General features: G+C 39.4%; 11 protein-coding genes across 24 annotated transcripts; 5 read left to right on the top strand and 6 right to left on the bottom strand.

The window, feature by feature from the left end:
• Window positions 1-2,623: 2,623 nt before the first annotated feature.
• Window positions 2,624-5,834, bottom strand: LOC121640032. The gene is made up of 5 exons (XM_041985704.1): window positions 5,500-5,834; window positions 4,737-5,027; window positions 4,172-4,429; window positions 3,611-3,753; window positions 2,624-3,462 (listed from the first exon to the last, which is right to left on the bottom strand). Exons 1-5 carry the CDS (start codon window positions 5,582-5,584, stop codon window positions 3,082-3,084), a joined length of 1,158 nt encoding a protein of 385 aa, XP_041841638.1. The 5' UTR covers window positions 5,585-5,834; the 3' UTR covers window positions 2,624-3,081.
• A 3,758-nt stretch (window positions 5,835-9,592) lies between these two features.
• On the bottom strand, window positions 9,593-25,889 carry kcnj10a (potassium inwardly rectifying channel subfamily J member 10a). The gene is made up of 6 exons (XM_041985690.1): window positions 25,402-25,889; window positions 17,619-18,011; window positions 15,450-15,661; window positions 14,813-14,944; window positions 14,156-14,333; window positions 9,593-10,339 (listed from the first exon to the last, which is right to left on the bottom strand). The coding sequence occupies exons 2-6, from the start codon at window positions 18,001-18,003 to the stop codon at window positions 9,930-9,932; spliced, it is 1,317 nt and encodes a 438-aa protein (XP_041841624.1). The 5' UTR covers window positions 18,004-18,011; window positions 25,402-25,889; the 3' UTR covers window positions 9,593-9,929.
• Window positions 25,890-65,002: 39,113 nt separating this feature from the next.
• On the top strand, window positions 65,003-68,332 carry pnp5a (purine nucleoside phosphorylase 5a). The gene is made up of 6 exons (XM_041984532.1): window positions 65,003-65,240; window positions 65,864-66,033; window positions 66,120-66,223; window positions 66,340-66,515; window positions 66,702-66,892; window positions 67,712-68,332. Exons 1-6 carry the CDS (start codon window positions 65,218-65,220, stop codon window positions 67,927-67,929), a joined length of 882 nt encoding a protein of 293 aa, XP_041840466.1. The 5' UTR covers window positions 65,003-65,217; the 3' UTR covers window positions 67,930-68,332.
• Window positions 68,333-68,475: 143 nt separating this feature from the next.
• On the bottom strand, window positions 68,476-104,408 carry capn1 (calpain 1). Its single transcript, XM_041984531.1, has 22 exons — window positions 104,276-104,408; window positions 100,284-100,942; window positions 95,969-96,038; window positions 93,044-93,162; window positions 86,366-86,499; window positions 84,754-84,922; window positions 82,608-82,691; window positions 79,627-79,712; window positions 76,685-76,759; window positions 76,268-76,428; window positions 75,464-75,624; window positions 75,301-75,312; window positions 74,963-75,174; window positions 73,180-73,219; window positions 73,033-73,098; window positions 72,886-72,943; window positions 72,710-72,774; window positions 72,499-72,567; window positions 71,741-71,819; window positions 71,517-71,633; window positions 71,292-71,350; window positions 68,476-71,170 (listed from the first exon to the last, which is right to left on the bottom strand). Exons 2-22 carry the CDS (start codon window positions 100,539-100,541, stop codon window positions 71,144-71,146), a joined length of 2,121 nt encoding a protein of 706 aa, XP_041840465.1. The 5' UTR covers window positions 100,542-100,942; window positions 104,276-104,408; the 3' UTR covers window positions 68,476-71,143.
• A 5,616-nt stretch (window positions 104,409-110,024) lies between these two features.
• Window positions 110,025-118,993, top strand: sf3b2 (splicing factor 3b, subunit 2). 3 transcript variants are annotated; one of them, XM_041986484.1, is made up of 22 exons: window positions 110,025-110,188; window positions 110,610-110,656; window positions 111,003-111,053; window positions 111,749-111,976; window positions 112,208-112,243; window positions 112,343-112,409; window positions 112,567-112,667; window positions 112,986-113,094; window positions 113,732-113,823; window positions 113,926-114,135; window positions 114,244-114,369; window positions 114,459-114,539; window positions 114,642-114,869; window positions 114,959-115,108; window positions 115,227-115,316; window positions 115,852-115,959; window positions 116,094-116,201; window positions 116,676-116,818; window positions 117,270-117,371; window positions 117,918-118,017; window positions 118,122-118,313; window positions 118,615-118,993. In XM_041986484.1, the coding sequence occupies exons 1-22, from the start codon at window positions 110,059-110,061 to the stop codon at window positions 118,684-118,686; spliced, it is 2,571 nt and encodes an 856-aa protein (XP_041842418.1). In that variant the 5' UTR covers window positions 110,025-110,058; the 3' UTR covers window positions 118,687-118,993. The 3 variants fall into 3 exon arrangements, with proteins under 3 accessions (XP_041842418.1, XP_041842417.1, XP_041842415.1); XM_041986483.1 differs by having other exon boundaries at window positions 113,729-113,823; window positions 117,918-118,014; window positions 118,119-118,313; XM_041986481.1 differs by having other exon boundaries at window positions 113,729-113,823.
• A 3,646-nt stretch (window positions 118,994-122,639) lies between these two features.
• On the top strand, window positions 122,640-178,668 carry LOC121640329 (phosphofurin acidic cluster sorting protein 1-like). Of its 2 annotated transcripts, none has more exons than XM_041986042.1 (24): window positions 122,640-123,253; window positions 153,120-153,207; window positions 154,162-154,251; window positions 155,145-155,270; window positions 158,015-158,159; window positions 158,244-158,335; window positions 161,491-161,568; window positions 165,253-165,312; window positions 167,092-167,252; window positions 167,823-167,916; window positions 168,603-168,683; window positions 168,897-169,018; window positions 170,008-170,143; window positions 170,486-170,590; window positions 170,675-170,781; window positions 171,609-171,763; window positions 171,974-172,084; window positions 172,172-172,274; window positions 172,358-172,400; window positions 172,492-172,534; window positions 172,628-172,769; window positions 172,978-173,216; window positions 174,339-174,458; window positions 174,562-178,668. In XM_041986042.1, exons 1-24 carry the CDS (start codon window positions 123,099-123,101, stop codon window positions 174,678-174,680), a joined length of 2,715 nt encoding a protein of 904 aa, XP_041841976.1. In that variant the 5' UTR covers window positions 122,640-123,098; the 3' UTR covers window positions 174,681-178,668. The 2 variants fall into 2 exon arrangements, with proteins under 2 accessions (XP_041841976.1, XP_041841975.1); XM_041986041.1 differs by having other exon boundaries at window positions 168,600-168,683.
• A 1,471-nt stretch (window positions 178,669-180,139) lies between these two features.
• LOC121640780 (kinesin light chain 2-like) lies at window positions 180,140-197,072 on the top strand. 3 transcript variants are annotated; one of them, XM_041986652.1, is made up of 14 exons: window positions 180,140-180,358; window positions 182,507-182,752; window positions 182,840-183,191; window positions 184,759-184,975; window positions 185,084-185,273; window positions 185,359-185,532; window positions 185,649-185,748; window positions 186,173-186,222; window positions 186,391-186,458; window positions 187,494-187,602; window positions 187,897-188,040; window positions 188,174-188,298; window positions 189,023-189,080; window positions 189,203-191,564. In XM_041986652.1, the coding sequence occupies exons 2-14, from the start codon at window positions 182,525-182,527 to the stop codon at window positions 189,284-189,286; spliced, it is 1,899 nt and encodes a 632-aa protein (XP_041842586.1). In that variant the 5' UTR covers window positions 180,140-180,358; window positions 182,507-182,524; the 3' UTR covers window positions 189,287-191,564. The 3 variants fall into 3 exon arrangements, with proteins under 3 accessions (XP_041842586.1, XP_041842585.1, XP_041842587.1); XM_041986651.1 differs by lacking the exon at window positions 180,140-180,358 and adding an exon at window positions 180,699-180,787; XM_041986653.1 differs by lacking the exons at window positions 180,140-180,358; window positions 186,173-186,222; window positions 186,391-186,458; ... (3 more) ...; window positions 189,023-189,080; window positions 189,203-191,564 and adding exons at window positions 180,699-180,787; window positions 197,034-197,072 and having other exon boundaries at window positions 185,649-185,781.
• Window positions 191,758-201,362, top strand: prkd4 (protein kinase D4). Of its 2 annotated transcripts, none has more exons than XM_041986650.1 (19): window positions 191,758-191,947; window positions 192,306-192,442; window positions 194,073-194,211; window positions 194,975-195,106; window positions 195,230-195,384; window positions 195,466-195,655; window positions 196,373-196,456; window positions 196,808-196,958; window positions 197,273-197,396; window positions 197,586-197,663; window positions 197,817-198,030; window positions 198,121-198,146; window positions 198,226-198,298; window positions 198,369-198,475; window positions 198,561-198,722; window positions 198,811-198,909; window positions 198,984-199,251; window positions 199,381-199,466; window positions 200,372-201,362. In XM_041986650.1, the coding sequence occupies exons 1-19, from the start codon at window positions 191,926-191,928 to the stop codon at window positions 200,519-200,521; spliced, it is 2,397 nt and encodes a 798-aa protein (XP_041842584.1). In that variant the 5' UTR covers window positions 191,758-191,925; the 3' UTR covers window positions 200,522-201,362. The 2 variants fall into 2 exon arrangements, with proteins under 2 accessions (XP_041842584.1, XP_041842583.1); XM_041986649.1 differs by having other exon boundaries at window positions 192,303-192,442.
• A 94-nt stretch (window positions 201,363-201,456) lies between these two features.
• On the bottom strand, window positions 201,457-243,015 carry actn3b (actinin alpha 3b). Of its 6 annotated transcripts, XM_041986647.1 has the most exons (23): window positions 242,124-243,015; window positions 241,539-241,662; window positions 240,177-240,278; window positions 215,992-216,106; window positions 215,687-215,806; window positions 211,307-211,393; window positions 210,050-210,137; window positions 209,653-209,731; window positions 209,134-209,215; window positions 208,524-208,609; window positions 208,278-208,370; window positions 207,469-207,699; window positions 207,076-207,223; window positions 206,647-206,797; window positions 205,717-205,825; window positions 205,475-205,615; window positions 204,940-205,122; window positions 204,051-204,185; window positions 203,440-203,619; window positions 203,183-203,329; window positions 203,037-203,102; window positions 202,682-202,840; window positions 201,457-202,118 (listed from the first exon to the last, which is right to left on the bottom strand). In XM_041986647.1, exons 4-23 carry the CDS (start codon window positions 216,014-216,016, stop codon window positions 201,960-201,962), a joined length of 2,469 nt encoding a protein of 822 aa, XP_041842581.1. In that variant the 5' UTR covers window positions 216,017-216,106; window positions 240,177-240,278; window positions 241,539-241,662; window positions 242,124-243,015; the 3' UTR covers window positions 201,457-201,959. The 6 variants fall into 6 exon arrangements, with proteins under 6 accessions (XP_041842581.1, XP_041842577.1, XP_041842580.1 ...); XM_041986643.1 differs by having other exon boundaries at window positions 241,539-243,015; XM_041986646.1 differs by lacking the exon at window positions 240,177-240,278 and having other exon boundaries at window positions 241,539-243,015.
• A 56-nt stretch (window positions 243,016-243,071) lies between these two features.
• rbm14b (RNA binding motif protein 14b) lies at window positions 243,072-248,442 on the bottom strand. 2 transcript variants are annotated; one of them, XM_041986655.1, is made up of 4 exons: window positions 248,239-248,442; window positions 245,974-246,326; window positions 244,852-245,899; window positions 243,072-244,718 (listed from the first exon to the last, which is right to left on the bottom strand). In XM_041986655.1, the coding sequence occupies exons 2-4, from the start codon at window positions 246,320-246,322 to the stop codon at window positions 244,421-244,423; spliced, it is 1,695 nt and encodes a 564-aa protein (XP_041842589.1). In that variant the 5' UTR covers window positions 246,323-246,326; window positions 248,239-248,442; the 3' UTR covers window positions 243,072-244,420. The 2 variants fall into 2 exon arrangements, with proteins under 2 accessions (XP_041842589.1, XP_041842590.1); XM_041986656.1 differs by lacking the exon at window positions 248,239-248,442 and adding an exon at window positions 248,170-248,190.
• Window positions 248,443-251,086: 2,644 nt separating this feature from the next.
• Window positions 251,087-261,421, bottom strand: LOC121640725 (copper chaperone for superoxide dismutase-like). 2 transcript variants are annotated; one of them, XM_041986578.1, is made up of 8 exons: window positions 261,273-261,421; window positions 260,970-261,042; window positions 256,624-256,761; window positions 255,034-255,208; window positions 253,123-253,183; window positions 252,726-252,803; window positions 252,547-252,650; window positions 251,087-252,170 (listed from the first exon to the last, which is right to left on the bottom strand). In XM_041986578.1, the coding sequence occupies exons 1-8, from the start codon at window positions 261,405-261,407 to the stop codon at window positions 252,011-252,013; spliced, it is 924 nt and encodes a 307-aa protein (XP_041842512.1). In that variant the 5' UTR covers window positions 261,408-261,421; the 3' UTR covers window positions 251,087-252,010. The 2 variants fall into 2 exon arrangements, with proteins under 2 accessions (XP_041842512.1, XP_041842511.1); XM_041986577.1 differs by having other exon boundaries at window positions 252,547-252,803.
• Between the last annotated feature and the right edge of the window lie 311 nt (window positions 261,422-261,732).

Raw genomic sequence — 261,732 nt, 5'->3', positions numbered from 1 at the left:
AACAAGGACGGCAATCATCCGATTATCTTAAGTCTTATAAGATTATCCTCTAAAATTATCATTTGGTCTGAGGTGTGTTCAGAGCGAATTCGTCCAGTCGGCTCTGAAACGGATCGTGGCCGACCAAAAGTCTTCGTGTGTGTGGAAAGCCCACGACTCCTGAGTTGTGACTTTGTGGACTGTGACGTGAAACAGTCTCTAACAGATAAAAATGTCTTCAGATTGATAAAATCCTTATGCATGTAGCAGCCTTTAGCTAAAGTCAGCAGGTCATGTGAGCTACAGCGGTTTTGTTTCGTCTGACTGCCCAGATGGAGGATTATATATCTAAACTAAAATGAAAAGACTAAAACATACATACAGGTGGAATATGACAGATCAAGAAAGACTTAACTCTCGGGTAGTTCATTATCCCTTTAGAGGCTTTTAAAACTACAAGAGAATAAGCAGAACTTTTACAACCAAGTAATAGATTTTTTTGTGGAGGAGGATAGGCACATGGACTTCATATACAACAGATGGATGTCAGTTTTCTTTTTAAAAATAGACGAGACTGGAAAAACAAAAATCAACTATTTGAAAATAAACATTTGACCTTAAGGGAATTTTTTTACTTTTTCTTTTTATCCTCTTGATGAGCAAACTGTGTTAAAACTGAATAAATCACCTGAATTTCAAGTTTCAATTTTAAGTAAAAACAATTCGTTTCTATTCTACATTCTATTCTAATTTCTAATTCTTTTTCTATTCTATTTCTATTCTACTAATTTAACTACTACTACTAATTTAAGTGAGGATCAAAAGGCTTGTTTACATCTTTTCTTTATTTAGAATAAATAAACTGTTTAGAACACATGAAGGGAGCAAATTTGCTCTATTCATAGTCTGTTGCTGCTATAAAAGAAACATTATTTCTAGACCAGATATGTTCCTGTGTGTGTGTTTGTTTTGGTGTGTGAGGGAGAGAGAGAAATGCTGACAAGGTGACAATGAGAGACAACATGCATCATAGTGTCAAAAAGGGAGAAAAGAAGACAAAGAAGACAATTTATTCTGTGATAAAAGTGTGTCTTGTGTTTGTTTTGCATTATTTCCCTCTCAGGCGTGTAACAACTGCACGTCACTGCAGTATGGACACGTTAGTGTAGTGATGAACAATTTAGTAACATCATCCACTCACTTCACCTCTGCAGCAACAGGGTCAGCTTCGTTGTTGAGGGAGGACATTTCTACAACAACGACATTGCTGAGCATATAACTGCAGTGCAGAGAAAACTGTTTAACCAGTGACCGTTTTCCTGTGTGGTTTGTCAGACAGCAGCTATCAGGAAATGCATAAACAGAAACTAATATCTAACCACAAGATTAAAGGTAAACTCAAGTCAGATATTTATTACCATAAAAAGTGTTTTAAATCTTTCATTTTCAGGGATTCACATGAACTATTTGAAAATATTTATTTAACCTGAAGGCAGTGTGCAGCATAGTTTAGGGAACAGAAGTATAGAGGATGGGAAAGAGTAAGATAAAGACATAACATGTGGTTCACATTTCAAAGGCTGGGCACAGAGGAGGCCACTGGGCTCTCTCCGAGGGGGCGGGGGGAGCAGGGTGAGAGCCTTGAGGTCAGAGCTCCATCCAGTATGGACTAAAACAGCACCGACAGTTCAGAAACAATTCGGAATGAAGGGATTTTTAAACACATGAAGTAGTTTTCAAAACTACATGTTGCTAATGGATCTACTGTCTGACCTAGAGTGCAGTCGTGACTGGTTCTGGCCTTTATAGCAGGCAGCCACTCTCCCATCTTCCTGGTACTGCGTACTAGTGATGGGATGTTCGGCTCTTTTCAGAGAGGGAGCCAGCTTTTTTTTGGGTTCAGCTCCCAAAAAAAAGCTGGCTCTTTTGGCTCCCGAACGGCTCTTAATTTTGCCTCTTTTGCAGCCCCATAATTTACCTTAACTTCTCAAAATGTGATGAATTGTTTTTGAAAACCCTTTTGTGCTCAGCATTTTTATGAGGAGCCTTATATTTGCCTCCTTTTGTGCATTTATTCTGATACAAAACCACTTACATTTGTTTAAGATTTTAACAAAACTCTTTCTTTGCACAAATTAACAAAAAACAGCAAACAAATCCACAAAGAACCAAACACAAAAAAAAACCGTATTAATGTTCTTGGGGGCAGTTAGGCATTCAGAAAAATAAGATGCCTCTTCTTGGATGATCCAGTTTCCCCCCTCTGTACGTAGGGTTTGATGACAGGACACACTCACTCACTACTCTCCTCATGGCTGTCTGCTGTCTCACTCACAGTGTAGGGCCATCTATCCCCCCCTATGATTTCACATAATGGTATGATCCTATATCCTCACATGTAATTGGCCGCCTGTCCATGCTGGCCAATTCAAACAAAGCAGTGCCGTGGGCAGAGCTGGGAGTAGCAGTAAAAGGAAAAAAAAATTTGAAAAACAGGGAGTCGGCTCTCACTAGAGATGGGATTTATGGCTCTTTGAAGGGAGCCGGATCTTGAGGAACTGTTCCTTTCAAAGAGCCATTCAAAAGACTGGCTCGTTCTTACATATCTTACAAAATTTCACAATATACAAGAATGACAAACAATCAAAATATGTACTTATTTAAAATCTAATATACAAGATTTAAAAGATTATAGGAAAAATATAGATAAAAAAAGAATAAACCTGAGCAGTTAGTGCAAATTCTTGTAAATGTTTTGGATAGAACTCAGCATTTGTTTCTGAATAATACTCTCTGTCCATAGATGTTTCACATGAATGGAGCGTGTTGGACATCAGACTTCTATGATGTCTATGATGAACAGCTGTTCCCATTGTTCATTTAAAAGAGGCATTCAGAAGAATCAATTCGTTCATGAACATCACATCTCTAGCTCTCACTCGATGGGAGCCGGCTCTTCTGGTTCACTTCAAAGCATCGCCTCTCAGAGCCGCCTCTTTCGCACATGGCACATCACTACTGCCTACCGCAAGCGAATCTTTTAGTGGTACGCAGTACCGGACAGTACCAGCTTACTTTCACCGTGTTCATGACTTTTGACTTTCAGGACTCTTGGAGGTGCTGTGACCTTACATCCTTTGGCTTCTCCAACAAACAGTACACCGTTTCAGTTTGTGTTGGGTGTCGTGTCGCATCCAGGGTGACAGACTCTTGTGTGTTCCTGTGTCTCGCTGATTCTTCACCACTGTCAGTCTTGAATCGAGAGTCTTTTCGTCTTGGTACACTATAGACAGTATTTGCTCCCTTACTTTCCCAGGAGAACTGCTGCTCTATTGGGATGCTGATCTCTCTGGGTTGAGGCATTTCCACATTCTCATAGGAAGGCTCAGCTTCACTGGAAGATGATGTTGAGACTCTGGGATTGGATTGTGTTCCCATCTCTAACGGCCCACTGGGTATTAACAGAGCAGCTCTTGTTGTTGCCTGGAATTTATACAGTAAAATACGTTTTATTCTCATCTTCAGAACAAATATCATTTCAAACAAGATCAGCCATGCTGACATCAAAACATAGCATTACATTCATGAAATGAAGAGAAATGATTAAATTTTGTTGTATAGCTTACTATACCTGATGTTTGCGAAGAGCAGAAAAGAGTTTTATGGCTAAGAAAGAACAGACCAACATGCAGCCCAATCCTGAAAGAATATAGATCACTGTTCCATGGTGTTGCTGTGGTTCCTCTTTGGGGTCAGGGTTGGATTTACTGAAACCTGCAAAAACATAAAAACATTATAAACAGACATAAGAAAATCGATACAGCAAACCAAAACTTTATGTAATAATTAAATCAGTGCTTTGCAATCCTGGTCCTGGAAGACCCCTACCCTGCATATTTTTGAAGTTTCCATACATTAACAGACCTCAATCACATGAATGTCTCGTTAGCAAAGACCTTGATGAGCAGTTTGATTAATCTGAATCAGGTGTGCTGGAGCTGGAAACCTCCAAAACATGCAGGGCAGGTGTCCCCATAGGCCAGGATGAAAAAAGACTGAATTAAATAATAAGAAATTCAAGAAAATAATCATGATAAAATAAAAATGAACGTGAAGTTGAACTTCAGCACACAAATGCATGAATGACAAACCAACAGTTTATTTAAATTTCCAAGTAAGTGATGAAACTTACAAGCTGTCTCCATCCTCTCTGTGATGTTATTTGTACTAACATGGTTGTTGCCACTGCAGACAACAGTTCTGTTCTCAGTGAAGACGGTGATGTTGAAATTGTGGAATGACTTCTGAGGTGGTCTGCAGCCGTCTTCATCACAGACGGACCACAGCAAGTTGTCCTGGATGGAGCAGTTTACTGTGACGCTGCAGGATCCCTCAGTCAGGTTGGAGTGGTGCTCTGACGTCATCATCATCACTGGTCTGGGAACCATGTCTGCAACAGCCAAACAATCAGATACAATCATGATATAATGGCGCCCTCCTCTGGCTGCCAGCTGTAAACACAAGACAGTCATCAAACGTTCAGATGTGTGTTTTATGTTTCATTTAAGATATGTGAGGAAATGAGAATTGACTACTTTTAAAGTTGCAGTGTAAAAAATCATCCTTTTGTAATGTCTTGTAAAGACAGCAAAGATTTATTAGCACTTTCTACCAGGTCAATACTCAGTACAGACATATAAATAGAGAAGATCAAAGTATAGTACAGGCTAAATACAAAGTACTGCAAAATGACCCACCTTGGATGATTACTTGATATGGCTCATATACTATAATAAAATTGTGCGTAAATGAGAATTTATAGATACCGGTGTCATTATCAGTCAACATTTTTATACAAAGGGAAAAGTATTTGGGACCAGGCCATGCTTTCTCTTTATAGCTGGGATTGATGCCTTCCTCGTGATAAATAACTTCACCAGAAAATTCCCATTTACCATGAGAATATGGAGGACTTTTACTGACATTCAAACACACAAAGTTGTTTCTGAGAACGTAATATGTTGCTTTTAGAGGTTCTGCCATAGTTCCTAAAGAAAGGAAAAAGAAAACATTCAAGATCATTTTTAAATACACAGTCACAGCCTTTCAAAACAAAGAACACAGAGCAAACATACAGAAATAGGTGATAGAAGGAAAGTGGACAAAGAGCTCATTTTTTAATTTATTTTACATTAATTTAGTGGCATTGTTGTAAGCAAATGTCTGAAAAACTAAAGTGAATGCTTACTTAAAAAAACATTAAAATAATCACTTTTTGTCTGTTTATTTTCTCGTTGTTTAGAGAGTTGAGCAGGATAGGAAACATATTCTCTAGGATTTTACTTAATTTTTAATTTAGTTAATGGTCAAAAATGAATAAATGTACAGATTTCATTTATCATAAAATAACTCATGTGAAAAATATTCCTCACTACAATGATGTTAGTTATTTTTCTAATAACATAAACAAGTTCTGACATCTAACATGCAAAAATGAAAGAATGTAATAATTAATCTTACCTGTAAAAGTCCAGCAGCTCAGAAGTAGAAACAGTTTAAGGACGCTCATCATTATAATCTTAACAAGTGTGGAATAGGAACGCATGGCGTGTTAAATAGTGCAGCAAACCATGAATCTACCCAGAACAACACCACCAGGTGCCAAACTCAGGAAACGAAAGAGAAAAGAAAAAATAGAACAAAAAGAGAACCAATAAATAATTTATCTCAGTGCAGTCGACAATCTAGTGTTGCTTCTTTCAACCATGATGCCTAACGTCCCACAAAATGTGAGATAGCAGTAAGTTATTTTGTGTTAATGCATCTGCATGGGTGTATGATCAGTTTTTTTCTTTTGTCTTTTAGGGTTTGAAGATAAAAAGGCGGGGGATGGTTTGTGTATCTTTGACATCGCCCTCTGTAACTGCAGTTTTGTCTGAGTGAACACATCAATATTAATGCACCATCAAGTTGATGAGCAAATGTTAACATATTATTACCATTGTATTAAAAACATGTGACTAATCATAAAGCAGCATTCTGAGAAGCTTGTATATTTGTCTTGTTATGCAACTTACATTTCCTAAAAGAGAGGGAAATGAATGATATCCCAGCCATTTATGTTTTAGTCGGCAAGCTTCAGGTTCTCTGAATGATTTCTCTTTTGAACGTCATAAATAATTACATATTTTCATAAAGAAGGAATTGTCTTCTTTCACTGGCTGAAGGCGTCACTACAGTCTGACCTGCAGAAAGCTTTAGCCTGTAACACAGGAGGCATCAAAACTTTTTTAACCTTTATTTATGTTTCTGGCATCAAATTCAAAATAAGCTATATTTTCCATGAAAAGATATCTTTGTTTCAACATCTGATATGTTGTTTATGTTCTATTTCTAGTTTAGTTGTTGATTAGATTAGCAAACAGTTATTTTTTTATTCACATTTTACACAACTGGAGTTTAATTCAGGTTATAAAAGTCACTTTCTACAACAGCAGATGATGACATGACTGAAGAATTCTTCATACACAGACTTCATATGCAAATAATACATTTATTAGAGGAGGCACTTTAAAGGTACATTAGCAATTAGAGCAGTGAACTTCCAGGTCTCAGAGTACATCACATACCATGTATCAGGTGAGCCACAACGTTCAAAGTCGGAATATTTTCAACCATTGTTTGTATAATAACTTTATAACTGATAATAATACTTCTGAAGCAAAACAAAAATCTGACCCATAAAACTTGACTTAACATTCTTCAAATTAATAGAATCTACATGAATCTGTGTATTTATTTTTGGAAATTATTTTGTTTTCTGATAGTGTTATTACAATAAAAAGAAAAAAAACACAACCTGCATTCTTTAATGAATATCTGCCGTCCCTTTAAACACGTACAATATTTCCTGTGTTTTGTGCTTTTGTTCCTGGCGTTAAACACAATAAAGTCATTTTGACACGACCTGTAGTCGGCTATATTAAAAATGACAGCAGTAGAAAGATATGCTGTATTCATAGAAATAACGTTGTGTAGTCAAAGCAGTTAATATAAAATATTGTAAAAGTTAAGCTCTGCACCACAGAGATGAAGAATATAAGAAAATATTTACACATGCTGTACATACAGGAAAACATACTGTACATAAAAATTAGGATAATTAAAGACAAAGGTTCATTGAAAATGTTTTCTCACACTCATCCATGAACCATTTGCAAATGTAAACACATCCAAACTCATACACAAACCCCAAATATCGCCACATATTTTAATTATTTAATACAGTGCAATAAGTATTGAAGTTAGTTCAGTTATTCCTCACATGTGAAATGCCACTTTGTTTAAATTAAAGTGCTTTTAGTAATTTCACTAAACATATTTAACCCAAATGGGCAAGAGGAGACATTCAAACAGCATATTTTCAGGTAATGAGGTTGTTAGAGACAGATTTAATATGATACATTCCTTGGCGATGCCTCATCACATATAAGTTTCAGTATTTTCACCACTTCTTGAAAGTATGATATTAAGGATCCAGTGTGTAGCCTTTAGGTAATCTACTCTCAGAAACATAATATAAAATTTACAACCATGTTTAGAAGAGTGTAAAATAATGTGAATAAGTATTAAATTATTTTTATATACTCAAAAATGACCAACATTTTTTCAAAGACAGTAAAAATCTAAGGCTCTGGAGCAGGTCTTTAGTGCTTTGTTGAAGCCACTGTAATTCTCAGTATTAACTGCTAATTCCAGGATCGTCCCTGTACACGCTTTAAAGACAAGGATTAGGGCTTATTTATGCTTAATGCTAAATATGCATACAGTTGGGGCCCTCAGTCTGACCACTGTGGTCAGACTGAGGAAGCTTGTGGATGCAACAGAGCGGTACTAGCAGAAATCGTGGGGGCAGTGTTGAGCAGTAAAACTCACATGCAAAACGTGAAAGAAACAAAGAAGAAGCCGTGACATCTTTAATGGCCACACAGACCACTACAGTCTATTGTGCTTCCTCTTTTAAAGTGTCTCTCAGAATGGGCATTATGATGATCTCCTCCACTGTCACTATGTTTGCTGTTGTATATTGAAACTGATGTTGGAACTCAGAAGTGAACTCTGAACTCCGCGCTGCCCCCTAGTGGTTGCGTTGCCTAACAACCATGCCTATGTAAGGCACACAAGGGAGTATGTGAGCAGTAGAAAATGAGATTAAAAACAAATGTAATGAAAATTTTTTTTTATTTGTTTAAGATTTACTGTTTTTAGGAATAAAACAATCCTATCTGTACCATACTGAATTGCATCTCTTTTTTTTTTGTTTTATTTTTAGAAAACAATCAAGTATCAAATGCATCCTTCACAGGGAAATATGAGAGCACAAAAATATTTTGATGTTATTTAGAAACTAGGCGTGGGGTTGTAAATTCTTTGTATTATGTTGAATTGTTTTGAATCGCATCTTGCATCATATCAAACCGAATTGCAGTGTATAAAGTCAAATCTATGTCAAATCATTAAAGGTCCTATTTTATACATTTTTTTTAACAATTTTGTTTTCAAAGTTTATTACTCTAAACTCAACCTTAGTCCTTTTCAGCCATTCCAAATGTGGTTGTAGTCAGGCTGTTTTTGTGTCTGAACCTTGAAATTCTCATGAGTAGTGGCTGTCCACGCCCATCTCTGGGAGAAGATCCTGCTTTTGCTGGCACCCGCTCGGTGATTTTCGAGGGCAGGCTCAGCTAAGCAGTGGGGGGGGGGTTATATGATCACTTACTGGGGGCAGTGGTTATTTCCCTTTGTGAGATCACTATGGAGAAGATCTCAGACTCACCTGTTTGAGCACACATTCGCTAAAAAGCGGAGTAAGCAAGTGAGAGAGGAGACAGAATTTTCTCCTTTTTGGGCCTCATATGCAGGCTATGAGGACGCATTTGACTATTAGAAGTGACCTTTGCATAATATGGGACCTTTAATAAATTGCATCGTGAACAGCTTCACTGTATTGCTAATGTATTAAATCGTTGGCAGCATGTCAAAACTCACATCTCTAGTGCACATCCCTGCCTTGCCAAAGACAAAGTTTCTCATCAAGTATTAAATAACTGAGCCAATTGTACATTGCACATAAAGACACAAACAACTCCTCGCACTAATCCCTGCCCCATCGCAGACAAAGCTTCTCATGATGTATGAAATTACCATGACATAAAAAACTTTTTCCTTGTTTCTGCCACCTTACAAACGAGAATAAAGTTCTCTGTACTCACAGAGTATGTAACAAGCTTTAGTGGGAGAGTATTCAGTTGGTTGCAATCTACAACTTCACCACTAAGTGGTCTGAAATTTATTCACTAGACCTCTATTTAAAAAAAAAAAAAAAAAAAAAGAAGTATAATGTAATTCACTAACCTTCAGAAATATAGTTTCTTGGTCCTGTTCTCTACTACTGTAGGCACTTTTTATCACAGTTTTTTTTCCCTTTAATAAAAGTGTGTTTAAAGATAAATTGACAGATAAATAAAAAGACAAAGGTTTTTCCAGTGTTTAAGTATAATTCAGTAAATCAGTTGTTTTCTTTCAACAAGAAAAGTGAATCCAAGTCTAATTTCATAATGAAAACCTTGAAACTGTGCTGCAAATTTGCTACAGTTTAATTGCAATTTCATTTGCTCCCTCTCAGGCTGGTCACAGATGTCTCCAGCACATTGTTTATCGACCTGTATTTTCTTTGTTTGTAGGGTGCGATGGTGGGGGTGCTCAGGTGTCTAATTTCCTGCCTTGTGGTCCACATTTAGCACATGTGTAGGCAGAGGGTTTTTCTTCTGCATGTGGGGGAGAAATGTGAGAATGTATTCTTCTTTTAAGCAGCCGGTTTCTTCTCTCTTCCAGTTTCTATCTCGTCTCACTGTCACAACAACTTTCCATAACCACTTCCTGTCTCTTCTGCTTCACACATTACTGATGCGCACACTCAGAGGACTGCTATCTCTGATGCGCCCCCTTTCCCGCCCTCTCTCCTCCCCCCTGTAACTCTCTTCCAGTCGCATCTTCTCCGGATCTGTTCCATCTTCCTTTCCGCTGCGGAAGTGGGTCGTCTGTGATTGTGTACTTGGTGGCAGGGCCTGATTGAACAAGGGTGGAGTTTTGGTTTTGGCCACTTTGTCAAAGAAGGCAAAATCAGCCACGTATTTTCCTGAAGGGGACAGAGAGACGACAGGGGGGAACTCATAACCCCAGAGTATCTCATCCGGAAGGTAGGATGTTCGAACCTGGCAGGTTGCAGACGTCGGCTCGACTGTGGCGCTCATGATCACCAGCAGCTCAAAGTCAGCAAGTTCAGGGTCGGTCCAGCCGCCACCTGGAGGACAAAGAAGAACTGAGGTTTCTGGTGTTTTTGGCCAGAAAGTAGCAACAAATCAATGTTTTTCCCCTCAAAACAAACCATATGATTACTTCTTTGCAGACTGTCGTTGTTTTCACTTCTCTTACATCTTTGATGTACTAAATTATTGAAATATGCCACCACAGATGAAAGACTATGAGGAATCATCCCAAGAAAGATTCATTTTGGACCACTTTGGGTCAGTGTGACAATTCACAGCATACAAACACCCTAAACTTTCCAAAACAAACACAAAAAAGAAAAAACTCCCCACTAACAGTCTGACTCCCATAACACTGAACTAGATAAAAATACCAAACTCCTTCCTGAAATTTTAAAACACACACAAACTAGAAACTTCCACGTTACATCAGCGCTTCACCAACCAAGCATGAGTTAAACATATTATTAGAACATGCAGAAAACATATCAACACACATTTCCCAAAGGACATGTCAGCAGACGTGTGCAGTGAAGTGAGCAACACCTGCATCAACAGGCCTCACTCAGAAATGCAAACTCTGTCATCTGTCTAAACATCTTACCCTCCCCCAGACCCAACATCACTCCCACCAAGGCAAAAAAAACAGCAGCTTTCGCAACAATCTTTACAGAATGTGACACAAACATGGCTGAGGGATTCTCTTTGCAGGCTTGTTGTGGCTGGCTCATCTGCTCTTACTGGTAACTGACAGACCTAGCATTACTCTGACAACTGCAGTGTCCTCTGTCAGTTATCAGTTTGTATAAGTTTGCACAATTTGATGGTTTTAGAGAATTCATGATTTATCCTGCAGAGCCCCTGCAATATTCACAACTGCATTTCTGTGTGAATTAGCTTGACTGTAACTAAACTGGACTGCAATGAATTTAATTAAAATATTCAAGAATAACTGTGGTTCATTGATAATGCTAGCCACTGTCAAGTTAAAAGCTTATTTCATTGAACAATAATAGCTATGAAATAGTTGATAAATCCATCTGATTTAGTTTTACATGCATTTAAACTAAATTTGGAACATGCAAAACTTCTCCTGCTCACCTATCTAACTCTTGCAGTACGCTGGCTGCATACTGAGCTAATTAGCTTTCATTTTTAAAAGTGATGCTAGATGTTTCTCACCCTGAGGTTTTTTTTTTTTTTGGTTTTTTTTTAGGTTTTTGTTTTTTGAGTTTCAGTATGAGTCATGTAGTCCTCTAAAGGAAACAAAACCATAGCTTGAATCTTTGATGACACACACACACACACACATTTGTATTTTCACAACCCGCTTTTTGTGGAGCACATTGGTAGGATTTTACTTTACAGCTCAGTGGTTTGGACCCTTCTATACAATGTCTCTACAGTGTCCACCTTCAGATGTAATGATTCATAGTCCAACCACGTACTCACATTGAGGTTCACACACCGTTGCACTGCATCCTCCTGAGTTAGATGTTTCCTGCTGAAGTTCTGTTCTCAGGAACCTTGCAGGAGGCTGCAAAGCTCAAAAGTACAGAACCATGCTTAGTTACAAGTATTGTACTTGAATGTGTCTGAAATCTGTGCTCCGTGCCCCAAATGAGCCCTCATCTGTTCATCAATGATGTATTCTCATTAATCCTGTGCAGGACTGTAGAGCTAGAATTACCCAGAGGCAGAACAAACCCTCAGCAGACTGTCAGGAGTCTCATGAAAAAAACAGAAAGTTAGTAATGTTTTGACTTTTTCTTTAGTTGTTTTGTTTTAATCTGTAAACTGATATGGTACATTTTATCCTTGCAGGGCTCTACATCGTGCTTTATAATGTCTTCCTCATTCACAAAAAACATTCACTCAAACACACCCGTGATGGCAGTATTGCCGTGCAAGGTTTTCGTGTACCATATGGAGCAACTAAGGGTCACCACAGCAGCTTTGGCACACGGAGGGACTGAGACTGGTGCCACCAGCTTTTCAAATGATAGAAATCCACTAACTCACCTTAACCACAACCAACCGGTCTGCCTGTGAAATCAAACAAAACTGGGAAACAAAACAAAATTACTTTCAATGCATAACACATTTAGAATCACTGAGAATAAAATAAGGCAGATCGATGTGGACCACAGTATGCAGTGTTTAGGAAGATATAAAAGATCCTTAACCACTCATTCTATAGGCTCATCACTTTTTTAGTGATGTGGCAAACAGATGTTTTTATTGCTTGTATCTGAGAATAAATTATGACTGTGACTGACTTCTGTTTATACTTCGGGCCTTTTTTCTTACATATAAAACTTCTAGTGACCAAGAGCTATCGTATTTTATAAACTTCATAGTAACATATTTCACTTTTTTCTCAGACTGTAAACTTCAAAGAGTTTCTAAAAGTAGAAATGGGAAGCAGAACCTTATTCATTCGCTCTTCATCCATACCTAGTAAGCTACATGTGCAGCTACAGCTGCCCTGTGGCAGCCAATCTGCACCAACGGCCTCTTCAGCCACCATCAAACATTCATACACCTGTGATGCCAACACTGGAGGCAAGGTGGGTGAAGTGTTGCCGACAGATAGAGAGGGATGTAGCAGGATTTGAACCACCAACGTTCCAATTATTGGATGACTTGCTCTGCCACCTGAGAGCCGTACTGTTTCCTCACCCTCAACCCCGTTGCCCTCCTGATTCTGATGGCTTCTCCTGTTAAATGGAAGTTTTCCTCTCCACTGTCAGCCGCCCCTTACATGTTAATTACAAGAGACTAACTCCAGTTAAAGATTTGATGCAGTCCATTGGATTCCTTTGCAAAAAGTATATTGGTGGTGGTGGCTTTTTTTTTTTTTTTTTTTTTTTTAAGTCTCATTTTATGAATGCTGTTACAGTTTGATGACATTGAATTTTACTAATTTGGATTGTATTTATTTGGACTGGATATAGATGACTTTGCTGTGAATTGGTGCTCTATAAATCAACCTGCACCGCATGTTCAGGTACCGAAATAATTACACGTTTAATGTCAGGTTTTATGTCCTTCCGGCTTTTAAAATTTCTTTTTCTGTTTCTATGACAGGAAGCAGATAAAAGCAGGAAGAAGCAATAAACAACTGGTTGTTAGAGTAATTCAGTGTGGTTACATTTCAAATAACAGGAAATAAAAGATTAACAGCACGGAGGCTTTTTATGAAGACACAGTGCTTAGTCGGGTACATAAAGTAAAAGGAAATTATGCAAAATAAAATAAAAAACTATTTGAAGAAGGAAGAAAATTAAATATATTTGAAATTTGGTCTACGAAAGAAAAAGGAAAACACAGCCTGCAGTAACTGCCAGTACGAGTGTCGATGTGAGCTGTTTAGTACTGATGTGGCTTCCATGATAAGCGGTCTGAGCTGGTGTAAGTGGATCTGTGCAGGTTTTGTGTCAGCACCCCAGACTGTACAGTATTGTGCTCTAATGAGGGGTGTCTAGGGCAGTCTCTCTCACACACATTCCAGCCAGAGAAACCCTCTCCTCCAGTTCCAAACAAGCCCAACTGTGGACAGCTAGAGGCAGCCAAGCACGCAGCACATGACTGAAAATACCAACACACCTACATACACATACATACTCAGTGCACCACACATTTTGACAAGAAACATGAAACCTATAAATTCTAAGAAGAAGGAAGTTTATGTCATTACATTGCTGATATTTGCTTTATAGAGTTTAAAAAGTGTTTGTTCACATGTAAACTTCTGTGAACTTTCAACATGCTTTATGTTTCTAACATAAAATCTGAAACAGACTGATAGTTGTTGATCAGGACTACTACATACTGGAGCTGTGACCCACCTTTTGCTGCCCAGGCTTTGAGGGGGCTGTTGTCATCAATGATGTGGTAGAAGGTCAGTGGGATGATGAGGAAGGGGCTGTCGCTGGACGTGTCCACTTGGAAAGGCACATTGCGCTGGTCCAGCCGCACCGTCTCACCCTCCTTTGTCAAGGACGTCTGAAGCAACTTCCCCGTCACCTGGGAGCCAAGATGTAGTCAGTAAATGTTGAAGAAGGCATCCTGTAACCAGAAGGCCCCAGCTTTAATACCTGCAATGGCCGACATCTCCATGAAAGGTGATGTGCCCTTTGCAGTACTGATATTCAGTCAGTGGATGTGTCCATTTTAACACACCAGAAGGATTATAAGAGTAAAGCTAAACTTTGGATTGTTGGATCTCTGCTGAAACCAAACAGTAGAAAAAGAAGGATGATGCTGTACTAATGGTTTTAATCAGAACTGGTGGAAACATGGGGATGGTTTGTAAGAAACTACCAGAACACTAAATGGAACCAGTTCGAGAACAAGAGCTAATTTGGTGATAGGTAAAAAGCATTTAGTTTTAATACCGACCAAGGTCATATGAGCTCCATGTGGCACTAAAGTCACGAAGTAGCACACACACAACAAAAATTGACCATAGCTCCTGATTAAAAATAGACCCAGATGGGTATTACCTGGCAACCTAATAACAGGCTTTTACGCATGTTTGCCACTCGGATCATGAGGCAGGGACGTCCCTCGTGATTTGATACAACAGCATGTTGGCTGAACTTCACTGTCTCCCCTCTCTTTTTGGGACGGGCGACCTGCAAGAGGAGGAAAAGAAAAATAAAGATGGTTTCCTGTCACTGCTGTAAACATTTCTCATAACCCTCATCAATCATTTACAAGGCTTCATATTTCCTCTGTATGTTCAAGAAAACCTGACTCATACTAACTCACATGTTCAGAAGAAAAGGAACTGAGGAGTATTTAACAAGCATACATGTAGACAAAAAGATGATAACAGAGGCGGAAACTACTGTTTTTGACAGATAAGAGTGCAAATAATCTGTAATAACTGATAAGATGGAACTAATTACCTTGAACACTGATAATTGTTTTGTGGTCTCTGAAGGGCTGGCTGTACCAGTGTAAAAAAACACATAAATCATGTCTGTATGCAGCTTATGAAGTTATTTAAAATATATAAAAATGTTAAATAAATAGCTAAATAAGTTCATTATTATCACCATTTTTAAAACGGGTTCTACCACCTCATTAACCATTCAATGATCACATTCTGACATGTTACTCTGGACTAAATATTACCTTTGCAAGAAATGTACCGGTGATGAAGATCTCCATCACCATGGTGATGACCAGCTGAACAATAAGGAGAACTATTGCTGCAGGACACTCCTCCGTGATGCACCGGAAACCATAGCCAATTGTGGTCTGGGACTCCAGGGAGAAAAGAAAGGCCCCGGTCAAGGTCTTCACCTCCATTACACATGGTGTATGGTTGGAGGGGGGATCAAACTCTGGTGGAATAGAGGATGAACAGAAGATGCATTTGGTACACACAAATCACCAAGGGACATTTTGTTCCCTTTTTGTCTGCTCTGCTTTGATTTTTCTGACATAAAAAAACTTGTGATGCACATGCTGAGTAGGTTTGTTTTTACAGGAAATAAAGACATGAATCGAGACATTATCATTTTCATTTTCATTTCTGATTGAGAATTTTCTTTAATTATGTATTGACTTGGAATGAAGTGTAGAAAATAAGCTATTATCCTCTGGGCAATATGTATAATAACTAATAGTAGCAAAGCTAAGTATATAACTACAATACATGAGGGACGGATCAGGTTTCTGATCAATATCTCCAACATACCATGTGTTGCTTTCACCTTTAAGTTTTTTCTATGCATATAAGATGCCTAAACTCTGCTCCAAATTTATGCAGGAGGATTTGACAGGTATTCTAAATTCATCCACAAGTAAATGTGAATGTACAAAGCAAAAAATCCCATGGCAATCAATGTACTATGTAGTAAAAGTTGAAACAAATTTCAGCCTGAGATGGCTGAACATTCATCTTCATTTGCCCTGCAAAAGGGGCAGGAGGCAACGGAAATCCTGTGCAATCAGGATTACTCATAAAATAGTTCTTGACATCTCCAGATGTTTGATTAAATGAAATGTTCCAACTACATAAAATGATTAAACAGTGTGGGTTGTAGAAATTTCCATCTATGACTGTAGGTATACCAAACTTAGAAAAAACAGTTTTTTTTTTAAGATATTTTACTAAAGACATAAAAGTTCATTAATCTAACATTAGTTAAAATGTCAATAAAGTGAATTCAAGACACAGCAGAGTGAAGGTGCTGCAAAATCATGTCATGTAGTTGTACAAAAGGTGAAAATGAATACATACATGCTGTACTTGTAGAAAGATCTGTAAAACCTCTTAGAACATTTTTTTTTATCCATTCAGTGCTGGAAAAACATTGATTGAGAATGGTGTTAATAGAAGAGAGGAAAGAGAAGGGAAACAAAGTACTATGCCGCACCGTTTTTGGAGGAGAAAAGTTATCACAAATGCCACCAAAATTCTCTCCCTAAAGCTGGATTTATACTCACATCTGCATAAGGTCACAACATCACTGCCTCAGGCTCCACATAGGTCCTCGGAGGCTTGACAAGCACCTCTGCCAGACCTGACGTGCACCCCTACTTGCAGTGCGGTTACTTGTAAGTACTCCCTTGTGATTGGTCAGTTTGTTGATTATATGTTTGTATTCAGCTTTTCGCTGAATTTGTGCAATAACTGCGGAAGAGAAACTTCAACATAGCGCTGTAACCCTATGCACTTTGCACCAGCGTCAGTTACGCCAGCCCAACCGAATGCAGTTACCGCATGAGTATAAATCCAGCTTAACTGTGAAGCATGGGGGTGTGAGTATAATAGTTTGGTTATTTTGTTTTTTCCTTCTCAACCTTAAAAGTTTTAATCTGACAAAACAAATAATTTGAAACTGTGTCAAGAAATTTTACAGGAGAATGTTAAAGCACCAGTTGATGATCCAAAGTTTAGGAGGGGTTGTTTGATACAACAATAAAACTGCCTAAAACACAAAAAAGAAGAAGAAAAAAAAAATCATGTTTTGAAATGACCAAGTCAGTATATGCCTTAACCAAAAGTGTGGTTGGACCTAAAGAGGACTGTTCAGACAAGATATCTCAGAACTTTAATAAATGGAAATAATTTTATTGGAACGACAGGATTCTTCCTTTTTGTTCTGCAAAAGCAATTATATGAAGTTTCTAATAGAGTTTGTAGTTCCAGAGGAACTCTCAGTAACTTAGTAAATTTAAGAGTTCATTTACTGTTTCAGACTTTCAGTGTGTTACAGTGTGTATTCAAGTCATGAAAAGTACAACTGTGCATGTGTTATTAAATAAATTACATATATGGTTAGACCTCCTTACCAATCAGGTCTCCATGCACCAGGGCCACCAGGTACCAAAGCACTCCAAACAGGAACCAGGTGCCAGCAAAGGTAGCAGAGAAGAGGAAGAACTTGTAGCGCCATTGCATGTCCAGGAAAGTTGTCCAGAGGTCACGGAGGTACAGCGCCCCTCTGCCACTGACATGTTCAATGCGCACATTGCTTCTTCCATCTTTAGAGAGGACCCTTCGCCTCCTTCGTAGAGCACTATGTCCTCCAGCTCCTGTTCCTCCTCCACCTGCACCAGCGCCTCCAGTCCCCCCTGTGGAGCCCAGCAAGGGCTTTGTGATGTCAGTCTGCGTCTGGGTGTGGCACACTTTCTGTGGGGAGGAGCTTTCTGAGGATGGAGGAGTCGCTGAGGTCATGGCTGGTGCTGCATGGTGTTGAAATGGGAAGAGGAGACATTAGAATGTGAGGAGGAGAGGAGAGGCGTGCAAAAAGGGTTTATAAAGTGAATTAAAAGGCAGGAGAGATGGTGAGAATGAAAGAACAGAGGTTGTAAAGGTGGTCACATAACTGCACAGCAGGTGATTTCAAGTGAAAAGCTGCAGGATGTGTGAAGAAGAAGGGAAGAGAAAGAATGTGATAACCACATGAATGAGAAAAATGACAGAGTGGAACATTTGAGAGGAGAGGATGGAGTTCAGGAACGGTGAAGGAAAAGGAAAAGGGGATTAAAAGCACATTTTTTTAACTTGACAGTGGTGTAGCTGACCAGGGTGGTCCATTTAAGTCAGTCAAAGCTTATTTGGTTGCATGAGGCACCTGCTTATTTGTGATGAGGAGACTTTAAAGATATTTTCTTATTGAAAAAAAGGGTTCTTTATATTTAAATCTCTTCTACCGGTGACCATTCTCCTTTATTTTGCACAGAGCTGCTTTCATCTAACAGAGGCAGCTTCTCCAAAGTAAGGAGGAAGAATACTTTCATATTTAGTTGTTTCACTTATTGATTTTGTTAGATTTTAGTTTGTAGACACAGCAACTAATGTAAAAAAATAACTAATGAAATTGCAAAAGATTTTAACAATGTTATCTGTGTAGTGGTGTTAAAAAAAATTATGTTTATTTAGTTGTTCTCCATGAATTGTCAGTCATGGAGGAGAAAAAAATTAGCTTTAACTAATAGTCTATGCAATGACTTTTAAGTCCACACTAAAGTCAACATATTAACATATGACTATTAAATAAATACTGGAATAAACAAAACTAAAGTAAATCGAGTAAGTCTTGATGTAATTCAGTCAGGTTAAGATAGTGTTACACAAAATAATATCAAACTGCAGGTCAGATATCACAACCAGTATTTTTACACATCTTCAATCATGCTCATCGTGAAGAAGAGCAAATGCTTCCTGCCATGTTTTAAAATCTTTTTTTAAAGCCTTCGTTTTATGTAATAACATTTGTTGCATTAGAATCAGCTGTTCTGTAAAAGTTACCCTCAACACAATATTGTGATTAAAGAACATATTGTATTCAGTCAGAGGCTTCTTCATCTGTACTGCAATAAATTATTAGAAAACTGGGAATGTAAATCATTTCTGCTTCAAGCAATCATGGTGACTGTTTATGATGATAAACGACTCATGATGATCTACTGCTATGATATATATATATTTATTTAAGAATTTTAAAAAATGTATTTAGTTCAATTTAATTCAATATGGCTGTCCAGCCATTACACTAAAGCTATATCAAATATCTGCGTACAAAAGGCCTGTGTCAGAAAACAATGTGATACCATAATGGAGTAGTAATAGGCTGGTAGAAGTGGGTCCTTAAGTGTCATTAGTTTATTAACTGAACAAGAAATCCCCCAGCCCTCGGCACCAGTTATACTTATTGTTACTGTAAGAACTGCTCTCTTTATGCTCTTAACAATCTTGTTTTCATCTGAGCTACAGCTTCTCTTTCTACACATCCTACTTTTTCTTTTCCATCCTACTGGATCTCATTGTTTACTCAACAGCCTTTTTGTTAAAAATGGTCTCTCCTCTTCAGAGTTAATATAACAAAACCAAAAACAGCACAACACAAACAAAAGCCAAAGAACCAGGGCGATCTGATACACTCTGTCCTTTCCTGTCCTATCTGACCCTTGTCTCGCCTCCCTCCGTGTTGAACCTCACAGTGAGTGAATGAATAGAGATCTGTGTTGAGGTCTGTGCTACGAATACTAAGAAGAGCAGGAGGAGAAGAGGGAGGGAGGCGTGGTCAAGAGCAGGAGCATGTGACCCGGCTCGGCCATGTCCAGCTGAACTCTGAACCCTACAGAGGTCCTGCCCACACATACTGTAAACATACACTTTTGTGTTAGACTTTCAAACCAATCGACCAGTTAGAAAGTAGTACAATACCACTAATTGTTAAAAGGAATGCCTCATATTTGTTTGTTTAAAGCAAGGGCATTCAACTACATTTTCCCAATTTTCCCAATTGTTCTGTGTTCTGACTGAAGATTTGCATTTGTTAAAAGGAACCTCAACATAGTATAAACTAATAATATAATTATTATTATAAAATAATAAGTACTGAAATTGTATTATTTTAACTTTGGAAAATTGTAGATCTTTCTTTCTTATTGCTAGTAAAGCTTTAAAGACTTACATTACCTCCCTCATTGTTCCTAAACTGAACAAAAGCATCAGAATGCAGTGATGTATTTCAGAAATTGTTTTATTACTGACATGGTTACTGTTCCATACAACTGCATCACCCAAAATGATTGCATTCATAAGATATGGCAGCTTCCAGAGCAAAAAAATATCTTATACATTTCAGGGATTTCAAAAATAATAAATATACATTTTAGCGTTTGATAGCATATTTTAGTAGGAGTACTTTAGCCCTATTAGGTTTTTTTTGTCATAAATGCTTTGAAATACTGATCATTTTTCAGTTCACAATGGGTGGCACAACTAAGCAAAAGCACACGCATCAGCATTTTATTGTCACGATGACTGCTACATAAAAATGACACAGCAAGACACTGTAGGGTTCTTATACACCAAATCAATGTGTAGAACCAACAAGAGGAACCCTGATAGACCTCCTCATGTCGCAAACAAAACAGCACAAAAACAGGCTGCAAAGACAACTTTGGACTGTTGCCCAGGATGTACAACTTTCCTCGTGAACAAGAAGATGCTCACCAGTGCAGGAAACTAAACAGAAAAAATAAATAAAATAAGCATAACAACATGTTCAGTATTTTTTTTTTTTTCAATGTCAAACTAAGACGATCTCACTTGAGTCATTGCTTTCCTTTGTTATTTTTTTCATTTAACATGACCTTAATGTCGTGAAAGTGTAGCTTGTTTTGGAGAAATGAAGATGACATTGAGAAGAAGTTGTGTGTTGTGATTTACCACTAACTCTCTGGCATCACCGCTGCCCACATATTTGTGCACTCATTCACTAAGTTGAGCAAAAAATTCATGACCAACAGAGTTCAACCATGTAGACAGAACATACAAGGCAGGCAGACGTTAAAATACATGCCTGACAGACATTAGTCAGCTATGACCATGTCAGTTGAGCAAGCTGACAAAGATTTTACATTTTATCTCCGCAGGTGCATCTTTAGTGTCAACATGCAGAGCAGAGGTTTACATCTGTATCTTACTAGAGAGGACTAACATAAAAACATAAAGAAAATGTTTAAAATAAAGCCTTTTAATTGAAGATGGTAGAACTTGCCAAAGGAAACTTAAGTTTGAGAGCACTGACGAAACAACTTGGAGGAAAACCTGGAAAACAACTTGGTTATGTTTAGGAAAACATGAGGTTTGGATGAGAACAATCAGTATAATAATAACATACATGATGCATGGAACTATTCTTTCTACAGGTCTCTCAATTTTCTGGGTTATCATCGTGACGTGTCCTAAGAGAATGATGTCATTAGTATAAAATCCATGGGCAACCATTTAATTCATTGATTTAAGATAGTGAGTGACAACTTTAGATTTGTCACTTGAGGATTTGTCTCAATAATTTGTAAGATCAAATCTGACACTGATTAGCATTTATACCTGAGTTTTTAACCATTCATCCATTTCCTGTACCCACTTATTCCATGGAAGGGTCGCAGTAGGGCTGAGCTTATCCCGGCAGCTACTAGTTGAGAAGAAAGGTACACCCTAGACAGGTCACCAGTCCAGTGCAGGGAAACCTCAAAGAGACAAACACACATGCTCACACTCACTCCGAGGCAAAATTTAGAAACACCACTTAACCAAGCAAAAATGCTTTTCCACAATTGTGGGAGTAAACCAGAATAGCTGGAGAGAACTCCAACATGCAAACTCCACACACATGAGGCATCAGTCATGGTTCCAAACAAGAACAGTCTTGCTGTGAGGTAACGTTGCAAACTACTTTTAACCAACCTCTTTTAAGCATTTTCTATATAAAAATTAATTAGTAAAACTTCAAAAACAGGTGAAAATGGGTGCTGCATTTACATGCTTTTTTTTTTACAAGCAGCAGTGTAGTTTTTAATTTATCAAAACAGGAGGAAATTATAACTTTCAGTGTGGACCATTTTCCGACATGACTTCATCTATTATTTTATGTTCAGTATTAGGTTATTATTCAGTGATGGAACATAAGTACCTTTTTTTTTTCTTTGCTTTTTACAACATAGTTTTTGGACAACATTTGGTATTTAATTCACTGAATATAAGCATTATTCCTTTTATTTAACTTTTTAATAATCATATATTTTTAATATATGAATATATTTTTATAATTTTGTAATTTTATATATTTTCCTCAGAAAAGTATTTGCCATCCCAGCAGCATCCATGGATAGAAAATGCTGTATAACAAAAAAATGAATAAAAAACATGATAAAGCACACAAACAATATAAAAAATATATATCTTCTGGTAAGTTATAGTTAATTATAAATGCTGTTATAAGTAATTCATTAAATGCTTTGTTAGTGCTTAGAAGATAAAGAGTGAGTGTATAAAAGTATTGAACTTAATACTTTCTCTAACTGAAAGTAACTGATGGATACACTCAAAAAACCTTTTTCTCTCAGTGGATGACCACACTAAGGTTAGGATCTCTTCCTCCCTGTCCGGCTCTCCAGCCCTCGTCTTCCCTCTGTCCTGTGCTCACAAGAATCCTTTGTTTTCGAGGAGATGAAAGGGACAAAAGGCACCATTGAAAAATACGACTGGGCGAGCGAGTAAGTGAAAGAGAGAACAAGTTAGACGGGGAAATGAGAGGAGAACTGAGCATAGAAGTGTGTGAGTGTGTATGTATTTGCAAATGTGTTTGATCATGTGTGAGTATGTGGTGCTTGACATTGCAAGGGGGCAGAGATGGGAGAGGGGGCAACAGACAGAATAATTGGTTTTGAGGGGAAGAAGCAAGAGAATTGAGCATCGAGCGACAAAAAGAAGAAGGAGAGAGATGGATGGTGACGGATAGAGAGGAAGGGGTATGCGGAGTGAAGGTGGAGGAAACAGATAGGTGACAAAAGCCCAGCATTAGTATTCCAGAGGAAAGAATAATCCCTTCCACTCTGTGCTCCTGTCCAGTGTCATAAAGCCATAAAGAAACCCCAGCAGCCAGTTCACAGCACTGAAAAGACTCTGTTCAGCACAACTTGAATAACTTTAACCACTGTCCACGTCACAGCAGCCTCTGTAGTGGACTGAAAGGACTGTCTAAACATCAACACATGCCGTGCCAAAACGGCATCTGGTCAGTCAGTTCAAGACAACAGAACCGCAAACTTATTGCAGCCAAACTAACCAACACAAATCAGCTGCTGTTGTAGCAACTTCTCTTTATAAAGGAAATGATTGATGAGAATCTCATTAGGACAAAATGTTCTCTTTCAAAGTGCTTTGCATATCAAACACCTAATGTATTTATAGCCCAGGACTGCTGACACACTCTCAAGTCATTTCTTTCACCACTTTTATTGTAATAAATTGTTTACTCATTCTTATAGATATTAAATAATATTTTAGGTCCTACGAGGTGTCAGTAAACCATTTCTTATGTCTAGCACATTCTTTTGAAGGAAAAAGGTTTTCAAATATATCTATGAGCAGACACTTTTCTGAGTTGCATTCAGTGAGGCTTTATATGATGTATGAATGGAAAGAGTGACTTTACACTGAGTTCCATCCCTAAAATCCTGCACCTGCATGTTCTGCTAAATGCTTGCTCAGCCCAGCCAGTGCTGAGAGAGGGTGCCTCTTTTGTGCCTGATTTTCTGGAGGTTGTTTTTCTTTCCCACTGCTGCAAGAGGCTCACTCAAAAGGAAATACAGGATGTCTCTAAGCTCTTTCTGAGATGACATTTGTCAAAATGTTGTACAAGATGCAATACAAAAAGTTCAAAGACAAACAAAAACATCCATGACACAGTGCTCCCAGTGCTTAACTATGCTTTTCCTGTCCCAAACATGTTTACAATTTCCTCATAGAAAAAAGGAAATATGAAATTTTGTGCAAACTAACCCAACCTCCATGTCAATGACCATCACTGTGAATATAAGGCAAAGCCAAATCAAAATAACCCTAAGTTTGTCCTGTAGGATCAGTGACGGTGCAGGGGAGGTTGTCCTGAGGTATATGATGCAAGATGCAGCTCTCATAGTGGATTGATGTAATGCAATATGAAAGCTATGAAAAGCAACCAAGATGTTGCTAAATATCACTTTCACTCCTCGACTCATCAGCTTTGCCACATATACAACGTTTTGATACTGTTTAAATAAAGTTGGCTTGATACACGAGTTACATTCACATGGTGCTGAAGCAAGTGATTTTGTGCATGGTAGCCTAAAATCACAGCTAGATTCACTTCATTTAAATTGCATCTGTTTTTACATTTGATGCCTTTCTCCTGAACATGTACATGATTTACTCACATTTTGACTTGAGAAACAGAAAGTGAATGTAAGCTGTAACCATGGAAGCCCACATTTGTCTTAATGTGTCTGTACGAGCCCTCGTCTAAATCTAACACTTCCCTAAACCATTTTCTTCCACTTCCTCAGCCAAGAATTAGTGTGTGGAGAGTTACAGCACTTAACTAAATTAATGAAAGGAGGGCAGCTGTTTACTACTGGGCAATTATTCACCAGTGACTTTAACCATCTTCTTCTGAGACTAAAGCAGCCAAAGCTGGTCTCAACTGACCGTAAATTTGACTGGTTCACGATCACTGTGGTGCTCGCCTATGAAAAGATGTGTCTTCTTTAGTCCCATTGCTTCCGGTGTGAGATTTCCTTTGGACTGTGGAGTGTAAACCCCATAACACCTGCAACGTCATTTGTGGTTTACACAACTCTGCTATGAGGTTTGTAGAACTGCAATAACTTTAAACTCACATGTTTTTAGACAACCACATTTAGGTCCTACAGTTCTGTCCTGTTTGTGTTCTGCAATCATCTTTTTCTGTTTAATTTCTTGCCAAACTTGTGCTATAATGCTGTAGATCTGCAGATATATGTGTAGCAGTGTGACAGGAAGCTTATGGTTGCACACTAATAACCTTTCTCTCCACTGTGAAGACAAACAGGTGCAGCGAGACTGTGCGTCCTGTTTTGCAATCAGTCATACAGTTGCTTCAGTGTGCAAAACAACTGTCTTACAATATCACAACATAAACTAAAACACTGACATCATTTTAATTTTCTAATCCCAGACATCAATAGAACTAAAACTACATAACTTTTGCATACGGACGGGAGAAATTTGTAAATGAAGATCATGATGATTTCTTACCTTTCTGTCGATTTCTAAAAGAGGTTCAGGCTTTTAGCACAGCTTGGGAATGATAAAAACTTTAAAAAAGTTTCACTTTCCAGTAAACATGTGAAAACAATGATAGAAGGTTTTTATCTGTCTTGGAAAAAGAAGGAAAAATTGTTGCAAAATTTCAGAGTCTTGAACTAGTCATGTTTGTTGACAGCCCACACATGTTTTGCATCATATTGTATTCTTCTGTACCACTATGTTGTTGTCATCCTCTGCTTCTGAAAAGAAAAACTCTCAAAGAAAAAGATGAAACGTGTCAGAGGAGAGGCCTGGATGAGGATTACCCAGCAGTCAGTCAGTGTCTCCCAGCACACTGGCACTGGCAGCACCGGTTCCGGCTCACTCTTACTGGATCATTATGTAATCGGATGAGCACAGTTTGCACTTTTTCTTCTTGCATGTGAAGCAGGGAGAGAGAGAGAGCAAGCCCTGCGTGTCCACACAGAGAGAAGTAAAAGAAGCTTGTGCTGTCCACTCCTCCAGGGCCACACCAGCAAGCCGCTCTATATAAACCCAAATGTATTCAGACGGCCACTGTTTCTCAACATTTTTAATTCATTAATTCAACTCTCCTCCCAGCTTCTCCTCCTACCTCCCCTCTCAGTGTCTCTCCCTGACTGTACTCTATAAATGGGCCTCTTTGTTGCAAAGCCTCCTCCGCTGTTTCAGCCTTTGTCAACTTTCTCGTGTAAATGTTTGATGGTTATAAGATACAAGCCTGGAAGTTGTTGCACTGGAGCAGAGGTATTTACAAATCAAAGAAAACAAAAAAGGGCTCCTTTCTTGAGGACTTGGCTCGTCGCACTTTTGCGTTGGCCAGAGTGTGGTGAATGGATAATGTCGGTGCATCTCTCTGAGGCTGTGCCATGTCCGCCTGCAGGGAGGGGCACATGGTACTGTAAAGGCGAGTACACATGGTCCTACTGTGAATGAAACCAAACAGGAAGGCCAGGATTAATTCATTCACCAAAGCAACAACCATTACACCCTCACACTGGCCCTCAGAGGGGGGGATTTTGTCTCATGTAAAGGGTAAAGATTAATAAAGCAAAGCCCACTGTCACATAGAAGAACATTGCAAACATTGTATTTGTTTACTTATTTACCTTAGTAAGGCATCTGGTTTATATGGACACACATTTTGCCCAACAGGGCAGGACTAGGCAACCAGTAATCCAGCACAATATCTTTATGTGATACATTATCACAGTGTCTGTTTTAACACAAGCTAAAGCTGAGTCCGAATGTGCACTCCATTCCCTACATAGTGCCCATTATAGGGGTCACAACATTTTTTAGGAGTGTCTGAATGTCCAGAGAGAAAAAAGTAGTGCACTCAAAATTACCCACAATGCATCTTGAAAAGTAGTGAGCATCAATGGTCACTAGACGGGTCAATATAGACCACAATGCATTGCGGGCAGAAGCTCAACATGGCTCAAGGAGGCAAAAATATCGAGCAGCGCACAACGGCTCATAAGCAAACAAAGACTAAAATACAACATAAGGAATAAAATAAAAGAAATATTTACACGCAACTTTGGATTGGATTTGGAATGACATCTTGACGAGTGCTGCTGTTGCCATGGTGACAGCTGGTAGTCACATGGTCTGTGGCGAGGAAAAAATAGGTAGCTTCGCGTTTGAATCGCCAAAAGAATGAGTGCACTATGTAGTGTGCTATGTAGTGCTGCCCTATGTAGTGAAGGAGGGGTTAGGGAGTAGGGTGGACATGCGGACACAGCCTATGATGTTTGCCTGACTGTAAAAAAATATTTCTTAATGCCTTAAATAAATCAATAACATTTTAAATTCATTTTATTTGTTTTAAAGTGTTTAAATGGCGCTGCCTTTTTGTACCTCTCTGAGCTCCTCCATCCCCATATACCTTCTCAGGCTGTCAGGTTGGCTGACCAACCCCACCTGAGAGTGCCCAGGACTAGCCGGAAGCTCAGAGGTGCCCGGGCCTTTGCAGTGGCAGCACCCAAATTGCCTTTATACATCAAACAGGCCTCCTCTGTTTTTAAGTCTCTTCTTAAAACCCATCCGTTCAACTTGGCCTTAAGCACCAAACAACATGTTGACATTCTTATATGATTTTAGTTAAACACTGTTGTTTGGTTCGATGTGTGTGCGAGCTTCTGCTCCAAGCACCAAAAGCAAACTGTCACTTCTAAAATGTGATGATTCCGTTATTTGGTGAGAAATATTTTCTCTGCAGTCATTTTCGCATCTAGGAAAAAAAAAGAGAAATGCAAACATCAGAGGATTAAGATTTCATGACCGTTTCAAGAGAGTGAGGATTGACAAAGCTGGGTATTTTTATTTGTCCTTACTTCTGCTTTACAACATTTCAGAGAAAAATATCTGTACTTTTTGCTCTTCTTACACATGCTCTCAGTTTTTGTTTCAATACAAGTCAGCTTCTGCATTTACTGAAAATAAGTTTCCATGAATTAATGGCTAATTTACAAAATTTTACCCAACGTTATAATAATCATATGACATTACAATTAAATTTGTCTCTCGAGTAACTTAACAGTTAAAGCCATCAATAAACTACTAAATATTTAACGCTTCCTGACTCGTGAGGTGGCACAGTGACATTTATTATGTGCGTTTCTGGAGCCATTGCTGCCCAGCAGCATCCTGAGGTTGGGAAACCGCACTTTTATCTCCAGGATGACTTTGCAGCTGAGTTTCAACTTTACGCATCACATCACACGCTAGCAAATGGATATCAATACACTGGCCATTTTGAACACATACAGTGACTGATTCAGCACATAAAGGTAAGAACACATCATTGATGCTGCTGTTTACACAGGGCCCACTGTAGGGTGATGCTGTGCCCTTGAAATTCCTGTAAGGAAAAGGTTTCATGCGTTTCATTTTTTAATTTATAATTAATTAATGACATAGTAAAAGCCAGTCTGGCTAATTGAAATGGGCTGAGGGACTGAAATTCACATTACAAAATTATTAACCCTCATTAACTCATCAACCCTTTATAATTATGTCAAATGGTTTATGCCACACCAACAATGGCCAGTTTAATCAAGTTACATACAGAGTTCAGTCAGATAGCCAGAGGAGAAAGTCATGTCTCTTTTTAAGAAAGTAAAATCTAGATACCAGAAAAGGGAAGAAAGAAAAACCAGTGAAAGAAAATGAAGTGGAGAGGCAGCAGCTTCTAACTCACGTCTTTGAGAAGAGAGGTGTGGACCTGAACTAATATCAGCAGTTGTCTCAGAGTAAAGGCAGCAATGTAAGATTCATTCAGGAATAACACAGATTATTTACTATCAGAGATTCATCAGTTATTACCGCCAATCATTAAAAATGCCACAGACCTCATGGTAAAAACAGTTCCACTTTGTATCAAGATTTTAGACTTTTACCAGTGATCCATCAATATTTGGTATCAATTGATCTCTTGTAATTTTAGGATTGTGAAAATGCCACTGTCCTCAGGTTATCTGTAATTTTAATAACAAATGATCTACCATCATTCTGAAACTAACTGAATGAAACAGAGGAGGAGAATTTTCCTACTAAGTTCATAATAATTAATGAATGAGGCAGTCTGATTATGATATGACCTACTGTTGGTGCATTTGAGTCAGATTTAATAGAAGAAGTTCACAGTCAAACAGGAGGTAAGGTACAAAACAGGTCTCATATGTATGTGCTGGAGCAGCCCAGCAAAATGTTTATTGCATAGCAAATATATACCTTTCAGTGCCACTGTAACACTGTAATAAATCATCATTAGTAAACATCATAAACCACATGGCCTTAAGTTTTAGACACAGCAGCAGGTCCATCACCATGTCTGTATGATTGCACTAAGGATGTGAGACAAGCTGAGTTCATGTAGGCAGATAAGTTCTTACCATCAATCATCTGTAGCTGCTTCAGATGAAAGAATCTTAGGGACACTTTCACCAAGTTTTAGTCTATTGTATGATTGTATAGGTGAGTCCTCCTTGGAGCAGAGAGAGAGTAGAGATGTAGTGAACTAAGGGGAAGTGAATGTTGCTCTGAAGGTAGTGAGAAGGTTAAGGAGAGGAAAATAGAGGAGCAGGAAGTCAGTGAGAGGTGGGGTTTTGCAGAATAGTATCTGCCAGAGAATCCAGGACTATGGTCAGAGAAGCTCACTGATCAGAAGAGAGATGTTAATCAACCACATTGATTTTCTTTTTCTGTATATCTAAGTAAGATGTGTGAAGTCTGACTTTTATTATGCTTATTTATCATACTTTAGACCCAGTCTTACAAAGGCCACAGTCCTACAGGTTTTCAAATAGATCCAATAGCCTTCGAAGTTCTGCACAATGACTCATTTATTTGAGTCAGGTGTGTTGGAGCAGAAAAACACTGAAAACCTGCAGGACTGTGGACCTCGCATAAGATGGAATTTGAGTAGCCCTGCTTTAGAGGTTAAACTAAGATCGCATTTATTATCTTTGTTCTTTATCCTGGGAGAAATGTGCATGCGAACTTTTGACAAGTCAGCATAGAGGCCCACCAAGATGGTTTGAATTTAAGGCCTAGAATTTCATGCTTTGCCCCTGATTACAGATATTCAAAGTCGGAGTCACAAGAGACTATCAGCCACCCATGAAATCTATGTTATTCCAAATCGCCTTCTGTCTCTGTACTCTGGATCATCCAATCCATCCTACACTGCACTGGTCTGCCTGTTTTTATACCATGTTCTCTGTTAAAAAATATAATATTAAAAGAAAGCAGGCTAAATTTACATGCATAACCTTCACTGCTGATAAAGTCATTGGTCTGCCCACATTCAGTCTCACTGAACTCAGTGAGTTTGGCCCTGCAGATGATGTAATGCTTTTCTTTTTGTTGTTGCTGTTTTATTTTTATTTTTGTTTGTTTTGGTTGTTGTTCCTCTCTGTTCATTGTTGTTTCATTCTGCTCTGTTCATTATCATGTTTTGTTCAGTATCATCATGTTGTGCTCTGTGCGGTATTGTGTACTTCGGTGATGTTTACCATGTGGAGTCTGGTGATTCGGTCTTTAGAAAAAAAGAACCCTATTTAAGAAGAAGTTTAAAAGTCTTAATGTCTTTGCGCATGCTAGAAAGCACCAATCCTAACATGTAGCATATCAAATTATGGGGAGAAACTCAGCTACGACTCTACCAGTCGCTGCCATCCTAATGAAACCCAATTCACACTAAGTAAGTATATGGGGATGTATCAAAAACATGAAAAATGTCCATGTCCATTTTGGGGCTCCTGCAAATTTCCCCACTATAAGCAAAGCACACCAACAATATGAAAACAGAGACTCTGCTGATTACAACGAGTATGTCTTACTTTTGCTGGTTTGTGGTTTTTTATTTTCTATGTAAAATAAGCTCTGCTAATGAGTTTTCTTATGACTCTGTCTTTGTTTGAAATGAATCATGAAGGTCCTGGTTGCTTACATGCAGATGAAAGGGGTTTACTGTACTCTTCCTGTGATATGCTATCTCAGGGTTCACCTCTTGCTGGAGCCTCATAGTGTTTCTAAGGTGAATTTAGGGGCCATCCCTCCATTCTCCTGACTGACCATTGATAGTGGTGTCCATCATGAAAATCGACTGCCGGATTCCTGACATTTGCACCTGTGTAACACCTCTTTTAGAAGATCTGTAAAACTGCTCCAGATCACCTTTTAGTTAGTTTACTTGTTCACACTTACTCATCAGACATGACTTTAGTCCTAGATTCATTTGGCTGCTATCCTCTGATTTAAAGTAATACGATTTTCTCTTAGGAGGAGATGACCATTTAGATTTTTCTGTGTTCCAGGTGAATTTACTCTAACACAGTAACACATATCTTGATTCTGATACTTCTGTAATAATCTCACATGTCTCAGCTTTCTATTGATATTCTATTATATATACAGCCCTTGTAATTGTAAAGATATTATTAATTTATTTTGGGTATGTTATTTCAGACAGGAGGCCCAAAATAAAAGCCTTAGGAAGAAGAGGTTAAAATGACCCTTATGTCATGGTTCTCTGTGTGTGTGTGTGTGTGTGTGTGTGTGTGTGTGTGTGTGTGTGTGTGTGTGTGTGTGTGTGTGTGTGTGTGTGTGTCTGAGTTTGCAGGTAGGGCTGAGCAGGTTGCCATGGGGACTGAGGGCGGAGTCTGGAGCCACAATTGACACCACCTGCAGCTCATCAGCAGGCTCGTTATCTGGCTCTACTCCCTGCTATTTAGGGTCAAGCAGGAGCTCCAGTCTTCGCCAGATTGTCCGTCTTTACGGTGTGGTAATCAGGCCTCACACTGTGATTTACCTTGTGCCTTGTTCTCAGGATTACTTATCTTGTCATCTCTATTCCTCAGCCTAAGACCTTGATCCATCGGATAACCACAGCACCCAGGATAAGGACTGTTCCTCTTACCAAGCCGACTACCTGCCTGCTCGTCCTGCCTGCAACCAAACTCATTCCACCACCACCAGAAACCATCTCCTGGCTTACTCCTCCATCGTCAGTCTTCCTCTGGAATACAGTAAGCCACTGCCATAGCAGACATAACCCAGCACCCTCTCAGACCCACATTAATCCTCTGTCCTCTCATAGGAAGAGCTTCCCGGACCTGGACCAAGCCACTAACATTTATTATAAATAAACTTTGTTTGCATCTCCCTCCTTGTCTCACTGAGTGTTCTGCATTTGGGTCTGCTCCCTTGTACCGCGGTTTCCGACCGTGACACCTTAGCAAGGTCTTTAACCCCACACGGCTCCCTGGGTGCTGTAATTTGGCAGCCTGTGCAACTGGAAGGAAAGAAAAAGAATTTCCCAATTGGAACTGTATTATTATTATTATTATTATTATTATTATTAATAATAAATAATAATAAAATATATATATATATATATATATATAGTAATAATTATCTAAGTGTATTTCCTGGCCTAGGAAATATACATTAGTTTTATTTTGTTCTAAAAGTAAAAACTAAAACACACAAAAATACACACACACATACTCACACACACATGTTAAATGTATGGTATAGTTAGATGAGGGTCATAAATTAAGGATGCATGAACTTCACCATAAACCCCGCACTTCACAATATTTAGATCCAGCTGGATTCACACACACACATCAATCAGTGGGGCCCCTCCAACCTGCCAGCTGGTGCTGTTCCTCCTCAATACCCCCTTTGCATTTTGGGTGGTGGGGGGGTGTGCTCGACTTATATGCTGAGAAATGAGGCCATGTATTAGCAGAAACTAAGATAATCCCGGTGTTTTTACCTAAGAGGTGTTCAAGATTTGATGAGGACTTGGCTGCTGAAAAAAATCAAACCAAGACTGATCAGAATGTGGAGATGATGAGGAACCTCTTCATGGTTGATTTTTTTTACTTTCCTGTTCTGACTGTACTCATTCTGACTGTACTATAAATAACCTAGTCTGTCATCTCTGTCAAATCGATACACAGAAGCTACTTTCTGCCTTTTGTTGCCTTCAATTCATCCACCAGGTTTCAGACAAGTTTCTTGGAAGCACTTAGTCTTCAACTCAAAGATGCTCTGGCATGTTTTGTGGACAGGACAATGTATAGTTGCTGCTTCTTTAACCTCTTCTTGAAGAAGACACAATTACCAATGCTGTTCACACCTTTAATTTGTTCATAACTTCAAACATGGCATCTCGTAACAAAATATGCCTATAAGTGGCAGGAAATATGATAGGAAATATGACTCATTTGAGTATTTCCACATAGAGCTGACATGTATATAACTGCTTTTTTAATTACAAATGTGACGTGAAAAGAGTCATCACTCATGAATATTAAAATATGTGATGTCTATGCAGAATTTTGAAGCTGTCCATCCAGGTAGTATTAGATTAACATTAACCAGTATATGTTAATTCAAACCCTAAGCTATTGTGGTTGTCAGTGCAGTTGAAGAGTAAGAAATCACAAGTGGGAGAGAGGTTAAAAAAAAAGTATGACTGTTGAAAACATTGTGTTTGACAAGTATTCAATCAACGCTGCATAGTTTTCCAACTTTAACATTCTGCCTCTAATTCATTTTGATCGTACACTGACATTAATTATGCACATTCCTGCCCACCAGCAAAAGGAAGTAACAGAGCAAGAGATAAGACAAGAGCAAGCGGCAGCCTCCGCCTGTAAAATATGAAGCCTATGCGGAAATGCAAAAAATGGCTCCAAAAGAGAGCAAATCCCCATAGACATGTTAAAAAGGCCAACTTCACACCAGAAATAAACATATTTAAATCTGGTATAAAAAACATTTTAGGATTAACAGGTCAAGTTTTCCTTCATGACAACCGTGAGGGGGGTTGAATTTTTTCTAATTCGTCCGTTTGGATGTTATTTAACCTTGAATTTCAGCATAATTTGGAGCGGGCCCTTTTGATTGACAGGTATCCAATATATTTGGCCAGAAGGGGCAGTGTAGTGTTAGCCGGCTAACAGCACACCTTAGCTTTGGCACACCTACAGTACTATCAGCCGGTTAGCTACCATTAGCTCCAGGTTAGCTTGGTTAGCTCTTACCTACAAGCAGCTCTGACTTTGATGGGTGTCAATCATCCACCCCCACCTTCACAGTTCCCCACTCAGCTCTTCGGAAACCTACGGGTGACATCACAGAGGCCCGTCCATCTCTTATATAGAGTCTATGGACAGGAGTCACCATCAGACTCACTTTTCCTGGCTGGAGTGCTCAGAGAAGAGACAGAATGCAAACTGATCCCAAATTAGACAGAGTGAGAAAATCTGCCAAAGTTCAGCTACTTCAAACCATCATTCTCTTTCATGGCAGTGTTCAGAATGTCACAAAGGACTGACTTTCTTGAAAAGTTCAGGGCTGATCTTGACAATCACAAAGCTGTGACATCAGGGACTGTCGTCAGTCCAGCAGCCTTCTATGCTGGGGCTGCATTTAAAACCTTATTAAAGGTTTATTTTATTCATTAGCTTTCAGTTCAAGTTAGCGTGTAGCACTTTGTACTTATGTTTTACATTTCTAATTATTTTTCTAAATGTTAGAATGCTGTAGCCCGATAGTTTGATTTTATGTGAAACAATATGCAAGATTGTCTCTGTTGGTCAAAAAACTGCAGTTGAATCTTTATCTACAGATCTTTACAACCATTCAGAAGAAGAAACAAGCTGGCCTTCTTCATGGCATAACCCAAATCTCAATCAAAACTTGTCTTTTTCAGTGTGTAGTTGCTAGCTTTAGTTTATTCCCCTAGAAAAGGGACACTTTCTAACAAGGACAGTGGACAAGGAGGGGCAGAATTAAAAAGTTAGTTTCCCATTTTCCAAAACTGTTTTAATTTTTATCTGATTACAGATCCTCATAAAACATAGCTGAAATTAAAATAACATAACTGAAAGTGAAATAATCAAAACACACATGTCATCCCTGTGTCATTATTTTAACCTACAGTAAGAAGCAGGTATTGTATAGTACTATGTGCTGTAATATACAGGTTAAGTTCTGGTCTGTATTCAACTTTTTAGAGTATTATGAAAGAATGTTACCTTCCAATGCAGACAGACACCAAAGTCATTGCCTTTTTCCTGTTTTCAGACCATATTTTTAGGAAAACTGTGTCACGGAGGTCAGCCGTCACTGAGCGGGAGTCAAAGGGGGGAAGGAGGGAGAAGAAAAAGTGTAACATACTGTAAGTGGAAACAGAGAAAAGGAGGAAGTAAGAGGATGAGAAGAAAAAACAGGAGATGTTAAAGACAAAAGGGATGTGTGAAAAGTTGGGTAATGAAGCGACGATGAAAAAAGGAGGTTGGGAGGAAGGCTTCATCCTTTTACCACCCCTCTCTTTGTCGATATGTCTCCTCAGCCCTGGATAAGGTTTGTTTGTTCCAGCACATGTTGCCTTTACACTTTGTAAAGAAACCTCTCTGCATGCAAAGAAACCTCTCTGCATGCAAAGTAGACCATGGTGAGACTATTAATGTTTGCCAACACACAAAATGAGAAGTATGAGTTTTACAGCACAGAAAAGAAAAAAACTGAAAGGAGACAGCATGTAAAACTGGAGCAAGTTAACCATCAGTGTTTGGTCTTATTTCTAAAAACTGAATTTCTAAGACCAGCTGCAGACACAAACTCAAAACAAATAAATTCGATATGATTATTTTGGTGAACATAATGTACTGTACTGTAGATTTTCTATTTTACTTAATACAACACAAAACCTAAAGACGCAATTCTAGGCACTTACATGACTAGTGTTTCATTACAGAGCAATCTGCCATGCTGATAGCTTCAAAAAGTTTCCTGTAATCATCAAGAAGGCCATTGAACATCTCAGCTGACAGCTTCTGTTTCGCTTCCGTCTTTGTGTTTAAGCTCTTAAATACTTAGAGAAATCTTTTTTTTTATATGGTTCATAGTTCACCACCAAATCATGGTTAAATACCCAACTCTTTGCTGTTCCCTTTAAAATTCTTCATCTGTGTTAGTGAAAGCTTTGGTAATCTTCTGAATTCAGGATTCCTTCCTGATAACAAAGCCCGTTGACAATACGACTGGTTCTCTAACATGTTTTACAGTAGATGTTTTTTTTTTTAGGGTTTCATTTATTCTTTTATAAACATACTATCTGGATTTGGTTTTGATAATAACAAATTACCCATTTAATGTCTTGAGCCATGTACTTTTGATGACTTTGCTTCACTGACCGGTGAACCCAGCAGTCATTTTCAGAGACACTGGGAGATCCCAGTCTAGTCATCCTTGCCAGGACCTTGCCTTTCTCTAAGCCTTAACCTGTGGTTTCAACTCTGTTTTGGATGACATAAAAATGGGTTATGTTCCCACACATGTGCATTGTGTTGACATGAAATCTAAACTTGTCACTGTTTTATTGTTGTTTTTTTCCCCCTGTTTGTCTGGAGTTCACACCAGCCTTGTATATTTGATAAGAAAGTGTAGTTCATTTTGGAGGTGATGCTCATCAAAGAAGCAAACTCTGGTCCACCTAACAATGTACAGTTCTAGTCAAAAGTTTACAGACTACAACTAGAAGACAACTTGTGTGGCAGAAATAGAAGTTGCTCTGCATAACTAAAGCTGGTTCACACATAACAATTTTAAGAGTGCTGCATCCCTCTGCAAGACATCTCACTATTTTTGACTTTTCAGAGTCTGAACTCCATCTGCACCGCCCGAGCCCAGAAGAGGGCCAGTCGCATTTCAGTCAGCCCCACCCACCCAGGCAACACACTGTTTGTACTGCTTACATCAGTAAACCCTACAGAACATTAAAACCACCACAAAAAGACTCAGGCTACGTACATCACCTAAACTGGTTCGGGTGTGAAAACGGTGGCAAAAACTAGGAGAAAGGTTTCAACATCTGCATGAAACCACTGTAGTACATACTACAAGGCTGTGGGGGGGCGCTACAATGATCAAAGAGAAATACTCCAGAGCTAGAACAAGATGTAGCACATGCGCAGATAATAACATACCTGCTTGCTCCTGCTGTTGGTGGTACAGTAACACAATACCGTGTTGTAAAAGCAGTGAATTTTGGTGCTAAAGCTGTACACAAGCCAGGACTGTCTGGAGTAGCACCACAACACAATTGGTCACGGACGCAATGATTGTTGTTGTGTTTGGCACATGTTCATCACACTGAAGTCATATCTTCTAGTGGTGCAGTTACTCTGTCGTCACAATACCACAGGTAGAGGTTTCAAACCCACCCACCTTGGTACCTGGTTTCAGACATGATCGGTTTCATGGAGGCTAATCTCTGGTTTCGTGGGGATTAAAAGGTGGATTGCTAAATTACTTTTGCTGTTTTACTGCAATTCGGCGTCCTGGGGACGGCCCCTCAGCTTCTTCCCCAGAGCTGTGAAAGCAATAGCTCCCCCGTAGTTCAACACTTACACCCCCCCACCCCATCCCCACCCTTCACACACATCCACCCAACCCGCAGAGAGAAGATTCACACCTTTTCAAACACACACACACACTTGCACTAAGATGCACTTTATCTACTCTGTAAATATTAGTCTGTCAGCTGTGAATTCTTTATCATTTCCTGTAACTATAGAGGTGTTCTTATATATTTTATTTCTTTATTTTTTACTTATTTATGTGTGTTGAAAGATTCTTCAAAATGTTGTTATGCTTGCAAAATGGCAATAATGATCTTGAATCATAAAATCTTGAATCTTGAAAGAACTGTTTACAAACTGGAAAAAACTGGGATGCAGGAGTCCCATTTGTTGTGTTTGCTGCTCATGAAGCTGTTCAGGAATCACTCAGCTTCAGCTCTGAAGGAAAAGTTTTTGCTTTCAAAAAATACTTTGAAGGAATGTATTAATGATTTTTGTGAAAGTCTGTGCCCTGTAAATGCCCCTGCTGAAGAATCTCTTTCTAACTCACAGCAAAATATGGAGGCAAGCCAAGTTTATTTGTATATCACAATTCAACGACCTTCTAATGAAACGCATCTATGACCATTCCTCTGTTAAAAGAGAATTTCAGCTTGGTGAGTAAATTATTTCTCTTCTTCCTGTCTATAGTTCTGCTTTGTCTGATAAGTACGACGGCCAATTTGAAAGTAGGAAATGAATTGGGGTGATAATTATGTAATCTGTAAACCCAATCAAAGACGGAAATCATGTGTTTGCCACATAAACAGACTAAAATTACACTGCTTATGGCCAGTGCCTGAAACTGATGTGCTTGTCTTTGTTGTGATTTAGCCAGTGGGGTTTGAGTGGTTATATCAACTTTCCTCTGCGCTGGTTTTCTGGCTGCTGGTTGCAACAGCTTTTATTTTTGTCCTTTCTTTTCTAGTGGTTTAACTTTTTTATAGTTTACTGCTCAATATTTTATATACAAACCTTATAGACTTATTTGTACACAAATCTGCTGTTTTGCATTGGATTTGGCAAGTTTTTGTCAACTAAAACATCCAATTTAATGATGTGCATGTTGTTAACCCCCAGTAAACCAAAAACTAAAAGGTAGGTCCAAAATAAAATGCACCTTGCACCCTCTTTTACCAAAACAATAGAGGCATGGATCTTTCAGGGTGAAAATGATCATAATAATAATGCAGCGGTGTTCATTGGAGGTCTCTTGACATGAGGGCAATTAGGTGGATTGTTACATAACTTTTCTGTCTAGAGCAGCTGAGAAAAATAGTAAAATCAACAGAAGTTTGAGGAATCATATTAATCAGAAGTTATCTATTCAACAAATAAGGAGCCACACATCAACATTATCAGGCTGGAACATTTTCTAAATATCTCGGAAAACCGACTCTGAACAGGTTTTTGCGTGTTAAAGAGGGGCGTTCTCTCCGAACAAGCCATTGGATCTGAGCGGGTCTTCCGGCCGATGCACTGGCTGGTCGCCCGGTTTAAATAGAGTAAAAACTTTGCAATAAATGGTGCGGACCCTCTTCTCTTGCACCTGCTTATGATGCTGCAACTCTTCTACTCAAACATTGAGTGTATTCTCTAGTTTCAGTCATATCGCTCACCCAAAACACAAATGGATCTTATCTTTCAATAGTAATACGGTAAGTGCCGGTTACAAAAACAAACGTTTGTGCAGATCTCTGTGACTGGTTCCCAAAAAGTAAACTCCATCCATTGCTGTCTAGCCGTTGTTTACTTTGGAAATTTCAACAATGTCCCTCACAGCCAAAATGCATTTCTTTAATCACATGTTGACGATAAAAACATCACAGTGCCCACCACGATGTCTTCCCCCTTAAGCTGGATTTATACTTGCACGACGTCTGCGTTAGGTAGGTTACGGCATCACCGCTGTAGGCGCCGCATGGGTCTGCGGAGGCTCGACGCCATCTTCTTCCAGACCTGAGGTGTACCCCTGCTACACAGATGGTTACGCAGAAGTACTCCCTTGTGATTGGTCAGTTTTGGTTTAAATCAGTCTAAATTTATATGCCACACAAGTATAAATCCCGCTTTACACGGAGCAGTGAAGGTGGGTGTGCCTTTCTTCTGGTGAACGTGCACAATCTGGAGAAGATGACCAATAACTGAGTCGCCCTATTTTGTTTTCCAATAAATTTCCAATAAAATGTCTCAGTTTCAACATCTAAGAGGTTGTTTCTGTTATGTTGAGAATAAAATATTGGTGTGTGGGATTTGCAAATCATTGCATTCTGTTTTTATTTTATTTTTTTTTTTATTTTTTTTTTTTCTATGTTAAGCTTAATTTTTGTAAAGATTATGTGTCTTGACCTGGAAAATCAACAACAGGGGGATAAGGCAAAGCCTTAAAAAAGTCAAAGCTGAAATTTACAAGATAATGTCCAAAGCTTGTGTTTCTGAGACCTTACCAAGCATTTTGGCTGACATAATCTAGCAAAACATAAAGGATGAAATATATTGATATAGATAGATAAAATTAATCTTATACTGACAGCTCAGTCCAATAATCATATTATGCAAAACATCACAACAAGTTTAAAACATAAACCACAGATTCTAATAACAGTGATGAGAAGAGCAGGGTACATAAACATATATTTTTAGTTTTAAACCATTAACATGTTTGAAAGTTCATTGAAAGCTGATATGTAAATATTTCTCTTCCTTTGGAAATCTGCAACTCCAGTCTTTGACTCCACCTGGTGGTCATAAATTGCACACACACTCAGTATGAGCTTATGTGACTATATTCTTATATATTTCTTTAAGTACTTGATGGTTAAACAAGAAGTCTCACAGTGTGAAGAACCAGGACTTTTATCTGCTACAGCAATAAATATTCAATTAGATGAAATGAAAATGTGATTTTTACTTAGCTAAAATAAAAATTTAATAAACCCTTAGTATTGGCATACTTTAATCTATTTTTTTTCAATTACAATAAGTCAGGCTTTAAGCATAAAAGCGTGATTTAGAAAATATTAAACCTATACAAACAAAACAACTTATACTACATAGTTTACTATTTGTGTTTTTGGTTGGTTGGTTTGTTTTTTTGTTTTGGTTTTTTGTTGTTGTTGTTTTTGTTTTGTTTTTATTTTATTTATAAAAGGCTTCATGGATCTAAATTAGAAATTAATCATTTTAATTTTTTCAATCACAAATTTAATTCAGAACTTTTGAGGGCTGTAGCTGTACTGAGCAGAAGTTTCCTCAAGAGGTTGCCGATGCATTTTACGAAACAAGAAGAGCTTTGAAAAAGTGAACTATGACAACAGACACTTTGGTTTCATATTTTGATGTGAGAAACTGTGTTTTTGGTTTTTAGTCATCTTTTTTTTTTTTTTTTTTTTTTGTGTTTGTTTTTTTGTTTGTTTTTTAAACCTGTCCTGTCCAGCTTCATAGCAAGCTGAATGATAGTCTGGTTGGTTTGCTTTGCCAAGGGGAGGTTTATGGCTATAATGCTCCTCTTGATAAAATGATTCATTTATTTATTTATTTACTTTGAATTATGGAGTTCTATGTAATTTTGCTGGAGCTGACCGGAGGGGACAGAAAAAGAAGGAAGACAGCAAAAAGAAGCAAAAAGCAAAGAAGAAAGAAGAAAGAGGAGACAAAACACCACAGATAGAAGGTAATGACCCTTCAATTCAAACTATCACCAGACAGCAAACTGCTACACTTGTACAGAAACCCATCAGAGAATTTTCCACTGCTTTTACAGAAAAACAGAGCTGACAGTGATCAAGAGTTCCTAAATAATAACCAAATCAAACAAACATATCATAAATGTATCAGACCAACAACCCAAGTACACAGAGAAATAACAAAAATATCTCCTAATGTATAAACCCATTGGACAACACAGTGACTGTTAGCATGCAGAGGAATGAGGAGTGATCAGTGAACAATGACAACAGGAGTGGTGAGATTGTTCAAATGTGACCATACCCCCACAGAGGCTAGAGGCAGACTAGGGCAGCCCAGAGACCCCGGCTGGAACATCGGGGTGGGTGCTATGTTCCCGCCCGTCACCCTGGGAGCCAGGGCACCATCGACCCCAGCCCTGGCCCACTCTAACCTCTACCTCATATAACCCCTCACTCACAACCTCCCCTGTGCCGTACCCATAAACACTCACTTTCAGACAACCAGATCACAAATAACCCTCCCACCATGCCCCGTGGGGGACGTCCCCGGCGGACCAGAGGACAGCGAAACCCAAATCCGGTCCTCGTTGACTTTACCCTCCCCACTCATGACTGTTTGTATGGTTTTTAGTGGACTCAAATGTACATACCTAAGTGAGTAAACTGAGATTACAGACACATCCAAAATAAGAGATCACCACCAGAAGTGGATTTCCTGAAAAACATAGCAAATTATAAAGCTGGGATGCCACCTCTCAGATTTTGTGTGAGCTTGTATTCTTCTTCCTGTGTTTGAATCCAACCAAGGAGAGACTTGTATTTGTAAACCTCTTTGGTCTCTTTAATTGAATGATGTTGATCCTTCCTTGAACTTGATCACATGTAGCCTGCACACAATTGGGTTATCATAAACCACTTCCATCTATAAGGAAATATAAACTATGAAACGCATACTTTCTGACCAGAAACTCAAAGTTCCCTCATATCATGCACATGAATCAAAAACATTGAAGGTCTAGATAAGTTATCTATAACTTATCTAAATAACATACTTCACAGACATGTACATTACTGTACATGTCTGTGAAGTCTGCGAAGTCAGCATCTAAGACCTGGATGATGAATTAGTTTTTCAGCAGTAAGTGAACGCAGCTGGACTCATAATGAATCCTCAGTTCCAAGCGATTCACAGGGAGTCACAAGTGGTTAACCACTCAGCACCTGGGTCGCATGAGTAATTGATCCAATCAGGCATCATGTGAGTCATTTACGTAGCATGAGTCAAGGTGCCAAACTGAAAGGGCATAAGTATGGTTCACATGGTTTAATCCTTATTATTAGCCATTTTTATTTTAAAAAAAAATGGTTAAATCTTGAAAGCACTTGGCTCATTAGATCCAGAAATTTTATTTTCTGTTATGTTCTTATGAAGTATCCATAATTTGAAAAAGTTGATTAAGAATGGATGGATGCCATGAATATTTTCCCTCACTGTATTTGAACAGATGGGTGGTTTTCAGGAGGTTTTTAAAGAGGATTAAAATAATGGCAGTCGTTATTTCAGTCAGAAATTAGTTAAAGACCTCATTAGACAAGATTTGTGTTTTTTCCTCAAATGAAAATGAGTAAAATCAATTCCAAGTAGCTTTGATGTAGCTCTAGAAAGTTACACTGAATGAAAATTAGATATTGTTGGTATGGTTGTATACCCTCACAGTAAAAACAGATAATAAAAAATACAACAAGGCTGTCATGTCAACAACAATATACAAAAATCAGGAGAATGGAGAGGATGAGTTAAGCTCAAGTGGCTGCATCAGGAAATCAGAAATTCCCACATCTCTGCAGAGACTTTGCTTTAGAACATTTTACCTGATTTCAACTAGAGCAAGAAACAACCTGCATATTACAGTTGCTTTAAAGACAAATCTCTTCCGAAAGAATGTGCTGAGTAATGATAAACACACTGCATCTACCCACTGCAAGGACGCAGGATTGGATCAGTTAGCTTGTCCATCACTTTGATGCAAATCTCAATAGCTACTAAATAGATTATTTGATTGTTGCAGATAAATTGCAAAATAATGCACCAATTTGTTTTTGCCAATGCCAAAAAAATATAAAGAAGAAGAAGAAGAAGAACTGCAGAACAAAGATCAGGATTTACTGAAGGCATCAAAGGGAGAAAAGAAAGAGAGAGATATGGAGAAACAGGTAACTGGGATGAAAGAGGGCAGACATCTTACTCTTGGTCTAACAGTAAATGTGTTTCTAATTACATCTTCCTCACGTCTCACGTTCCTGATGTTATGAGTAAAATAAGTTACATAGTTATATAGTTATAGTAAGTTATATATATATATATATATATATATATATATATATATATATATATATATATATAAAACCTGGTCCCCTCGCTCTGTGTATATATAGGGGCAGGGGGTGGGCTGGGAATGTTTATTCCTCCAAAGGGGGGCACGGTAGAAAAGGTTTGAGAACCGCTGGTTTATGATATTAGCATTTAGACCCACACTAGAGCTGCTAGCATAGCTGTAAACAGTAAATAAAATCCTGATGGCATAGTGTGTGTCTGATAAGTGCTGTAGTTTATTTTCAGGTCTCCTGATGTGCCAGGTCTCCCTTTATAATGTTTCTGGTTAATGTATAATGTGTTACTCATCAATATTCTAAATTTATCCACTCAGTACTTTAATGTCAAGATATCATGTGAAGCTGGAGCTACCTAATCAAAGGTTTCTACTTCCTCTTGAAGCGTTCTTTGATAGCACAGAAAATCTTATCAGAAATCAGTTAAAGCAAACAAATAATCTATAAACTCAGGGAGTTTATCGTGCTGGAGAGGCTGTAAGGAGAAACACTTGTGATGCCCTGAGATGACCACACATAGATATAAATGCACATGCAAAGTCATTCCATGTTTTATCTAATGTCCTGTCTTGTGGTTGTCTTCAAATAGCTCATCTAATTTCTGCCCCTATGAGGTCAAGTCAGCTTCATGACAAACTCACCTGATCTTCTGGTGTCAGCGCATGATCTCTGCAGACCGTTTAGGTTTTATGTTAAGTTGATAATTCCTGACTTCCCCTTGCGTTTTTCTGCTCTACTGAGCATTTGCTGCTCAGCCAATTGCATAACTGTGAAGAAATGGGTTTTCACTGCTCGAAGATGCTTAAAACAATAGTTGTTCCCACGAGCCTTCACGTGAGGCTGCTTGTTAAATATAAACTTAGTTAAAAAGGTCAGTCTTCTTAAACTTGATGATCCAAAACATTTTGGGATGCATGAAGTTTAATGTGGCCTTCCAGAGTCTCTATTTAGGCCTATCACTACTGAGACAATTCTATCAGGCTGGGAGAGGTTATGAACTGTAAGGAGCACAAACAGATTGTGTGTAAAAAGAGGAAATTTAAGACAGTGGTTACTCTTCCCGCTTTTCTTCAAACCAATAAACCACTAAAAGAACAATACAAGCTAGAAGTTTGTAGGGCAAAATTATATTTGGTTTTAATCTCGCATTCACATGGTTATTATGACTGACTTGCATATTTTGCATTTATTTAAGGTGCCATTTGTGTGCATCTTAACAAATCAAATCTATGCATTCACAGGCTGCAATATGCAACTAGCAGGGGCAGTGTAGAGACCAGATGTAAGATCTGAGGCTCTACAGCAGTAAAAATTATACAAACTTTCAAAGATAAGACACAATGTGTCATAGTATCAATACCAATGTTGTTGTTTATTTCTGCCGCAATCTCAAAATCAACTAGATATGAACCTGTTCTAGTATTGCTTTGTTTCTTGTTTTGTTCAGCAACTCTGTCCAGTGAGTTCTCTAATGTTCCACCTTGTGGAACCCTCCAGTAACACATACAGTACAAAAAACAGTTACGCTTACAACAGAGCCCGTTGCCTATATTCTTGGCCTTGGGAGAGATGGTAACTTCTAAACAAGAAAACATCTCCGAACATTCACTAATGTCAATGTTCATGAAAGAATACTGAACAGCAGTGGTGTTTGTAGACGATGCAAGAAGAAAACTACCAGTCCTCAAATGGGATACATGCTATACATGATGTGGAATAAGAAGCTGTTAGGTGCGGTGGCTCTCTGATTCTCGCAAGACTTCACAAAGATGGAGATTCATCACCTGTCACTGATAATAAAGCTAACGTACTTTCTCAATAACTTTCTCAGTACTTAAAGAATAGCAGTTCCTCATCAACACTAGCAACTATTGAACCGGATTAAACCTGCAGACTGGAGGAACTCTCACATCTTGAATCTACCGTCAAAACACCCAATAAAAAAATAGACAAGATCATGGAAGAAAATACAACACTAAAAGAAACAATACTGGAAGTCCAATCAAGAAACATGCATGACAATACAATACAGCGTTCCTGAAAATGCACCTGGTAACCCAGAAACACTGATCAGAGACTTCGTGACAACACAACACAGCAGATCATCTTTCTTTTATTCGTTCGTTCGTTCGTTCGCTCGCTCGCTCGTTCGTTCGTTCGTTCGCTCGTTCGTTCGTTCGTTCGTTCGTTCGTTCGCTCGCTAGTTCATTCGTTCGTTCGCTCGCTCGCTCTCTTGTTCGTTCGTTCGTTCGCTCGTTCGTTCGTTCGTTCGCTCGCTCGCTCGTTCGTTCGTTCGTTCGCTCGCTCGCTCGCTCGCTCGCTCGTTCGTTCGTTCGTTCGTTCGCTCGTTCGTTCGTTCGTTCGCTCGCTCGCTCGTTCGTTCGTTCGTTCGCTCGCTAGTTTGTTCGTTCGTTCGTTCGCTCGTTCGTTCGTTCGTTCGTTCGCTCGCTCGCTCGTTCGTTCGCTCGTTCGTTCGTTCGTTCGTTCGTTCGTTCGTTCGTTCGTTCGCTCGTTCGTTCGTTCGTTCGTTCGCTCGCTAGTTCGTTCGTTCGTTCGTTCGCTCTCTCTCTTGTTCGTTCGTTCATTCATTCGTCTTGCTTCCAATAATAAAACAACACAGATAAAACAATAAACATGCAAACTCTACTCTTAAGGACAGATATGGCTCCATGACTCCAAGGCTCTTTTAGGGAAAATAATTGTCAAGCATACAAGTGACATGAACATGAACATATAGGCGCGCCGTAGTGGCTGCTGCCTCAGTATGCCCTGTTCCTGTCTTGGACGGGTTGTACTGGAACAATTTCGTTGTACCTGTGTTCTGCACTGTGTATAATGACAATAAATCCTTTGAATCTTGAATCTTGAATCTTTGAACAGTTTTTTTTTTTTTTTTTTTCCATTAAGTTTTTATTAGGAACATACACAATGCCAAATACACCTCCTTTCAGCAAATGCTTATACAGTCCCATGCTTTTTCGGTATAAAACAAAGAAAAAAAAAGGAAAATAAAGAGGACTTGTGCAGGTAACAGCTCTAATACTGATCACAAGCAGTCGGGCGTGTAGCACAAAGAAAGAACAAAAAACAACAAAAAAAATAAGAAATAAAAATAACGAATATCACAAACATAGCAGGGTTACAGTAGGTACAGTCATTTATACTCAGCAAAAATCTGACCTAATTGGTTCTACAAACAATCTCCAGGGTTTCCAGTACTTATCAAACTTGTCATGCTCAAGTCTCACCGCATATGTCAGTTTCTCCATTACATAAATATCGTGGACAACACTGATCCTGTCTTCAGAAGTAGGAACACTATCAGTAAGCCATTTCCTTGTTATAGTTTTCTTCCCAGCAGCCAGCAGTATGTTATACATATATTTTTTCTTAAGTGCCACTAACTGGGCCGGTCTCTTCCCGAGGTACAAGGTCTCAAAGTCATGTGGTAAAGACACCCCTATTACTTTTTCTACACTATTTCTAAGTTGCAGCCAAAATGAAGCGATTTTGGGACAACCCCAAAATATGTGATAATGACTGGCCTGTTTTGCCCCACACAGTCTCCAGCAAGAGGTATCCCTCCCCATAGATGCCCCCTGTGAGGGTACCTTGAAAAAGCGTATTATATTCTTCCAAACAAATTCTCTCCAAGAAAGTGAGGCTGTGCATTTCAAATTGCTTTCTAATATTTCTTCCCAATCTTCCCACTGAATCTTAAAGCCTCCATCTTTTTCCCATTTTTCCTTCATGTATTTTGTGTCTGTGCCCACCATACTCTGTATTTCAGTGTATAACTTAGAAATGACCTTTGATCTCGGTTCAGCTCTGTAGGCTTTAAGGAAAAGACCCATTATTCCTGGAAGGGGTTTTAAACCTCGTTTTGTGGTACTCTCTAAGTAGTGTCTGATTTGGAGAAACCTGTAAAAATCCTTATTATCCAAACTATAATTATTTTTAAGATCCCCAAAATTTTTGAGATTTCCTTTCTTATCATATAAATCATCATATATTATAATCCCCTGCCTTGCCCACTGTTTAAATTTGTCATCCATAGTATTTGGTTTAAATCCCGGGTCATAGGCTATCCAAGTTATTGGTAAGCATGACTCTTTACACTCCTTAACTGTCTTAAACCAGGTACTGATTGACGAGTCAGTCCATGGGTTATTCACTTTAACATGTTTTTTGAGGGCAACAATACCAATCACTGCTTGCAGAGGAATTTCACTGGACTCTACACATTCGATTTCCTTCCATCTTGCTCTGTATGAAGGGTCGCATATGTCAATCAGGGGGCTTATCTGGGCTGCCTGAAAGTAGCTTTGCATGTTAGGCAACGAGAGCCCTCCTCTATTCTTTGCCAACTGTAGTGTTTTATATCTAACCCTGGGCTTCCTGCCCTGCCACACAAATCTTGAAATAATTTTATCGAGTTCCTGAAACATACTATCAGGCAGCTCAGCAGGTATGGATTGGAACAGGTATAACAACCTTGGTAATATATTAATCTTCACTGCTTCAATTCTTTGGGCCAGGCCCAGGAACGGCACCATATTCCATCTAGCTATATCTGATTTGAGAGCTTTTATCAGGGGATCGTAGTTCACTGCAACTATGACATCAATATCTTTTGGTATAATAATTCCTAAGTATTTTAAATTGTCTGCTTCCCAATTAATTTCGAACAGTGCATTACATAAACTGTCAGGTGTGTACTTATAAGTCAGAACTTGAGATTTACTGGAATTAATTTTGTATCCCGATAAAGCACCATATGTTGACAGGACCTCAAAAATCTCTGGGAGTGAGTTACTGGGTTCACGCACATATAATAGCACATCGTCCGCAAAAAGAGCTATTTTGTGTTCTTCCTGGTTAATAGTAATCCCATGTATTCTGTTATTTTGTCTAATCCGTTGACTCAGGGGCTCAATGAACAATGCAAAAAGCAGGGGGGAAATGGGACATCCCTGCCTGCAGCCTCGCTGTATGTCAAATGGGCCTGAGAGCCCTCCATTGATCTTGACTCTGGCCGTGGAATTCTGATACAGGGCTTTTATTGTTGTCACAAATGTGTTATTAAAGTTGAATTCAATTAGCACCTGTTGTAAAAAGACCCAGTCTACCGAATCAAAGGCCTTATGTGCATCCAGCCCCAATATCACAGCTTGTTCATTCTGAGTAATAATATGGTTAATAATATGTAGAGTACGTCTGATGTTATCACGTGTCTTCCGCTCTTTTACAAACCCCGTCTGATCTAACTGAACAATTTCAGGCAAAATTACTTCCAATCTCCTTGCCAATATTGATGTAAATATTTTATAATCTTGATTTAGCAGACTGATCGGTCTAAAGTTGTCACAAACTAATTTATCCTTGCCCTCTTTTGGGATCATTGTGATCACAGCTTCTTTCCAAGAGGGAGGGATCACACCATTTTTTCAAAACCCAATTGAATGCCCGCAATAAAATCGGAGATAATTTCTTTAAGTAAGTTCGATACCATTCTCCTGGATAACCGTCAGTACAGTACCTGGGCACTTGTTCATCTTAAGTGATCTTACTGCCTTCTGTAATTCCTCACTAGTTATCTCCGCAGATAGGTTCTTATTCTGTTCATCTGAGACTTTAGGTAAATTCAATGATTTTAGTAATGTTTCCGAGAAGGTATTATCCCGAGCCTGAGAAGAGTACAAGTTTTGATAATATGTCTCAAAACATCCTCTTATTTCTTCCATTTTATACTTGATTTGTTTAGAGGTTGGATCTTTAATCTTGTATATATCTCTGTCAGCCTGTTGTTTCCTCAATTTATATGCAAGCTGTTTTGTTGAACGGTTTCCTACTTCCTGATATCTCTGTTTTAAAAACATCAATTTTTTTTGTATATCTGCCGAGAGTATTTCATCAATTTGACTTCTTGTTTCCCTAATTTTATTTATTGTCTCTGCATCTATTTTGTCTTTATTTCTTCTTTCAAGGTCTCGTAGTTCTTGTGTTAGTCCTTTAAGTTGTTCGTTTCTCAATTTTTTCTGTAATGCAGATTTGGCTATAATCTTGCCCCTAAGAACAGCCTTACAAGCATCCCATAATATCACTGGAGATACTTCCTCGTTATCGTTATCATCCAAATAGGTTTGTATTTCTTCCTCCAATTCGTTCCTTACGTGACCCCTAAGTATACTTGTATTAAGCCTCCATAGTGAGACCAATTTCTCCCTATTCACTTCCAAATTTAAATAGACTGGACTCTGATCTGAGATGTCCATAACACCAATTTTACAAGACGTCACTCTACCAATGTCCTTATTTAACATAAAAAAATAATCAATCCTGGAATAAGTCCTGTAAGCCGCAGAGTAGAAAGAGTAGTCTTTCATTGTGGGGTTCAGTTCCCTCCATACATCACATATTCCAAATTCTCTCAGCGTCTTTTGCAATCGATTACTGTGGGCACTGGTAGACTTACAGGCTATTCTGGAAGTGTCTTTTATAGGATCTAATTTCAGATTGAAGTCCCCACCACTAATCAACAACCCCTGGGCCTTGGTTATCATTAGATCAATAACATGCTTATAAAACGCCCAGTTTGATGCCGGAGGGATATATGCATTAAAAAGGGTGACCTCAATGCCATCCAGTCTACCAGTGACCATCACATACGGTCCTTCTTTGTCAATTATTTCAGAAATCTTTTCAAAAGTAACATCAGTTGAAACCAGAATTGCCACTCCCCTCCTACGCCCTGACTCATATGAGGAAGAGAAAACTTGATTATAACCTTGTCTTTTAAGTTTCAAGTGTTCCTGGTTTGTTAAATGCGTCTCCTGCAGGAAAAGAACTTTACCTTTGTCCCGCCTCATTTTACTCAAAATTTTAGCTCTTTTAATCGGGCTTGTGAGACCCTTTACATTGTATGAAACCACTTTCAGTAATGAAGGTCTTTCCATTTACACTTTTGCGTTTGGACCATCGATCTTACCACTGTACCCCGGTTGTTACCCAAAAACAAATTAACTGTAACCACAACAAAACACATAACCACAACATACAGAACTTGTAGAACAGATGCTTCAACCGAAGCCGAAAACGTGACTTCCAAGGCAGGGGTCGTCCTTATGACCCTCGGTGTATCCCGTTGGTAGGTGGGTTTGGGAAGGTAATCCCCACACCTCTCTGGTGTAGGGCCCTCCCCCTTAGATGTTGACCGTTCGTGGCGGCTCATCCATGCAGCAGCTCCCCAGCTCTCCTAGTCCGCAGTGAAAATGAATCCTGACTTTGGATTAACTTGGCATTTTCTCCTCATAACTACAGTCAATGTATTATTCAACTGAGACGTCTTAACAATTGACCTCCTTCTTATTCATGGCCCGGTGGGAGAACCTCACTCTTTCCGAAAGGCAGCAAGTCTCTTCTTGTAACTATCTCTTGATGCATCCTCCGTCCTCTTCTCGCCATCCCTGGCCTTAACTCTCTGCCACATTGAGTTCATGATTTTGACCAGAGCAGTGGTGGGTGTCTGGACTAGTGACACAGCAAAACCCCTCTCCACCATGTCTTTCGTGGCTTCTTCTGCTGAGGTGTAAATGCGGGTTTCCCCCTCAAAAAACACTCTCAACTTGGCAGGGTAAGGGGTTTGGAAACGGATCTCTTTAGCACGTAGCAGTTTTTTCACCTCTGTATACTCACGTTTTAGGACTTCCGGAGTGTAGTCGTGGTCCAATATTATCCTCTTCTCCTTGTAGGAGAGACCCCGTTTCTGGCCAGCCTCAATACTTCCTCTTTAACCTTGTAGCTCGAGAACTTGACCACAATAGAACGTGGAGGGGCGTTCGGCGGTGCTTTCGGTCCGAGCGAGCGATGTGCTCTTTCAATGTTTAAGTCAGTGGACTGAAGAGTATCCAAAGCCCCTTTCAGCAAACTCTCCACAAATGCATCCACTGACCGCGAGTCGTCTTCTGCGCCCTCTGGCACCCCGTAAATGCGTATATTTTCCCATCTTGATCTCCCCTCCAAATCCATTAGCCTAGCATCCAGTTTACTCTGTTGTTTAGCTAGCTCCGTCATGGCTTCTTCTACCAACATCGCTCTTTCATCCATGTCACACACACGGGCCTTGACTTCACTCATTCTGGTACTAATATTCCTCACTTCCTCTTTTAGTTCTTTAAAGCTCTCAGCGTTTTCCCGACGCTGGCATTTCAATTCGCGGAGGATTAGCTCCAGATTAGCATCATTAGACCCGCGTGTAGCTTCCGAGTCAGAATGACTGCTACTAGCGTCCTCCTCCTGGAGTTCGATCATTGCGGTTGCTAAAGGCTTCTTAACAGCAGAAGTTGTACTCCTGTATTTACCCTTAGGCATAGTTATCTTGTCTGGTTTTGCGTAGTTGCACTTTGTACCTTACTATGCCGAGAGAGTTAACTTTTAAGTTAACTTTTAAGGGAGAGGGAGCTCGGTGTTTATGCTGCCTCCATCTTTGCCGTTCCGCCGGAAGTCAACATGAACAGTTTTAATGAAGAAACCCACCAACATCACAGAGCTGAAGCTGGTATATACAAAGGAATGGGCTCAAATTCCTCCAAGCTGATGTGAAGGTCTGATCTACCAGAAACATTGGATTGCAATGGGTGTGACATGGATGTGACACCAGATACTGAAAGCAAATGTTTACATTTTTTTGTCAGTTTGAGCTCTAATATTTTGAGTTTAGTAAATGATTTAGATTAAAGAAAATAAAAAATAAATGGGGTGGTGAATCTTTGTATGGGCTATTTATCTATTTATTTATTTTTGATAAATCCTAAATAGAAAGCTTTGGTTTGAGTCAGAAGTGTTATATTTTTAAATATTCCAGTACATGAAGACTATCCCATCTGTAAAATGTGGAAGTGGATATTTACTGGTTGAGGCAAGATGCAGGAACTCTTGCTGTTGTATTTTATGGATAATTAACTTATCATCCAAAAATACTTCTCTCACTTAAAGTGGCAGAAATACTTGTTAAAGAGAGCTTGTGAAGCGTCCACGCCACATGAGAAGATAGATTCAAAGCTGGATACCATGTATTGATAACTTGCAATACTCCCATGAATACTGTATTAGTAAATCTCAAAAGAAAATAGGCACGTGTAATTGTATTTATGTATGTAAATCAGTAAAAAGCACATTTCCAACCCTACTTGTTCTTGCATCTCTGCACAGTTTCAAAATCATGATGTGAAGCTTCTTTGTTAGTTTCTGTGACTCAGCGGGTCGATGTTCAAAATGTCCATTTTTTCAGTTTCCCAGCTCTGACTTCAGTTTTTACCCACATCGCTTCATCTCATCATTGCTGGAAGCAACACAGCTGATCTAGAGCGTTGACACAGACTGGTAAAAGACAAACAGGTCATGTTGTTCATCTGTTACATAACCAGACTGCACAAATAATCCACCGCGTCAGGACAAGCCCCCATTATTTATGTCATTTGTCAATTTGATGCTTCAGGCGAGAAATCCATCTAATTTAAAACCTTTTTTTATCTTTCAGGAATTATTATTATTATTATTATTATTTTCCTGATTTTCCTCTAAACTTTGCAGGCTGATTGTATTTTAATAGAACCATGATCTTGTTACTCAGAGGAAGGACAGCTTAGTAGTAACCATATTATTTTTTCCGTTACATTCAAGCCCTTCTAGTTTGTTGGAAACATCTAGACACAGTGACCCAGTGTAAAATCCATTATGTCAGTTTGTAAGGTCAGCATGTACTTCTTCAATGTGATCATATGATTCCCTTTCACATGTATCAGTGATGTCTCACCTCTTCAGCTCCATACATGCCTGTGAAATGCGTCTCTGCTGCATCTGCTCACAGACTTCAGGGTTTTAGAAACAAATTTTCCATCACAAATATTCTGTGTAATCCAAGTGACTGAAGCAGGTCTCTCTTGAAAATGAGACTTTGGGTCTCAGTGGGATAACCTGTTGAAATAAAGCTTAAATAAATGAAAAGCCTTTTAACCAGCTATGACTAATAGTTATGAGTCACTGGGCACGACCACATATTAAACAAGAAAAAAACACATTTTTAATTCTGATTTTAAACCTCCATGTATGTGTTTTGTGATTTTTTTCATACAGATGAGGAACTCGAGAGCTTTATGGATTTTCTGGGAATCATCTGTTCATGCATGACTGTGTAACTTTGACCTCATGGTGCTGTTCTCACTGTTATCTTTATTGATTTAACCCAACTGCCAGTTATGTAAAGGGTCTCCCTTCTAGAGATGTCCATGTCAAAAATTCATCAGAAGAGGACACATAGATGACTTTCTGGATTCTTAGTTATTAGTCTTATGTATGTGTGTATGGCTTACAGCAAATACACTTCTGAGACAGTTTATTGACAAAGAAAAGTGTGCATAAAATCCTATAAAGCAGCTGTCAAGCTGATGGGAGAGATATTAATGTTTTGCATGTTTATGTGTGGAAGGAACTGATCTTTAGTTTCTGGGTCTGGTGTCTTTGACCTGAGGGGACATTCTTCATTGGTAATGTAACATCTTTCAAGTTGAGATTGCATACCATCAAATATCTCTTTAAGGAAAATGATCTTTTTTATCTTTAACAACTCTGATCCAGCCATCAGCTCACTATGCAGGACCAAATGACTTCTAGATATAGACTAACAGATGTGTGCAAATGGGAAGTATAGGGGCAACTATTTAACAAAGCCTGTGCAAAAGTAAATGCAATGTTTTCATGTACAATTTTAACAACCTTGAAATCAGTATTTTACATGAGCACCTTTATTCTTCAACAGTCTGAACCCTCTTAGACAAGTTTTCTTGTAGTCTTCAGACTCCAGACTTCTTGAAGGACTTTCCAAAGCTCCTGTTTGGATGTCAGCTGCCTTGTGTCCTATTTTGAGACAAGATGATCCAACACTGCCTCAATATTCTTAATGTCTGGGCTCTGAAAAGGACTCATGCCATAACACATGTTGCCACTGATTTTCCTTGTTTCCCTTTGTTAATAATGGCTTCTTGAAAGTCACCCATCCATGGGGGGGAAGTATCTGGAGTATAAAGAACTAAATGAAACATTTTTTTTTCCTTAGAGAAAACCTTTAACATGAATTGGGAAGGAATTAGCACATCCCCCTTTTGAAATGGCATCCCATAGTCACGTAACAGTGGGTGTGTTGCAGGAATGCACCCACCCAGCAAAAATTGACACACATGGCAGGAATTTGGCAGTGGCCATAAACAGTATGTACCAGTGCTTGTCCCAACCTGCTGATTCACTAACAGCGCTTCTGTTAAGCTATGATTTACTGCAGGAGTTACACAATTTCTCATTTTACTTTCTTGGTTGAAAAATTCTGTGGTATTAAAAAAATGTATGCAGTACAGTATATTTATACATTTTAATTGCAGGATCTCGATCAGATACCTGTGACTGGATCTGTAAGACTTCTTTCAAAGATAACGTTTTTTTTTTTGTTTGTTTTTTTGTTCCCAGCTAGAGTATGTCTAATGTCATATTATTTAAAAAGAAAAGCAAAATTTTCTCTTAGTTTCTCTTAGTTTATTTGCTGGTAGCAAACCTAACCACTAGACGGGGATTATGCATGTCGTTACTTCAACTACAAGTAAGAAAACCCTGGATTATATTGAAGCAGCTTGGATTTCCTTTGTTGGACACATTTGGGTGCATTTTTCAGCTTTGTCCTTTACCAGACCTTTCACTTGCACAGAAATGAAAGCACACAAACCCAGAAAGCACATAAACATATGACGTCTGAGTTGTTACAAAGCAAAGCAGAGATAGTTAACAGTAGGTAAAAGTATTTTAAAGTCTTGCAAATGCCACCTCACATGATGGAACTGATTCATGGAGCTATTTTTCTTTTTTATCAGGTCTGTGCACTGGTCAGATAAAAGATGCTCCAGTAGTCAGCTGTTATGAGGTTTTTATTCTGCAGTTATGCACCAACTACTTCCAGTCTTTTTTCACGTCTGTATAACCACTTCTACCTGAGATGAAGTGGAGGTAGCTGGGGTACAATCTGAAAGGGCTGCTGGTCTATCACATCCCACTCAAACCTGCAATCAAGTAAAATCATCAACATGTACAGCTTTTGAATGAGTAAGGAAATCAGAGCACAAAGAGAACGTGCAGGAAACACTCTTGCTGTGAAGGGAGTGCAGCCCACTGCATCACTGCATTACTCATTAACCACTTTCAACTACTTAAAACACATGACGTGGGAGGTAAAACAATTCTCAGAAAGTTGTGAAAGCATTTTTTTTATTATTCTTAATGTTTTCAAAGCTCACACTATGATCAACCTTGCAGAGGTCATGAACAAGCCTTTGATCAGCAACACTGATTCATATGGCAGCTGATACCATAAAGCCACACTAAAGAGGCAAGACAGCTGTCATCTAGCACACAGTTTAATTGATTTTACCCTCTGTGATTATTTTTGTACTTTATTTACAATGGAGGAACAGAAATAGGTTGAAGTGTCTGTTGCTAAGTTTAAACACCATTTATTGCTTTCAAAAAATACATATAGACATCTCAAAATTAAATAAAACAATGAAAAACACATTGAAGTGTTTTCGATGGTATAACAATGAATTTTTTTCTGTATGGCTTTGACATTCATGAAAATCCAAACAATGTCTTCATCTAGTCTGATCATTTTAATCATCTACATCTTGTTTCATTTAAAAAATGTTTAATTAATATTATATAGCAGACTGTAGTTGATTAAAAAAAGCAAACACTGTGCAGTCATTCCCAGTTGAATCAAGTCACTGTGGGAGAAACGTTCATTCACACATTTTTATTACAGCTGAGAGCTTGAGTTGAGGTTACGTGTCTGCAGCAAAGGCTCTGGACCCTGTAACAGTGTCAGGAGTTATCTCAGCAGGGCTCTGCAACCCATCAGGGGACTAGAAGTACCACAGATTTTACCTGAGCTTGTAAATTTATAAACATAAAGCTAACTGGGCCGATCCAGATTTAAAAGACATTTAATAGATTTATAAATTTCTTTGTTTTGGAAGTCTTAAAAAGTTTAGTAAAGGTTGAAAAGTTAGGTTGATTTTTAGTTTTAATCCTGACATTGTCTCAACTTTGCTCGTCTACTTTGTTGATGTTTACCAGACACAAATAGCTGGACTGTCGAGTAAATACTGAAAATATGTAATTATCTTTTGTTCAGATAATATAACCAAATAAATGGTGGCATAAAAATGCAGTGTCTGGATCTTTTCACACTATTGCTCAGTGGAATAATATTAACATAATCCCAGTATTTATATGTGCAGGTTTTTAATTAAATTAATTAAATCAAGGCTAACCATGCAAAAGTGTTTTCTTTATTGACTAGCTGCTCAAAAATTGCCAAAAAACAGTCAGAAGGTAAATAAACTGCATCTGACCTCATAATCAGGTTTCAATTTAATCAAAACATTTCAGGTATGCTGCAACTTAGAAAAACATCCCAAGTCCTGTTTGTTACAGCAGCACTGCATCACTGAGCTTATGACGTCCAACGGAGTCTAGGTGTACAGTAACGCCTCGTCCAGCCCCTAACTGATTCCACCAATGAGAATAATCTGATGTTGACAATTTCCTGCTAGATGTACGAAATGTATGAAACGCAAATGTCTGATCCTCATTTTCCAAAAAGAAAACAAAAGATTTTATCATGACTGAACACGTTGGCATTTTACAGTTAGTTTGCAGAACAAAATCATAACTGCAGATGTGTGTGTGTGTGTGTGTGTGTGTGTGTAGAGAGAGGTCAAATGAAGCTGCTTTGAGTTTCACTGTTCATCTTTATTGTCCTTTCATTTGATGGTTTCACCAGTAGCTTCTTAAAATAATCTGTACCTTGAACTGTGCTGTGTTTCACTCGCTGAATTCAGCTCAAAAAATAAGCCTATGAAAGCCTCATGTAATAAAAACAAACACCATCTTACCCCAGAAAAACACAACCTGCCTCATGGCATTTAAAAAAAATGTCTCGGGCTTTGTTGGGTCAACCTTTTACATGCAATTTCGTACAGGAAATCAATATTTTGTATGAGATAAGCCAGTTTGCTTAAGGCAACTATGCATGTTTGCTAACAGGACATAAGAGCAGAGAAACCAATCCAGCATGGTTCAAGAAAACGGTCAAGGCCACAAAGTATCATAATGGACTTTTCTGTGGCATGAAGTAGCTGAAAAATATGTACATTATATGGATGTTTTTCTGACCTTAAATAGGAGGAAAACAAGACCTGCAGCAGAATGTACAAAAACACAGAAACAGTTTTGGGGAAGTTCAGACATATTTAAACTGCTTTTTGTGACAAATAGGCACATTTACTGTCTACACAACTAAATAAGTTTAAATAAAATGGTTAACTGAGTTATGTATGAAATATCCTGATTGGACTACAACAAAGCAGCCTTCATCCTGATCTGGAATTCTCCAGCAAATCCTTTTCAAATCTATGCAGCCAATTCCCAAAAACCCTGAAAAGTGTAGGTGTTATAACAGATTCATGCCAAAGATTCTATGAATTGGTGTTTAATGATCACAAAATTGCGACGTCCACACCTAAAAGGTGTGTTTTTAGATGTTGTGTGGAGTATTATTGCACAAACAGAAATGAGTTGTAAAATAAACCACATATTGGAACTAGAGTTAAAGGGGGTGAAATGATCAGGTTTTCCACGTGTATACAGACCAGTACGACTTCAACTTTAACATCTGCACCAGTCTTAGATGGTCTACTGGATCCGTCTGAGGCTAAATGTTTGCAGCCCAAAATTTTGTAACCATGCAAACTTATCTCACTGACTGCACACGCATTTGGATCAACCTCCCATTCATAAAAAAAACACACACATAAGGAAAAATATACCATGTACAGAAAACAACATGGGTGCTTGTTTTTATGAGACTTTGCAGAAGAAGTCCTTAAGAAGTCCTTTCATCCACAACTTTACAATGTTTCACTGAAGGCGCACAAGGACTGTGAACGATTACATTCCCACTCAAACGAAAGGTTCAGCACAGCTGACCTAACATGGTATGAATAGAACTATTGAGTCCCAACTAGTTTCATTGATGCTAGTGCAGCTCTTAACTTCTGCTTACATAACACACTCTCATAATCCAGAAAATAAATTGGAGTCTGAATCATGCTGTATGAGCTAATCCTCAAACCTAGCCTAATTATGGCTGAACTGCTGATCTTTCATTTGGACAGCAGCCACTCAACCAACCCAACCAAGTCATTGTGGCTATTATGTCCATTCAGAGTCATTTGTCTTAAAAGATTATCAAATAGACTTCAATGGAAGACCCTAACCTCAGAAAAGTGTTTATATATACTGTATACTTATTCTGAACTGGACCTAAACTGGTCTACTTCTGTTATGAATTGGTGCTAAATTAAAAAACTGTACTGAATTTGCTTAAAATTAGCCATGCATTAGAAAAATCCTACAATGACAAATCTATCAATCACATCTGGACTTGAACTCAAGGTCATCACCCACCAAAGCATTGGTGCAAAACAACTGTATATATCCATCAGAAAGGTTACCCAGTGTGTTAAATATGTGGCGCCAAAGACTACTGACCAAGCATGGACGAACTGGGAGTGAGAATGTGTTGGTTGCTCACAAGATAATCAACTGAAAATAATCCGTTGGAGACACTATTTGCTTTAAATCTTTTTGTTAGGCATGATCAGGGCTGTGTCAGGTCAAGCAGCTCCAACAGTTCAGCGTCTGTAAAACAGGTTACCAAAAAGAAACACTACACAACTCACCTAAGGATTTTAGAGATCCAGAACAATTTAAAGACCTGTATGAAGTCATCTTAAAGGCTTTCTTGCTACATAACATTAGCTTTAAGAAGGTTAAAATCCTTCAAGTCACATTAGAGCTTGAAAAATTGTAGCTAGCGTCAGCATCAGCAACTTTGCAATGACTTCAAATGCAGCTAACAATGAAGCAGAATGCACATCATATCAGATTTGTTATGTATAAATCATTATTGTCACATAACTGCTGTGTAATATTATGTCTCTGCGGTATCTGCTGACCATATCTCGTGTCTAAACCATGCACATAAAGCATAAACATTAGCATGAACAGACTGAGATGACAGATGTTATCTTGGACCTTGCTATGGCAAGGCAACCTGTCATAGGTTTGAGGTAAGAAAATTTCTCATGTTACATAACTTGTTCTTTGTAATGATGTTGAGCAAATTGCTATTTTTTTTCCATCATCAAACTAAAAAGCTCAGTGCATCATGCTTATGCGTTAGCATCTTTGTTGTGAATTTGAGAAATCATTTTTCTGGAGAAAAAAAAATTTGCATCAATTCATCAACGCTTTTGTCAGAAAACTAATAATTTACCTAAATATGTAATATGTAGTAATAGTAGTAATATGTTTCAGATTCACTAAACAGACAAAGCTACATTTAGCATCCTATACCCAAACACCTGCAGCCATGTTATAGCTTCTTTCATGCTTCCACTATTATTAAAAGAACTTTTCAGAAACCATTTTATTGATATTTCTGTCAGCTGTTGAAACAAATGAACAGGTAAACAGGTTACTGTGGGCCCTTTTGTGGAAGTCAGATAGCCCCAACTCATTGGCTAAACCAAAGGCGTGTTAAAGTATAACTGAGGGGTGGGGCAAAGAGGGTAACGGGTCAAAGACCTTTGTGCATTATCAGACAGTTAACAACTTTCCTTTGCAAGAACAAAAGATATGAAGAAGACAGAACCCAAACAGGGATGCGAAGACCTCAAAGAAAAGTTGTGACAAACATTGAGGGTGTCAGCTGTCTCTTATATGACAAAACCAAACAACTCGGCTTGCGGTAACATCAGGTTGTGCGTCATGGTGGATGCTGACTTTGTGACTGGTGAGGGCAGGTTCTTGTGTCATCCCACGTCAGTTATCTACAGCAAAGTAAATACTGATTTTTGGAACTGTATATAATTATCACAGATTTGCTTCCATTAAAGACTTTTTTCAGATGTTTTCTACAAGCAAAAATGTAACATTTTCCTGAAAAAAACTAAACCAAACCATATATCTTTTCGTGTTTAAAGTAGTTGAAGACAGTAAAGTAGGAGGGATTGTTATGTAATCTGCAGCAGTGTCAAGTTGTCCTGTTGCACTAGTTTCTGTCTCGTGTCCTTGTCAAGAGTGGCCGTCAGTTCACTAACATGAAAGGACTTATTAATTTTTTTTCTTTAATTTTCTATTTGTGATGAGTGGTAATGATTTATAGCATCTAGCCTCTAAAGTGTGCCTTTTTTATCATGTAACTCTAAGAGGGTTAGACTGTTTTAAAGTTTTTCCCAGTTAAAGAGAAAATTGACTTCCATGTGTTGCTAAATTGCCCCATTAGCAACACATTACTTGTACTGAAGCAATGACTTGTCTCTCAACTGTTCATCATTTTTTTACAGGGCTTCTTGTAGAGTCCTCCAAAAGCATTCATGGTCCAGCATTATTGCATATCACTCCTGCAGGTATTCCCTTCTTTAACACATTAAAGCAACAAGGGAAGGATGAATTATGGTCTGTAAAACACTGCTGCATGTCAGCCTCTTTTTTTTTGTTGTTGTTGTTGTTGTTTTTTTGTTTTTTGCTGCACCCCAGAAGTAATAAAGCCCCTCATTAATGACCCTCACACTTATTTCTAAAAGGTTATTTAAATGTTTGGTTACTGCAGACACAATAACCTGGAATTTTCTTAAGGAGATAATAAAATTACAATAAGTAATAATTAATTACACACAGTAGTCACAATAAAGTCAAAAATAAGATGTAAATCTATTACTTATAAATTATTATATTAAGTAAAATAAGCTATAATCCAGTAAAATGATCTGCCATGCAGTAAAATAAATTTCCTGAAATGACAAAAATGTCTACACTTTAGACAGATGAGAAACAAACTTCAAGTCATTTAAGTGGAAAAAAAACTCAAAACTAGCTTGTTAATGCTTCTTTTGTGTTGTTTCTTTCTCACTGTGAGAGTAAATATCTTTAAACAAGAGCAACTAAATAATATGATTATTCTGAATTCAGAATTGCCTTTTTCTTAAAAATGAGCCAGAGCATTTACACTAAATGAAATCAATAGTAATGAATTATATTCCTCCTACTTTTTCTTCTTCTAGTTCTATCTCACCAACCAAATGTGGCAGAAACCTGATGATTGATGGCCAGCTATCCTTCCCTGACCATGTTCTGCTTGTCTGTTGGTCATAAAAATGAAAGAAGAAAATCCATATCCTCAGTAAAACCCCTAGATATTATCAGCATGGATGTGAGGTATCTATACCCAGCTGTTGAACCTAGTCTAATGAGGATCATGGTCTTTCTCAAACAAAGTGCTCCTTCCACAAGCATCATGTGGTTCTGCCATCTCTCCAACTCAAGGCTGCTTTTATTTACGGTTTCAAAGTGGTGGAATGAAGAGGGGTTTCTTATCTTTATAAGAACAACTCCTGAAAGACTCTAGTCTGCAGTGAGCTCAACCTTCCCTCCGCACTAGAACGGTGTTTGTCTTAAAGCACTAACAGATATACAGTAATGTGAGCCGTCACTCATGTCTGGAATTTAAGCTGTGCATATGACCACCGTGCTGCTCTCTTTGAGATGCAGAAGACAACTTCAACCCACAAACTCTCACTAACAGACGACCTACATCAGGGGAATTATTTTTGCAGGGGATCCAGATGGAAAGAGATCATGGATGCAGTCGTATCTCTATGCAAGATAAGAAACCGATCATACGATGGAAAAGTTATGACATTATTTACTTTTTTTTTGCTGTCATTCATTCATATAAATATATATAACAACACAATTTACATGCAAATTCTTTAAGTTTAATATAGCTTTAATAAGTTTAAAATATTTTAAGAAAGAAAAGAAAAAAAAATCTATAAAAATCAAAAATCGGATTTGGTTTGAAAAAATCTGAGGTTTTATTTTTGGGCCATATCACCCAGCCTGACTCCCAACGCACACTTGGGGCCAATCCCATTTTCCTCCTAGGCCCTGTTTGTCTATTTTACATCCTTGCAGGCATTGTGTAGCCCTTTTTTATAACAGATCATGAGTTAATGGTCATTTAGCTGTCCAAACCGCTCCAAAAATCAAAGTTAAGGGATTTGATTTTAGAAGATCACTATTACTTTATTTTAGCTTTATGTATATTTACACATATGTGCATGTTTACTATATCATCCAGATCGCTGTATGTTCTATGACCCTCTATGACATGATGATAATGCAGCATGTGACATTGTGGTAAACTGACTTGACCTCAAGATCTGAATACTTCCTCCACCTCTGGGAGATCAGCTGCCTCCTTTATTAATCTTTTTTTCTGCTTTACTCTGGATGATATTGTTCCATTTAATTTCTTTAAGCCAAATTGATTACAGGACAGTCAGTCCAGGAGACTTTTCTCGTGACTGCATGTTTTTTTGTTTTTTTTGTTCTACGCAGCATACTCCAGTACAGCTGATCACAGTTCTTAGGAACACATTAACACTATTCTGGGTCTTTTTATGACTCCATGCAATTTAATCTTTCTAATTTACAACGTGCACCCACTTAAAACTGGGAGTGCCGTGCACGTGCATCAATAAAATCTTACTGGCAACAGAAGGGCAAACACACAATGATGTAATTACTGTTTTGAAGCAATGATCACTCTGAGTTCAATTTCACAAGCACACTTTGTAAAAAGGTTTTATCTGCTTCAGAAGTGGACTGTGTGTGTGTTTAACACATCCTGTTCTTTTTAAAATATGGACTTGAATGGGAAGTAGTTTTGGTTTTTTTTTTGTTTTGTTTTTTTGTTGTTATTTTTTGTGTTTTTGTGTTTTTTTCCTAACAACAAATGTTGCAGATGTTTTAAAATAATGCATCAATTGTTTGTTTTAAAGATTTGCTTTATTTGATTATATTTTGCTTAGATTAAAATAACACAGTTACTTAACTTATATGAAATAGACCTATAGGTGAAGGTAAATCTTTCAAGCATAAAAAATGTCTGTTTTTAAAAGTGATGATTAAACAAGGTAAAGGAAGAAGTAGCAGGACTACAAACTATTAACAGTATCTGAAAGTGATATCTTTAAGAAAATAGGAAAGTATTTATCAAAGACCCGATACAGGGTCTGAGAGATGCATCTTGAACCTTGTCAGAAACGGTCTCTTCTGGAAGGGAGGCTGTTGAGGAGCTAATCTTAAAGAAGGGAAACAGGGGGAAAGGCTGAGGTATGCCAAATGACACAAGAACTGGAAAAGGTAACACCTGTCACGGAGTGATGAATCCTTCTCTGAGCCCAGACCTCAACATTACTGAAGCACTGTGGGATCATCTTGACAGAAAACAGAATAAAGGCAACAAACATCCAAAGAAGAGCTTTGGAAAAGTCTTTTCAGAAGTCTGGAGAACTATTCCTGAAGACATGAAATGACAAGTTTGTCTGAGAGGGTTCAGAAAGTTTTTTTTTTTTTTTTAACCATGTGTTGCATTTTCTTTTTTCTTTCATTAAATGTGTTAATTGCCCATGTAACAATGCTTTACATCTACACTACTGTCAGCTATGCTTATCTTACAGATACTTCCAAGATATTGTAGTAACATCTTACTGATTTAGTTTCGATACTGTGTTGTAATTGGGTCTTACAGCACAATTAAAAGACTAATGTTGAACTATTGCATCATACTGGTATGTTAGCAACAAATGGAGATCAATAGTCTATACATTATCACAAATTATAGAAATATATAGTAACATAATGCAATCCAACTACAGATGTTATGTTGATTTATGGTCAGCTTTCTGGGAAAATCAAGGTGTCTGGAAAGCTATTGAATAATCTCAAAAGCAACTGGCATCACTGTTAATTACGTGCAGTTGTGCAAAAATGAGCATTTCCGTGGGAATTCAGGATGAACACTGTAGTACAAAGAAAAAAATCCTCATGTAAATAGTTTTGAATAACACAGCTCACAATCAATCCTTTTATAGCCTGATGAGGAGAAGAGAAACAGCCGCCAGATGAACCAAACGCACGTGACGTTCAAAACAAAATATTCCCCAAGTCATGATGAAACTTCACTTCATATCTTGTTTTCCATCCGGAGGAAGAATGGGAATGCACCCTAAATCGATAAAGAGCCGACTGATCATTGACTGAACAAGAGAGGAAACAATAAGGAAGAGATGATGCATGAGCTGGAAGTTTCTGAGAATGAGCTGGAACACATTTTATGTTATTTATGTTGGACAAGCTGGGAAGAGGGAGGAGTGGCTAATAAATATCTATCTTCAATTTCTTTTTTTTTTTCTTCTTTTTTTTGTGCTTTTTTTGAAGGTGTGTCTCCTCAGCCAATGACACTGTCTGCTCTTCGGGCGTCATGGCTATTGGGGGGAGGAGCGGCGGTGTCTGGCCTATAATAAACCCGGCGAACCAGCCTCCTCCACAGACTGCAGGGAGTAGACCGCGGCATTATAAGAACCACCAGCCTGAAGAATTAGTTAGGAAGAAAACAGAAAATTTTTTTCATTTTTTATCCTCACTGTTCGTCTTTAATATTTTACATCGTGTAACATTGGCTTCGATTCAACGTTTATATATATATATTTTTCCTATTTGGAACTTTTGCACATTTACGTCATACTGAAATCTAATCATCCGCAATGCTTCCAGAGACAAACAAGGGGTGAGTAGATTTTTTTTAGTAGAAACTTCTTATATCTTTTTAATTCTCATGCTGCTGAACACATGGCCCCTTAAGTATGAGACGGTGGGCAAAAATATACTGGAATGTGCGGATCAGAGGGGGCGGCGGGGGGGGGGGGGGGGTCAAAGAAAAACCCGCGCATGCGCTGTGGGCAGCGGAGTCCAATTGAAAAACTATTTATTCACTTTTTAAGGAGCCTGGAGTGTCATTTCCAGCTCCTTTTGGAGCAGTTTTAGTCATAATGGCGTTTTATTTATGTAATTAAGTATTTGCTACTTTATTGTTCCCTTAAACCCGTCTCAAAGGGATTAATTTAGCTAAGATATATATATATATATATATATATATATATATATATATATATATATATATATATTTCAATATCTTGTCTGAATTAAAGAGATGAGAAAAATCTTTCAAATGACAAGAATGAGTGAAAAGTCACTTTCTGTATTATAAATAGCAGTTCTCAGATGAGATCTGCTGCCCAGAAGAAACAGATATCTGTAATGTGATCATAGATTAATAGTATAGTCATATGCTACTCTGCTCTAACCTCTGCTCTTTTTTTTTTTTTTTTTTTTTTTTTTAAATGCCATCAGCTACAGCTATGAGGAGTGCAAGGCCACTGCTGATTGGCTGCTGGCCCAGACAGACGTTAGACCCCTTGTGGGCATTGTGTGTGGCTCAGGGTTGGGAGGGCTGGCTGACATGTTAAAGGACCAGGTGGCCTTCAACTACAAGGACATCCCCAACTTTCCACAGAGCACTGGTGAATAATATTATAACAGACATCCAATGTGATGACTATCTGCAATGTACTGTTGATATTTATTGGCTGGTTATGGTTTCCCTCAGTGCACGGACATGCAGGACGGCTGGTGTTCGGTACCTTGAAGGGAAGGCCATGTGTTTGCATGCAGGGGCGCTTCCACCTCTATGAGGGCTATCCAATCCAGAAGGTGAGTGTGTTCTGCTTTAAATTCCATGTGTGATTTCATGCTTCAACTTGAGTTTTCTGTGAAATCTCTGACACCTTTAAACAACCTTTAAACCAAAGTGTGTGCATGTTTTACAGATCACACTGCCTATGCGCATCTTTAAGCTGCTCGGCGTAGAGACGGTGATCCTGACCAATGCAGCCGGAGGCTTGAACCAAGATTTTAAGGTGGGAGACATCATGATTATCAAGGACCACCTCAACATGCCCGGCTTCGCTGGCAACAATCCTCTGGCTGGACCCAACGACGAGCGGTAGGTGTTGTTCTCCAACATGCTGTCACTTGAAAGATGATATGGGACGTAACACACAAGATATTGCATCATTTTTAGTTGCCTTTCTTTCATTGTCAAATTTGTTTCGCTGATGCTGAGCAATCCAAGCTGAAGACTTCCTCTATCCTTTACCTGGATTCAGGCTTCCATCTTTTCTCCTCGCAGGTTTGGTGTGCGTTTCCCATGCATGTCCGATGCATATGACAGAGAGCTGCAGCAGCTGGCCATGGACGTGGGACAGGAACTTGGATATGGAGACTTCTTAAAGGAGGGTGTCTACTGTGTGCTAGGCGGGCCATCGTTTGAGACAATCGCTGAGTGTCGTATGTTGCACAAACTGGGTGCTGATGCTGTTGGTGAGTCATTTTCACAAGCTTTTTTATTCTAAGGGGCAACAGATGGTGCCGTATGAAAAAACTGGGGGCTTTTGTAAGAGACTCTGAGTGGAAAAAGTCAGGGTGTGATTGGCCTGACACATTTAGGCAAAATCCAAACCCACCATTTTGCAGAGATAAGCAGTTCAAGGAATAATGGTAGTCTTTCATTTGGGGGAGTGGTGTGGATTTGGATTCCTAGATGACCACTAATTCTCAATTCCCAAAAGATAAGAGGCAGCTCATCCCTGCAAAACTGAGGGTTTGAGCCAAGATGGGGGATTGGAACTAGGCCTAAGACTTTTAAGACAGCTAAGACAGGAGTTATCAGTTGACAACAATTTATTTCTACGTCTTCCAATCTTGTGGTAACACTCAGCTATCACGGGCTTCTGATTATCTGGAATGAAGCAAATTAAAGAACTGATGCCTACAAAGCAGAGGAGGGAAAGGAAAACTATAAAAAGATACTGTATCAAAATGCCCTGTAAAATGTGATTCCACTTTCTAAAACGTCATTAAGGAATGGCACATGAGAACTGTGGCATTCTGTTTGGCACAGAGGATTTATTCATCTCCTTTTTACTAAAAAACTCTGAAAAATGTAGCATTTGCTTTAGGTAGCCTAAAGATTTATAAATAACTTTATGTGCAGAGTGTCACAATTGTACATGAAAAATATACTGAATAGAAACTTTAGAACAAGGGCAGCCTGAGATTAAGTTGTGAAAGTAAACTAACATTTATATTTATTTGGTCATGTCCTTGAGTTTAACTTGAATGCCTTCTTTTTCTGTTTAGGCATGAGCACAGCCCCTGAGGTGATCGTTGCCCGGCACTGTGGCATGCGCGTCTTCGCCCTCTCATTGATCACCAACCAGGCGGTGATGGACTATGAAAGTGAAGAGAAGGCCAATCACGAGGAGGTTCTCCAGACGGGCAAGCAGCGAGCTCAGCAGCTGGAGCGGCTGGTTTCCACCATGGTGACTAAAATAGAGCACAACAACAACTACGCCTAAAAGTCTGCTGGTTCCCTCTGACTGCTGTCATGCCAAAAGAAAATCCCTTATTTTACCATTTATGCCATTTTTGATTCTCAGATATGTTGTAAATAGAATTCATTGATGCCTTTATGTGCATTTCTTTGAGCCTTGTAAGACTTACATTCCTCTAATGGGTGGCTCCAGGAAGGACAACAAAAAAAGGCCCTTCTCAGTTTTTTTTTTTTATCTGTTTAAACAAGGTGTATTTGTTCTAACGTACATGATCAACTTGTAAAAATGTCTGCAATTTAACTTAAAAATGATCATAAATCTAATGTAAACATCTTAATATAACTATGTTGTGAAATACGTGTACATTCGCAGGCATTAACGGCTTTTTTTAATATGACTTATTATTAAAATGTTATTTATTATTATATTTAGTTTGTGGTTATTTATGGCTGCCTTTTTTAATAGTGTAACTCACTTTAAAACATTTATATGGAAACCTAAAATAAAACATTTCCAGCCCTTATTTGAAGATTTAAAAATGTACCCTGATAAATAACTCGGACAGTCACAGACATTTCTCCCATGTTTATTTCCCAAGTGTGTATGGATGATTTACAGTGAAAGCTCCTCTGTAAATCAACGTGTTGCATGAGGAGTGGGTTCAAAGGGAACCAGAATATTACCCCTGTAAACATTACACAATGTTACATAAGCATTACGCTGCAAACACAGAGCATGACACAAATTTATGGGTTTGGCAGTTTTTGGCAGTTACTTTCTCATAGAAAGTCAAATCTCCAATTTATAAAAGACAAAAAATGACAAACTGGCAAATTATAACAGCACATCCATCTGTCTTGGATAACTTTACCATTGCCATTTAACATTAACATATTGTTCCCTTTGGAAGATTAAACAATTTAAAAAGGTATCCAGCACCAGCCATTGCACAAAAGGTAAATGGTATCATTTTCCAGTTCGTTGCAGAACATTCTAAACATGTCATGCATAATAACAAGCACGCATTAAAACTGAACAGGACTGAATATATAGAAGTCAAAACATTCACCATCATTCAGTGCAACAACACTGTCTGCCCCCAGTAAACTTTTATAAGTGGGCCCCCTAGCTAATACTGATGGGTGCAAACTTTTTTGGCACAAGTTGTAAATAAAGGGTGCCAGTCCAGCAGCGTCACTACAAACAATATCTAAATGCACATTCATATTCTGTATGCTGAATGTCATGTGCTAAGGAAAACTATTGATTGATTTTTAGCCCAACCTTCCAATTCCCTTTTAGCATTTTGAGCATGTAAGTGGTATGGCATGATTCAAAGTCCAAAACCAATCACTCTCACCCAAAGACAGCACTGCTCCTGAACTGCCTCAAACATCTAGTTGGCACTGAAAGCTTTTCTTATCTAAGTCACCATGTGATATGTTTACATTGTGCCCACCTGACGCAAGTTCTCTTAAAGGAACATGAGCTAAAACAGGCAGGACATGACAGGAGCTACTCCAGCAATGTACAGTATGAGAAAAATCATGTGTTTCTGTGCACGGAAATCAGTAAATCTACTCTAGCAGATCTTCATAGTAAAATGATTAAAACATGAACTAAATGCAATTTGGAGGCAGTACTCTGAAGAACATCTGATTGTCCTGAAGTATAAATGACTGAATATCTCAGATTGGACCCAGTTACTACACAAGAGCTTATGGTGTGTAGATACCAATGATTACTGTATCATCACTGATCACTGAGCCCTGATATACAACATCATCAAATATTAACATGCTTCGATTTTTCATAAAGCTGTCTTAAACGGAGGGGAAAAAGCAACACATGTTTTGGTTAAAAACAAAATACTTTAAGGGATAAAGAGGTGATTATAGTAGTTGAGTAACATCTCGTATTGATAGCACTCTGAAGAACTGGTTAACTGTGTGGCAAACTAAAAAATACTAAAGATCAAACTTCGGCAACATTCAAAGAAAACTTGTAATACAATAAATGATGTATCAAATCAAATTCATTAAAAAAAAATATACGTAAACAGATAGTGGCACAGTTTTTTTTTTTTTTTTTTTTTTTGTTGTTGTTGTTTGCAAAACATTAAGTAATGATGTGATCAAGTGGAAATTTAATTTCTATTCTATCCTTTACCAAAGGAAAATGAAGCCATCCTGAAACCCTTTTTGTTGCAAATCTTTGGAATAAATCTTTCAGCACAGAAGACTCACATTACAGCAGAGTGATAAGTCACAGAGAACAGTCTGATTCAGCTTTAAGATGTTTCTATCAAGACTGAGAAAATGAGTTTAGAAAGGACGAAGGAACTGGTTTGTTTTGGCATTTTTTACCCTTTAACTTTACACCAAGCATTAGTAGAAACTGTCAATGTATATTGTTAAAAGAGGTGCTGATAGTGAGAACAGACTTAAGTAGCCCAGCTGGTACATTCTTTAAAAAATTTATAGTGTATAACCCCCTACAACCCAGAAAATATTTCCATGGTAGAAAAAAAACCCATCATTATACACACCCAAAAATGCACATCATTCTGATATTGTTAGACTTGTAAATCCTGCTAAAGAAAAAAGAAAATCCCACAATGTGCATTTAACACATTTATCATTGTCATTTTTAAAAGTTTTGTCTAGTTTATTTTACTATTTAATTCTTTTTGACATCAGGTTTGACCCTCTCCAGTCTGTTGGCAACAATTTCATCTTTCTTTTAAGAATTGTAACTATTTATAAAATCCTCTATAAAATGGAGGTTAACTTGCTCATTTTCAGGCAACCGGATAACACGCTGCTACATTTATTAAGATTGGCATTGTCATAAAAGGCAAGACTGTGGCTCCACCTACTAAACCCTAACCAATAAGTGTATTTCTGCTGTCTTGCACTGAGTAATATTTGTATAGGTAAAAGCTGGTTGGTAGCACTAAAAGAGTGCTACGTTAGGCAGAGCGTGAACTGCGAGGCTACAAGAAGCTTTTTTTTCTTCTTTCTTTTTTTTTTTTTTCTTGGCAAAAAAGGTGGCAAATAAAATAAAATTGGCACATGTTTCCAATGCAGGCACTGGAATGATGATTGTACTGTTTGGTTTTTCTTAATTTTCTTTTTTTTAAGCCTTAGCAGCGAGTAGCATGGTGGAGAATAGGCACTTCTAAACAGCAGAGACTGGGCCTGAAGCTGCAGCATGATGCAGAGGACTCCACTCATCTCTAGGCAAACATGGTCAGAGTAATCCACTGTTGAACAAGGAGAATACAGGAAAACTGATCAGAAATATATTACAGGTACACTACACAAAAAACAGTATGTAGCATGAATGTGCTTCAGAAAGATGCGTCTGTATATCTTGTGTCATACCTGAAAGAAATCAAGAGATATTTGACCATCTTTATCGGTGTCCAAGGTATTAAAGGTTTCTGTAGGAAGAAAAAATGCAAGTATTTGGTATTTATGATCTGTTACAAATGGTAGAGAAATGTCTAGTTCTCCCGTCTTTTTTGTGGCATAATAACTTGGTAACAAGTTGGTAATTTTTGGATTTATTTTCTGTACCAATTTCAGGACTAAAGTAATATGACTCACTGAACATGGTCTCCAGTCTGACCAGACAAGTGACAAAGTTGTCAAAGTCAACAGACATGTCTTCCTCTGTGTACCGCAGGATGATCAGCTGGAACAGGTGGTTGGTCAGCTTGAAACCTGATGGAGGGGAAACAATCAGAGTGATTAAGTATAAGAAAATGCTGCTCAACCCCCAAAAAATTCCCTTTTATTTATTTGTTTTTTCTAATACCAAAGTGAAGTACCTGCAGATTCAAGAGCCATCCTCATCTCGTAAGAGCTCATGGTGCCCGATTTATCCAAGTCAAATTGCCTGAATATAGTCTGGCAAGGCACAAAGCCATGGATCCAGCCGAACAAAACAGAACAGAAAATTGAGAAGAGACCAGAAATTAGACAAAAGTGACAAAATTACAACAGGCTTCATCTATAGTCTGACCTGTTGGTTGAAAAACAACCATAATTGTAATTGCATTTAATTCATTTTCTTATGAATTAAGAAAGAAAAATAGCACAAATTAGCAGCTAACCCAGTTAGCTTCCAACTGCTAGGAAGAAGCTAACTGTATTAGCTGACAACCTAATAAATTGTCAACTGTAGGTTGTTAACTAATCCATTTAGCTTCATCCTAGCAAGAGGAAGCTGAAGCCAGGCAACAGGAAATCCAGTGGTTGGCTGTATTACACACATGAATTAGTGTTGACTATATAATCACTCCTCTATCTGGCAATGCTTAGTTACAACCGGCAGCTTATCAGTGGTCAGACCAGTAGCTGGCTCTGCAAGGGACTAAACCTTCAGCTTTAATTATGGCCTCTGCAGAGTGGTCAGTGGCCAAAACTTTCTTCATTTTTTTCCTCAAAAGGTGAGTTTGACAGTACCTATTCATATATTATAATCAAACAAATTAGACCTTAGGAAGAGAAGCCCTGGAATTTTCTTTTTAAGCCGAGCCCCTTGGCGCGGAGACATCAGCATTGACCCATCAGACCTGAATCTCACCAGATATCGTTTAATCTTTTCCCAGAGCACATGGAACTCCGTCAGGCCCAGCTTCCCACTGCCATCCGTCTGAGCGAGGGAGTTCAGGAAAGCCGTTTTTAGTTTCCATTATCACAAGAGTAAATAAAGAGGGAAAGAGAAGAAGGATCCAGGCAGTAAATCATACACACATTTTCCAAAACAAAGCTAAGCAACTTCATTTGAAGGATACGTCCATGAGGTTTATCATACTACGACAAGCTTCACTGGTGAAGCCATCAGTCTTCAGGTCTTTATCTGTGTACATGAGAAATGCAGATACACAGAATTATGATTAAACTATTAATCCTAAAATATACAATTAAGAGTTTCACTGAACAAATTGGACTGTTTTCTCCTGCTACTAACGTTTGCTGATGATCTTGTTCAGGATGGTTTGCAGCTCGGTGACACTGATCTCCATATCCTATTGGTCAAAACATAGGTCAGGTAAATTTAATTTCATTAACCCATCCAGTGCATCATTTCCGTGAGAGTGAGAGAGAGTGTATTTACCGCTCCTGCCAGCTGTCTGAAGAGACTCTTAAAGCCTGCATCGATCTGACTCTCATCTAGAGGTTTCTGAAACACAAAGAACATCCAGATTTTAATCTATACAAAATACGAGTGGTCCAGTGTTAAAAAGTTGTCCCTTCTTCTCACCTCTGCTGGAAGCTCTGCAACAACGTCATCATCAAGCTCCCTGAGACGACAGAGAGAAAAAGTTAAATTTTCGGAAAAAAAAGCTACTGATTTAGGATTTTCTAAAAGCTACGCTTGTTTCTACAGTAGCTCACAGGTACAGGAGACAACAACAAACCCACAAAGTAAACAAAACTAAAATGTAAAAACTCTTTAAAGCTTTGTTTTCAGAAATGTATTTATTAAAATGTCACTTCTAAAAGTTTGTGTTTTCTTTTCTTGAGATTTATTTAAAATTTTCTTGCATTTTCTCATGTGATGTTTTCTGAAAGGCAACTACAGTAGCTGTGATTTTATTTTTAATTTATTTTAGAATTACCAAATGTATTTGGTTTTAATGTTTTTTTTTCACCTCAGTTTTCTGAAACAGAACAAACATTTGTATTTTATGTTGTGTTTTGTCCTGTGGGGCTGTTCAGGATAATCGACCCATTGAGGGATGTATTTTACACTTTAGGGAAATATTTGAACATTTTATACAAACTTTGCATCATTTGGTTTTTAAAATAACTTGATTTATTTAATTATATTAAGATTTTTCTTCTCTTTTTCCATTTTAATTGTGAAATTTCTTTACTTATTGAGCTGTTTTTATACATTCAAGTCATGTACTCTGACTTTTTCCACCTGCATCCCCAGTTGTGTAAATCAGAGGAATCACTTACTTGACATGACTTGTAAGTAAAAATCAAAGTTTGGATCATGTGACCGCCCTGTTAAACACTGCCTGACTAAATACAGTCACCACCTGGATTTAACTAAGCAAATAGGTACAAGGCTCCTATTGGATAATTACTGCATGGGCGATTATCTTTCAACTGGCAGCAACTTATTTAATCCCAACAGATGCAATGAGTAGCTTCTCATTTCTTAAACAACCATGTGAAAAGACACGTGGTCATGGAAAAGAACTGTCCAATGCATTATTAAAAACTGGAAGGATTGTGGGAAACCATCATCGAAAAATATCCTGAATTAAGGTGATCGGCGATCACTTAAACATTTAGTAAAATCAGATGGAAGAAAGACAACAGTAGAACTCAGGGCTATGTTTAATAGTGAAAGTAATGCACAATGAGAAAGGAATTCAAGGTATTGGGACTGAATACTTGTGTAGCCATAAGAAAACCACTAATCGGTGAGGCAAACAGGACAAAAAGGCTTCTATTTGATAGGGAGCATAAAGATTGAATTCTGAAGTAATGGAAGGTCATGTGGTCTGATGAGACTAGATTTACTCTGGTCTAGAGTGATGGGAGCATCAGGGGAAGAAGAGAGGCAGATATAGTGAGGTATCCATCATGCCTAGTGCCTACTGTACAAACCTGTAGGGGCATTTCTTTGGTGGCTGTAGTTGGTCAGGTCTAGGTTCAACAACATTATGTGTTCGTAACCTGAATATAATGAATGACCAGGTTATTCCATTATTGGATTTTTATTACCTTATGGCATAGCCATTTTCCAAGATGACAATCCCTGAATTAATCAAGCTCAAATTGTGAAAAGGTGGTTCAGGGAGCATGAAACATAATTTTCACACATGGACTGGCCAACACAGAGTCCAGACCTGAACCCCATTGAGAATCTTTGGGATGGGACTTGGTTTCTTTTGGTTTTTATTTGGCTTATGTTTGGTTGAACACAACTCAAGCACTCACCATGCTCAACACCCTACAATTTATGTTTAGTTTCATATCAAAGCTGCTTCCTCAACCTTCCCTTTCCCCCCTTGATCTGCACTCACTCTGTGTTTGCAGGCTTTTCAGAGAAAACTCTCAGGACGAAATCAGCCTCTTTTTGGGGCTCAAAGGTGGAGGGGACAACGATGTACTCCCCAGGTGGAAGTCGCAGCCGTGAGCTGACCTCCCTCAGGTTTATAAAGGTTTCAGAACGAGCGCTGGAGGCGTGAGTGAGGAAAAAGTCTCGCTTCAGATGGACCCCTGACTTCCCCGCAAACTGAGAGGGAATTTAAGAGTTAGCAGGTATTTAGAAAATCTTCTCCCAGCAGCATTTATGATAAAATATACATGCAAATATGCAGAACCTGACACAAATTGAAAAGTTTAAAAGTAAATCTCTTACCTCATCTGGGACCTGGAAAAATGACAATGAGGAGATGAGAATCGTCATTTATAAGAGAAATAACAGGAAAAGATGAAAAATAATCTAAAAATAGATATTTGCAAACAACAAAAAATAGCAACACATATGTTTCACAAGCAGAGTTTGTTAGAGTGCTGCTAACCTCGTACACAGCAAACCCGATGGTCTCCATATCTTTGCCTTCTTGCCGTTTCTTCCTGCGGTCTTTTTGCATGAGGGCAACCAAAAAGCTGCAATCTGGTTGGCTGGGGCTGTCTGGGTGCTGCAGGATGATCTTGAACTGAGGATTCAGCCAAAATGTTGCTGCAGACAAGAAGTGAAAACATCAGCTTCCTCTTCTTTTTCCAGCTATAGCGTGGTATTCAACAATAAGTTTGTCTTCTAAATTCTGAATGATGCCTTTGTTTTAAAGGAGAACACGAGTAAAACATTTAAATGCCTCGTCATATTTAGAAATACAGTAAATCAGCCTTGAGAGGTTCTAGAAATCAATTGTTATTTTTTTTTCTCAGCAGAAAAAGTTCATTTTCTTCTTGCAAACTATTAAAATGTAGCTAAAATTCCCTGAATGTCATGGTGGAGCATTTCCAAAATTTATTCAAGAGACAAAGCAATGTTTCATTGCTCATTGTTCAAATACAAGTTACTGGTTCACATTCCTTCACAGAAAGCATCCAAATCCTCCCTCCATCCTTCTGCTCCAGAATGTTTCTAAAATTTGAACAAAAGGATATAAATATCTTACGTATAAATATTGTTCTTTAAACTAAATGCAACTCCACGAGTTTATGAAATGGGCCTGATGATGCAGAACCCATTTTCCCCAATAAACATGCAGAGAAAATTATATTAGATTCTCCATTTATCTCCTTCCTTCACACCTTCAGATTCCCACTTTGCTAACATACAGTGTTTTATCTCATTTCTCCACTTCCAATGTTTATACCTGGATAGTTGCGACAGCCTCCGGCAGTGCTGCCCCTCCTCCACTCTCCCTGATACAGCGAGGAGCTCCACTTCTTTATCTGGCCTTCCTCCAAGGCGTCTGCCGTCAGGTTGCAGATCTCCAGACGGCTGAACTCACGCAGGAAGTCACTGAAGGACATCCTGGGAGACGGAAACAACTCTGGCTGAGTGATTTCAATGTAAATTTTTCCATCAGAGTCTGAAAGTGGAATCTTTTTTTGGGTAGAGATGAAAAATGACACTGATGCTTTAAACAAAACAATCTGACGCAAATCAAAACACACATAAATCACACATGTATGGCCAGTATAAAAAAGCTAGCTAGCTTCTTCTTTATTAGTTTATACTTGATGAAATGTGATTTGAAACCATGAACAAGTTTAAGAGTTGGACTCACCAGAATTCCCCATCTTCACTGCGGTTTTGGAGCCGACTTCTGACGGAGGAATCCACACTATCCCATTCTCTGGAGCTGAGGAGTTCACAAAGAAAACACTTAACTCTGCAGAAGTAAACTTGACAGTGTGGATGTTTTAGACAAGTTTTTCCTCAGCTCTGCCTGATGATTTTTTTTTAACTGGATCTGTGTTGGCTTGGGTGCTCCCAGCAGTACTATTTACAGAACATAGCCTCCTCACTTCTCTGTTACTGAACAACTGTCAATGGCATTTCCTGCTAAGCAAAGTGCACACTTAAGCTAGCCTCAGATGAAACTGATGTTTAGAGCCTGATTACATAGAAGCACCTGCAGGAACCACAAAGCAATGTTGTCCAAAAGGCTTGTGACACCAGGGGCGTTTCTAGAGGTCTCACCATTAAATATTTGATGCATGTTCTGTCATAATAAATTATTAAAAGGTGCTGTGCTTCATGAAGAAACATACAGTTTACGACCTTACAAATGCAAAAACATGTTTGGCTGCACCTTGTTTGCTTGGACGAATGTTTTCTGTCACTCAAAGATTACAGATAAAAACAAGATGGTAACTTGGTTGGAAATTCTCTTGTATAATCCTGGTTCATGTCTAGTTTTAGAAGACAAATTGGAAATGATTGGGCTTTTAAAGCAGGGATGAGCAACTCTGGTCCTCAAGGGCCACAGTCCTGCAAGTTTTAGATGTTTCCCTGCTCCAACACATGATTTACATTAAATGGATCCAAAGGCTTGTTGTCAAGTTCTGCAAAACGAACTGTTGTACAATGATGTGTACAACATTGCATCTGTAAAATTAGTGACTACTGGTTAATTTGTATTAGTAGTGCTATTCCACCTATTCTCATTGTGCCGTCTGATAGCAGAAACAAACACATATACTTAAAAACAGCTTCATTAGGAACACAGTTGTGTTGAAATACAATATATAAAAGCAGAAATAGTTAGAGAAATCCAAAAAGACACTGACACACACAGTGCTTCATTGCATTATAAATATTATGATAAAAATACACACGTGGACAAAATTCCTGGTACCCTTTGGTTAATGAAAGAAAAACTCACAATGGTCACAGAAATAACTTGAATCTGATAAAAGTAATAAATAAAAATTCTATGAAATTTAACCAATGAAAGTCAGACATTGCTTTTCAACAATGCTTGAACAGAATTATTTAAAAAAATAAACTCATGAAACACACCTGAACAGAAATTATGGTACCCCTTAAAAAGACTGAAAATAATGTGACCAAAGGGACATGTTAATCCAAGGTGTGTCCACCAATTAGCATCACAGGTGTCTATAGTCTTGTAATCAGTCAGTGGGCCTATATATAGGGCTACAGGTAGTAATTGTGCAGTTTGGTGACATGGCGTGTACCACACTCAACATGGACCAGAGGAAGCAAAGGAAAGAGTTGTCTCAGGAGATTATAAAGAAAATTATAGACAAGCATGTTAAAGGTAAATTGGACTATTCTAATGCGGCCTTCTATGAGCCCTGACCTAAATACTATTGGGCATCTTTGGAAGGAGCTGAAACATGCCGTCTGGTAAAGGCTCCCTTCAAACCTGAGACAACTGGAGCAGTTTGCTTATGAGGAGTGGGCCAAAATACCTGCTGAGAGGTGCAGAAGTCTCAATGACAGTTACAGGAATCGTTTGATTGCAGTGATTGCCTCAAAAGGTTGTACAACAAAATATTGAGTTAAGTATACCATCATTTTTGTCTAGGTCTGTTTCATGAGTTTATTTTTTTTAATAATTCTGTTGAAGCATGGTTGAAAAGCAATGCCTGACTTTCACTGGTTAAATTTCATAGAATTTTTATTTATTATTTTTGTCAGATTCTAGTTATTTCTGTGACCATTGTGAGTTTTTTAACTGAAGGGTACCAACACTTTTGTCCACTTGTGTATGTATTTTCTGACCATATCATGCAGCCCTAATACATAGAGCAACACCTTTTTTTTTTAAATTACAAGTCCACTTAATTACAATTCATCTTCCCTTAAAACTATTGAATAAAATAGTTTTAACTGGAAAAAAGTCTGAGAACCATCACAGTCAGTTGTTTACATCTTTCACTCAAATTATCGTTATATGTTCCACTGGACACTCCATTAAATTTTCTGTGGTTATACCACAAGAGACAGATTTCACCCAGTTCTGTAGAGTGGTGGATTTTTTTTTTAGCTGACCTCAATGATCCAAAAATATCTCAAAACCTGACTATTTTTGTTTTGTTTTTTGAATTTTTACCTGAAGGAGACACCAAAGATTGTCAGCTGTCTTATAACAATAACTTTCGATATTAAAGTGGTAAACTGTTTTATCTGTCAGAAATTTTCAGATCAAACATCTGTAAAGTCATGGAGGCCTTCTATAAACATCAAAACCTTAAATTAGGACAAGGTGTTAAATAACTGTGCTTCATTTATCCAACATCAGGCATCACAATACAGCAAATCCGACATTAATAGAGTATCACTGCAGTTTTGTTTTCTTTTGTTTTTGTTCACATTCAGCAGTGTTCGGTTGTGCTGTGATATTCCCAGTGGGGGAAAAGGCTGGTATTTTTAGCTTCGTAACTGATAATATACAATTTCCCACCCATTTCTTCTCCTGTCTGAGTCTTCTTCCTAATCACTGTATGTGCTCAGCTTCTACAAACCAGCTAAACCCTTCTCCCAGATCCAAGGCGCTTTGTGGGCTAATTTCATAGGCTATAAATATTTTTTTGTCAATTTAAATATATGGCAAAAAGGCCATTTTTCAAACAAGAAAAACCCAGCACAGACTCCTTGAAACAGCTTTTGAAACAGTCTCAACAGAGAATTATGAAAGAGGTGGTTTTTTTCCAGTGACAAATTGCTAATTAACCACATAACTGTGTAAAATCTTACTCATCGCTCCACGCCCCGGTCCATTCCACCTCCCCCCATGGGTTCCTGATTCGAACAAGCTTTGTCGGAGTTCCTCTGTACGACACCTGAGGGTGAAGAAACACACCTGATGGTCATGTTCTGTATCTGTGCTGCTGATTCAACTTCACGGTGTGACATAACTGAGTCTGATACATACAAATCATAATAAAGACACAACCCATCACTTTAAATTAAATAATCATTGTTACAAAATGGAAAAAAAAACATTATAAAATCTTCTGAAGTCAGCTGGTCTTCATTGGGGATGATGCAGAGTAATCATTGTATGTTCAGCATGACTAGTCTAGGTGTCATAATATCCTTTTTTTTAAAAAAAATGGATATGTACAACTGACAAAGTCACCAAATAGGGGACAAATATTGCAGTTTTTCTTTGTTCGATCAAATTTTTCTCCGTTTAGTTGACATCTGAATGAGTTCAAGCACAAAGCAGAACATCCATCCATCCATCCATTTTCTTCCGCTTATCCGGAGTTTGGTCGAGGGGGCAGCTGCCTAAGCAGGGAAACCCAGACTTTCCTCTCCCCGGCCACATTCACCAGCTCATCCAAAGGGATCCCGAGGCGTTCCCAGGCCAGCCAAGAGATGTAGTCCGTCCAGCGTGTCCTGGGTCTTCCCCGGGGTCTCTTTCCGGTGGGACGTGCCCCGAACACCTCACCAGGGAGGCATCCTAACCAGATGCCCGAGCCACCTCATCTAGCTCCTCTCAATGCTCTCCCGCTCCATCCTTCCCTCACTCGTGAACAAGACCCCGAGATACGTGAGCTCCTCCACTTGGGGCAGGACCCTATTGCAGACCCGGAGAGAGCACTCCACCCTTTTCCGGCTGAGGACCATGGTCTCGGACTTGGAGGTGCTGATTCTCATCCCAGCCGCTTCACACTCAGCTGCGAATCGCTCCAGTGAGAGCTGAAAATCATGGCCCGACGAAGCCAAGAGAACCACATCATCTGCAAAGAGCAGAGACCCAATCCTGAGGCCACCGAACCGGATCCCCTCTACACCTCGGCTGCGCCTAGAAATTCTGTCCATAAAAGTTATGAACAGAATCGGTGACAAAGGGCAGCCTTGGCAGAGTCCAACGATTATGATTTACTGCCGGCAATGCGGACCAAGCTCTGACACCGGTCGTACAGGGACCGGACAGCTCGTACAAGCGGGTCCGGCACTCCATACTCCCGGAGTACCCCCCACAAGAGTCCCCGGGGGACACGGTCGAATGCCTTCTCCAAGTCCACAAAGCACATGTGGATTGGTTGGGCAAACTCCCATGCCACCTCAAAGACCCTGAAGAGGGTGTAGAGCTGGTCCACTGTTCCACGACCGGGACGAAAACCACACTGCTCCTCCTCAATCCGAGGTTCGACTATATGACAGACCCTCCTCTCCAGTACCCCTGAATAGACCTTATTGGGGAAGCTGGGGAGTATGATTCCCCTGTAGTTGGAGCACACCCTCCGGTCCCCCTTTTTGAAGAGGTGGACCACTATCCCAGTCTGCCAGTCCAGGGGAACTGTCCCCGATGTCCACGCAATGCTGCAGAGGCGTGTCAGCCAAGACAGCCCTACAGCATCCAGAGCCTTAAGGAACTCTGGGCGGACCTCATCCACCCCTGGGTCTAAGCCACGTTCCGCTTAGCCCGCCGATACCCATCAGCTGCCTCTGGAGTCCCACAAGCCAAAAAGGCCTGATAGGACTCCTCCTTCAGCTTGACGGCATCCCTTACTGCCGGTGTCCACCAACGAGTTCGGGGGTTACCGCCACGACAGGCACCGACGACCTTACGGCCACAGCTGCAGCTGGCCGCCTCGACAAAAGAGGCACGGAACACAGCCCATTCGGACTCAATGTCCCCCGCCTCGTCCGGGACATGTTTGAAGCTCTGCCGGAGATGGGAGTTGAAACTCTTTCTGACAGAACATTCATCTGCATTTGGTGGGTAAGGTTCAAAGAAAGGGCTGGATCTTTTAAGCTTATCTTGGCCTAGACTGCCTTCAAAAGTTTGCCATATTTGGATGCCACTAGTCAAATAAAGATTTAGTAAACAGACTATTAACCCCAGACATTTATCTTAACTTTTTGGTTTTTTACTTGGTGATGATTTCGGCTGTGTTGCAGCTAGTAGCATGATTTTTTTTGCAGGTGTTTTATACTCTTGATGAATTTAGTAACCTCTGGTGACCTTTGTGGCCAAAAGTGTCCATGCAAAAAACTGCTATAAAATCATCATACAGCCTGTCAAAAATAGTCGGTCTACAATGGGAAACCAGTCGAATCTGGTGGAATCAAGTAAAAATGCTAAATATGAGCAATAAGGCCACCGGTTCGAACCTCAGGTGGGGAGGGAGGTTCAAACAGTGGCCTTTCTGTAGGGAGTTTACATGTTCTCCCTGTGTATGCATGGGTAAGATTTATTTTGTAAAAAAATTTTCATGTTTTTTTTATGTTTTTTTTTTTTAATAAACATTCAATAATTCAAATCATTTAAATGGCATTTAAAGGGTTACAAGTTTTAAAATAATTGAATGTATGGTATTTTTGAGCAGGTCTTAAGGCATTTAAGTGATTTTTTTTTAAAAAGCTAACACTACATAATAAATACAAATGGAATCAAATAATATATAATTATTTATTATATGGAAAACAATTCAGTTTTTTTAAATGACTGAGGCAGTAAATTAAATATTCATACTAGAATTTAAATGGTTAAAAAAAATTAATGGTATTTTTTAGCAGGATGGAAGTTTTTTTAAAATCATTTATTTAAAAAAAAGTTAAAAAAATATTGATGCTTGACTATTTTATAGCAGTTTTTGTGTGTAGACACTTTTGGCCATGAAGGTCACTAAAGGGTACCAAAATTTGAGGAGGGCACAAGGTTTAAATAATTTAAACCCCTTTTTAATTCTAGCTTAAAATCTTTCTTCGTTGTAGCTTACCTCATTCACAGCAGTCACAGAGTAGGCGTGTCCCTTCACCAGCTTCCTGAAAGTCACAGCCTCCGTCTCTGATGCGCTGGTGATCTGCAGGGGAGACAATACAGCACACTGAGCTGATCGGCGGTCGCTGACGCGGCTCAACACACCATGCAGAATGTGAAATCTATCACCGAGATGAAAGTCACTGGTTGTTTCAGCTGATTCATACATAGATGTGGTGCAGCATGATCAGCTGGAAAGCCAATAAACACAGCATGAATTCTTAAATGGCTTTCTGAGTTGAAGCTGTTTGCTTTGATTACATCTGCATGAGGTATTTAGAGTGCCATTTGAACATCAGCAAAGAACAAATTATGTTTAGTTAATCTCACTATGTTAGCATTTCAGTGTGTCTGGGTAGAAAAATGTTTCTTCAAACATTTCCTGCTAAAATGGCAGTTCTTCATACTCAATCTAAGAAGCACAATGATTACAGAAACTGTTCTTTACTAAGACACAAGTTCAGTGCTCCCTGTCTGCAAACACATGGTTTGCTCTAGCCGTCCTTGACACATTGTATTCTTGCCAGATCTCATTTCCCAATCTTCACTGCCCCCTCCTGGCTTTATCCCTAATCAAATTTCTGGAATTTTTATTTCCTACAGTGGCCTCTTGTTGGTACTTTTCTCGCCAATGAACAGTTGTGTCATGCTCCATAAATCTTTAGTTGCTTTGGTTGCAAAAAAGTAGTATAAAACTGACAATTTTCTATTAGATGATACAGAAAAAATCATTTAAGATTTGTTACATTGTTTTCAATAAATTAACATATAAAATGCTTACTTTTTTTTAATCATCAAATCTGATAGCATCAACATGTTTCCAAAACATTTGTGCAGGGGCATGTTTACTACTGTCTAAAATCAGCTCTTATTTTGCCAAAAATATGAAGCAGAAGCAAATGGCGGATGTGGTTTTTAAAGTGAAATGTCAGATTCTTGCTTAATGTAGCTTTTCAACTGCTCAACTACGTGGCAGCTCATCATGAATATCTTTCAGTGGGTGACTGACAGGAATGGACTGCACACAGATCATTTCAACACCTGGATGTTAATCCAAATCTTGCATAAATCTTGCTTTTGAACAGCAGTATTTCTGGTTTTTGCTCATCTATGTTTTTTTTTGCATGAAAGAGTTACATTGCATTTATGTATGAAGTGATGTAAATGGATTTCCACAACCAAATTGTGATTGTCTTTGATGAAACCCCCCAAAAATTGACCATTCATTATCATTTTTCTGCCCCCCCCGCCCTCCCCTCTCAGATCGGCAATGCAAATTTATCTGTATAACACATTTCCAGAGGTTCCTGCTTCCTTATACACATAGATTTCTTTGTTTAGTTAGGGATGCACAGATATATATATATATATATATATATATATATATATATATATATATATATATATATCACAGACACTCGGGGGTTGTTTTTCTCATTCTCAGTCCCACTGTGCTGCCTGATGTCCATGGTCCAATCACAATGGTTTTATTGGACTAAATATTCTTTTTAATGAGAAACTATTCTCCAACACAGCCTGTAGGATATACTGTAATGTCATCTCTTCATGCTGTCATGGTTACAGGTTTAGCAACTCTTACTGGGCCGGTTCTGAATCTATTGTCACTCTGATAAGATTGAGGATAAACACATTACAACTGGTTTTAATTGGCTCGTTTTAAAGCATGTATCCACATTAAAACACACATTTAACTCCAATGGTGTTCATACTTTTGGTGTAAAAACAACAAAGTATTATGGTGATAAAAACAGTTTAGTTAGAATTGTTGTGTTATTGAAAGAAGAGGCGATGCTTCCACTTGTTGGAGCTTTTTTAAAAAAAAAAAAGATCTAGTAGCATCCAATTTTAAATGATTGCAAATCTTACCATAAATGAATAAATAAGGAAGATCTAAATTATAGAATTTGATTTGTTGTTTTTGCACAATTTTCTATTAAAGTTTTTCTTTCATCCAGTCTAAGTTTAAAATGAATGTATATTCTCAGGTTGTTGTAACAAGCACATATAAAAATCCAAACTATATCTGACAAAATCTGTTTAATATTTTCTTCGATCAAAAGAGGAATGAATGTTTTAGTACTGACGTCAATGGAGCAGCCAAGCAATGATCCTCTCTCCACAGCTCTTCTGATGATGCTGTAGAGGTCTGAAGGGGCTTTCCTCAGCTCGTACATCTCCGTCACGCCGCCTGTGAAGTCCTCAAACCCTTCTGATGTACTCCCGCCTGACAGAGCTTCATAAGAGCCGTTCAACCTGGGACACAACAAGAGTTTAGGTACATGAGCAGGGTTTAATGTTAAAGCTTAAACATAAACTTTGCCATAAAAAGATCTGACTCCTGTTACGTGATGTTCCCAAGCACACAGCTCTCACTGCACTCACTGCTTTACATCATACTGAACCACCAAACATACCATTTAACTACATGTGTATAACAAAGCATCAGTCTCGCAGTTACATCACACTCATCTGGAAATCTCTGTTGAGTTGGCAGGTATGTACTTAAAAGGTATGAACAATGAGGTTCTTCACTTACACAGCTGAGAACACAGCTGTCCACTGCAGCAGCTGCAGCTTTAAGCTGATAAATCCGTTAAGAGAGCTCAAGTCATGCTCACCACTGGAGTTTTTTGGTTTTATATCCACTTTCCAGAAACCCTTAAAACTGGATATTTGTACTCTATCAGAGACAATTCATTAAAAGAAAAATCTTCAGTTACAATCAGTTTTTTAAAATTTGGCTTATTTGCAAAGAAATCCTGCCACCTAAAACTGCTTCTTGAGGAAAATGAAAAAGGTTTCTGACATATTCCCACACAAACTGAAAGTCTGTCAGAAGACTCGGCTCACGCTGGCAAAATGTTAAGAAATAATCGCTTTACGAACAATTTACACAACAACTGGGTGTCAGAGAAGGGCAGCAGAATCTGAGCCAAAGTAAAAATAAATAAATAAATAATAATAATAAGCTGCACAAATAGTCTCTGAAAGACATTTGGGTCTGGTTTTAACCATCATTTTGAGGAAGGGTTTTATGCCAGCAACGTAACTGGGTACACCGCCTTGCTAGTGTCAGGTCGGGCCTCCTTTTGACTTCAGCTGCTTTAATTCTCCATAGATTTAACAAGGTGATGGAAACATTCTTCAGAGATTTTGGTCAATTATGGGTGGGTTATTGTCTCAAAATATTACTGTCTGACAGTGTGAAGCCAAACAAGTTACAACGCTACTTGGGGACTTCTCATCCTGAACACAAAGAAAAGCCTGTTGATTACTATAGAAACTAGAAGCATTCTCAGAGCGCAGACCTACCCCAAGCTATAGGGTCACTCACCTAAGAAAAACTCTAAAAAGGCCCAACAGCCCACGCAGTATCCCCTATAATTTGAACCTTCTGAATCACCAGATTCAGAATATCAACATGATCCATGTCAAACAATGTCGGATTATAACGTCTACCATGATGTCATTGTGAATCTTTTTTTTTTTTTAGGCTAATTATTCTGGGCATTGTCGGAGTTAGAAGCTGTAATGGCAAAATTATCCCTATTTTCCTTTAGTAAAGAATCCTTAAAGAAATTCCTGGATTCAGACAGTGATTTTTTATGAAAGCCCTGCAGAAAAACTTTGAGAAAAACTGGAACATGACAAAAAAGCAACGTCCACCTTGAGATTTCCTGTTATTCTCAGTCTTACTTGGCGTAGGCCTTTTCCAGCAGCGCACTCCAGAACTCGGTTCCCTCTGCTGAGTGGACAAACAGCAGCTTTCCATCCTTCACTGGCAGCCGATCATCAATCACCACATCTAACCACTCACCAAACTGCCAGAACTGCAACAGCGAGCAGAACACATGATATGTGATTAATACATAATAATACATAATACATGATTAATATTACACGTAAGGTTTAATGTTCCTTTAGGAGGTCTGTGATGGTTTTAGTGCCTCATTCTGTAACGAACTTTGCCACAAAAATAAAAAAAGGATTTTTACACTTTTTAAAATACTCCTTTAACAGTTAAAATATGTATTTGGATTGATTCCAAACCAAAGTAATATCAAGCTGTAGGAAACCATTTTGGTCAAAGATAGAAAGAAAATGCCTAACTTATCAGTGAGGTAGGAGATACAGATAAAGCTCAGAGCAAATGATACAACACTCACATAAGGTTAGGGGAAAAGAAAAAAAAAGGAAATCATATATAAAATAAAATAGAAAAATAGATGCAATAAAAAATACACAAAACTGATTTAGTTACAGATACATCAGATGTATAAAGGAATTAGTTTAGTTAGCATCTACTTACAGATTCAGCACAATTTTAATTGGTTTAAAATACAATATAGTAGTTGTTGTTATCACAATACAACTGTGATTTAACCTAATCATTTAAAATACATCATAGCTAAACCCATAAATACAAGTCTTTTTCCAAATATGATTTGTTTGTCCCTCACTTCAAGAGGGGAGTGGTGTCCAGCAGGGGGCAGCAGAGACCAACTCGGTCAAAAGCAGAAAGGAAGAGTTAGTGCTGGATTGTATTGGCTGTGGACAGACTCCAAATTCCCCAACCTTAACAAGAAACAGCAGCTGAACATCTGTCTGAGACATGCATGTAATCTAAAAATCTATTCAGATTACTTTGCATCGTAAATTAAATATAATGATGTATATTGAACAGTTAGAAACACTTGCAGTGCAGATCTAGCTCAACTTGTTACACACTTCTCTACTTATTTTCCAAAGTGCTCAATCTTGTGGCCAAGGTGTAAATTCTGCTGTGAAGATGTGATATGGCTTCAAGCACGTGCTGCAGGAATGCATTACCCATCAGCCAGAAACTAAGCTACTAAGTACTCACTGCACAAAAGAAGAAAAACAAAGGCTGAAATGTTGTTTTTGGAGGCTGCAGAGTCCTTGAGGCGGAAACGCAATGTGATAGAGGAGCTAATAACTCTGGATGAGAGGAAGAGTGTGAAGGAAGTTGCAGGACTGCCTCATGGCAACTAAAAGTGCAGCATAAGTGTGTGTGTGTGGGCATCTAGTTTCATACCAGAGCGTTTGACCCGGGCTGATGTGTGTTATGTGACTTTACAGAGTTCCAGCCTTTTATGTTTTAATGCGCAGCAGAAATTCTGCACACCCTGCAGAGCTGAACAAATCCACTTCTGGGTGGAGCTGTCACAAAAGAAAAAACACTAACCAATAGACTTAATTTCAGGCTTGCCCTCAACAAACATGCGCACACAAAGGCAGCTTGGTGGTAGCAACACCCCACTCACTGACAGAAGTTAACTCTTACAACATCCGTGTCTTAACTTACAGTTTCCTTATCTTCAAACTTGAGAAACTCTCATACATTTCAACAAACTGTCAGGCTTCCCTGCACAAAATGTGAGCTTTACTAAGAATATCATAAAGTACATTTCCCCAGTTTCATTTGTTTCTGACTGACACGGCTAAGATTGTCTGCTTTATTATTCATTCTTCCTCTTTATCTGCCATACTTGTTCACACAGACTCTCCTGCTTAAACGGATTATGATCCCCCCAGCCGACACCCATATTAACATTCTGGGATGACTCATTCAGGTCTGGGTAATTTATCCTGAGGCTACAACGACATAAACACATACAAAGGGAAAATTCTAGGAAGACTAAACACATAAGAACAGTGAGGAGCAGAAACAGTGTTGGAACCAACACCACTGAATGAGGATGAAACTAAGATCGCATGCGTTAAAACCACAAGATGAAACTAGGGCAAGACTGATACGTATTTACAAGCCATTCAGCTTTCATCTGTGTGCATTTAACACATGCATGCATTTAGAGTCCTTTTAGAGCAAACTGAAGTATTATTTCCACTCATTTTAGCAAAGCAACAATGGACAGCTGAACACACGTCTCTGTAATGATTCACCAGCACCAGAAGACTTGTGCAAAATGGGAGCTGTGTGTGTGTGATGGCATTTATTGATCCATTCATATCAGATGAATCAACGCAACAGCCCGGAGCAGAAAGGACTTCAATCCATCTCCCTCAAAGATGCTTAAAAAACTTGACCAACAATGCTTTAATTTATGTATTTACAGATTGATTTTACTGAATTGTGTGAACGGTACATGTTATGTGTGAAGAACATGCAGCTGCTGTTAGTTTTCTATGTTAATCTGCCTGTTTCTGGTCTAACAGCTTTCATGAGTAGTCAGCCTGACATCAGAGATCTCTGATGAATATTGGCTCTGTGTGTGTATTTGCATGCATATAGTATGTGACTCAGATGTGTGAGAGCAACAATCCCCCAACAGTCTGTGTATGCGGCATCAAACAAATTAGCTCTGAGTACGCTATGACCCAGCAGGCAGAAATGGGGAGAGAAAATGTTTTCTCTTGTTTACTATTTAAAGTGTATCGGGATAACAGGGATAAATTGAGATTTTGTTTGCAGTCTCTTTGAACTCTATTATCACAGCTAATTAAGAAGGTTCCTCACAAAAGAAATATCGACATTTCCTTCAGTATTGTAGGAACTTTGGCAGAAACACAGGAGATAAGTTTTTATCAGATCTAATCTGCAGGCTAGATAATAAGATCCCTTGACAGACACTCCCCCTACACTCCTCTGTGTGTTGTAATAAACAGAATAAAACAACACAACTCAGTAAGAACTGACTTCCTCTTTTGTGGTCATAGTTTCACTCATGTGCCTTTTCCCTAACACTACTACTACTGCAATGCTCTGGCATATATATCACTTAACATCGTTACCAATTTGATGGGTTTTACAACAGATTTAGCAACTGGTCGTACCACCACAGCCATTTTAATCTCTTTAAAAAACAACTAGTAACTAATCTCAAATCTTTTTAGGATAAATATCAAGAAAAGAGTCACCAATATTGCCCTGCTATAATCTGGTTGTCTGTTGTGTGTTGGCAAAGCAGGATGATGAGTAAAATGTTGCGTAGCGAAGTGTTGTTTATGAAGTTGTCACCTCTTAGCAGAGCCTTTGTAAAAAAAAAAAAAAGATCCCATTCCCACTGGGAAGAGCAAACTCTTAGTTGTTTTAATCCATGCTAAGTATCCGTCCAGGTAGGGGTGGGATTTTTTTTTATTTTTGTTTGACCGACTAGGATTTTACCATAATATAAAAGCAAGAAAAGGGGCAGACACACTAAAGACAGTGAGTGTAGTGGCACAGTAAGCAGAAACGGGGGAACTGAATTTAAACGCAGGTGTGCTGGGATAAAGTGAAATAAGCAGAAAAATTACTTTTTCATTTGTTGGCTGTGGTTCTGTATTTAGTTGTTAATTTAAATATTTCATTTAAATGTTAAATAATACAATATTTAGGAGGGTTTTTGTAAAGAAAAAAATAATGTAGAAAAATAAGGCTTTTATGACAATTAAGCATTTCTTTCTAACACAAACTATTCATAATTGCTTATTACACTAGAATAGAACGCTCTGAGTGATCCTAAAAGAAAAGCCATAACAGCCGGTGCTTCTATGGAGCCAAACCATAAGAGAATCTCTGAAAAGAGCCAGACCTCCTATCACTAAAGCCTGGTACACACAAAGATTTTTTGGCTATTTTTGTCCTGATTTTGCCTCTTCCCGACCACGGACGGCAAACGCCCAATAATCCTGACTCTTATGAGATTTTTCTGTCCAATCATCATGTAGTCTGTGGTGTGTTACGAGCAGATTTGTCCTGATAATCTGCTCCGAAACAGGTCATAGCCGACAATCGGAAATATCGAACATGTTCAATATTTCAGAGCCGATTTCTGAGGAACGCCGACAACTCGTGCATTGTGACTGCGTGGATGGTGACGTGGTAAGGAATGTAGCCAATCAGAGAGCGAGCTGGAAGTAGAAGAACAAGGAAGTAAATAAAGTCCGTGTTCATGCCGTCTCCAGTCTGTTATTTTTTCAGTTCTGGCTTTTTCTGTTCACAGCAGTCCCAAGACCACCATCATTCCCTCGTCCTATATATCCCCTTCCACGCGGTGTGTTGTGTTTTCCGGTTGTTACTATGTTTCTTCTTCCTCGTTTTTTTGCCGGTTGTTGCTATGGTTCTTCTTCTATGTTTTTGTTAGATTACGTTTGGTCAAGTGAGATGTCCGGCTCGGAGGACTAGATTCTCACTTGCGGGACAGCATCATCATGTGTGTGTTGTTCTGTGATTAGATTATCGGAGCACACCACACACAGTATGATCAAAACTGTTAAATGCCTGATTTTTTATTTTCACGTGTGAGGTCTCGACCTAAAAAAAAAAAAAAAAACACTTATAAGATTAAAAAAACTGTTATGTGTGTACCAGGCTTAAGGTAGTGGGCTAAGGAAAACTAAGCTGCACTGCTAGCATAGCAGTGCTTAAGAAAGCTAAGAGCAGAGAGGTGGAACAGTGTCACTGATGTCTGAGACATTCTGCCATATCTAAATTATTATCTGAGTGATGATCATACATGTCAATACAGGCTGTACGACTTGAGTTAACAGTGGTTTTACCAGATGACACAGATTTTTGGGGATTTTTGGATTTTCCAGACCAGGGGTGTCCAGCTCTGGTCCTCGAGGACCACAATCCTGCAGGTTTTAGATGTATCCCTGCTCCAAAACCACCAGACTGAAATTAACGAGTAATTGTGTAAAACTTAATTGGCTGTTGGATTCATTTCATTTGAGTCAGGGGTGTTGAAGCAGGAAACATTTAAAACCTGCAGGACAGCGGCCCTCGAGGACCGACTTTGGACCCCCCTGTTCTAGACTAATATAGCACACTAAAGAAAACTAAAGGTATGAAGGTTTACAAAGGACAACAATTCTTTATATATACCAAAATGCTAAGTGTGAAGCTAGCTAGGAACCAAGCCATTAAATGTGGCAGGCTGTAAAGTTTACCTTGTTATGGACATGACTACATTGAACCCAATTAAACTAACATTACTACTAATGAAACAAAACCATAAGTCAGATCATTCAGAAATAATCCACTTACATTTTCCATTAGTCTAGATCAAATCTCTTAACGATTGTATAGTGTTTTATGATTAAATAATTTAATTAGTCAACAAAAATTTATGAACAATAAAAACCCATATATATTAAAGAAGTTTATTAAAAATCCTGTGGCAGCCAGCTGTGGATTTTGTCCCCTGGAAGGGTCAGTATCCAGTAACCTTTGTGTACAAGAAACCATGGCCACCTGTATCTGTCATAAAATAAATATTTAAAAAGCCATGAGCTAAGTTAAATAAACCTAAGAAGGATAACTGCGGGACACATGAAAGTTCCCAAGAATATAATGGAGCAACACATGCAAAATGGAAAGCCTGACAGTGTAAGCCATGACCATAATATAATTCCTGTCTAGTGTAGGAATGATCTTCTATGTTGTTCACCTGTTCACTGGTTTCAGAATAAAAAGGTTTATGAGCTGGCCAACACCTGCGTCACTGCCCCACTGAGCAACTACTACAGTCATACATTTGCATGTGGTTTCCTGTGTGTACTGAGTATTTGGTTAAAACCCAAAGCAGCAGCTGCTGTCTGTTGCCAGATGAGGATCAGCAGGTAAAGAATAAAGTCCGGTGTAAATTTTACAAAACTCAAAACCACAAATCCGTCCCATTGCAGGAATATTTAATCAGAAACTCTGTGAAAGAATAGAAGTCTGAAACTAGCATATCTACACAATTTCACCATTTATATGCATTGGTGGGCGTGGTTTCTATGCCTGCTAGGTGAGGACCCGCCTATTTGCATCTGGAGAGAGGGGCTGTGGGGTTTTTAAAATTTTTACTGGTCCTTTTGCTACTACATACCGCAAGCAATGTCAGTCCTACTGCTTTACACCATTTCTACCTGCTGCTTGTATCTTGCTCATTTAAAGCATTATACTTGCTTATTAATTGGTAATACTCAAAAACAGAGTGGAATATAATAATAGGGATGGTTACAACAAGTAATACCATTCAGCACTAGCGGATAAATGTATCAGTGAAGACGTGGTGAGAGCGCAGCTGCAGGTCTTAATGAAGCTGTCATCGCTCTTTCTGTTAGCTAGGAAATCTCTGACAACTTGTTTTACCTCCTGTGCTGCAAGTAATCCAGCACTGTGTTGCATTAAGTAGGTGCAAAAACATGAAGCATTGACAGACGTAGGATGCACCAGAGCTTCTATGAAACAGCCTGGATCTTGATCTAAACAAGTCAAACATGTCGTTTCTATTTTTTTATTATTTTAGCGCTCCACTTCAACTAACAGATAAGAAATTTGTTGAATCGATTTTTAAGGAGTCTGAAGCAAAACACAATGTGGAAACATGGAAAGGTTGAGGAATGAAGCAACGCTGTTACCTGGAAGTGGAAGATGCCGGCATACCCCTGCTGGAAGTTCTGCCCCTGAGGAACCACTCTGCGGAGGAGGTTGTCGTTTAAGGTCAGCGAGGCGATAGCTGCGAGCAGCCAGCAGTCCCCTGAAAATTAAGTCAAACTGATTCATATTCCTGCATCAGACCTGAATGGTCCAAGTTTAACTCCCTCTCATAACAAACACAACAGTGTGTTAACATGTGTGACAGCAGGACGCTGGCCACCAAAACAAAATAATTCCATTGATTACATCTGCCAGTATTACTAAACTAAAGAACTTTTTCCCTTAATCTCATTATTAATCTAAATGTCCATAACCAGTAAAGGTATATAAAGCTAACTCCTGTTGCTACGATTGGACGTCAAGCTGAATTGGAAGAAACTTGTAAAACTGGAATTCATTCAACAGCAGGACAGTGAAGGCAATACTCAGAAACTGTGTTTGCATAAGATTTGTCTTCTTAGAAATGGGAGAGGCTTTGGACTTAAAATTAGAGCCAAAACAAAATCACAATGATTCCATGTTTCTAGTAATTAACTATGGGTTTGATCCACAATAGTCACTCCCATTATATTGTTTTGCTTAATGTTTCTCTAATGGAGCATAGAGAAGCTCCCCCTCCAACAGACGGTTTCTTTATGAGAGTCATAACACATGCATTTTTATTGTCTTATTGTGTTGTTCTCATATCAGTATGTTTTAAATATTGATGTTATTTCTAACTATTATAACATCCTAATGAAGAAGAAACAAAATGATTGTACTTTGAGTGTTGGGTTATTTTGCTAATATTTGTCTCAGTCTATTTTAAAGAACTTATTAAAGCTTGACGTTCTCATACGAAAACCCACGGCAATGGAAAAGACTGTAAATACAATTGTGGTGTTAAATTATAACACAGTGACGACCCATTTTTGTGGTTATTTTGCAATAAGGGCGGCAGTGAGATTTGGCAACAGGAGATGTTGTAGACAGAGCTACTAAAAAAAGATGGAAAGCAGCATTGTTTAAAATGCGAGGCAGATAAAATACAAGGCCTAAGCGCTGTACATCTCAGGCTATAATCTGTTTCTGGTACTTATTTGTCATTTCTATAGTTAACAGCAGATAGATTCGACTTACTGCAAGAGCTCAGTCTTCTAAAGTTTTATATTTCAGGATAATATGGAAATCATCGGGTCCTTAACTGGTCTTTAAATGAAATCAAATACAACCTCAGATAAGGTGTGTACAGTGTTAATTTTAAATTAAGAATCCTCCATGATTCAGTGGATTTTAAAACCACCTTTAGTCACAATAACTTGAAGATATTTTCTCTCCAGCCCACTCTTCTTTACAACATGGCTTCAGTTCGTTGGTGTTTGCAGCCATTTGTTCAAACACAGCTCTCTTTAGATCCCATTAAAGCATTGCAACTTGGTTTGGTTCAGAACATGTTTCTTTCTTTTTTAATTATTCTGTTGTAGATTTTGGAATTTACAATTAACTCTGTAATTTAGTTTACAAGGACAAATGTTTTATCTATCAGACTGAAATCAATCTGACATGTTTACACGGATGCTGGATAAAGTGACCCGATCAGGTGTATTTACATGATGGACAGATTTAATATGACCATAACGCTTCTGACATGCCCAAAGTTTTTCTTCTTTTTGTTTTATTTCAAACCTTTTTACTGTTGAAATGCTCAGTAATTCTTAACTCTTTCAGTTTCTAACAAAAACGTACCCGCCACAGTCTAGATTTTTTATTTTTTTTAAGTCTTCCCTGAAACTCATTACGTCACGTATCCCCCACATGGTTCAAGCATGAGCAGAAACAATATACACTACAGAAATTATTTAAATGAGTGTATACATGGTTATTTTTCGTGAAACCCTTTAAAAACACCCCCTCTATCGGATTGAAGATCCTTTTCGATCAGATAAGCTAAAATGTTAACATGAAGCATTTGTATCTTGACTGGACGTTCAATCGGATAAAAATTGCTCCATGTAAATGCAGCTAATGTCTGCAACGTGACCCGGTCCAATGACTGATAAACAAGCCCAAATTACTATTGATGCACGCTGACAATCATACCTGCACTAAATTTAGAATCAGCTAATGTACACATCTTTTAAGAGTAGGAAGAAAAAAAACCATTTGAACGTGCCAGAACTAACCTAAACACATCTTGTTTTGGAGGGATTAAGAAAAAGTAAAAACTGCCTTATTATGTGAGCTATGTAGATTTTCTAACCACTTTCCTGTTTCAGTCTTTATGCTAAGCTAAGCTAGCTACCTACAGTATTAGCTTCAGCTTCATGTTCATATTAGTGGAGATTCTCCTTTCTAACCTTTGTGTTAAACAATTTCATAACTACTTCTTCAAGTTCTGTTTAAAGAGACAGCTGGCTGATACATGACATATTTTCAAGTCTCAGACGTTTTAAAGGAAAGATTTTTATGATCAGTCAGCACCGGAAAATGTTTTAAAAAGCTTTCTTTCATTGCAAATATCCCTCATTCAAATAACAAATCTGTAACAATTTAACATCACTGAACAAGTTTTCCTAACCCAACCTAACCTAACACTGATTAGAAACATGTGGTGCTGTGATAATGGCTTATTGTTTCATTAAAACAGTAATATTTCTACTTGTTATTATCCCAGCGGCAGTGATTCAGCATCTTTACTAGCTCATGTTATCTGGCACTCTGTAAAGGAAAACTTTAATGATCTATGGCTTACCCCCAAGCTCTCCCAAAACTTGGCAGACTTCACCAGCTAATTACAAGCTATTGCTACGGTCAGCAGTTTTTTCTTATACTTTTAACCAGATTGCAACTCAAGTATTTCCCTCGTCCTCTCCTTTACGAGCAGAGTCACACAGTTAGCAGTTGGGAAGTTGCCCAGTGGGACTCACCCAGAGCTCCCTGGCAGATATCCGTGCGAGTAGCTCCATCTACGATGAACTCAGGCCGCTTGCAGAACTCCTGTCAGGAACACGCAAACATGAAGAAATAGACACATTAGCACTTTTCTTGCCCTTGGATGCACATTTTTTCAGACATGTCCTTCCATCACTTAACTACAGTGCCCACACTGAGCTGACAACACATGGTTTCATTACATTTAAAGATGAAAAAGCATTAACAACGTTCAAATTACCTGCGTAATATACCATTGCCTGTCTCCTGATGCAAAAATACATATCTAAAGGCACAGAGTTTACGTGTATATGTTTAAAGAAGTCTATTATTTGACAAAAATACAATTCTGGGAGGAGGATCTCCACCATCTGTTTGAAGAAAGCCTGGATATAAACACATTGATCTTTATTTTTATGCCATTCTGTACTTTTGAAATATATTTCTGACTATCATAGTGAATTTATAACAACAGAACTTCCTAAATACTACACAACGGATCTTTAATGATCCCATCTATGTTTCCATATACTGTATTTCTTTTAAAGATTTATCCTTTTTTAATGGCACTCCAATGTCTTGATGGTCTGTATTTAACCAAAGTATTTAACATAAACGTGGAACAAAAAGCAAGAAGAGTTGTGTTTTGTGAATATATTTGGTGAATATTTTTTTTCTTTTAAATGCTTTTTGGCAATAAATATTTTAACACTCCTCTTGATAATCTGATTAATTAATTTATTTATTTACTGTTGAACTGAATTATGGATTCTATGTAATCTTGCTGGACCTGACCGGAGGTGACAGAAAAAGAAGACAGCAAACAGAAGCAAAAGGGAATGCAGAAAGAAGAAAGGAGACAAAAACATCACAGACAAAAGGGAACAACCCTTCAATCCACATTATCACCAGACAACAAACTGCTGCATTTGTACATAAACACACCAGCAAATTTTCTACAGCTTTTACAGAAAAACAGAGCTGCTAGTCATTAAGAGTTCTTAAATAATAAACAAATCAAAAAGACATATCATGAAAGTAGCACAACAACAACCAAAGTACCAGATACAAACTAACAGATAAAAAAAATATATATATATATATATATCTTGGTGTATAAACCCACTGGACAACTCAGTGACTGTCAGCATGCTGAATATGAGGAATAAGGAGTGATCAATGATGAGGAGTGATGAGTGAGATTGTGCAAATGCGACCACGCCTCTACGGAGGCTAGAGGCAGACCAGGACAGCCCAGAGTACCGCGCCATCGGCAGCAAAACCCCAGAGCACAAACCCAAGCTACCCCGTCCCAAAGACAACCCCAGTCCCACCCGGAGGGTGGCAGAGGAGAGCCCCAGCCAGAGCCCCCCATGGTCTTGGGGCACAGGCCCCAGTGGGGCCAGCACCCACCCCAATGTTCCAGCCTCACACCACCAGGTCTCACCTAACCGCATTATGCTGGGAGCGAGGCCACCATGCACTACATGGCACGTCCCCCCCCCCCCCCCCCCCCCCCCCCCCCCCCGATGCTGTTTGTATGTTGTGTTTCTTGTGTTTCTTGTGTTTTGGTGTCTAAGTGCAATTAAAAGTGGGATATAAGTCCAGAGGCTAAACATTCCCTCATAAAATTCCCTCATCAAATCAAAATAGGAAATTTTGGTTATAAGAACAAAGCTTAATTATCATATTCTTTCTAAAACATGTCTTACAGATGATAAATGCATTAATGTTTGATGTTTTCATTTATGTAATGTATTGTGTGCATATACTTTATTAATAAATTTATTAAATAGTCTACAGAGATAAAATTTAAAATGTCATGAAAAACAGATCCACAATATAGTTTACATATCTCAGTATTTCACGCTTTACTGAGAGCCATCTTTTACTCAGCATAATGTGCGTGACAAACCCCTCATGAAGCTATAAAAAGAAATTCTACATCCCCCCCATGCCCCACAAAAAAAGAAACACAAACCATAAGACACATGGTTGAATTCACTGAAACACAAAGCATCACACACAAGCCCAAGCTCTCACACACGGCACAGATTTTATGAGGGAAATGTGACTTCTACAACCACTTTGATGCAGTGTAAATATTACATATCCTGTCATATCTTAGGAAGCATCTAACTTTTTGGGATTTGAAGCTTCAATAAGCTGACAACCGCACAGAGGTCAGTTGCATATTCACACACATTTACACTAGGTACTTAACAACAAGCCCAAATGGAAGCTGCAAGACGTGCTAAGAGACTGCAGGCACTCAGACGATCACACAACTCTGGGAGCTATAAAGGTCACGACGACTCGTCCTGGTATTGCAGGACTGTCACAGTACATGGGAGCAAGCTGTCTTCAGGGCTGCTGTGAATAAGACAGCGCCACTTTGTTCTCAGCTATAAGGTAGGGATGTTCCGAAACCTGAGGTTTAGATGTCTGCCGATACCGAATACTGATCCGATACCTGTGTTATATTATTTAGATCTCTATTAAATTTATCATTTAAATAAGTTATATTTATTATAGACTTCGATGTATGATATTTCTGTTATTATCATTTAATGGCCTATACTGGTGAACTTAAAAAACACCAATTAACACATGAAAACAATGATTGCCACAGAATAAATAACTTCAATTCAAAAATCTTGGAATTGGACTTACAGTAAACATTTTCCACGATGGACATGGACTCCTCATCCAGGACAATAAATTAATGTATAAATACATGTATGTATGTGTATATCTATACATGTATGTGTGTATGAATATATAGACAGATATTACCTGCTTGCATACTTCCATTACCCTGCCGCTGTTTTGCTAGTGGGAATTTCTAATGACGTCAAATTGCTGACATAATGCTAATGCTAAATGTTAGCACAACAATGACAGAAGTGCAGCTGCTTCACCGTCTACCAACTCACAACAGTCACACAAGATTGTGCGGTAGTGTTAGGGGGTTGGCAGGAAAAAAAAATTATGATTCTGTTTCTGTGGTATCGGATGGAGTTTTTGACAGAAATACTTGCCAATCCCGATCCCCTGACTTGGCAAGATTGGCAAGTATTTCCAATTCTAATATCGGTATCGGCCCAACTTTACTATGAAGAGAACTCTGGTGTAATGAAGTACGCTGCGTTGACAGCAAGGCCCAAAGAGAAACAAGGAGAAGAACTAAACAGAGGAAGAAAAAAAAAAGGTGAAGTCTGATGAGAAGAAATACATGATACCCTCTTTCTAACTTCCTAACTTAAGATTAAATTTACCACTCTTTCCTGTCTGAAAGTGTAGTTGCCTGGCAACAGTTCAAAGTCTGGTCTGTGAGGAGGGGTAATAAAAAGCTCAAAAAAAACCACACAGTTCTCACCGCACAGCTGCCATCATCTGTTTACTCATTACAAACAGCAGCATCTGTTCTTCCTTTGCACGTTTCTGAAGTCTTGAAAGCCCACGCCTGCTTTTCCAGTGATCTTCATTTTAAATAATCACATGCTTTACAACTAATTTTTTATTCTTAGTAGCTGCTGTCTTAAGGAATTTTCAAGGAGACATCAGCCATTTAATTTAAATTTTTTAACTTATAAATATAATTGTTAACAAATATTTTTATATAGGTACTAAATTATCTTAATTAAAATAAGTTTCTGTGTGTTGATCTCACAAGATAATTACAAGCTGTGTGTATCTAATCAAAAAATATCCCAATAACTTGAGTTATCACGATATTTTTAGCTTAGTCATTGACTACCTTCAAAGGCGTTGACGATTCCAGCAATGTGACCTAACAAGACAGCTGCAGCACTAACAGGTGCATGTGTCCCACCTTCTCCTCCTTCCCTAGAGGCATCATCTGCAGCTGGATAAAACTCAGTCCGACTCAACCTTACCTTACCATTTTATGTGTGTTAGGTTTTTGTCTGGTGCAGATGTTTTCTTGATGTTTTACAAAGTGCACAAAATTAAAGAGGTTACGTTTGGCTGAGCTCTAGTAGCCTTTCTCAAAGATAAACTTGTGTAAAATACTTGCTTAGTGACCCAGTGGTCCACCACGGTTCCTCTTTGACTGGGACGTAGAAGTTTTGAAAGCATCTGTGATGCACTGAGCATCTGTGTTGTTCTGCATGAAATATGATCCATGGTGCTCAACATTTCTCTCATTATATAGCTGTTTAGGTCATTTGGTTCACTGATCTCAGCCTCAGTGTCTGAATAAATTAGAAAGTGTGACTATTGGTTGAAATTACAAGGTTGAAGTTTGTTTTTTTTTTTTAATAGTACAGGTTACCCTCCATTTCTTACCGTTGGCCTCATCCAGCGGACTCCTTGGGTCTTGGAAGATCTGGGTCCAAGCTCATTGAATCCCAGAGATGACGCAGAGTTAGTGAACAGATTATCCTCAAACAGTCTCCCACTTTGGAGGTACTGGGCTCTCAGGGACTCGTAGTCCTGACCCAGAAACTTCACAGCGTTGTGGTTCTGCCCCAGCCCGTCATCACGATCCCACTGGCTCCTCAGCTTTGCGGCCATGCCCGTGGCAAAAATCTGTGACTCTACCATCCTGAGTTTGGGTAGTTAACAGCGTAGAAACAGTTCTTGCTCTCAATTGGATGTTTGCTTTTTTGGGGGGGGGGGGGGGGGTGGGGGGAGGCACAATAAGATATTAAGATGTGTGAATAATTAACAAGGCAGCTGTGACCTATTGCATCAACAGCTTTTACAGAGAGAACTGCTTCAGCACTTATGCAAATGGGATAAAAGCATGTAATGGTGTTAAGGCTCAATCATAAATTAGAGAGAAACACCAGTCTTCATTAACTATTAATAAGACTTGGTTCGGCTACAGCAGGTGCTTAAAATTCAATCATAAACACAGGTAGAGCTTAGGTTGTAAGGAGGGGCACATCCAGATACCAGGCTGCAGAATGTCAGACTGCACCTTTCCCTCTGGCTGCTGAAACCTGAAGACAGATTTAAAAAAAAAAAAAGAAAATGAGAAAATATGCAGAAATGCAAGTCCATGCACAACCCTGAACACACTCAGTAGTGCGGCTTCTATATGCACATCTAGGGTTTATAAGTCAAACAAGCCCTCCCTTTTTCTTTTTCCTTCAGCCCTATGCATGTATTCTTGCTATACATAGAAAAGGGATTAGACACAAAGAGCACATCAGCACTACTTCTGCTAAATGTGCACAAAACGTCTGTCAGGAACAAACTATATGCGATGTTTGATCAGGTATTAAAAAAGCAGGATAGTAACTGTGCCGTGTAGTTACATTGCACACGGCTGACTTGTGCTTTTATGAGACTCCTGATGCACAATGAAGGCATCATGACACCTAGAACAAGCAAAAGCCCTCTCCCACTCTTTAATTAAGCAGCAGAGTAAACTGTCATTAATGCCCCCAAACCTCCTGACAGAACTGGAGCTACACAGAGAGTTCATCTCAGTTTGTCTTTGTCTTTCCATTCTTAGATCTCTTTCTCTGTCAAACAGAGAAACAGATGTCTATTTTTAACATAGCTTTTTTTTCTTTTTGCAAGTCAGTTTACATTTTAACTTCCTCAACTCTCCAATATCTGAACTCTTCCTGTGACATGACTCAACTGTCAATCGCAGCAGAAGCCAAACAGAAAGCAGCTTCAACTTTACTGGTTCCTCAGACAAATACAAAATATAACAAACAACAAATAAGAATAAATAAACTAGACACTTTTTTCTCTCATGTAAACCAGTGTGCAGAGCGTGATTGCTCTCCTACTGGACTAACCGAGACATTAAACGTGTTTTATGTATGAGGAGAATTTGTGTTGAGTATCATGAATATTTCATGGTAACCTGTCTTGAAAAACTAAAACTAAATCAATCATGCAAAATAAAAACTTGAAACCCACCAGCCAAAAGATGGGGATGCAAAATGGATCGGCTTTAAAGGAAAATGGAAATGACCTCTGCAGCTGCTGTGACCAGCTGACTATATATGTAGCGTGACAGATTGTAGCAACATGCTGCTGTGCTGCAAACTACAGAACAGGTACTCTGCATGCTTATTTTTATTTTAACCTACTTCAATGATAGGCATTAGTAGAGAGCATGGGGTAAAGAGCTATAGCCGTTGCATTGATATAATTTCTAGAGTATAATATGTTCTTCTAACATTCCCATCATGTGGTGGTTTTATCTCTGCTGAGTGTTATCTGGGTGAACTCTGCCCAACAGGATTTCAATCTGAAAACAATGAATATTTTATTTTCTCTCACGTGAGAAATACACACACACACACACACACACACACAGAGCCTCCATTTTAGTGCAGGTAGTGACATTTATAAGAAATGACAAGCAGTAAACTACAAAGTCATACTTATAAGGTAAGTAGAATCCTCCAGCAGCTTGAGTCCAACTACACATTTCTTCCCCTTAGAAAGCCAAAACATGTCAATAGTGTTCAACTAAACAGCAGCCATATGCAACTAGTATGATCACAACAGTTTAGTACCTTGTATTGCAATTTTTCTAACCCGAGTCATGCTCACATGTCCTTTTCAGAGCAGAGGCTTTCGCCTGCAGTCCTTCTGCAATAAGTCGTACTTGTCCAGTGTTTTTCTAATTGTACTGTCATCAGCTTTAACATTTAATATGCTAGCTGGAAGCTGCAGAGTCAGAGATGTAGCTCTTGGGGTTGTTGTTGCAGTTTAACTGAGCAATGGTTTGACTCTGGCTCTCTATAGGTACATGTGATTTCATTTCTTTTTTATTGTTTTATTGAAGGATCATAAATAGGGTATACTTTTAATTCCATTTCAGTGGTTTTATTTGGTGATTTTATAGTTTTTTCTTTTGAGAACCCGTCTGTAAACAAAGTTTTTTTTATCAGGGACAAGTTATTAATGACGTCACTCGATTATAATAGTTTGTACAAAACATTTCTGCATTTTTGGCTTTTGTTAAATAAATAAATATTTTGATAATATTTCATATTGATAACATTGTAGACCTCTATACTCTTGTCTTACGTGTAACAAGGCCTGCAAATGTGTTAAATGTGTTATTATTTAAACATGACTTTCAACATTTTAAAAACAATTCATGTCACTTTTAAGAGATTTGGGTTAGATTTAGTAGACTTTGAAGTGTGGATTGTGGATTCTACTGTGCAGATGTTAATATCCTAACCAGAATATTCAGCATCACATGTTTCCAAAAGAACATCTAAATGAACCTAACAACTAAGGAAATAAAAGCTTGAGCAACGAAATGTTTACAGGAAAAAAAGATGCAAGATTTCATGAAAAGAACACCACTGAGAAACACTGAGCTGGATCAATCAAGCTTCCGGCTTTCGCTGCAGCCGGTGGGCAAGGGAACACTGCGTGAGAAGAATGGATTCAGTAAGCACCATCAAAGTCTAAGAAGAACTAGAAGCATTTTGGAAGGAAGGGGGCTGAAAATCCTTCAAACAAGGGATGTCAAAACTTTTGCATACCATTATAGCATTGCAACAGCATCACTGTGGGAAGACACGAGTCACGCAGAAATAAAATGCATTACTGTTTTCTGCTGATGCAAGTCTAAGTTCTGTGTTTTAGTGGTTTCCTCCTCCAGACGCGATAAGTCGCTGTGGTTGTGTGAAGGGTGTTGTTGCTGTTAGTCAGCTTTCTGGCCGCCTCCTGGGTATTTCTGCATGCAGGCTTCATATTCTAACATTATGACGGTGAAATGAAATATCTAAAGCGTTTGCCTTAAAGCCTTGGAAGAAAATAGACCACTGGAGAAACTAAACTCTCACAGTAAGCACATGAGGAAACTGCAATCATTATGAGTATTTTTTTTCTAAGAAGAAGGAAAAAAGCAGCTTTTCCAAACACTTGCATTTGGAGAAAAATATGTTGACTTTGTGCGGTTTAATTAAAGGCTGTCTAGCTGCATAGTGTGGTGTATATTAAAAAGTTTTACTTATACATAGGGCTCACACAGAGAAGCATGTAGTTTTGATGGAAGGTGTGGTCCCTGAGAGCAGAGACATTGCTCAGCTGTCAAACTTTTCCTAAGTTGGTCTACATGAACAGCAGCGCGGTCCGTTTCATTCAGGTTAAGAGCTTATCGAAAACAGAAATAACATGTCTGGTTATGATGTTTGTCCCGCAGCGGAGAGCTTGTTGTTGCGTGAAGAGGTTTAAATAAAACAGCGCACACGCTTCAAAAGTTCACAGTTGAAGTATTTCAATGTATAAGTGAAATCTTTATGTATAACAATCTAATGTATTTAATGAAGGAATTTCATATTTACCTCGTATTTCCTTAAAGTGCAGCTGGTGACATTTAATGCACAACTCGACGTTCTCTGTTCCTTTCCATGTTTTATAGAGCTCAGCCCCTTCTGCTCTGTAAAGGCGTATGTAGAAACGCCCTGCTCAGTCCATTGTGCCCCCTCCACTGCGGCTGCGCAGTGCTCGCTAGTCCAAAAACAACGCTGCAATGTGAGCGCTTTTTTCATGTGGAGCTCTCTGTTAGCCCCCCCCCCCCCTTCAGCAAATCACAAGTACAAGCTGCAGTGTTCCTTCATCTTCTATCTTTTTTTCACAAGAGAATCCACAAGAGCCTGAAATATGCCCCTAGGGTTCTGAAACAAGATCAAGGGTGGGGCCACAAGAGTGACTTGGTAGGGGGCACTGGCCGAACTGACTGGTCCCTGAAGTGCCACCCTAGGAAATGACAATCATATTCTAAAAATGCAGTGTAAACTGACCTTTGTACGGAGCCTCCTTGGGGACAGGGGAATTTTATTATTTTATTTTATTTTATTTTATTATTTTCAATTTATTTATTTATTAATTTATTTATTTATTTGCATCCCCTCAATAAGTTTTATGTTACCTCGCAAAAAAATTGATCATCTGACAGACACTGGCATGGTTACATGGTTATGTGAGGAGAGCCATTTTATTCATAATTACACAAATAATTAAATACTGAAATTTAAAAATATCCTATAAAATAAATATATTTTTTAATTATTATTTAATTTAATCTAAGCTATTTAACATATTTTATTTGTTAATTTATTTTTGTATTAACTTTAATTTATCTATCAGTTTATTTATTATTTATCTATTTATAAATGCTTTTAATTTATTTGTGGAATTTTTATTTTGCAGTACCATTTTTATTTAGCTCTTTTTATTTCTGGTTCTTATATTTAAAGGAAGAGGCGTGGTTATCTGTCTGATTTTGGTCACATCAAGAAGTGAACTGTGAATTCTCAAACCTGACTGACCAGTCACAGCAAAGAGTTCCTCCCACTGGGTCATATCAAGAATCAGCTGGGTTCCTGAGGGATGTCAAAGTGTTTGGCGGGACAGTAAGGAGCACATTGGTAAAACTCCAACACAGCTGACAAGGTGCTGCTGCGACGTTGGCCGCGACGCTCATGGCCAATTTCCACTGGGTAAGCGTGTGCCGCGTTCTGGCTGTGCCATGGCCTTGTAGCGTTAAGCGTCATTAAACATTAAAGATGTTTAATAAAATTATTCATTTTAATAATTTCTTGGAATTAATTTATGAATTTACTCGTGGGGCACCACCACACAGATAGCTTTCCTAATCTAATGGCTGTGTGGACACCATTAGAGAACTAAATTAATTAATTTAATAAATTAATTAATTCAAGCTAGAAATCAATCAGTTATCAATCAATCAGTCTCAGGACGCTACTAACGTGAATTCTTACGTCGAAGGGACCCATAACATGGTTCAAAGGAGAAGTTCACAATAACCAGACCAGTTTAGGATAAATATGGAATATTTATTACTAAACTAATAATGCATAAATGAAAAGGAAATATTTACAAAGGACTTCGCATGGAGAAATGAATCAAACATTGGTAAATGCAGAATATGGAGTTCAAACCAAAATCTTATTTCAATGTGTCAGAATGAATGAAATGTAAGCAAGAAATGAACAAAGTTAATTAACCTGCGGTGTTAATTAAACTAAGGTTCAGGACTGAAAAAGATCTCTAAATCCTAAAAGGAAAAGAGGGAAACTTGACTCTCATCTGTTAAACTGGAGGTTTAACTAAGATGTAGAACTACTAGGTCACTGTCAGACAACCAACCATTCTTGAGCAGATAAGCAGAGAATTGATCCGAGCAGGACTCGTCCGGTTCTGTTTGGATCGAGCCGACTTACGACCGTTGTGGTGACTCTGATGGCAAGTGAGGAAGTTGGCGCAGGTGGTTTGGATCCCGAGCGACTTCCAGAAGGCCAGAAGATGTGTCACGTGGTGGTCCGAAGGTTTGGATCAGGCAGCTCTGCGGATGCGGACTCCCGCGGCTCGGCTGGTGGTATCGATGATGGACAGTGGATGACTTGCGGTGAGATGGCAAAGATGAGAATGTCCAGCTTTAGGTCAGTCCAAAAAAAGAAACTCTGTAGGATCTATTTAGGATCTGTATTAAAAGTCCAAAAGATAAAAACATAACTCAAGAGAAGCGAAGTATTAGCTGGAAAAAGGGAATGAACTACGGAGTCCAAAAAGAGCCAAAAATTGTCAATCATGCATCTGGTATGCAGGCACCAACTTTAGTATCGGGTGATGTTCTTCACATCACTGCAAACTTAATCCTCTGGCAGCATCTCTCTCTTTCTTTCTGGCGTTCAGACCAAGTGTCCTAACTCTGGAAGAAGGCCATGTCTGGAGAGGATGGGTTGAAGAGGACTTGAAGTCCACTTAAAGCAGAGAGCAACGGAGGAAGACTAAGAAGGAAGGGCCGAAAAGAAAAGGAAGAGAGCTAAACTCTTTGTTCTGAGTTTAAAAGTGTTAGTTTTGAAGACCCACCCCATGGAGGGATGTGTGACCATTATCTTGACCAATAACAGTCTTGTGGGCTGGTTTTGGGTCAGATAGCAGATCCAGAGGGGCTGGTCTGATCATGTTGTAAAGACTTATCAAATTAAACATTTTGTGAATATATCTATATATCCAAGTTATTAAAGCCTTAAATGAGACATCATTAAAATCCATCAGTGAATCATCGAAAAGACAAGAAAATAGGAAAAAGGTTATATCTCACACAAACACAATAATAAAGTTTCAGGTCACCAGTTAATCAAGCTTGTTGATTAAACCTTGCATACAATGATAATGATTATATGCATGCGCATGGTATCAAGATAAAACACATATATATATATATATATATATGTATCTATTTGAATGAACATTGTTGACTAGTAAAAGTATGATCTTTTACTCTTCACACAAAGTCTTTGTCTCCTCTTGCTGGGACATAGAGAAACATTAAGACACTTTATTACCCTCTGGAATGTTAAGATAAACGTTTCTTGGTGTGTCCAGGTGTCCTGTTAAAGGGGGTTTCCGCTTATCAGTTGAAGGAAAACACAAGTTTAGTAAGAAACAGTTTCAAAGTGGACATTGGGATGAAGAGTTGCATCTGGGATCCTTTGGTTGTTAACTAAAAAGCAAATTTATGTTGCAGAAGATTAAAGTTCAGAAATTTCCCAGGTCTCGTAAATAACCTAATGAAGTCCTCCCAGTCCAGGTTGGGGAGAGTTGACCTTTGTTGACCTGTGGAGCTGGAAACCAAGTCATAAATTTGAGTCAGACCCCCACTTTGGGAGTGAAACTGTTAGTCTGTAAGGAGAGAAAATCCTCAGAGATTGTTTAATTCAGTCACAATTAAACAAAGGTTCCAATCTTTATTTTGAAGACGAGGGAATCCGCTACAGCCTCCAGAGCTAATCACAGCCATTTTAGCATGTCAGGCTCCCGGTGTGAGTGGACATGCCACGGCAGCTGGAATGAAATTACGGTGATGCCTGAATGAAACTGTGGAGATGCAGAAATGTGGTGCACATGGACTTGGTGGAAATTGGCCTAAAATGGAAAATTTTCTTTGAACATTCACTGAAGCCCACAGATAACCCTTCTGCCCTGTTCACCACAACCCCTGGTGCCCAGCCTTGCTGATCTCGGAGCATCATCCCCTCAGGAATTTAAGTAGTTAGTTATTACTCCGTGACCCTGAAGTGGATAAAACATGTTTAAATAAAGAATAGAGATGTAGTTATTAATGCAGATTGGTATGTCAAAGTTGACTGTAAAACACTGGTGGGATGATGAAACATTTACAGAGCAGAGCTAGAAGATGCCCCCAGGAAGAGCACATTACACTAACTAAGTCAGCCCTGTCATGACCGAGGGTGCTTGATAATTGTAAGTCACTTAAAAGAATTCCCAGGTAATTTATAACATATTGTGCCGCATATCTGTGCTTACAAATGAGGAAAACTTGTCATGACAGAAATAAGCCGGAATAGAAAGAACCCAAATTAAACAGCGTCAAATAAAAATGTGACAGCAAAATAAAAGTTCTACAATAAATTAAATACTCTTATAAAATAAAAGTGATAATAAATATTTTTAATAAATAAAAGTATATATAAATAATTAAAGCATATATAATAAATTAATATACATATTTATAAATAGATAAATAAACTGATAAATGTTAGTAAAAAAATAAATATGATTTTTTAAAATAAATAATATTAAGTAAATCAATAAGTGTTACTAAATAATAAAAAAAAACATTTAAAAATGTACATTATTTTGACTATTAATTTATTTTGTATATCTTTTATGGAAAATGTATTAATTTCAGTGTTTATGTATTTAATTATGAATAAAACGGTTGTCCATACATTACAACAACATACTTCCTCTGTTAACATGGGTATAATGTAAGGTTTATCACATGATGCTGAGAGGGACAGACGCAGACCAGAAACAGCTAAAGAACCTGACCACACAGGCTTTAATAGGCTGTCCACAGTCTCATAGCCATCTAAGCAGTGTCTGTTGGATGATTCCCTTTTTGCAAGGTAATGCAAAAAAAAAAGAAAAAAAAAAAAAGGGGGGGGGGGGGGGGGGTGTTGCAAGGGAACACAAATAAAATAAAAAGAAAAAAAGAAAATTGCCCCCATGTCCCCTAGAAGGCTCAGTACTTTTACCTGGGTAAGCATCTGATGGCCAAGTGTAATGTACTTCTGTTTTTCTACATCAACACTATGATGTTCTTGATCATAATGCAGCATTCTAATATGTGTCTGTCAAAGCAGTTTATATTTATTGTAGAACAATTAAAAGTCCTAAAATCACCAGATTTGATGCAAAATTACACGCTAAAATATAATCATCATCATTGGTTGTTAGTCTCTTTGTGTTGGCCCTGTGATGGACCCTGCCCGTGGTGGACCCGTTCCTTGCCTGAAAGCTGCTGAGATAAGTCCTTGAATATGTAAACGTATTGGTTCAGTTACTTTCTGTTTATAATCAGTAATGTATGAACAGCATTTTGTGTTACAACAGATTTTACATTAATATTTTTAATGCTTTCTTTGAACCATCTGTAATGTTTTTAATGTTTTATGTAAATCACTTTTACACTTGTACATGAAATGTGTTATACAAATAAACTAGCCTTGCCTATCAAAGTTAACTAAAATATTTGACAAAGTAACTTTTTTGTATTTCTCTGATGTTATAACTAAAGTTTTTGCTTATAGCCTGTTAGATTTAAGTAGATAAAATTAAGAATTTTTTGTTTGTTTTTGTAATATTATCTGAAATGTAAGAAAATGTGTGAAAACATGTCTCTGGCAGTACCGTCTCTGGTGGTACTGGTATTAGGATTCTGTTCCTTAAAAAACTACATTTGTTAAGTTCATAAATGAATGAATGAATGAATGAAAAATACTTTATTAATCCCAAAGGGAAATTCAATTGTTATTATAGTTTGATTAATTTAAACATTGAAATTATAAGTAAGCCACCTAAAAGGTGTAAAAGTCTAAAAGAATGTTTTGTTTGTTGAACAAACGTGCCAACGCTGACATCCACAGGCTACTGTAGAAATTATTTGTTTTGTTTTGTTTTTTTTCACACTTCACGTCCCAGTTGGCAACGCGCGTTTCCCATAATGCTTTGCGGTAATCCCGTTCTCGCGTGTTTTCCACAACCGCCGTTGTTCCATTCAGCGAACCTCAACATGGCATCCGACGGACCACCGGGTACCGACTCTCTCCCGTCTGATATAGGGAGTGCTATCGTAGCTTTGAACTCATGGAGCCACCCGGAGCTTCAGGCCAAGCTGGCGGAGCTTGGAGCACCTACGATGGGTAATAAAAACGCTCCAGAAAGATACAGAGCACTTTAGGAGCAATGTGTTTAGCTCACAGCAGCTAGCAAGTAGCCTCAAAACGCAGCACTTCCGTTGATCATAAGCCAAAGTCAGGCCTGTAGTGTGTTTATACTCGCTTGGATGTATTATACGCTACTGTTAAGCATATCAGTGGGATTTCAACCTTTGCGATTTGTATCAAACACTACTAACGGCATTTGCTTGATCTGTTTCTGTTTGGTAAAGTAACTAGCTCAGTTTTAGCTTCGTTGCTAACTTCCAGGGTCAGTTGCTGAACATATCAGCAACACACTTTTCTACTGATTTGAGTAAATGTGAAGTTATTGTGATAAGTACGTTTTACTTCGGGACTCAGCTCACTGTTGCCTCGTTTATAACTGTATTTTTCTCATACCCAGGCCCTAGAGAGGAGCTGATTGACAGACTAAAGGGCTACATGATGCAGGTAAACACACTCCCTCCAGTTTTACACCTTTAAACATCAATGGTGATTTTCTATCTGTTGCTTGCTGCTGTAGAAACCTACACAACAGCTTACCAAAATAATTTCTTTGAAGGTGTACTGTAGCTGTAGTTTACAGCTGTTATTAACTTTACAGGCCACAATGTCACAGGGGTTGGTGCAGCAGAATTCCTTGTGAAGAGCATTTTATGCTCACTCTTCTCTCCTTCCTTTATCTATCATCTACCTTTTGATTAACACTTGTGACACTGTCTTGAAGTACTAAGCTGGTTGCTGGAGCTCCAAATGTGTTGGTTTTGCTGACTGCTCTGTATATTTCCCTCTGCAGACTGGAATTATCCTCACCAAACCTAACGAAGATAAATCAGTGGGCTCCCAGGTAATGAAAAAAAAAAAGGTCCCGGTAAAAATGCCATTGACTGCATGGTAATAAACAGCTACTCATTGTAAAGCAGCCCATTGTGTCAGTATATAACCTTTATGTTATAGCATTGAGCAGTTTGTTTTCAAAGACTTACACGAGTGTTACTGTAAAGTGTTTTTTTTTTTTATAGTTTTGGAAGGTTTAGGAAATAGTCACTTATACAGTTCTAAAACTAAATCAACATGTTATTAATGATCATAAAGAAGAAACTACACAGATGTTAGTTTATTGTTTCTTAAAGTGTTCACAAAGCATGGAAACATGTCTAGTGAAAGAGAAGTTAACTGCAGTTGCCCATTCACTCATGAGATGGTCTCTAACTACTGAAAATGTCCCCTATTCACAGGGAGAATACAGAGAAAAAAGTTATTGAGATTACAGACCTATTTTATTATATTTATTTCTACACGGCTCTTCTTATTTCAATATTTAAAGGGTTGACTGATAAATGCACTTAAAAAAATAGAATGAATCCAATGCACCAACATGTGCACTGCATGTGTGGTCTTAATTAGACAGTATTATGATTTTAAAGCTAAACTACACAAAATTGTTTCAGTCATTTGTGTCCTGGAATACAGCCTCCGCATAAGTTCCCTTTACACAATCACACTTTCCATTCTCAGTCTCCTTTATTTCCTCCTCGTCAGATGCCAGGGATGCCTCATTTGCCCCCGATGCCCATGCCGCCCATGCCTCCTGGTATGAGTATGCTCCATTCTATGATGCCCCCCGGAGCTCCCCCTCCACCTGGCATACACATGGGAATGGAGCACACAAGTTTACCCCCTCCGGGCATGACGCATGATGATCAGCTGAAGATGGCTCAGCAGAGAGCTGCCATGGTTTTACAGCAGGAGGAAAGAGCCAAGCAGCAGGTGAAGTGCACCCAGCTTTATATGTGGAGTACTAACCAGTATGGAGAGGATCAGTTTGTGCAATAAATAGCAATTTCATGTCTGTTTAAGGTTGTAAAATCTAAAAACCCATACAAGATAAATGCTTGAGTGTATTTAGTTAAATGCAGCAACAGCTTTTTACTTGGGTGGGGTGCAAATTATATTTTAATTGGCTCATTGTTACTAATTCATTATCTCTGACCTTGACAGGGAGATGAACATGACCTTCTGGAGCAACAGAAAAGGGTGAAACATTAAATAAAAAATAAATAAATAAAAAAGTGATTCTTCCCATCTTCTCATAAATTTCATTCATGTCTCTTTCATCCTGTCCGCATGTATTAGGCTGCCGTGCTACTGGAACAAGAGCGTCAGCAGGAAATGGCTACGATTCCTGTCGGCGGTGTTCGAGGTGTGCTTCTGCATTTCTACAAATAATTACATGCACAAAGATAGTATAATCGTTGCTGTAAGAGAAAGTTTTAGAGGATTAAGGCCAACATATCACAGCTTTTGGGGACATAAAACTCATTGTAACGCTTTTTTTTGTCACCTGTATATCTCCCAAGTTTCCCTCTTGGACCCTCGTGGGCCGCTGCCTCCTGGTGTCACTTTGTTGCCATCTCAGAAACAGAGGGTGCCCCCTCCTCCAGGAGAAGATAACAGAGAGGTATGCAGAATAATTGTCCAGTTAGACGGATTATAGCTTTTATATTTGTATATGTGTTGCATGCTTTTGTGTCAGGCTCATGCATATCTGAGTTATTAATAGATTAAATATCATTGCTATATTCCTGCTTTCATTTTTTATTTTTCCCCCTTCCAAATAAACAAATGAAGCTCATATAATCCCTGCACTCTTTTCCATTTTTCGTCCAAGCTTGTGTTGGTGAAACAAATTGTTTTTGGTTGATTGCACAGACTTTAATTGACTTTTTATCTTGTGTTGTGCAAACTTGTTTAATTTCGGTTTTCTAATTTATTGCAGGCCTGGCAGAACGAGGAAATAAGTGTCAGTGGGCCCAAGATCCCCCAGGCTCTGGAGAAAATCCTCCAACTGAAGGAAATCAGACAGGAGCAGCACACTGATCCAGCAGGTTAGCACATGAGATAATGCTGAAAGACAGATTATCAGTAGTGCTTTGGCTGTTATCTTCCTCTGTTTATTCTAAAGAATTTAATATGATTAGATTTTTTAAGGCACCTAGAAGACAGTTTTCCAGTAACCAGTAATATGTCTGAAGAGAGCAATGAAAAGATATGAACCCAAATGATTCTGAGAAGGAAGAATAACTTATTACCTCTTAAATTATTTCATTTTCATCTGAACAGACAGCTAAATTAAACAAATCAGTATACTGTAGGAGGAATAAAACCTCATAGGAAACATTTTCCCTTTTTATTGTTTCAGTATAAATGTTTAAACTCGGTGTGATGTGCACATTTACCATTTATCCTGATATTATTCATAAAATGTTACTTTCATTTTCACCATGAAGCCTCTAGTTTTGACAGGCTGGAAAATGATGCGTAATCCTTCCCATCTGATACAGCGCAATTATCATCAGTTAACTTAGCATAAATTTTACATTGTGGGTTCACTGATTGGACCATCTTTGTTGTGTAGTAGTGTAGGACTGATCAACAATAATTACTACATAAACCAATCTAATTGAAAAGATTTTAAGGCTTTACGAGTTTGGTCTTTGCTGCCTTATACCTTCCTTTCAGAAGAAGATTATGAAAGAGGAGAGATGGATGTGACCAATTCTTCTGGTCTGATGTCTGAGACGGATGACGATGACAGTCAGATGTCTAAAAAAGATGTAAGCTTTCTCTTTCCAAAGCACAGCAAAACATGACCTGAAAGGCAGCTAAAGCTGAGTGCAAATGTTTTATTTCCTTCAAAATTGTGAATCACTCTGCAGAAAAACCGCAAACGCAGGAACCGCAAAAAGAAGAGCAAGAAGAAGCGTGCGCAGGAGAAGAAGGAGCAAGCCGAGCAGAAGAAGGAGGGCAGCAACAAGCAAAAGGACAAAGAAAAGGACGCAGAGGTGGAGATCGAGTACGTCACAGAAGAGCCGGAGATCTACGACCCCAATTTTATCTTCTTCAAAAGGATTTTTGAGGCATTTAAGGTGACAAAAGCAGATTCTTAATTCATTCTACTTCTTAAAGTGTTGAACAGTTGTACTTTAGTATTTGATTTTGTACTAAAACAGCCCGTCTCACCGATTCTTTTCTAGCTGACTGATGATGTGAAGAAAGAGAAGGAGAAGGAGCCTGAGAAGACTGAAAAGCACGAGACAATGGGCATGATGCGGAAGAAAGGATTTGAAGAGGAGAGGAAGGACAGCGATGACAGCGATGAGGTATTAATCCTTCCATTTTTTCAGAAATAATTCAGAGCTAATTCTTCTTTGAACAAGTGTCTTACATGTGGAGTATTTTTCACGTGCAGGAAGCAAGACCAGATGCACCTAAACTGTCCAAGAAGAAGCTGAGGAGGATGAACAGGCTGACTGTAGCTGAGCTCAAGCAGGTAAATCAAGATGCATGTTTTCAAATAGTCTTTAGTCTTTTCTTTTTTCCTCACACAAACAGATGTTCATCGCTCCATTTTTTTTCTGCCATTTTTCTCCAGCTGGTGGCTCGTCCAGATGTTGTGGAGATGCATGATGTGACAGCTCAGGAGCCCAAGCTGCTGGTCCACTTAAAGGCCACCAGGAACACAGTCCCAGTTCCTCGCCACTGGTGCTTCAAAAGAAAGTATCTGCAGGGGAAGAGAGGTATAGAGAAGCCTCCGTTTGAGCTGCCAGAGTTCATCAAGAGGACAGGAATTCAGGAGATGAGGGAGGCTCTACAAGAGAAGGTGGGTAGGCCTGCTACACGATGAAATTAACTTTAAAATGCTAAATGTTGCATAGTTCATGCAATTGCTACACGATTATCTGCTTACAGGAGGATGCCAAAACGATGAAAACCAAAATGAGAGAGAAGGTTCGTCCCAAGATGGGGAAAATCGACATCGACTACCAGAAGCTGCACGATGCTTTCTTCAAATGGCAAATCAAACCTAAACTCACAATCCATGGAGACCTTTACTACGAGGTACAGCGGTCACGGTTTCCTTTCTTTACTCTTTACGTCTAATCTAGAAAAAAGTTTACATCTCTGCATATATGGCGCTATATACTCACCTACTTTGTGTGTTTTTGTGTCATTGCAGGGTAAAGAGTTTGAAACCCGCCTGAAAGAGAAGAAGCCTGGAGATCTGTCTGATGAGCTGCGTATTGCTCTGGGGATGCCAGTAGGACCTGTAAGCTCCATTAAGTCTCAAGCACTAAATTAGCAGGGCTTCAAAAACAAGTGCAAACAAACGCAGCACTAGTCAGATGCATGTTTATATTTTGAAATGAATTTAAAGGAGAAATTGCTTTAAGACTTTTACTGATTCTTCTTCTGTTGTATTTTTAGCGAACGCCTCTGTCCAGGATTTTTGTCGCTTCATCTTTAGTTCGAGGTTCCTGACAGTCATCAGCTGTTGTTGTTGTTCATGCTAATGTGTCGCTCTCGCTTTTAAATGAATGTATGTGCAGGCTGTGAAAACACGTCATGAGACTTGTTTACGCTAGCACACTAACAAGGACAGGAACTTGCAGAGATAATGACAGAAAATAAACTGGATCCATGTAGCGGATCTCTTAGGTAGCACCATTAGACATGTGGTAATTAATATTGGAACATATTTTTAGCTCAACACATTAACCCAGCATGCAATGAGCCCGTTTTACTGCTCTAAATAAACGGTGCTGTTCTGTGAGCTCATACGCAGACTTTTACTTCTTCACCAGAACGCTCACAAGGTGCCACCTCCCTGGTTGATAGCCATGCAGAGGTACGGCCCCCCTCCCTCCTACCCCAACCTCAAGATCCCTGGACTCAACTCCCCCATCCCAGAGGTAACAACATGCTAGTCAGATTTATTATTTAAGAATATATTTTGATCCTTAACATTAACAGATGATTATATCAGTGTGTTTATGAATGCGTGCTGTTCGGTTTATCTGCTTCCTGGTATCTCTTTGTTCCCCAGAACTGTACTTTTGGTTATCACGCTGGAGGGTGGGGGAAGCCGCCAGTAGATGAGATGGGCAAACCACTCTACGGTGACGTGTTTGGGACCAATTCAGCGGACTTCCAGGTAAAAACCACATAACTTAATGCACACACATGAAACATGGTGCGTTTGGGTTCTTCTAAGTTCTGTAAGAAGTGGTAAAATCATAAATCAGAGTCACTGTTCTTCAGCTGTTTTGCCTTGTTAGGCCACGATTGTAAAAAATAGTCAGCAATACATTTATATTTTATTCAAAAAGAATATAATACAATAAAATGGAAACATGATAATAATGAAGGTTTTTCTTCATATCAAATTATAGAATATTCTTGTTCATATACAGGTTTTATACTTCTACACGTAGCTCGTAAATCACGGTATCTAGATTTCAAGGCTTCACATCAGATTTATTTGATGTCCGTTGCCAGAAGCTACACCTGTCAGTGCAGCGCGAAGCTGCAGGTCGTTTTTTAGTTTCCATATCTTCCATTTGGAGCCAACAGTCTTTCATGGGCTGGTAGATTGACTCAGGAAGGATAACCTTCCCTCTGTGTCCAGGCTAAAGCTGAGGAGGAAGAGGTGGACCACACTCCATGGGGAGAGCTGGAGCCTTCAGATGAGGAATCATCAGAGGAAGAAGAGGAGGAGGAGAGTGATGAAGAGAAGCCAGATGAAACTGGATTCTTCACACCAGCAGACAGGTGCTTAAATCCAGCAGTTACAAAGGATGAATGCGTGGATCATTAGCGGTCTCTCTCAGGGGTTCATCTTATGTCTAAAAAGGTTGAGCTCTTTTCTGTCTGTTTAATTGAGGAAAAAAAATTAAGTACAAGTTTAAAAGTTAGTTCTGTTGTCATGAAAACAGACATATTGAAGTGTTTAACTTACAAACTATCACCAGAATTAACCAACCGCCCTGTTGGTTTCTGATTAGTGTTTCCCTGCTTTAATTGGTTTAGCTGATAAGATGTTTAACTCGTCTGTGATTATCTTGTAGAAGATTGCAGTTGAGTCGGTGTTCACCAGTTTCTAATCTTAATCAAGCCTTGTGTTTTGTTTTGATTTTTTTTTCTGTTTTTTTTTTTAAATCTAAACTTGAAATGACTCCCTCATGAAGACAAGCACCCTGAACTTGTCCCTTTCTTGTTTCAGTGGGCTGATAACTCCTGGAGGCTTCTCATCAGTACCAGCCGGCATGGAGACTCCAGAGCTGATCGAGCTGAGGAAGAAGAAGATCGAGGAGGCCATGGATGGGTGAGTGTCACTCTATTTTATGTAGCTTCTTTAATTTCCTTTATTACATTTTTTTCTATTTATTTATAGCATGTAAGATTGAGGATATCAGATGATTTAAATGTGATGTTATTTACATGTATTTTTTTTATATTCATTTGAGAAAAGAAAACAAAACACCAGTATAAGAATTGAGTTTGTGTTAGCTCAGAAAGGCAGATTCACATCTACACAAAGCATTAGATCTTTGTTTTAGCACCTCCACCTCAAGACAAATTCCCTGTATGTGCAAGCTTATCGGCCAATCGAGTCCTATTCTGAATCAGATGCTTGACCTTTTAATATTAAATAACTTAAAGTATATCAAAGTAATAAAAAGCCTTGTATATTTTACATGTATAGCAGTGGTGCTTTATTAAATTTCATGAGTCAGTTATATCAAAGTGTTTGGTTAAAAAAAAACTACTTAAGGAAGGAGTGTTTTCTATCTTTAAACCAAGTGCAAAACCTTGTTCTTCATTCAGTCACAATGAACAAGCAAATTAACTGTTGCCTTTCGTTTCATAGGAATGAAACACCCCAGCTCTTCACTGTTCTCCCAGAGAGAAGAACTGGCCCTGTAGGAGCAGCCATGATGGCCTCAACACACATCTACGAAATGTCAGCGGTAAGGCTGCACGTGACTCCAGACTAAATGAAAATGATGTCGTGTTCTGTAACGCTAGCTGCATCTTAAACCTTTACATCTTTTCTCATTGCAATTGCTTCCAGCCCATGGTGAGCCGTAAGACAGGTGGAGGACAGGAGTCGCAGGGTGTGGAGGTGGCCCTGGCCCCTGAGGAGTTGGAGCTTGACCCAATGGCCATGACACAGAAGTACGAGGAGCATGTCAGAGAGCAACAAGCCCAGGTGGAGAAGGAGGACTTCAGCGACATGGTGGCTGAGCACGCCGCTAAACAGAAGGTAATAAAGCATCAAATCTGTATCATAAGTTAGTCCTGACTTCTAAATTCTGGTGTGTTTTTCTGTTATCAGTCCAATCAAATGCAGTTTATCTGTTTTAAACAGACAAAAGCAGGTGTCTGACTTTATTTTTGGACCTCTAAGGATATGATCTGTTTCATATAAACATACAGCAGTTCTTTAAAAAAAAACAAAAACAGAAATGTAGGAGTTTCCAGTCATATCCGTTCTTTTCCCTTGGGCTGATGTTTGAATATTAATCATGTCGACTTCCACATTCTGCTTCATTGCCACCACACAGCAAAAAAAGAGGAAGGCCCAGCCACAGGATACACGAGGTGGTGCCAAGAAGTACAAAGAGTTCAAGTTCTAGAGAAACGGCAAGACAAAAAACACAGCGAGAGTCGGACACCACGGGAAGTGAAAGGGGAAGAGACCTGCTCGGATTTCAGTTTCAGAGGATGCAGAATACTACAGCGGCCACCTTTTAGACAAATAAAAACAGCTTGTTTCTTTTAAAAAAATGTTTCAACAATGTTGACAAAACACATCTCATAATGTAGTTGTCTCATATGAATGGTAGCACGTGCTTTTTCTGTTTAATCTCTACCTTTTTTAGGTCTTGTTTTTTTTCACAATATTTTGGGTTTTTGTAAATAAATGAAGTGATGATAAAAAGATTCCAGCTGTTTTGTTTTGCAGTACAAAGATGGTCACTTGCTGTTTTTGTTAAAATGCAAAGTATTTTCCAAGTCAGAGTCAACTGATTTGGTTTCAAATACTCTTGACTTTACTCATATTTTGAGAAGGGAAGTGTTTAATATCAATCCAGATTACACCATCATACTGTACTTGGCTTAGTATCTTTTTAGATTGGTTTTTATCACAGCTGTTCACTTAAATGCTAGTCTAAAAAGTCCAAGTATCTGCAACATGGAGGCTAAGAAGAGTCAAACAAAAAAAAGACCACTCTGGCATGTTTTCCATAATGCATAAAAGTTCTATGCTGCAGTTCTATAGTTCACACAAGTACTTCCTATCTCAAAAGAGTTTAGCCTTAAAAAGTTTAATCTCTAAACATGTTATGAGGGGAAATGTGGCATGTTCAATATGAGGATAAGGCTAAAAGTCTACTCTAGCCAACATGCCACGCTAAGTTAATTAAGCTGCAATACACATTCCCTCCGCTGGGTGGCAGTAGAGAGCTCTGAAGAAGGCCAGTGAAACACCTGACAGGAAAGCACAGTGACCTACATAACTGCAGTAGCTACATGCTGACTCGGTCACTGGTGCATGAGCACACACATGGAGCAACAGCCTGCCCAGATCAAAGTCTTTCACCGTCCTAAGGAGGTGACAGTATTACCTGTGCTGCAACAACTACAGTGTTGCATAAACTATGGATAGTTTCAGATAATTATAGCAGGCATTTGAGGGTATTTTTTTTAGCTTTTAGTCTAAAACTTAATTGGTCTGTTTGGAGCAAACAGGCTGATCCTACTATTGGGTATTTCTGCATTTAACACTATGTGAGTGTTCTATTTACAGTCATGTTAAAGACAATAAACCCGTTTTCACTTAGAAGGTTTAATTTATCAGGACACAAGAAAAGAAGACAACCATTTTTTTCAAATGAGGTGAAAATCTCAGAAAACATGACTGTTTTATTAGTAGTTTAAGAACAACTAAGTAAAACCTTACTCAACTCACTTCTTAATTCTACAGGAATTAGGAGGGCAGCAGCGGCTAGGTGCAACTGATCAGTTACACTGAGTTAATCATCGTTAGGTATCATCACTATTAAAGCTAAAGTATTGGCAGTTTGTTGATCTGCAGTATTTCAGTGTGCTAATTATGAATGTGTTTTGTTTCATTTATTTTTTGCTGTCTATAAATCTGGGAATGGTTGTAAGTAGACAACTGAACCACATTCAAGACAGTCTGCAGATGTTCCAGAAAGTTCAACCCAAGATCAGACCGTGCAATGCCCAAAGAAACTATTAAAAACCAAAGAGCTGTGTCTCAGACTTTACATGCCTCAGTATGTTAAATGTCGAAGTTCATGACAGTACAATTAGAAAAAGATCGACCAAGTGTACCTTTTGTGGAAGTATGAAAATAAGATGGCAAAATGGCTTTGGGTTGCAAAATTGCATCAAATAAAACCACAAGACTTCTGGAACATCTCATACCAGCTGTCAAGCATGGCGGTGGAGGGGTGATGATTTGCAGCCCCAGAACCTGAAGTATTGTAAAGTTAAATCAAGGTCTTCTGTCTAACAGATAAAGAAGAAAAGTGACAACAGAGTGGCTGAAAAACAAAAGAGTCGAGGTGTTGTGATGATTCAGTCAAAGTCCAGACAATGGTTGAAATACTGTGCTGGGGCCTTCAAAGAGTTGTGTATAAATGACCCAAATTAACTGCAGCAATATTGTAAAGAAAAATGGAGCAAAATTCCTCCACAACAATGTGAAAGACTCATAAATCATACAGCTAAAAACTTGTAGAAATGGCTGCTGAATATAGTTCTACAAGCTACTGAATAGCAGGATGTTTCCACACACTTTAGCTTTGTTTTAGTTTAATAATGACAGTAAGAAACAAGTTTATTTATTTATTGTAATGTCCTAAAACATTACAACTGAAAGAGGTTGCACTTTTTTATTTACATGATAAAGGGTAAAGCATTAGTGCGTAGCTAAGGAGATGGTCTGAACTGCTCTCCCTGAGGTGTCATTTGATGACTTTGCAGATTTGGGGCCCTGCGTATAAAATAACCCGGGATTATCCCGTGACCATGCTTTAATCTGCTTGATTCTAATCTGTTTAGAAATGACAGGCACTTCTGGTAGTGAGAGACCTGTGTTCAACTCATTCAGCAGATTATCCAAAAATCAAGTAACACTGTGGACTGTTTCATGTTCACATGAACCTCAGCTATTTACTAGAAGAGTTTTTACTCACTTTAAAGGAGTTTTGCCACATAAGCCCTAGTCAGTTATAAAAATAGCCCATTGTAAATACTTGCATACAAGATCCTAAAATATCTGCAAAATTCAAAACAAAATACATGCTTAAATAGTTATATAATGTTTATTAAATAAAAATAATAGCTAATAGTTCATTTAGATATATTTGCATTCTCTATGATTACTATATACAACTACTTCACAATAGCCATCTATGCATCAGGGGTTGATAAAATGCATCCCAGCCTCATAACCTCAGTTTTATTTCCAGTATGTCAGCAATGTAACATAACCTCTAGGAATTAATAGGCTAAAACATGCCTCCTATCAATTCTTCATTAAACTGCAGTTATAAGTGCATCCCCAGGCTGCCATGAACTCACACATTATGTTGTTGTAAGCCCTGATCACAGCTGAGATAATCTGCCAAGCTGATGGCAGCAGGCCGGGTGTGACGTCGGGGACACTGTCATTAGGTCACCTTCTGATTCATAATCAGACTCTGAGATTGTAATCAGAGCCCTGTCTTTGTCATCTGGGAAATGCTGCACCTGCTTCATCCCGCTTTGTGGGAAAGAAAAAAGAGAAAGATGATGGTTAAGAACGAAACATAATTGGGAAAGAAACCTTTATGGGAGCTTTAGTTAACTGGGGCATTTTAGTCTCATTATTGGCTTTGCAAAGAAAAGCAAAAGGTGGGTTTTCCCTTTCCATGTATGTGTGTTATATCTGGTAGCTAAGGGAATGAGACGAAGGTTTTAAGTGAAAGCAAGTTCAGCTCACCTGTAACCAACCGGTTTTGCACCTTTTTGTGCGATAGCGTCTGTGTGACTGATAGAAATCCTTTCAGCAACCACTGAGACTGTTTGTCATACCGATTCCTAGAAAAAGCCCAGAAGATTGTTTTTCTATATGAAATCCTTTAATACTACCTAACATAAACACAGTACAAGTAAAGAGTGTGATACTTTTGGTGCAAGAGACTATTGGGCTGTAGCTCTACTTAGTCTTGCTGTTTTGTTGTGTACATTTCATTGAAATCTGGTCTCTTCAAACACATATTTATGTCATAGCTAGCATGTACAGGAAAATATAATAAATCAAAATCCACAAACATGGTTCTATGCTACATTCATACACAGGAAACAACCACACAATACACACTGAAGATGAAAATAATGATAGATACTACTCTAATGATACTGTAATGTGGACAACAGATGCTAATCATTACATCAGAATTACTAATATTAAATAGCAATGTGGTTTTTCACAATCTGGCAGCAGAAGCATTCTATTGGCCAGTCTCTCTCTCTCTCTCTCTCTCTCTCTGTGTTTGTGTGTCTCGTGCTCTGGAGTCGCTGTACGTCCTCTGACTAAAGAGGCGTTGCTCTAGTTGCTCTCCGCTCACTGTGCGACTTCGCCGAGAGAAATTTCCGCTTCCTGCACCGAGTAGCACCACCGACCAGCTCACACACAGCGAGCTGACGCCAAGTTACGCAGGACCGACACGGGGATTAGCTGTCTGCTTTTTTTTGGGGGGGGGGGTTCAAAAATCCCGACCACGGCAATGTTTTCACTATCCGCCGGTGATTAGCACAAACGGGTCAACTTTCCATTGGCACTGCACGCGGGAAACATTGACGCGTTTGCAGCATTTGGAGCCTGAAACAAACAAAAAAAAGGAAAAAGGTAAAAGAAAGAGAAGAAGCTACCGCACCGAGAGGGTCGACATCCTCACGTTGAAGGCAGTCTGCTACGGGTAGCCTCCTCATTATTATCGCCGTCTGAAAGCCCTTCTTTCAAGCCTCCAGGATGTCGGAGCGAGGAGGGCTCCCGCGGACTGGGGGCGTCCCTTCGCCGCACATGCAGCCCTCCAAGCCGGTCAGCATCACCTCCAACCGACCGGTCCACATGAACCTGTACGCCACCTGGGAGGTTGACCGCTCCTCACCCAGCTGCGTGCCGAGGTATGTGAAGGGGCCACGGCGGGGATGACAAAAGGGAGGGCAGGTGGAAACATGGAAAGGGAGCATGACTTGTCATTTTGGGGCTGGTTGTGAATAGAAAATGACCCACAGTGTGTTTACACTGTGGGATTCCAGATAAACAAACACACATGGGTGCTTTAAAAACATATACTACCACATTTTGGATTTGGGTGTTGCTGTTATGCAGTCCTAACATAGAAGGTCAAAGTAAAACATTTGCCATTTTTGTGTAACTTACACATTTACCTCAGATCTACCTGATTGAACCCACTTGCTCTTCTAATGTTTAACATGGTTTAGACATCTGATGGTCCAGTCATCCCTAATAACTACCCTGCAGGATTTATAACCACATTCCTAAAAATGACACAAACAATCTGGTTATCTGTAATATTTCTAGTTGTTTTGCTGGGTCTGTTGCTGCCTTTTCCCAAGCATGGCTTCAGTGGTTGCTCTTTCGATTAATTCAGCCTCAGAAGATTCATAAAGAATTGGATTCAGACTGTCACTGCTCTAGTATAAGGGCAGTTTATATCTAATATATGGTACATTCATAACATAAGGCTGTGATGTATTAGCTTTCGGAAAAAGAGAGTCTCAAAATGATGCTTTTGTGTATAACATTTCTTCAAATTGTCAGGCTTTTTTCCCTCTATATGTTAATCACTGGAGGCAGCCATGTTGGGAGGTTTTGTGTATTTTCATATAGCCAATGCTGCAAGGTCACAAGGGGTGAGACACCTTATCCACCTAAGCTAAGCCCCAAACAAAAGACACTGAAATTGGCTTTGTTTGACTGAAAGACTCCACATGCGGCCTATTATGGGATTCGGCTGGCTGGCATGTATGTGACACTCAGTAAAGAAGCGTATGCAGTTTTTAATGTGGTGTGAGGTAAGAAACATATGATTAGATTACTCTTGCTTGAAGTTTGTCCCACATCTACGATGGTGTATCCATGGTCACAATTTAGATTCAAGGTTGATTTGTTTTCTTTTCCTTTTTCTCTGAGGGAGAAACAAAATAAACTATTATATTTTTCTTTTTGGAAACCTGAGTTGAATCCCTCCAGATGAGCCCAGGTGTTTAGGATACTGGAAACAATTAATATGAATAAAGCATGCTGTTAAATGCACCGCAGCCATTATCCCACACAGACAACATGCTGATATCTTAATGCTGCTTTCAAACATGCTATGGGGGTTGGAGGGAGGTCTCAAGGGTCTGTTTTGCCTCCTAACATTTGAGCTATGCCTGTGTGTGTGTGTGTGCATCATACATTAGTGAATAAATCATGAACTCTGGGATCTATATTTTGATACAACATATTTTCAGTCTGAATTTTAAACATTGTAGTACCTGACTTTTCATTTTAGGGATGGATTATTGCATTTCTGCTAGCTAATATCTTCAGCTGATTTGTAATGTTTTGGAATTGACATTTTGGAGAGCTTTTTATTCTCCTGCAGTCGCAACAGTCCATCAAATATCTTCAATTTCATTGCAGTTGCAGCAACACAAAGAGACTCTGGTAGAGTCAGAAACGTAGAGAAGTGAAGGGGTGTTGGGGAGAAACTGAGAACGAGGCGGAGTAATGGGAGAAGCAGCAGTGGCTCTGTCATCTACATTTAAATAGGATTTCTCACAGACACAAGCAACAGGAAGAGCTGCAGGAACGGCACTGCTTGCAGCTAAAGAATCGACATGTTATGGACTCCAAATCAGTCATAGTGATGTTTTTCAGTTCACTAAGCATGACCTATTTACTTCACTTTAACTTTCTTGTTTCTTAATCTTCATTGCTGCAGTGAGAAGTAACAACTTCCCCCCTCAAATCGAGGTGTTGTCGCTCTAACCTCTTCCTGCTTACCCAAAATGCCCCTTGGTATGTTGTTTACGCAGTGCTCTGGGTTGAAGTTGCCCCTGCAGGCACAAACATGCATTCATCTGCTTCCTCCAAATCCTGATTTGTAGAGAAACTTGGGGGAAAAAAATGCTAAATATATCCACCCATGATTGTGTATTTTGTGGCATTTCTGCTCATATTCAGAGGAGAAAAACTTGAAACATTTCAGTTACAGATGATATCACTTCTTTAAGCAGTCATGAGTCAAATTTTGCCAGTGTGCTGCATCCATCTGCAAATATGAACAACAATGATGCACCAAGGTTTTGTTATGAAGAGCATCTAGAAATCTGCTGCAGCCTTCCTTATACCCAACAATGCTGTGCAAGATCCTCTGAGGTCCTTTCTGTGTTCAGCCGTCCTGACCTTGTATTTTTTGTCTTTACTAGAAATGAATAAATCACTTCACTGGCTCCAGACCAGCTCTTTCAGAGTGGAGTAATGGGTGATTCCTCTCTGTGTCGTCTCTCCTTGCTTCTGCAGTGTCATGAGCACACTCACAGGCGGGTGCTTGGCATCATCCCCTCTGCTCAGTTCATTGGTTCTCATCCCTCACCTCAGGGGGAGCGATTCATTCTCTGCAGCTAAATAATCCCAGCAGCTGCGCTACCAGGCTCGACACTTCACCTGAGAAATATAGAGGCTGTGGTGAATAAAGATTAGCAGTTCTCAGGTGTATTTAAAGTTTTTTCTGTCAGGTGGAATGTCAGGCATGCCTGCCATTGTTCAAACACTTTTTGGATTTCAGCATCTTAAAGAGTTGAGTTAAGGCCTCTTTGTGCTGCTGCTCGGCTTCAGGTATTCCAGGAATGGACCCTGACGCTGAGCTCGTTGCCTTGCATCGTTAACGAAAGTCTCCTTGCAAAGCTGAAGTAAAAATCATATGACTCAGGTTCATGCATGCTGGGTCTTTGCTCATTGTGTTACTTCTTAAACATTTGGTGACCACTTTAACCAGGAAACAGGAAGAAAAAAACTGAAAGATGTCTGGAATAGAAATTGTTCTGTATCTAGTAGATAGGCATTTTTCTGACTAACTTAGAGCACATGTGAGTAGATTTTTGACATCCTTAAATGATGAAATACTGATCTTCACAACCCTGAAAATAGAAGTTTCCTTCCTTTTTTGGGTTAAATGGTTCACCACTGATCAAATGTGGGCCATCTTACTTTTGCACAAGACATATTGCTTATATAAATAATTGAGCTGTGCTGTCCAAACATTCCTACCTCATTTAAACTAAATACTACATCTTTGAGGTGTAAATTATTTTGTGGTATTTATAGCATTTAGGTGACCCGTATCAAAACGGTGGACACAAGTCAGCGGTCCTGGTTTTTAAATAAAATTAGTTAAAAAAACAGGGGTTATGATGCTGTTTTTTGTTTTTTTAACCCTAAAATCTGAGTGGTGTGCTTTGTAGTTAGCCACCCATATGCTCAAATAATGATTTAATCCTTTCAGTCCAAGTAAATCTGTGGGGAAAGTTGTAATACAGGCCAACATGTGATCTTTTGGCCGCATGAGAAATCTGACCCATGATCAAAGCTATGTTTTTAAGTAGTTAAGCAAATTTATCTGTTGACACACAAAAAGTTTTGTCAGGGATAATCACATCGCATCCTTCAGTAGCGCACATTGAAAATGTGCACATTTGAAAAGGGACTCGGCTCAAAGCGTAGACAGGTGAAAACGGCAGGGTCATTGCATTAAAAATAAATCCACTCATCAGTAATGAATACTACTGCTGTGAAGAAATGCATTGCGGTAATGCAGGATGTTCTGAATTATACATCGTGCATTTGTTTGACTTGTTTTTGGGACATCGCATGCCGTTCCTCGAGTGTCAGCATTGCATTACCACGTAAATGTGCTCACAAATGGAGAGGGGTGGATAGAGCGCCAGCAGGCTGTTGCGCAGATGCACAAACACACAGATGGGATAGTAGCGTTCATTAAAGAGCTTTGGCTGTGCCGCTCGCCTTGGCTCTGCTCATTCGTCCACTCAGCTGAGTGGCACAGAGGTCTGAATTTTCCTGTGCCACTCGGCTCGCCTGCCAGAGATGAAAGGAGATGGAATGTAAAGTATAACGCTGCTCCTCATTCAGCGTTCCAAGCCTCAGGGAGACATGATGACATTGAGTGCACAGCCATCATTGACGTTGTTAATGATCTGTTTATCCAGGGCTTTTCAAAGCCATTTTCCTTTTGTTATTCAGAATAATAATATCGCAGTTAAAAGGCTAACCAGAAAAATATTTTCCTCAACAGCTTCAAGGCTGGCAGGCTGTAAAGACCTGAAGTGAAACCTTCAACTTGCTTTTAAAAGCTGCTAACCCGCACACAACAATTTCACCAGCATGGCTATGTGTGCTGTAATTCCCATCTGAAACCTTTTATTTTTTTAAATAGATCTTTCTAGGAATAAATGTACAGGGGTCACAGTGTCAGTTTAGGCTTGAAAACAAGTCAACAGGAAAATGCCAGTTTTGATATTATAGTCTGAAACCCTTGTTTATGCAGCACTGGTTTTAGTTCAAACAGTGTTTAATAAGGGAAATGTTTGTTACATTATCCTAAATACAAGACAAAAAAAAACAATTTCTTCTGACAGTCACTCACAGTATTTTAATGGCTGGATGTACCACCTGTACACCTGATCATCATCATCATCATCATCATCATCATCATCATCATCATCAGCAGCAGCAGCAGCAGCAGCAGCAGGAAAACAAACAACTTCCTCCAGATGGCTTCTGTTTGTCTGCTGTTATTGCCAAATTACTGATCACTAAAACTGGCTCCTACAATCCTTTTTTTTATAGAATAAAAGGTACATTGGTCAGAATATAAAACAATATGTTTACTGTAAGTTGCATTAGAAAACATATTGGGGTCCAACATTTTTACCTACCAAATAATAGGAAATTTTGTGCTCAACAGATACATAAACTAGGGCTTCCTGTCAGGTGACAGATTTAACAGCTATATGTGTGGATATATTGCAGCACGGCTAATATAATAGTAATTTATTGTGTTTTTTTTTAATAGCCCTAAGAATGAATATGAGAATCAGATGTTTTATGTTTGTCTCTTGAAAATGATGTTAATTTGTATACTAACATTTGGAGGTGATTACTTTCACTTACAGTTTACCTGCCAAAGGCTGATGGACCAAATAAACTGATTTTTGTTTTGTGAGAGGAAGTCTTACAAGGACGTAAGAACTTTGCAATGGCATCAAATTCTTAAATGTTGCATTGCAGGTTTTATTTTGCTGTCTGTTTGCAGTGTATCCATCTGCAGCTGGGCTACTCCTGCCTTTACAGGGTATATAGTGCTTGACTGTCAAAATATGAACAATCTTTAGAGCAGAGTCGCTAGAGTGTTTCCCCCTCAGTTATGTTAATTCCAGGAGAATGTCATCTTTGAAGGTTTTTGTTAATTGAAACAAGATTTTTTTTCCCCTCCTCACACTCCCTTTGTATCAGGCCTTTAAAAACAACTGAAAGTTGAGTGTCTAATTAAATATTGCTGGTGTTAATGCTGACAGACCCACCGTAAACAGGATTAAAATGTGCTAGACTAGAAATATTAGCTGTTTTCCATCTAGCTGTTATTAATGCACATTTTTCCATCTAAAAATACAGCTTATCAAAAATAGACGTAGGAAGAGGTGGAAAGCATGGCACGCTGAGAAGAGCTTATTTTTTCAATATAAATATCCACTTTTCTCTATTACCATAGTCTCCATAATGTCGAGGTTTGATCAGAGTTCTTTAAGTTTTGTTTTTCTCCTCCCACCTCCTTCTGTTATTCTGCCTGGAAAATTAGCGCAACCCTCTGCTGCTTGTTTCAACAAACCATCCCCTTTAAAGACGTACCGACAATGGTTGGAAGAAATGACAAAACTCCTTATTTTCTGAAATGTCTCTTAAAAATTGTGATATAGAGCAAGAACTTGGATGTAATGCAACACGAAAATGCTTTTTATTTATTTTTTTTACCTTAGAAACCCCAACATAAGACACTTATGTAAGGTAAGGTAAGAGACACTTTAAGAGCAGCTGCATTTTAGAAGCCAAAGTCAGAAGAAGACTGCAGGTCATTTGGTTGGAGGCTGCTGTTTGTTTCCTTCAAACAGGGACAGAAACAATTGAGTTGTGATGCAGCTGCAGTGAAGAGGTTTCGGTTGATTGGACTATGAAACTGTTGTGGTTTGAAAAGTACTTTGCTGCGGTATTCTGATGTTTGTGCATGCTCTTGAAAGCTCTTGATTGTCTTCTGGCAGCAATCACCCTGCTACAGAGTCATATACTCCCATCTAGCAGCTAAGACACACACATATACAGATTTCCATATCCATGGTGTGCCGACTGCAGTTCACGGACAATATCGCTGACATATGCTTTGCTTTTATCTAATGTGTTAGAGAAAGGACACGGTGGCATCCAGTTACATCTGCAGTGTGAGAAACACAAATCAGGCTAAATAAAGCCACACTACATCATATTGTGACAAAACATTTCTACTTGGTTATATTTTTGTCTTGTTGAAAATTGGAACCGTTTGCATTTGGAAATGTGAGACTGGAAAAGTGCAGCAGTGCGGTTATATCTTTTGTGGGTTTAAGTTTTGATGTACAGTAGCTAAAGAGAAAGCTGTCTGGAACCTCTTTTTTTAACTAAAAGCACAGTCTTGCTGCTAAAATTTGGACCCCATCTTTAAAGTGTGCACACAAAGATACACAGACCATCTGTGAATGGAAAAAACTCAACAAAACTCAACCGTTGCTGCAGTTTTGTCTTTGCGCTGCTACTGTAAATCCATGTCCATGCAAATAATGCGTGCACATGCTTATAATCCTCTGTTGCTCGGGTTACACACCGCTTCCCCTAGGTGATAACACAAGCTTGTAATACACTTAACACAGATTGACCTTGACACATTGCCTGTGTCCAAGTATTACTGACAGTTATATATTGACATTAGTGAGCATATTCAATACTTCTCCTATATGTAGCAGTTCTACATGAATTGAATAAACCACTAAGTGTCCTGCTTTCTTGCTAAATGCTGAACTTTATGAAGTGATGTTAATATGACTCGCGATGACGGATGTGAACCAGTTTAAAATAAGAAGTGTTTATTTTATAATACATAGCTGTCTGGCTCAGTTGCTGTCCCTCGGTTCAGCTCACTCTGTCGCTCTGATCCTCACAGCCCGTTATGATGACCGTGTCCAGGCAAAAGTGGCTCTGTGATTGGTCGATAACCTGATATGATCACCCAGCACCAGTGCAGCTCCATGCGGCCGTGCGAGGCAGTGTATATCGGGCTTCAATGGCATCGCTTCCCCATCTCGAGATAAACTGGATTAGGCAGTCGCTCTGCTCATTAATCTGTAATCGCTTTAATGAAAGGGTCAATTGTATCATGTGTGTGCTTGGGCTGTGTGTGACAGGAAAGATGGGGATTCTGCTCTGTGTTCCTGGAGTGAGATTTAATCAGCAAAGGTTTTATTTTCACCATCAACTCGGCATATACTTAATGCAACACAGAACAGGCCTCCTGGCAAGACATTTTCCTCTTTGTGTCAGCACAAGCACTACGCTATCTGGACCAAGTCAACCACACACATGCTGCAGGTCACATGCTCAGTCTTGCAGGTTTAGAGGGAAGATAGGCCAGACAGCCCGGTCCTCTGGATAACAAAGTGCAAGTTAGCAAAAACATGTTTAGGAAACATGCCAGCAACAATGGCTTTTTTTTATTGACAAACATTGCAACACATGCTAACCTCAGTTTGTGAGATAGCCATATATTTTTTTCTTGTATGTGATAAACTTAGAGCTGAATTTGCGTGTAGGTTGCCCTCCTTTGGAAGTAACAAGCCTCGGTGTGTCCTTGCCTGTGGCTGTGGGAAGTAGAGCAAGACGGAGGGAGACGACAGTGAGAGAAGAGGCACTGAAAAAGAGAGAGAAAATAGAAGAGCAAAGGGAAGCGTGGCGGAAAGTTGAGCAAAAGGTCCCATTTTTGTGACATCTTAGCTGTAGTGTTTACTTCCACTTGTGTTCCTTGCACTTTTAGTGTGAACGTGTTCATCCAATCACATCATAAGGAGCAACTTTTTTTTTTTTACCTCAGTTTTAAGGTTAGAGCTTGGTTTGTGGTTCAGCTTCAGTTGGAGTATATTTGTGCTAGACTTACACAATGTCCTAGAAAAAAGCTTTGAAGGACATTAATAATGACTAAGCACTACCAGTGCAACTGAAATGTCCTTAAATCTGACAGTCTAAACCATGGACTGCACCCAGTTTGGTTTCATACTACACTTTATACAAGTGCCTCAAATAACTTGATGAGACATGCCCACATTCTTATATCATCACCAATATGATCTGTATCACTCTAAGCTAGATTGAGTGGTTTAGAGAAAGGTGTTTGTCCACAGTGACATGGTTAAAGCTGGTTTGAATGAACAAACTTTCTCCTCATATAAAACTGTAACCATAATCAGCAGTAGGGGTGTTTGAATTTAATTCTTTTTAAGATGCATAGAGATGCAGATGTGGATGATTCTGCATTGATGCAGCAACGGAACATAATCGGTTCTAATAATTTATAAATATATATATTCTGCCATGGCTTGCCTATGTGGTGTGATCTAGTCTGCTGCAACAGCTTCGCAGATCCGAGGCTGAATCCGTTTTGAAACCTTCACTTTGGAAAACTGTAAAACTAAGCAAACTTAAAGAAAATACATCAGTATCTCACTGGAAATACTTTCATTATCTCAGGGAAATCATGTAAGATTACACATATAGTCTTATAAAAGTGAGACAAAAGCACATCTGCTATATATTTAAAAACAATGGAGAGACTGTTGTTTTTACCATCTGGTGTAGGTGGGACTTAGATTACTTTTATAAAAGTCAAGCAGCACAGAAGTCCTACAACATTTGTTTCTTTGTTCTTATTTAGGCATATTCCAGCTGTTAGATCTGTATTTGTCAGGGTTGGACATGCAGAATGTAAAGCAGTGTTGACCCTGCATAGTACAAAAAAAAAAAGATGAATAATGTTTTTGGGATCAGTGACTCCTGTAAATTGTTTTTTTCTCCATGTTTGTCCACACGGAGCTGCACTATCCAGAAAATAATTATTTGGTACTATTTATTTTTACTTTTCATTATGTTCAGCTGTAGACATCAGGAATTTATTATTATGGCAGCAAAAACTTTCCTTCCTCGTCTAAAGCTGTTGAAGACTGCTGTTTTATAAAAGAATAAGATTCCTGGATTTTCATTCATAATGGCCTTGCTTTTATTTCATCATAGTTTTTGTACATGTGCCCCTCACCTGATGAGGGATACAACATGTTAGGTGATGGAACCAAGTTTGTGTGTGCACAGCCAAGTTAAGACTTATTTGAGGTTTGTAGCATTTTAATCGTAGGCAGAGGAGGGCTAACTGTAGGAGTTAAGACAAGCTCACCAGCAGTCAATCCACTTATCAGTGTCAATAGAAACAGCTGACTGTGCAGCATGTAATGCACTGTATATATGGAAAGATGCACCGTGGGTCATGGCTCTTGTTTCTGTTTCTCAGTTTCACTCCTGTACTTTCCTGCAAAAGGATGTGATAGGCCAATACATGCTAAGACTGTTGCACAACTACATACACAACTCCTGCTGCACTCTTGTGAAAGTTAGATTGTGTTCATGTTGTCATTGCAGCACCTTTTGTCACCTTACACCTTCATTTAAAAGAGGATTATGCTTGTGCATGTATTTTTTAGTAAAGCCACTTCTCAAGAGTCCACTTAATTGCAGCTCTCTTGGGTCTTCTGTTTGTATTACACAGCAAAAATAAAAAAAAGGTTGTAGCATAATTGGTTTAAATCAATTTGCTGTGCTTAACATCAAACATTCTGCAAAGCGAATTGAGCATAATCGCAGTGTGATTTTTGTTGCTACAGCAATTTATCAACAAGCTGCATGAAATGCTGGTGTTGGTGTCATGGAAACCTGTTTTTTGTGTAATTTTCATTAGCTCGTCTTGCTGTTGCATGTGAGTTCTCCGTATCCTAGCAGGTTTTTTTTTGCTTCAGGCTAAAGTGTCAGCTCATGTCAGCAGGATGACTGTTAGTCTCTGCACAAGTTTAGCAAAGAAAGACTTTGTGGAGGAATGAAATGGGGAAGAGGAAACAGGCATCTTCATGAGCAGAGAGATGATTAAGCGAAAGGTGAAGCTCAAGACTTTCTGAATGGAACTCTCATCCCAAATTTAGTCATGGATTTTCCAAAAGGTATGGTGTTGATTGATTGGTTAACGCCTGCTTACACGGTTAGAGGAAACAACTGAGTTACTGTGATCTCTTGGTTAGTTTCTTTCTTGAATCTTTCTCTTAAAATGCAATTAACTTTCCATATTTAAATCTACTGCAGTATTCCATGTCAGCTCGGCCTAATTTTGTAAATTTAATCCAAGTTTATTAACTGGTTATAAGGCTCTTTCCCACATGCCCATGTATGTTAATTGTGACAAAACCTTGAAGCCCTAGTTTCCACATCCATTCTGTAATGTCCAATAATGGTGTTTAAAAACCCCGCCAGTTATCAGAGCCCAAGTTGTTTGCATGTATTTTGTTTTTTGTTTGCACGTATATCTTGCAAAGTATCCTTTTCATTGTCTTTTTCTCCTTTTTTTTCTTTTTGCTATTTGTAACCTTCATTCTGTTTACCATGTTCATTTCCAAATGACATATCCAAGGTGTCTTGTCACATTAAATTCAAAACTTTGAGGAATGACTCATGTTTTGGCATTATTTCTGCAGCAGGTTATTAACAGTGACAGCTATTCTCTATTAAATCTCTTGACTTTGGTAAATGTATCCTGGCTAATGTGGATGAAAATCCCATCACAAATTAACATCTTCAGTAATCAAGCAAGTTGTGATTAGTTACAGGCCCATCAAAGGTGATTTCACACTGAATGAAAGAGCTGTAAAAAAAATGCCTGTCTAGGTGTTAAAGTCGGTGTAAATCATGCACAGATCATGAAACAGGACAGACGGAGGATGGCAAGAGGAGGATGATGAGAAAGAAGAGGAGGGCACGTAGTGAGAAGTCAAGGGGGAGGAAGAGCAGAGATGAGAGCTCAGAAAAGAAGGATTAGCTAGTGGGGGAGAGAAAATTGGCTTGAGTGGATGAAGGCAAGGGGGAGGAGGTGGAGAGGTTGATGGGAGGGGGGAAAAAAAACAGGTTTTATCAGAGAAGGACCACATCAAAGGCAGGGTGATTTCGTGAATGGGAAGGGAGCAGCTGGGACAGCAGGAATGAGATACAGCAGGAAGACGTGAGCTGATGGAGGAATTAGCTCTGTCACATGACTCCCTTTTTCTCCACACCTTCATTTTGCCCTCGTGTCTCTTACTCACCCCCTTTTCTCTGTCTAGTTTCCTCATGTTTTCACCTTTCTGTCAGACTCTTGTTTATCCCTCTTCTGCCACAGGAACACATCTCGCTATTGATGTCAACAAGAAGCTAAATCTAAGCTCTTTTGTCTTGGGTACTGTCCTAGACCTGTCTACCTTCTTTAATGCTGGCCTTTTCTCTCTCCAAAAGCCAGCATTGCAGTATCTTCCATTCCCCAACGAATGTGATGGATTTGCCTCCGGTGCAGTTTCACCTTTGCTGCTGTTGTCGCTGTTAACACTCAAGTTGCCAACATGGATCCCTGAACTGGTGCACATTCACCTGCTGTTGCAGATATTGTCGTGGCTTCTGGTTTTCTCCTTTATATGTGATATTACTCCTGTTTTAAGCTGGAGTGAAATAATACATAAGCTCTGCAACTTGAATAATCAAAGCTCTGATTGTTGAAAAATTAACCTTGTGTTAGTTTAATTTCCTTGTTCAGTTTGGAGGAATTCTAGTAATTCCTGCTAGTATGATGTCTGCTTTCAATCTCTTAAAATAAGAGCAGATAATTGATAGTCTGCTCAGTCCCTTGATAATGGTCTGTTCCAAAACAAAAGAGATGGCCAAGTCATTCTTTTTTTGGCACTGTGATCTGTGTGGCGTCCTCCCCAGTTCTTACTGAGACTTGCAGCTTGCCATCCTCCTCAAAAACTGTGCGATGGTAAAGAAGTAGGTGGCTATTGTTTGCACTTAGATTAATGACAGTGTTTCTCCAAGCTTGACAGCTTTGGCCTGGCTCAATTCCTCCAACAAACCCCGTCTAATTCTTCCACGGCCATTACAGAAGGCACATGGATGTAGTATTGTGTGTTGAAAGGCTGTAATTTATTGTGTGCTTTTGTGTCGTTGTACCATTGACAGCCAATGAGTTTTCATCTCAAATGATTGGAGCTGGGCCAGATCTGAAGAAAATTTCACTTTGCCACTTTATTTAGAAAAAAGCCTTGGAATATGTAAATGTGATTTTCTGGTTTGGTGGTAACCAGAAATAACTAACTCGAGTTGTTCTCAGAATATTGTTGGAATTATTTAGCCTTTTTTTCATGAATACAAAAGACCACAACATCTCTAGAAGGCATGATCATTTTTGTGTCATGGGTTATTATCCAGTGCCTGTTTTCAGGTCGATTTCAGGCCATTAGCTGCTATTTGTCACTTTTCTTGAGAACACTCTGTGCTTATTGCAAGCCATTTGTTTAAATGCTTGCATTACACACTGATGAGTGTATTAACTGTGTGATTGCTGATGTGTTTGTTCATTTTGTAGCAGTGATTGGATATCAGCAAGCCATGGTTTTTAGTATTCCTTTTTTTTTCCAGATCAGATGTAGATCAAAGCTACATATTAGTGTACAGATGGCAGCAGTAGCCCCTGGGGAACACACACAAACACAAACCTATATTCATATATTTGCAATGCTCCGTGCATGACTCTTTCTGTCCCCCTCACAAACACACAATCATAACGTTCTAAAGCTCTGACCTTCACGCTCTCCTTCTCTGCCTGGTTTTCTTATTTGTTTTTATCTCACCCATTTCTCTCTTTTTAAGGTTTCACTTTCTTTCACACGCTGCTGTTTGCTTCTCACCATCACTTTTTTAATCCCCAATCCTTCCAAATTTTGAGTATCTCCTGGGATTTTAAATCCTCTCACATTCGCACACACTCTACTAACTGTCACGCCTTTCAAAACAAGGCAGCAGCCACCCACATACCAATACACGTAGTAGATGGCCTAGTATAACAACATAAAAAAAAAAAAGAATCGTACACCCACCTACACACAGTCACATGCTCAAATAGTTCCCCTGCTGTGGGCAAAAGCACACAGTGAACAACCATGGCAGGATTTGATGGTGACGAATACTGTGTTGAGAAATAAGTCTGCACACATGCAAAAACATGCACACACAGTTAATATATTTAATTGCAGTAGAGGAATCACTTCTGCTTTCAGATTATATGTGAGTCAGAGTGCTGGGAGTCGCACAACTGAGACATGCAGCGAAATGGGAAAGCCACATACTGTGTACTCAGTAGTGCATATAGCACATACTGTCCATGTGGTTGACACAAAAACACACACACACACTTAAAAAAAAAAGATAACCATGTAATGCATTACCTATAACCTACTTATGCCAGCGTTCACTCACCCACTCTGTTTCTCTGTCTGTTTCTCCCACATATTCAGACTGACACATACATTTAGACACTCTTTTTACTCACGCACACACTCGTGCTGGCTGATGTGCTTATTCATCGATGCTTGCGTAGGAGATCATTACCGGCACAGGCAGGGCTGAGAGGATGGCAGAAGAAGTTGTGTGTTGGCGTGTCTTTGCATGCTCAGGTGCTCACAGGTTAGAATTCTTGGGGATTTTGTAAGATCATTGCTCAGATATTTGGCAGCCTCTGGCAATGACACACCTTTGGGTATTAGAGGCTTACAAAGTGCTGTGGCTTTGAATGGGAAATCCCACCTCCCACCAAAATCTTTTATATATTTTCAATATTATACTAATGTACTTTTTGCATCTCAGTGTTGAGGTTTGACATTTGGATACTGCTTTTGCTGGTATTCCCTGGGAATTCAGTTCCTTTTAGAGGATGTGGTTTCAATCATAGTTTATTCAACCTGAAAGTGACGCATATGGTCTCATGATCAGTTTAGTCATTAAACATTTTTCTCCTTGTTAAAAGCTGATATTTGCTCTATAATACAGTACATCTGTTTACCTGAAGGATTTATTTTTGCCTCAACAGATCGTAGACCTGTGAACATATTAAGAACACTGTTCAAAAGTAAGAGGAAGAAAAGATGAAGGTGAACAGTATACAACAGCCCAAATACACTGTCAACAGGACATTTTGGGAGAAAAATCATTTCACCAGTCGGTGCTTTCACACCTCAGGAACTTTTTTTCATAGTTCTTCACAGACACAGTTGGCAATCACAGGTCAAGGAACTCCATTTGGGTTCTTTTAGGGCACATTCACACCAGCCTTTTTGATTTGAATCCTAGTCCACTTCATTTGGGGTGTGGTGAATTAAGGGTTTCAATTGGACCAAATACAGGATGCTGACTACAAACATGGGTAAATGCAACCAAAAGATGCACAGATGTGGAGCGATAGGCGGCTCTGGACTGGACAAATGACTCTCAGTCAGATGTGGAAGAATTTGGTAAAAGTTTGGATAGAATTCTGATCAACCCAAGACCACTAGGATCTGATGCAGCAGATCTGATGTACTAGAAACAGAAGTTGTTCTGCAGTAACTAATAAATGAACAAGTTTTCTTCTTTGTTGTGTGTCTCATCTTCTCCTTCAGTAATTCTAGGTGCTTTCAGTAAATCTCTTTGGTGGAGAGCTGAACACATTATTTAAAAAGTTCAATTTGTTTTAGATGTGCAGTGTGAACGCAATCACGGTCCGGAAGAATATTACACCCCCAACTGAACCAAGTCCCCAATCGGACTGAGTGTAGCGAACGATCCTGGTGTAAATGCACACTTATTCTGTGGAGCTAGCCTAGACCAGGCTAAGTTCCAGGATCTTTTTAATCTCATCCTTTTATTACAGTCAGCAGTCCCCACAAATGGAAACAAATATTTATTTAACTACCTGCCTACACATTATCACATTAAATTAGACCAGCTGTCATAATTTCAACAACAGTGATCATTAATTAGGATCTTTGAAGATAAATTACTTTAGATGATTTTGCAGTCAGAACATTTACACTTTCTCATACATGATGTCCCTATATTAAATGAGGATAAATCAAAGCAATTAACCCATGAGATCTGTTCAAATCTGAACAGTGCTCTAACACAGGAGTCCCCAAACTCCCAGACTAGTCTGAAATCAAAAGAAAACGCTGCTTGCTATACTGGTCATTACCTTGTTTTTTCTTTTTTAATCACATAAATCTTCCAAGGAAGGATGTGATGGTGAAAGCACAGGAACAGGAGGAGTAGCGGGGTGATAGGATGGAGGTCAGGGAAGGATGAGACAGATTTGTTGATTACCAGAGGAGAGATGGAACAAGCCCTGAACGGATGGCAGGGAGTGGGCAGGAGATTAGAAGGAGAATGGGAGTTAGTTCTGCTTTTTGTTGGCAGACAGTTGTGGATAGCTTCTGTTATGGAGCGAGATAAGAAATGGAGGGGAGCTACGAATAGTAAGGACACAACAAACATGAAACACACACATACACACAAAAGACAGATTTGCTGGAGGCGCTAATGTGTTGTCAGTGCGACCGGGACCTTGTTGTATGAGCCTGCCATCGTTTAACGGAGCTATTATACCTTCAAAATAGATTGATTAGCTCTTTTACGGAACATTTATTGAAACACACTGAAAAACACAATAAGGCTGTTTGAATTCAAAAAGATTCAGTTTGCAAATGCTGGCTACATGTGCAAGCACACATATAAGGGATTGGCAGGACAGATGATGGGCTTCATCTGAACAGAATATTCTGGTAAAAACCAAATGTCTTTCATCCACCAGCTGAGCCTCAGTAGCTTCTTTAACCCTCATGTCCCACAGCACATTTAGTTATCATGCGTAACTTGCAAACCACTTGTCCTAAATTGTGCTGAAAGCTCTCTACGAACAACAAAAGCAGATGTGGATGGAAAGATTAGGATGACAAGAGTCCATCAAAGCCATTAGCCGATGAGAAGCCATTTCATGTAATGTTGCTATCTGCTGTATTTACATTTACTTTTTGTTTCAAGGTGAACATTGCTATGTGTTTTGGATTTTTCAGATCATAAAACATGGTTAGGCGATAAAGTAATCATTATTTTTTATTATTTCATAAAAGACAAACCCTCTTTATTTTAAGCTGAAGATGTTTCTTTAGCAGCTCCTGAAATATAGAAAAACTAGCAAAACCTTTGCATGGATTAATAAGGAAGTAAATTATAGACAGAGCCTACCACGGGCTAGAAGTTTATTATTATTCAATATTTTGTGTATTAAGCTGCTGTAAGTAACTTACTATTTTCTTTTAATTTTCTCTTTGTTACTGTTTAAAACTGCTGATGATTTATAAAGTTTCTAGCTCCTGATGGCATACTAGACCAGGACCTTTGTAAAAATAAGGGGCTGTTGAGGACACATTGATGCTTGTAAATTAACACTTAACCTTAATTAATCCCAGGTAGCCTTATTAAAAACCCTCTTATAATAGATGAGTTGGGAAAATATGAACAACAGAACAGAGCATGTTGTCCTTTCCATTTGTTTAGTTGTTCCTTACCTGGATGTTTAACCCTCATTATGAAGCGATGTTCAACAGTTGCAAATCTAATTTTTCTTCACAACATTCTGATATCTTTTTATTTTATTATTATTATTGACATGGTTATGTAATAATAAGAATTGTGTTTGCATGATAATGTCAAAAATTACTGCAACTTTCAAAAGCTGCTAGCATGGCCACACGCTATTGTTTTCTTATATAATCAGTTTTAAACTAAATTTACTGAAAGACCTTAGTTATAGTTATGTTTTTTGGTCTTCATCATGGCCAGTATTTAAAAACAGTAATCAATGCTGGTGCAGTCCAGGAGATATTGCAGTGAAAGTGATATTTTTATATTATCAGCCAGTATTATTAGTATTATGTATTATGATATCAGCTCAGCCAGCAGTCAGGCATTCAGACAGACTGACTCTGGCTTCCCTGTTGGGAGGGCTGCAGCTTCAATCAATTCATGCTATATTAAAAGCTGCTGGTTTAGTGTTGCCCTGTTCCTCTTCCTTCTTTTTTTATTCTCTCTCTCCCATTTTTCCCTCGTTAGTCTCTCAGAGATATTGGTAAAGCCTTCATGCATATTGATAAGCTGAACCATAATTAGCTTTCTCTGTGTGTATGGTTTTTAGCTTTCCCACTTGAGTAATAAGCAGGCAATGTTATCAGTTTCCAATGTGTGTGTCAGCAGGGCTAGAGGCTGTGCTGCATGTGGACAAACACTGATAAGACGTGAATCGAGGCACAACTATGGCTTTGTAGAGATTATATTCCAGCGGGCTGCTGCTGTCTGTATGCCGTCATCATCCCAAGGTTTCCCCACAACTCTGAATAGTAACTGTTTTATCCGAAGGCTGATAACACTGTGGGCTTCAGTGTTTTCAGAAGATGTGCATTTGAGTTCTCACAAATATAAATGGCTTCGCAGAATTATTAAACAGTAGCCTCAGATGTTATTGTTGTGGATTATTTCCCAGACAACACTGCAATTGTATAAGTAGGTGAGCATGATGAAGGATGCTATGACACCGAAGGTGTTTGACTTCACGTAATCTTTTGAATCAAACAGAAAATAACATTTCATACAGAGCTGATGTAAACAAATAAAAAGATTTGTTGACTTTCTAGCTTTTTCTGGAGCAACTAAGTGAGTAAATCCCACTAATGAAAGCTAAGATGCTGTTAAAAGCTCTGGAATGAACAAGTACGTGAATGTTACATGTCACGTTGGTGCTTACCGGGTCATAAGTGAACTTTTATATTCTAGCTAACACAAACATTTCACAAATTACAAACCTTACTTTTTCTCTTTTATCTTATGGTTCTTCCATTTTCATGAAACCCATGATAGCTGAAAAACTGAACTGGTTTTATAATAAGGATGGGCTTAAATAAAATGTTTCTGATAACACAAATTGCAGAATTTTAGGTGAGCTCTCTTGGTCTGTCAGTAAAAGTAAAATCAGATGCAACTGTGGTTTTCAAGGCAATGAAATATTTCTGAGATGAAACCACAATCAATCTCCTACTCTGTGACTCAGACGATGTTGAATGTGATTCCTCCCACTAGCAGTTGACATTTGCTTTTCTTAAAATAACTTTTCTTTAGTACTAAGTCATTCAAGAGCCAAGCCAAGCTAGAATCAAGCACACAATCTCTGTAGATGATCGGGCTTTAATTCAAACTGAACTAACATAAATGCTAATCTTGACAGAGACCCTGTACCATCTTCTCCAGATGTTGTGATTCTGTGAATGTCTGAAGTTTAAATCTTTCCTGAGATTAAACCTTTTGTTAAAAAAACATCAAACTGTTTTAAAATGTTATCTGGGTTTAGTTTGTTTATTTTATACAGGAATACAGAGGTGTGAAAGTGCAGTGTGAATTATTCTGAAGACCTTCTTTTTCACTATAAATAATGAAGATAATGCGCATCTATAGGCATTGCCCCAAACGGCTGTACAGTCATCTAAATATAAACATATAAAAATATCAAATATGAAGTGTTATATTTATCAACAATGTGCTTTGCTTTACTAAAAATGGAGAGGCTTCTTGAAACCTTTTGTATATTTCTTCTATCATTTCATTTTTGTACCTCTGGAAGACCATTTTGATATGTGTATTTCTTTTTTGTATTGTTTGTCTTGCATCCAAGGATATTTACAGTTTGAGTTTTTCATCTTTATAAATGACGTGCAGTGCTGCTTTTTTCTATCTTACACACACTTGTGCCAATAAATGCATAGAAAAGCAACACAGACTGCAGGGTTTCCCCCATTTTGACATGTGGTCTGGGGATCCAGCCGCTGACCCTATGATTTGTAGATGACTGTGCTTCCTTCTAAGCTACAGCCACCCATAGAGGGTTTAGAGCAGGCATGTCAAACTGGTCCAGCAAAGGGCCGTGTGGCTGCAGGTTTTTGTTCCAGCCAGCCAAGAGCACACAGTTTGACCAATCAGCTGTCTGAAGACTGAGATCAGTTGATTGAATCAGTCAAATCTGGTGTGCTGCTGCTTGGTTGGAACAAAAACCTGCAGCCACACGGCCCTTTGCTGGACCAGTTTGACATATGTGGTTTAGAGCAATAAGTGCATGCTCTGGTAAAGGAAAATTCTGTTAAAGTTGAATTTAAAACCGGAAATAACCTGTTAAATTATAATAAGAAGAAGAAATTACAGGCAAATTATTCTTGAAAAGAAATGTTCTACCTCTGTGTGGATGGAAAACTGACATTTTTAAGTAAATGCTCTCTGTACCAAACTCCTTCATGCATGAGCGTGACAGCACGCTGGTCTTCTTTGCTAACAGCATTTGTCAGACTGTTCTTTTATGTTGTGTATTTGTTCTCATGTTATTGGAGCATTAGTCTGCTGCACTACTGTGAGCAACAATAGAGGAAGCCTACGCCTCACTGGAGGCTGACTACTGATGTGACCAGCATGCTAATCATCTGTCCAGGCTTAGGGATGGGGTGGGGGGTATAGCCTATGCGCACACACAGACACACACCTACGTATCCACACTAATTTTTTTTTTCTCTCAATTTGACCTCATCCCCATGTCTAGAATGTAAAGAATCACCTCTCTTCAGTTATTTAGCTCTTGGCTGCCTAATGCCATACCCCATCCCACCCTACATGGCTCTGTTAAGCCCCACCTCCTCTAGCAGCTCATTGTCTGTCACAGAGCTGTCAGAGGGTCATGGAAGAGAAGCAGAGCAGACTGCAGAGCTTTATGACTCATTCTGTTCTGCAGGCAGGTTGTACTCCTTTAAAGGGGCTTCAGATGAAACATGTCATATGTAGGCCATCCATATGTTCAGCAAGTTAGTAAATGAAAAGAGAAAACAATCTGAACACGGAGACCCCATCCGATGACCGGCATGTTCAATACCACAGCCTGTGTCATCATGTTGCCCACTCAATGAAAGCAGTGCAGAATAATACAAACAGAAAAATACGTTCTTAGGAGCTGTTAGTATTTATGCGTTATTGTAAGCTAATTACGATCCAATGGAAATACTTGAGTTAAACCAAATAAATCAGATAAATCATCCCGTGATTAAACATTGTTTTTATAGGATTTAACCTGCACCTTTAGCCGATTTTTATTTGGTAACAGTAATGTAAATGGGTTCTGGTAGACATTTGTATGCGCCTTACATGTGTCAGAAGAATTCACTTTAAGTTTAGGGCCCTTTTGGACCCATTCAGAGATATCTGTACCTGACAGTGGGAAGCAAACCTCTCCTGAGAGCTGTTTTGGGCAAAACTCAACATGGCCAGTTTAACTTTTAAAATGCAAATCCTCTCTCAGATTTTATAGCAATGTTTTTAAAAAAAAAAAACAATTTCAGCATGTTTGGCTTTCATCAGCACTGAAATTAACTGCTTTTCCTTTTTTAGCCATGTCAGATTGAAATAAGGATCATTTTAAACCTTATCTTAAATGACTCTTGACTTAAATAACTTTTGAGTCTGAGCCACATAACTAAAACCTGAAATAAAGCAGTCAGTTAGGAGCCATAGGACAACTTCTACAGTTACACAAATTACTTGCAGTAACCCATATTTACTCAATTATGCCAATATTATTACTTTCATGCATATAATTTCCAGCTCACTTTGCTTCCGCTTTGTTGGTATTTAAGTCACAGCAATGACATTTCTATTTATAAGACCAACAAATTGCAAAGAGAAACTATTAACCAAACAGCATGCTATTTAGTTAATTAAGCTACTGTTTTAGATTCATTTTTATGCTGCCCTGCCACTCACAATCAGCTGCAACAATACACATTAAGAGCTTTAGATGAATTATGGTGTTTCCATCTTGATATAAAAGCAGGAGACACATTTATTCAGGACTGCTCTTCCAAGTTGTTGACATCTTTACAGGCTGTATTCACTCAGCCAAGAGCTATTTTAAGACTGTTGTTACAGATGAACCAAATGCTTGTTACCGCCTGTAAGATATTGTTTATTCTCTCTTCCCATCTTCCATTCGCCATCAGACTATCTTTAATCTCTTTGTCTTTACAAAGTGTTAGCTCGTGTCTTTTTCTCAAGTTAATTGGTAAGAGCATGTTTGTTGTTGCTCTGCATGTTTGCAGATGTACATTAGCATGTGGTAGGGAGGCTGCCGATAAGCTTATTGAGGACCTCGGGATCAAAAACCACCCACAAATATGATCTTTTAAGCCATATGAGCTCTGAGCCTCGCCCACAAAACACACACACTTTCAGAGTCAGAAACAATTGATGCAAGGATTAATCATTTGTTGGCCATCAGCGTAGGATCACCTGGTTTGGGGGAATTAAATGCTATGAGAATGTTTGCCTTTATGTTTGCAAGTTATTATTTGTGCATATTTGTACGTGAAGTCTCAAAGCCTTGCTATAAATCAGTGTAACTGGGAAAAAGTTGTGACTGAGAATGAGATTCTACTTTTTTTTTCCTCAAACACACAGAATCATCTACTTATCAAATACTAGTGTGTATACTTAACACCTCAGTGTATGTCATCTTCATCAGGAGGGGTTCAAACTACTATTCAAGTTTAAAAGTATCTTATGTATATATCTATTTTTATAGCAAAATACCATAATATACCAACTTCACAGATATGCAAACGCTCATACGGCTGTTTTTAAACATTAAATCTGTATGGATCTTATATAATTATGCATAAAATGCCCTCAGCAGCAAATGACATTACACCAAAATGTCAAAGAGCAAATTAACCCTGTAACATGGACAGAATGGTTTCCTGGTCATAAACATAGTCATAAACTGCATATTATGCCCAACTCTAGGTCTAACATGCCTGTAGGAAAACCCTCAGGGTAACTGTCAAATTGACATTTGATTTATTTTTCCTCCCTTTCATTAGTTACGTTTACATAGACAAATATTTGATCTATCCAAGTAAATCAATCTGATCAGAGATTTCTGCTGGCATGTTTACATGGTGATCCAGTCAGCTACGTTTACATGATGGACAGATTTAATGTGATCGTAACATTCGTAATCCTTAATTCGCTCAGTTTCTAACAAAAACATATCTGCCACAGTCCCGTTTTGTTTTCCTGCCGCCATTGTTCAAGTCTTCCCTAAAACTCACTACGTCACGTAACCCCCGTGTGGTTCAAGCATGTGCAGAGACGACATCCACCACAAAGCGATGGGAATGAGTGGATGCATGGTTTATTTTTTTTCTGCTGATCCAATCGTGAAAAGGTTGAAACCACCCCTCTTGATCGGATTGAAAATTCTTTCTGATCGAGGCAGATCACATCAGCTGACATGTTTCCATGAAACATTTTTATTCTGACTGGACGTTTGATTGTATTAAAAGTGCTCTATGTAAACGTAGCTAGCGTCCCCTAAATAACACTTCATAAAGATTTATATCAGAAACATAACATGAGTAAATTTGCAGAACAAACCCAACAATGTGCTTGTATATGGAAAGCACCAAATCCTGTTGGTGTGGGCAAAAAGAAAAAAAAAAAAAAGTCTTCAAGGTGCTGTGATCAGATTTGAGTTGACAAGATAGCACGTGCCTCAGTTCAGGCCTTTTGAACCCTCTTTCAGATGCCTCAGATTCCCATTTGGTCTGTGGGTCATTGTCACAGTATTAACGCTTGTCACTAGTAATGATCCTCACCATGAAAGTTGGGTCAGTTTGTCACTTCATTTAAGGTTTCCTTGTTTGAAGCCCATGGGAGGAAATTGCATATGTGCAGTTGCACAATGTCAAAACAGGACTGCATGGGGCCTTCAAAGTGGAGCAGGATCACAGTTCTCAAGGTGATTATTTAGATGTGTGTAATCATCAGTAGGTACAGTCTTGAAATGAATTAAATTAAATGAGTCCTTTCAAGCAAATCTTATTTTAAGAATATATTTGCACGAATGTTTTCTCTGTTGTGATAACGCAGCTATCATTTCCTTAAAGTTTCCTAAAGTGATTAAGATTGTGTTTCTCTGTGTCCAAAACACAGACTGGCTTTTTTGTTCAGGACAGACTAATCCATGTAATGGCATGATGAAGAGTTTGTGGGAAAGAATCAGGAGAAGCTCATAAAGATGGAGGGTTGGACCCTTTTTGACAGCGACAGACTGACATCAATCACAATTAATGAGTGGAGGAGGGAATGTCATGTTCCTTGATGGGAGATGGGATGAAGCATGTGCTTTGGGGAAAGAGAGATGGACAGGCTTTATGTAGGGAGGGAAGGACAGCAGTACTTTGTACAAAAGTAAGTGCAGAGTTAAAGCTCTGATGGCAAGGGTGTGATCAAATGTGAAGGAAGGGGTACAGGAAAACAACTGGTGAGAAAACAAAGATGATAAAACAAAAATAATAGAGGACGATTTGGTAGTTGGATAGGAGAAAGGAAAAGAGCAAAAACTGAAGAAGGTTAAAAGCTGAGGAAGTAAAATAAATGAGGAAGCAGAGTGAATGTGGATGCAAGGCTGTTTTTCCCCCTTGTGTACTTATCATGTTGTTTTTGCTCGTATGACTTCAAGGTCACACCTCCCATGACTGACTGTTGTCAAGGGAACCATAGGTACCATCCTTTTAAAGCGACAGACATTCCCACCCACACATGTACTCATACCTTTAAACATCCAGTCTTATCATTTATTCACTCTGGATCTTTGTAATGATAACCTTTATTTACAAACACTTGCATCAAATCACAAAATGGTTTATTGTAGTTTTAGATGGCAGCCAACACTGCTTTAATGCAGATGTGTCAGCAAACACGAATACTATTAAAAGCTGGATGAACATCTCTCAATATTATCAGATAGATATAATAACTGTCATTAGGCAGGTAGGCTGCTAGTCGTGTAGGTTTGAAGACGACTACTTTAGTGTAACTTACATTTATACAGCAGATGTTCATTACATAAAATGGTAGTTATAATCAGACTGTCTTTAACAGCAGCTGAATCCACAACCCCATGCTGAGATCAGTCTTTCTTCTTTGCTCAGAGTTGCCGTAAATTGCTTCCGATTTAAGACTTTAGCCACAGGTTTTTTTCAGTCTAGCAAAAGAAGCATATATTTCTTTGAAATATTATTCAAATTTATTTCCATCATTGGAAAAATTGTGCCCGTCTTACATTGATTAGTAAGTCATTTTTTAGTAATCCATTCAGTTAGAAAGATCTTTTTGCTAGTTTAACCCCCTTACAGTCAAATTATATGATAACATTGAAAGAGATGAACAAAGCATTTAAATTCAAAACAGTCATTCACCCCCCCCCCAAAAAAAATTATATATATATATATATATATATATATATATATATATATATATATATATATATATATATAAAACTTGCTTTTCTTTCCATTAGACCAGTACCTGATAATCTTATGCCTTCTGTGTGTGTATAATTCTTCATCTTTCTAGAAGCACAGATATACAGCAGGTCTATCAGAGACTGGGCTTTCCAGAAAATCATAGGTCAACCAACCCACAGACATCGAACCATTTGCTACCTCCGTCAGCTCCCCTGTTTCATCCACCCATGCCTTTTTTTTTTTTAACAAAAATCAACAAGGAAATATCAGCTGCCGGGAAAATAAGAGGCGATATCTGTCAAAGGTGCATTAAATATTCAGCAGGGGTGATTCAGTCTTTTTCAGCTTGTCCTGTAAGTCCACAGAGTTTTTACAGCAGGCTTATGCACTTAACGAACCACTGAGAACACACACAAACACACACTTTTTTAAACACACACCCTGCAAACCGACATCCACATTTACTCTTGTCTGTTCCTGGCTCTTATTATGGAATGTTTAGTGACAGAAAGATGGTTTCATAACAAAACATGTGAGCACAGAGCAATCTCAGCTGTGTTTTAATATGATTGATTTATAGATAAATATATTTATGATTTCATTTTCTTCCTAACTGAGCATATGAAACATGCAAACTTAGTGTGCTCTGTCTCTCTTGTTGTTGGAAAAGGTTGTGAAATTGCTAAGATGCACACGTCAGAGGAAGTGAAACTGATGTGTTACAAGGAAAAATGTGTCAGCACATGTCAGTTTTCCATCTTTTTTTTAAAGTTTTGTTGCCAGCAGCATTTTTTAGGAACTGCACATAGAGATGTTGCCACTTTAGATTGAATTTTTGCTTGTGGTGACTGTGGCTTGGCTCAGACGTTGTTGAAGATTCCCTTCAAACAGCCAGATAAATCTGTATTTTTGTGTATTTTCATGTACACTGCTGGTTTAAAGTGTATTGTCTGAATTCACATAAAAAAAACTGGAGAATCTTTGCATTACAGTAAATGCATATATGAACTTTTTCCCCATCATTTTGCAAAACTGGGATCCTGTTAGAGGAAAAAAACAGCAACAACAAAAAAAAAAAACATGGCTCCAGGAGATTTCAATTCTCTTCAGAATTAATCAAAATCCTGTCTTGGGTACACCCAGGAAGACAAATTGGTTTGTTTTATTTTCTGCAGCCTGTAATTATATCTCAGCTGTTGCCCATGAACAAGCAGGTTTGTAATTATTTGAGCAATAAAGCTGAAGCAGGCATCCCGGTTTCTTTATTTTTAAAACACAATATACGTCTGCAGAGCCGACTTGTAGGCACAGCTCTGCCTCTCACCATCGTACATTGATTCACTTTTCTTTGAGTCATCTTCCGCTCTCCTTGTCAGTTCTTTTGCTTTGATTGATTATAATGTGTAGTGACTGCTGAAGTGCAGTGACAGGCTGACTGTTGAAGATAAAGGGTAGAAGTCAGAACTTTACCACGAAAGAAGTGCTGGTGGAGGCGGACTGTTTTGACCTTTTACCATGTGATTTCCCCTCACCCGCTACTATATAGTGGCTGCATTGTGACTCTGTAGCATTGGTAGAGTTCAAGTATCTGATACTCAGCCTTATGGTGGAAAACAATGTTGCAGAATGTCTCTGTGATGCTTTAATGAAAAGCTTGTTTGCAGGATTATCATATGCAGAAACCACAGTGACACTGAGCAGCAATAAAGTACAGTTTACTATACATTACCTTGTCCAGCTGTTGCATCATGCTAGTGCTGCACTGCTGAGCTAGTGAAGTGCTTTAGCACTGTTTCTGCAGCCATGACTTGGCACAGATTATATTCCATGTTCCAGGAGTTATAGGAGCCTTTCACAGTAATAACACCACAGCTATGATTTGAAATGATGAAGGTCCCAGCAGTTCCCATAAACATTTACCGTCTAGTCAGCTTTGTGATTGATGAGTCTGTGGGAAGGAAGTAGTACTGAGCTGGTACATGAGAAGATGACTTCATATTAAATATCTGTTAAATTGACATGATATAAAGTAAAGATTACCCGACTGAAAGATGTGTTATAGTTGAACACATCCCTATAATGTTGCAAGGTATGGGTTCAGATTTTAATGTATACTTTTTAGCCTGCTAGATCTGAATACCAGAGTCTAGCAAAAATACTGTCATGTGAAAAAAAAAAATACCATTTCCAGTTGCAAAAGTAAAACAGTTGCTGTTTCATTTCCGTTTTTTTGTGTTAACTCAACCCACCCCCTCTTTCCTCACCACTAATTGTTTTCAGCTCTGTCCCAAATCGACCCCTGACACCCAGCCTCTCTATCCTCACGCCTCCTTCACTCAACCCACTCAGGTCCAGCAGGCATAAGCAGAAGCTGCATTTAGCTGCCCTCCTTTATCAGAAAAAAAAATTGATTTGTTTGTATTGATAGGTTTAGCCTTTCCTGCCCACTTTGATCTTGTGCTGGAAAGCTTTGGCTTTGGGGAGAAAAAGGCTCACAGTGCTTTGGTGCTGAGTTTTCCCAGTCGTTGCATCAGCAGTTGAGGCCATTTCAGCGTCTGGAATGTGAGCACTTGTAGGGAAAGATGAAAGGCAGCAAGTGGGGGTGGGATTTGGTGGAAAGCCCAGGTGAGATGAGAGGGACCTGAGGGTGGAGAGATGTGTTTGGATGAAAAATAGTGTTTTTTTTTTTCCCCACTCCAGGTGCCTTTAATCTCTGTATTTTCCATTAGATGGGAGTTAAAGTGAGTCTGTGTATGAACGCTTCACTTTAGATGTCTCCATATAAATTTACTCCTGTCTGGACTTTTGATCCATGTTGAGTTTTCGCAGTTATAGTTGCTGTTTGTGTTTTTCTTTTCAGACATCACAGTAGCATAACATGGATTTTTAACTGTATATTCCTTTGATTTATTTGTGTTGTGTTTATGTACCTCCCCAAGTCAGTGATGTTATTGTAGGTTACTGCATATAATAGTCAGAAATAATTGGTCAGGAAGCATTTTTCTCTCCTAAAAGAAAAATATCCTAAAAATACCCCTTCTTTTTTTAATATTTGCAATGTCAGACAGTTGATGTGTTTCTCAACGCCCTGTGTCAGCTGCCATCACCACATCTATTCTCTTTGTTGATGTCTCCCTACATTTTCATGTCTAGTCCTCTTTTTGTCTGATGTGAGTTTCTACATCTCCTCTCTGTCATATCTTTCTTTTTCTTCCCTCCCTTTCCTTTTCCTGTTTCCTCTCCTGTTGTTTTATCTGTGATTTCTTTTCTTTATTATAAAATATAATCTTTGACATTTTGTTCTTTCTGTATCTTTGTTTTTATGTATTTAGTGTTTTTCTCTGTGGCCTCAGACTGGGTGCTCTACTCTCGGTCTCTTAAGCCCTGCAGATGAATTATTGAACACACTGACCCCTGGCTGCACATCTGCCGTTGGGGTATAGTGTCTGTGTGTGTGTCTCTTCTCTGTTTAGTTTAAGCTCCTAACAGACTTCAGGTCTTGCATGTCACCCTGCGTTTTTGAACAGTTAAAGTGTTTGTGTCTGCCTTGTGTGGCTCTGTTTTTCAAAGAGCCAGTTTTCTTCACTTTGTCTCCAACGGAAAATGTCCAGTGTGATTTAGTGTGTACGTGTACTCTGACGTCAGTGTTGGGTTCCGCTGGAAAGAAAAAAAGAGAGACTTTTGACTTTTACAAAAATAGCAAACTATTTTCAGAGCCATTGTGGGCTGAATTGAATCAGCTTGTCATCAGATAAAATGCTGAACTGCACTTATTCCTTATTTATTTACAATCACTGTAATTAAACTACATTATAATTTTATAAAGATATGCAAATCGTTTCCTCCTTTTTTGTGGTTATGACAAAATGTGGTTGTGGTGATGCGTACTGTCACAGGAATTACTAACATGGTGGTATTGCATACATTGGCAGGTGTTTATGAAAATTTCTGTCTGTCAGATTTCATTCATTCAGCTGCTTTGCAAGGTGTTTACTGGAATAAAAATAAAAGATAAATTGTCATTAGTGACTACATGTGTAAACATGTATGAAGTAACGACTGAGTTGTGAGCCAGAATTCCAGGTCTGATAAGCTGTTGATTAACTGCAACATTCAATAGGTTGCACATTTTTATTTTGAAGCCTTGTGGTTTAATAGTACAGAAGATGATAATGTGCTACTTTATGATGCTAAAAGTTCACTGTAAGTCTGTAAATAAGTCTACAACTGTGAGGAGCAGGTTTTTTAAGGGGATAGACTTAAAAAATTTTGTGTGTTAATGTTTGCTGGTCAGCTGCTCACCTGGGAGTTGCAATTTCTCAGCTTTTTCATGTTTTTTCTTCTTCGTGCGGCCATGGATTGAGCTTGCAGACAGATCCTCCTGCTGCTACAGCTTGACCAGTTGTCTTCCTTTATTTCACAAGTTATGTTTAGCTCATTTGGCTTCTTCCACTGGTTGGGTTTGTTTTGGTTTTTAGACAACACCTCTGTCCATGCTTCATTCTCATTGGTTGTTAGGAAAATGATTGTAGTAGCAGTTTGCAGGGTGATTGTCCAAAATGTCTCATGTCTAATTTTATTCACAAAAATAAAAAAAAATGTATAGAAATATGATACATTTTAAATATACATTATATATTTATTGTGTAACAAATATTTATAGTAATACAAGTTGTTTTTAAATTTTAAAAGCATCTAAATTAATATGATTTAATATAAATAATAAATATGAATAGAATGTAAGTTGTGTCTTATTCATATATATTTATATTTATATATGAATAAGTAAATATGTATAGTTATTACATTTCTAGCTCCTCATATATTTTTATATTTATGATATATATATGTTTTATCTAAATTAAATGTACCAGTGAACTTAGAAAATGGATAGAATTTAATGTTATTGTTGTTTTACGTCTTTCTACTCCTTTTCGAACATGTAGATTGACACATCAGAAGCGTTTCCCTGCAGCCTTTAAAACAATCTTTGTGGTTGAAAACAATCACATATATTTATGTAAATCATACTGGTCACCTTTCATCTGGAACCGCTGGGAATCAGGCATTCTAGCCACCCTAAGAAAGTTGTTTTTACTTGTTTTTTTTTTTATCAAAAGTTGAGATCCTCATATTTTTTCTTTATTTTACAAGCTCAATGTTAATCACATTATGAATAAAGATCAAGATGCAACAAAATCCTGAGTGAAAAATGAGCTAAAAAACTGTTTTGTTTTTCTTTCCTTGAACGAATGTTTGTGTTGTGGAAAAAGCTGAAATCTGTGAGGAATAATTCGACCTCTGCTGATTATGTTTTTACATTTATCGTGTTGTCATTGTTTGTTTTCCACAGGCTCTTCAACCTGACCCTGAAGAAACTGATAATGCTGAAGGAGCTGGACAAAGACCTCACCTCCGTGGTGATTGCTGTCAAACTGCAGGTGAGAGACAGAAACGATGGAAGTAAAACTGACGGCAACTGGAGGAAAAGGTTCAGGATAAAACACGTTATTAACTTGACATAGTCATATTTCTGAGAGGGTAAGTTGTAAAAAACACAGTTTTGAGTTGTTTGTAAGAATAAAGTAACCACAACCTGATACAAAACAAGCGCTGCTTAGTTCTTTTTATCTTCAATTCAGCAACTATTCCTATAGCTTTAATGAGCAGCATTATAGGACATAAAGATTTAAGATTTCTTTCCATCGAGTGTGCCAAACAAGAAAAGCTGTATGTGCTTGAATGTTGCTGAACGTACCCAAAAAAAAAGTGTCCCCTCCGTTTTCTGTCCTCCACTTTTCACTTCTGTAAAGTTTTTAATTGTTTTGTTGAGTCAGGTTATTGGATCTGGACACATTTCTTCCTCTTTATTTCACAGCCACAACACTTTCTGTAACTTCTCTTAATTAGGTTGCTCTTGTCATTGAGAGAGGTAGCACTAGGCAGCTGCCAGCTTTACTCAACTGTACTTGTGCGAAAAGGTCAATACTTAACAGCACGAGGGCTTTCTGGCAGCAGACACAGCCGAGTGCGTTGAATTTAACGTGACTTCAGAATATGCAGTTTTCAGTTTGTAGGTGTGTTTTCACTCTTGATTGCCTTTGACTTGTTTTCTAGCAAAGTGAAGCTGTAAATTCTTTGCAGGCACGTAATTATCTTAAAGCTGTTTGATTTTCTGCGATGCTGTCGTCACCTATTTGTCAATGTCTCTTCTTTGCCTCCTTCTATCTCAACCTCACTCTTCTTGCTTGAGTGTGAGTGATGAGAGTTCATTGGTCTAACTCTGCTGGAAATAGACAGGGCATGCCATTAAACATCATTCCACCATCCCCTCTCATCTTCTGTTTTACATTTGTATTTATTCTCGTTTTCTCCTCCCTGCGTCGCTTCTTCAGGGCTCCAAGCGGATCCTTCGCTCCAATGAAATCCTGCTGTCCTCAGCAGGACTGACAGAGACCGACCTACAGCTTACCTTCTCCCTGCAGGTATAGACAAAAGTTCAGGGAAGCCGGGGACCTGACAGTCAAAACTGAGCCATGACTTTGCTTTTTAAAAAAATGTTAAACACACACACACACACATAACAAAAGCTCTGTAAACTGTTAGAGTAAAACAATAACTGTCCTGCACACTGTAGCTAAAATATGCACACAAGGAAACATTCTTTCTGTATTTCATTAAAAATTTAATGTAGGGATATGGTAACAAAAATCCAGTGAGACCTGTAGAGACTAACTTATGATCAGGTAAAGCTTTTATGTCTATCAGAAATCATCATAAACACTGCAGTTCTGGTCTGGAGATGCTGTTTGTTGTAAAAATGAACCCCACATACATTAACACTACAAACTTGCAGTCTTGCAGTGCTCATTTCTGTGCAGCCAATGTACTTCCCAGTCAGGTTTCTTCTGCTCCAGATCTTTCCCATTTTCCATGATTCTAAAAAGGTCAGGGAGTTTCTTTTTCTGGATCTCACTGGGTGCACTGAACCAGACATTATACATTATACATTAAACTTTGCCACCAGAGCACTGTAGAGAGAAAGCCTATTAAATCAAGCAGCAGCAGCCATGTCATGGGTTTGAACATTGTTCCAGGAGTCTGTTTTGTTCCAATTATAGTGCACCCAGTGAGATCCTAATGATGGGTTATGTCATAGTTCGGATGTGACTAAGTGCTTTGACGATTGGGGACGCCAGAGAAAATCCAGCAGGTGATAAAGCCCTGTTCACCACACAGCTCAGATATGTCTAATTATCAAGTCCTGAGAAATGGATGTAATTGGTCTGTCAGTCTGAATCCAGCTCAGTCACTTGCTTGTCAGTCATTTGTCGTTTCATCTGTGCATGTTTTTGATTGTGCTTGTTTGTACCTGCAGTACCCACACTTTTTGAAGCGGGATGCCAACAAGCTTCAGATCATGCTGCAGCGGCGGAAGCGATACAAGAACCGGACCATCCTGGGCTACAAGACTCTGGCTCTGGGGCTCATCAACATGGCCGAGGTATCATAGTGCCGACAGCCAGCATCTGTTATGCTGAGAGCTGTGATGAGGACTTTCTGCCATCTAAATATTAAGTTATATACACAGTTTAGAGTTTTTTCTGAAATGTAGCTAAAATGATTCATCAGTTATTTGGTGACATGATCAATTGTGTGTAGATATCTTTTTTATTTAATATATTTACTTATAACCTTTTTTCTTTTTTTTTTTAATAGAAAATCTTCTTTTCATTCAAAGCGTTCAATTTATTCTGATGCCTATCAAAACATATTTAATGTTAACCTTTGTCCAAACTCAATTCAAGCGAGTGCACTTTCAAATCCGACGCTAGGTTTCAATCTTTGGCGGAGCTGTCCCTTCCTGGCCCACACAAATGTCGCCATAAATCAAACTTCCAATTAAGTTGGAGCCTTTTCTGCCAAAAGCTCCTCATGACGTCTTCCCCCCACAATATGAAGATGCTCTAAAAGGGCTTGTGATTTATTGAGTGTGTCTGTACTTGTGTGTATACACGGGGATGTTTGTTAAACTTTATGAAACCCCCGGTGGCTTTCACAGGCTGTGTAAAAGTGAAGTCAGTATTATTAACTGTAAAATACTTTAAACCAACTGGTGATGGCAAAACAGAGAGAATGAGTACATACTTAATCATGTAGTGGTTTTGGGCTCACGGATGTTTTCTTGTTAAAATAATGTAACCAGGCAAAGAAGATAAGAGTAGTACTAGTACATGTACTGAGCTGATATAGTACATGTCATCTGAAATCAGGCTGCCAGTTCCAATAAAAAGTCTTCCCTACCTAAAAAAGGGTGCAGCACTACTGTGTTGATGTCTGTTGGCTGCTTAAGGCTGTCCTTGCTTGTAAAATGAAGTCCAGTTTTATGCATGAAGCTTTTTATGCTGACAGGTGGAGTGAGAAGTGCTCCACAAAGGGGCAGGACACACAAATGGAGACTTGTTCGCAAGAAAGGTTCAAACCCATTTCCTTCTGAGTCAGTGCAGAAATAAGTCTGTTTGCATTTTCTACCTGAAGCTCTGTGTGGGTCAGAAAGTTCATATATCACAGATGCCACACGTGCATTGTCAGGGCATTGAAGAGATGTTACAGTTTCCACTGACCCAACAAGTTGCAGGACAGAATTTACTCTTTAAAAAAAATGTTTTTCTTTTTAATCATCCATTGATTTGATTATAAGGCTATAAAATATAAACTGGTCAGATATATTTGTATAACTAACACAACTTCTAGAGCAGGGGTGTCAACCTCTGGTCCTCGAGAGCAGCTATCCTGCAGGTTTTTGTTGTTTCCCTGCTCCAACACACCTGACTGAATATGCATCATTGTACAGGACGTGACAACAATCTGTTGGTTCCATTTAACTTGAATCTGGACCGGAGTTTCACACACTTGTTCTAGAGTAATGCCTCTGCACTGCTTTTTTGTCCAGCAAAGAATAAGTAAAAATGATCACATTTTAACGGCTGAACCAAGAGGTAATGGACTATTTGGAGATTAAACCCCTTAATTTCTCCTAACTTTTTTGCAAAAGTTATATAAACCTCAACTTATCCAATTTTTTTCACAATCTTAGCTAGCTATGCCTCAGTGTTTATCTTGCTGTTTCTCCACAAAACTGAGTACATAACACGGTGCAGTAATAGAAAGTGGGAAAAAATGACTTAAATGCTCTTTTCTTGTAATAAAATGACATTTTATGAGAGAAGCAACATAATGGATTCAATCAGTGTAGGCTGTAGTTTAACTGTGAGCTCTTTTTAAGTGGTTTTGAAAAGCTTTGGTGCAATTTTAGTGGATGAATCTGCAGTAAATCCATCAGTGGGTTCAGTCTCTTCATGGAGAAAAATGGCAAACGATAAAAACCCGTCAAATACCATCAATGTTTCTCATTAACTATGCATATCATGCCGTTTGTCAGATTTGCATAATTGTCTTTCTGACTGGAAATTGGTTAAAATTAGCAGCTGCAGGGAGCTTCTGAAAGCTACCAGCAGCATTTGAAATATCTGAAGAGCCCCAGCTGAACGAGTAGTGTCCCTCTTTAATCTGTGGCTACGGCTGTCTCCATAATAAGCTGCTCAGACTTCATTAACTCAGCTGCTGTGACCAGACTGCTGAGAGAGGCTGGATGTCATTCAGTTAGATACACAAACATACACACAGAGGCTGTGATGCTGCTGTTGGATGCAGACACACAAAAAAAGAAAAAGATAGCCTCACATGTTTACGTCTGGTTTTGTTAAGCCTTGACTGCTATTTTTGCTCATGTTCCTCAGCCTTCCTCGTTGTATTATCTTTCACGTCTCCACATCTGCTTCGTGTCCTTTCTCACGTCCTCTTATCCTTGCTCCAGTCGGCATTCCTCCTCTTCCTCTGATGCTGTTCAAATGAAGTGTGCTGTTTGGTCTCCATCCTTGCTATCTTGTCTAGGAGCGCCATGATTAAAATAAGTTCTGACTCTTTTAGTTTCAGTTCTGTTTGTGCATTGCTTTTTTGCATTCAGCGTCTCATCTAGGAAAATGATTGCTTCCTGGAGCATGTCAGGATTTTAGTCACATAGGTTTAGTCTCAGAGATGCAAACATAATAAATGTGTGGCAGTAAACTGGTTTCTCATTTAAACAAAATGTGTCACCTAGAATTTTCTTGTCGCTTTATGCAGTGAATATTATATTTTTCTTGGACTAAATGATTTAATTAGACATGCTCTTTTTTCATTTTGAAGGTGATGCAGCACCCCAGTGAGGGCGCCCAAATCCTGGGCCTCCACAGCCAGCTGAAAGATGCCTCTGTACCAGTTGCAGAGGTCAGAGTCTACTCCCTCTCCAGCCAGCCCATTGATCATGAGGGACCCAAAGCAAAGATGTCTGGTACATACATACTCTCACCACATCTGTCTTTCCTCACTCTATCCTTTTATTCCTTTTCTTCAGTGGTTCTTCCTTTCTCTCTAGATCGCTCTCCAGACATCGACAACTACTCTGAGGAAGAGGAAGAGAGCTATTCATCAGAACAGGAAGGCAGCGATGATCCTATTCATGGACAGGTATGTTTAGAAGAGGATAACAATATTTAAATGCATCATTTCGTAATTCTTCTGATATGGTGACATGAAAATAATTCCCAACTCAGCTATTTTTTAATATGTATCCTGATTAGGGCTGCAACGATTAGTCAACAATAAAAAATAGACGACAACGAATTTAGACTTCGTCTTCTAATTCTATTTCTGCTGAGAGTTGCACAATGCACAATAAAGTCCGCCAGGGGAAAAATGTGGTGGCGGACTAGGGAGCAAAACGGCGGCAGAGAACGTCAAAAGTCTGGGATAACTTCCCGTTAAACTTACAAAATAAATTAAATACATGGGATATTTGTAAAGGGGACCTTGTGTACCACGGAAGTACGTCTGCAATGCTCGAACATTTAAAGTGGAGGCATGTCGAACTTACATAACAACCTCATGCAAGATTTCAAAGCTGAAAGTGAAATAAGATCCATTTATAATAATCATGAGATACATAATCCAATTGGTCGACTAGTCGTTTTAATAGTCGGTGACTAATCGACCATCAGAATAGTCATTAGTTGCAGCCCTAATCCTGATATTCGGCTTTATTTTGCCTTGTGCTGCCAGTTTTTAAAGTTTTCAACCAGTTTTATTTTCTTTACGTATAAATGCTGAGTTGATTTTTTAAGCTATATTTCCTTTTTAAAACCATCTGAACAGCACAGATCATAAATAATTTCAATTTAAAGTAAGGATATATCCCCAAAAAAAATTTCCATTTGATTTAATTTATATGATTCAGTTAATCCCTGCTGGTTTTAGTGTTCATAGAGCCAACATACAGGGATGGTTTTGCAATCTTTTTTGCTTTTCTTCCTTTCTCTTGCAGTGTCTGTATGAACACACGCCAAGCTCACAAACAAATTGCTGTAAACATCAGCAGTTTGTTTGTGAGCTTGGTGTCTTAATTGTGTTACCTTCTGTCTCCGAATATGAGTGCGAATGTGAGGACTCTCTGGGGATGTGAGGGGGAATATGTGCCCATCGGAGCGAGAGATTGAAAAGAACTGGTAGACAGTAGAGAGAGATGAGACGGGAGGAACAAGGCTTGGAGGGGCAGATTGAAAGGACGGAAAGAAAGAATAGAAGAATGCTATGTGATTGAAGGGAGAATAAATAAAGGATGGAGGAGTGGGGTGGAAGGGTGAAGACAGACTTTACAAGGAGTCGAGAAAAGAGGTCAAAGCTGGGGTTCACCCTCAACTTAAAGGATGACTCAGCATTTTTATGCTTATTAAAGAAGTAGTGCACACAAAAATGTGTTTTTTTTCTTAGCTGTAAACAACACAGTATTATTTAACTGTGATGAAAACCACCTATACTGTTGATAAAAGTAGTATTTTTTTTTTTTTTTTTGTTTGTGTATTTAAATTTTGTGGGTAAAAACTGACTTTGAACGCCCCCCTACAGGGTAAAGCCAAGTTTTGTTTTTCGTGATGTAGACCCGTACAGGTGCTTCTCTGTCACGAGAAAATTTTAAAAACCTCCCAGCCCCTCCATCCAGATGCAGATAGGCAGGTCCTCGGCTTGCAGGCATAGAAAACCACGCCCACCAACACATATAAATGGTGAAATTGTGTAGATTTGCTACTTTCAGGCCTCTATTCTTTCAGAGTTTCTGATGAAATATTCCTGCAATTGGGATCAATTAGTGCTTTTCAGGGGAGTAAAAGTAACACCGGACTTTATTCTTTACCTGCTGATCCTCATCTGGCACCAGACTGCAACTTAAATCGTAGCAGCGGCACTTCCTGCAGCTGCCACAACAGCTGACCCGAAAGCACGCAACGTTTCCTCTTAATGAGAGCGGTGGTGACCTAAGCCCCTCCCCCTCCACCCAGCTCCAAATCAGGAGATTTTCACCTCTGCTCCAAGACCAGACTGAAAGCTGCCACTGGCTGATCCCGCCCCTGGCTTGCTGCCATTAATTAGATATTAATGCCGATTAATTAAGAGTATGGACAAAAACTTTCTGTAAGATGTTGTCGACTCTTAATCAGAGAACAGCCGGATTTTAAAGTACGTAAAATGACACTTTTAACTTTAGGTCTGTTCAGTTTTGGCCAGGAATAGTTTTTTATTTCTTTTTCTACTGTTTTGAATTAAATATAGTTAAATGCTTTTTATCAGATATTATTAGAGCTTGAGTTTACAATATTAATGTCTGTGTCTATTATTTGATTTAGTTGTCCACTAAAATACGTTTAATTAAAAAAAGTTGCTGCTTGGAGCAGATATTATGTGAATTAAATGTGATTAGTCAAGATTAATATATTACAAAGCCTCTAAATAAATAACTAATTTTTTTAATTGAGTCCAACCCCTAAGTTAATAGTTTTATTACCATTTATCAGGCATCATGATATTTGTATACGCATGTCAGAAATGGGCGAAAATTGTCAGAAATGTCTGAGTCTGGAACTGACGGGCTGGATCACTCATTTTATACATAAGACAACATGCTGTACATGATCAAATTAAACAGACAAGAAGATACTTACACAAAATAGACTTAGAAGACATTTCTTAAATATTTTATAGTTCTAAACATTACAGACATATGACTTGTAACATTAAAGGATATTGTAGTGTTATTCAACATTGCTCTCATCAGTAGATGAAGTTAATAGCTTAACTAAACATGTCTTCAGTAATGTCTGTACTTGCAGACTTCACTAGAACATCTGATGCCCGTCTTCCAGTTAAAAACAAGTCTAGACAACATGGGGAAAAATGTCTTGCAAACAAGGCAAATGAGAACGAATGGTTTGTTTAGTAGGCTGGGCGGATCATTTTACACTATGCATGCAGTTATGTTTGTCTGTAGCATGTATGGAATGCAAAATAACCCTCGACATGTCAGCAGTGCAGTGTTGTTTTTTTGGTTATAACAGCACAGAGAAAATCTTGTAGTATAAACAGGTTGATTGTTTTGTCTTCTCTTGGGATTTGTATTACAGTAAGAAATATCTTGTGCATCACTACCTTCCCCCTATAAAACAAAAACAGGAATAACCTTCAAAACACTATTTGTAATTCTCTCTCTGACTTTTGCTCACTTTTGCATTTCTATTCCTGATGTCTGATATTTCTCTTCTTCCATCTTTAATGTCTTTTTCTTCTTCTCTCAGTATCTATACGACGAAGATGAAGAGGTGAGGAAGAAGAAGCCAAGGCGTAAGCTCCCATCCAATGCTGCCATTACCAGAGTAAGAGAAAAGTCCTGACCAATTCTCTCATTTCTCCTCGTTCCTCTGTCTGTTACTTGCTTTTCTATCTCCCTGCTTGTTTTTGTCTCCAAAGCAACCTGCTTCATCCAATAGACCTTTCGAATAAATCTGATGCGACTAGACTCAAATGCAAATGTCCCCCTTCGTCTGCGTCTCACCTCAAATCATTCAGCCTCTGCTCATTTCTTCTCCTTGTCAGGTCACGCCTCCCACCGCCCCCATCTTGATGGTTTATCCATAAATCCATTTTCTCAGTCTCTATACACGCAATTCCAACCAATTTCCTGGGGGGAAACCTTGAGACGAGTCACCACAAGCACTCATATTAACATTAACCACATCCTGGTATGCATGGACACACAATGTCCCATTTTTCACATGCACAGACACATGCAAAAAGGGACACTGGTTAGCAAGAAAAAGTTGGCATTCCTTGAAATGCCAAAAAGTGCTGCAATTTTAACAGAAGAAAAACATTGTTTCTGCTTTGAATGTGTGTGTGTGGGCACACTTGGAGTTTGCGTCAGGGGGTTATTAATGGAGCCCTCCTGTGGAGCTCACACACTACGCGCGCTTACCACCTGCACCGCTGCAGGTGGAAAAAACACACACGTGTTGCTTATGAGCACACACTCACAAGGCATTTCAACAGAGCGTCTGCTCTCTGCAGCACACACACATGTCCAGAATCTAGCATAAAGTTGACCCTTTGCTGTCAGAAAATGAGCACAGCCTCTCCAAAACACTCCTACACTCTAAACAGCTACTTGAATTGTTGATGAAAGCTTTGCTCGTGTTGTTTTTTAATATAATTTGTTTTTTTGTTTTTTTTTTGGTCTTCTTACACCCATGAGAACAATTATGATTTTTTTTTTTGCCTCTAGCTGTTTCCCACGCATTCACATACCTTTGTTTTCCCCCGTAGAAAGATAAAGATGAATCTCATTTAAAAAGAAAAATGCTGCAGGTAAAAGAACCAGATCCTTGATTTGACTATTTTAATGGCTACCATTTTTTTTATAGTTTTAATCCATTTGTAATGTTTAAGAACAGTGGTTCTCCAACTTTTTTATGACACTTACCACCCCGGGATCGAAACTATCGAACTCTCAAAGTATCACGCGATCTGCTGGCGTGATCAAAGACCACTGAGAGATAATCTCAGTCCTCTCATACAAGAACAGTATAAAAAGTGAGAAAATGATCAAGGATGGAAATACATTTATAAGCAAAGGTTCACTGATGCACTTAGCAAAATAATTACTTGCACTATAAAAAATTTAGGTGCACCGGCACAATTTTACGTGCATGAACTTGCACATGCACGTGGTATTTCGAACCCTGTAAATTACCTTTACAAACTTAACTTCTTTTTTTGTTTAAATATCTGGTTTCTTAAGAATTATGTTGAATTTGACCAGCAAGTTAGTTAGTAGAGAAGCTGTTACCAATGATACTGGTGAGAAGAAAACTCGGTCCCTGAATCAATAGATGTTAAATTCAGTCTCAGATTTGACTCTCCATCCATCCTCCTGTCTTTCGTTTTTATAAAAACAAGTAAAGACCAACCCTTTTATCGCTAAGTCTCGCAATTTATAGAATACACAGAGCATGAAGACAGAGACTTAACTTCGTATCTATGATGCTGTTATCTGGAGTGCTCCTCCTAGCTTCACCCGAAAGTGCAGATCAGTAACTCTCCCAGTTTTTGTGACATTGGTTGACCATGAAAAACCCAATATATGGTTGTTTTCATTTGATAATAAAAAAAAGTATCCATAATTTACAGATTGTGCTCTGCGTAATTTATAAATTGCTCTAAAATTCATCAGTGTACCACTAGAGGAACGTGAGTACCACCAATAGTTCACTTACCCAGTTTGAGAAAATGTAGTTTTAGAATAATACAAAACCACCAGAGGAGGTGGTTATTAGTTATAAATTAACTTTCTTCTTGGCTGATTTTGTCAGAAAAATGAGGTGTAGAAGCATTTGGAAGTCAACAAATGACAATGTAGTGATGTGCAAATAGAGATCATGATCTTATAAACGACATTGCAGTGAGCAATGTTGATGTTGTCTTGCATGTCAGTTCAGATCAGTGTCATTTAGAAGAACGTGTCTGTTTGAGCAAATGATTTCCTGAAAATCAGTGTTCCCCATCACATGAGAATTTATAGTGAGAATTCCTCATTTTGGTGTTTATTAAGGTGATTACACATGAATAAATAGCAGATTAAATGATATTAAAGAGGAGCTACCTTCATACTTCCATTGCTTTACAAGCCTTGCTTACTATATATGAGGTAATCTAGTAGTTATCAGCATTGTCTAATTTAATATTTTGCTTTTACATTTAGAATCAGTTAACATGGCTTTAATCAGCATTTTTGGAAAAAATAGGAACTGTCACCTGAGTCTGCAGCTCCCTTGTTTTGAATTCATGTACAATTATATTCAGACTATTGACAGTTTCATAAATAAAGCAATATTCTGATTGTTGTACATATTGTATCTTATTCTGTTTTACATGTCACAGGGTCCAGTTAAATACTCACATTACGTTGCCCTGCAGTGTTGCAATGTTTGCGCTCATCCAAATCTTTTGTTACATCTGTATCCCCACAACACAGAGCTTAATAAAGCCTTTTTCACCTCAGCCACCTTGTTTGGCACTGACTGGAGAAGCCTAGAGTACATGTTGTAAGTCAGCAGTTTGTGTTAAACAACGCTGTGAAAGCCGTGATGTACTAGTGCGATTAAGGTGTGTACATGCCAACATAATATGGATATACACCATGTCTTTATTTAATTTTAACTTACTCTAGATTTGACCTTATTTGGGTTAAGGTCATCAGAAAACGATGGTATTGTCATGTTCAGAGGAAGATCTTATTTGAGTTAGGATGGAAATATTGCTGTGTGATCAAAAGTGACCCATATTTTTTAGCTTTTGCAGGTTTGCTGCTGCTAATTCGTACCTTGGTCACTGCTCTCAAAGCAGTAAATGGCTTCAAGTAGCTCATTTAAGCTTTACAAATCCATCAAACTGCACCTTTTCTTGCAGACAGAAACACCCTGCAAATAAATGGTCAATGTGGCAAAGCATTTAGCATCTAAAGATGGAAGATTGAACCTTGAGGAAGCACTGACGGCAGGAGGCAAACACAAGGAATTCATGACCTTAAATGAGTCATAATGTTCATATTTAACTGCTGGATGTGGAGGGGAGGAGTGGAATCTGAGCCAAATATATATATGCAAAAGAAAATAAGCAAGAAAAATCACGCTGCTCAGCCACTCTTTTTAAGAACTAAAGACAAAATATCTTGCTTCTGAAATAGCTTTGTTTGTTGCATGACTAAAAAATGCTTTGCAGTTAGGCAAACATACATAGCAAAGAGACAGTTCGATTACTTTAATATCTTTCACACTCCCACATCTTCCACTGTAATAACACTGGACACAATAGTAGCCTCTTAAATATCACTTTTCCTCTGCAGAAATGTCCTGATGCTGTTTCCATTAACTGTCGTCGTTTTGAATTATCAAGCGTGAAAAAACCAGCTCAGAGTTTAATGTTGCTTCTGTCTCTTCCTCACAAACACACAATGTTAACATCTATACTCTGTGTCTCATGTTTTCCAACATCCTCCTCCACAGCAACCCAACATCAAGCAGAAGTTTGTCGCCTTGCTGAAAAGGTTTAAAGTCACAGATGAGGTAGGTTCTTGTTTTTCTTTTGTCCGGTCCTTCCCCTCCTGTTGCCTTTCCCAGTCCACCTCACACGCAGGTTTCAGTGTATTTGCTGCTGAGGTTTTGTTCGAGTCGACATGTATTTCAGTTTTGCTTAGATGACACAGAGATGTGTGGGAGAGAGGTGGCAGAACAACTGAGAGTCAGATGGCAGCTAAAAAAAAAACAAACGTCATTTAAAATAGAACAGAGGTTCGTGTGTGTGCGTGTGTGTGTTGTAATGATTTATGTGTTTCTGGATCTGCATCACAGTCTGGGTGTGATTAAATTGCTTGTCTGTTATTGTCCAAAATGTGTGTTTTTCTTTTCTGTCTTTACAGATTTTTGTTGTTTGCATTGTTTATTACTTTGCTGCTGTATTTTTTTGTTTGGGAAGGAGGGGGAACTAGAAAAGGGAGAGTGTGAGGAGAGAAAAAAAGGAGAAAGATACAAAACAAAACTGCAACAACTATACAATCAAAGCAGAAAAACAAACAACTGCTACAAATGTGGAGAAACTTGACTTCCTCTGAAAGAAAATAAAGCAATCATCGAGGGCTTCTATAAAAAGACAGACAAACAACAGCACATGCAATAAGATTGCAACAACATTACTGTAACGACTGGTATTAAACCTACACAACAAAACTGTGACTGTACAAGTATGCACACTGGTGAGTGTGTACCGAATAAAGGGAATGTAGGGCTGTTGTTTCTGGACATTGCTGAAAATTAAAAGTGAATGGTTGTTACTGTTGTTTAATTCAGAGGAAAAGGTTAAAATGCCACCGTTCCATTGAAGAAAACAAAACAAGAAAGAGGTCCACAAACACCCCCACGTCATCTAGGCCCAAAATCATTTATAAAGGACTGAGTCTAAATGGAAGTCTTACTTATGGTCCGAATTTGTTATGTGGAATTTTCCTGCATCCGTTAAGCGAAAGAGATGAGGTGGTTAAGCACAAATTCATGTGTAACTTGCACATCTATGATGGCACTGTTGATGCTGAAGATTAGATCGGGTCTTGGAGTGGTGCATGCTCCCACCCAGATGTTTTTCATGGAAGGCTTTGCTGATTTCAGCAAGATGTTTAAACTGTTAAATACTGAATGAACTGTAGAATAAAACATACAAAAAGGAAGATGACCTGCTGTTGAGCAGCTGAAATTCTACACCAAGGCAAATGATTTTACTTACATTCAGTTTCTTCAGGAGGGCTGCAACACTGGATGCAACCAACACAATGTTAAAATGTTCCTTCCCAAACTTTTTTTGATGGGTGCTGCTGGCTTTAGATTAAAGATAATTAACAAATATATGAACGTGTGTTAAACCCAGCTGAAGATTACTGCCTTAACTAAGCTACTGTGTCCTGGTTTAACGATTAGTAGAGCTATAGCCGAGCTGTTTTACATATTCTGATAATAAACCGGTCTCTGTGGCTCACAAACATCTCATTTGCTTCTTATTTGCGGTTCATTTTAAACCAAATCTCAGCCTCCCAGAACTTTCTGGCAACATTTTGATATAATAAACAGAAAAATCTGGCAGTTAGTCATGTTGAGTATTATTGGGATCAACATGTCTCTCTTTATGCAAAGTGATTAGAGCTCAGATAGATGAGAGAGCTTGATATGTTTTTATAGCTTCTAAATGTGTGTACAGAAGTAATGGAAGAGGTAAATTAGAAAACTGATATGCAAAGCTACTATCTCATGCAGTCCAAGCTCCTGTGAGTGAGCTTGTCGCCTTTGTGTCTCACACAGGTTGGTTTTGGTCTTGAGCATGTATCGAGGGAGCAGATCCAGGAGGTGGAGGAGGACCTGGATGAGCTGTACGACAGTCTGGAGATGTACAACCCCAGTGACAGCGGGCCCGAGATGGAGGAGACAGACAGCATCCTCAGCACACCCAAACCCACACTGAGGTAAGAACAGAGGCAAAGACATGATGCTACTACATACACACTTGTTATTATACACACACACACACACACACACGGTCGTACTGGACAGATAAATGGTGCCCTGTGATTATGAAAACTGCAGTCAGTGAGTGAACATCTTCCTCTGAATTGTTACTGTAGAGAACATCTAGAGCTTCAGTAACAATTCAGAGCCCCCTGTTGGTCAAAGAGGTTCTTTGCAGTTGTTGACTGAAACAAATGGTTCAGTTAATTCTGCAAACAGCAAATCTCCTGATATACTTCACCTGAATTTAAGTTTTTAGCATATTTTTCATAAAGATTAGTTAAACAAGCTTATTTTAAATGATTTTCCATACTTATTTTTAGTCTTATGACACACAGTGGGATATATTTCTATTTCTATTCTTTTGTTTTCCAAATATCCCCTTCCTAAAAATGTAAGACAGCACTATTTTAAGATCTAAGGTGTCTTTATAAAGAGCTGCAGGTAGCGTTGTGTGAACTGAAGATGTATTAATAAATGTTTACGCAAGTCACTGATGATTGGGCTTTTTGTCACTGTTTGTTCAGGCCATTCTTTGAGGGAATGTCTCAGTCCAGCTCGCAGACAGAGATCGGCAGTCTAAACAGCAAAGGCAGTTTGGGTCGAGACACTTTCAGTCCGGTGAGTAGCTCTGACCCTCTAAGAAGCCGCAGTGCCTTTATCAGAAATTTCTATCATACAAACATGATGTCAGGCTGTGTGATTTCTTAGCTTGTGTACTGAGGAAAAAATTTTACACTTGCATCTAAGGAACATTAGCAGCACACGACTTCACTGATGGTGGGAAAAAATCCAAATCGAAAGCTGCAGGAAAGCAGATTGTAAACAAATGATCAGAAATGTTTCATGCTAATATTTGCTTAATGGAGCAGAAATCTAGTAACTCTTTGACAGTCACCATCTGCTGAATGAAAAGTGTTTTGATCTTGCCAAGTTGAAAGAATCTCTGCTGCATTCAGACGCAAGCAGCTTTGCTTCCTCCTTTTGTAATGGTGCTGAAATAAGCCTTTAGCTTTGTTACTAGTGTCGGCAAACACTATCTAAGACACGTGTTTGCAAGAAAATGCTGCTTTCACATGAGTAAATGGATTTTATTAGATTTATTTGTGCTACATACTCTTATATGGTGTAAAATTACCAGAGAACAAACATCCATGGGGCATTCCTTTCACACTCTCAGGTTGGTTGTGACGTTTTCACCTTAAAGCAGAGCGCTGTGGCTGCATAATGACTTCATTTCCTTTTATTTACTGAATCCTGAGTCTCATTGCACCCATCTGAATGTATGTCCTGCATGTTCCCAGCAGGGGGAGCAGCCTCCTCTAGAGAAGATGAAGCCTTCCCGCAGCCGCAACCTGGACGACATCCCATCCGAGACTGACACACTGGTATGAATTTCCCTGTTTATGTAAGAGTGTGATGGAGAAAGAGCTAATGTGGTGTTTGGATCTTAGTGAATATCAGTCTGAAGGGCATTTGCTGCCATCTGTGCTGCAAGTTTGACAGATTGAAGGAACAGAAAAAACAAAACGTGGAATGTGGGAGAAGATGGCTGTAAAATTTGTTCAACACTAACCATGTCTCTGCTGGACTCTTTGTAGGAACTAACAGATCAGGAGCTGTTTAATGAGGTGGGCCCCTGCATCCTAGTGTCAGTGGCGGAGAAACCCCGTACACCCCTAAAGAGCAGCAAAAATGAAATCCAGCCCATGTCGTCACCGAGGTAACAAAGCTACCAAATTAAAAACACTTGAAAATAAAAATATCACATGATTTCAAGTCTTTTTATTGATGTATCTTCTGGAGCTTTGAGCTGACATAGTGCTGTGTCCTGAGGTCACTCCCCTGTTTTATCTTTAAATTATGTGTTGAGTCTCTTTAGCTGTTGCCTTGCACTTATGCATGCTGGTTGTTTAAACAAACTCCTGCTGCTGTAGATGTAGTCCATCTAAAGTATAAAGATAAACTAAAAAAAAGGCTTAAATTATAGCTAAAACATGCCATTTTGACATAGTTATTGCTGGGCAGCTAAAATAAAAGAGTTGCATGAATAGATCAATGAATAAGCTTCCTGAACGCAGACACAAGGGTCCAAATAGTCAGAGGACTCCTGGTCTTATCCAAAAAACGGAGTCTACATCAAAGAGAGACATGAACAATCATATAAAAAATCACCCCAACAAAGAGCGGCTGGAAAGAGATGCTAAACTTTGGGTAAAACTCATTTGTGAAAGAAAGAGTAGCTAAATTAACACAAGGACAAAACTCCAATTTAATGCAAATGACCAGAATAAAAGAAAAGAGTTGTGAAAAGATCACAGTAGAAACAAATGACCACAAAAAGACTCAGACTTTATGAGAGACATTAGCAAAATGGGACAAACGCAAAGAGATCCACAAATCGTATTTGCATGGTTTGAATTTCTTCTTTTACTTTAGTTATTTAATCTACTTCTGAACAAGCAGGGGACTTTTTCCACATTAGTGCCTCTTGTTCCAAATGTTCACACTGAGTTTGCTTACGGACTTTAACGCTGGTCTGCTTTAAATTCTAGCTAACAGTTAGTAAATATTATTGTGTCTTGTGTCCTTTTCCAGGTTCTGGATTCCAAACTGTTTTAAAAGTTGACCTGATAACATTGATTTTTAACAGGTTTTTAACATTAATTTGTGGTTTGTTTTTTTTTTCTTTCTTTCTTTTGTTTTTTCCAGGCTAGACGGAGGCCACACGCCCAGGCAAAAACGTAGCAGCACTCCCATGAAGGAGCGACAGCTGTCCAAACCCCTCAGTGAACGTACCAACAGCTCAGACTCTGAGAGATCTCCAGAGCTGGGACACAGTACCCCGGTACGGGAGTGATAGACTAAATCTCAGCTGCAGTTACATTTGGTGTTTTAATGAAAAATTCTCTTCAGGATCTAATTATAAACAGCCTCATCCCTTCAACCCAGCACACAGAAATAAATCTGCATTTTCACAGAAGGATTTACACATAAAAACAGCTGCCTTTCAGAGAAGTACACGGTGGACGAGGGTAGAGCACAAAGTAAAGAAAACACACACATTCTGTTAATGTATGACTCACCTGGAGCTCAGAAATTAATAATGTATGTGCTCATGAGTCATGTAGAGTAAACGTGTTGCTGAAGGGGGGATTCATATTTTCCACATATTTGCATATGTGTGCAGGTCCTGAGGAAAGCCGTGTACGATCAGCTGAACCAGATTCTGTTGTCGGACTCTCCGCTCCCAGAGAGCCTCATCTTGGTCAACAGCACTGACTGGCAGGGGCAGGTAAGGCTCAGAGCTTTCCACAACAACATTTGCTGCTTGTTTTAATCACACATCTAACTTTTTGCGCTTGTTTGTCTGTGGCAGTATGTTGCAGAGCAGCTTCAAGGACAGAGACACCCGGTGGTCTGCACATGCTCAGCAGCTGAAATCCAGGCGGTGCTGTCTGCTGTCCTCACACGTATACAGAAATTGTACGTGTTCCTGAAAATCTAATATACATTCTGACTCATCACTCTCTGGTTCACAGGGAGACTCATTTTAGTCTTTTTTTTTTCCTGTTTTAGCCCTAATTTTCAAGTTCCTGTATTTTCTCTGACCTCTCTTCTTTTATGCATTTTGCCTTTCGTCTTAGCACACCAGACTAAATATCCATTAATGATTAAAAAGAAATAAACTCATATCACCATCTTCTGTTCCCGTTTGTACACGTTTTATTTTGTCTCTTTATTCTTAGATTTTATCCTTGTGCTTTTTTCTCTTATAAGTTTTTTTTTTTTTGCTTTCAGTTTACGTTATTTAACGGTTTTTCATTGGTATCTACGCTGTTTCAAGGCCACATGAGAGTGACTCTGGCAGACAGTGGTATTTAAAGATGGCTCCAGAAATTAAATGTCACATTTGAATATTTCTAAAAATAAAAAAGCCAAACAATGGGCACTCAAACACAAAAAGGCCTGGTGTTTTAATAATGCACAAAAAAATAGAGTTTAGACATATTACATATCATATTAATATTATATATATATATATATATATATATATATATATATATATATATATATATATATATATATATATATATATATGCTCTGATGGTTCTTGTTTCCATTAATCTGCACTTCATTGCGTTTATTTCCAGTTAAAATAGCTTTTGTTTTTTAACATTACAGTGTGTTAAAGTTTTGATGATTCTTTACAATCAATTTAAGTTAGTCTATGTAGCTCATACAAACGTGTGTGCTGGATGCACATTGAAGCCTTTCACCAACATCTCTTCCCTCTCTTTCTGTTCATGTAGCTGTAACTGTAACTCGTCCATGCCCAGAGCGGTGAAGGTGGCGGTGGTGGGCAGCCAGAGTTACCTGGGTGCCATCCTGCAGTTCTTCGTCACTCAGCTGGCCAATAAGACGTCCGACTGGCTAAACCACATGCGCTTCCTGGTGGTGCCTCTGGGTGAGCGAGCTTTTTTGGCTCTGTGATAAGTTGGCTTTTGCTCAGACAGATTCACACTGCTGAAAGGTTATGTTGTCATTCTGAATGATGATTTCTTTAGGTGTGAACATCCTGGTTGGATCTTTGTGCACCAAATTATCAGCATGTCTTGAAAGTTGGCACAGTTGCAGACCAACAACTTTTCTTTATTCTTTTTCCCACCTTTTTTAGGCTCACATCCCGTTGCTAAGCACCTTGGTGCCCTTGACAACCGCTATAGCTCCTCTTTTCTGGATGGGACTTGGAGAGACATGTTCAGCCGCTCTGAGCCTCCTCAAACAGGTACCACTCATTAGTCCCAATATATTAAATATTTCTTTTCATAATGGGTTTAGCACAGGTTCATTTAATTTGTTTTTCCACCTGCAGATCAGTTGGATGTAGCAGGAAGAATAAGCCAATACATAAGTGGAGCCACAGTGACACATCAGCTGCCCATCGCTGAGGCCATGCTCACTTGCAAACACAGGACGTGAGTGTCGATGCTCACAAACACAAAATGGACGGTGTTGAAATTCTAGATTTTCATAACCTGTTCTTTCTTTCCTTTTCTAGGAGAGATGAGGACTCCTACCAGAAGTTTATTCCTTTTATTGGGGTGAAGACTTAGACAACATTGCAGTGTTCTAACTTAAATTCCTGCTGCTCATCATCAGTATGTTTTCCTGACATTAAATGTTGTTTTCTAGGTTGTCAAGGTGGGTCTTATTGAATCGGGCAGCTCTCCAACAGGTGAATGTTTGGGGGGGAAAAAAGGTTTAACTTTGAGCATGACTATGTTCTGATTTAACTTTGGATGACCTTTTTTTTCCTTATGTATTCCAGGAGATCAAGAAGAGGGTGTGGCAGTGAGCTTGGCCGTCCCCTCCACGTCTCCCCCATCCCATGGCTCCCCTACAGGGATAATTAAAGAGGCAGCCACACCCCCGTCCTCTCCCTCCATGGGTAGTGTCCTAACAGCGCAAGGGTAAGACTTACCCCCCCCCCCCCCCCCCCCCCCCCCCCCCCCCCCCCCCCCCGTTTAATTTCTTTTTTCCGTTTTCAGATGTGTGTCATGTAGAAGTAGTTTTAAATTTATTTAAATAGGGCAAATCTGTTGCTGCAAGATTTAAGAAAAAGATAAATGTGAAACAGGGTGTTCCTCAGCAGAAATCATCAAACACTTTTGTCCTCAGGAGTCCCAGCATGTCTCATGGCGTGGACGCCATCGGCCTGCAGGTGGATTACTGGCTGGCATCTTTGGCGGAGAAGCGGCGGGAGGGCGAGCGTCGTGACACGGGCTGCAAGAACACTCTGAAAAGCGCCTTCCGCTCGCTGCAGGTCAGCAGGCTACCAGGAGGGGGCAACATTGATCCACAGACCCAGGTCAGCACCATGGCCATGACTGTGGTCACCAAAGAGAAGAACAAGAAAGGTGAGATGACAGTCCACATACTTTACAGAGATTAGGTTGATGTTTCATTCATTAACTGCACAGCTGTGTACACCTTTTGGCTGTAGTTTGTTTCACTCACAGCTGTTGCTTGAGTGTGAAGCAGGTGAATGTGAGGAAGATGGATGGGCTCGAAGCTACGCTCTCCTGCAGAAAAATCATTATATACAAGATTTTAAGTAGAAACTGCTGAATTTGGTGGAAACTAATGGATAAATAGCGGTGAAATTTTGCACAACTTTTATTTAAGTATAAGTATTTTTTATGTGTGCCTCAGTCAAGTATGTGCAGTTTTCATACTTCATAGTTCTAATCTGCTACATTGAAGTTTTTTTTTTTCATTTCTCTCACAAACTGCCTGAAAGCTGAAGTCACTGGTTACTTTTCTTATTAAATCTTTTATACAAAAATTTTAATGGCTAATAAAATATTGTGAAATGTTTTGCTCTAGATTAAAGTTCATAGTGGTGTGAAAAGGTGTTTGCCTCCTTCTTATTTCTTATTTTTTGCATGTCACTTAAATTTTTCAGATCAAAAAAATTAAATACACAAGTAAACACAAAATGATCTCTTGAATGAATCGTTGCTGCGCTCTTCACCACTGCGCCATGTTTTCACCATTTGTGGATAATGGCTCTCACTGTGGTTCGCTGGCGTCCCAAAGCTTTAGAAATGGCTTTATAACCTTTTCCAGACTGATAGATCTCAATTACGTTCTTTCTCATTTATTCCTGAATTTCCTTGGATCTCATTGGTCTAGCTTTTAAGGATATTTGAAACATTTAAGTGTGACAAACATGCAAAAAATAAGAAGTCAGGCAGGGGGGGAACACTTTTTTACACCACTGTATATAGAAGTAAAACATTATCTTAGTATATTAACTTGAACAGTAGAAGGTGAAGTCGTGTTTCCTGTTTGAAACATTTCGCTCTGAGAGGAAACCTCTTAATGCTGTACTTGTGTATTTTGTTGTGACAGATTTTTACATCAATTCCATTGAAGTGTAGTTTAAACCACACTCTAAATCAGAGTTACGTTTTTAATATGTTGTGTTTTATCTTATTTCTGTACACAAAAGCTTTTTGTCTCATTCTCCTTGTTAGTCCCCACCATCTTCCTGGGAAAGAAGCCCAAAGAGAAGGATGTGGACTCTAAGAGCCAGGTCATCGAAGGCATCAGCCGACTCATCTGCTCTGCCAAGCAGCAACAGACCATCCTGAAAGGTGACCTGAACACTTAGGAAGATTTGTTTTGTCTCATTGCTAACTTGACTCCTTTTTTTTAGTTTTCTTTCTGTTGCTCATGACCTGCTGTGTCTCTCTCCAGTGTCCATAGATGGCGTCGAGTGGAACGACGTTAAGTTCTTTCAGCTGGCCGCGCAGTGGCCCACTCATGTCAAATACCTACCCGTTGGACTTTTCGGCTACAGCAAGCCCCCCTCGTAGGGCTGAGCTCCATTCAACTCCTCTGACCCCTGACTTGACCTTCCTCTCTCCTCAGTCCTGTCTCACCTTTGTACACAGCACCTGCAGAGCTGCGAGAGGACACCAAGCTCACAGCCGGACATTTCCTTTATTTAAATCCGCTACAACCACAGTCGTCTTATTACAGTTGAGGGAGGAGGAAGAGGAAGGTGGGGTCGGGGCAGCACTGTTACTAGTCACTTTATTGCCCCTTTTTGTGTGTTGGTGTATGCAGTGAGTGTGCATGCACACGTGAATGTACAGTATGTGCGTAAGTGAGTGTGTTTATAAGGGGATCACAGCACAAGTTTATTAGCTTACTGCCATTTATGTTTCTGTTCTAAGGAATGCAAAAGCATGTAACAACTAACCAGTTTCAAGCCCTTAAAAGTCCACAAGAGACCCAATCCACAAGTGCATGCTCCAAACTAACACACACTACTGATGTGCCAGAAACGGTAACTCAAAATAAAAAGCAACGCGGCAGGGCTTCAGTTTGCATGAGCAAATGCAAACACAGTCTGTTGTCCTCACAAAGTGCAGTAAAACTAAAGGCTGGCATGGAAGAAATAGTTAAATTAAGTTAAAGGGCTTCCATGTCACAGTTTTATATATTTTCTCTGTATTAGAATGAGTCATTGGGATTTTTAATGCCAAAAAAAAAAGAAAAGAAAAATTACACATAAGGGTAAAATGCCTTTGTTTAAAGAATTGTGTTCTAGTAAAAAAAAAAAAAAAAAACACAGTTAAACCTTCCCCTTCAAGATGTTTTGTGATGCATAGTGCGAGTGTGTGTTATTGCAATGAGATCAGATTTTAGGGTGAGAGGGGGGCTACTTTAATAGGTAGTTTGTTTTTTTTTTATCTTAATTTGCTATGCACTTTTGAACACTTGGACCATTTAGGTGACAGCATCTGGTAAAATATAGAATAACCCTCTACGCAACAACTTCATAGACAACAGGACACAACAAACAACGTACATGTTTAAACAGTCCAAAACTTAACTAAACTCATGGGGACAGGATGGAAAAAGTGCTTTTTTTTGTCTCTTCTTGAGTATCTTCCCTTTGAGAATTTCCCATAATGAAGCACAATGCTATCGCCAGCTTCATTGGCAGCAAACTGGCAGCTTTCTTTTCGATCAAAATGTAACGTCTATGAGCATTCCTACTTTCCCTAAGACTTCTTAATGAACATTTATGAGGAAAAAAAAGACAAAAAAAAACAAGTATTTGGGTTTGTTTTGTTATTTCGGTGCTGGTCTGCCACATGCTTTCTCTAGGCTGTTGTCAGGTGATTAGTGAGTGTACAATAACCGGTAACAACAGTCTGTGTGTATGTGATGAAATAAATGTAATGTAGTCACTTTAAAAAGAAAATCTTTAAATTAAGAAATTTTATATCCTGTGACGGGGAGGGGGGGGGGCATGCATTTGATGTGTGGGTGTGTATTGGCACTGTGTGTTGATGTGGTCATTATCGATATCACTTATTATCAGATGTAGGCTGCAGAAGCTGCAGTGGTCATCCTCTTCACTTTGTAGCCTGACACAAGGCAAATGCTCATTTTGTTTTTCTGTTTTGAAACAGGGAAAAAAAATTCCCTTTTAAATTCTAAAAGACTAAACATGTATGCAAATTTAAGAATGTATTAGCATTATCAGTTTGTGTTAAATGTTTAAAAAAAAAAAGGCATTTCTTTTTTATGAAAAGCCTATGTCACTCTGCCTTGTGTCACCTGCATCATAAGACTCTCCATCACCACCGAAGTATTACAAAAATAGCTTTTTAAAATAGTGTTAAAGCCAGTGTCTTATTTTAAAGTAGTCTCTGTTAGTTTGAGAATAGATATGGGACTTTGTTCCTGTGTTGATGTTACAGTGTTACGGTTGTGATGTCAACAGCACGTCTCATCTTTCTGTTGGACAACCTGTCGCACAAGGTTTCACACTCAAGACTCTTGGAGCGCTCTCGTATGTTCGCTCTCTGTTCGTCGGTCACCACTGGGCAAACACCCAGTTGGACCCTGATTGTCCCCGCCCCCCCCCCTCCCCTTTTTTAAAGAATTTCCCAAAAAATCTGAATGTACCTAATTTAGTTTACATGTGCATCTTTGTGAACAACTTGTGAGTTTACTGAGTCGTAGAACATGATTTCTGGAACCTTTGGGATTAGTTGGGACAGCTGGTGGACTTTTTGGTTGCAGCTGTCAGAAAAACCTGTAGTTTTTTTTTTGTTTCTTTTTCATTCGCTGAGAAGCAGTAAAGGGCTTGACAGACAGATGGACTGACAGCTTCCTCTCAGAGGCTGGGTTCTAGTTATTCCTGAAATTTCTGTGAACGCTGATCTGTAGTTTGACATAGACGTTACTTGAACTGAACTTAAGCTGAAGGTTTCGTTCCAAATGTTTGTAAGAAAAGACACATGACACAAAAGTTATTTTTGTTTCCAGAAAGAACTACACTTCGAAACATTTGCAATTTAAACAACTCATGCTGATTAGCATAAATTAGCGTTAGCTCGATTTAGTATTTATTGGCTACGTTGCTCTAATGGAAGCTTTATTTTTAGTAAAGCATGTTTGTTTTCTGCATAAATATTGAAGATTTCCTTCTCAATGTTTTTATATAAACATTGTTTAATCTTAAGAAGGCTAAATGCAGCAATTATCCACCCAAATGTGCTCCTTTTAGCCCTTCAGTGCACATTAGTGGCTTTGAGCTCAATCTTTTGGTCACTTTTTGATGGTGAGTTGACTCAGCTGCTAAAGAGCCAGATATTTATTCACCCAAGGAGTTACTGGAAACCAAAACAGTGAAAAAGAAACACTTCAGATATGCTGCTATTAAGTCACTAAATATTTGGCGGATTTATAAATAAGCAGCAGTTTGCTGACCAGTTAGCCACGATTAATTAAAATGTTCCAAATTGTTTACATTGCGGAACGAAACCTTCAGATTTTTATCACTTATAAGTGAACCTGATGTGAGAAACGACTTTTATTTACCCGAGAAGCTCTGCCTTGTGGTGCTGTTAGATTATTCCAATGTTGGGATTTGTCTGTCATCTATCAAGTCCTCTTCTTCTTGTCCTTCTCAGACGGTGGGTGAGAGGTCCTTCCTCAGTGATAAAAAATTGGAAATATTCCTTTAAAACGTGTGGTAACTACCAAAACCAAAATTTTAAAGATTTGTGATTATATGCAAATGTTTGTTGTTTTTTGGGGGGGTCATGATAACTGAAAACAAGTGATCCTTGTTCTAACTTCATTTCAGTATAACACATTTTCTGCTGTTTCCTACAGCAGACTGATTGTTCTGTGTGTCTTCAGCTTGTTGCTGCGTGTTTTGAACCTGTACCTCCACCTGTGTCGACCTGTGTTTGTGACAATGGTTCCTCTGTCTGTGGTTAGAGTTTAGAAGCTGTTGGGTCCATCAGTGATCTCTGTCAGTGATCAGCAGTGTCTTTTCTCTCTGCCATCCTCACTAATATCTCCCTTTCTGTTGAGTGATTCTTCTACACAAGCTCACCTTTCTGAAAACAAATTCTCCACCCGTTCCTCCACAGCTTGTAAATCAGCCATCTGTCCTCAGAGGAGTGAGGTTTGCTTGTTAAAGCAATAGATTTCTGCCTGACAGAGTTCTGCTGGAAGCAGAACGTCCTGAGCTTGTGGACTTGTGAAGAGTATTTTGCACATGCCATTTTTTTTCTTTTCTTTAGCAGCAGTTTTTCTTTTTTGCCTTCTGCCTATAACAGTTATAATAAACTATGATGCTTGTACATATCAGATAGTACTTGTTATATTGTATTCTAGTTCTTTTCTTGGTTTTGTTTTCTTAATTTGACGTTTTGTAGTACTGCTTTTTCATGATTGCGTTCGTCAATGGAACAGATGTTAGGTGAACAGTGGACGTGTTCATTGTTTCATTTGTTTATTTTTAAATAAAAACAAATTCCTGGTTTGTAACACGGCCTCCTGATTTGTTTGTATGTTTTTCTCAAAAGAAAACATATTAGGTTAACAAAGAGAGCAAGATTAAGCCACAAAATGCAAACATTGCCACACCTTCATAAACTGAGCTGCGGTTAGCCCAACATATATTTTAATCAACATGCACATTAAAAAATATCATTAAATATCACAGATATAGTATTGATGATGCAGAGTAAGCTTAATTAAATGTATTTGAGACTAACAAACTGAATTTTGCATGATTAGAAGTACCAGAGTCAACCCACGGAATAGATAAACTAAGCGGCTGCTTGGGGCTCATGCTCCACTCAGGAAACTCCAAGATTGTTTATCATGAAAATCCCACACAAATAACTGGATAAAACAATTCCTGCCGCGGGCTGCATCCTCTTTCGAATGTTGCATAGCTTTTCTAACAGCAGACAGCTCTACAATCTTCATCTCAATTACTTGTTTACTCTGTCTTTTGTTGATCAACAGATGTGGAGGGCACATGAGGCTGCAGGAGGTCAGCCAGATAAATAGGTGCCAACCTTTTCAAAGTCTCATAGGTCAACAACAAAACTTTAAAATCTACCCTAAAACAAACAGAGAGCCATTGAAGTGAAGAAAAGCACAGGAGATATGTTCATGCTTTCTTGTTAATGTTAAAAGACAAGCTGAAGCGTTCTGGACCAATTGTAGCCAAGAGGTGCAAGCCTGACCAACACCAACATATAAAGAATTACAATAATCCAGTCGGGATGCAATAACAACAAGAGTATATATATATATATATATATATATATATATATATATATATATATATGTACTGTGTGTATTATTGTATATATTTATTTATGTTAAAATAATCTTGCTTCTGTTTTTATTTTAAATTATTTTTGTAAATGCACCAGTAATATTCCCAATTTCGTTGTATGTGTTGTCATACATTGACAAAAAAGGCTTTAACTTGACTTTACTATGTGAAACTATCAAACACCAGTAATAGTTAAGCACCAGTCGTGCTGCTGTGGTCAAAAGGCCCCACCAAATCAAATTCTGCTCTGGGCCCCGTAAAGGCTTGGGTCGGCCCTGGTAAGTGAGGCTGATGCTTGTACTCTTTGGGATGAAAGCTGCCTCTTACATTATTAATTAAAGAGTCCAGACACAATATCATATTAATTTTATTATTATTATTATATAAATAATTTTAATTAAAGAGTACAGACATAGCAAGACCCTTCAACTCAACACTCTGTTATATGTATATATATATATATATATATATATATATATATATATATATATATATATGTGTGTGTGTGTGTGTGTGTGTGTTAGTACCATTCGAGAGTTGAACATACTGAGAAAGAAAGACCACTTATATGCTAGCTGCGCTAAGACAGATGCACGCATGCGCAATGTAGTTTCCCGCCCCAACTAGAAAAAACGTGATGATTCATCTTGAAATTAGTTTTATCTTTGATTGAACAGTTTGGCCGTTTTCGTCTCTCATCTGTCACATTGGAGGATGGAAACTCATTTTCAAAGACATTTTATTTTCTGAATGAAATGTATGCCTGCAACGCTTAACATCGTGAACAGCTTTTAAAAGTTTTAAATCCCATTCTGAATAGTCTGAGTTAGTTCAGGAGGAAGAAGCAGAGGAAGAGTGATCGTGCTGAATCGGATGCTTGCACAGGTAGGCTACAGATTACACTAGTAGGTGCAATTGCATTAAAGCTATCTCAGTAGTGTAGCAGCTATTTTTGGTGTCCCTCCACAAAGTAATGTGATTCGTGTAGACAGGTACCTAACGGTAGTTATTAGCACTCAACTTCCTGTTTAAAGAAAACGGTGTTTTAAGGGCTAACATTTCGCAAAAAAAAAAAAATAGTAGCACCTCTTTCAAATAACACTGAAGGAAATCAATTTTATCGAAAAGCCTTAAAACTGAAGTGTCGCTCGTGCGCGCGCGCGCCACTCCAACTATAAAAGATTTTATCTTGGAAAACTCTACCGGAAGTGAGATTATTCTGAAGGTGTTGACGCAGGTTTTTCTGGAGCATCACAACATTGGGCTGCTGCTTTGTTCCATAGTCGGGAGGCATTACACTTGTCTTCGATGAAGGTAACAACTACAACAGATCTGTCGCAGTTATGTAGCTGTTGTGGATTATTACACATGATGCCAAGAAGCGCGTGTATATATATATATGTATATATGTATATATTTTTTGTAGCAATCCAGACATCGATGCCTGTAAACTGGTGATGCGCGTTAGACGGTGCTGCTAATGAAATATCTCTTTTTATACTGTTTCTGTAATGTAATGATATGTGTATAAGTAGTCTTCTAAGTACTGTGAGTCAGTGAGTAATACTTATAGGTCATCTCTGTGTTGGTGTATTACATCGGAGCTCCGGCCTGCGCTGTTTACAAACAGCTTACATGTCGAAACCCGACCCGAAACATTTTCAGTAATTTCAGTTATATTTTCATAGAAGATTGTTTAAGGTTAGCAGTCCTAGCATCGTCCTTGTCGGTCACCTCCATTGATCCGCTGCCAAGCCAAACGTCGCTTCCCTCTCCCGACCACAGGCCTTGACCATCACCGGCCCTTTTCTTTTAAGTTGTGCCTTAAAATGGCTCCTAAAGATGTGCGGATGAGCCATTAATGTTTTTTTGGGGGGACACCTTTTTATGATCTTTGACAGTTTTCCTTTGCTTTTGCGTCTATAAACGGAAACATTGAGGGGAAGGGAGAATATTGGTGCATTGCAGTCAAGGGAATGAGGCGGATGGGAGGGGAGGAGGAGGATGGGTGAGTGGGAGCAGTAGACAGACACTGAGAGGGGAGGGGGGAGAGGAAGAGGAGAACAGGTGCACCTTCACCATCAAAGCTGGAAAAGTGAGGGGAATGTCACGATGTTTCACAGTTGACTCTTCTGTCCTCCTACAGTGCTGTGCTCTCATCCACAGCTAGAATTTAGTCTTTTATTCACTGACAGTTAACTGAACTTCAGTTGTACTCAGCTAGAAATTCACTAGTTGTGCTTTTCTGTTCAATTTTATGCCTCTTCCAAGTTAGGTTTGTTCTAATAGCATATTTTCCTGCCAACGTTTTGCATGACTCTCCCTTTTAATTTGACTTAAAACCAAAGTGTAACAACAGTGAAACTCTGGTGTTTTCCTTTGCAACAAAATCTCGTCTTTAGGGTTAATAAAGCTCATCGACTGGGCAGTGAGTTGATGAGAACCTTGCTACCTAGAAATAAGTAAATGATGCCCATCAAAACACAGCAGAAAAATAAAGTTTATTCAAGTTTCATTTAGCTGTTTTCATACAGTGGAACTGAAATCAATATTGATCATTTTCTACATTTTTTTTCTTATTCTGTTTATTTGTAGCAAGTTAAAATCAGCCAGTGAAATTCTCCATTTTGGTACTCTGCATTTCTGAAGGTAGAGCTGTTCAGGGATTGGTTCCCCCTTTAGTTAGATTTAGCAGTCACTGACAGATGCTCTGTCAGTTCCCAGCTCACAGGAATCCTCTGGGAGTAATCCAGATCTGCTTTAACTACAGGAATATGATGCATCCTTTCTCGCACATCTTTTCACTTTCTGTCTAACGTAACTACCCGTCACTCTTTAAGATTATATAGAAAAAGAAGTAAACAGAAAAAAAGATTACCAGGTACACTCTAATATCTATGTAGTCCTTGTATTTGTACCTGCTATTTACATGATGCTATCAAGTAGCGCATCGATCTTTGCTACTCTTTGCTCCTGAGCTTTGTTGTTCATGTTTCCAATTTTTTTTTTTTCTCCATCTCCGTGCCTGCACAGTGTGTATGAAACCAGGCAATGTCCACCATGGTGTATCCACGTGAAGAAGCCCTGGAGCGACTGAGCCAGGATGAGATCGTCCTGAACACCAAGGCCGTCATGCAGGGTCTGGAGACGCTGCGTGGCGAGCACACACAGCTTCTCAATTCGCTGCTGGACTGTACCCAGCCACCCATCGCCCAGGAGAAGTCCGGGCTGCTCCGCAAGAGTCTGGAAGCCATCGACCTGGGTCTGGGAGAGGCACAGGTGAGGCTTTGAATATGATTTATTTAAGCAACCAATTTAATCTTAGACATAAATGAATAAATGTGCCATTTTAAATTCTTTGTCCAGGTTATCATCGCCCTGTCCAGCCACCTGAGCGCCGTGGAATCGGAGAAGCAGAAGCTGCGCGCTCAGGTGCGGCGGCTCTGCCAGGAGAACCAATGGTTGCGGGACGAACTGGCGGGAACGCAGCGCAAGCTGCAACTCAGTGAGCAAAACGTCGCCCAGCTGGAGGAGGAGAAGAAGCACCTGGAGTTCATGAATCAGATCAAAAAGTTTGACGATGACGTCTCTCCGTCGGAGGACAAGAACCAGAATGCGGGAAGCAGCAGCAGCGGAGGAGGAGGTGGAAGTGGAGGAGGAGACGCTTCAAAGGACAGTCTGGATGATCTGTTCCCTAATGATGATGACCAGGGAGCAGGTATGACATCAGCAACAGGTCTCAGCTTTACTCTGGTGGATGATGATGGTGGAAAAATCCTCACATGGTGAAAGACAGGCTGACCCACAGGCAATAAGATTTTAACAAATCTGTTTGCTTGAAAGACTTTCTTGTTATTCTTATCTCTCTGTAGCAGAACGTTTGAAATGATGTAAGAGTGAGCTTCAGATAGAAGTTGGTTGTTGTCTTTTAAGAGCAGCCAGAGTCAAATTACTCTTCCCACAGACCTTCAGGCATGTCTTCGAAGGTCACACCAAGCTTTGCTTCTGTTCTTTAATAACAGATAGCTTTATTTAGCTTAGCATTGTCAGATCAGTGTTTTCTAGAATATTTTTGATGAGTAAAGATGTATGACTCATTCATGCTTAGGTCCGAAAGCACAGCAAACAGTTTAGGGCTGTTTTAATTTAATGAAGAGTGCCAGAAGAGTCATGTCTTTCAGTAACACATTCAAGGCTCAGCTGCCTGAGGAACACACCATTCCCCTGCTTTAGTTTTTATCTATGAAAATATCTGCATGTATTTTAGTTATTTGAAGCAGGATCTGGTTATAGATAAAATTCCATGTCTGTATACACACTCAGATTTTTTTAGTGTCAACAAGAACAGGTCAGTGGTATCAGGATGTGAGGCTTTTTTTTTAGCATTTCTCATTAGAAGACAGTAAGTTAATACACATTTATGGCTGTTTTGTGGTTTACTAAATATTCATAAATGTGTCTGTTTGTCTCCTCGCTTTCTCTGTGCTCACTCAGAAAAGGGGGATAAACATACGGGATGAGCAAGATAACACAAAATAATACATTTTTGACTCTAGTCCTGGCTCTGGATTGACTTCATAATTTAATCACTTGTTATTTCGGACTTGCTTCACCTCTGGTAAACGTTTCGTCAACACTAAAAAGTAGGTAAAAACTTAAAAGCGCAGTTTTCTGCAACATTTTTCAAGGTTTTCCTTAGCAAACATCTGCAAGTGAAGGGTTGATCTAGATCTGTAGACCTTTTGTACATGTCAGGTATTGAATTTGAATATTTTTCTAAATGATAGTTTTTAAGTAATCTTTGAAGCAAAACATTTACCTAGTTTCAGTTTATTAAAGTGCCCCTCTGATAAAAATCAAGGCATAAATGGGATGTTTTTATGCTACAAGACATGAGCTAAATCATCCATCAGCACTATGAATGAGCACCTTTTGTTTAGAATCTGAAGAATCTGTTGGGGAAACTTGTTCTTATTACTTGCTAGGTGCAGCTAATGCAGGCACTGTGAAGGAGCAGTGTAAAAGGAAGCTAGCAGAGGTTAGCCAGAAACAAGGGTCACTCAGCTGGGTCATAAATCTACAGAGATGTGGGTGGGAACAGATTAGCACATCTGTAGAGCTCAATTAAGTCCTCATTCATGAATAAAGGGACGAAAAAGTAGTAATACTTGGTCTATTTTAAGGCTTTAGTAACACCGATTAGTTCTTTTAATATATTTTAGTGAACGTGTTTCAGTATTTTTAGTATTCTGGGGTAAACCTTTGGCTTCCTTCACGTCTTGCAGCCCAGCCCAGTGGAGAGGTGGCAGCCCAGCAGGGAGGCTACGAGGTCCCGACACGTCTCCGAACCCTGCACAACCTGGTGATCCAGTACGCCTCTCAGGGGAGGTACGAGGTTGCTGTGCCGCTGTGCAAACAAGCCTTGGAGGATCTGGAGAAAACATCTGGACACGACCACCCTGATGTGGCCACCATGCTTAACATCCTGGCCTTGGTGTACAGGTGGGGAATAAAGGTATTGTTTTATAAACTGCATATAGTCATTGTTGATAAATTAGAAAAGGTATTTCGATCTGTAACAGTTTTGTGCTGTTGTGTCCTCTCCTCCAGGGACCAGAACAAATATAAAGAAGCTGCTCACCTTCTGAATGATGCCCTGGGTATCAGAGAGAAGACGCTGGGGAGGGACCACCCTGCTGTGGCTGCAACCCTCAACAACCTGGCTGTATTGTTTGGCAAGAGGGGCAAGTACAAGGAGGCCGAGCCCCTCTGCAAGAGGGCGCTGGAGATCAGAGAGAAGGTATTTTGTTTTTATTTGCCTGCTAGTCATGCCATCGCAATTTACCTTGCAAATGTTCACGGGCTTGTCCTCGTGCTGTGTCCAGGTGCTGGGGAAGTACCATCCAGATGTAGCTAAGCAGCTCAACAACCTGGCCCTGCTGTGTCAGAACCAGAGCAAGTACGACGAGGTGGAGTATTACTACCTGCGAGCTCTAGAGATCTATGAATCTAAACTGGGAGCAGATGATCCCAATGTTGCCAAGACCAAAAACAACCTGGTGGGAATTTTTGCTGATAAAAATATTCCAATCACTCAGACCTTCCTTATTTACATGTTTTTACTACCAATGGGTTTTATGTAGCACGGACACACCGATTCGTTGTTTCTCTTTAGGCCACATGTTACCAGAAACAGGGGAAGTTCAAAGATGCTGAAGTTCTTTACAAAGACATCCTGACCAGAGCACATGAGAAGGAGTTTGGATCTGTCAACAGTGAGTAAAGCCAGTAGCCAACTCTCCCTCCCCCCACCACACACACACACACACACACACAGATCACAACTCTTTGAAATCCAAGCATCATTTCTCTGTTCATTGTTCCTCTGGAAGTTTCCTGCTGGATTCAGGTTTTGGATTTGGCCAGAGCCTGATCCCTGCATCCCCCTGAATTCTCAGCAGAGCAGAGGATTATTCTGTGTGTGAAGCGTGTGAAGCGGCTTAATGTTGATGTTTCCCTCCCGCCTGTCACGCTAAGTCTACCAAGCCCTTATGTGCTCACACACTCAGCATGAGAGAGGGCCTTAGCAGGAGTCTGATGAATGGCAGCCATGTTTTATATGAAATCAAATATAGTTAGTGTTGTTTTCTACATACATCCGAATTTATGTAAGTATTCTTCTTTTAATCTCATTTCCAGATGACAATAAGCCAATCTGGATGCATGCTGAGGAGAGAGAGGAGAGTAAGGTCAGTTATTCAAGCTGAATTTCTGTCTGCTTGCTGTCATTGAACTACATTACACGAACAGAACAGCAGAAAAGAGCAACAGGCACATTTTAACTTGGTGTTCAATGGACTCATGTTTCATACGCTGCTTATTCTTTTTGTCTCTTTCTCTGTTTCCGTCTGTTTCAGGGTAAACGCAAGGACTCTGGTGTTTACTTTGAGTATGGGAGCTGGTATAAAGCCTGCAAGGTAGACAGGTGAGTCAGACATTTGGATTAATGGGAAGCATCTCCCTAGAAAACATAAATACTAGACTCATTTTCAGTCCTGTGACAGTGCTAAGCCCAGCAGCGTTCATAGCAGGGGAGATGACACTCTGGTTTGGTAGTTAGCTTTTTTTTTTACCAATCACAGCTGTGTTGGAGCAGCTTGTAGCTCAGGATCCAGCAATAGTTAGACAGCAGTATTGTTAATACAGTCTTTGTAAATTTTTGCCACTATTAAACAAAAAAATCGAGCAGATGTTTTTTTATTGCATGAACTAAATCTTCTTCCTGTCTTGCGATTTTCAGCTGAATGAATTTTAAATGTTTACACAGAAAGTCTAAATCTGGTCAGTGTGACTATGAGGTAAAGGGTCATGTGACACCCATCAGTGATTGTGCTTCATTATTCTCTTTCAACTCATTTTTAGATGCTAAGAAATCTGTTTCTGACCTTCACTCAGTTTTCAAAAATGTGCTGCTAAGATGAAACAGATTAAACAAACGGCATCTCTAAAAGAAGAGGAAACAACACAGAAATAATAACTTAGCTAGTAGTTCTGCAATGAAGTTGATATTTATCTTACCAAAGTGCCATAATCAAATCAAATCAAATCAGTTATGTTTATAAAGCACTTTTTCTACCAAGGGCAACACAAAGTGCTTTACATGATAAAAAAAAACATAGCCAGAGTCCACCTATTTCTCTCTCTTGCCAGCACAGAGATGCTGATGCATGCTTTGCATAATGTTGAAGTGGTTTTGGACGTCCACAATAAATCTGCATTTTCCAGGAAAACTACTTAGACGATGTGACCTACAAAAAACCAGGTCCATAAATCAACATAAGAGAGTTAATTGTTTGTTTTTACCCCTGTTCAGCTTCATGAAATGCTCCCTGGTCAACACTGAGGTCTCAAGAAAAGTTCTGTTTGTTTGTTCTTTGTAAATAAAGTTAGTTACTTCAGATGTCTGGTTGCCCATATGAATGCAAACAAATTGCTGGATTTGTTTTTTTTTTTTTAATAGCCCAACTGTGAACATGACCCTGAAAAGCCTGGGAGCATTGTACCGTCGCCAGGGGAAACTGGAGGCAGCGGAAACTCTGGAAGAGTGCGCCAGCAAGTCCCGTAAACAGGTACAGCACAAACACTGACGGACTTCCTGCTGTGTAGCTGGTTGAATTACTGCTGTTAGATCAGTGGTCTGGACTCTTTCCAGGGGTTTTCTCACTTAGTAACCTGGTTGATGTAAAAGGGATTCCAGCTGTGATTTATAATCCCATAATCTGTGTCAACGTGATGTAAAGATCAGTCCCCAACCTGCATGTAGGTAATGTAGATGATGCACATGCTGTGTAAACGGTTGTTTTAAAGGTTGCCATTTTCTCTCTGGCCTCTTCATGTGTTGAGTCTTTCTTGTCTCTTGTCAGGGTATTGATGCCATCAACCAGAGTAAGGTGGTGGAGCTGCTGAAAGACGGAGCAGGCGGAGGCAGCGACAGACGACATAGCGGAGCCAACGGACCAGGAGGGCGAAGGGAGGGCGAGGGCGAGGACTCCAGTGATTGGAACGGGGTAAGTTCCTGGATGTGAATCTGAATTGTGATTAACAAAAGAAAAAAAGGGAATTAATCATCAAGCGGTGGAAAAATAATGTCAGACAGCTCTGTTGTACCGTCTGTAGTAAAAGGTTTTGTCTTGTCTTCAGGACGGTAACGGGTCTCTGCAGCGTAGCGGCTCCTTGGGGAAGCTTCGTGATGCTCTGAGAAGAAGCAGTGAAATGCTGGTGAAGAAGCTGCAGGGCAGCGGGCCTCAAGAACCCCGCAACCCAGGGTAAGAGCGTCTGTGGGGATGTGGTTATTTTCATTATTTATGGGCTTAATTAAGCATGAGGATTTTTTTTTTACCTCAGAGAAGACTGAATATTCTGGAAAAACTTGGATGTAATAGGGAAAACAAAATGAAAACTCCGTAAATCCTGAAGCATGTATTACCACATGACAGAGCTTAGCATAAATAACCTGAGAGCTCACACACCAAACGGCAAAACACTCGTCTTTCAGTCTTATTCTCTTTCCTCAGGCTGCTAATAAGGAACCAAGTTTTTCATACATTATTCTCACATCTGTCTGTACACGTCTCAACATTTTTCTTTATCTCTAAACTTTTAAAGGACATCAAATAGTTGACCTCCTCCTGTATCAGCATCCAACTCAGAAAGGTTTGGTTAGTTTAATTCCAGTATTCGGACGGGCCTCTGTCTTGTGTTCAGCAGTTTTACAGTTTTGAAGTAGAGTGAAGGGTTTACCGGTGTGTGTTGCAGGTGGAAACAGGGACCAGTGGACACTGTCACATTCAAGCATGCTGAAATGTAGCAAAGTTGGTGTGAAGAGGCTAAATATTTTGAGATTTTAGGGGCTCTTTATGTCCGCTTGGGATGATTTATTAGTTCTGGATATACTTGAATACTAAATTCAGCTTTGTAATGATTTCTATTCTTTCACAAAACAATCCGAATGAACTGAACTTCATTAATTGTGGACGTCTTTTTGCACAGAATGAAGAGAGCGAGCTCCCTGAACTACCTAAACAAGAGCGTTGAGGAGACCACACAGGTACAGCAGCTGCTCCAGGATTTAACCCAGGAACAGATGAGCTGGATCAGCTTCTATCACCTCACAGACAATATTCAATGGTGCCCATCCCAACATGTTAACTTGAGCTGTTCTGTTTTCAGGATGCCAACTCTGGCCTCTCAGACTCCAGGGGATTAAGTGCCAGCAACGTGGACCTAACCAGACGCAGCTCCCTGATTGGCTAGACAGAGATAAGACTTCAGAGGCAAGTGGCTCGAAGAAGAGAGGCTGTTTGCACCTCGGTTCGAGCAAAACACCTGCAGCGTATTTTTTAAAGAACACTTAAAAACAAAAGCATCACCACACTTGACACCACAGTCGCTGCTGCTTCACTGTACAAACCGCTACCATCCATCAGAAAAGCCGATATTTAGACACATTTATGAGCATGCTGCTTACTAGGAAGTGGAATGTCTGCACCTGAACGCCTCGTGTTCTTCGCACCACAGTAGCAAAGCAACATATCCACATCGTGACGAGTGAGTTTCTTCGACCTCCACGCTCATGTGCAGACACTCAACCTTAGGTAGGCTTAAAGTGCGACGCTTTCAGTTCTGAGACGCGTTGTACATCGTATAACCACACGTAGCATGAAGTGCTTTCTGATGCTAACCATCCACTGAATGCATATCGCAGGTAGGTTTTAAAAAATAAAGAAAGTAAAAGGTACAATCAGTTAGGTATCTAAAGAGAAAGCAGAAACATTAGCACTAACCATTAAAACCTCACTTTATGCCTTGTTTTTTTTATGTATATAAAGTTTTAAATTATTTGACATTTCATTCTATGTATATATTGCACTTTCATTTTCTTTTGTTTGTTTACATTTCATTTGGTTAAAGAGGGTCCTAACTGGAGAAAAAACACTACTTATCTGAAGGGAGGAGGCTGGAAATGAAAGAAAGGAAGAGAAGGAGTGAGAGAAGTATGAAAAGGAAGTACAGAAATGGGCACTTAGTTTATCCTGTGAAAGAAAGAATCAAAAAAAGCTGATAAAATTGTTACCTCGACGACTGAAATCTGCAGCCAGCCATCAGTTTCAGTCTGAACTGTGATTATGTGCTTGGAGTGTTTCAGTGCTGTGTGTCTGGCAGCTGTTCGTCACCCTGCTGAGCAGAAAGGAGGTGGTTGTTTCACCCCTCAGATATTTAATTAGAAAGAAAATACTCAACTGAACACAGCTCACTTTGCCAACACTTAGAATCCCGAGTGATGCTGGGAGAAAATTCTATTAAAAAGAAAACCAGTTTGTTTACGATTATTACAGCAGCATCAACCCTCGTATACAACTGAGTAACCATCTTTAAGTCAGGTTAAAACCGATGCAGTGCATCAGCCTCAGTTTGTTTACTGCTTGTTTTTTTCTTTTCCCCTTTACCGTTGCTGTATATGTCACTTTGCTCAGAACAATCCTGTGTCATGTTTTTATCGCTGATGGATCTCATCGACCCCAATCGAATCCAAATCTGACCGATGACGATCCGTCTTCTGAATTTTTGCTTTGTCAGTTTTCAGTTAGACTCTGAGGTTTCCCGTGGAAGAAGCAGAAAATCTGAATGTTTCTTTTTTAATGTAGACCATGCAGTCTGGTAGCGTTTACACTGGATTTGTTGTGTTGTCGCGTTCACCGAATGTACACGTCATTTTTATGCTGCATTCAAATTAGACTCCAGTTGACACATCCTCAGCTAGAAGATGGTCAACGTGATGCTCTGATGATGACAGAGGTGTGTAAAATGACAAAACAATCAAATGTCACCCTCCTTTAAATCTAGTCTGTAAAGTGCTAATTAACCCATCGGCTCGTGAATGTGCCAGTTTGGAATTGTAATGAGGAAATGTAAACACGAAGGAAAGGAGGAGGTCGGGACGGAGTTAAGGAAGTGTGGAGGAAAGACAAGTGCTTTAAGTGTTCGCAGCAAATAATGTACAGACTCACCTGTATGTGATCTTTATATGTGTTCAGTCTGCTCACAGTCTAGACATCATGTAGCTGTGTAAAAGCACCAGTTTGTAACTGAAAACCTTTTCCAGTATACACACTGTCCCTTACTGTGTTAATCTTGTGTTCAAACAGCGTCTGTGCTCTTCTGTAGATATCTGGAATTTCAGGAGTAGTCAAACTCCATAAATATATGAACATTAACACAATATTTTGCTATTGTGAGAACAAAATAAACTGCTGCAGTTGTAAATATTTATCTTGAATCGCTGTCGCTACAAGGTTTAACCCCAAGCTTCAAGGATCAGTCAGGTTTTGTGCTTTTTGTCCACATATTTATGGAGATCTGTGCACCTTCCTACAGCCGAGGATGGAAAATGTTAAGTTTGAGGGTCTTGTACATGTGTGGGAAATTATGGCATTAACATACAATTTCATGATGATGGTGATGATGATGATGATGATGGGGCCAACCAAATGTGTATTTTATCCAAAGCTCAATAAAGACAAATTTCACTTTTCAAACCGATTCTGTCTCCTACATTTTCATCCAAAACACTGCTGTTAGTAACGCCAACAACACAGTTGAAACCATAGCAAAGAAGAGATGTGTGTGTGTGTGTGTGTGTGTGTGTGTGTGTGTGTGTGTGTGTGTGTGTGTGTGTGTGATGTTTCACACTTAGGGCTGGGGGTGTTAATCATATGCTGCACTGATGTGGAGGTTAGTGTGTCTCTGCTACTTCCTGCCTCACTGACAGCTTAGCCGCACTAAAAGGAAACCAGAGCAACCAGACTTCATTTGAGAGCCTGCCGTGTGATGACGGACTGATCGGCTGCGGCATCGTCGAGAAGCAATCCACGGATGAGTTCAAAGATCGGAGAATGAATGAAGCACCGTTAGAAAGTAAGGTTATGTCACTTTCTGTGAGAGGATGTTGGTTTGTTTTGAGTCGAATAAATGGCTCCGTTGGCTGTATTTACTGTCATCATCAGTAAACAAAAAAGTTTTACCAGAGGCAAATGTCTAAAGAGAGGAAGGATACTTAAAAATGTTGCTTGCTATTTTAAATTGGTCTAAACTTGGCGTCATGGTCAAGATACTTCATCTCTCACCATATGAAATACGTTTTGTTTGTCTATTAGATCCACACTGAACCTCAGCAGCTTTTTCTCATTTTTTAAGCTTTCAAGCGAAACTCACTCCAATTTTTTTTAGATTTATTTTGTTTTTGTAATGAATCTGTCCATGTATTTCCCAGCAGTAACTCCTTCCAGTCCCACAACACCAGCTGTGGTCCAGTTCCAGCTGGGCCTGTTCAGGGAGGTGGTTCAAATCCCTGCTGGCAACCTGAGCTACCGATATGCCCAGAGGCTGGCAGCTGAGGTCATAGAGCGCAAGGTAACCAAAACCTCACACAGGTAGTTTAATTTCTGGTTGTGATGTGAAGCCAGAAATGAGACATATATATATATATATATATATATATATATATAAAACTTAGCACTAAACTCAAAGATTGAACATATTATTGTTGAATTCAAAGGCTGAAGCGAGCATTTAGAACTCGTCACCTCTGTGATAAAACATACTCTAACCCCTGACACTGTCCCACTTGGAAAATACCGAGTTGGCGTTAAAACCCTCACCACTGTCAGGAAGTGGACTCTGATTGGTTAAGACTTGTGTGAGTTACTGCATGACAACGTGTGGGTTATGACCAGTTTTAGTAACTGATGCAATTGTCTGTTGTCCTGTATTTAGTTTACCAACTTGCTAACTGCGATTTAACTTTCTTAATCATGAAGTTAATTTTCAGCTTGAACTCTGCAGGGTTGTAGTGTTTTATGTTTGGTTTATTTTGATTTTTTTCGGATCAAAGAAAACTTCTGTCCTAGAAGTTTGACATACTTTATTTAGGTCAGATTATTATTGAAAATGAAAAAGTACGCCACCACCATGTTTCAACTGTAGCTCAGGTTGTTTCAGGCCTGGTTTTCACGCCGCTTGAGGGGCTCTGTGGTCGACAAGAGCTGCAGAAAAGTTTCCAACCACAGCCGCTCCCTTCTGTCAAACACACACACGCAGAGGCTGTCATTCACACCAACACTTTCAAATTTAGACGTGCTCTTATGTTTCTTGGCAGCAGGTCAGCACAATGTGTGTTTATTTTACTCCTTCACTGTACACAAACCTGACAGCATGAGTGTTTTATTGTCTGACAACTTCAATACTTCTAATAACTTCATTCTGATTGTTTTGAGTTGTTAAATTGCCGTCATTTCATGCATAACATGCAGCCCCCCCCCCCCCTTCCCCTTCTTTCTGTAAACATCACAGAGACTTTCTGCAGTAATGAGATAAATGTGTTGGTTTAAGGAGACTTTTTGTCCCGGAGGTCTTTCACTCCCCCTGTTTTGCATGTTGGTTGGAGACGTCTTTTGTAGAAATTCTTTTTTTTATTTTACTTTATTTGTCAAAGACAAAGCATCTTAAAGAAGAACACTTCTGTAAATATGCCAGATTTACCCAAAGTGCTTGTTGTCATCTGTTGTCCCTGGCCAGGTCTTTAAAAGACTCCCTGGAATAAAGAAAAACAGATGGTTATATGTGTTTTCTTTGCAGTTTTTTTTGTTCCCTTCTGACAATATTAATCAATGAGCTAAAATTGATCTAAAAGTGATTCACCAGAGACAGTTAATAATAACATTGTTAATGTTTACACAAAGACAAAGCCACTAAACCACAAAGCAAGACAACCACACGACAAACGAACACTGAAAATAACTACAATTAAGAAAAGAAAGCAGGTGGAAGTGCATGTATGCATGCATCAAAGCATGTGTTGCACACATAACACATGCAGGTCGGTAAGCAGCAGGTGTTCCATCCAACACATGGACATAGATGGACGCATCTAGATCTGAGGAGAAAAAAAAAAAAAGCTAAATATATTCCTGCCGCATTTCAGGGTGTTATAAATTTAGTTTACTTTTTGGATTAGGGTCGATTTTTGCTGTGGGTTTTTTAGGCTCCAAACTACACCGTGGTGGGTGTTGGGGAGAAGATCCTGCTGTACAGACATCAGCCCACCTCTGAGCAGCTGCTGCAGCGCCTGACCGACTACGATGAGCTGCGAGACGGGGATCTGATTGAGGTCATCATCGCAGGTCAGAGATCAAAAGGCTGAGATTTTATTAACAAGATGGAGCGATGAGAGGATGGATGACATGTTTATTGGCTGTTGCTGTGTGGTTTGTAGTGTCTTCATACTTCAGAAGGATTTCATAGTAAATCCTTCTGCAGCAAAGCACATTTACCTTAACGTGTTTGAGTGCATGAATATGTGTTGCTGGTACTACAGGTAACTTTGCTCCAATGTTATGCTCAGATTTCTACAAGCTGTCAGCTTATCTGTGAGGTGCAGACTCCTCCATATTTATTGAGCAATTCTCATCTCTGTCCTCACCTTTGGGACCAAAACCAAAGCTGCTCTATCTCCAAGTAAAGCGCAGTGGAGCCTTAGTGCTTAAGCCTCTGGCTCAGTGGTCAGCCAGAAACTACAAGTCTGCTGCTGCACAGAAAAGAAAATAAATCCATAAAGATCACAAGGATGGAAATACACAGAAATACTCATTGAATCAGGGATAATTCTGCCCAAGCGCTGCTTGTAGGTAGCCTGGATTGACGGCCACATCAAGGAGACAAGTGTGTTCTCGGTATTTTTTAATTCTCCATTAAATAATTCTGATGCAGCTGATGTAGTTGAGTGTACCCGTGATAACCCAGATGTTTCAATAAAGGTGTGTTTATTACTTTAAAAACTGCACCTAAACTCTACTAAGCTGCTACACTCCTGGAGATGAAGAGATCGCTTTTAAGCTTGCTCTGCAGTATATGTTGGTGAAATCTCTTCTTTTTGAATTGACTCAGGATCAGCTTCTGTGACTGAGATGAGGATCCGTCCACACTCCCTGGTGGTCCATTCGTATCGGACTCCCACCTTCTGTCACCACTGTGGAGAGATGCTGTGGGGCCTCGTACGTCAGGGTTTGAAATGTGATGGTAAAGCTGCCCTTGCACCACATAAGAGCTCAGTAGAGTCATAATCCAACATCAGAGAATCAGAGTGTTTATAAATGTTTGTTCATGAAATCTGAAGTGGTTTCTTTTTGTATTTTTCCTCAGGCTGTGGCTTAGACTTCCATAAACGCTGTGCTCTCCAGCTGCCCAGCGACTGCAGTCGGGCACGGCGTCAAGTTAGCACGAGTCTGTCCTTGTTTCCGCTGCGACGACCACCTACACACTCGCTGTCCAATCAGGCAGGGGGCAGCCTGGAAGAGGTTAGCAAATAAATCCACGCAAAGTCATCTAAACTGGACTCTCACACACCACTGATGACTCCCACTATCTGTCCTCACCAGATCAGCAAGCCCTCATCTAGGCCTCCATCCTGGGCTGAGCCTCCAGTCTGGCTGGGAGTCGGTTATGGAGTGAGGAGCAGAGCTCAGGTCCCTCACACCTTCCACATCCACAGCTACACCAAACCCACCATATGCCAGTACTGCCACCGGCTGCTTAAAGGGCTCTTCAGACAGGGGATGCAGTGCTCAGGTGAGGGGGGGAGGGGGCAGGAAATCCATCTGCTTAATAAGGTATAGAAGTGAAACAGGAATACAAACGGTAGAGCTGCTGCATACAGTAAAGACACGCTGGAGTTCATCACAGAGCTGAGAACAAGCAGGCAAGAAAGGAAAGAAAGAAATCATCAAAGAACAAGCAGCTAGTTAGCTTAGCACAGTTATGAACAAAAATGAAAAAAAAGACACCAAAAAACCACCAACTAACAAGTTAAATATGCATTAAATTACAAGAAGGGAAATTTATTGTATATTTCACACAAGAAGATATGATTTATTTATGCTAACTCAGGTCTTAAAGCAACTGAACCTCAAGGTTTTTGTCATTAGTATTTCATCATTAGCAACCTTGATTTTTCAGAAATAGCAGGTGTATTTTAAACCAGATTCCAGGCTTCTTCCACATTTTAATTTGATTAGTCATGTTTGTATTCGAGATCCCAGTGGACTCAGCGAGGCAGATGTGCAAACACTCATCCACATGTGTTTTTGCTCAAGATGCTAAAAAAAAAAGAAAAGGTGTAAGAGATTCATTTTAATTCTGAATTAATGAGGGTTGATGCTGCCACAAGTATATTCTCTACTTTATGTTACATCATCCTCGTGGCTATGAGCCTCTCCACACATTACAGCAGCATGTTTCATTTCCTGTCAGCGTCCTGACCTCCTACTGCTCCTCTGCTGTTCTCAGACTGCAGGTTTAACTGCCACCGGCGCTGTGAACCATCGGTCCCCAGAGACTGTCCAGGCGAGCGGAGAGTCATGAACGGGGACGGTGAGCAGCAGCTCTTTTTTCATTCTGTTCTCTTTGCTTGCATAACTTTCTTTGAAACCCCCTCTGGCTCTGATGTTGTCATAACCTGGTGATGAAGCAACGCTGATTCACCCTCCTGCTCGGGAGTGTAGATTCAGACCTCATTTCCGGTCCCAGTAAATGTCACATTTTTGGTGATCATTAGCAGGAAGATCCAGGTGAATGAAGAGATTTTTATAATGACTTTATCATATAGCTTGTTTTATTCTGGGGTACTTAAATGACATTGCTTCAATTCATTAAGTTTCATTTTCCAGTCTCCTGAACCTAGTTTGAATTTTAAGTAAACATGATGATGTTTCATTCAACCAGAATCAGCTGGTCACAGCTGCCCACCAGAGTCCGACGACAATGAATCAGTGCTCACCTACCTCACGCCAGACGTCTCTGATGACGAGATGTCTGCTGATGGTGACTCACCAGCTGAAACCAGTGAGGTTGAGGAACCACGAGAGCCAATGAGGTCAGGAGGGCAAAAAGCTCTGTTGTGGATGTCTGAATGTTTGTGGCCTGTTGGTCTAATGATGTTATGAGAGGTCACCCACACACACACACACACACACACACACACACACACACACACACACACACACACACACACACACACACACACACACACACTGACCTTTCCTGCCATCCATCACCGAGATGCTCACTTGTATGCTTACTTGAGTGTGGTCAGTCAGCTTTTGGTCCACATTGCCCTCTAGAGGCAGCAGCTCTAACAGTCAGAGTTTTATCTTTTGCAATCCTAAAGTTTTTTTTTCTTTATTTCAGTCCGTGCTTCAGCAGCAACATCCCTCTGATGAGGCTCGTCCAGTCCGTGCATCACACTAAGAGGAGAACTGGCCGAGTTCTGAGAGAGGGATGGCTGCTGCATCACACCAACACAGACACACTGGTGAGAAACACAACCAGGTTGCACTTTAGCTTCACACGAGGCCATCAGCTGTCCTCCATGTAAACCAAAACATGTTCAAACATACAGCCAAATTAAAAAGACTCCCCAAAAGCAGTCACGTTTGGTCATTTGAAGTCATCTGATGTTGATCTTTCTTAGACGCCCTGATTTGTGATTTCTTTTGCTCAGAGGAAACGGCATTACTGGATCCTGGACTGGAAAAGCATCACTCTGTATCAGAATGAGAGCAGCACCAAGTACTATAAGGTATCTGTGTGATGTTGAACCAGCTGATACTGCTGTATAAAGTTGACCTTTTTGTCCATCTCGTAGTCTAAACCTGGATTTTACCTCTAATTTGAACACTAAGAAGAAAAGTTTGAAAGAAAATAAATAATTTCTCTTCATCCTCGATGGCAGGAGATCCCCCTGTCCAAGGTGCTGCAGATTCGAGGCCCCACCCAGCTCTCCGTGCCCTCGTTGCCAGTGGATGATGCCCACTCCTTTGAGCTGGTGACGGCCTCGCTGGTGTTCTGTGTGCAGGCTGGTGCAGAGGGGCCAGCCTGGGAGAGTGCCATCTGTCAGGCTCTGATGCCCCTTCAGAGCAGCAGGGGAGCGAGTGAGGACCACCAAGGTGGGCCAACAAGAATGTCCATATCTGTTTTAAAAAAAGAAAACAAACTGCTTTTAAAAGTTTATTAAGTCTAAATTATTCTGATTACAGATAGACATCAACATGGACATAATGTGGTGAGTTCTGAATTTAGTAACCACTTCCAAAGTTTTTCTGTCATACGTCGGTGTGCAGCAGTGTGTTATTGTGTTTCAGGACATCAGCTCAGTGTATCAGATCTTCACAGACGAGGTTCTGGGTTCAGGGCAGTTTGGCGTGGTATACAGAGGTAAGCTGACTCCCAGCTGCTGTCTTTTGCCCTGAATTCCACCTCTCTTGCGTAATCTCTCACTTCTCAGGTACTCACAGGAAGTCAGGTCAACCAGTCGCCATCAAAGTCATCGACAAGACGCGCTTCCCCACCAAACAGGAGACACAGCTGAGGAATGAAGCAGCCATCTTGAAGGTGTCGCCATGTCTCAGTGCACCTCGAGTAAGTCAGATTACTTCCTGTTAGCATCTAACACTCAGCGGTATGTGTGTTTGCTCAGAATCTCTCTCATCCCGGTGTGGTTCTACTGGAGGGGATGTCCGAAACCTTGGAGCACGTTTTTGTTGTCATGGAAAAGCTCCATGGAGACATGCTGGAGATGATCATGTCCAGTGAGAAGGGCCGGCTCCCTGAACGCATCTCTCGTTTCCTGGTCATTCAGGTGTGAGGTCTCAGTCTGAAATGCCGCCTCCTTTCAGTGTTTTTAACAAATGAATGAAATTACCAAGTGCTGCTGCTCTGTGACGCAGATCCTCGAGGCTTTGCGTTATCTGCACTTTAAACACATCGCCCACTGCGACCTGAAACCTGAGAATGTCCTGCTGGCCTCTGCAGACCCCTTCCCTCAGGTGGGATTCTATGTTTATATTGGGAGCAGATGTGTACTCTCACCACAGTTTAGTTAATCCACTCTGTGTCACAGGTGAAGCTGTGCGACTTCGGCTTCTCTCGCATCATTGGCGAGAAGTCCTTCCGTCGCTCAGTTGTGGGCACCCCGGCCTACCTGGCACCTGAAGTGATCAGAAGCAGCGGCTATAACCGCTCTCTGGACATGTGGTCCGTGGGCGTCATCATGTACGTCAGCCTGAGCGGCACGTTCCCCTTTAACGAGGACGAGGACATCCAGCAGCAGATCACCAACGCCGCCTTCATGTACCCTCGCCAGCCATGGGCCTCCATCTCATTGGAAGGTGAAAGTTCCTTTATTTTTCTTTTGAAAACTCCCCCTGACGCTGGATTTGAGGAAAACTTTATCATCTGTATTTAGGATTAGAATCAGTTAAATTCTTCTGACCCGTTTCCTCTGATTTCCTCTCCAGCCGTGAGCCTCATCAACAACCTGCTGCAGGTGTCGGTGAGACGCAGGTTCACTGTGGGCAAAGCGCTGGGACACTCCTGGCTGCAGGTTAGACACTTCACACACTGATTAGCTGCTGGCAAATTTTTCCTCATGTGAAAACCAATGATATGACCTATAGCCAAACATAGTTAACTTAGTATGAGCTGCCATCTGCAATGTGCTCACTAACATAAATGATGCAAGTTTTTTTTTTTTTTTTGAGGCTTTCAATACTCAGAGCCCCCAGCATTTAAAAGAATATGTAGATTTAAAAAAGTTTAAATATATGGTCCATATAGCTGTTTTTCATTTTACTACAAATTTATTTTTTTTAAGTGATTAAGATAAGAAAAGGGAACAGCAGTGTCAGTGAAGTACATTACTTATGCTGTTGTTCAACCACCAGAACCTGTTGTATTATTTGTGCTGACAGTCCTGCAGTTTAAATAAAAATATAGTTTGATGGATCCTGAGTTGGATTGTGTTTTGCTTCCTGCTCCACCCTTATCCACCTCAGCGCTGTGAAAACAAGAAAACCCACAACCCTCTGCTCTTATAAGTCACACAGTGGGCGGATGTAGCTCAGGAGGAAGAGCAGTCGTCTGCCAACCGGAAAGTTGCTGAATCGATTCCAGATTTCCTGGCTACATGCTGTAGTGTCCTTGGGCAAGACACTGAACCCCATGTTGCCTCCTGATGTATCTGTTGGGGTATGAATGTGGGTGATAGAGGAAAGCAGCCAGTATATAACAATGGAAGTGCTGTATGAGTGTGTGTGACATGTAGTGTAATAGTGTTGTTGAAGATATCAGTGCAATATGTTTTATAAATGACTAACTTATTTACCTAAATATTTATATATCAGCAACATGGTTTATCATTTACATGGTTTCTCAAATAAAAACACAAGTCTTCCTACTTGATGCATGCTTGCATCATATAACTTCTTTTTTTTTCTTTTGCTCGTGCAGGATTTCCATATGTGGTGTGACCTCAGAGAGTTTGAGCTGAAGATGGGCTGCAGGTATCTGACGCATCAAGGAGACGAGGAGTTCTGGATGCGATATGCTCAGTCGAGGGGGCTGAGCTTCCCATCCCATCTATCTCTGTGTGGAGAATGAGCCAGGCATGTGATCACAGCACTGAGGATAAAGGTTGGATATTTTAGTCTGTGCAGCACAGAGAAGACATTTTCTAAGCTAAAAACTGGTCGGAGGCTGTAATGTTGAATAATGACTGTTGTGGATAGCAAGCAAGAAAAGTGACATGTCCATCCACTCAAGGATCAGAAAAAAACACCACAAACAACTGTTGTTTAATAATATAGTTTCCTTTTTTATTCCATCTTGAGGTTTTTGAAATGTAACCGTTTGAATGTAAGTTTTTGTAGCATCAGCGATGATAAAGAGGCTGAATTGAGGGAGGAGGAGAATGAAGCACAGCTGAAATCAAAATAGCATCCAACATGCTCAGGGGAGTCGACTCGTACCAATCATCATGGCTGACCTGTCATTTTAAAAAGGGACCAAAACCCCGTGTGCTTCCTCACTGATACAGGCCTACTATAGGCCCACATGCAGCATCAATTCTTTTGTCCACAACTTTCTTGACATCCTGTCTCTCACTGCTCGACATCTTTCTCCACCTGCCTGCGCCTGTCCTCCTCTTTACTAATTTGAGTGAAAAGGAGTTTGGACAGAGAGGAGAAAGGTGTTTCTGGCATTAACAGTTTTAGTCTTTCTGTGTTCATTCCTGAGTCCTCATCAAGCCATGTCTGTCTTAGTATTTACCCACAATGCTTTGCTTTCTGTCTGCATCTTAAGCTCTGAATATTAAGAGTAGGCCCTCTCATTCAGCCTCCCTTTGTTCCTGAATTTAAGGCTTTAAGATCTCCAGGTTCAAATCCAGCTTTGCTAATTTTTCAGGTTTCACAGTGCTGTGTTTTTGCTAGAGATGTTCCAGCATTACATTGCCTTTGTAACATAATAGCACCTTACTTGCTTTACTTCTCTGCTGACTGTTAACAGGCTCAAACGTTGTTTGGGTTTCAGTGTGATTAAGGAAGAGTCAATGACTCAAAGGCAGCATTTCTAAACTTCAACATAGCATGCATCTGCACAAATACACAACCAACCAAGCCAACTGACCGACCAGCTTTTTTTTTTTTTTTATCATGTTTTCTTCTTTAATTTCCCTTCTACAAAAATAATAATCAGTTAGAGGAGAAGAGCAGGGGGCTTTGCTCAAAAACAACTCTCTTAATGTCTCCTTAAGGCAGGTATGGTCTATGTATGCTGCTTACATAAAATCAGTGCAATACCTGGCCAACTTTGCTTAAAGGCCAGTCCCAATGTGGTTTGTAAGATTTGAGCAAAGTCTTCTGCACTTTTCCTCTCTAAGCAGTGTTCCTGGGCATGATGGAAGGAGTGAGGAAAGATGAGAGAGGAAAAAATGATAAGAACAAAGCATGTAGAAGGACAGTGGAAGGGTTTAACATTGCTCTCTCCAAACAGGAGAAATAGAAGCTGGGGAGGAGGAGGTGAGGAGAAGCAGCTAGGTTTATAAGTCGCTCTCTCCATAGAGGGCGCTGGAGAAGGAGATGTAGTCCAGGGCGCCTTGGGGGGCTTCAGGTCCGATGTACCTGGTCATGCGGCTGATGCAGTACTCTGCCTGCTCAGGCGGCAGCTCCCTGCGCAGCTCGTCCACTGTGATGTAGTTCTGCAGGACAAACCAGGAGGCAAGGTGTGATTCATGAAGAGAAAAATCAGCCTATCACCCACAACACTAATGCACCATCTGTCCTAAGCTGACATGTCCACATAGCACCTCCTCTGACTCATTTACTTAAATCTCCAGGTTACTGCACAAATGAAAGTCAAGTAAAACCAGAGTGCAGTATATTCCAACTTATCTAAAGAAAAAAAGGCGGAGGGTGCTGCCTCATGTTCTTTAGAATAATGGTGTTTAAACATTTGTGTCCTTCCTTAGCTTTTATTTTAAGATTTTTCAGTATCTTTATGGTGTTTATGCTGTCTGATGTGAAGCCTTATCATGGGCTTCATTAGCTACTGGTCAACTTGAAAATAATCCAATGGATATTTGTGCTCAAAAGACACAGATCTTTGTCAGGTATTACAGTTCAGCTCCACCTTCTAGTCCAAATATAGTCACTTCCTGCTCAATAACTGAACTTCAGCAGATGACCTAACCTAGCCTGTCTGATTCAGAAAGATGTCAGCGGCTGTTGTTGGGGGCACAGCTAACAGGACTTATCTGCTCACCTTGTCTGAAGCCAGAATCTTGAAGGAGGCCATGACTTGTTCTGCGGTGTCGGTCTCAGCGGTCTCGCGGGTCATGAAGTCGATGAAGGCCTGGAAGGTCACCACGCCGGTGTTGTTGGGGTCCACCAGAGTCATGATGCGGGCAAACTCTACCTCACCCTGTCAACAAACATGTTTTTTTATTCAGTGTCTATGTTGAATCTAGCTGGTTAATTCCTACTTAGTTGAATATGTTCTGTCATTTTTGTCAAGAAACATTACACTTATTTATACTGTTAACTCCACATATAGATTTAAACAGGTTAATATTTCAGAATAGAAAATGTCATTCTTAAAATGTGCACGCCGGACTGACCAGATCGTAACCCATGGAGATGAGACATGCACGGAAGTCGTCTGGGTCCATCATGCCGTTTCTCTTCTGCAAAGAAAAATACATTCCCAGTTTAATTCCAGTTGAGTCAAAGCAACAGGGAGCTCTTCCCTGTCTCAGAGCCTCACCCTGTCAAAGTGGTTGAAGGAGGCCCTGAACTCGTTGAGCTGCTCCTGGCTGATGCCCTTTGCATCGCGGGTCAGAATCTGGTTCTCAACCTCATTGATGGTTCTGGCAATGGTGGTGAGCAGCTGTTCCCAGCCCACACGGATGTGCTGCAGTAATGAAGACATGAAAGGGAATCAAGCTGGGGGGAAAAAAACAGACACAGACACAAGAGGTGAAAGGTCAGCCTGTTGTCATGGCAGCAGTTCAGGTACTGCACCTCCATGGTGTAATTGGTGTGCTTGTTGTCAAAGATGAGGGACTCCTGGCTGAGCTGGTGGTCTCCTTCCAGCTTATCGATGTTGGATTTGTAGTTGATGATGTTCTGTTCGTACTGCTTCAGGCTGTTCATCTGTTCCTCCAGGGAGCCGGAAATATCCACAGACACATGGCTGATCTCCTGTACAGACAGGAAACAGAGATGAGGACAGTTTCCACTTTGCACACTTTGTAAGAATCATAAGCAGCAAATAAAAACTCACTAATGCTTCATGTGCAGAGTTCATGCTCTTGTGTAATCACGTATGTATTTATGTGTCCTGTTTATAATTTAACATCTGAATGAAACGTTTAAGACTGAAAAGTTTTCTATTCCATTGTCTTGAGCTGAAATAAAAAAAACATTATGTTGCTTTGTATAAATATGTGGTTGCCTTTTTTAATTCTCTCACTGTTTAGTTACAGTTCTGATAGGATAAGTAAATAGTTAAGATATAATTAAATCTATGTCCCAGTAAAAAGTCTACTGTTTATGTTTTTGTCTGATCAGTCTGGCCAGCTAAAGGGAAAGCTGTGGTTTGTCTCTGACAGACTGGTGTGGTGCCACTATACCTCCATCTTGGTTTGAATCCAGGGTCCAATGATGTTGGCCTGGGCAGCAAACTGGCGCCTCAGTCTCTCATTAGCCTGCTGTCTGGCCACCTCCTCCTGGAGCATTTGGTCTCTGAGGGGCACAAGGTGCTTCACCTGAAGATGAAATTTACATCCAGTTAGAAAGTTTTTATAGTTTAGTAAAAGTTTATTTTATTTGAAATTGTGTGCTGCAGTTCACAGAAACTTGAACATAAAAATTAAACACAATGTTTAGTCATAATAATATTTTTTCTCATTATATCCGATTGTGAGCTCTGCATTTTACCCATCTGTACTAGAAAGCAGTGGGCTGCCACGTTTCAGAGCCTGGGGGGCAGTTGGGGGTTAAATGACTTGCTCAAGGGGACCACAGGTCATTTATCCCAGTTATATATTATACATGGTTATATTTATACAGGTCATTTAAATTTAGCATAGTTAGCTAAAGATATCGTCTTCCGGTGCATTCATTTTACCTCAAGATTCCTGTTGAACATTTATATTTTTCATCACAGACGGCTGGATGTGTCACACTGCACCGACAGATTGTTGCATGCAGTCTTTTTTTATTTCCCGAGATTTTACAGCCTGGAGTAAGTACTCAGTGTCGCTCTAGCCTAAGCTTACACCACTATTTCTGGCCCGTTGCTTATGTGCTCACTGCATACTTATTTTTAGCCAAATGACCAAATGCAGTGCACAGAGAAAGTATTGGTTTACATTTCCTGTTTTCATAATGTCAACTCAGACAAGACAAAAATAAAATTAGATTTCAAAAGGTGATCCTGCTCTGTGCTGGATTTATAATTCATGACCATTATTCACTTGTTGCTTGTTTTTGCTGGGGGGTAAGTTTGATTGGACTCACAGTGTCCCACTTAGTGCTGACGTCCTGGGGGCTCAGGTTGGTGTACGGGTTGATTCCGGACAGCTTGATGCCATAAGTCTGAGCAATCTTCAGGATCTCGTTGTGGATGCCCATGGTAGCCATGCGCTCCTTGTCGGCCTCGGGCAGAGTGGCCTTGAACTGGTCGTGGGCTGTGATCAGACTCTGTATGAAAGAAAAGAGGGATGAAGGACACTGAGGAGGAGTTGAACCTTGGTCAAAGAAAGGGTTATCTAAAAGTAATTTTATATATGAAATGTATGTTCTGTGAGCTTAAATAGATTCAAAAGAATGTTTTTGTATGGTTTCTTTGTTTCTGTGGATTACAGAACACACTAAAAACAAAAACGACTAAGATTGTCAAAAAAAAAAGTAGGAAATAAAAAAATAGGTCAGGGTGATACATTTTGGACAAGCTTTAAATTAACAATCAAGATTACTTGAAGTCTAAAAAGAAGTGACATTACTGTATGAAACTACAAACTAAACATCCAGGTGTTCAGGTATGAGGGAGTACCTGGATCTCCTCAATGCTGTGGACAATGAACATGTCCTGCAGGTCCTCCATGGCTCCATCCATCCAGTTGTTGAAAGGTGCTGCCCTCTTAGCGAACTCCAGGTACAGCTGGTCGATGGTCTCCCACAGCTTCTCCACACGCTGCAGTCAGACATAAACACCCATTTAATGTTAAATAATCATTATAAAGTGGAAACTGATCATTTAAAAATAATAAATCAGTTCATGTGTTGTCCGTTTACCTCCAGTGAGTCCCTCCTCTTCTGGGTGAGGGTGCCCAGGTTGTCCCACTGGTCACAGATGCCCTGGCAGCGGGCATTGACTGAAGCAGCATCATGGTAGTCCAGCTCACTGATGGGGAAAAAACAAAGTCAGTTAATGAAAGTAATTTTTTTAAATTTAGCTCCTTTACATAATCAACCAAACTTTTATACAAAAGTCCACTTAAACTTATGTAATGCTGTAGCTTTTAAAAAACAATTATCTGCACTGAAAAATAGTGACATTCTACTAAATCTGTGGATATATATAGTTAAAATATTTAGTATCAGATCCTGCAATAGAATTTCACTCCTTCCTGCAACTGACGGGTCATCTGAGAATTTTTTTTTAGCTTTTGAGGACATTATCTGTTTGAAGTACTGATAAATTATGAGTGGTGTGCATACATATTCAGCTTTACTGCACTCACCATCTGAATATACAACTTTAAAGAGATGAAGAAGGGATGTGAAAGATAACAAAACCATGAGATCAGAAGTTTCTGCTCCTCATGAACCAACCTTTCATCATTCTCATAACTCTTAATAATTTGCATTACAACCATCTGTAGCATTTTCTGTTCTTCACACCACAACATTTAGACTGCAACACGTCACCGTTTCTGCTTTCTTGTCTTTTCAAGTTTCTGAATAATTTGTCCTTCCAGTCATGAATCTTCTTTCTCAATGCCTTTTATTTCTCTGACTTCCTTCAATCTTTCACCATCTTTCTCCATTTCCCCCCTATGATTTATCACTTTGGAAATCTTCCAGTGCATATATTAAACAGCCAAACAACAACAAAAACACCTAGAATAAAAACAGTTTTTAGTGTCTTCCAGTTTTCAAAGGACTGTGTATTTAAATAATTTAAATATTTCCCATTGTGCCCTTCTTGATCCTGAATCTTACTTCAGCTCCTGGGCGATGGCAGCGATCTGCTCCACTCTGTCCTGGTGAGCGGCGAGGTCGCTCTCAAAGGCCTCGTGCTTCCTCATCAAGGCTCTGATCTCCATCAGAGAAGCCGACTCGTAGTCCTTCTGGGACAGAAGCTCCTCCTTACCTGAAACACCGATAATTCCTTTACAGTCACTGATCTGGGTGTAAGGATTATTTTAGAGCATTAAATCATAGATCTATATATATAATATTATATAAATATAAGTGAAGATTATTTAGTAATGAGATGTGGAAGAATTAAGATACAGAAGGTTAATTTCAGTAATATTTAATAATCAAAACAAACATCTGGGAACATAACTAAGAAATGACAACAAGCAGGAGGACACTATTCCACTGGAAACGTTGTCTTCTTCTATTACACCCATCTACGGTCCTTACCTCCTGTCCAGGCCTCATGCATAGAGCACTTCTGCTTGAACTTCTCGGCCAGATGGTCAAGTCTCTCCAGACGACGAATCTCTGTCAGCAGCCACTCCTCATAGCCCTTCTCCACCTGCTCCAAACCCTTCCAAGCATTGGCAATATCCTGGAGGAAAGGGAGAGGTTTTATTATCAGTGAAAGCTTAAAATGACCATTTTACTCATTTTGCTCACCTGTTAGAGGAAATTAAGGATTACAGTTACAGAATAAAGTGCAGCTTTCATTTTCATTGTAGCTAAAAAATGAAATCGCTCAACCGCTCAAATGTCTGCACTACGTTTGGTTTTGCGAGGACTGTATTAGCAGCAAGAGATGGAAAGAACAGCAAGCTGCAGAGCAGTTCTGCTCACCGACACCATCTTGCCCTCAGAGGGCATGAAGGCAGGCCTGTTGCTCAGTCTCAGTTTGGTCTGCAGGGTGTTGAAGTTGATCTCCAGCTGGCATTTCTCCTGCACACGTGGCGGCTTGTGGATGCGGCGGTAGTCACGGAAATCCTCCAGTTTCTGCTGCATTGCACGCATGGTCTGCTCGGCCACACGGTTTTCCAGCCAGGGGATGGTGCGGCGGATCCACTCAAGCAGCTGCAGAAGAAGAGTTTGTTTTCTTATTTGCCGTTTCTATAACTTTAATACCGTGTTTTCCTCCCACAAGATGCTCTACAATAAAACCCCTTTACAGTTCTGTTAAGTTGAATGCTTCTGTATCATGCATCTTAGGTAAATACTCTAGATTTAGAACATGTGTGTCAGTGGTCATCAGAAAAACTTAGATGTAACCGAGCTTGGACATGGATTTAAAAAAAAAAAAAAAACAAACAAAAACAAACAGCTAATACAAAAAGGTACTTTTGTAGTTTTAAAAGTACATTATTATTGTTTTCAGTATTCTCCGTTGAATGCTGACCTCATCTTCATCCTTTTTAATCTCACTGTCGTTTCAAAAGGATTGTCCAGTTAATCCATAACTTGAGTAAATTAAGTTAGATAACCAATAATTGGAAAAAAACAACAACAGACTTTGCTGCTATGCAGTGGTTTTAAAGCTGAGTCACGCAAGAGTAGCAGGAATCTCAGCAAGTTTCACTGAAGGAACTTTACGGTACTGTGCCAAAGCAGGATGAGCAGAGTGGGATGTGGATGTGGTTGCCGTGGTTTCTCACCTCACTGGCCAGCTTCTCATACTCCTCCATTAGCTTCTCATTCTCTTGATTGACAGCCAGCACCTTGCAGATACGGTTGGCAGCTGTCTCAGCCTGAGATGGGGAATAAGTTTTAAAACATTCATACAACTTTCACTTTGGTTCAGAAGGATCACTGTTGCTCTAGATTGAAGTTTTATTCTGATGACTCAATCCTACTAACAGCAAAACGTAATTGTTACATAATAATGTGAAACTTAGTTTGACCTGCTCAGCTCCAGCGAAGGCATGGTAGAAGCAGGACACGTAGGTCATGATGGCCTTCTCATCTGGTTTGGGTGTGTTCACAATATCTGAGGACATAGAAATAATAAAGTATGATAATATATTTGAGCAACTTTAAAGCAAAGGCACAGGGCTCAAAGGGTTAACAAAGAATGTCAAAGTCAAAGTTCTGGTTTATTATGATCTGTAAAGCAGATTGGATATGAAGGATTATCTAAATAACAATAATCATTCATTCAATTTAAAATAAGATGCTTCATCACAAAAACAAACTTATTTATTTACAGTGAGTGACAGTAGGATAAAAAACATGATTTGCTTCTGTATTCATAAGTCATTTTATGATAATTATCTACAACGTAGTTGTACGTCTGATGTAAGAACCGTCTGTGATTCAGTAAATGCTTTTAAAAGGGATTTAAAATGTTTTGGTTTTTAAGGCAGATGGGTAAAGAAGGATCTCTTGACCTTTTACCATCTGCCATTTGTATTTTAGACTGCTGCAGTCTAAGTTATCACTGCTGGTCAGTATGAAGAAAAAAATAAATAAATCTAAGATTTGCTGTGTCGTGATTTTGTTATACATCCTCACCCTCGGCATCAAGCATCTTGGGGATGTCCAGGAACTTCTCAGCCACCTCAAAGGCAGTGTTCAGGTTACCAATGGGGTCATCCTAAAAGGCAGAAACGGTCGGTATCAAACACTTCAGACCATGTTTTGTTAGTTATACCATCACAAATTCACAGGACTTGTGCAGTTCCCATCTCAGCTTTTTTTTGAAGCTCATTAAAATATGGTTTGCAGCAGTTTAGAAGTAACTGCATGTAGTGTTGAAATCTGATCAAGGATGTTATAGCTCCTCATTTTCTTGTATCTTATTCCAAATATGCGACTTACTAGACCCTGAACTTGGGTGGATTCAGTATTTAATATTTGTTTGTGAATTACGTCTACAAAAAATATAAAGATCAGTTTTGATTTATGAATGCAGTTTAAAGGAGAAACTAAAAAAGAGATGGGCAATAAACAGACACAAGATGGCCATATTAATACTGACTAAACCAGAACAACACAGGGCTAAAAAGAGGGAAAGAAGATAGGACAGGCCACCTTTCTCAGTTTGGAGTAGTCAATAAGGTCAGGTCTGTGTCTGTGGATGAGGGCGCACAGGGCCAGGCCATCCTTCCAACTGAGCCACGAGGAAAGGAGGAAGAGGAGGAAAAGCAGAGAAAAGACAAGATGAGAGAAAAAGAAAGAAATATGGGCAAAATGAGGGAAAAGAGTAAAGATGTAGTGGTGTTTAGTGGAGAGCTGTAATAATCAAAAAGGGCAAAGAAAAGTGAAAAAGACAGGTGAAAAAACAATGACAGAGTGTGTGTGTGCAGAAAAGGCTGAATTCAGAAACCCAGAAAATGAATAAACTAGAAAAATAAAGATGACACAGGACAGACATTTACGCTCAGTGACTGCAGTTTCCTGTTGATGCCGGTGGGCGTTGCAGACCAACCTGATGTGGAAGTTCTGCACATTGACGTTCCTGTAGGGGGCGGTCTTCCTCTGGCACCACAGCAGCAGACCCTCCTTAGCAGAGGTCTCTGGAAAAGTTGAGGAGGGGGATGGTGAGAATTAAGCCTGATAGTTTACTGAAAAGGGGAATCTTAGAATGATGTTGGACAACAGGAGTATGAAAGAAAAGATTTAGGATGAAAGAGTAAACTTGAGAGGGAAGCATTGGATGAGAGAGGAAGAAATACAAACACATAATATTGTGGACAGAAACTAAAGAAAAAGGCAAATAGTTTGTTTGAAGATCTACTTTAAAAAGATGTATCAAACTTTGTAGCTAACACTTTTTAGCTGATATGATGAATGGTTTAAAGATACACAACCACTTCCTGCACTGGTGGAGAGAGGAGACGTCACGAGAGGACAAAAAAAGTCATAAAGTTTAATGACTGCAGAAAATATGAACTAGCATGAGCAAAAAATAAGTAAAGGACTTAAAGATAAGGGGAAGGCTTGTTGAAGCAAAACAAGGCCTCTCTAACCAAGAATTTATTGTAAAATGACCTACTGATAAAATAAATGTTGAATAAAATAGCAGGAGGTGAAAATGCAGTCCAGGGAAATAAGACATGTAGATGGGATTATTCAAAGATGATGTATTGTACTCAAATTCAGTAAATGGATTAAATTTTGAGAAGATGCAGAGCTTGTTTTATACAACACAGATTAGTCATATGTACACTAAACTATCTCATGTCAACATCAAGTAAAATAAAAATGTATTATTTATTACATAAACTGACTGACACAAAGAAGAAGAATTTAAAACGGGGTCTGTTAGTTGAAATGCATCGATTATTCTCAGGCTGCCTCAGTAATAACTAAAAAGAAATTCCATATAAAAACACTGAAAAAAAGGACTTGTTTTACATTAAAAACAGAAAAATCTAACATGCTGCAATACTGCTTCTTGCCAGGAGTCAAATGAAAATATTTATAGTCTTATTTGTGACTGATGAGGATGAGGCGACAGTTAGCAGACGGCTCAGCTGAGCATGTAGAAAAGAAATGGATGAAACAGTCACTCTGTAACAAGTTCCACCCATGTGCACACACTTCATACAACTGTATTATTTCTGTATTATTTCAGTGATAAATGTACGATAAAAAGAAATCACCTGAAGTAATTGTAGAGGGGTGTTTCAATGCATTAGCTTCATATCAGCTTATATAAATGCACACACACACACAAACACACCTTCCACAGAGATGTCCTGGATGGCGAAACGCAAGATGATGGTCCAGATCATACCAAGGGTCATCTTCACATTACCATCAACAATTTCTGCAGAGGCAAAACACATGGTCTTAGCAAAAAAAAAAAAAACACAAAGATTTCTTTTATATACAAACTTTGTGACGGTTATTAAAACATGTTAAATGTGTCATATGAAAGTGTTGCATACGACACAAATTGAAGTTGGTGGCCTAAAGTTAAAAAGAAATCTTGACTGATCAGTGAGGAAAATTGGAAGTCGCACAAACACTGATTTGCTGCTTTTGAAGTGGTGTGAATGCTGCACAAGCAGATTTCTCTGCACGTTTTCACGAATCCCTTCTGAAGAGTTTCTACCCTGCTGAGCATTTAGTCTGTGAAATTTACATTTGGAGGGATTAAAAGAGAAATCTGAGCATAAAATTTTGATTGTGTGGGACATTTTAAATGCTCTGACTTGAAAGGGTCATAAGATCTCTGATGTTCAGTTAGCTGCTTCCCCCATCGTTTTATTTCATCTTAAAACAAGTTTATTTGTAGAGCACGTTTCATGTACAACACAATGCAAAGTGCTTTTCATAAAATATTAAAAGCATTACAGCGGGGTGCAGAGTAAGCATTAAAAATATATTAAAAACAGACTTTAAAAAGAAATTCAAGGATTAAATAAAGACAGAAAAAGCTCAAATAAAATAGGATAAAATGAAAGAAACAGTTGTTTTGGTAAAAGGCAGCAAATGAAAAAGCTTTTAATCCTGATTTAAACCAGCTGAGTTTCAGCAGACCTGCAGTTTTCTGGAGTTTGTTCCACATGTGAGGAGCATAAAAGCTGAACGCTACGTCTCCACGTTTAGTTCTGACTCTGGGAACAAAAAGTAGGTTTGACCCTGATGACCTGAGGAATCTGGTTGCTTCATAACAAACCAGAAGATCCTGAATAGATTTTGGTCCTTAACCATTCAGTGCTTTGTAAACTAACAGCAGGATTTTTAAGTTAATTCTTTGACAAACAGGAAGCCAGTGTAAATATCTGAGGACTGGAGTTACAAGATCCCCTCTTGGTCTTAGTGAAAACTCAAGCAGCAGCGTTCTGGGCTAACTTGGAGAGCACACTGGCCCTCATTTATCAAACAAAGTGGAGATGAGTTCACATCTGATCACAGGAATGATCCTGCGATTAGGATCCACGTGTGATTCATGAAACGTTCGTATCCCAGTGTTTGAACGATCGGGCCCTGATAAATGCAGTGGCTGAAATCCATCATCATTTACATATTCATGGTCCAGAGGCCTCGCACAGTGAGGTCAAACCACAGAGAGGAGGCGTGCACGCAAATAGTACATGGAAGAGGATCACGAAGGCAGTCAATAGCCTCATCGTCGTTGAACGGACTCTGGCTGAGGTCTGAATAGAATTCTCGATAAGTAACATAAACATGCCAATGATTAATGTTTATTCATTTTTAATTTCAATAATAGCCCATGTCTGGTAACTGAACGTCACAATTCTTTACTTTGCTCACTTGAAATATAAACGACACGCTAAGAGATCAAATGAAAACCTTAAAAAAACAGTAAATAAAACTCTTTAAAACCACTAAACATCTGTGTTTACTTAGCCAAACATTACTGTTTTCAAGGTTCTGTTATATGAAACCACCTTTTATGGCCTACAAAGAGAAAACTGAAAGCCTGTAACATTTCCACCTGTCCTGTAAAGACGTGCACATTGTAGTCCACAGAAACATGAGCCTAATGATTAAATAGAGCCCCTATACACCTTTAAGGTATAGGCTACATGTTCTAAAAGACAGATCGGCTCCTGTCTCCTCCGTATAGCCCCCAGTGGAGGCTGCTGGCCACGGTTTTCTGGGCATCCATTCCTCTGGCTGCGCCGGGCATCAAAAGGCTCCATGAGCCAGAGCAATGTTGTGCAGGACTGCACAGAACATAATTATGTTGCAGACTTTCTCCAGAGAGTACAGCAGCATCCACCTGTTGGTCCAAGACACATCCACCTGCCCTTCAGCAACCCGAAGCAGCGCTCCCCCGTGCACGTGTGCGTGCACTGTTAAACCTGCTTTCCTGCACTTTGCCAGCAGGATGATGAGATGCTCCAAGAGTTTGTTCACAAACACAGATTTCTGTATTCATCATTATTTTAAATTGTGGTGTATAATGATTTATGGGCCTATTCATTAAATTTGAGCTATTCTACTTGTCATGTGTGGGTTTAGGCTGTTTATCATATTTGTTATTTTCCCAAATCATTTTCTGAGTGTGTGTGCACTCCAAGTGTCATCAGTAAGCTACTTTACCTTACTTCATTTTACATTATTTCATTTTATTTGTTTTGGGAATCTGTTTTACTGTATTATGTTTCTTTTGCGAATGGTTTAATTCTGAGTACTGAATATGTTGCTGCTTATGCTAAGACAGTTTGAGGTTTGTTTAATATTTATTTTCAGGATCTGCTGTGCTGCACCGCAAATCCACAGACTCAAACTATCGTTCTCGATCTCAGACTTGTCATGAGATTTGATCGAATCCTACTCTCACGTTCAAATTAATAAATGTTAAATCTTGCATGGAAACAGTCATGAGCACTGTTTTCTGTCATACGTTCATTTAATAAATGAGGAATATTTAAGGATATTCCTTTGTGCATGTAAAAAAATCTGCAACACGAGTTGTTCCCTCCTACATAAGACACTGTGGAAATATCTCATTTGTTGGTGAGGATTTTTTTACTCACCAACATCACAACATTATCTGCCTACAGGCTCATTTGGTAATGACTAAGCAGCTATCTCGTGTTAATGCTGCATCTGACCTTGCCAATGATGGCATCCTACAAAAATGACATCACAAAAAGTGGTGCACCACAGTGTTTAGTGTGATGTCAGCTAGTTGTGTAACTACTGACTTTATTACCTTCTGAAAAAACATAGGGAAGAGCATTCAAGTAGGTTCATCTCTGTTACAAAAACATGAGTAGTTTAGCCTCTGTAGTTTATCTCACGTTAACACAAAAAGTGCCATAAGTTAGATTCCCAATCAGCACTGCCATCCACCAACAGCCGCACCAATCAGAAGAGACTGCTGAGTTTTTTTCATCTAGTCTACAGTATCACATGTAGGCCAGGTACATTTCTAACAGCTAAGTACATTTCTAAAAGTGCTAAAGAAGAGAGATCACTTTTACCAGCGCTTAATCGTATGAAATACAATGAAAGTGAATTATTCTAGATTTTTTAGCAGCTTTTCCACATCTGCTGCTCTAAACATAGAAAGGAACAAGTCTGAATTTGGTTTAACTTCCTAAGACCCGAGACCTCGATTGGCTTGCATTTTAGATTTCTGCTTGGTATTTGGCATTAAGAGTAACCAATAAAAAGAATTTTGTAAAACAGGTTCCAGTTTCACAAAATTTAGTATTATGTGCAGACAATCAAAAAGGTGATGTCCACGTATGTGGACGCCACGTCATAGGATGTTAAATCTGGAAATTTAGCATCAATTGGACCTTAATTGCTACCTCTGAGACAATGAGCATATTATTTTACATTTAAATAACTATTACGGTTAATCCTGGGCTTACCTAGAGGCTTTATGAATTCATATGATTAACTGAATCACCTGGGTCCCTCTTGCACTTCACAGCTTCAGTGAGCTTCAGCTCTGCTGTGTCCTTCCATCTAGCATCGTCCATTATTCACTCACTCACTTCCAATATCAATTATATGATACCACATTACCTACAAGGTCAGTCACCCCTTTGTTCCCACTAAGGCACAGCTCTCTCAGTAAAAGGTTTGATTTCATGTAAAAAATATAATATAAATATAAAACCTCAACAAATTACAGGATTAAATTAGCAACTACATCTAATTACAGAAACATTTTTAATTACATCACAGTACTTAAAGTCAATGAAGCAGCAGAGAAAGTAGTTTAATACTTTTAAATGAATTTGACATGAATTCTCCTGCTGCTGCTGTGTCAGTGTTACCTCCACTGGCCTTGAAGAGGCAGTAAAAGAGCCTTTATGGATTTCAGATGCCTTTCATCACCATGCTATTGCTTCTAGATCTCATCATGCTCATGTTTGTTTTTTCCTATTGCACTTTTTCCCCTGGAAATTAACTAAAGATACATTTTTGACTGAAATAAAACTAAAAAATCTGAAGGTTGCTTCTACTTTCAAATGCAACCTATGAGTCGGGTTCAGTCGTCTGGAGCTGAAAAGCAGGCCATGGAAAAGCAAATGCAGCAGTCTGGGGTTTATTAACTAAAGGGGAATAACAAGCAGCATAACGACAAAAATAATATGAGATGTGTTCGTATAGGCAGGACTCTCACCCTCTGCACCAATAGACACCAGTTTGACCCCCTTGCTGCAGATGAAGTCCAGAGCTTTATTCACGTTGGCAATCTTATGGAAACGCATCTTGCCTTTGTCAGGTTTGGGCAGCCTCTCGCCTGAAAAACAAGCAAACAATCAGTGAAATATTCACCTTTTGTTGCTTTGTTTAATTTTATCTTTGGGTACTTTGATATGCAGTTTCTGTGCAGTAATTATTCTTGCTACCAAATAGATCATCATCATTCAATACAACTCTGTTACTGAACAGAAAATGTGTGTATGTGAGTGTGAAGTGATCCACCTGATATGACCTCCAGCAGCAGCATGAGTTTGAGACCATTTCTGAAATCCTCTTCAATGTTCTCAATCTGTGTCCCGGCTTTCCTCAAGTGGGAGTTACACCAAGCTGTGAAGGTCTGAGAGGGAAACACAAAGCAATGCAGAGGGTTACAAAATTGCACATCCAATGTCCTCTGTGGCCACACACACACACACACACACACACACACACACACACACACACACACACACACACACACAGACAGAACCAGAGGAAAAAATAAACCAAACAAAAAAAATATGTGTGCGTGTGTGGGTAAAAACCTGCTGTGCAAAGCTTAAACTGTCCTTTTCAGGTTGTGACCTTGGTGTGTCTACGGCTGCTGACAGGAAAGGAACACACACTGACATTTATCTGAGTTTGACAGCTGTTTACTCATCAGTCCTGAGCTGAGTCAATCTGGCTTCCGGCGCAATTATTTTGTTAGTTTACAGTCCTGACCTGTATTTTGTAGATGTGGTGTTTACCAGATCTAGTTAGAAAACAAATAAGTGTATTTTCCCCCTACTGAACCATTAGATTTAGAATTGGTTAGCATTTAATACTTTTTCTCAAGTAAGTCAAGTTTAGAAAAAATAATCTCCAGTCAGGTAAGAAGTTTTCAGACCCTTTTAAGTTTTTTGCATTGTCTGATCCATCAACCTTAATGGAATTATCCACAATGAGTAGATCTGTTCTGTAATGAATACTTGATTTAAGTACCCGGCAGCCTGATTTCTTCCTAAAATCTAGCCAGTTGCACCGATTTCACCTGAAAGTTTCTCTCTTATCAGGTGAAAGTCAGTCAGTTGAAGGTTTTCTCCACACGTGCTCTGTTTCAAACAGACCAGCTCACGGAGGTTTCCTGAGCCCACCACTACTGCTTTTAAGTAATCTGTCAGGTTGTTGAAAAGTAAACTTCCATCTCAGACTAAAACCTAATGCACTCTGAAAAAGATTTTCACTTCAGACTATTCTATATTTTTCTGCATTCATTTGTTCCTTTTCTGACTAATCCCCCAAGTTCTGTTGCAGAAGACATTCCCATAGACTGATGCTGCCATCCACATGTCTGACCAATAAAAAGGTACTTTTCAATACCTGCTGTCCTTCATGCACATCTTTGGTGGTTAAGCATAATAATACCTTAACATGGTCCTACCTTTCAATATCTTGGCTGTCACTTTGACATACACAATCAACTAAAACATAAATCTGGACTTTTACTAAAAGGTTCAAGAACAGAATAATAAAGCTTAAACATTGTCATGTCTAAATACTCATGTAAGTAGAATATTTTAGTCTTCCTTTGAATAACTGAATTATCAAATTGCACAAAACACCCGTCAGTTTATGCTTTGTCATGGTGAAGAGAAGAACTGTGTGTAGAATGATGGGAAGTATGAACTCTTTGTTTCTTAAACATAAAATATTAAATATTTGAAGGACGTCTGAAAAACACATTTTCACTGAACAAATGTTGTGAGACTAAGCCTGGAAAGTAGCTTCTGTTAAAGAAGAGTCATGCCAAGCGTTTAACACAGCTGGGTGCTGCATATCTGTTTTAGAAAGAACGTGCTCATTAGGTAATGGCACTGTGCATAATGGGTAGAATGCAGATGGAGATTTAAATGGCTGCGAGCCACTCAGAGCCTGCTTTTGTTCTGTCTAAAAACGGCCGATGGGGTGGCTGGCACGTAGGAGACAATTTAATTGGTTCCATCAGACCATTCAATCAATCACCGAATCGGATTCTGAGAGGCTTTCATGGTGTTTAGCTAGAATGTGAAAATAGGATGTGTTTAAACTCAGGAGTGTAAGTGTGTGCGTTTACTGTAGAGCTAACATTTTGCCAGAGTTAGGAAATTGTGGGGGCGTTAAAGCAGGAAAAAGTACATGAGCTGAATAACTAACTACAGAAGATGGTGTAGGTGGAGTGAGGCACACAGTAGCTTTAAATTAGAAGTAAAACAGGATTTGTCCTCAAAATAGAAAATTTCCACTGCATCTAATAATTAAGTCAAACCCTGTCATTCCACTGTTTGTGGATGTATACCTACCTTTCCTTCCTTGCTTAATACCTACAGCTACATGAGAAAAAACAGTCGAGTCAGAGGAAGAAAAGAAATTTGTGCATTAACGAGATGATGGAGATAAAAATGAGCGAGTAAATAACGACAAAGTAAAGAGTGAAGGAAGAGTGCTAAGTGTTGGAAGACACGTTGCTCTTTTCCACATAAATTGTAGAGCTGATATTAATTTAGTTGATTAATTAACCTTTTTACTCACTGAAGTCTTTCTCAAGCAAAATAAATCTGCAGTTTCTTGTCCTTATTCCTCACTTCTTTATGTATAAACATGTAAAACAAATATATTCATAACTAGCATTTTATTGCCTAATTAGGCATTTAATAGATTAAACTATAAAGCTCTGTGTAACCCAACCCGACTCAGTTTTTCTGTCATTTGCTCGAGAACAGCTGTAGTTGGTTGAAACATAATAAAAAAGGGGTGTGAGAGAAAGTTCACAAAAAGTACATTATACTCAGATATTATCACTCTAACAAGACTGTTGATTGAACATGGTGGTAAACTAAACACAGGTAGTAACTTATGTGCATTGTTTATGGGAATGTAGATAGCCTGCGTCTCTGCTTTGCTGCCATGCGGACGCTTCCTGCTTTGCTCTCTTTTCTGCTTGCATTTTCTTCTTTTTTTTCTTATCTTTACCGGCAAGAAATTTAGGAACAAGGACTCCTGGTCACTTATAAATCACTGGAACGAATAAATTTTTTGATAAATTTAGTTGATTGCCATCGGAGAACTAGTGGAATGATGTCTCCTAACCCTGCAGTATCAGTGAGCTGCACTGAGTGTGAGCAACTTTCTTTGAGGATAACACAGCTGGAGAAGAGGATTGAAACACTGCAACACATTCGTGTGAATGAAGAATTTATTGACTCTGTAGTAGCTTCTGTACAAGCTACTGAGCTGTCAAATGGATTGAGTCAAATCTTCATACGCGAAGGCATGTCGAATGTGGAGCCTCCCGCTACAGACCTGGCTGATACACTTCCCTGGATGTGTTCAAATGACACTGGAATAGCTGGAGAAAATCCCAAACCGGACCATCAGACTGATCTCTCCTTCTGGAACACTGTTGGTGCCAGACCAAAGTCATCAACCCCGGCCAGAACCTGGTCTGATGTTGTTCGTCGCAGAGGTAAATCCAACAGGAAATTTAAAGCTCCAGCACTCACTCCACCACCTGAAGTCTCACTGCATAATAAATATGATATGTTGACTCATATTAAAATGAATGATGATGAATGTAATGCAAGGATCTATAAAAACTCAAGAAATAGCCCTAAAACTCAGCCCAGGGCTAACCAGACCAGGAGGAGAGGCCAAAATTCCACTAACAGGAGGACTAGAGAAGCTATCGGTGCCTCCACACAAAAACAAATAGACACAATTCTGATTGGGGACTCTATAACACAGCATGTGAGGATGGCAAAGACGGAAAATTTAACACTTTTTGATACATCAGTCAGGGAACTGACAGAGATGTTGCCGACCATTCTGTCTTCACGTCCAGATGGTATGAAGATTATTGTCCGCACAGGGTCTTTTGATATTCTGAGGAGGAAAACTGGCTCCGAGATCCTGAAAAAAGACTTTTCTCTGCTGTTGGAGAGACTGTGTCAGTTTGGAGCACACCATGTTTACATTTCAGGACCCATTCCTACAGCGGGTAAAGGACTTGAACTTTTCAGTAGACTTCTTGGCCTGAACACATGGTTATCAAACGCATGTATCACCCATGGGATAAAGTTCACTGATAACTTCAATATCTTTTGGAAGTGTAAGGAGCGATTCAGACCTGATGGCGTGCATCCAAATCTAACTGGATGCAGATTACTTGGTGCACACTTGCATCATGCTGTTGGGACGGCAAACCCTAACATGAGTGTACAGATAAGAGCGAAGGACACAACAGAGAGGTGATCAACTCCCAGCTCTCCCCCCTCACCAGACCCTCTTCTCCACATCACCCAAGGTCTTAAAAGGATGTCTCTATCCAGGCCTGAACCCCAGCGACCACCATCTACCAAGAAATACAGTGCTCCCTCTCCTCCCCCTCCTCATCCTCCTCTTAGATCATCCGTCCTGGCAGAGCAGGGCATGTGCAGGAGGTTCACAGAGCAGCAGCAGAATTCACAACAAAGATAACATGCCATGATGCGTTCAGGGTCCTTGCTGTAGTTTTGCTACTACTGACAGCTGTTCTGAGATCAAGCCTGGACCCAGTAGGATTCCTGTGTTAGTTAGTAAAATAAGGAATCGTTTGTGGGGTGAATCGATCTAATCTGTTAACTGTACCTTGTATAACTCAGAATACAACAGAGACCAGTGTAAACTTCATAAAGCTAGTTGTACTAAATGTTAGATCTCTGTCCAACAAGTCACTGTTAGTTAATGACTTCATCATTTCTCACAGTTTAGATTTTCTTTTTCTGACAGAGACATGGTTAACAGAAGACACAAGTGCTGCAGTTCTTAATGAAACAGCACCCCCTCATTTTAGTTTTATGAATAAATGTCAAATCGGGAGGAAAGGGGGAGGAGAAGCTGCCTTATTTAAAGATTCATTCCAGTGTAAAGAGATTTCATTTGGTGATTTTACTTCTTTTAAATATCTTAATTTTATTTTAAGGGGCATTCCTAAAATCCTATTTCTAATCATCTACAGACGTCCAGGACACTGTGCAAATTTTATTGATGAATTTTCTGAATTATTGTCGGTTATCTCTACTGATTTTAACCATTTCATCTTAACTGGGGATTTTAACATTCACACAGATAACATGACGGATGGTAATGTCAAGGAATTTTCTTCCATATTGGACATGTTTGGTTTGTGGGAGCATGTAAAAGAACCGACCCACATTCGAGGTCACATTCTGGACCTGGTTATTTCAAAGGGTGTTAATATTTCTTCTGTTGTGGTCACTGACTTGGCCTTGTCTGACCATTTTTGTATTTTGTTTGATTTACTGATCACTCAGAATGTCCAACCAACCTGCTTCTCCATTAGGAAGAGGTACGTTAATGAAAGAACAAGTGCTAAGTTTGTGGAGGCCATAGCTATGTTACCAACCACCAGTGCAGAGTCAGTTGATGGACTCCTGGATTTTTTCAATCTGAAAGTCTTGAATGTAATGGATGCCGTTGCACCGATAAGAATCAAGAACACTTTGATCAAACAGAAAACACCATGGAGAAACACCACTGTGGTCACCAGCCTAAAAAGAGAATGCAGAAAAACTGGGCGGAAATGGCGGAAAGATAAACTTCAAATTCACTATGAGCTGTAACAAACAAAGCCTGCGTAACTATAACAATTAGCTGTGCAAGGCCAGAGAGCTGCATTTATCTGAAATGATTAACAGGAATGTCAACAATTCTCGCACTCTGTTTGCTATGATTGAAAAACTTACTAATTCTCCTATACAGATAAGCCCAGAGCTCCTTTCTACTGAGAAATGCAACCAATTTGCCCACTTTTTTAGCCAAAAAATTAAAACAATTAGGCAAAATATTAATTCCACACAGTCACACAAGAAAACTAGTCTGTGTCTAAAACCCAGAAATAATTCTGATGTTATGTCGCAATTTAATATGGTCGATTTAAAAATCCTACAAGGAACAGTTTGGCATTTGAAATCAACAACATGCACTCTGGACATGATCCCATCTGACTTTTTAAAAACAGTTTTTACCTCAGTAGAAAGCGATCTCCTACTGATAGTTAACAGCTCACTGGCATCAGGCATTTTTAAGTATCAGTCCTGGTTCTGTTGGATCTCAGTGCTGCGTTTAATACTGTAGATCACAGAATCCTGTTGCACAGGCTGGAAAACTGGGTTGGACTGGAGCGGTCCTTAACTGGTTCAGGTCCTATTTAGCAGGCCGGAGTTATTTTGTTACGATCGGCAGCTATGAATCTGAGCGAGTGGCCATGACTTGTGGAGTCCCCCAAGGGTCAGTCCTTGGACCTCTTCTGTTCAACTTGTATATGCTCACTTTGGGTCAAATATTACAGAACTATAGCATTAATTATCAAAGTTATGCTGATGATGCACAACTTTATGTGTCTCTGTCACCAGATGACTGCAGTTCAATAGACTTATTGTGTCAATGTCTGGAGCAAATAAACACCTGGATAAAGGAGAATTTTCTACAATTAAATGAAGACAAAACTGAGATTATTCTGTTTGGTAGCAAAGAGAAGAGGGTCAGCATTGGCAAACACCTGGAGACTCGGGCTCCTAAAATCACTGATCAAGTTTGTAACCTTGGAGTGTTGATAGACTCAGACCTGACTTTCAGCAGCCACATCAAAACTGTCACTAAGAAGCTTTTTACCAGCTCAGAAACGTCAACAGAATTAAAAGTTTAGTCTCCCAGAAAGACCAAGAGAAACTCATCCATGCATTCATCTGCAGTAGGCTGGATTACTGTAATGGTCTTTTAACAGGACTTCCTAAAAAGAGCATTAAACATCTGCGGCTCATCCAAAATGCTGCTGCTAGAGTTTTAACCAGGACTAAGAGATCTGAACACATCACACCAGTTTTGAAATCTTTACACTGGCTTCCAGTCAGTCACAGAGTAGATTTTAAAGATCTTCTGATTGTTTACAAATCCCAGAATGGTTTAGGCCCAGAAAACATCTGTGATATGTTCAGAGAATATAAACCTAGCAGAGCTCTTAGATCCAAAGACTCTGGTCAACTAGTCCAGACCAGAGTCCAGACTGAACATGGAGAAGCAGCATTTAGCTGTTATGCTGCAAACAAATGGAACAAACTGCCAGTGGAGATTAAACTTTCACCAAATGTAGACATTTTTAAATCCAGGTTAAAAACATTTCTTTTCTCATGCGCCTATGTATGAAATCTGCACCGTAACTTTTTAACTTATCTTGCTTTTAATCATTTTAATGTAATTTATTATTTTATTGTGATTATGTGTTGATGCCTTTTACTATTTCTAAATATCTGTAATGCCTTTGTTTTATGTAAAGCACTTTTAATTGTCCTGTACATGAAATGTGCTATACAAATAAACTGCCTTGCCTTGCCTAAAACCGGTTCATGTGTCACGCCTTGATGCATTCAGCAACTCCGCTGACCTGTCTTCAACTAGTTATTACAGTGCAGCTCATTAAACACTTTACTGCGTGTACAATCCTGTTTTGGTCTCTATCACAATATTAGAAGACCAAAGGCCTTAAAAAAATTCAGTGTTTTCATTTTAACAGGTTCTTTGTTTGCTGTTGCTGTATAATTTGGCTCATTATCCACATGTACTGTGACAGTCTTGCAGCATTTAACTAAAACTGAGGTGAAAGTTTTTTTTCTTCCCCCACATACTTTAAAATCCATTCTGGTTCTTTTATCTACAGTCACACCATCAATAAACACAAGTGGCATTAGCCTCCATCGTGTCTAACAGATGTAATAAGATTAAGATCACATTTATATTCTCCAAATACCTTTCTCGTCACTCTGCTACAAGTTAATCTTAGTTTGATCTGTGTAAAATAACCAGATCAAACCATGTCCAGAGCTAGGTAGGCTATCTGGATGCTTCTATCACAACATCTGGGGCTTCTGTTCTTGAGTCTTATCAGTGGCTGGGTTACATGTAGATAACTGTTTGTATTGATATTCATTAAATTGTATAATTGTGTAGACTTTGATGATACACCTAGCTCCTGAACTGTGTTCTTGACTTTTTTTTCTTTTGGTAAATTACCAGGTACAAATTCAACACTTGCAATAAAATCCCAATTTTTTGCATTTTTGATAAAAGTGAAATAAAAGGAAACATATCATACCCAAGCATAAAATTGCTTCTCAGTTCATATTAAACCAATTAAAATTGGGGCTTGTTGAAGTAATCTTTTACAATGACGGTACAATTAAAGGTAAAAGCTTAAATTACAACTTGATTAATTTCTAAAGAAATTTGATTATGTAAAAAGGCAAATTAACTCCATCACTTAAATGAGTTTTGTTACACATACTTTATTTCATAGTCTGAACAAATATTACTTTAGTGCTTTAGTTCATGTACAGTCCCTCAATGACACTTATGAAATTGGGCTGTTTATTTATTAAAAGAATTTTATATTTTCCAGAGCTGAGGAGTGCAAGACGAAGTAGGAGGACTGACAGGAATGGCCAGGCTCTGGTGTAATTTGATGTAAGGGTCTCAAGAGGAGAAGAGGCTGCCCATCCAACAAGCCAGAGTCCAAGCAGGTGCTTCTCTCCTTTGCCATGCATGACCAAATTTAGACAGACTGCTAATCCAGCAAACCCCTAGGCCAAACTGGAGAGGAGATGAGGAGGTGTCTGAGGTAGAACTGCAAAGGAGCAGGGAGGGTGGGGGCTGAAAGGAGGAGGCTGGGGAGGCTAAATTGGGTTGGCATGGGACACCATTGGACAGCTGAGAAGGCAGGATTCCTGAGGTGAACTGTAAGAGTACAAGACGAAGATACAGAGAAGGAAGAGACGACCATGCTGAGGAAGGAATGGCAATATTAAATCACTTAAGTAAAAAGAAGTGCTTGAAGGGTGAAATGGGTGACATATTACTTACATTAAGAATAGTAGCCAGAAGCAAAAGTGTCAGAACATAAAAATCAAGACTGCCTAATCTGATGAAGAGACAAACATAATCCCAACTTTATTAAACTAATAACACTTAGAGCACGATACTACAAACAAAAAGCTGGAGTCTCATTGACTCAAATATCTGTATTCTCTGTACCTGTAATGCTTTATTTTCCCATCCCCTCGGGTCTGTTACAATGCTTGTGGTGGTCTACAGAGTACACCATGATGAAGTCACTCCTCCACTGCAAAAGTACCCCTCCCACCTCCTCTCTTCTTGTGTCAGTCCACACCTGTTGGTCTGGCCTGGCTCAGCTCGGCAGGGGCATTTTTACAGGTCCTTCTTATAAAATGAGGTCATGGTGGCCCAGCCAAATGCCTGACATAACTATAGCTCTCCAAGGGGGAATAGGGGATGGTGACCCTCAATACAGCTGAAACGCATAAACACACATGTTCTAACAAACACACACGCACATACACACCTCTTCCCATCTGAGCAGGGTCACAGCTTTTAATGCCGCTAGCTCGGCTGTCTATCACAGAACTGACGCAACCACAGTGCTGCTGGAAGCTGCTGGTCCTGGCATCATAAAAGAAACCAACTTTCTGAACAGACTTGCTGCACTTCACATTTCCCATTATGAGGATTTGAGTATTTAACCTTTACTGCTGACAAAACCATAGGAAGAAGAGGCACATGTTATTTTATAAGCTCAGGTCAACAAGTTAAACAGCACTTACACCTTTAAACAAGGGTTTTACACATTTTACAATTACTTATACACACTTCTTATCTGGTCTTTTTCAAACAACATGATGTAAATAACAACATCAAAATGTTACTATCATTTACTACCATTTATGATATTAGGCTGTTAAATATTTGCTAGAATGTTATAACTACTGTAGCTACTAGCTTGTTTCTTAACACTAAAATCAAGATTTTATTTAACAGTGCTATGCAATAGCAGTTAGTGTTAAGAGCATCAATGTTCCTGTGTGAACAGGAACTAAACTAACAAGTGTTAACTATAGTTATTTTTCGTTCCTCAGTATCTTAAATGTTTGGATTTGGTGAAGTTAGGAGGTGATTTGGAGAGACTTGCAGACTGTGCTATTCTAGTGAGGATGCTTTGCTTTGTGTTCTAACAGACCAAACATGTAACTTGTGTTTCAAGCGCCCTTAAACTAACTCATTCTAAATGTTTGCAGTGAAGAGATTAAAAGTAATTTACAATCATATCTTTTAGTTTTGCTTTTTTTTTTATTATTAACAGATAGCACAATTCCTATCCAGATATAATACAGATATAATAAGACAACACCGGGAACGATTTAATGTTTTGAGCAAGTAAAATATAAAAAAAAATATTTTAACTGATCAAATAAACTTGTTTTCCTGTAAACTTATAGATATGTTGATGCATAAATTAATAAAATATGTTGTGTTTTAAACTACTTAAAGTATGGTTTAATTTAAAGTACATTATCAGAAGATCTCCTTTCTTTCTCTTTCTTTCCTGGTTAAATTAATTCCCATTATCAAATTAACATGACCTGGCATGGGAGCCAGAAACTGCGACTGTATTGCATTCACACTCACTCTGCTCCATTTCTCTGCCTCGGACTGTCCTTTGAAAAAGAACCAAGTCAGACTCTAAACTTCTGCTAATCAGTTGGATAATTACATAAACCTGCTGCAGTTCAGACTCATTCACAGCAAACCTCACTGCAATGTGTCTCACTGGCTTTCAGTCAGGGTGTTAAGATTCAATTAAAAAAGACTGCGACAGCCATTTACACTAATTAACACCTATCAGACCCAGCTGATGTAATTAAGGAATTATATTGGTGGACTATTCGTGTGGCTTGGAAATGTGTAATGATATAGCTTACGTACACATTTAACAGCTTGTATATGTACAACCTCATGCATAAGTGTTTAAAGATTTAATACACTTATATCTGCAGGCAAAAAACTACTGAGAGGTGAAAATAAGGTGTATGAAGCTGGACACAACAGAAAATAACCAGAGCTATTAAATGGAAGTAACTGACTGTGTTTTTGTTTAGGAGTTTCTTTCGTTTGGTTCTGCTGTATTGTTTGGTATCCTTAATTCACCTTATGCACACCTTATGTACATCTAAGAATATATTAGCACTCTCCCAAGGTACTTGAAGAATACACAACTATAAAAAGTAATGCTTTTCAGCACCCTGATATATGTGTAAATGGGCCTTTGATTACTTTTTCTTAGTTATTTTTAATATGCAAAGAGACTGAACTGCAACACGTCTTTATATGTAAAATAATTTACAGCCAATCTGTTCTGTACTTCATTTTATGTGTCACTACCAGTATAAAAATAGTTCGCTGACAAGGCTGACCTTGCTGACTTCATTCACACCTGTCCACCACAGCTACCTTTGCCACACACGCCTGTTCAGCAGTCATGTCCAGTGGTCTTTAACACACACATCCACACATGCCACACAACCACCAATCGCATGCACTTAGTGTACATAATTATAGCTGCACATAAAAACACTGTGTTCTTCTGTTTAAAAAGGTGTTACGGCGCATATGGACATGTACATATAAAGACAATTTCAGAAGATGGTCATAAAAAGTGTAACAATGATAAATTGCTAAGCTTGGACCAGTTCAATCCACATGTCAGACTGTAGTCTTCCATCCTCACAATAAAAATCCCGAAGTTCAGCTAGGTCAGAACGACAATCGTTCACATTTTTATTTATTGTTCCTTCTCATCTCAACTGATGAAATCTTAAGCATCTAAATGAGGCTAAACTGTGACATCTTAATTTTAAATAATACAATTTGAAGCACCATTATACACCAATTCTCTTAGAACAGACATGTGCAAACCTTTGATTGGTAATTCATAGTGACTTAATTTCTCTTCTTTTGACATTTGATTTAGCTTGGCTTTAATAGCATGTATTAGTTCACACACAAAAACTACACAAATAAACTACAAATGCTTTGGTAATACCAGGCTATGTCCCTCAGACAGTTCCTCATAAACCACTGGCTCTTATCTGTAATGCTCCAAATTAAGCACTAAAACGATCGTTTGTACTAAGTATACAGATAAAATACACAGCTGGCTCCCCATTGACATTGGCTGCACAGGGTCATGGTAAATGCTGTGATTCAGCAACACTGACTAGCACTATCAGAAAAGTAGCAGGCTCTTATATCTGACAGCATACGCTCAAGTGGAAGAAAAGGAATGATACAGCCATTTGTCAGAACTAGTGGTGTGAAAATCCTTCACGGATGAGCTCTATTCTTGAATTGTGCTCCCCACATAACTCAAGTGCTTTTGATGGGCACCGTATATGTTCTTTGTACTGCACTGGTCCTAATATTAGATCTTAGCTACATGTTTATTATCATAAAAGATCATTTATGACATGATCCTTATCGATATTTGCACACACTATAATTCTTCCAACAGTTCTGACAAAAGGCACTTTGGGTTTGATGAGCTCAGTGGGGAAACAACCGTCCCATCTTTGCTTTTCAACCCAGTGTGTCAATAAAACTTGATTAAACACCAGCTCTTCTAAAAGCAGTCATGCTTGCTATGGATTTTTGGGTATTTACAACCTCTATGCTATGAGGATGGATGTTTACCAAACCAAAGACAGTCTTAATGACACAAAGGCCACTTTGGTGAGGCTTGCATGTGAAAATCTTGGACTGAAACACTTATTTTTTCATAATCTTAAATATTGGCAGAACAAGAAATCAGAAAAACAAAAAGTAGTCATCAAAGTTGTTTCTAAAACATCAATCTTGTAAGTTTAAAGCTCATGAAAGTATGTAAACAAGATGTCTCCATACATTTAATACCGTCTTCAACACTATGCTGTAGACACAGCAACATCATAATAAGCACTGAGGTTAAATATCCAGCTTTATCAACATGACTTCTGATTTCTGTGGTAAAACTGACTCACTTTCTTGTACAAGAGGTCTCTTGTTAACTGTTCCAAAGGTCCTCCACAGTTTTACCAGCGGCTAAAGAGACAGGACCATGGTGGAGGGGAGAGGGGTTACAACACAACAGGTGTCGCAGTTATTAAGGAATCCCCCCTCCCCTCTCTCTTCCTCTTGTTGGCTTTAAATACCTTCCTCCATTAGCTTTCCCAAAGAAACCTGGAGCCCCAGACTGGGGTGCCTCAAAGACAATTTGAGACAATGACGCAAGAGCTAAAACTTTACCCAACCCACCCAAAATGTAACTCTAGTGGGCCTACTGAATTCATGTCTTTGAACTGTGAGGATGTGCATGATTTGGAGAAATTAAGAGACAGATAAATATTATTTAGATAAAACAAAAGAACAAAGAGGGGTTTTGTTGTTTTTTTTTGTGCAGATCTTCATTTTACTAGTACTTCTAGTAAGTACTAGTACTAGCAAGTGGCGAGTTACCAGTTCAGGTCCTGGGTGGCTGTACTTCCTCTTCTCCCCCATATTTCCTGTCACGTTTTACTGTCTTTCAATAAAAGCATTATAATGGCTGATAAAAAAAAAATAGCAGTGTTAACATAGACATTTAATTCCTCTTACTTTAACATCTGCTTGCTTTTATATCAAATTAAAACAGAAAGTCACAGATCACTGCACAAAATCATTTTTTTTTCTAAACTAATTGTCTTTATATGAGCAAAAAGCAGTTTTGAGTTACAGTTGGAACTGTAAGTGAATCATTCCTCTGCCTGAATTTATCAGCCCTTCTTTCCACCTCTTCTTTATGAAGGATTATCAGGCTTATTGCCAGAGACCCTGCTGACAACAAGCCTAGCACTGGCCTCCGATGCAGGGCCCGAGTCCAAACCAGCAGATTTATGTCTGTGTTTAGAGGATAAAAGGCCTAGCTGCCCTGTTCTAGTCAAAAGAGTGTGTGTGTGTGTGTGTGTGTGTGTGTGTGTGTATGAAACCTGTGAAAGATGTCAGTGAGATAGAGTAGGAGTAGGCAAAAAGGATAGCTGCAGGAGTAGCATGGGATTAAAAAGCAGTTTTAGATGAACACAGCATCGTTATACATCCGATATCCCTGTTAAAAACCGGAATTGCCCACAGTTACTGTGAAAATTAGGACATTTCATTTAGTCGCAGCACACAAGAAAACCATGTTATGCAAACACAAGAAGCGTCACAAGGCTCATAAAAAATAGTAAGAGACCAAAACAAGAGCACTCAGAGGGCATCATTCACCAAGGCCAATACTGTATTTTGCAATAATATTTCCAACTCAAAGATTTTATGTGCTCTTGATTTTTAACAGGATAGGCCTGACATTTTGCGTAATTAAGCCAGCAAATAGACAGCAATGATACAACTCCTCTGCCACAGCTTGGTGGAGAAATAACTTGTGCCACATGGAAAAAGCAGTTATGACATGTGACAGTCTTCATCAGCTAGTCTAGCTCTGACACAACCATCTGTCCACGTTGTTATATTAATTGCTTTGACTTCATGGAGGGATACATTGTGTTCTGCTTTGCTCCATTATGCTGGCTTGCATCATGTTCCACTGCCACATGGCTCCAGGTTGCTGCTTTCCTAGATGAAGCCAGCCAAAACTCACCCACCCCCATCAGTGGTTACATGTGTGTGTATGCAGGTGCTCATTTCTCTGAGTCACCTGATGTGCTGACAGGAATCAAAATGCAGAAGCACAGATGCATATTGCTCACAGTTTTGGATTTGACCTAGTAAAAAGACAAAGCTAGTGAAGCAACAGCACTAATCAGGAGGAAACATCTTTCTGTTGTGGATTCTACGAAGCACTTTTTAGTGGACGAAAATTACACCACATACAGATGATTCTGTAGAGCCATGAGAGAAAAATAAAAATAAAACGTGTTAATGGATTAGAGACGTTGCAGCTGCCTATAATGGGAGGGATAATCCAATGTTTGTTATTTAGGCTTTGACCATAAAGCAGCTCTGCACATGCTAATATGCTTACACTGACAATACTGATTTTCAGCAAGTGTGAAATTTAGCATGTTCATCATAGCGTGTTAAAACTACATTTGCTCACTGGAACTAAACCATAAACCATATCTCAGGTTGGTGGGATTTGAAAGGCATTGTGGCCATTAAATCATAAATGAATAGTGAAACCATGAGATTTGTTGACTTGTTGAGTATCTAAAAAGTAGAACTCAACTCATGATGGCATCAAAGGAAAGTCAAGACTGTATTATTTCATGGGTCACACTGAATTTCTAAACAAGCCATTTATACAAACTATGTGAAAACAATTTTTGTTATTGTACTATGTTTAATGACTTGGCAGACAAGTCATCAAGGTTAAAAGTTATTTCCCTCTGTGGCTTTAAATTGTCAGCAGGCTGTACAGAATAACCATTCATTTTGTCTTTTAATGCACAAACACACACAATCTCACACACATCCTCGGTCATTATCTACAGCCCAATAATGCCTTCACCTTTTTGTTGTTACACAAGTCAACAGCTGAGAGGACCGCCTGTGTGATTGATGGTGGAGAATGAAGGTGAGTGTGCAGGTTCACAGCTGGCAGTAGCAGCATGTCAAAGTCTTTTGTCATTTAATGAGCTCTGGACTTAAGATGAACCGCAAGTAGGATGAACTGGTGTAAGTAGTTGGGAAAGATTTATGAGAAAGTGGCTGGCCTGGGACTGATGATTGGCTGGGGTGAGGAGGAGGCCTGTGTCTAATTTCAGTTGGCTACTTCTTTCTCTGAGAGGCAAAGCTGTCCAGGCAGATCTAGGGTCAGCTAAATCATCTTAACAGAAACCTTGACCATGAAGACCTATGTGTGAAACTGATCTAAGGCTGTATATAGTAACATGCAACCGAGCTACATTTCCCAGCATTCATTTAGCCAAAACAGCAAGTCACAGAGATGACCTTGTGATTTTACTTCAGCCTCCATTTGAGAACCACAAAAAAGTTATTCAGTGCTCAAGTCAGATGATCTTACAACTCTTATTTCACGTTTTTTGGAGGTTGTGAATCTTGAATGACTCCTGAGTGACCACATGTGACTGCTTTGTCATACAGGAGGTCCTCAGGTAATATCCACCCACATTATAACAAATTTGTTCAAAACTAAAGCAAGCCTAAGCCAGGTATAATACAACCATTAGAGCAATGGCTTTGCCTAATGCGCAATATCCCAGCAGGGTTGAGAATTACAAATATTTACAACTTAATGCTGGATACAAATCTGAAACCATGGCAGTCATCAATCATTTTGAGAGGTTTTCACTGGCGCAGACTGGAGCTCTGAGAGAAAATCGAGTTTTTCAACCAATTAAAAACTACAGAATGATGTCTTTGTGACCTCAGCCCCATTATCTGAGACTCACTATCTGAGCAGGCTTAAACTGATGACTGGAACTTCTGCTACCATCAACCCATAAATATATATTTCATGCAAGCTGCATCCACCCTGACAAGGCATATGAGCCAATTCAACTTCTGTAAAGTGGGTCATTGTTTTGGTTTCACTATGACAGAAAATCAAATGGCACAAAGATTGCATTTTGCACCTTCAAGACTTTACATTTTTCCAGTTTGGTCATGTATCCATTGTGTGCCAACTGTTATAAATCACAGACTTTGCAAATTGTTGCTTTCCCTGTCCTCATAACAACCTCCATGTTCGACACCAAGGCTAAGGAATAAAAATAGCTGAAACTGGGATTGCTGCAACTCAAGCATAAAATTTTGATGTTGAACATTTGCTTTGATTTTTAGTTTTACTTAAGTTTGTTTACACAAATTATACAGTGTCTAAACAAATAACCCTAATGGACCAAACACTGCCGTCTTTTTCTCCAACAATCTAGCTCTTTATTCTATTAACAGGCCTGCAGAATTGCTCTGATCAAATCAAGAAGGCTGCTCTCAGAGCCCGTTATTCATCATTGCTACCTCCACCATATGGATTTAAACACTGTTGAGGTATCATGTGTCCACTTTTGCCATTACAACAGTCTCCAAGAACTATTACGTCTTGAAACTGTGGCCAAAGCCTCAGAAGAACTCATCCAAGAAACACTGGAAATAAACTTACATGCCAGTGAAATACAGTGCATCACTATGAAGATCTCTCTCTCTCTCTCTCTCACACACACACACACATACAGTTCTTAGCCCTTCCTATGGCCTCTCCTAGGGCTCCTCTGCTTGCACTAAAGCAGTTTATAGAAGCCTCCCTACATGGACACAGCTTCTGGAATAGCAACTGCTATTTGATCTGAGTGTAGGCCATTTCACCTCTCCACTTACGTAGACCCTCATACAGATGCTCTCTAGATGAAACTCGCAGCACTGATACACCACACTGTACTTCTTAATGCCTTTTCTTTTATTTAAACACAGTTCATCAGGATAAAACACTAAGTTTGTCCAAGTTCATGATTAACAGGAAAATAATGTTAAAAGCTGCTGCGTAACATGAGTAATAATCTTCGTTATATAGAGTAAAAACATGCTAAATATTTCTCTGTTAAATGACATGTGGACCTGAAATAATCAATGACTTTTATCAACTTTTTTCCCCAGAAGAATTTTAGTAGTCGATAAGTTTGAAGAAAAAAAAACAAACAAAACAAAACCTTGCAATTTCATTTTAACCCCTAAAAGAGCTGCATGTCTGTGCTGTGCTGGTCTTCTGAAAGAATATATGTGGAATGGTCCAAGGATCACCTCAACAGGGTAACTGTTCAGTTCCCAGTATCACATGAGCTTGACAGAGTGAATAATGGGAGGAAATCTAAGATGTCACCTCACCCAGATGCAGCTTGGGATAGAAGCACAGTCAGTGTGCATGGATCACTGGAGCACGTCTAATACAGCAAATTACAAATCAGTTCAGCAATTTCCTCACCAATACTGCAAACTGAGACCTAGAGGAGGAGGGAGGATGTTTCTGAGCTGCTGGTGCTCACTAAAAAATCCTCTCTCGTTTTCCCATCTTTCATGTATGAAAATCGTTTAATTTTTACTGAAATTAATACAAAACACTGTTTCTTTATAGTGACGCAACACATGGCAAATCAGTTAGGATAATGTGCTTGAGGTCCCAAGTTTATCTGTGAGATTGATTTGTAACCTAATTTTTCCAACATACCAGATGTTTAGCTGGGGAAATTGTGAAAAAACTAATGCCAAGACGGCTGTCTCAGTTCTGAAAACACTTATTTAAAAAATGCATCAAATATTACAAGAAATATACATCATATCACTGGAATTTCACATGGAAATGTTCTTCACTCGTTACAATAACTTTATCATAATACATTTTTACTATAAAAAGTGTGCAGGTGGCTCATGAAGCCATCATCCAGCGACAAAAGAGATGCCAAGTCCCACCCTGAATAACCTGTGGGGGGCCCAATGTTTTGGTATTGTACCATATAGCATCGCGTACCAGACAGGCCGACAGGTTTGTCTGACTGCTGTACAATGAGATTAGACAAAAACAGATTTGCTTATGCAGCACCCTAAGATCTCTCATCTCCCACACAGAAGGGCAATACATTCAGTTCAGAGGATCACATGAATCTGAATATGACTCAATATGATCATTCACTTTGACCACTTAATTTATTTTAGATTTGAAGATAATGATGCTGTTGAATCCACATAAATAACAGCATTTGAGTTCAACTGCAAATCTCATTTAGAAAATGTAGAAAATACATAAATATGGAGAAATTACAAGAGATGTTTTAGCAGAGTAGATGGATTGAAAATTAATATAAATCTATGGAATAAAATGTCCATAATTAGATCTTGTACAAAAGAAACTATCCAGTCTGCTTTCAAATATTTTACCACTCCATCTAAAATGATTATACAATTTAAATCCTAGTGAGTGATTAAGGAATACAAAAATGATATTTCATATGATCATTATGTCTTAAATAATGAGGAAAAATAGCTGGACCATTAAAAGCAAACAAGTTTTGCTTTTATCTTTAAAGTTTTGTTCATTTTTGTAGACAAACATCAGACAAAGTATTGCGTAACACAGCCATTCTTCATCATACCAACAGTAAAATATAACCAAAAATGCAAGATCAAGCAGAATTTTTTTTTTATTATCACTTTAGGATTCAACTAACTATCACAGAGGGCCCACATTTCTTTCCGTTTTTCCAACATTTATGTCTGTATAAATATGCTCAGCAATCACCATATTCTAATAACGAACAGGCCCGTCAATAACTCAGTGTAATGGATATTTATAGTATATTGCAAGCATAAGCTACACTGGGCAGCTCTTCATTTTCTCAGTCAGTTAGCAGCTGGACTCTTCAACAATGTGAAACTGAAGATGTCTCTGGTCACTATGGTTTATATGGTATGTTGACAAACACAAAAGTATTACAGGGATGAAAGTTACATGAAGCATCCACTCCAAAAAAAGCATCTACCTCTTTCTCAAACAGAGCTTATCTGTGTTCAAGGTTACATGTGGTTTTGTGCTGTGAGAGTTGCACTTTGCACATATATTGATCAGACTGCCAATGACTGCCATTTCTTGCGGATGTGCTTAAGCGTAACCTCTCCTGGTTGTCAGCTAAGCATCAGTGGAAGGCAGACATCAATAGGCTTTAAGAGTTCATGAGGATGCCTACTTCAGTCACTAACTGGCTTGTTAGCCTCTTCTCTTAAATTGCTATGACAAATGAGCCCTTCTTATTTCAAAGATAGCAATTGCTTAAAAAAATGGTATAACCAAGATCCAGTCTGATCTCATCTGCCCTTTTATCTCATTCCCTCCAACATCTCTTGCAAGATAAAATATCTCACACGATTTTTGACATCTATTACAAACTCTTGTCTAAATGACACCATGAATCCTTTACTTCAATGTACGTGATGCATCATGATAAATTTAAACTAATGTCAAGTACTATTCTGACCTGTGCACATGAAATGGACTCGTATTGAAGCACACACCATTTCTCATGTCCAGTATCAGATTCAGCATCACTGTGTGTTGACAAACACTTTACAACCATGTCAAATGCTGAGCGGCTTTTCCACTGAAACTTCAAGGATAGAAGAGACAACAGGTGCTGCAGGACTTTCCTTTCATATTCATTACACTGCAAAATGATGCACTGACTATATTTGTGGGCTGATATCAGCTCCTTAGGCAAGATTTTACATGCCGAGAAGTGCCATGGAGTACCATGCCTTGCTCCCTGGGGAGGCTTGCTCAAAGCCTTTTCCAACATTACATTAAAAAGGCTGCACGTGAAAACTAAAAGACAATACATGGAAAAGCAACACAAAACATGTTTCAGGATTGGTGATAAGAGGAAGTTAAGAAAGTAACTGGAGAAAAGGCAGAGCAATACAAAGAAAAACAAGAGATGACGGTGGAGGAAGGGGGGGATGAAGGGAGAGATGTTGGAGCCAAGCAAGTTAAAAATATTTTTAGGATGATGTTTATTTGGAGGTCTCTGAAACCAACACGGGGTGTATATCTACCAGTGTCTCACTGCAACCATCTGTTGAGTTGTCTCAGCCTGTCACTGTGCTCTAAAGGTGGGGGACATTCTGCATTGACAGAAAAGTTTGGCAGATTCACAACAGCTGATTCCATTTGAATATTCTCCTATAAAAAGCTGTGATTTAGCTTCTCAGTACTGTTACACGTTATAAAAAAAGTACAAATCTACAATCACAGAAAGTTGTGCCAGCACCAAAGTGAAAGAACAGGTAACATTTCAGAACTGAGAAACTAAGATAAAGTCCTGCATTTTTCTTTAAAAACTGTTATTCCTGCATACCATTTAAACAAGATTACTGATGTTTAGAAAATAGTTCTAAGTCTTTTTCTTTCCAGTTCAGCCAACATTACATATTTGGAAGTAACGATTCCCTCCTTGTTCATTCTACATGTTGCATTAGCCCAACTTTAGGTTATGGGTTGGCTACATTGCATGTATTATATAGGCTAAAACTAAATTAAATTTAGCCTAAATTATTAAACCACTATAAATCTAATTTGATGAGTCATATCTTATGTAAGCCCAAGTTTCACCCTTGCATTCAGAAGGTGTTTTGAAACAAAGGTGGTGGTAGTGTGTGTGTGTGTGAGGTGGGGGGGAGGGGGTTGTACTGTACCTACTGTACCTACATATTAGTGTTTAAAAGCTCGTTTAGCTTGAATTCACTTTTTCAGTCATTTGGACATGTAAGCACATTCTCAGCCAGCTGGCTTAAAGCTCAAACTAAGTTTCAAATTTTAGTTATCTGGCAATAAATACTCTGCGGACTAAACTTCATATTGAACAGTCTTTTGCTGATAAATAAATCGTTTTCCTAAATCATGAGTAATGATCTACCTTGGAACTATTTTCAGGTTGGACTCCAGGAATTGTGCCATAAACAAGACAGGGAGATCCCTCCTCTGAAAATTGATCATTTTATACATTAAGTACACCTGTTAGGCTCTTCCCCGGCAGTGCATTCGGGTTGCCTAGACAATGGCTGACCTCTACTTACCTGAACTAGCTAATAACAACTATATGGTTATATTTAGAGAATAAGCATCACATGTATTGTTCTTTTTAATTCAAATAAATAAATAAATAAAATCTGTTGTTGGTTAGAGTGTTGAGAAGATAAATTCACTGTGCATAGTTTTATTACTTTAAATGAAAGAAATGGCTTGTTTAAAACAGGCTACAAATACATTCTTATTGACTCATATAGCCTAATAACCGCTCAAATTTCTGCAGGTTATTTTCTCTCTCACCTCTACCTTTGTACTTGGACTGTTTCAGAAACCTGGACATGGTTAATATTAAAAGTTGCCTTTTTTTTAAAAAAAAGGGAAGACTTTAAAACTAGAAAAAAAGGTGGGAGTGGGGGCGGTATTATATTTAGAGTCTGCAAGGCAATCGGAGTAACTGAAAGACAACACTGAGAAAGTTCCGCGGCCTAAAATATCTGCCCACACAGCTTCTAACAGGACTTAAGTGCCAGGTGCGAGGACGACCAAGGAGCAGATGCCTAATTTCCCATTGGGCCGTTTAAAGACTTTACACAATTAAAGTGAGGCCACTGGTTTCGAAGCTTCGATTTATAATTTAACCTTATTATTATATTTTTAAGCCATCCATAGACGCAAACGAATAATCTGTGCGTAATTACGCACGTTGCCGTGCCACAAGCATTGGCTGCTCAGAGCGTGCACATCCACACCTACCTTTCTCTGCTGCTTCTCCCAGGCAGGGTCTAACAGCAGGTCTCTGTCCCAGTCCTCCTCCTGGGTCATGTACGTATCTTCATGGAGGATCGTATAGGAGTTGTATGTCATTTGGGTTTCGACAGCTGTCATCGTTCCGCCTCTGTCAGGACTTCACAAGTCCCCCTCAGCTTATAGTTAGAAAAGAATAAGAGATCAGCAATAGAAACGACGAAGCGAGGGCAAGAACCTCCTTGAGACGAGGGGTCTCGCTTTCGGGGGGGAAAGAGACAATTTGGGGCTGCAGAGACCAGACTCCACTGCTGAGAGGTGGCTGTGCGGAGGTGGTGCTCCCACTACCAGAAGACCCTGCTGTCCGGTGCTCCTTTCCTGGTCAAAAGTAGCACACGTGACCACACTCCAATAAGTATGGGAACCCACCGCTTGGGTGTCGGGTTCTAAACCGAAAAAGGTCTAAAAGGCGGGGGAAGACCGTCGCGAGCAGGGATGGCGGGCTTCTGAGTGGCGAGGCGGTGTGTCAATTACACTTCCTCTGACCAGGGAGGATTTTATGGCCTCTGTAATGCACCTGTTGCTGTTAATGATCTTCAATAGCAAACCAGTGCTTCTTTAGAGTCAGCCTCCTTCTCTTATAAAAACAGATTAAAAAGACATAAGTAACGAATTTTCACACCCAAGGTGTGAGAATTTGGCCTGAGCCCACTGGCAGCAGCTAAAACCATCATATTCGACACTGCTAAAAATAGGCTGCAGGTAAATGCATCATTTACATTGTTCATTTCTAGATGATAGCAAATCTTAGTGGAAACATTCATATGAAATAAAAAGAAATCCAAACTCGTGTGAGGGAAAAAGAAAGTGGATTTATTCACGATTTGCATGCAGACTGAGAAAATACCTCAACATTTTCAAAATACAGGATAAAAGGCATATATGCATACACAGCCATATAATATAACTTGTGCCTATACCAGGATTTGTCATTCACAGTACATGTAGATGCAAACGTCTCATCTAACATTCAGCAATTAAAATCCCCTCACATTCAGCTTTGTGCTGGAACTAATTTAACTGAAATGTGCAGATCCAGATTGCTAACCTCTAGAGGGAACACGTCATTTAGTCACCCTTTACATCCTTGGAAACTATAATGATTTATATAGTAATTAATTAAGAATTTGATGTAACTACACTAAGCTTGGTCCACTAACCTACTTGAAGAAGCTTGTGATTACATTGCTGTGCTACTGCTGAGAGGAGAAAAACTTGAAATGCTCAATCTAAGCCTTTGTAAACATATTGCCACTGTGTGTGTGTGTTCATAATGAAATGGACTGAGGAATAAATTCCCACCCTCTGTAGATGAGGTTATGTCTGAGATAAGACCCTACTGTTGGCTCTCTCTGAAAAAAAAATGGGAGCAGCATCAGCAGCATCCAATTTATGTCTATGCTAGAAGAGTCACGATCATTTACAAAAAAATAAATCAATTTAAAAAAATGCTGATTTTCAGCCTGCAAACTAAAAGGCAATGTGGTCTATACGGGTTGTGCTTGAACCTATAGCTGGAATGGAACGTCTCCCAGATCTCAGCTGATTTCTGCTTAGATGCAACCTTTAGGATCCCATCAAAACAATAAACAGACGTGTATATTTGAGTTCTCCAGCTTAACCACAGAAAGCAGGGGGAGTTTGAGGGGTAAGAAGTGGAAGTAGGGAGGACGTTGCAGTGAGCTTTGGCTGGCAATATAGTGAGGCAGTGATTTCAGAGCAGGGGGTTTTAGAGATGCGTGGCTGCATTTACCCAAGCATGGGAAGCCCAATCTGACAAGCACTAGTGAGGAGTTAGGAGAGTAAAGATGAGCTGCTGGAGGGTAAAAAAAAACAAAACAAACTGGAGCACAGTGTGCCCTGATCATGGAGGTTAGAAGGGGAGTCAGTGCATCCTTTTTCTACTCCTTCCTTTCTATAAATTGGTTAAAGTATAGCTACTTATCTTCGTGACATGTGATGCATTACTTTTAAAAACATGCAAAACCTTCTTAAAGGGTGCAAAGTAAAATTTAGAGGATTTTTGCATAACATAAAGACCGATCAAATGTACCCAATATGCTGACACCTCAGAGGGAAAGACATATTATAGTCCTCCACGATCAGGTAGGCGAGGTTAGGGAGTAGCTTTGTGCAAACAACTGTTCCACCACAAACTCACCTCATAATCAACTCATCTATTCAATCTTCACCACCTCCTTTTCACCTTTCCCTTAGTTTGTTAGGCAGAAATAGTGGATGGCCATCATGTCACACTTCCATCCTGCAGATGTTGGGAGCAAACGCCAAACAGCTCATGTGAAATACTGACAAGCCAGTGAGTGATGGCTTGTATGCAAGGATGAAGCTCTCCTTCTCAGCACAGGTGAAAATCTTAACAGATAAGAACACATATAAGTCGCTCAGAGCAGATCCCACTATTGAAGAAATACAGCTGCTGTTCCAGAAAAGTCCTATAAGAATCCTGAGATTGGTGAGAATCTACAGGTCAGACTGGCCTCATACCTGCAGGCCTATCTTATAGGACATTTCAGATTGGCACACAGGCTGTGGGGAACTAAAAGAGCTGGTTCTTTTGTGAAATTAAAGAGTTGAGATCCCTTCTACAGCCCTGTGGTGCATACCCAGCATTCAACAGTTTGAGCAAAGCGATTCGTCCAACATTGAAGTCTCTGTCATGTTACTGAGTCCAGAAGTGGGCCACCACACATACTGTACACCGTCCCCCTGGCATGCCCAAACCTCTACGGTAACAAAAGAGGATGGGGGGGAAGATTGGGTCAGGTGGGTGGTTCTGGGAAGTTAAGTCCGTGCCAGAGCCACAAACCCAGATCCAAGGTGGCGGCGGCGGTGGCGGCGGAAAAAGCGCTGTGTGTGTGGACGGCGGAGAGGTGCATAGGGAAAGTAGGGTGGGGTTGAGACAGGAGGAGGAAGGGAAGAAATGGGAAGGAGGGAGAGGGTGGAGGGATGGACAAAGGGAAAGGGAAGGGGAAAGGAGGGGTTTGAGGGCGGCGAATACGGCGGTGGACAGGAGTTGGACTAGCGGGCAGAAGGGTGAGGGTGTGTCCGCATATGCCAAGCGTCACTATATCAATGAAATGGCACCCAAAGAGAATGTTGTCTTTTTTCCTCTAGCATACACATGACCACACCAGGACACATCACACCCTTTATTCACCGGCAGGACACACAGGGCACCATCAATTGTCTCGGATGCTGATGCAAGATGGGATCAAGTCTTGTGGCGGGGTACTAAACACCCCCCCAGCCTGCCTGTCACCCCACCCCCCCTTCACCCCACCGAAGAGAAGGCCAAGGCTAGAGGTACAGCACTGCCATTGCAGCAGAGGAAGGAGTTACGGACTAGGGAGAGGGGGAGGTGGTGATGGCAGGGAGGGGAGGAAGGAGAGTGAGGAGTGTTTAATCAAGGCACAGTCAAAGGAAGGGTGGCAAGTGGGGGAGAAGAAAGTTCAGTGCTTTTATGATTTTTTTTTTTTTTTGGAGGGGGTCATTTTTCAGTTACCTTGGAGATGAAGAGAGACAACAAGTTCCTGCTGCGGTGGCGTCGCGCTAAAAGTTGTCCCCACGGCTCACACTGCCACACTCACGCAAGGATGCACGTTGGCTGTTCCAGGTGCCACGGTGACCTAATTCAGTTGAGATAGTTAGTTCAGAGCTGGTCTGTTGAGGAGGGGTGGGGGCTTTGCTTTTTTTTTTTTTTTATTTTATTTTATGCGGCAGAGTTAGATTATTACACATGCAGGTCTGAGAATAGAGTGAACACAGAGACACACGGAGAGGGAGAATTTGGTGCAGCAGGGAGAGACCAGACCAGACCAGACGCACACCCCATCAACCCCAGGAACAGAACTGCTCCACAGATCAAAATGCATTCAGGCCATTCTATCTGTGTGCCTCTCCCCAGCTCTCAATGCAGTTTCAATGTGTGTAATGCAATTTATGCATGGAAATAAATTTTCAAAAGGACCACATTCAGCATTTCTTGCAGTAGCCGAATATGGAAAAGCACAAAAAGTAAACCCTTTATATACATTTAGGTTTGAGTTTGAGAGACTGGAGAGAGGAAGGAGCTCCACCCCACACTTACCCTGACCAAAGAGACCAAAGCTGGGCCAGCATCTACACCTGTCTCCCCCTGGGTCCCCCAGTCAAATGGGTCTGGTGGTCATTTTACACAAGAGAAACAGATAGTGGAGAAGATCATAAACAAGAAGAAGGGGAAAGGTCCAAACCCTTTTCTTTCTTTTACCACAGCAGTCAGCCAAACATTCTTTATTATAATGAGGTTTATAGTATACATATTCTCAATAAAAAGCATGCCGATTTTTTTTTACCTTGTCTTTTCTATATATATATATATAAAAAGACTAAATTAAAATACCTTTCTAAAAAATACATGGCAAACAAGACAATTCGCAAACCACATAGTTCTACAAAGGATGCAACTGGTATGTGTTTGTATACACGACACAGAAAGATTACACTGTGAGATGCAAAAGTCACTTAACCACTTAAAAATCACAGGAGGAGAGGGGAAGGGAACAATGAGGCAGAAGGTGATTTTTCAGAGGGTCCATTTGTGTGTGTGCATCAGACCGCTGTCAAATAATAGTTGCAAAAAAACAGATTGTTTTAAGCAATTGTAGAACTTGATAGATGAAGATTGCCACCTAGGACTAAATCGAGAATATAAAAAGAGAAAAAAAAAACAAAACAGTTTCTTGAAAACTTTTGGATGTGGCAAATCCCACCTATGAGATCCAACAACTAAATTAAAACAGACAAAAACAGATTTTTTGCAGTCAGAATCTAAAGCAGGTCTGGGATTTAAATGGATAAAGAGGATGGCGTTTGGGGCAACTGGAAGACACTGCCCCATCTCTCACTTCATTGGTGCTATCACTGTCATTTCTGCTTAATTATGAACACACAAGGCTCAATTTGTGGCTTTTTAAAAACTCTTCGATATGAAACAGATGTAGTACAAGTCTGACAGAAAGCTTCACCATTTGAGCTTTCTGGATACTACGTTAGAAGGCTCCATCCCACTTAAAATGGTTAAAAAATAACATCAAATGCACTTAAAAAAATGGGAGAATCCTCCACATAATGCACTTCACTCAAGGCGTATAGGCACATATAATCATGACTTCTTACAGGATATAATTCAAAGATCCTTTGTAAACGGCTCATTCAGTAGTCACCTATGTTTTTTCCCCTCATTTACAATTCATCATATTCCAGGCTGAGTAATACCACATGTAAACTACACAAAAACAAACATTAACACTATTTCTATTTTTTAAAAAAGGCCTCTGAACATGAAGGACTTAATACAGAATATCTACAAAAGTCATTGAAATGCGGCTCCTCCCTCTCTAAACTGCTGACCCTGTACCTTTACGAGGAGCAGGACCTGCTGACTGGGTGAAATGTGCGGAACAAAAATAACACAAGAGAATCTACGCTGAAATTTACAGTAAGAGGTAGGCAGCTGTAGGTTAGAGAGAAAAAGAGGTGAAGCAGTGTCTTTCAGTCGTGTAGTTAAGAGTAACGTTGGGGGGGAGGGGGGTTCAAAGAAAAGGATTGGGGATAGATCTGAACATACATTACAGTACGTATATGTGTGCTTTAGGGTTTTTTTCTGCAAGGTACAGTCTTGGTTGCTGCGTTTGTGCGTCACAAGGTCAAGAGCCCGCACATCTCACGCGTTCACACATACTACATCCACATCACATCCAAAACAAAACGTCACAGCAACTTTGGCTCTGTTGGGGCACAACACAATGCAGCCAGTACACAATATGTGTTAATCTATCTCCCCCATCAGATTACACTACAAATACAAACTCATTAACATAAGGCAAAAAAGGTTTTAAAAATTAGCTGCCCTAACTGATCATCTAGGCCTAAGGAGAACGGCTGATGTAATTTATTGGAGATTTTGGCCTTAGAAAATCAAACTGGGTTGCAGGAAAAAAAGGCATATGCAATGACTGACTGGGTCAGTCCAATACTGGCACAAGTGTGAGACTGGCACAATAAAAAAAAAAAAAAAAAAAAAAAAAAAACAAACAAAAAAAAACTAACAAGCACAAAGAATGCCCAAGCAACAGATGAGAGCCTCCCTTTCAGACTGCACTGTGTTTATGCAAACTAGACCAAGGTTAGCTGATCAAGTCCCTCGTAAAGCAGGTTAATAAACCAGTTTCAGACCCCAGCCACACACTGGAGAATGCCCAGACACTCAAACGCACACATACATACATACATACATACAGCTGCTGTAAGGTGGTCAAGTTTGGGTGGAAAGAGGAGATGTGGGGGGATGGGGTTCAGGGCAAAGAGGGAGAGGGGAGGGGGCGGGCAGACAGTTGAGTGCGACTATCGGAAGGGGGGCTCAGGCGTGTGAAGGGAGAGTTCGGGGCGGCGGAGGATGGCCTCCTTGCGCGTGGGCGGCGGCAACGGCGGCTCATACACCCTGGGTGCAGCCATGGCGGCTGCTACAGCCGCAGCGGCGGGGACCACTGGCCTGAGGGCGTCCAACGTGGCGACCTGCTGGGCGGGCATCGCGGAAACTGCTGACACCCCTGGCATGCCAGGGATGGTCATTGTGCTCTGTGGGTAGGCGTACTGGAACTGGGGATACTGCTGGAGCTGCTGGTAGTACTCCGCGTAGTACCTAAAGCAGGGGAGGGAAGGTTTCAGGTCAGGAGAAGAGAGTTTGGGTAGGAGCATACATCGAAGGCATTCATGGTGGTACATAAACACTAATAAGAGGGGGATAAAGTCTCTATTCAACAGTCACGACCTACCTGGCCATGGGGTCCTCTGCAGCCTCCACTGCTTCTTCAGCTGCACGACCGGCTGGTGTTGGGAGCAAAGGTCTGCGTGGTTTGGCCCTCTGGTAGATAAATGGCTTCATCACAGGGTCTGGTAGTAGAGGTGCTGACCTCCGTAAGGGACTACGGTCCCTCTCACCAGACTTGGCCACAGCTGCTGCTGCTACTGCAGCTACTGTCTGTTGCTCAGCCACAACCTGGTGGCTCTGGGCAAAGTAATGTGCCTGCCTGGCAGCCTCAAAGATGGCTGTAGCTGGGTCCGCTGCTCCCAAGGCGCTTATATGAGCGTAGGCCGGGGTGGCAGCGCCGTAAATTGCAGGTGCTACAGTGTAGGCAGGATTTACTGCAGCTGCTGCTGCTGGCATCTCTATTCCAGGAGCAGCGGCTAGATAGACAGGGGGGTTGGCCATAGTTGGGGTGTAAACTGGAGTTGTGTAGGCAGCAGCAGCAGCAGCAGCAGCTGCAGCAGCCGCTGGAGATGCAGCCACCTGGCCGTAGATATTAGGCGCCATAGAGCTGTATACCTGTGTGGCGCCTGATGTAAGAGCTGCCTGACTGGCCACTGTTCCATAAAGTTGATTGGCAACATTAGCACCATACACCTGGCTGGCTAGGGCACCATAAACAGCTGGATTGACAGGGTTCCCATCAGTGCGTGAGCCAGTGGTAATCCCTGTAAGAGCTGCGTATGTGGGATCAAAAGTAGAGGTGTTGTAGACAGAATTGTGCACGCTTTGTTGGACCTGCAGAGGCAAGCCGGCAGCTGCAGCAGCAGCAGCAGCCAGGACTGCTGCCTGACTTTGGTACTGCTCCAGAGAAGGCTTCCCAACAGGGCACTCTCCAGCATAGTGGCCCTGCTTTCCACAGTTAACACATGGGATTTTCCCTGTAGGTGTCTGCTTGCTGGGTTGAACTTTTGACAGCTCCACTGACAGGGGGCGGCCCTTGAAGGAGGTGCCATGCAGGGCTTCAATGGCTTGAAGTGCATCCTCCTTGTTTTCCATGTGAACAAAGGCGTAGCCTGCAGAAGAAGAATTCACATCATTTTGTGTTGTAATTTAAACCAATTTAAATGCAAATAGGATCTTGATTTACCTTTGACTTTATCACATTCGAGAACTTTTCCAAACGTCTGAAACAGCTGCTGAAGGTCTTCAGTCGTACACATTCCACTCAGATTACCCACAAACACCTTTGTGGAGTGCAAGGGCCTCCCCCTCGATTCCTCCACCACCAAATTCCGGCCACGAAACTCTCGCCCATTGAGTTCCCGGATGGCGCGCTCTGCAGCACCTTCCCCCTGCAGATGCACAAAAGCAAACTGCCGCAACACGCTGCAGCTGACCACTTGGCCGTAAGGTTCAAAGATGGCTGACAGCTCCTCCTGGGTGGTGTCCAACGCTAGGTTGCCCACGAAGAGCTTCACTGTGTGGCTCTTATCCATGGCGCTGCAAAGAAACAGAGGAGTGAAATGCAAAAAAAAAAAAAAGCTGGAAAGTTGAAATGTTAACCACATTGTAATGCTGCCATTTCTTCTTGCAAGACTGAAAAGACATCCTGGTATTGAGGATAACAAGACATTAGTATTTTTAAATGTTATTCTGTCCCATCTCTCATATTTTAAGGTGTGCAATAGTGCACACTTTTGCTTTTGGAAACCTCTACATGTCCTCTAATGAGGCAGGCCAGTGCAACAGCTGTACCCTCTTCTTCTGTAGCCATGCTTTTGTAATGTGTGGATACTATGGCATCATCTCACTGAAAAATGGATGGATGCCCCTGAAAAAGATATAGTTTTGCTCACAGAATTTCCTGTAGATTTCTACATGACTGCCACCATCATAGAAGTGTAAATTACCTTTACCAAGGACACTGATGCAACCCCATACTCTCAAAAGAGTCTAGCTTTTTGATTTCTTCATATCTTCAACATGAATTCTTATATTAACTGCATCCTAACATGCCACAGATGAAGCAAAAACAACACGTTGTGCTTTCAGCTAAACACAAATCCAACAAGCTGATTGGAGAAAGTTAAATATACTGCAATATATACTGCTGATAAAGAACCTATTAGCGTGAATGAGCACATAGATCAACATTCAAATTTTACCATCGCACACATTTACCTAAGAGCTCCCTCACAAATCAATTCAGATTAAATAAACAAAGCAGGACAGATTGTTTGCCTTTCAATATGGCGTAAAGCCATTTTAAATGAGATCTCAGAGATTTCACTTAAGGAAATCTAATTTTCACTTGAGAGCAGGCTGCGATCACCCCAACAGCTATGAGTCACACTCGTCCACTGGAGACAAGACAGGCAAAACAGAGCATTTTGCAGCAGGACTTCAAGTTTCATTACCCCTATGAAAACAATAGAAATATGTTTGAGCTAAAAAGGTTCCCTTAAAAATGTGCAACCCCCCCCCCCCCCCCCCCCCCCCCCCCCCCTTTCTCGCCATGACGTCTTTAAACTCACAGGTTACACTTGAGAGTTTCCACAGGTAGGTCAACACCTTTTCTCCTGCCAAACAGCTTTTATGGTTGGTTGTAAATCAAAGGGCAAAAGCAGAACATAATACCACAGAGTGACATTTTTATTTTTTGGTTTAGGTTCCAGTAAGCTGTCGCTGACTAAAGGAAATCCACCTCCTCCTCATGCTGCTGCCGAGAGAAACACGATCAAAGAAATGCCTTTTAATTAAGTACGTGTTGTATGTAATGAATGTACCCCGTTCAGGCAGAAAGAATGGCTGCTGCGTTAACACTTGGTTCATTTGAGGCATAACTAGGGGGGTGAACCTGGTTTTCTGATGACGCAGCGCGACGCTGAGTCAACACATTTTCACTGCTGGCGTCATTAAAAAGCGAAAAAAAAGGGGAAAATGCAAAAAGACGCAGTTTAAGTTGGTTAGACACGCTTCACTGCTTGTATGCTGATAGTTATGAATGGAGAGACAGGATGCTTGTTGGCTTAGCTCGAGCGCCCAAACCAAAACAACCGCCACAAGGCGAAAAAAAATGACCAGATCAACAACTCTAAGCCTACTTTAGTTAACTAGATAAAAATCCGCAAATGCCAAACATCTGATCAGGCAAACAGCTCGAGGTTCTGAGATCGATAAAAATGTCCAACAATCACATTTTCCGCACAGGAATTAATACAGTGTAACACAGCGGGCTTCCACAGCAGCAACACGGTCTAACGGCGCGTCGCAAAAAAAGAGAAAAACGAAAGAAACCACGCGACAAGACCCACGAGCTTATAGACGAATCGGATTTATTTACCTCTCTATCGGCTCAGATGACAATAATACCACAGAAAAGGCGATTAAATAAAAGGATCTACCATCTTACCTAAGCGTTGCTGTATTTCAAAATGGTAGCGCCTGCTTCCGTTTGAACGTCGGGGCTTACTGAGGCAGCGGAGGGGGAGGGCTGCTCCTGCTGCACCCGGAGGATGCTGATTCTTCACCAAATGACTCATGCACGCACACAAAGCATCTTAAAAGCCCGCTTCATTTGTTACTGCCGCCACAGTGATAAAGGAGGCAGCGTAGTCTCGGGACTGTGCTCGAGAGTGACATGCAACAAGTGAGAAAGCTGTGAAATCCACGTTTGCTCATCCACAGAGGAGTGAGGTGATGCTGGACGACTAATTGCAATGTTGCACATATCAAGAAGGGCAAAAAAAGATTTAATTAAGCAAAATATGTTGATAATTAAAAGGAGGGATTATGGACAAATGTCGTTATTGCTTCTGTGCCGGGGGAAATTAAATGGAAATTAAATGAAAAATACTTTATTTATCCCTGGAGGGAAATTGTAAAGTTGTAGTGCTCCGGAAGGAAGAATTTCCCATAACTTTCTGTCTTGTAGTTCACTTTAAAAAGCCTCTGACTGAACACAGTTTGTTGTTTCCTCACTGACCCTTCAAGAGGGGTCCCCAAAGAGCATAAAGGGTTTGTGAGGTTTTGACTGTACAGAGCCTGTGTGATTGTTAAAATTAAGGCCGTGTCCACAATGAGACAATTCTTTTATCATTTGGACATTTATTTCATAAAGAAGCTTTGGGAGATGGAAAACACTCATTTTTAAAATCAGATCCAAAGTAAATAAATAAATTAGAACTGTCAAAATGTGCTAAACAACAATATTTTAAAACGTATATCCTTTGTCAAAAATAAACACTACATTGGCTACACCTACTTTGTGGTTGAGGTCAGTCAGCTAGTGGCGTTACTGTAGTGGAGTAATTCATGTCTATACTGGTGATCTTGATTTTGGGAGTACAGTCCCTTGTAGTGCTCCAGTGCTGCAGAGACACACAACCTTTAAACTGTGTTCTGTTTCTCTGGTAATCATCAATCCAGATAGTGTTGCGGGTATCCACCTGGAATTTATGGAGCTTCTCACATAACAGTGAAGGCCGAATTGTGTTAAAAGCTTTGAGGAAAACGAAACAAAGCAAAACACATGATTCTCAAAGCGCTGCCTTATTGGTCCAGATGAGTGGGCTCTCTGAAGCAGGTCTTCAATGGTGTCTTCAATCCAAAGTCCATATAAGAAAACTGTAATAGGTCCTGAAAGGTGTTCATTGGCTTATTGAGGTGAACCAATAACAGCCTTTTAAGGACTTTCATAATGGGAGATGTTAGAGCAACTGGTCTGTAGTCAATTGTTTTAAGGTACTGGAACAAGGCAGCATGTTTTCCACAGCACAGGAGCTTTGAGTCTAATCTTCCCTTATTGTGCATTTTTAATTGTCATTTCAGGTCCTCTTGGGTGTGTGTGTAGTTGTACTGAGTCATTTTGAGTCTCTGGTGGTGCTGAGTCAGTAGTTATGTTAATGTGGATGAATATTTCAATCTGATATTAAATCCTTCAGATGAGATACAAATGTCAGTTTAAATACAGTTAATAACTTGTTAACAATGCTGCAAATAATGTAATCAGATTGAAACTGTTACAGGAAGTTTCCCAGTCTGCAGAAAATATATCATGGGAATTTTTTCCCCCAAACTTTATTGAAAATCTGTTCATGAAGTACAAGCATAATAGACATAACCTGCAAATAATTCTGAAGCAAACTCAGTGGCATACTGGCTTCCTTTTCCTTCTGTCTCCAAACAGAGGGACAGTGATTGACTCTAATGAGACAGCGGAATAAAGTCTGAGGCAACGACTGGTTGTTTTCAATTAATGTATTAATCAGGAATTGAGGATTGCACACAAATAACCAGGATGATCCTCAACTTTTCTGAAGTCTAAATTAATTTACCTGCCACAGACCAGTCTGGTTAAGCTGTTGCCATGTTTTTTCTACTGTTTTGAGCATTTATTTTATCCGGAGAAAAACAATCTGATTGTACACCATGGTCATATTTTCACGTTGATCAGATTATCAAAATGTTTATACCTCCCCTTGTGCCGTGATTAAAAATTCAAAATCAGTCTGAACTGGGACAACTTCATTCCAAGTGGAGCATTAATCTGAAGAAGTCTGGCACTGAGTCAGATTCTGCTTTTGGTAATGGAGTGTGTTTAAATCTCTTTATGGCCAGATTGAGGCCCAATGATTTATGGGTCTGATTTTGTCCTTCCTTCAGTCAAACAGCAGTCTGTTTAATACTCTTTGTTGATATATGGAGTCAGTTAGAGTCTAAAGTTGTTACGAGTCATTTAAAAAAGTTTTGGCCTTTTCTTGTTGAGTTTGAGACTTTTTTTAGTTGCAAGTATATGTAGCCTTATTTCTGAGCTGCTAGAACACCCTTTTAGTCTTTTTGTCATTGTTGTCTGGTGGTCTTACAAACAAGACACATTAACAGAAAAGAAGAAGAGTCTTTAACCCTTCAATTAGTGCCCAGTTGGTCCAGTAATCCATCAGTGGAAAGTCATTTACCCAGCTGAAATGCAAGAAAATACTTTGAGGGATATTTCAACATTTTCATACTTAAAATCAAATCGTTCAGTATTTAAGGCAATCATTTGTAGCCATGATCTCCACTCAGCCCAGACACAAAAAGGTAAAAAGATTTAGGAGGACATTCAGTAAGCTTATTCAGGAATCAGCAGAGCATGGCAGAGGCTTCATTTGGGGGAAAAATAAATAAATCAATGCAACAATACACACCCTTATAAGGCCAGCACGGTGCACACTATCATGTCCTAATATTGATGTTTTCATCAAGAAAAATCTGCCGAGTCAGCAAGTAGCACTTCCCTTTTATTTTACATTCATTAAGCAGATACAAAATCTCATCTCACAAAAAAAGACAGGTTACTCTCAAGTTTATGACTCTAAATATGGCTGCGGCAGCAATAAAGGAAAGCTACGCTCCATGCTTAAACAGCTGAGCACACAATCCCTCATGGCTGCCCTCTCTCTTATTTACTCCATCTTGCCCTTTCACTTTGGACGAAATTTGACTCTTCCTCCAGAGCACATTTTAATCTCTGGCCTGAGCTGCTCACACCATCTCATGGATTTAATATTCACTTCATTAAATCTCTGCTAGAACAAACATGAAGAGGAAACATGGCTGCTTGTAAAAAAATCTGTGGTCCTGACGGACTTTTCATGACCCATGAGGTGGATGAAGACTCAGCTGTTTGTTTGACTTTACTGCCCATCTTTTGCATTCTTATGGCAAGAACTGCCTCGAGTTATCGCTAAACCTCTCACCCCTCTGAAGCAATATGGGCTCTAAAAACTTATATCATTAATTTTATCATATTTAATTTCAAACTATCAGCTGACACGAGCAGGACGCTGTGTCATGTTTACTGTAAATTCTTGGTCTTTTATGATCAGCTTTCACTATGAACACAAACTGAGGTGTATTTGTTCCTGCCTGTGCACATGTAAAGCAGATATAACAAGTCTGAACACAACAGTAAGAAACTTTAAGAAAGTCCCAACCTGCTTTAGTCAAACATTCACAGGATAAGCTGTTAGTGCAAGATCATTTAGATTTTATCATAAAGACATTTTTTTAAAGAACTGAAGTCTGGTCATCCATGGAAACAGCTCAGTCCTCCTCTGTTCCACCGACACCATCGATGAAATATCCACTCAGTTTCTCCTCTGAATTACGTCTCTGTTCCAACTCCCGGCAGTGTTGGAGGCTCAGAGGTGGGCCGCCGGCGTCTCTGAGTTGGTCTTGCTACGGCCCTTCCCAGCTATCGGCCGGTCTCTCTCCTCCCATAGCGTGACCCCGTCGCAGGCACAGATCCGTTTAGGATTTTGGAAAATGCCAGCTGAACGTGCAATGATCCCACAAGCCAGCCTGGAGAGGAGGAAAAAAAAAAGACCCATAAAGTATTGAGATGTCATTCAACAATTTGTCATGACTGAAGACAAATCCACTTTTTAAAGTGTTCATATTATTCTGATTGCACTCTCATTTTGGTAAAGGATGAAGCATAATAATGATAAATTAGTTTATAGACTAAATAACTCAATCATTAAAATAATTAGCTAAATAATCACCAATAGCTATGCTTCACAATGATCAGAAATACAACCAAATATGCATTTATTACAGGAATATTAATGTTAATTGCACCAAGCTTCCTTGTAACGTTAATGTTAGCATTATAAAAATCCCACTTTTTTTTACTTTCAAATTGACACACAAATCCATACATTTTTCACGTACGCACCTTTCGCCAGAGTTTCCAGTCTGTTTGGACAGAGGATGACCACCCCGACCCAGATCATCCTCCCCTGCATCCACCACCAGAGATCGGCCGATCACATCCCACACCTGCACCAGCGCAGCATATTCTTGAGCTCCATTTACAACCTGTGGCAAACATGTCTGTCTGTGTGCTTGCGTTACCTTGAGCTGTCCGTCCTCCAGTCTAAACGAAGCTCTGCCATCCGGTCCGGCCACAATGTTTCCCAGATCGCCTACATGCTGTATTTGAAAGTGCAGGTGAAAATTACACTAAATCCTGTCACACTGGAACATAAAAAGAGCAGGATATAAAAAACTTTTATAAATTTCATACGCTGAAGCTGCTCAACTCGGAAACGTTCATGAATTCAGTACGTGGAGCAGCGTAGCTCAAGTCTGGTCTGAGAGGCACATCTATGTTTTGGCCTGTGCTGACTTTTTACTGCATCACAGGAGATTTTATTTATTTATTTATTTTTATCCTGGAATCCACTCGGAAAAGTCAACGGCTACATGATGAATTATTTTATTTAGTTATAGAGCAGAAATTTCACTGTACCCTTTCGGAGTCCCCTGGACCTCCATGTTGTCTCTCAAATGGGTTGTAGTGCTCTCCACAACTGCAGAGGAACAAGAAACTGAATTTCATCAAATACAGAAAGGGGTGGTTCATAAGCCATCTGACACAACAATCAAACAGGTGGGTACAACTGTTATTTACAGGTTATAAAGTAGAAAAATTGGAAGCATTACAACATTGTCTCAAAAACATTTGTGATGCAGTGAAAGAGGTTTAAGAAGAACACTTGTAAATCATTTAAATAGCCACCTAGTAACATGGTAGGGTATAAAAAGAGCATCTTAGTATTTTAGCCAGTAAACAAGGTAAAAAAAAAAAACAAATTGAACAGCATTAAAATGAGACATGATTCTGTAATGAAAACCACAGCATGGACTCAGGATAAACTTCTAAAAACCACTGCTGCTGAACACAGCTCATCTCTGCATCCACTAATCAAGTTAATACACCACAATGCAAAGAAAAAAGATGGACTGGGGACGAGTAGAAAACCATTGTGTGATCTGACTCATTAAAATAAGAAGGAATGCAGATTTTTCGATTAATCGGCTCTGACAGCTGATTTTCAGCTAATTTAATCTGGTACATTAGTTTTTGTTTCTGAAAGTACGAATACAACCATTTATGTAATAATCAATGTATTTTTAGGCTGGAAATGGTTAGTCCTGTCCTCCAACGCACATCTATTTTACACATAACTAAAAAATGTAGAAAAGGGTTAGGGACATATATTCATAAAACTTTTCTGTTAGATTTTGAACAAATACTTTTATGTAGGGAACTGGAGCATTTGGAGAACGCCATGTAGCCTGGTGTAGTTTTGCAGAAAGAGAAAAAGTTATTTATAATCAATGTTCCAAAAAGCTGAAATTGAACATTCAAACAAAATGTTAAACATGATGCTAGATGGGTAATGTTACAAAGATAAAAGCAAGCTGTCTGGGTTATGTTCTTAAAATTTAATTTAAGAAAAACCAGGACTTTATTTCATGTAGACAGTAAACGAGGGATAAAAGTGGGACGGTGGAATCAGGTTTGGAGGAGCGCTAGAGCTGGGTGTCATCCATGTAGTAGTGGAAGTTGATGTGATATTTCTTAAAGAATAGCTGGGGCACCAGGATAGAACCCAGGGGCTCACCTGTGGTGCCTGGGAGCGAATGGCATGTTCATATTGGTCACTTTAAAGTGACTCTGAGTGGTTGTTTGTCCCTCCGTGTTGGCCATGCAATGGACCGGTGGCCTGTCCAGGGTGCACCCTGCCTCTAAACTCGTAGCTGCTAGGATAGGCTCTAGCCATCTTGTCACCCTGCACTGGAATAAGCAGGCACAGAAAAAGGATGGATGGACATAAAAATGATTTTGTGTGCAAGTGTGGTTCTTAAAAAGAAAATCTGAAAACGTAGGTCGGACTGTAATTAAGAAAAAATCTGTATTGGACAAGAAAATCACATCTGTGTATCTTTAAAAATGTAATATTTCCATTGAGACAATGGACTCTCCATCATTGGTGTAAAAAGAACAAACAGAGAAAATTTAAAAAAAAATTGTTGTTAAAAGAAGAGGTGATACAACACTGGGGTTGCCATTTTTTCTCCTTCAAACCCCCAGTTTAGTCATTTTTACGTTGTCTTTGTACTATTACCAAACAAATCTGAAAACCACGAACAGATTTAGATGATTTACCAACCAGTGTATTCTGTTTCTGTGTACATCGTATACAGCACTTTAGCTTTTTAGGAAAGATTGGTTTAATTTCTTCCGTAAAGTTCCTTAGTTTCCTATGTGAAAAAAACCCAGGAGGTTTAGAAGATGCTCAAAGTCAACAGCCTTATTTCCCCACTGACACAAAGCTCATACTCGATAAGACTTGACTAAAACAAAGGGTCCAACCTGAGGCAGTCCTGTGTGAGATCCCCCAAGGTGTGGACATGGAGGCCATGGGGTCCAGGGTCCAACCCATCAATGGTCCCATCGATCAGACATTGCCCCTCAGACAACTGCAGGAAACGCACCACCCCCTGAATCGAGCCCGCTCCAGCCAGCATAGCCACGGCCGCACCAAGGTCTGTTATCAAAACACACACATCCTGAAGGCTCATAGTTCATGTGTTAACATCATATATGTACTGAAGATACGTCCATGGTGTTCAAATCTGTTACAACTGAAGTCTGGGAAGTCATGAAAAACACAAATGTTTTTCTTTTGTTTCAGCAAAGTAAAGATGTGAGCATTTAGCTAACTGTGAGAACAATCCTGAATAAATCACATCAGTCGTTTTCTTGTATTTCGTCTTTGACCACCTCCTCATGCAAATGCACCTAAATATGTCTCATCACACCTTTATTTAAAGCTATTAACCTACACACTGAGTACCAGAGCATATTTTATTAACAAAAGCAACCGAGACTTGTGTTTCAACAGATTAAGCTGCATGTAAAAATCAATCAATTCAGTAGCTTCAATTTAAAAAATGCTGATTTGTGTCACAGCAAACTATAATTGCGTCATTGTTTGTATACTGGTTTATAATAAATTTCCTTTAGTAAACATGTTTTCATCTTTTTTTTACTTGAATGGTAAATAATATGTAGAGAATTTTGCATTAATTGATTTATTGATTCATGAATGGTGAGTGCACGCACGTGTGAGTGTGTCTGGAGTGTCCTGTCAGGTTCATCTGTGAAGACAAGTGTGTGGACACACAGTTTTACAGGGATTCGTACACCTTTGGATGGTTCCGGAAGAGGAGAGTTAAATTTAGGATTGGGTCAAGAGGGGGCTGTGATCAGGGTAAATTTAGATAGTTCTAGTTAATTATTAGTGGGGGGTAATCAGTGTGATTATTTGAGTAGTTCGTTTGTAAAATGGGTGTATAATCTGTTGATTTTTTTTTAATGTAAATCTATTATTTCTTTGGTAATGATATGTTCTGTAAACACAGTTTTAATCACTCTGACTGATTGGTGTTGGCTGTTTTTGGTGTGTAATATCAGATTAAATTAAATATGCACATCACATCGAGTCATTTTGCCTCTTTAGTTGCTTCCTTCATGGGATTTACCTCCATGACTGCATGCTAAAGCTAACAATATGCATTTATTAATATGGTTAATTCTACTTAATGCTGTAAATAATCAGAAGTAAACAGCTGCTGCCTGAGATGCTACCTGCTTGCCAAAAATTCATCCAAACCCAGTTTTTTTTTAATTTGAGGTGTTTTATGAAAACCTTTTTGCAGTTAACTATTTTTTAAAGAAGATGAAATATTTGAATGGACATGGAAGCAGTTATAATTCACCTAAATAAATAGAGGACAATTCAAAATTATATTTTGAAAATTATTTAGTACTTACAAGGCGGTTATTTTTATTCAAAATATGACAAAGTAATGACAAGTTCAGCAGAGATATTTGAGTCTTTGCTTTTCTTTTGAGAAAATTGCACTGTGTCCTCTTTAGTTTCTTGGTGTTGTCCCTCACCTCGCTCTGATCCCCCGATGGCCTTCAGCACAGCTCTGCGTCCAGTGCTCTCTATAAGAGCCTGCACCTCGGCGCTGGTCAGAGCACACTCCACCAGCACCTCCTCCTTTCCGACATCTATACTGACCGAAGTAACTCCTGCAAACACATAAACACAACCATCACACACAAGCAGACTAAAAATGTACACTTGTTACTGTTTTTTTATTGATGTTTTTAACAGTGAATTAAGATAAATCCAAAATGCAGTGATCTAATAAAACTAAAGAAATATCCACAAACACAAAGCCATTCAGGAGAAACCATGAAAATGAACAATTAAAGAGAAACTGTCAGAAAGCAGAAAACAGATTAACCACCAATAACCAGTTGGCAACCAGCTCACAATTTTCAGTCAGGTGTCTGGACAAGATGAATGACTATAGACTGGTGACTTGCGTCACATCATCAAGACTCTAGAGCATCTACTTCTATGAGACTTCAGGTGGGACATACAACAGATTTGTGTTTAGCAGACAGCTGAGAGAGGAGGGTGCTGTCCTCTACCTGCGACATCGTGTCCACTCCCACCTGGACGATAATAGTAGATATGTATAAATTATGTTTTTTACTTTTCAAGTGCTTTTATCATCATCTGTTTATCAATCTTTATTTATCGTAGTCCCATTGAGACACGTAGTCTCATTTACAAAATAGACCTGTTTACCTAACCTAACATGCATTTCTTTGGATGGTGGGAGGAAGCCGGAGTACCCGGAGAGAACCCATGTCCAGCAAAGATACTGTGGAGAGGGTGCTCCGAAACATGCAAACTCCACACAGAAAGACCACTGTTCAAACCCCTCCCCAGCAGAGGCTTGAACCAGCAACCTTCTTGCTGTAAGCAAGTATCAGACCATCCTTACTGGAGATCAAGATTGGAAAGATGACTGCAGCTCCCACAGTTATCCGTTGGATCACAGACTACCGGACAGAAAGAACACAGTTCATCAGTTTGGGTAACGGTGTCTCTGATCGAGTGGTGAGCAGCACTGGTGCGCTACAAGGAACTGTTCTGGCTCCCTTCATGCTCACTCTATACACAGAAAGACTTAATGTACCAAACTAAGTCTTGCCTGAAGTATTCAGATGATCCAGTGACTGTGGCATGTATCATGGATGGTCAGGAAGATGAGGACAGACAGCTGACACAGTAGGCCTTCAGTGAGTTGAGTAATAAAAACTGTTTAGTGGTGGATTTTTGCAGGACCAGACCTTCTCTTCAGCCAATGTGGATCCAGATTAAAAACACAGAGGTGGTGGAGAATATCTAGTTGTCCTCTTAGTACTCCACCTAGGCTGTTCCAGGCATACCAAGGATCTGTGCAAGAATGAACAGACCAGTTTGCATTTCCTAAGGTTGTAGAGGATATTCAATGTCTACAGTGAGATGCTCCACATGTTCTGTCTGTCAGTGGTGGTGAGCTCACTCTTATTCTGCTGTCTGCTGGAGAGGCAGCATTAAAGAGAAGGACAAGAGGAAGTTGGCAAATATGGTTAAAAGGGCTTCTTCAGTACAGTGACTAAGCAAAGGCTGAACTCGCTGAGCTCTGAGATGGAGAAATGCACACTAAAGAAAGTGGACGCAGTGCTGGACAGCGAAGACCAGCCTCTCCACAACATCTTAGCTGGACAACAGACCAGCTGCAGTGAAACATTAGAGAATTATGTCCTGATTGATGCTAAAATGAAGCAACACAATTTACCAGTTAAAACAACCTGCATTTTAGATCCAGTTAAAAACATTTAAAAATGTTTTCTAGCTTTGTAACTTCTTCAAAGTGAGTTAGCTGGAAAAATATCTCCCTTTTAATCCAAAACAATGTCTGACCGACTTCATTACTCTTATATATGTTAGGAAGTTCCCCATCTTCTCTATTAAAGCAGATAAAACCTCACTGATATTAAAAATCTATTTTAAAAGAGTGACCTGAGACCTATTGCACAAAAGCAGGATTCAGATATCCAGGATAAATAAATAAGCTGGGTGCAACGAATCCAAAACAAGTGCATTCATTGGTTCTACTAAGAGTAAGCCAGGATGAGCAGACACAGATCCATCAAGCCAGGTGAAAGTTATTCTGGATAAGTGCTCGCTCGAGGCTTCCTCAAATAGACCCTCGCGATCTATCACAGAATCACTGATCTACCATGGCAACAAGGGTGTCATACTTCTCTCCGTCAGAACAGGAAATCCTTTTAGAAGTGAATGAAGAAGTCAAGAACAAATATAAAAAGAAGGGAAACTCCGCCGCGGTTATAAAACAAAGAAAGTACAGCAAAGTATTGCAGACTGCTTGAAAGCAGTGCACAAATACACAGTCACTAGTCTGCTGAAATCATCACAATTACAATCCAAATAGTTAATGAACATCTCTGTAAACACAGTTGTCCTTCGATTATGAAGCCGGTGAAGTTGCAGGTGAAATTGATGCAGATGTGAGTGAAATTATGTAAATGTGTGTGTCTGGCTATTAAAGCTCTATCAGATGTCTTAATTTCCTTCCCCGGCCACAGAAGACTCCATAATGTCAAAGAGGATTTTATAGCATTGCAGGTATGAGAAATTACAAATTACAGGACAAGTGTTAACAGTCACAGTAGGAGACTCGTTTCTTTATGTTACTATGGCGTACTGGACTGCACCCACGTCAAAGTAATGAAGGGGATTTTACGAATAGGAAATCCTCTCACGACATTAATGTCCAGGTGGGACATCACGATAGCCTGTGCTGTCCTCCACAACGTGGCCTGCCTAAGGATGGAGAGGACCCCCAGAGTGCCACCACACGTGGACTGGAACAATGCTGCCATGTTTTCTGATGACGACAGTGGTCGGCTGGTCAGAGACCAATATGTTTTTAAATGATTTTATTTTAGTTAATTATTTTCAGTGACCTGCAATAGCAGAGAAATAAATTTTAAATAGATCTGGCCTGTTATAATGCTTGTGCTGTATACTGTGTGCATACAGGCTTGCAGGAAGGCTACTGCAACCACTCATTTTACCTTTTGATTAGTTACGAATGGCTCTGTCCTGCATTTATTTCAGGGGGCAGACATGAGGGTTATATTATATACATACCTTTGTGAATGTTCATCAACTATTGTGTTGTGTAACATTCTTTGATTCCACGCTTTCTATCTTGTAAAGCACTGTGTGACTTCAGTTTTGAACGGAGCTCATGGTTTAATAGCTTGAATTTATCATTATTCAGTAAAGGAACATCGTGCTCCACTTTGATGTGTATTTATATTCATATAGGATGTGTATTTTATTTATAGTCTAAGGGGTGTTAATAAGATTTAAGTATCTAATGACTGCAAAATAATCTAAAATGTATCTGAAATTATTGCAATTAATGATTACAAGTGTTTAAATAATGACAGTGGGTCTAGTTGATAACAATGTGTGGCCAGCAGTGGAATAAATATGGGCTTCTATTTGTGGTGACTGATGACTGTAAAAAACAGGATGAGATTAAAAAGATCCTGGAACTTAGCCTGGTCTGCACCAGGCTAGCTCCACAGAATAACTCTCCATGGTAACTGATGTCATAACATATCACACTTTCCACTATCCTGCTTTTGTGCAACAGATCATGGATGAGTGGAACAAAGATGACCAAGATCCCGGCTTAATTCCTTATCTTGTTTTTATGCAATAGGCTCCTAGCCAAACAAACAAACCAATGTAAACAAATCCCAAATACAACAAGGTATGGTAGTCAACATGGAATACACAAGATACAGCATGGGATGGAATATGCAATGCTGTTAGAAGCAGTCACAGTAAACTGTGAACAAGTAACTCTAAACGTCCCTTTTAACTTACTGGTTTTTAGTTGAGAACAAAGTCAAAGGAAATTATTGATATATTTTGTTCTATATTTTGTTGTATGCTGTTCAGCTGTTTTCTTAAAAAGTGGAAAGCTGACAAACACCTGAATTTCAATATGAAAACCAGCAGAGATAGCTTAATATGCAAGGGGGGCACAAAAAAAGGACTATCATCAGCTTCTTTGACAGTGTGTAGTGCTGAAAAAAGCACAGTCTGCCAGAATATGCACCCCTCGAGTAAATCTGTCCCTGTTGGTCATGGTCCTATTATTTCTGTGTGACCATATACAGACCATTTAAGCATTATTTTCTGTGTAATATATATATATATATATATATATATATATTCTTATGTATTTTCTTTTTATCAGCAGGTTAGTTCAGACTTGGTAAGGCTTCTTGAGAGGGGGTGCTTTTCACGGCAGGGGTGCTTTTTTCGACACAACACAGCGATGCCTCTTCCTCACCTGGTTTACCCTCCAAAGCAGCTCTGACTTTCTCTGCACAGCTTTCGCATGTCATCTGCACCGCAAACTCCAGCTGCGAAGGAAAGAGTTCACATCAAACACCTGCAACTGCTGGATTAACATGCTTTTACCGTGACTGTGGCGTATTATAAAGCTCAGCTCAGTAATGTGACACCAAAGTACAGAATTTTAGTCACAGCAGCTCAAAAAATGAACATATTACTAGTTTTACAGAAGAGCGACTAAAACTGTTGCGACTCGACAAAACGCGACCCTGAAAGGTGGCGAAAGTTATTAACAAACCTTGGTCGGCCTGTCAGAGTCCATGCTGTTGACACGGTTAACTGCCTGGGTGATAAACACTGAATTAAACAGAAAACTTCCCAGTTTTCTGGAAACGGAAGCGAAGCTGCTGTACGTACTGACGGTCGCCGCCATATTTGTGAGGTCAGTGTGACGCTGCGCACGTTGCCGCCCCCAAGTGTCAATTTCACGTTACTGCAATTTTACGTTGTTTTCAAAGCTGGATCGGATAATAATAATAATAATAATAATGGATCCATTTATGTTTTATTTTATTTTTCTTTCTTTTTTCAACTATTTCTAGTCACTTTTGATTGTTTTAAGTCTCTGTGGTGGTTTTGAAATATTGATGTTTTTCTGACATCTGCATCTCTTTGTCATTGTTTCGAGCTATTGTTTTCTATTTTGATGGACTACCAACAAACTTCTCTGCTGACTCATTGGCCAGCATATATGTCTT

Source organism: Melanotaenia boesemani, chromosome 5 (assembly GCF_017639745.1).
Source record: "Melanotaenia boesemani isolate fMelBoe1 chromosome 5, fMelBoe1.pri, whole genome shotgun sequence".
Taxonomy (NCBI): domain Eukaryota; kingdom Metazoa; phylum Chordata; class Actinopteri; order Atheriniformes; family Melanotaeniidae; genus Melanotaenia; species Melanotaenia boesemani.
This window is presented reverse-complemented; position numbering and strand designations above follow the sequence as displayed.

What these genes read in the sequence shown, in the direction of transcription:
- LOC121640032 (XM_041985704.1), bottom strand. Translation starts at nt 5,584, where the DNA reads ATGCGTTCCTATTCCACACTTGTTAAGATTATAATGATGAGCGTCCTT. An exon ending in GAGCTGCTGGACTTTTACAG is followed by an intron (nt 5,028 to 5,499) that starts GTAAGATTAATT and finishes TCCTTTCTTTAG; the next exon opens with GAACTATGGCAGAACCTCTA. An exon ending in AGAGAGGATGGAGACAGCTT is followed by an intron (nt 3,754 to 4,171) that starts GTAAGTTTCATC and finishes ATGTTTTTGCAG; the next exon opens with GTTTCAGTAAATCCAACCCT.
- kcnj10a (XM_041985690.1), bottom strand. Translation starts at nt 18,003, where the DNA reads ATGACCTCAGCGACTCCTCCATCCTCAGAAAGCTCCTCCCCACAGAAA. An exon ending in CCGGTACATTTCTTGCAAAG is followed by an intron (nt 14,945 to 15,449) that starts GTAATATTTAGT and finishes CTCCTCTTGCAG; the next exon opens with GTCGCCCGTCCCAAAAAGAG. An exon ending in CAAAGCCTGGGCAGCAAAAG is followed by an intron (nt 10,340 to 14,155) that starts GTGGGTCACAGC and finishes TTTGTCCTCCAG; the next exon opens with GTGGCGGCTGGACCGACCCT.
- pnp5a (XM_041984532.1), top strand. Translation starts at nt 65,218, where the DNA reads ATGCTTCCAGAGACAAACAAGGG. An exon ending in CAACTTTCCACAGAGCACTG is followed by an intron (nt 66,034 to 66,119) that starts GTGAATAATATT and finishes GGTTTCCCTCAG; the next exon opens with TGCACGGACATGCAGGACGG. An exon ending in ACTGGGTGCTGATGCTGTTG is followed by an intron (nt 66,893 to 67,711) that starts GTGAGTCATTTT and finishes TTTTCTGTTTAG; the next exon opens with GCATGAGCACAGCCCCTGAG.
- capn1 (XM_041984531.1), bottom strand. Translation starts at nt 100,541, where the DNA reads ATGGTAGAGTCACAGATTTTTGCCACGGGCATGGCCGCAAAGCTGAGG. An exon ending in TCCGCTGGATGAGGCCAACG is followed by an intron (nt 96,039 to 100,283) that starts GTAAGAAATGGA and finishes TGTTCCTGACAG; the next exon opens with GAGTTCTGCAAGCGGCCTGA. An exon ending in AGGCTGTCGCAACTATCCAG is followed by an intron (nt 75,625 to 76,267) that starts GTATAAACATTG and finishes TCTTGTCTGCAG; the next exon opens with CAACATTTTGGCTGAATCCT.
- sf3b2 (XM_041986483.1), top strand. Translation starts at nt 110,059, where the DNA reads ATGGCATCCGACGGACCACCGGGTACCGACTCTCTCCCGTCTGATATA. An exon ending in CCAATTCAGCGGACTTCCAG is followed by an intron (nt 116,202 to 116,675) that starts GTAAAAACCACA and finishes CTCTGTGTCCAG; the next exon opens with GCTAAAGCTGAGGAGGAAGA. An exon ending in ATCGAGGAGGCCATGGATGG is followed by an intron (nt 117,372 to 117,917) that starts GTGAGTGTCACT and finishes TTCGTTTCATAG; the next exon opens with GAATGAAACACCCCAGCTCT.
- LOC121640329 (XM_041986041.1), top strand. Translation starts at nt 123,099, where the DNA reads ATGTCGGAGCGAGGAGGGCTCCCGCGGACTGGGGGCGTCCCTTCGCCG. An exon ending in ATGATCCTATTCATGGACAG is followed by an intron (nt 158,336 to 161,490) that starts GTATGTTTAGAA and finishes TTCTTCTCTCAG; the next exon opens with TATCTATACGACGAAGATGA. An exon ending in AGCTGGGACACAGTACCCCG is followed by an intron (nt 170,144 to 170,485) that starts GTACGGGAGTGA and finishes ATATGTGTGCAG; the next exon opens with GTCCTGAGGAAAGCCGTGTA.
- LOC121640780 (XM_041986652.1), top strand. Translation starts at nt 182,525, where the DNA reads ATGTCCACCATGGTGTATCCACGTGAAGAAGCCCTGGAGCGACTGAGC. An exon ending in TGATGATGACCAGGGAGCAG is followed by an intron (nt 183,192 to 184,758) that starts GTATGACATCAG and finishes CACGTCTTGCAG; the next exon opens with CCCAGCCCAGTGGAGAGGTG. An exon ending in AGGAGAGAGAGGAGAGTAAG is followed by an intron (nt 186,223 to 186,390) that starts GTCAGTTATTCA and finishes CGTCTGTTTCAG; the next exon opens with GGTAAACGCAAGGACTCTGG.
- prkd4 (XM_041986649.1), top strand. Translation starts at nt 191,926, where the DNA reads ATGAATGAAGCACCGTTAGAAA. An exon ending in ATGAAGCAGCCATCTTGAAG is followed by an intron (nt 198,476 to 198,560) that starts GTGTCGCCATGT and finishes GTGTTTGCTCAG; the next exon opens with AATCTCTCTCATCCCGGTGT. An exon ending in CTGCAGACCCCTTCCCTCAG is followed by an intron (nt 198,910 to 198,983) that starts GTGGGATTCTAT and finishes TCTGTGTCACAG; the next exon opens with GTGAAGCTGTGCGACTTCGG.
- actn3b (XM_041986642.1), bottom strand. Translation starts at nt 238,096, where the DNA reads ATGACAGCTGTCGAAACCCAAATGACATACAACTCCTATACGATCCTC. An exon ending in GTGCAGAACTTCCACATCAG is followed by an intron (nt 209,732 to 210,049) that starts GTTGGTCTGCAA and finishes CTCGTGGCTCAG; the next exon opens with TTGGAAGGATGGCCTGGCCC. An exon ending in CCTTCAACCACTTTGACAGG is followed by an intron (nt 203,103 to 203,182) that starts GTGAGGCTCTGA and finishes TTTTCTTTGCAG; the next exon opens with AAGAGAAACGGCATGATGGA.
- rbm14b (XM_041986655.1), bottom strand. Translation starts at nt 246,322, where the DNA reads ATGGATAAGAGCCACACAGTGAAGCTCTTCGTGGGCAACCTAGCGTTG. An exon ending in CGAATGTGATAAAGTCAAAG is followed by an intron (nt 245,900 to 245,973) that starts GTAAATCAAGAT and finishes CTTCTTCTGCAG; the next exon opens with GCTACGCCTTTGTTCACATG. An exon ending in GCAGAGGACCCCATGGCCAG is followed by an intron (nt 244,719 to 244,851) that starts GTAGGTCGTGAC and finishes CCCCTGCTTTAG; the next exon opens with GTACTACGCGGAGTACTACC.
- LOC121640725 (XM_041986577.1), bottom strand. Translation starts at nt 261,407, where the DNA reads ATGGCGGCGACCGTCAGTACGTACAGCAGCTTCGCTTCCGTTTCCAGA. An exon ending in TGCTTTGGAGGGTAAACCAG is followed by an intron (nt 256,762 to 260,969) that starts GTGAGGAAGAGG and finishes ATGTGTTTGCAG; the next exon opens with GAGTTACTTCGGTCAGTATA. An exon ending in GTCCAGGGGACTCCGAAAGG is followed by an intron (nt 252,804 to 253,122) that starts GTACAGTGAAAT and finishes TTTCAAATACAG; the next exon opens with CATGTAGGCGATCTGGGAAA.